We start from the raw sequence: 287,185 nt of genomic DNA, 5'->3' as shown, positions 1-287,185 counted from the left end.
CCATCAGGTGGCCAAAGTATTGGAGCTTCGACATCAGTTCTTCCACAGAATATTCAGGGTTGATTTCCCTTAGGATTGACTGGTTGGATCTCCTTGCAGTCCAAGGGACTCTCAAGGGTCTTCTCCATTCTCCAGCACCACAGTTCGAAAAGATCAATTCTTCAGCAGTCAGTCTTCTTTATGGTCCAGCTCTTCCATCTGCATCTGACTGCTGGGAAAACCATAGCTTTGACGTTATGGACATTTGTTGGCAAAGTAATGTCTCTGTCTTTTAATACGCTGTATAATTTTGTCACAGCTTTTCTTCCAAGGAGTGAGCATCTTTTAATTTCATGGGCTCAGTAACCATCCACAGTTATTTCAGAGCCCAAGAAAATAAAGTCTGGCTTTACTGTAACTGAAGTTGTACTTGCTTCATCTCTCTACCATCAAGTAGCTTTGAAATCTCCGTGTTCCTTCCTGGACACTCTCTGCTCCCCAAAGTAACCACTTCTCTGACCTCTAGCACCAGGGATTCATTTTTCTATGTTTCAAATTTTAAATAAATAGAATTACACAATAGATTTTCTGTTCCTCTGGTCTTGGTTTTCTTTTAAATACGTGAGATGCATCCTTATTGTATGTAGCTGTGGAACATTCTTTTTCATTGCTGGGTAGAATTCCCTTGGATGAATGGGCATAGTCTTATATGTCCATTTTACTGTGCCTGAAATTTGAGGCTCTTATTTTGCCTTTTTGAATAAACCACCTATGAACCTGTGTGTGTCTTTCATAGTAATTTCTCTAGGATAGCTATATCTGTATGTCTAGATATGAGATTCTCTGATAATGCATGTGGTAGTGGTTTAGTTGCTAAGTGGTATTTGACTCTTGCAACCCCATAGACTCTAACCCACCAGGCTCCACTGTCCATGGGATTTCCCAGGCAAGAATACCACAATGGGTTGGCATTTCCTTCTCCAGGGGTTTTTCCAGACCCAAGGTTCAAACCGGGGTCTCCTGCATTGCAGGCTGATCTGTCACTGACTGAGCCATTCTAATATGCAGGTACAGTCAAATGCTTTTTCAAAGTGATTGAAGCAATGTGTATTTCCACTAACAGTACTGGCATTTCCATTTTTATCAGACCCTTGGCACTGTCAGTCTGTTTCATCATATAACTGAGCAGGACCCTGCAGGGCTTTCCCAGGGACAGACCATGTCCCGCACACACACACCGCCGCCCCCCCCGCCCCGCCCCGCCCCTGCAATGTACCCTGTCTCTCATTTGTAGGAAAACTTTAGGTCCTAGACCTTCCATGAGTTTCCAAGAACAAATTTAATTAGAAGTGAGAAACTGCAGAAACAAAAAAATCAAGCAAGACAAGCAATAATTTGTTGTTGTGCAGTCCTGCTCACTCTTTGCAGCCCCATGGCCTGAAGCACACCAGGCTTCTCTGTCCTTCACCATCTCCTGGAGCTTGCTCAAGCTCAAGTCCATTGAGTCTGTGATGCCATCCAGCCATCTCATTCTCTGTCATCCCCTTCTCCTCCTGCCTTCAATCTTTTCCAGCATTAGGGTGTATTCTAATGAGTCGGCTATTCCCATAAGGTGGCCAGAGTACTGGAGCTTCACTTTCAGCATCAGTCCTTCCAGTGAATATTCAAAGTTGATTTCCTATAGGACTGACTGGCTTGATCTCCCTGCAGTCCAAGGGACTCTCAAGAGTCTTCTCCAACACCACAGATCAAAAGCATCAGTTCTTTGGTGCTCAGCCTTCTTTATGGTCCAACTCTCACATCCATACATGACTAGTGGAAGAACCATAGCCTTGACTACATGGACCTTTGTTGGCAAAGTAATGTCTGTGCTTTTTCATAGGCAATCTAGGTTTGTCACAGCTTTTCTTCCAAGGAGCAAGCATCTTTTAATTTCATGGCTGCAGTCATCATCTGCAGTGATTTTGGAGCTCAAGAAAATAAAGTCTGTCATTGTTTCCACTGTTTCCTCATCTATTTGCCATGAAGTGATGAGACCTTTGACTGTGTGGACAACAACAAGCTCTGGAAAAATTGGAAAGAGATGGGAATACCAGCCCACCTGACCTGCCTCCTGAGAAATATGTATGCAGGTCAAGAAGCAACAGTTAGAACTGGACATGGAATAGACTGGTTGCAAATAGGAAAAGGAGTGCGTCAAGGCTGTATATTGTCACCCTGCTTATTTAACTTATATGCAGAGTACATCATGAATGCTGGGCTGGATGAAGCATAATCTGGAATCAAGATTCCTGAGAGAAATATCAACAACCTCAGATATGCAGATCAGTTCGATTCAGTTCAGTCACTCAGTTGTGTCCGACTCTTTGTGAACCCATGAATTGTAGCACGCCAGGCCTCCCTGTCTATCACCAACTCTCAGATCTTGCTTAGACTCATGTCCATCAAGTTGGTGATGCCATCCAGCCATCTCATCCTCTGATGTCCCTTCTCCTCCTGCCTACAATCCCTCCCAGCATCAGAGTCTTTTCCAATGAGTTAACTCTTCGCATCAGGTGGCCAGAGTATTGGAATTTCAGCTTTAGCATCAGTCCTTCCAAAGAACACCCAGGACTGATCTCCTTTGGAATGGACTGGTTGGATCTCCTTGAAGTCCAAGGGAGTCTTGGACTCAAGAGTCTTCTCCAAGAGTCTTCTCCAACACCACTTGAAAAGCATCAATTCTTTGGCGCTCAGCTTTCTTCACAGTCCAACTCTCACATCCATACATGACCACTGGAAAAACCATAGCCTTGACTAGATGGATCTTTGTTGGCAAAGTAATATGTCTGCTTTTCAATATACTATCTAGGTTGGTCATAACTTTCCTTCCAAAGAGTAAGTGTCTTTTAATTTCATGGCTGCAATCACTATCTACAGTGATTTTGGAACCCCCCAAAATAAAGTCTGACACTGTTTCCATTGTTTCCCCATCTATTTCCCATGAAGCGATGGGACCAGATGTCATGATCTTCATTTTCTGAATGTTGACCTTTAAGCCAACTTTTTCACTCTCCTCTTTCTCTTTCATCAAGAGGCTTTTTAGCTCCTCTTCACTTTCTGCCATAAGGGTGGTGTCATCTGGATATCTGAGGTTATTGATATTTCTCCCAGCAATCTTAATTCCAGCTTGTGCTTCTTCCAGCCCAGCATTTCTCATGACGTACTGTGCATATAAGTTAAATAAGCAGGGTGACAATATACAGCCTTTCATACTCCTTTTCCTATTTGGAACCAGTCTGTTGTTCCATGTCCAGTTCTAACTGTTGCTTCCTGACATGCATATAGGTTTCTCAAGAGGCAGCTCAGGTGGTCTGGTATTCCTATCTCTCTCAGAATTTTCCACAGTTGATTGTGATCCACATAGTCAAAGGCTTTGGCATAGTCAATCAAGCAGAAATAGATGTTTTTCTGGAACTCTCTTGCTTTTTCCATCATCCAGTGGATGTTGGCAATTTGATCTCTGATTCCTCTGCCTTTTCTAAAACCACCTTGAACATCTGGAGGTTCACGACATATTGCTGAAGCCTGGCTTGGAGAATTTTGAGCATTACTTTGCTAGCATGTGAGATGAGTGCAATTGTGCGGTACTTTGAGCATTCCTTGGCACTGTCTTTCTTTGGGACTGGAATAAAACTGACCTTTTCCAGTCCTGTGGCCACTGCTGAGTTTTCCAAATTTGCTGGCATATTGCGTGCAGCACTTTCACAGCATCATCTTTCAAGATTTGAAATAGCTCCACTGGAATTCCATCACCTCCACTAGCTTTGTTCGTCGTGATGCTTTCTAAGGCCCACTTGACTTCACATTCCAGGATGTCTGGCTCTAGATGAGTGATCACACCAGCATGATTATCTGGGTCGTGAAGATCTTTTTTGTACAGTTCTTCTGTGTATTCTTGCCACCTCTTCTTAATATCTTCTGCTTCTTTTAGGTGCAGACCATTTCTGTCCTTTATCGAGCCCATCTTTGCATGAAATGTTCCTTTGGTATCTCTAATTTTCTTGAAGAGATATCTAGTCTTTCCCATTCTGTTGTTTTCCTCTATTTCTTTGCATTGATCGCTGACGAAGCCTTTCTTATCTCTTCTTGCTATTCTTTGGAACTCTGCATTCAGATGCTTATATCTTTCCTTTTCTCCTTTGCTTTTCAGTTCTCTTCTTTTCACAGCTATTTGTAAGGCATCCTCAGATAGCCATTTTGCGTTTTTGCATTTCTTTTCCATGGGGATGGTCTTGATCCCTGTCTCCTGTACGATGTCACGAACCTCATTCCATAGTTCATCAGGCACTCTATCTATCAGATCTAGGCCCTTAAATCTATTTCTCGCTTCCACTGTATAATCATAAGGGATTTGATTTAGGTCATACCTGAATGGTCTAGCGGTTTTCCCTGTTTTCTTCCATTTAAGTCTGAATTTGGCAATAAGGAGTTCATGATCTGAGCCACAGTCAGCTCCCGGTCTTGTTTTTGCTGACTGTGTAGAGCTTCTCCATCTTTGGCTGCAATGAATATAATCAATCTGATTTTGGTGTTGACCATCTGGTGATGTCCATGTATAGAGTCTTCTTTTGTGTTGTTGGAAGAGGGTGTTCGCTATGACCAGTGCATTCTCTTGGCAAAACTCTATTAGTCTTTGCCCTGCTTCATTCCGTATTCCGAGGCCAAATTTGCCTGTTACCCCAGGTGTTTCTTGACTTCCTACTTTTGCATTCCAGTCCCCTAAAATAGGCAGATGATACCACCCTAATGGCAGAAAATGAAGAGCCTCTTGATGAGGGTGAAAGAGGAGAGTGAAAAGGCTGGCTTAAAACTCAACATTCAAAAAACGAAGATTGCGACATCTGGTCCCATCACTTCATGGCAAACAAATGGGGAAAAAGTGAAAACAGCAGCAGATTTCATTTTCCTGGGCTGTGAAATCACTGTGGACGGCGAATGTAGCCATAAAATTAAAAGAAGCATGCTCCTCGGAAGGAAAGCTATGGCAAACCTGGACAGCATAAGAGAAAAGCTAAGGCCTCACTCTGCTGACTGAGGTTCTTATAGCCAAAGCTATGGTGGCTCAGACAGTACGGAGTTCACTTGCAATGTGGGAGACCTGGGTTCGACCATGGGAAGGACATCCCTGTAGTCCAGTGGTAAGACTCTGTGCTCCCAAATTAGGGAGTCCTAGTTCTTTCCTGGTCGGGGTATTAGATCCCACATATTGCAACTAAAAATACTGCATGTGACAATTAAAAATCCTGCTCCCATGTGCTACGATGAAGACTTAGGAGCCCTTGTGCTGCAACTAAGACCAAACATAGCCAAGTAAATGAATAAATATTTCAAAGAAAGAGGGAAAAATATATGAGAATTCCCTGTTGGTTCAGCAGTTAGGACTTGATGCTTTCACTGACAATGGCCAGGGTTCAACACCTGCTTGCGGAACTAAGATCCCACAGGTTCTGCGGCATGGCCAAACAAAAACCCATAAAGATAATTGAGGAGGAAAGAACTCCCAAAGTTTGAAAACGAAGCAATATAACTGCGAACAGGCTGAGGATAGAGTCACGATTTCCAGGAACCCAAAGTGCAAAAGTGGCACCTCTGTAATTCACAAGCCTCTTTAATGTTGTGGTTTAGGCTCCTCCTACTCCTGCTTCTGAACCTAAATAACTTGTAGCTCCTAAGATAAATTGTTATGGAAAAAAGAAAATATTTGAACTGAATGATATTGAAAATAGCAAATTTTTTGAGACAGAGCTAGTGCAGTTTAATATGTTAAAGTGCATCACATTTGAAAAGAAGAAAGATTGGCAAAACAATGATCTAAGTCAGTGCTATTCATGGAAGTTTCTGCAGCAATAGAAATTTTTAAAATTGTTACATGTATTCCCTAATAAGGACGATCAGCTTTTCACATATATAAATGCATATTTTTCTCTTCTGTGAGGTGACCTATTTATATACTTTATCTGTTTTTTCAGATGGAATGTTCATCTTGTAGGAATTTTTTTTTTTTTTTGCCTTGCTGTGAGGCTTAAGGGATCTTAGATCTTCAACCAGGGATGGAATCTCTGCCCTCTGCAGTGGAAGCACAAAGCCCTAACTACCAGATCACTAGGGAATTCTCAATGAAAATGTTTTCTATCTCCTTGTCTAATATGCCACTTCAAAGATGTTAAAATGTAGCTAGTGTGACTGAGGTATTAAATCTTTGCGTGTGTTCAGTCATTTCAGTCCTGTCCAACTCTTTGCGACCCCATGGACTGTAGCCTGCCAGGCTCCTAAGTCCATGGGATTCTCCAGGCAATAATACTGGAGTGGGTTGCCATTTCCCTTTCCAGGGGATCTTCCCTATCCAGGGATTGAACCCGTGTCTTTTACGTCTCCTGCATTGGCAGGCAGGTTCTATACCACTAGCACCACCTGGGAAACCTATTAAATCTTTAATTTAATTTAATTAATTTACAATTAAAAGATATGGCTAGAAGAACCAGATCTTCCTTATAAATGAGTTTCAATTACTTTGTATATTCAGTAATTTGTGTATCTCTTAGATATTTTCCTCAAGATGAGAGTCCATGGCCCTCCCTAAGTGTAGGCTGGGTTTAGTGACTTGTTTCCAAAGAACAGAATATGTCAGGGGGAAAGAGATAACTTTATAGCTGAGGAACTAATGGTAAGTCATATTGATAGTATGAATCCTTGATGGGAAGTGATGAGAAAGATATATTGCCTTGGAGGTATAGTTCTAAACATATATAAACCCCAGTGCAACCAGGAGAAACATATCGAACCCATATTGAGAGTCATTCTGCAAAATACCTGTCCCTGAAGGACTCCTGAAAATTGCCAAAAGTCATGAAAAGCAAGGGAAGCTTAAGAAACTGCTATAGACCAGAGTAAGCTAAGGAGGTATCTGTAGCTTTTCGGTATATATCCTCATGCAATTTGGTATCCTATATGGGAATACGAAACTGGAAAAGAACATTTGTGGAAAAACTGGTAAAATTTAAATAAAACCTGGAACTTAGTTAAAGGTACCCTATGAAAGATGCTGGAATAATTGTGAGGCTTAAAGTAGGTCATTTCACATATACATTTTAGACATTGCAAGTATTTTCTCTGTATCACACCAACTTCATTTTGACTTCACTGGAATGGAAATCTAAAGTATGGTATACTTAACAGAATGGAAATCTTCAAATACAAAGGATCAATAATATTTAGGCTGTGTGATCTGACCATAATGCAATAATGAGAAATTGACAAGGAAACATCCTTTAAAATGCCATTCATTTGGAAAATATCAATAAATATACTAATACATAATATATATCTCCATGGAATTTTCAGGCAAGACTACTGGAGCAGATTGCCATTATTTTCTCCAGGGGATCTTCCTGACCTGGGATCAAACCTGGGCCTCTAGTGTCTCCTGCATTGGCTGGCAAGTTCTTTACCAGTTGAGTGACTAGAGAAGCCCATATAATACGTATTCTTTGTCTTAAGAAGAGAGTATTAGGATATACTTGGAAGTGAATGATAATGAACATACTATTCAGCAAAAATTGTGGGACACAGTTAAATTTGTATGGGGAAATGATGGAAACAGTGACAGACTTTATTTTCTTGGCGTCCAAAATGACTGTGGATGGTGACTGCAGCCATGAAATTAAAAGATATTTGCCCCTTGGAAGAAAAGCTATGACAAACCTAGACAGCATATTAAAAAGCAGAGACATTACTTTGCTTACAAAGTTCGTCTAGTCAAAGCTATGGCTTTTCCAGCAGTCGTGTATGGATGACAGTTGGCTCATAAAGAAGGCTGAGTGCCAAAGAACTGATGCTTTTGAACTGTGGTGTTGGAGAAGACTCTTGAGAGTTCCTTGGACTGCAAGGAGATCCAACCAGTCAATCCTAAGGGAAATCAACTCTGAATATTCACTGGAAGGACTGATGCTGAAGCTGAAGATCCAATACTTTGGCCACCTGATGTGAAAAGCCAACTCACTGGAAAAGACCTTGATGCTGGTAAAGACTGAGGGCAGGAGAAGAAGTGGGCAGCAAAGGATGAGATGGTTGGATAGCATCATCAGCTCAATGGACATGGGTTTGAGCAAACTCCAGGAGATAGTGAAGGACAGGGAAGTCTGGTGTCCTGCATGCAGTCCATGGGGTTGCAAAGAGTTGTACATGACTGAGGGACTGAAGAACAACAAATTAAGGTAAATTTGTAGCATTACATATAAGAGAAATGGGAGTTACAAATAACTATCTCAAAAAGTTGTAAAGATGAGCAACAGAACAAACTTACAGCGATAAGAAGGAATGAAATTAATAAAGAATGGAAAATGAATATATTGTAAGAAAACCAAAACTTTATTCCCCCATATGACTACTAGGAGACTTCCAGCAGAACAGGGCATTTAACAAAGACTTTGTAAAGGGCCAAAAAAGAAATACTTTAGCCTTTGCGAATATGATCTTTGGCGACTAATCAAGTTTGCAGCCATAGACAATAACCAAAGGAACTGGCAAATCCCTGTTCCAACTTTAAGGACTCTGAACATTGAATTTCACACAATTTTCACGTCAGAAAATATCCTTTTCGGTTTTTCCTCAGCCATTAAAAAGTGTAAGGATCTAAAATTAAAAAAAGAAGTAAAGCTCATTTTCAGCTCAAAAACAGGGGCACGCCGCCCTGCACCGATCCAAATGGAATTCCAAGAGGCGGGGCTTCAAGACCCAGGTGTACGGTCAAGTGCCTTAAGCAAGGGGCAGGTCGCCCCTGAGGGCTGTGGGTGCTGGACACCGTCACTGGACTCCCCTGGTAGAGTCGGATGCCGCTCTCAGCCCTGGGCCCTGGAGACTGTGCAATCTGTTTCTCGTTTTCTGCTGTGAGCTGCGCAGTCTTCACAGACCCAAGGCCCTTGGGATGCAGGTTCAGCGGGCCCGCGCCCCCAGCGGTTGCCGCCAGCGGCGCTACCGCGCGCGCATGCGCCCAACTCGGCCTCGCGGCCAATCAGCTCGCAGGCGCCGACACCGGGCAGCCAATCACCGGTGGCAGCGGGCGCGCCCGCAGGGGCCGCTGCGGCGGCGCCCCGGGCCTGAGGAGGCGTCGTCGCCTCCGGCTTAACCCGGGGGCCGCCCAGGGGCAGGGGAGCCGCCGGCAGTTCTGGCACCGCCGCCGCCGGGGACCGGTAAGGGCTGGGGCGTGGTGCGGCCAGAGCGGTGCCTGCGGGCCGGGGGCCGGGCTTCTCGGGTCCGCGCGCGCGCGGGGCCCTGCTCGGCGGGCGGCCTGGGAGGGCCCGCGGGCCCTCGGGAGGGAGCGTGCGGCCGGGCCCGCGGCCCCCGCGGCCCCCGCCGCCCCCGCCGCCCCCGCCGCCCTCTCCCCTCTCTAGTCGGGGCGGGCGCTGCTCTCCCGCAGCCTTCCTGCCCCGGGGGTGGGACGAGCCAGCTCCGGGGAAGGGCCTGTCGGGCCCCCGGCCCCCGCCCAGGTCTCGAACCTAATGTATTTAAACACACACACACATCTTCACGGCGGGTTGGTGAGTCGGGCCCAACCCGGTTCTGGACCCAGGCAGTCAGGCGGGCGCAGCAAAAAAAAAAAAGTGGATCTAGTGGCCTCTTCACTGTCGTTTTCCTGTGTCCTCTGCCTCTCCTCGGTCTCCGGGCTGCCCGGTCCCTGGGGGCCCCGAGCTTCAGGCCTTTGGTTCGGGAAGCTGGCAGATGAGGTGTTCGTTACTCAGAGAAGGGAGGTGGGAGGAAGCAGCTCAGGGAAGAGTCCAATCGCTCGCTCTGGTTGAGTGTGAGACGCCTGGTCAGCATCCGTTGGGTAGGACCAGGTCGGGCCTGGGGGATGGAACATTCCCGGAACACGTGACTCGCCCTGACCTTTCCCTCTGCCCGCCCCCAGGATGTGACCTGCTCCTGCCTGGGAAGTCTGAAGCGCTCGGGTTTTCAGTGTGCCTCTGAGGTAAGGTGGCAGACAGCTTTACAGTAAGGAACAAAGTTGTGTCTTTCTTGCCTTCCGTTTTTCTCCTTTGATTCATGAGCTGACACGTTGCTGTTGAGAGAGAGTTCTCCTGATTGGGGATTAGCTGACCCTGATTGCGGGAGGTGACTTCAGGGCAATCATGGTTTCAGGTCAGTCTGAAGCTCTCTGAGTTGCAACCTTAAAAACAGGCAGGGAGGCTGGTGGCTTGCTTTCTCCTGCAGTCTTGAAACAAAAAAAGTAAGAGCACCATGAGTTTTAAGTTGTGTAGAGCTGACTCCTACCACTTGGTGAGGCTAAAATTGGGCAATGCACATATCCTAAGGTTTTAACTACAAAATCAAAGTAATGAAGGCGTGGGAGTTCCCTGGTGGCCTGGTGGTTAGGATTCTGGGCTTTCACTGCAGTGGTCTGGGTTCAGTCTCTGGTCAGGGAATTGGGATCCCGTAAGCCGACCAGCATGGCCAAATGAATAAATGAAAAAAGTGGTTCATTCAGAGAAAATGTGTTGTGATTTAACATGTTTACATGGGATTACTTGCTCATTTCTGTGTCCTTAAGGGCTTTATTTCATTAAGTAATTGAATTCCACTGGATGGGGTCGGGGGAACCATCTGAGTTCATTTCATGCCGGTAAACAAGATCATAGGTAGCTCTATGCCCAGCAACTTGTGCCTACAGCTCTGTTGTATAGTTATCTATTGCTGGTACAGCTTTGAACTTCACAGCATATCAATGTTGCCATGTTTTGTTTTGGTCACACCATGTGGCTTCATAGGATATTAGTTCCCCAACCAGGGTTCGAACACAGGACCTTGGCAGTGAGAGGGCTGAGTCCTAAGCACTGGACTGCCAGGCAACTCCTGTTTTTAGGTGTTTTGGTTTGTTTTGTGTTTTTTAATTTTTGCCATGTTTATAGGAGAACTATTCTGTGTGTAAGTATGATGTGAATATTATAACTCGAAATGTTTGTGTTGTACATATTATCTCAAAATTGAATAGTTTGAAAGAACTTACATTTATTATCTCTTGATCTAGAATCCAGTTGGGTAGTTTAGCCTCAAGGTCTCTCCTGAGGTTGTAGTCTAGCTTTTATCTGGTTTGGCAACCTCTGAAGACTTGGCTTGTTGAATCTAAGCTCTCTCACTTGGCTGTACTCATGAGGCCTCAGTTCCTCCCTCTGTGGGCCTCTCCAAGGGGCTGCTTGTGTTGAGGCTGCTGTCTTTTCCCAGAATGAGTAATTCGGGAAAGAACTTACATCCAAGATAAAGTGCAGTCTTTTTCAGAAGTTACACATCTTCACGTCTGTATTTGCTTAGTCTTACAGGTCAACCCTGTGATAGTTTGAGAGAGGACTACACAGGGGTGGGAGTATCAGGAGATGTGATTCACTTGGGGTCATCTTGAAGGCTGGCTACTGTATCCATTAATCCAGCATGCCACCCTTTCTTCATATGATCTCAGTTCTGTTACTGTGAGCAAATTATTTGGCTTGTGTACACTTCTTGTGTGCTAGATCTACCCAATTCTTGTTTATTCAGTGATATTCTAGCAAGTCTCTTCTTTGTCCTGGATTAAGTTTTCTGTTTCTCTGGATGGTTCCCATCAGCAAACAGACTGACTATAATGTCACCTCTCGTTAAAAATCAGTCTTTTGGTGACACATCCTGCTTCTGCTTATTTTATTTCATATTTGCTTATTATAGACTTCTACAGAGTTGTTTGTAGAATTTTTTATCTCCAATTTTCTCATTTTCCTTTAAATCCACTCTTGTCAAGGTCACTAGTGAATTCCAAATGTTTAACTCAGTGGTCAATTTTTAGTTTTTATTTTATTTAATTTATTGGCAGCCTTTATCAGAGTAGTTCATTTCCTTCTCCCCGAAAAAAATTTTTCATTTGGGTTACAGAACGCTTCTGTTTCCTGCTTCTCTTCTACCTACAGTTTTCCCGCATACAATGTGTGACCTTTGTGTCTGGCTTTATTCAGATATCATATTTTCTTTTTAAATATTTATTTAGCTATGCAGCATGTGGGATGTTAGTTCCCAGCACAGGGATGGAACCTGTGCAGAGTCTTAAACACTGGCTGTCCAGGAAAGTCCCATAGTTTGTGTATTTTCAAGATTCATCCATTTCATGGATGTATAGCAGTGCATGTTTTTTTATGGCTGAATATGGTATATGAATATGGTATATGGCTTACATGTAGTCCATTGTGAGCATATACCACAGTTTATTTATCCATTCATCAATTAATGGATAATATTTGGATGGTGTACTCTTTGTGGCTATTGTGAGTAATGTTGCTGTGAACATTGTTTTTCGCATGGACTTAACAGTTTCAGTTTTTATGGATATATACAAAAGACTGAAATTGCTGGATCATATGGCTACTCTTTATTTAATTTTTGAGGTACTGACAAACCACTTTTCCAAAGCGGTTGTACCATTTTACAGCAATTACATCAACAATATATGAAGATTCCTTTTCTCCACATCCTCTGCAGCACTTGTCATTATTCCTCTTTTTGATTATAGCCAACCTAATGGGTGTGAAGTAGTATCTCACTGAGACTGATTTACATTTTCCTAATCATGTTAAGCAGTATTTTTTGTGATTGTTGGCCATTTGTATATCTTCTTTGGTGAAATGTCTATTCAGATTCTTTTCCTGGTTTTTAAATTTGTTTTCTTTTTTTGTAAAAAACATGTAACTTAAATTTTACTGTTTTAACCATTTTTACTTGCTAAGTATTTGACACACTTTGATCAGCCTTTTTGGAGAAGGAAATGGCAACCCACTCCAGTATTCTTGCCTGGAGAATCCCATGGACAAAGGAGCCTGGTGGGCTACAGTCTATGGGGATGCAAAGAGTTGGACACGACTGAGCGACTAATACACACACACACACACACACACACACACACACACAGTCACAGTGTTGTTTTGTTGTTGTTATTGTTTTAGCTGTGCTGTGCAGCTTGAATGACAGTTCCCTGGTTGAGGATCATACCCAGGCCCCTGATAGGAAAGCGTGGAATCCTAACCTCTGAACTACCAGGGAATTCCTTATCACATTGTTATGAAACAGATCTCTACACCTTTTCATCTTGCAAAATTGAAACTCTATACCCATCACCTGTCCCATTAAACAACAACAACTCTTTTCTTCCCTGTTTCCCTAGACCCTGGAATCCATCGTTCTTTGTTTCCTTTCTATTGCTTGACTATATTAGATATTTCATATAAGTGGAAACATACAGTGTTTATCTTTTTTATGACTGGCTTATTTCATTTAGCTTGATGTCTTAAAGGATCATGCATGTTGTAGCATGTGGCAGAATTTCTTTTATATTAAATAATGTTTCATTGTATGTATATATCACATTTAATGGACATTTAGATGCTTCCATCTCTTAGTTGTGATTAGTGCTGCTGTGAGCACGGCTGTGCAAATATCTCAAGACCCCATGTTAACTTCTTTTGAATTTATATCCAGAAGTGGAATTGCTGAATCATGTGGTAGTTCTAGTTTTAATTTTTCAAGGAGCCTTTATACTGTTTTCTGTAGCAGTTGCACCATTTTAAAATCTATCCATAACACACAAGGATCCAGTTTCTGTACGTGCTTGCCAACAGTTGTCCTTTCCTTTCCTTCATATGTAAACACACACACATGCACACACACTTTCTTTCATACCCTTTTCCATTATTGTTTATCACAAATTATGAATATAGTTCTTGTGCTCTACAGTAGGATCTTGTTTATCTATTCTCTGTATTAATATGATAGTTTGCATCTGCTAATCACCAGCTCCCAGTCTATGCCTGCCCACCCTTCCCCTCTTGCTAATCACATAGTCTGCTCTCTCTGTCTGTGAGTCTGTTTCTGTTTCATAGATAAGTTCATTTGTGTCATATTTTAGAGTCCACATGTAAGTGATACCATACGAGATTTGTCTTTCTCTTTCTGACTTCCTAAGGATTCTTTTTAATGCTAGTGTAGATTGAAGTGTTTACTTAACTTCATTTTCAGAACATTTGTTGCTGTATAGAAATGTGATTGATTTTTAAAGTGTTTATCTTGTAGTCTGCAAGCTTTTTATTAGTTGTAATACTTGTGGTTTCTTCAGGATTTTCTGTATACAAAAGTATGTTATCTCCAATATACTTTTACTTTTTCCTTTCCGTTCTGAATGCTGGTTTTGTTTTTTTTAAAACAACAACAACTCCTTTTTCTTAACTGATTGCCCTGGTTATAGAACTACCAGTATAATATTGAGCCAAGGTGTGGAATAGACATCCTTGTGTTGTTCCCAGTCTTAGAGGGAAAGCTTTCAGTTTTTCATTATTAAGTGTGATGTTAGCTGTGGGTCTTTTACAGGTGCCCTTTGATTGGGAAATTCTCTTCTATTCCTAGTTATTAAGTGTTTTTTTTAACCCCTATTATGAAAAGGTGCTGGATTCAGGGAAATGCTTTTTCTGCAGGCAGATGTGTTTTTTGTCCTTTATTCTATTAAAATGGCATAATGTTGATTAACTTTCATATAATGAACCAACTTTGCATACCTCCATAAATCCCACGTGATCATGGTATATAATCTTTTTTATATGTTGTTAGATTTTGTTTGCCAGTATTTTGTTGAGGACTCTTGCCTCTATATTCATAAGGGATATCGGTTGTGCGTGTGTGTGTGTGACGTCTCTGCCTGATATTGGTATTAGAGAAATACTGGCATCACTTTGCCTGCTATGTGGGGAAGAAACATGTGGAGTGAAGGATGAAGCATTGTTGGATTTAAGTTTAGTCAGGATTAGAGGGAGAATTTAGGATATATCAGTGTGGAATTGGGGTGAGATTATCAAGAGAGTTCATTCTCAATTTGCTAGGCCTGTGTTAAGTGCTTGACATTGAATTCTGCTGTTTGTTGACTATGCATAGATACTTTATACTTTGAATTTGCTGCCTATTTTCTGTATTAACATTTATGAAATTAGTATTTGTGAATCAGTTGTGATGTGCATTTAAGATACAGTTTCTTCCAATTTTACTACAAAACAAGATGCTATTGAATAGCTGATGCTTTTTAAAAAGAGCTGTTAACCTTAAGTCTAAGAAATAAGCATTTTTGTCTTTAAGATACAGAAACACATTTAAAAGTTATAAATTTGCCCCAAAAGATGCAGCTGGTGTGTGGTTAACTTAGAATTCCAGCTTAATCTTTTTTGACTCTGAAGTCCATGTTTCTAAACACTGTACAATAGTGCTTTTGTAAAAATACTCGTCCTTTACATGTGATTTCACCTAATGATCAGTGGTGTTGGTTTTTTTTTTTTCTTTTTTTAAATAGAAGAGATTAAAGTCAGCATGGGACAAAGCTATGATTCTAGAGTCATGTAGACTTGTAGTCATAGGTTTTTCAGCTGTCATTTAGTCTCTTTGACACTCAGTGTCTTTGTCTGTAAGATAAGGGTGTTTATAATTACCCTAGAGTTTTGGAGATAATCAAATAGCATGTTTTTCTGTACTTAACTAATATGTAGTATGTTTATACTTAGGTGGCAGTTTGTATAAAGGAAGCACTGGGACTTGTGGCCACACCCTCTAAGAATAAAAAATATTTAAAATATGGAACCACCATGTATGTTATGTGAAGAAGACCAAGAGCCAGAACCACAGAAAAGTGTAGGAGAAACCAAACAAGTAGATGATGAAGATGCTGAACTGATCTTTGTTGGAGTGAAACATGTAAATGAAGATGCTGATCTGATCTTCGTTGGGATGACCTCAACTTCAAAACCAGTCGTTTCAAACATACTGAACAGAGTTACCCCAGGTTCCTGTTCAAGGAGAAAAAGGTATGGTCACTTCAGGAAAGATAACGCTCACAAATCACAGCCTGTTAGTCATGTGACTCCTACATCAGAAGCAAAGACTGTCTTGCCAGTTTCTGACTCTGAATCAAGATCAACAGATAGTCCTATTATTATTGAGCCTTTGTCTAAACCTGATTATAAAAATATTTCGCCACAGATAGTGCCTAATAGCTTTTCAGAGTTATGTTCTCCTTTGATTACCTTCACCAGTTCATTGCAGCCTCCAGTAGCAGCAGCAGTTTCTGCAGGAGATATGAATAAAAGTCCTCGTGTATCAAAGCGACTTTCCAGTTCTGAAACAAATAGCACAAATCCCAAAAGGCCTAAACTCAGTGATGGAATTACAGGGAAACATTCTTTAGCTTTGTCCCCTTCAGGTATTTTTCGTACAGTGACTACTGAGCAAAGCACACCAGACAGTGTTCATACCTCATTAAGCCATGTTCAGAATGGAGAACCTTGTCCAACAGCTTTTCCAAAGGACAGTGTTCATTGCAAGCCTGTAAGTCCTTTAGGGGAAAATGGACTGACAAAAACTGACTTTCCAAGTTTAGCAAGTCCAAACAAGATTGTTGATCCCACAGAAGGAAATCTGATTGTGTTACTTCGTGACTTCTACTATGGACAGCATATAGGAGATGGGCAGCCAGAACCGAAGACTCACACAGCCTTTAAATGCCTCAGCTGCTTGAAAGTTCTAAAAAATGTCAAGTTTATGAATCACATGAAGCACCATTTGGAACTTGAGAGGCAGAGAGGTGACAGCTGGAAAAACCACACCACCTGCCAGCACTGCCACCGCCAGTTTCCCACCCCATTCCAGCTGCAGTGTCACATTGAAAGTGTCCACACTTCCCAGGAGCCCTCCGCAGTCTGTAAAATCTGTGAATTGTCCTTTGAGACAGATCAGGTTCTCTTAGAGCACATGAAAGACAATCATAAGCCTGGCGAAATGCCCTATGTATGCCAGGTTTGCAATTACAGATCATCAGTCTTTGCAGATGTGGATGCACATTTCAGAGCATACCATGGAAACACTAAGAATTTGCTTTGCCCGTTTTGTCTCAAAATTTTTAAAACTGCAACACCATACATGTGTCATTATAGAGGGCACTGGGAAAAGAGTTTTCACCAGTGTTCCAAATGTCGGCTACAGTTTTTAACTTTCAAAGAGAAAATGGAGCACAAGACCCAGTGTCATCAAATGTTTAAGAAGCCTAAGCAGCTAGAAGGGTTGCCTCCTGAAACAAAAGTTGTTATCCAGGTATCACTGGAACCTCTGCAACCAGGATTGGTGGAAGTAGCATCCATTACTGTGAACACAGCTGATTCTGAACCATCACCCCCCAAATCTAAAAGTAGGAGTTCAAAAAAACCCCGTTAATTCTACTTTCAGTAAGTCTGAAGCAAGTATTTCAGTCAAAGTTAAAAACCCAATTAAAAACAAAAAATCCAAATTATAGCATTATTCAATAGTATCAAATATAGTGAAACCAATGGGTAATTTGTGTGTTTTTTTTTTAATTCATGAAGTACAATTTTGTTTGATCTGAATGTTAAGATGTTATTTAAAAATATATTACCTGTTTTTCATATAATTGTCTTAACACGTAAAAAGTATGTGTGCGTGCGTGTGTGTGTGTGAGAGAGAATGAGGGGGAGAGAGGAAAAGTAACAACCTATTTATTTTGGTATTTCATGTTATTTGTATGTTCGAAAGCACTACTATACATATAGTCTGTAGAGTGTTTTAGCAACGTAATTTTCAACTGTTTTCATGCCTTGAAGATCTCAGTATTAACTGTATAGCCAGATTGGAATGGCTTTGTTGTGGTATGGTCCTGTGTGCTGCTTAACTCCCCGAAGTGCCTCTGTAATGCTGATCTAAGATAACCTGGCTCCAAAAGCCTGGTGTGGCGAAGTTGATGGAGAAGCTGTGATGTGAGTTTGGACCAGACACGGGATTTAGTCAGCGGAGAGCTGTGGCTTCTTGTCCCAGTTGAGTAAGAGGCACACATTCACTCCAGGCATGGAGCCAAGGCAGAAGGAACACTGTCTCAGAGTGTCTTTACCTAGCCCAGGGACAGCTAAGGAAGCCAGCCATTAAAATGCTTGTGTTTGGTGAGGGGCTCCTGCAAGCATCAAGCAGGCCTGTATATCACTGACTGCAGTTGGAGAAGCAGAGATAATAGAATGAGGCCTGGTGCCCGTGGACCTCCTGTTGAGTGATCCAAAGGGGAATTTGATTCATTCCGTCCCCTTTCCCATTTGGCTGGCCCTTAGTCACAGTGAAGTAGCCATATCTGTCTCAGACACAGTAGTAAAGCAAGTTAAGATTCCCAAGGAAAAAAGCCTTGACGTCTAGTTTGATTTGTACTGGACCCATAGTTTTAACTGAAAAGGATCAAACACAGGGAGTCTGTTCAGTTTATGAATTGGGGTGAATTGAGTTCTCTTACCCTTAAGCTACAATGGAGTTGTCCAAGAATAGTAAATGTAGTGGATAAAAGTGGTCCAGGGTGATTAAACCCTTTATAGAACTTTTCCTTCCCTTTTCCAGTTGCATGTGTCTTACCCTAGTTGAACATGTGAAGATTTCAGTTTTGTATCTTATCTTGCCTTGGACACGAATGTATTACAGTTAACAGTTAATTCTTTGAGTGTGTAATTTCCCAATTTATCAAACCAATACTGAGTTTCGGTCTTGACACAGTCTGATGTGCAGGAATTGTCTCGTTTATTTCAGTAATTATCAGGTCATAGAGTTATTATCCTTCCTCTAATCTATCCAACTATCTAATCTGTGATTATACTCGTGGACACCTTTTTTCTTGCGGTCTCCAAGGGCTCTTTCACAGACCTGCGGGGTACCCTCTAAGTACTGGTTCCTGAACATCAGCACACTTGGCTGCCTCCGTTGGTTCCTGGAGTTGAGTCTCCTTAGGCATGTTTTAATGCCATCCCTTCTCCACTTCTGGCAGATACCTAGCAATCTCTGTGCACTGTTCAAGGAACCTGGGATCCTGGCTGTAGGCCTGTGCCAGGAGAAATCTCTCCGTTTCTTCTTCCTTTCTCTTCCTTTTTGTCTCTTTCCACTTTTTTTTTTTTTTTTCTCCCTCCTCAATTTATTTAAATTCTCTAAGCTTTCACACAATGCTGGAAAGTGATAATCACCAAGGGGTTGGTGTCCCTCTCAGAGCTGGAGAGGAAGGATACAGATGACTAAGCTGTAGTGAGCATATTGTCTGCATTTTAGGTAATTTAGAGTATAAATTCTATTGTATTTATTTACTCAGTGCTTGATTGATTGATTTGCACTTTGAATATTTAGGCCTTTCCAGTTAGTTTGCTTGGGCCAAAGCACTTTGCTAAGTGTCAGCTTAAACCACTTTCTTTAGGTGTGTAGAAAGAGTGTCTGTGTGTGTGTTCTGGTCTCAGGTGAAAACTTCTATGTATAAATAAATGTGCAGACTTTTGCATACTTATCTCCTTTATTCTATTTCTATAGTAAAAATATGAAATGTTTTAGTTACGTGTTTTTATTGTTGCTTAGTATTATCAACACTGTTCCTGTTGTTTGCTCTGAAGTATGCTCCTAAGGAGTACAAGTTATTTATTGCCAACTAAAAAGGTTCCAGTGATATGGTCCCTGACTACCTCCTCTCTTCCGTTCTCTGTCATTCTACTCTCCTGTTTTCCCCACTGGTGCACTGTTGTTGACAACACTGGCCTTGCTTTTCCTCAAGCAAATTCCATTTCTTCCCGATCCAAAGACTTTGCAACTGCTGTTCCTCTGGAAACGCTCTTCCCCTAGGCCTGCATGGCTTGCTACCTCCCTTGTTTGAACTTCACCAATGTTAAAATCACACAATGAAATCTCCAACCCCCTCCCTTTCCTCCTCCTCCTTAAAGGCACTTTGAGTCTCTACCCTCTTCTTGCCTCTCCAGCCTAAATTTCCTAGATTTTCACAAACAAACAAACAAACAAACTGAGAAGAGATAATAATATCAGGGCTTTGCATCTTAGAATTAACTTGAGTCAGTTTCTGTGCCTGCAAATAAAAGATAGTTAATAGTGAGTTGAGTTCTTTCAGGAGCTTTCTCTGTTTTTCTATTGATACCTCTATATTTTTTTAAGGCAATGTCACTTTGTTTTGTTTACAAATATATTGAATATCTGTCAAGATTACTATTTTGTTATTGCCCTTTGTGAATTTCCTTGTCTATTTTGCTTGTTCTTTCAGATAAAATTTATTATTTTATTAATGTTGCCAAAAAATTGTAAGTAAAATTAGTATTTATAGAAATAAAATGTTTTTTAAAAATTATTTCTGCTGTCTGTCTTTTTACAAATAACATGGCATATTTTTAGTTTTTTTTATATAATCTTATTGTGTTGGCCAGGACTTCTAAACAGTGATGTGTAAATGGGTTTTCTTGTTCTTAGTACCATCAAAGGCAGTGAGTATATGGCTTAATAAATTTCTATTTCTGTTTTTAGAATTTAAAGAGAATTGTCTTATTGGATAGTTTACAACATCTGTTGAGACATTTGCTTTTCTTTCTTTCTCCCTTACTTTCTTTTTCTTCCTTTCTTCCCCTATCTCTTTTCTTCTTTCTTTCCTTCCTTCCTCCCTTTCTTTCCCCAGGTTTTTGCTTGACTGGACCTTTCCTGAAACAAAAGTAATTCCACTCAGGGTTGAATATTATCCTCTTAGAATCTCATTCCATTTCTCATTTCTAGTATTGGAGTTAACTTCCTCTTCCCCTTATTAGATTTCCCACAGTTGTATCGATGTTTCTGATTTACTTTTTCCAAGAAGCAGCTCTTGTTTTATTATTCCAACAGGTTTTATTTTTGTTGTTTTCTATTTTTGTTTCAATTCATATATATCTTCTACTTTCTTTAAGATTTTTTTTTATAGCCTTGTATTTTAAAAGCTTTCTTTACAAATTTCTATGGAAATCTATTTGATTTACAATGTTGTGTTTCAGATGTAGATCAGTGATTTAGTTATGCAGATACATGTCTATTCTTTTCTAGGTTCTTTTCCATTATAGGTTATTAACATGATACTGAGTATTTTTTTTATAAAGGGTTTAGGACTTGACCTACCTTTATTTAAACAGCAGTTTTGTCTGAATCCCAAATATTTTTATGTATACATTTTTTTAAATTAAAATTTCATTCACTATGATTTTTGGCAAGTTAATTCCAAAGATTTCACTATTTGCAGGCTGAATGTTTTATAGTTTACTGAGAATTCAGTTTTCCTTGGAGCTCTGAGGGTATGTGTCTATACACTGACATGTCTATATATACATCCTTTTCAGATTACTACATGGTTTTTTTTAAAGATATATAATTATTTTAAAAGATATTTTCTGTTTGTATGGTAAAAATGTGAAAATGTTTTAATTCTAGAAATCTGTTCCCCAAAACTAATATAGTATAAAAAGTAAAGGTATAAACATATTCATTTGAGAGTAATTCCTAGTAACAGAACTTGGAAATGTTAAAAAATTATTCATAACACTTACTAAAGGTGGTAAGAAAAACTTTATTCAAGGTAAGAGTACTACAGTGCGGTCTTATAATCAGGGAGAGAGATTGAGCTTAAGTCTGACTCCAGCAGGGACACAGCTGGGATTTATAGCTAAAGAACAGGGTGGGTCCACAGGGTTGCAAAGAGAGACTGGGAGCCTGAAAAGCAAGGAACAGCAACAGGGTGGGTGTCAGTGGATGGAAACTTACTAAGAGGACCATAAGGGTGAGGGTGGCTTCTGGCTAAGCTGAGGATCATTGCTGAGGCTAGGCAAGGCTGATAAGATACTGAGGTGAGTGATAAGGAATTTGATCTGATACTGAGGGTGGTCAGATCAAGGGTGGGGTATTTTTTCTAAACTGACTTGGCAGATTCTGGCTAAAATTGGACTAAATGGACAGGCGCCCCTGGATAAAGACATTGCCCAAAGTTAGCAGTGCATTAATGATACTACAGCTGCATAATAAATTACCCCAAACTAACAGCTTAAAATAATATTATCTCATACTGCTGCTGAAAGTTGGGAATTGAGGAGTAATTCAGCTGAGTGTTCTGGCTCAGGGTTTCATGAGATTGCCGTCATCTGAAGCCTTGACATGGGCTGGTGGATTTCCTTCCAAGATGGCTTACTCACATAGCTGTTGAAACCAGTTTCCTTGCTGGCTGTTGGGAGAAAGCCTCAGTTCTTCCACCTGGGCCTCTCTACTGGGTTACCTGAGTGTTCTCAAGATACGTCTAAGCTGGCTTCTAGAGTGAGTGATCCAAGAGGATGAGCAAGGAGGCTGCAGTGACTTTATGACCTAGTCTCAGATGCTTCATTTTCACTTTTACAATATTCTAACATTAGAAGTGAGCCACTAAGTCCAGCCCACATGTGAAGGGGAGTATAAGGTCCACCCTTGAAGGAAAGGATTTGTGGACATAATTTAAAACCACGTGGACACACATGGCCACAAGTTGTTTACATACTTCTATGTCCAAATGCATTTTCCTGCCAGTGTTTTCAAAGATTTTATCCATTATAGCATTAACTTGAAGTTCAGGACCTTGTCATCTAAGTCAGGTCCAGATATGGCTCAGGGTCCAGTTGTGCAGTATCTCAAGTGTTCAGCCACTCAGTTGTGGCCTACCCTTTGCGACCCCATGGACTGCAGCACGCCAGGCTCCCCTGTCCATCATCAATTCCAGGAACTTGCTCAGACCCAAGTCCATTGAGTTGGTGATGCCATCCAACCAACTCATCCTCTGTCGTCCCCTTCTCCTCCTGCCTTCAATCTTTCCTGCATCAGGGTCTTTTTCGAGTCAGTTCTTCGCATCAGGTAGCCAAAGTATTGGAGCTTCAGCTTCAGCATCAGTCCTTCCAATAAATATGCAAGACTGATTTACTTTAGGATTGACTGGGTTGATCTCCTTGCAGTACAAGAAACTCTGAAGAGTCTTCTCCAACACAACAGTTCAAACTATACAAGTGTAGTTCCTCTAGACCTGAGGATCTGTGAATAAAAGAGATGAGTTAATCTGCTCACTTTCCCAGCCAACATACAGTGGTGGGTCAGGCATAGCTAACCTTCATAGACGCTCCTGTTCCAGAAAGGGGAGGGGAGATGGGAGTCAATAGCAGTTCTGAAATCCCACGGGTTTTTGTTGGCAGTCTTTGATTAGGATTCAAGGCCTGGAAACTTCCTAGGCTTCAGTCTCTGAATTTTTAATTCTGCCCTCTGACATGATTCCTGTCCAAGGAGTGGTGATCAAAAACAACACAGTGATCTCTGTTCGTTTCCAAGGCAAACCATTCAATATCACAGTAATCCAAGTCTATGCCCCAACCAGTAATGTTGAAGAAGCTGAAGTTGAACGGTTCTATGAAGACCTACAAGACCATTTAGAACTAACACCCCCAAAAGATATCCTTTTCATTATAGGGGACTGGAATGCAAAAGTAGGAAGTCAAGAAACACCTGGCTGCTGCTGCTGCTGCTGCTGCTGCTGCTGCTGCTGCTAAACTGCTTTAGTCGTGTCCGACTCTGTGCGACCCCGTAGATGGCAGACCACCAGGCTCCGCTGTCCCTGGGATTCTCCAGGCAAGAACACTGGAGTGGGTTGCCATTTCCTTCTACAATGCATGAAAGTGAAAAGTGAAATCGCTCAGTCGTGTCCGACTCTTCACGACTCCATGGACTGTAGCCCACCAGGCTCCTCCGTCCATGGGATTTTTGAGGCAACAGTACTGGAGTGGGTTGCCATTGCCTTCTCCGAGAAACACCTGGAGTAGCAGGCAAATTTGGCCTTGGAGTACGGAATGAGGCAGGGCAAAGACTAACAGAGTTTTGCCAAGAAAATGCACTGGTCATAGCAAACACCTTCCGACAACACAAGGGAAGACTCTACACATGGACATCACCAGATGGTCAACACCAAAATCAGATTGATTATATTCATTGCAGCCAAAGATGGAGAAGCTCTATACAGTCAACAAAAACAACACCAGGAGCTGACTGTGGCTCAGATCATGAACTCCTTATTACCAAATTCAGACTGAAATTGAAGAAAGTAGGGAAGACCGCTAGACCATTCAGGTATGACTGAAATCAAATCCCTTATGATTATACAGTGGAAGTGAGCAATAGATTTAAGGGCCTAGATCTGATAGATAGAGTGCCTGATGAACTATGGATGGAGGTTCATGACATTGTACGGGAGACAGGGATCAAGACCATCTCCATGGAAAAGAAATGCAAAAAAGGAAAATGGCTATCTGGGGAGGCCTTACAAATAGCTGTAAAAAGAACAGAGGCAAAAAGCAAAGGAGAAAAGGAAAGATATAAGCATCTGAATGCAGAGTTCCAAAGAATAGCAAGAAGAGATAAGAAAGCCTTCTTCAGCGATCAGTGCAAAGAAAAAGAGGGAAAGAACAGAATGGGAAAGACTAGAGATCTCTTCAAGAAAATTAGAGATACCAAGGGAACATTTCATGCAAAGATGGGCTCGATAAAGGACAGAAATGGTCTGGACCTAACAGAAGCAGAAGATATTAAGAAGAGGTGGCAAGAATACACAGAACTGTACAAAAAAGATCTTCACGACCCAGATAATCACGATGGTGTGATCACTCATCTAGAGCCAGACATCCTGGAATGTGAAGTCAAGTGGGCCTTAGAAAGCATCACTATGAACAAAGCTAGAGGAGGTGATGGAATTCCAGTTGAGCTATTTCAAATCCTGAAAGATAATGCTGTGAAAGTGCTGCACTCAATATGCCAGCAAGTTTGGAAAACTTAGCAGTGGCTACAGGACTGGAAAAGGTCAGTTTTCATTCCAATCCCAAAGAAAAGCAATGCCAAGGAATGCTCAAACTACCACACAATTGCACTCATTTCACATGCTAGTAATGTTCAAAATTCTCCAAGCCAGGCTTCAGCAATATGTGAACCCTGAACTCCCTGATGTTCAAGCTGGTTTTAGAAAAGGCAGAGGAACCAGAGATCAAATTGCCAACATCCACTGGATCATGGAAAAAGCAAGAGAGTTCCAGAAAAACATCTATTTCTGCTTGATTGACTATGCCAAAGCCTTTGACTGTGTGGATCACAATCAACTGGAAAATTCTGAAAGAGATGAGAATACCAGACCAGCTGACCTGCCTCTTGAGAAATCTGTATGCAGGTCAAGAAGCAACAGTTAGAACTGTACATGGAAAAACAGACTGGTTTCAAATAGGAAAAGGAGTATGTCAAGGCTGTATATTGTCACCCTGCTAATTGAACTTCTATGCAGAGTACATCATGAGAAATGCTGGACTGGAAGAAACACAAGCTGGAATCAAGATTAACCTCAGATATGCAGATGACATCACCCTTATGGCAGAAAGTGAAGAGGAACTAAAAAGCCTCTTGATGAAAGTGAAAGTGGAGAGTGAAAACGCTGGCTTAAAGCTCAACATTCAGAAAACGAAGATCATGGGATCCTGTCCCATCACTTCATGGGAAATAGATGGGGAAACAGTGGAAACAGTGTCAGACTTTATTTTTTTGGGCTCCAAAATCACTGCAGATGGTGACTGCAGCCATGAAATTAAAAGACGCTTACTCCTTGGAAGAATAGTTATGACCAACCTAGATAGCATATTCAAAAGCAGAGACAATACTTTGCCGACAGAGGTCCATGTAGTCAAGGCTATGGTTTTTCCTGTGGTCATGTATGGATGTGAGAGTTGGACTGTGAAGAAGGCTGAGTGCCGAAGAATTGATGCTTTTGCACTGTGGTGTTGGAGAAGACTCTTGAGAGTCCCTTGGACTGCAAGGAGATCCAACCAGTCCATTCTGAAGGAGATCAGCCCTGGGATTTCTGTGGAGGGAAGGATTTTGAAGCTGAAACTCCAGTACTTTGGCCACCTCATGTGAAGAGTTGACTCATTGGAAAAGACTCTGATGCTGGGAGGGATTGGGGGCAGGAGGAGAAGGGGACGACCGAGGAGATGAGATGGCTGGATGGCATCACGGACTCGATGGACGCGACTCTGAGTAAACTCCGGGAGTTGGTGATGGACAGGGAGGCCTGGCGTGCTGTGATTCATGGGGTTGCAAAGAGTCGGATACGACTGAGTGACTGAACTGAACTGAATTGAACTTAACTAGCTCATGCACAATGAAACTGAAGGGAAATTAACTCTTAGATTAATTCCCTTTAACTTCTAAAGGCCCTTACACTGGATTGGGCTATAGAGAAGACAGCTGACCTGATCTCACCTTAAAATGATGCTCAAGTAGGAGAAACTATACTACACTGGGATGAGAAGACGACGACATCAGAGTTAGACAGCTTGCCCAAGATGCTAGACTTGATTCGTATGATCATTTATGTTTTCTTGACTTCTTAGACCTTTGCATATAAATCAAATGCTTTTCTATCATAGGCCTGATTCTATGCTGCTGCTGCTGCTGGTAAGTCGCTTCAGTCGTGTCCGACTCTGTGTGACCCCATAGACGGCAGCCCACCAGGCTCCCCCATCCCTGGCATTCTCCAGGCAAGAACACTGGACTGGGTTGCCATTTCCTTCTCCAGTGCATGAAAGTGAAGTCACTCAGTCGTGTCCGACTCTTAGCAACCCCATGGACTGCAGCCTACCAGGCTCCTCCATCCATGGGATTTTCCAGGCGAGAGTACTGGAGTGGGGTGCCACTGCCTTCTCCAATTCTATGCTAGTTTTAGAAACCAATTCAATTGTTGGGTTTTTAGTCAATTACCTGTGTCTAGTTCTGGGTTACCTTGGTAAATTTCTCTCCGACAAGACTCTAACTGGTTGGCCCTGAGAAAATTTACTTAAAAAAATAATTTATAGTCATATTCAGGTCACTGTGATATTACTAGATGGGATCTCCACACCGGGCCAAATAATAATGCCTGCTCTGACTCTGGCCATAAATTTGAGCTTTTATTTGTTACTCAAGCTCAATCACTGCAACAAGAAAAGTTTCAGCAAAGGAGGAAAAACTCCCACAATTATGGGATGGATTTATATAGATAACACCAGGCTATGGCAATTTAGGCTTAAAGTCTCTGTGTTGGGAACAATTAAGTCATACTAAGGACAATCAGTCTAGTAACACTGGAAAACTGGGCTATGTGCCTTATAGACGGTGCCAATATATAATTTCTCTAGAAAATAAAGATTCTACAGAGCAGACTAAGTCAGATGACCTGAGATATGCTGGGCTACATCCAATGGAATCTCTTAAGTCTTACTTGTGACTTTACTAATACTGCTGGCTATGTTATTTGTATTTCACCCATTTTACAAAATTGGTGTTTCTTACAAATGTGTGTCTGAGGCCTCTAATAAAATAATATATAGTCCCATATGAGATCAATGATGGTAACAGTGTAACTCTAGATAAGGCAAGAAGTGACAAGAGGGGATATTTTCCTGGACCAAGAGGCTAGTAAGACAAGTGGTCCAGAGAATTTTGGATATTGTTTTATGGCCTAATCCAGTAACAGCACATTGAGTGGCCTGTCAACACAAGCTTTGCCAAACCTAAGAATGGACATTCTCAGCACCATGGGATAAAATGGTCATGAAATGCTCCCCTCAAAATCATTGTCAAGTTTATGAGCAAAAAGGGGCTCTGCCAACTGAAGACTGACACTTGCCATCTACATCTACAAAGATTAAATCATGGCCGCTGCAACTGCTGACTTTCAACGCCCCTGAAAGGAGTTCAGGGTGAAAATCAGGAATGAAGCACTCTGTGCTCTGGGAAAAACTGGCAGAACAGGCTTTCAGATAGTTAGATCTTTTCAGGAGAAGATTTTATGAATCCCAATTCTTGCATCTTCTCATACCTAGAGAAACACTGACATCATTAATGGTGAAATCTGCTTTGGCTACTAAGCAAAAGTTTATAATTAAAAGTCAAAATAGAGTAGCTATGGTTCAGATATCCTGGGAAATAACTGGGTGATGCTATGGGTGTACTTTCAGATTAGACCTTGTATTGCTAAATGCCGGGGTCCAGCTTCAGCAGAGCCCAGGGATACCCTAAGGATGGACGACATTGGTGAATGAATGAATGAATGACGCGGGGTGACCAAGCTTCAGTGAGCGAAGCCTGTCACTTTATTTTCAGAGGGAGCTCTTATACCCTGAGTTGTACATTGAGCAAAGTGAAAAATGCAGAGTCAACTCAACATTCCATCAATGTTAACTTTTATCAATACCAGGTTCCTTCCTGCAAGAGTCTTATTTTTTTGTACATTATCTTCTGGCCTGGAGGCCTATTGGTATTTTATGACCTCTTTTTGATAAGGTTGGTCAGCCAGAACAATAATTTTCCCTTGAAGTGTTTCTTCTTAAATTCCTAGCCTGCATCACCCTTAAAGTACAGATTACATTTTTATGGAGCAAAGATTCAGTGGGTTACAGCAAAGAAAAAACTTATTAACTCAAAGTCTAATGTTGCTAATGCTAAGGCTACTGCTTGTTTTTCCTACATCCTGACTATATGCACTCCCAGGAACACAATGGAAAAGAGATGTGGGAACTTGGCAGCAAGCATTGGCTCAACAATGTTTCAAGAGTCTGGATAAACCTGCCAGATAAGCTAAAATGCTAACAGGGGGTTTGAATTGAAACACTCCTTTCATGCCCAGGAGATTTATCAACTAGAGCCCTACGTTGATTTTTTTCCAGAGAAGGTGGTCTGGGATAGCCCCTTGTTAATGTCAAAAGAGTTGGTGAAAGGCATAAAATAGTAAGACAGACAGATTCTGGTTTGAGGGTAGATGCTTGAGCAGGTGCAGGGGGTCCCTCGAGTCCTGACCCGCTTTGCTTGTCAGGTCTCTCCACATGACCTTGTCATGGGTGGGATTGGCCCAGGGAGTCCTTCGAGTCTTGCATGACCTTGTCATGGGTGGGATCTCCCATGCTGGCTCCCAGCAGCTAAACACTTGAGTTTTCTGAGTCGTGTCAGGCTTGGATGCCACCATTGTCAAAACAACGTCTGCTGGAAGCTAGTAACTGCATCCTTACTTTTTATAAAACTAGGCAACTGGCTACCTGGGTACAAGTCTCCCTGAAGTGCCAGGTCCAGACTGGGTTTCAGGCCTATTCTTCTAAAAAGAAATGAGATTTATATTGTCTACTAAATTCCAGTTATCACTCCTCCAACCACTTCTAATTTGGTCTGTTACACCAAAATGGCAGACCAAGTGATTGAGATTACAATCATACAAGACTCAGATCTAGAACTTGGAATTCAGAAATACTTCCATTTCAGTGTCTATACTCCAAGCTGAGGCAGTCCTGTGCTCCATTTTGACAGGAAGTTATCACAGTCATAGTTGCCTAGTTCCCTAAATTAAAACTGAGTAGAACTCTGTGGGGCTCTGAAGTAGAAATCTGTTCTGTGTTCTCCATTTCTTGTCTGTAGGATACAGGCTTCATTCAGCCTCCTTGACCTTCCCTGAGTTCCAAAGGGTGGATTCAAACAATTGCTAATCAGGGAAGGGAGGGGATACAGAAACAGGAGAAACAATCAAAGGTTGGTACAGCCTCCAGACTGAGTCCTGGTTCCAACTCAAAGAAATATGCATAACAATGTCTTTGAGCCCCCACCCAGGTGGAGGATGGTAACTTCAGACTGAACATAGGATTCCTGGAGCATAGCTCTGTTGCCTCACCACCAACCAATCAAAAAGGGTCACAAACCCTGCAACTCTCTCCCCAAATGTTGCCTTCTGTTTCTGGGGACCAGAGATGAGCATCCTGTTAGGTCTCCTGTTTGGCCCCTGTCTATTTCATCTCTGAGAGGGCCCAACTTTCAAACTAAATTGCTGTTACTACAAGGGTGAATTCTGGTTTCAGGCAAAAAATACCTTGACTTCGATCTGGTAGAGAGAGACTTCTGCTCAGTGCAAAGAAATAGAGGAAAACAACAGAATGGGAAAGACTAAAGATCTCTTCAAGAAAATTAGAGACACCAAGGGAACATTTCATGCAAAGATGGGCTCGATAAAGGACAGAAATGGTCTGGACCTAACCGAAGCAGAAGATATTAAGAAGAGGTGGCAAGAATACACGGAAGAACTAAACAAAAAAGAGCTTCATGACCAAGATAATCACGATGGTGTGATCACTCACCTAGAGCCAGACATCCTGGAATGTGAAGTCAGGTGGGCCTTAGAACGCATCACTATGAACAAAGCTAGTGAAGGTGATGGAATTCCAGTGGAGCTATTTCAAATCCTGAAAGATGACGCTGTGAAAGTGCTGCACTCAATATGCCAGCAAATTTGGAAAACTCAGCAGTGGCCACAGGACTGGAAAAGGTCAGTTTTCATTCCAATTCCAAAGAAAGGCAATGCCCAAGAATGCTCTAACTACCGCACAATTGCACTCATCTCGCACACTAGTAAAGTAATGCTGAAAATTCTCCAAGCCAGGCTTCAGCAATTTGTGAACCGTGAACCTCCAGATGTTCAAGCTGGTTTTAGAAAAGGCAGAGGAATCAGAGATCAAATTTCCAACATCCACTGGATCATGGAAAAGCAAAAGAGTTCCAGAAAAACATCTATTTCTGCTTTATTGACTATGCCAACGCCTTTGACTGTGTGGATCACAATCAACTGTGGAAAATTCTGAAAGAGATAGGAATACCAGATCACCTGACCTGCCTCTTGAGAAACCTATATGCATGTCAGGAAGTAACAGTTAGAACTGGACATGGAACAACAGACTGGTTCCAAATAGGAAAAGGAGTACGGCAAGGCTGTATATTGTCACCCTGCTTATTTAACTTCTATGCAGAGTACATCATGAGAAACGCTGGACTGGAAGAAGCACAAGGTGGAATCAAGATTGCCGGGAGAAATATCAATAACCTCAGATATGCAGATGACACCACCCTTATGGCAGAAAGTGAAGAGGAACTAAAAAGCCTCTTGATGAAAGTGAAAGAGGAGAGTGGAAAAGTTGGCTTAAAGCTCAACATTCAGAAAACGAAGACCATGACATCTGGTCCCATCACTTCATGGGAAATAGATGGGGAAACAGTGGAAACAGTGTCAGACTTTATTTTGGGGGGCTCCAAAATCACTGCAGATGGTGACTGCAGCCATGAAATTAAAAGACGCTTACTCCTTGGAAGAAAAGTCATGACCAACCTAGATAGCATATTCAAAAGCAGAGACATTACTTTGCCGACAGAGGTCCATCTAGTCAAGGCTATGGTTTTTCCTGTGGTCATGTATGGATGTGAGAGTTGGACTGTGCAGAAAGCTGAGCGCCGAAGAATTGATGCTTTTGCACTGTGGTGTTGGAGAAGACTCTTGAGAGTCCCTTGGACTGCAAGGAGATCCAACCAGTCTATTCTGAAGGAGATCAGGCCTGGGATTTCTTTGGAGGGAATGATTTTGAAGCTGAAACTCCAGTACTTTGGCCACCTCATGCGAAGAGTTGACTCATCGGAAAAGACTGATGCTGGGAGGGATTGGGGGCAGGAGGAGAAGGGGACGACCGAGGATGACATGGCTGGATGGCATCACTGACTCGATGGACGCAAGTCTGAGTGAACTCCGGGAGTTGGTGATGGACAGAGAGGCCTGGCATGCCGTGATTCATGGGGTCGCAAAGAGTCGGACACGACTGAGTGACTGAACTGAACTGAAATGAACTGAGGCAGGCCTATGCCCATGCACAGCAGGAAGAAGATACAGAGGAAAGAGACCTCCGCCCCAATTCCCAAGAAGTATCTTGAGTATGAAGTCTCTCAGGAGGGAGTTGTTAGGGGAAGCACACTGATTGAAACCACCCACCCTGGCCAGGCACCATAGTAACCATTTGCATGAGTTGTTTTATGACAGGAGATCCTGATAAGGAATACGGAACTAATAAGTCACCACCAACCAGAAGAGTTCGGGAAAGGTCGAAAAGAGACACCACATGTCTGTCCACTTCCCAGAATCCCTCTCGCTAGCATCCATCTTGGCTGTGCAATGCGTGGCACCACCAGGAAAGACTGGATTAGACTGATTGGCCAAAGACCACCCGGAAACTAATCCCATCACCATAAAACCCGAGACTGCTAGCCATGTGGCAGAGGAGTTCTCCTGGGTTCCCTTACCCTACTGCTCTCCACCCGGGTGCCCTTCCCAATAAAATCTCTTGGTTTGTCAGCACATGTGTCCTTTAATCAGACAGTTCATTTCTGAGTGTTAGACAAGAGCTCAGCTTCGGGCCCTGGAAGGGGTCCCCCTTCCTGCAACAAGTTGAGCAGAGTTCAGTGCTACCTTCAAATACTGTGAAAACATAATTACCGTATAAATAATGGCACATGCCAAATTTAAGTATCCCATTAAACCAAGTTTCCCAAATCAGGGTGGCAAAGCTGATTCAATAAGGATATAAAGAAGTCGGATTTATGTAGTCAACTATCTTATGTTGAAATAAGCTAGGTAGAGCAGATTGCTAAATTGAGTACAAAGCTGGTTAAAAATCCTAAAACTATAATTCTTGAGACTGTCTTTTCTACTTCTAATCTGTTTTCTATATGTTAACCTAAATTCACCCATTATTCAATACCTGGACCCTAAATCAATTCTGAGACAAATGAAGTCATGAATTCTAATAAGATCAGATGGGACTATTTTAAAAAAATCTCGAGACTTCTCTTGTGGTCCAGTGGTTGAGAATCTGTGTGGTTAGATCCCTGGTCAGGAAACTAAGATCCCACATGGCTTGGGGCAACTAATCCTGCACCACAACTCAGGAGCTACAACTCCTGCAGCAACAGAGACCCAGTGCAGCCAAAATTGAATAAATAACAAATTAAAAAATCTCTGGTGTGACATTCTAGGGTCATCCAGTTAGTTTGTTGTATTTCCAAATTTTGGATTATATTTTCCTGAAAGATATTTATTAAAAGGTTATTTTAAAAATAGAGTCACAAGAAGTTGCAAAAATAGTACATAGAGTCCTGTGTGCCCTTCATCCAGCTTCCTTCAGTGGTGACTTCATATCTATAGAACATCAAAACCAGGAAATTGATACTGGTACAGTACTGTTAACTAGATCCAGTTTTCACTGTATTTTGCTAAGTCACTTGAGTCGTGTCTGACTCTGTGCGACGCCATAGATAGCAGCCCACCAGGCTCTGCCATCCCTGGGATTCTCCAGGCAAGAACACTGGAGTGGGTTGCCATTTCCTTCTCCAATGCATGAAAGTGAAAAGTGAAAATGAAGTCACTCAGTCGTGTCGACTCTCCACGACCCCATGGACTGCAGCCCACCAGGCTCCTCCATCCATAGGATTTTCCAGGCACGAGCACTGGAGTGGGTGCCATTGCTCACTGTATTTTACATGCATTCATGTGTGTGTGTGTGTGTGTGTGTGTGTGTGTATGTGCACGCATGTGTACAGTCCTGTGCAATGTTATCCCATGTTTAGATTTGTATAAGCATTGCCACTATCAAGTGATTCCAGCATAGCTAGGGGATTGCCCCATGCTACTCCTCTATATCAGCACGCCTCTCCACCTCTAGCAATCTTAATGTGGTCTCCATCTCTTCAGTTTTGTCAAAAATTTTTACCATGAAAGAAACACATATTTATTGCTGACAATGACAGAAATACAGAAAGATTAAAGGAATGAAATAAACCCTTGGGACTACTTATAGGCCCTGACTACTGTCATATCTAATAAGGCCTTTTTCAGACTTGGGTGGTATAAGATGTTTGGACGATGGCACAAAGAAGTGTTCTTCCCTAGGCCCAGGATTCACACAGGTAGTCCTGGAATCCCTCACCCTCGTGGACAGAGCTGCCCACTGAAATGGAACAACTGATGGATGCACCCTGAGGGCAGAACCTGCTGGTCCAGTGGACATTCATGCCTGAGGCCACTCACTCCATGAATACTCCTGAACTGGCAGGAGGCAGCCTTCTGGGTGCCAAGGAGGATGCATCAGAGTGGATGGGCAGCAGAGCCTGCCATGATGGGGTTCCCCTCTAGCAGCACAGCCAGCCGCCTCTGCACATCTCTGAGATGAGAGCTCATGATGGTGTTGATTTTCCTGGAGCGCCTTGGTGTGATTCTAGGCACAGAGATGCCAGTTTGATAGAGCCTTTGGAAACTAAAGGATTTAAATATTCATTCAACTTTGTTAAATTATTATTACCTATCAAACACAAGAGGAATTGAAAGTGTTCTGCCCTCTTATAACTTAGAGTCTATTTGAGAAAAGACACTGGAAAATATATGCTCATATAGGTCAGAAAATATGTTGTTGTAACACATGAGTAAGTGGGGGTAAGTCTGCCTGGAGAGGTCAAGGAGAGCTTTCTAGAGGAGGGAAAATCTGCAAGTTGACCTTTAAGAAAGACCAGACAGACGTAGTGGGGGTGTGGGGAGGGAAGTTAGTCAGACGGTGCTTTCTGGACAAGATGTCCTCCTGCATAAAGGAGAAGTGTTGTCTGATAACTAAACATGACTTGACTCGACTGGGCCATAAAGTAGGGCTGAGAATTTGGCTCACCAAGGCTGAAAGGGCTGAAAATATGTCAGGAGTTTGGATGTGATGTTTTAGCTGGTATGTATGACATCTGAAGGGGCAAAGGTCAGGAGCATACTCATAGTTTAGGATAACTCAGGATTGGAGGGGTCTGGACAGAAGAAAAGGCAAAGGCAAGTGGAGCGCCTAGTTCAGAGAGTAAGTGGGACTTTCCCAGGACTGAAGGAAAAGATATATTCAGAAGGAAGATGTCAGTACTTTGAATGGATGAGGAGGGGAAGGTTACTTGAAAAGTGTGTGTGTGTGTGTGTGTGTGTGTGTGTGTTAGTCGCTCAGTCATGTCAAACTCTTTATGACCCCCATAGATTGTAGCCCCCCAGGCTCCCCTGTCCATGGAAATCTCCAGACAAGAATGTTGGAGTGGGTTGCTATTCTCTTCTCCAGGGGATTTTCCTGACCCAGGGATCAAACCCTGGTCTCCTAAGTTGCAGGCAGATTCTTTACCATCTGAGCTACCAGGGAGGCCCATTTGTAAAGTGCACCTATGAAGACGCCAGTGGAAGATCCTTCCTGACATTAGGGAGAGCCCCTCAAGGGGTGATGGGAAGGGAAGTCCTCCTGCAGAGCTGGAGGGGCAAGTGGGAGATCCAAGGCAGAGCAGCAGACCACACCCCCGACCACCCATGGAAGATCCCCCGAGGAGCAAGCAACCCATCTGTGCAAATAACGTTTAAAAAGGACAGGCGGCCAGGACAGAGAAGCAGGGCATCAGAGACCTTGTTTATGCACGGGAAGCGGCATTCTGGGGCATCGGGCTACAGGACCAGGCTTCTTGCTGAGGCCAGAGTTAGCAAAAGGGCTTTTGACTTCAGCTCCTTCAATTGCTGCCCTGGCCGGATTGCTTCCTGTACTTTCACCACGAGAGACTGAAAAAAACAGTGGGGTCACAGGGATCAACAGCCCAGCAGGCCACCCGTGTTTCTTCACTCTGCAACCCTCTCTGAGCCCTAAGTTTACAAGACAAAGAAGATAAACTCCATCTCTGGAGAAGGTAAAGGGGTGGGGCCTATAGTCACCTCAGTTCAGTTCAGTTCAGTCGCTCCGCTGTGTTCAAGTCTTTGCAACCCCATAGACAGCAGCACGCCAGGCTTCCCTGTCCATCACCAACTCCCGGAGCTTGCTCACCTAGCAGGGGCAAAGCCACAGAGGAGCACGGAGTCCACCACACTGTAAAGCCTGGGCTCTGTTGCTGGGCAGATCACACCTCCCTGTTTAGATTCAACAGGAGTAACACAGGTTGAGCCTCAGTGTTCAGTGCCCTGTTCTCGTAGCTGAATAACTGACAATTTGTGGGATGGTCACAAGGGAACAGGCACCCACAGAGATGCACACACTGTAAGAAGGCATCCACTCAACATTTCAGCAACAGGGATTAGAGTCAATGAGACAAAAGATCAAAATTTAAAGAAGTGTCATGTTATCTGAGATACAAGGAAGAAGAATGCTAATAAACTGTTAAGAGAATTTTTTGCATCAAAGGAGATACAACTGTCCTCAGTGCCTTGCGTAGCTTACTCCCTCACTTCCTCAAATTTTAGCCCAAACATCATCTTCGTGTGGCCAACAGACCAGATAATTTAAAATTGTGCCCCCATGCCAATCCTTGTTCCTTTTCACTGCTTTATTTTTATCCATAGCACTTTTCACCTTCTCACATGCTGTACAATTTATCTTTCCCATCTGTTTCACCCTCTTACAATGAATTCTCTGTGAGGCTACTTGTCGGAGTCCAGCTCCAGCAGCCAGGGAATCAGCCTGAAGGGATGAGTGGTGTTGGCGGAGAATGATCTAGTCTCTGACTCAAGGTATGGGACTACATGTTTATTTTAAGCATCAGGTCTTTTTTTATATTTTGACAAAAGCATTAGGTCAGAGGTTTTATATTTTCAGCTCCCCCTCACCCAGATTTATTATTTCCTTGTTGTCTTTCAAACAGAGTTCTTGTTTCAGTGATTCTCTCAGAATCGTGTTTATTTGTGATTACATTGTAGCTCATGTTTATGTCTGGGCTGTATATCACATTCTTCAGTTTATTTTTTATCTTTTTAAATCCTGTTTGTCCCTAGTATCTTAAATTCACTATTTCCTAAACAGGCTTTTAGCTATTTTAAAATTATTTTTAAACCCTAAGCTCAGCACACTTTTTTTTCATAGTTTCCCTCACAAACAGGTCTCAGAGAACAATTTTTTCCACGGCCTCAACTGTGGCCTACATGTTCATCTTGGGACATTTTTTGTAAAGATCTTTGAACAAATGTCAATGGTTACTTTATAGATTATTTTTTGGGCACAACTGCAGAAGGCTTTGTGCTTTGTCATGTTTTTCTCAAGAACAATAAGCACCTTAACATTCTTTCCAGCCAACTCAACCGAAGAAAGGAAAGAACAAGTCAGAATCACAAGACCTAACTCCTTCATCTTGGGACCGTGCCTGTGGGATGAGGAGAGGGGGTTGGGGCCATGCCTCCATTTTGTCACTAATGTCTAACACGGCTCCTGACGTCTCCACCTTTCTAATTTTTTAGAGCATAAGTATGAGACTCAGTAGATAAAGCAGAAACACTTTGGTTGAATATTTTGAAAAGACACGGGGCTATTACACAAATCAGAACCAACAGGAATAAGCACATGGGCGCATTAATCATTATTGTAAAAAAGGATCTCCAGATTTTTAAAAAGGGAATTATAAAGCCATTGAGAGGAAAAGTCAGACTCCACCTGCTTCATACTCTGAATGTCCTGATGTAATTTAGAAATATCAATACTAAAATCTGAATGATTTTAAACACCTAGAATATGATTCCTAATGTGTTCCCAAGAATGTATGGAACCATTCACTTGTAGAGGGGTAATGCACATCCATTTAAATTCAGCATGGCACTTTCAGTTCAGTTCAGTTGCTCAGTCGAGTCCGACTCTTTGCGACCCCATGAATCCCAGCACGCCAGGCCTCCCTGTCCATCACCGTCTCCCGGAGTTCACTCAGACTCACATCCATCGAGTCAGTGATGCCATGCAGCCATCTCATCCTTGGTCGTCCCCTTCACCTCCTGCTCCCAACCCCTCCCAGCATCAGTGTCTTTTCCGATGAGTCAACTCTTCGCATGAGGTGGCCAAAGTACTGGACTTTCATCTTCAGCATCATTCCCTCCAAAGAAATCCCAGGGCTGATCTCCTACAGAATGGACTGGTTGGATCTCCTTGCAGTCCAAGGGACTCTCAAGAGTCTTCTCCAACACCACAGTTCAAAAGCATCAATTCTTCGGTGCTCTGCCTCAGTCCAACTCTCACATCCATACATGACCACAGGAAAAACCATAGCCTTGACTAGACTGACCTTAGTCGGCAAAGTAAAGTCTCTGCTTTTGAATACACTATCCAGGTTGGTCATAAATTTTCTTCCAAGGAGTAAGCGTCTTTTAATTTCATGGCTGCAATCACCATCTACAGTGATTTTGGAGCCCCCCCAAAATAAAGTCTGACACTGTTTCCACTGTTTCCCCATCTATTTCCCATGAAGTGATGGGACAGGATTCCATGACCTTCGTTTTCTGAATGTTGAGCTTTAGGCCAACTTTTTCACTCTCCTCTTTCACTTTCATCAAGAGGCTTTTTAGCTCCTCTTCACTTTCTGCCATCACGGTGGTGTCATCTGCATATCTGAGGTTATTGATATTTCTCCCGGCAATCTTAATTCCAGCTTGTGCTTCTTCCAGTCCAGCATTTCTCATGATGTACTCCGCATATAAGTTAAATAAGCAGGGTGACAATATACACCCTTGATGTACTCCTTTTCCTATTTGGAACCAGTCTGTTGTTCCATGTCCAGTTCTAATTGTTGCTTCCTGACATGCATACAGATTTCTCAAGAGGCAGGTCAAGTGGTCTGGTATTCCCATCTCTTTCAGAATTTTCCACAGTTTTTTGTGATCCACACAAAGGCTTTGGCATAGTCAATAAAGCAGAAATAGATGTTTTTCTGGAACTTTCTTGCTTTTTCCATGATCTAGCGGATGTTGGCAATTTGATCTCTGGTTCCTCTGCCTTTTCTAAAACCAGCTTGAACATCTGGAAGTTCACGGTTCATGTATTGCTGAAGCCTGGCTTGGAGAATTTTAAACAGTACTTTAGTATCATGTGAGATGAGTGCAATTGTGCGGTAGTTTGAGAGTTCTTTGGCATTGCCTTTCTTTGGGATTGGAATGAAAACTGAACTTTTCCAGTCCTGTGGCTACTGCTGAGTTTTGCAAACTTACTGGCATATTGAGTGCAGCACTTTCACAGCATCATCTTTCAGGATTTGAAACAGCTCCACTGGAATTCCATCACCTCCACTAGCTTTGTTCATAGTGATGCTTTCTAAGGCCCACTTGACTTCACATTCCAGGATGTCTGGCTCTAGATGAGTGATCACACCATCGTGATTATCCGGGTCGTGAAGATCTTTTTGTACAGTTCTTCTGTGTATTCCTGGCACCTCTTCTTAGTATCTTCTGCTTCTGTTAGGTCCAGACCATTTCTGTCCTTTATCGAGCCCATCTTTGCATGAAATGTTCCCTTGGTATCTCTAATTTTCTTGAAGAGATCTCTAGTCTTCCCCATTCTGTTCTTTTCCTCTATTTCTTTGCATTGATCGCTGAAGAAGGCTTTCTTATCTCTTCTTGCTATTCTCTGGAACTCTGCATTCAGATGCTTATATCTTTCCTTTTCTCCTTTGCTTTTCGCCTCTGTTCTTTTTACAGCTATTAGTAAGGCCTCCCCAGACAGCCATTTTCCTTTTTTGCATTTCTTTTTCCATGGGGATGGTCTTGATCCCTGTCTCCCGTACAATGCCATGAACCTCATTCCATAGTTCATCAGGCACTCTATCTATCAGATCTAGGCCCTTAAATCTATTTCTCACTTCCACTGTATAATCATAAGGGATTTGATTTAGGTCATACCTGAATGGTCTAGCAGTTTTCCTACTTTCTTCAATTTGAGTCTGAATTTGGTAATAAGGAGTTCATGATCTGAGCCACAGTCAGCTCCTGGTCTTGTTCTTGCTGACTGTATAGAGCTTCTCCATCTTTGGCTGCAAAGAATATAATCAATCTGATTTTGGTGTTGACCATCTGGTGATGTCCATGTGCAGAGTCTTCTCTTGTGTTGTCGGAAGAGGGTGCTTGCTATGACCAGTGCATTTTCTTGGCAAAACTCTATTAGTCTTTGCCCTGCTTCATTCTGCATTCCAAGGCCAAATTTGCCTGCTACTCCAGGTGTTTCTTGACTTCCTACTTTTGCATTCCAGTCCCCTAGAATGAAAACGACATCTTTTTTGGGTGTTAGTTCTAAAAGATCTTGTAGGTCTTCCTAAAACCATTCAACTTCAGCTTCTCCAGCGTTACTGGTTGGGGCATAGACTTGGATAACTGTGATATTGAATGGTTTGCCTTGGAGACGAACAGAGATCGTTCTGTCGTTTTTGAGATTGCATCCAAGTACTGCATTTTGGACTCTTTTGTTGACTGTGATGGCTACTCCATTTCTTCTGAGGGATTCCTGCCTGCAGTAGTAGATATAATGGTGCCTTAAAGACCACTTAATTTTTAAATTTTTAATTTCTTGTCCTATAAACATGACTGCTTCTTCTAAAGCATTGACCTTATTTTTAATTTTCCTATCCATAATTTCCTGTGTAGTAAGAGCTACAGAAACATTTCTGGACAGCTGATCAACAAACGAGGCAATATACACTTCTTCTTTTGACAGGGCAACAGCAGAAACTGTAACTGAAGCAATCATGGCAATCAAGGCAGTTATTCCCACAATAAGAGCTGTGGTGAATCTCTTAGGTTGAGAAGTTAAGCCATTCAGTTCATACGAAGCTTTCAATGCATAATCATCAAACCATTGTCCCTCTAATCTTACAGGAACCATCAAATATGGGGGTTGCTTTACAATCATCATAGCCTTATATTTACTATAATCATTCCCATCAACACAATTCGATATAAAACAATTCACACATTAGACGTTATAAACAGTTTCTCCTTCAAAAACTCCCGAATCATTCCGATTTCTGGCCAACAAAAAGGCATAGGGAGAATGGACGCAGGGCCGTACAATGTATCTTTGTTCATTTAAAGGTCTATGTACAGTCCCAGGTGCCATCGCTGCCAGTGTTCTCCATAATTCAGGCTGCATGGGACCCGTTCCATCGAAACTCACTAAAGGAGGAACCCGTCCATTAACATGCCACCGCGTAATTGCTAAAGGATAGGGGATAAATGAATCATTCTATATGGATCTATAAGGTTCTTCAAAAATCAAGTTTAATTGTTGATCCAAAAGATAGGGGCACCCCCATTTGATCAGAGAATGTCTGGTGTCAACAATGGGAATAGATAACTTTAAGGTATACATGCATTCTTTCCAATGAGGAAAGCCAGAAATTTAGCTTCTGTTTTCCTGTAGTCCTTCTTCATCAGAATCTGGAGCGGGGAGTGCACAGCTTGGAAAGTCCTTTAAATGAGGGGCTGCCTGTTTTATGGCATCATATTGTTTTTCTTGTGCCCCCGGCCTCAGCAGCTGTAAGGACCAAAAGTCTCTCTTGCTATTGCTTCTTGGAGAATCAGTAAGCATGCCTTTCAAGGAAGTGTTAACACATCCATTTAAAACCGGAGCTGATCCTTGTAAGGAGGAAGGTATGGCAAAGCAAATAGGTGGTTAAATGGACATGCCTGAAAAATTGAAGGGAGCGCTGACCACTGTTTTAGCATTATTAGGCTAGATGGCAATGGCACCCCACTCCAGTACTCTTGCCTGGAAAATCCCATAGACAGAGGAGCCTGGTAGGCTGCAGTCCATGGGGTTGTGAAGAGTCGGACATGACTGCGCGGCTTCACTTTCCCTTTTCACTTTCATGCATTGGAGAAGGAAATGGCAACCCACTCCAGTGTTCTTGCCTGGAGAATCCCAGGGACAGAGGAGCCTGGTGGGCTGCCGTCTGTGGGATCTCACAGAGTCGGACACGACTGAAGCGACTTAGCAGCAGCAGCAGCAGCAGCAGCAGCAGGCTAGATGGAAGCCCCCGCCCAAAAGATGAGTATCATTGACAAAAACACGAATGGGCTCATTCATCCAATCAACAGGCTGGAAAGAAGGTGGATTAGGCAAACAGGCCCAATGAACTCTTTTTTGCGCTGGAGGGCCTCGGCTGACAAGCCAACACAGCAAGCATAGCCACAGACATCACCACAGGAGCGGCCTTGTGTCTCCCCCTTTCTATTAGTTCTTCAGCCTGTTGAGTGAGATGCTTTAGCTGGCCCCATGTTGGCACCGTGTTGGAGGTAGTTGTTTGAGTATGATGCGGTGATGAGATGGAGCAGAATACGGCTGGACTCGATCAGCATGTCTTTCTTGAAGAGCCAGGTATCTGAAGGGTACTAGCGGTGAAGCCTCAGGTGAAGGGTCACTCACCATTTGGCTTTTTTTTTTTTTTTTGACTCTCTCAGGTCCGGAGTCGACGAGCTTTTGGTCTCTTTATCTTCCCTCGGTCCTGGACTCCAGGACTCCAGGGATCTCAGTGACCTCGGGAGTCTTTGTGACCTTGGAGATCTCATGGGACTGGATCTGTCGAACCAGTCTGTCAGGAATCTAAACAGGAGAAGTGGAATCTTGTGGAAACGCACAAGCATACCCTCTCTTGCAAGTTAACAGTACATCTGGCCCTTTTTACTCTCTGGTAAGGAGGTCTTTTCACTTGACCAGGGGCCGAGTCGTAGCCCCTTTAGGAATCTAGTGTCTCATCACTGCAGTCTGTCCCTGTGTATCTACGTTTAAATGATTAATTACAAACAAAGCATGACATGGTGTGGAGAGGAATATTTAAATTTTCTGTCTTAATTTAGCTATCTGATTTTTTAAAGTCTGGTGTGTGTGTGTGTGTGTGTTTTTAGTATGGCTTGGCCTTGGGGATTATAAGATATTTCTGTTGAATGCACTATAGAAAATTGTTGACAAAATCTCTTAAAAGCAGCAGAAGTATAAGCTGGGGCATTGTCTATTTTTATCTATTTAGGGAGTCTTATTTGGGAAAAGCACTGAAACAAGTGTTGAATTACATCTTTTGTTGTTTTACCTGATCTAGCAGAGGCTGTAATAACATGAGAAAAGGTATCCATGGCAACATGCACAAAGGACAGTTTTTTAAAAGCCGGGGTGTGAGTTATGTCTATCTGTCAGAGAGCATTAGGCCTAAGGCCTCGGGGCCAGCGTGAGGAGCTCCACCCATGGCAAAGGTCATGAGGAAGGAGGCTTGGCATACGCAAAGGCATGATCAAGCCTCAGGAAACCCCCTGTTCCCGAGCATCTAACCCCAAAACCAGAGTCTGTTTTATGCTCTCACCTACACCTCTGACTTTACGGGGGCTCTCCCCCATAACCATTTCTCTCGGAGAAGGAGTTAACTTGCAGCTCCAAGGCAATAAAAATTCCTGGGCGTGACAAGAGTGTTTCAACTTACAGACTCCTCTGAAGGTTATCTAGCCCGCCTGTATAGGTTCGTCCGGCCACATGTGATTGTTTACAGCCTCCCAACCTGAGAGGCACAAGATGTTTTAGACTTACTAAAGGCAAATTCTTTTGGGGAGTTAGAAGTTATTAGTATAGTGGGTTGGTTAGGAATTATATTGGTGAAGGGTTTTTCATTTGTTGTGTCAATAATTGCTGCTAATTCCCTGCTCTGGGTGGGACAAGGATGTCTCAGGTCAAACCTCTCTGCTGACAGACTAGCTTGTGTGACAGGATTATCCATACTCCTGCCACTACGCACATGATTGTTTACTACCTCTCAACCATAAACAGCACAGAGAGTTTTGGAGTATTTTGAGAGTCTTAATTAGCATAGGGCTTTTTCTTCTTGTTGAGGCAATGATTGCCGCCAGGCCTCCATATCCTTAGGCACCTGGGAATATATTAATCAATGTATTTGGACTATAGAAAAGGAAACACAGTAGTTTTTGATGTTAGCAATACTAGACTTTTTGAGTTAATGGATTTTCTCTTTTGTAATAGATCACTGTACTTTGTTATAAATCACTGTGTCCTTGGTATGTAAAAATGTAACTTTATCACTATCTTAAGACTAAATAGATCTTAAGGGGAACATTGATGAAAGGATTTTCATTTGTTGGGCTGTTTGCTGCTAAATCTCCATGTTCCCTACCCTTATAATGAATATAACTAGCATAGAGGAAGAAGTAAGTATTAACCTTTAAGCATATAGGAGAAATAAGCATTAACCTTTAAGATTAATCATGTTAACCTTGGGTTAAATAAATTCCTTTCTTGATTGTAACTCACTACACCCTCACCCTATAGGAATGTAACTTTATTTGGAGGGTGGTGCCTGGTTTAAGAAAAAACACCCTTGGAAGAAATAAGTTTTTTGGTTATCAGAAAGAAAGGATCATAAAATCCCTAGGACCTTTTTATGTAAAGCACCTGATTTTGATAAAGGTCAGGACTGCTGCCCCCATGTGACTCTGTATTCATCCCTATATGTAACAAAAGGTATATAAGCAAACCCCAAAATAAAGAGATCGGATCAGTTTCCGGAAAGGCTGATTCCCCCATGTCGCTTCTTTCTTGCTCCCGTTTCTCTGGCTGAATTCCCACCTGGATTCAGCCTCCTTTTCTCCACTACACTATCCGTTTCTAATCTTTCTCTATATCTGTAATTAAATATGTATTTTTCCAAAGACGCCGACGCCGTCCCCACCTTCGAATTCCCTGGATCCACTGGGGCTGGACCCTGGCACTCGGGGATTTACTGTTAATGGTAGAGATGGATTAGATGTTGGGTGATTTGGACATAACTTAACTATCTGTCTATGCTTTTGAACTGTGGTGTTGGAGAAGACTCTTGAGAGTCCCTTGGACTGCAAGGAGATCCAACCAGTCCATCCTAAAGGAGATCAGTCCTGGGTGTTTTTTGGAAGGAATGATGCTAAAGCTGAAACTCCAGTACTTTGGCCACCTCATGAGAAGACCTGACTCATTGGAAAAGACTCTGATGCTGGGAGGGATTGGGGGCAGGAGAAGGGGACGACAGAGGATGAGATGGCTGGATGGCATCACGGACTCGATGGATGTGAGTCTGAGTGAACTCCGGGAGTTGGTGATGGACAGGGAGGCCTGGCAATTCATGGGGTCTCGAAGAGTCAGACACGACTGAGCAACTGAGCTGAACTGAACTGAACTATTTGTCTAGCTGTCTCCCTAGGGATATGAAACTCATATCTTAAACCAGTTGTATTTTGATGGTGAATTTTGTGAGAATTTTTGGCCTTGTCAATCTTTTTATGTAAGTTTAAAGCGATTACTTTAGTTAACGTATCTGCCAAAGCATTTTTTTTATGTAAAGGACCGGGCAAGCCAGATTGGGCTCTAATATGTCCCACAAAATATTTTTTATCTCTATGTTTAATCTCTTTTTGTAAATCAAATAACAAGGAGAAGATGGTAGTCTTATTCTCTGGAATATTAGCAGTCTCAATATGAGGAAACAACCCTACAATATATCGGGAGTCAGTCAGAAGATTAAAGGTAGTCTCTTAAATGTTGAAAAGCCCAAATAACTGTTCTTAACTCAGCTCTTCGGGCAGATGTCTCTTCAGTTACCTGAACATGGGATTTTCCATTAATAATTGTGACTGTTTTACCATTAGAGGAACCAACTGTGAAAACTAAAGTTTCCCCTTCCAAAGGTTGAAGAGAAAATTTTTTGGAAAAATCACAGAATTTGTTTTAAAAAAATGTAAAAGGGGGCTTGAGGGCAAATGAAACAAAATTTGACCCCTGAAATCTATCAGGGCAAGTTGTCAATCATCACTATTTTGTAAAAGAAATTGTAGTTGATCATTATTAAATGGAATCGCTATATTTGTTACTTCTTTTTAAAAAAGTTTTACACTTTTTTTTTTTTGCCTTTTATAATTAATTGTGTCACCAAGCTGGGATAAGACAAAACTATTTTTGGAGGGGTCACTGGTAGATGGAGCCATTCTAATGGGCCTTTCTGTCACAAGCATCCTGTAGGTGTATGTTATGTGGTGAGAATAATTAAATCCCATCTTCTGGTAATATTAATCTTAATTAATTGATCATTTAAAGCCTCATTCACTTTAACAAGAGTCGACTCTGCCTCACAAGTCAATTTTTTTTAAGAACTAGGATCAGGATCGCCCTTTAAGCAATCAAACAAGGGCTTTAAATCTGTAGTTCAGTTCAGTTCAGTAGCTCAGTCGTGTCCGATTCTTTGCGACCCCATGAATCACAGCACGCCAGGCCTCTCTGTCCATCACCAACTCCCGGAGTTCACTCAGACTCACATCCATCGAGTCGGCGATGCCATCAAGCCATCTCATCCTCTGTCGTCCCCTTCTCCTCCTGCCCCCAATCCCTCCCAGCATCAGAGTCTTTTCCAATGAGTCAACTCTTCGCACGAGGTGGCCAAAGTACTGGAGCTTCAGCTTTAGCATCATTCCTTCCAAAGAAATCCCAGGGCTGATCTCCTTCAGAATGGACTGGTTGGATCTCCTTGCAGTCCAAGGGACTCTCAAGAGTCTTCTCCAACACCACAGTTCAAAAGCATCAATTCTTCAGCACTCAGCTTTCTTCACAGTCCAACTCTCACATCCATACATGACCACTGGAAAAACCATAGCCTTGACAAGACGGACTTGTGTTGATAAAGTAGTCTCTGGTTTTGAATATGCTATCTAGGTTGGTCATAACTTTTCTTCCAAGGAGTAAGTGTCTTTTAATTTCATGGCTGCAGTCACCATCTGCAGTGATTTTGGAGCCCCCCCCCCAAAAAATTCTGACACTGTTTTCCACTGTTTCCTCATCTATTTCCCATGAAGTGATGGGACCAGATGCCATGATCTTCGTTTTCTGAATATTGAGCTTTAAGCCAACTTTTTCACTCTCCTCTTTGCCTTTCATCAGGAGGCTTTTTAGTGCCTCTTCACTTTCTGCCATAAGGGTGGTGTCATCTGCATATCTGAGATGATTGATATTTCTCCCGGCAGTCTTGATTCCAGCTTGTGTTTCTTCCAGTCCAGCGTTTCTCATGATGTACTCCGCATAGAAGTTAAATAAGCAGGGTGACAATATACAGCCTTGACGTACTCCTTTTCCTATTTGAAACCAGTCTGTTGTTCCATGTCCAGTTCTAACTGTTGCTTCCTGACCTGCTTACAGATTTCTCAAGAGGCAGGTCAGGTGTTCTGGTAGTCCCATCTCTTTCAGAATTTTCCACAGTTGATTGTGATCCACACAGTCAAAGGCTTTGGCATAGTCAATAAAGCAGAGATAGATGTTTTTCTGAAACTCTCTTGCTTTTTCCATGAACCAGCAGATGTTGGCAATTTGATCTCTGGTTCCTCTGCCTTTTCTAAAACCAGCTTGAAAATGAGGGAGTTCACGGTTCATGAATTGCTGAAGCCTGGCTTGGAGAATTTTGAGCATTCCTTCACTAGCGTGTGAGATGAGTGCAATTGTGCGGTAGTTTGAGCATTCTTGGGCATTGCCTTTCTTTGGAATTGGAATGAAAACTGACCTTTTCCAGTCCTGTGGCCACTGCTGAGTTTTCCAAATTTGCTGGCATACTGAGTGCAGCACTTTCACAGCATCATCTTTCAGGATTTGAAACAGCTCAACTGGAATTCCGTCAGCTCCACTGTAGTAGTCAGTCTTAAATGTGGGCATATTCAATTAATATCCCCTAATAATTCTTGAAAATCATTTAAAGTTAGTAAATGATCTCTCTGTAGCTAAAGGGGCATGACTCACAGTATGGGTATTTAACACCCTCCCTAAACAAGAAAAAGGAGGATTTACTTGTATCTTATCTGGAGCTATCTTTAAACCCCAGTTTTTTAAGGCCTTAATTAATTTAGATAAGATTTGTTGTAACAAGGCTCTATCCTTATGGGCAGCCAAAATATCATCCATATAATGTATCAAATATAGATCTTTATACTTTTTTCTAACATTTTGTACAGCTTGATCCACAAATTTTTGACACAAGGTGGGGCTATTTGTTATTTTCTGAGGCAAAACCTTTCACTGAAACCTTTTATAGGGTTGTTTAAAATTAGCTGAAGGGAGACTGAAAGCAAACCTTTTACCATCCTGAACAGCCAGGGGGTTGGTAAGGAAACCATCTTGTAGACCTATAACTATTACATTGTATTGAAAGGGCACAGCTACTGGGGAAGGGGGACCCGGCTGAAGGGTCCTCATGTCTTCCATAGTTGTGTTTATAGCTCTCAAATCTTGTAACAATTTCCTTTAAAAATTTTTTTTAATGGCAAAAATAGGAGTATTTCAGGGGCTATTAGAAGGCTCTATATGGCCGGCTGCCAGTTGTTTTATTACTAAATCTTTGGCTGTCTGTAGCTTTTTAGCTGCTGAGGGCCATTGTTCCACCCATACCGGATCATCAGATTTTTAGGTAATAGGGTAAGAGCAACAGCCCCTAGGATAAATTTGAATATCTCAAACCTTCTCTATTTTTGTTAGGAACCGTTTCTAATGGAGAAACAATTTCTTGTTGATGTTTACCAGGCCCCTTGTCAGGATTATGCCTCATTTGTAGCATTTGGTTAGTAGCCATTTTATCAGTGCTGTATAAAAGCATTTTCATCTGAGATAATACCTCTCTCTCCCATTAAGAAAAAGGTAGTGAAGGAATCACATATGGACAAAAGGTGTCTTGTGCCCCCTTCTCATCTGGCCATGTCAAAATTTGTGAGCTTTTAGCAACCGAGGGCACTGACCCTATTCCTACTAAGTCAGCACTGCTCAAATGTGTTGGCCAGGATGAGGGCCAATCTTTTTCAGTAATGTTGGAGACATCTGTTCCAGCATCCAACAGCCCTGGCATCTTATTTTCTTGAACTAAAAGATCTTTTAAAGGCCTTGAAGCTGTAATTTGTTGTACCCCAAGTCTAGATCCCTAGAGCTCAATCCTCTGGGCCCCTAGTTTGAAAAGTCAAGGTTTTTCCTGTCTGAAAATAAGATAAAAGCAAAAGCTGTGCTATTTTTTGACCTTTATTAATTTGTACAGTTTTGGCAGGCAGCAAGATCAAAACTTTAATTTCTCCAGTATAATCAGAATCTACTACACCAGGCACCACCGAAATTTCTTGAAGGGAAAGCGAGCTATGCCCCAGCACAAGTCTTACAATGTCCTCAGGTAGGGGGCCAGCCACTCCCGTTGGAATCGGAGTAACCAGTAGGTCAGAGGTTAATATTGTTGTGGTGGCAGAGCTGAGGTCTAGTCCTGAGCTACCTGGGGCTGTTTTGAGGAGTTCTGAGAGGGAACAAAGGGAATAAAGGAATTTAACGTGACTGCCCCATTGTCTGGGGCCGGGGCTGTCCCTGTTGCCCGTTTCCCTGAAACTGGGAAAAATTACTTTTTTGTGTTTGGGGGGTGAGCATAGTCTCATCTTTACGGAATTTAGACCTACAGTCTTTTACCCAGTGATATCTCTTTTGGCATCGGGGGCAAGGTGTCTTTGGAGGGTTGGTTTTAGTCTGTATTGGCACGGCTTGTTGTCTCTGCTTGGCAGGGCACTGTCAGCAAAAATGTTCCATTTGGCCACAAGAGAAATACTTTTTATTTGTAGAATCATTTTCGTTAGGGTTAATTTTTTTTCCATTCTCTGAATAACTTAGGCAGCAGTTTTTCCTCTCAAGGCTGTGGCTAAGGCAACCCCCTGCATAAAGGAAGTTTTCGTTTTTTGGCAGGTCTGTACGTAAGTCCAAAGCTTTTTTTTTTTTACTTTTAACAGGTATAAGCAATGTCTGACAGGTAGAACTGGCATTTTCACTGAAGAACCTAAGCCACCCCATTTTGTTAAAAAACTCCATTTTAGAGTTCTGAGGAAAGAGTCTTTGGAAATCCCCTGACCTCACCCCACCACCTGCGAGCCAATCAGATCCCAGATCAGGATCTCCTGACTTTACGTTCAGGACTTATGACCTGCCCGGGAAATTCGAATTAAGCCCGGGAAATGGAAACCAATCAGAACCCAATACCTAATCCTTCCACAGAAGGTAACCAATTAGACGTCTCCCAACCCAGAAACTCCCGTTTTTCGAATTTTTCGCGCGAGAATACCCTATATAAGCAATGTAACCCAGAGTTTGGGGCTCCTCTCCTTAGCTGCTGCGTCGGTAACAGTGGGAGCCCCAGCTCGAGCTTGGTAATAAAAACTCTCCTGCTTTTGCATCGGATATTGGCTCCCTGGTGGTCATTGGGAGATTTCGAGACTTGAGCATAACATCATAAGCCAATTGTTTAAGAACTATCTCTGTGTTATGCCCAGAGTCCAAGTCCCCAAAACTGAGAGAATAAGACGTCCACAGCAATGCAAAAGCATAAAGGGGTTTGTTACCAGCTCGAGCCAGGACCCATGTTTCATCTAGCACAGTGGAATCAAAGGCCGCGAGCTCTTAATCACATATACTTTTATACAGATGGTTCTTTGTTTCTGTAACAGCATAGCTGATTGGTTAAACCGTACGCGTGCGCGGGAATTTTAAACCTCGCATCCCTATCCGGATTGGCTCAGGTCTGGCACGGGCGGGGGGCTACGGGGATTTTTTCCGATTGGTCGAGCTACACTGCCTGTGGGAGTTCCCAGAGCCTCAGCTTTTCTCAGGCCTAGCCTGCCCCTTAGAGCCTGTCCTGGCTTCAGTTTGGTCCTAACATCTGTTGGCTCAGTACTCTTAATAATTTTGTTTACAGCAGTTTTTAATCTGGCCACAAAGTCTTTATATCTCTCATCAGGTCTCTGTTTGATATTACTCAAAGTGGATAACTTTCCATCTGAAGGGGGCAAAGGTTTTCATGTCAAGATACCCTTGGCCATAATCTGATTAAGTGTTTCTTTAGACAGCCTTGATTGGGCTATGTCAGATTTGTATTTTCCATCTCCTTTTAATGTCGCAGATCCCACTGTCTTGAGCTGTGTATCATTAGAGGTTTTGTTCTCCGCTGATTGTGGTCTAGTCAACTTATATTTTGTCAACCACAGGAGGAACTCTCCTCCAGGAAGGCAAGCCTTTGTAACTGTTTTCCAATCATATGGTGTCATCTATCTTTTAGCCAAGGCATCTAGCAGGGTGAGTATATAGGGGGAGAAGTGAAGTGAAGTCAGTCAGTCGTGTCCGACTCTTTGTGACCCCGTGGACTGTAGCCCACCAAGCTCCTCTCTCCATGGGATTCTCCAGGCAAGAGTACTGGAGTGGGTTGCCATTTCCTTCTCCAGAGGATCTTCCCGACCCAGGGATTGAACCCAGGTCTCCTGCACTGCAGGCAGACGCTTTAACCTGGGGAGGTAGACCCATAATCATGACAAGCTTGTTTAAGCTCTTTTAGTAGCTTATATGGGACTGTTTCTCTCTCTCTTTTTTTTTCTCTCGTGCTTCCCCCTTCTGTTTTGGTAAAGACTGTTGGAAAGGCCACAGAGAATTTCAAGTCCCCTTGTTGTTTCGCTTTGTTTTTTAGCCTGGGTGAGGCCCCCCTGAGGGTTTGTTTTTTTTTTTTTCAAGGAGCATGCTCTGTATATTGTGTATGTATCTGTTTCAGAAGCTCCTTTGTTTCACAAAACTTATCTTCCTCAGCCTCAGGCAGTCTGTTTCAAGAGCTCCTTTGTTTCAGAAAACTCTTTATCTTTTTCAGCCTCAGGCAATGTTCTGGGAGGCTTTGGGGGCGAAGTGGGGAACACCTGGGCCCTGGGAGGTGGAAGGAGAGGTGGCAGCAATCGCCTTAAATCAGAAAGTGATGGATAAATTTTAAAGGTTTGTGTAGAGGAGGAGGGGCCTCGCTGGGGCACCCGGCCGCAGCGTCCTGCAAGTCTTCCCCCTCCTCCAGAGGTAGAGCACAGGCTCCCTCCTTTTCTTCACCGATGGCAGAAAACATGATCTGCCCAGAAGGCGGAGACCCACCATCCACCGCTGTCCCTCTCCCAGAGGCTGTCTAACAGCCTCAGGTCGAGGGTCCAGGAAGTCCCTAATCATATTCTACAGAGCAAAAACATCTACAGGAACTTTTTTGGCCCATGCAAAGTATAAAGCAAACGTGACTGATCTCCAACCTTAGTCCAGGTTTTTAGATTTACAGTGCCCTCCTCAGGAAACCATGGGCATTGTTCTTGGACAAAAGTTACAAATTTAGACAGTCTTCCTTTGCTTACCTTAACGCCTCTATGGGCTAACATGTGAAGTAATATTTCAATAAACATTTGTCTAGTTTTGGATGTAGAGAGACCCTTTTCTCTAGAGAATATTTTTATTTTTTTTGTATCCTCTTCACCCTGTCTAAACTGCAGAGGGGTGCCGGTACAATCCTTACCGCTCTGCATTGCAGTCATGAAGTTACTTACCCTTCAGAGGCCCCTGGAGAAGGCAATGGCGACCCACTCCAGTACTCACGCCTGGAAAATCCCATGGATGGAGAAGCCTGGTGGGCTGGCTGCAGTCCATGGGGTCGCTAAGAGTCGGACACGACTGAGCGACTTCACTTTCACTTTTCACTTTCATGCATTGGAGAAGGAAATGGCAACCCACTCCAGTGTTCTTGCCTGGAGAATCCCAGCGATGGGGGAGCCTGGTGGGCTGCCGTCTATGGGGTCACACAGAGTCGGACACGACTGAAGAAACTTAGCAGCAGCAGCAGCAGCAGCAGCAGCAGATGCCCCATGTTGGGCGCCACTTGTCGCAGTCCAGCTCCAGCACCCAGGGAATCAGCCTGAAGGGATGATCAGTGTCAGCAGAGAACGATGTAGCCTCTGACTCAAGGTATGGGACTACATGTTTATTTTAAGCATCAGGTCTTCTTTTATATTTTGACAAAAGCATTAGGTCAGAAGTTTTACATTTTCAGCTCCCCCTCATCCAGATTTATTATCTCCTTGTTGTCCTTCAAACAGAATTCTTGCTTCAGTGGTTCTGTCAGAATTGTGTTTACTTGTGATTACATTGTAACTCGTGTTTATGTCTGGCCTGTATACCACATTCTTCAGTTTATTTTTTATCTTTTTAAATCTTGTTTGTCCCTAGTATCTTAAGCTCACTATTTCCTAAAAAGGCTTTTAGCTATTTTTAATTATTCCTAAACCCTGAGCTCAGCAAACTTCTCTTGTCATAAACATTTCCCTCAAAAACAGGTCTCAGAGAACAATTTTTTCCACAGCCTCAAGCTGTGGCCTACATGTTCATCTTGGGACATTTTTTGTAAAGATCTTTGAACAAATGTCAATGGTTACTGTATAGATTATTTTTGGGGCACAACTGCAGAAGGCTTTGTGCTTTGTCAAGTTTTTCTCAGGAACAATAAGCACCTTAACATTCTTTCCAGCCAACTCAACCGGAGAAAGGAAAGAACAAGTCAGAATCACAGGACCTAACGCCTTCATCTGGGGGCCGCGCCTGCGGGGTGAGGAGAGGGGGCTGGGGCCATGCCCCCATTTTGTCAGTGATGTCTAACGTGGCTCCCGACAGTCACTTGTCTGTATCGTCAGCACCCAGAAAGTGGTCTGACTCATCGTGGGCATGGGATCAATACTTGTTGAGCTAGATCAGCACGAAGTACAAGAGATATGGGGATTAAGGATAAGGAGTTAACCTACAGATTTATAATCTAAAAAAGCAGGACAACTGTAAAAAGGAAGGAAGGAAGGCAGGCAGGGGGAGAGAGAGGAGAGGAAGAAGGGAGGGAGGGAAGAAAGTGTCAGCTACAAATCGGCACTTACCAAGAGCGCTGCCGACAGCTGAACAGCAAAGGCAGTTGCCACCAGCCTCCACGGAGACTGAACCCTGCGTCTCTGCAGATGCAGACCTTCAGCAACCCCCGAAGGAGCTCAGGGTGGAGGGAGGCACTCCGTGCTCCAGGGCGTCTGGTGGGACCGGTCTTTAGAGAGTTGGGTGTGCTGTGAACAGATTTTCTGATCTCAGTCTTTGCATCTCCTCATATCTAGAGAGGCACTAACTTCCTTCATGGTTACATCCGATCCTCATGACTAACAAAAAGCCTTTTGTAAAATGAGTGCTTAATGGTATTGAACTCCCCCTTCACCAAAACCTTATAATTGACCTTCCCCCACTGCCGCTTTGGAGCCCTCTCTCAGAGCGATCAGCGATGCTGCTTCCCAGGCTGCAGTCCTCATTTTGCCCCAAATAAAACTTAACTCACAACTCTCAAGCTGTGCATCTTTTTTTTTAGACCAAAGGAAGAATAAAAAACCATACTGTGTCAACCTGGATCTGGAATAACAAATGCCACTGGTGGAGTGAGGTGCTGGGGACTGGGCGCTGGGGGTGGAACCAAAAGGACTGAGAGGCTGCCACAGCGCCAAGTGCTGTCTTCTTCATTTTTAAAATGTTCTGGCTGGACCCCACTGGTTGTGGGATCTTCGTTTCCCAACCAGGGATTGAACCTGGGTTCCTGCAGTAAAAGCACATGGTTGCAACCACTGGACCAACAGGGGGTTCCTTATGGTCAGTTCAGTTCAGTTGCTCAGTCATGCTGACTCTTTGTGACCACATGGACTGCAGCACACCAGGTTCCCTGTCCATCACCAACTCCCAGAGCTTGCTCAAACTCACATCCATTGAATCGGTGATGCCATCCAGCCATCTCATCCTCTCTCGTCCCCTTCTCCTCCTGCCTTTGATCTTGCCCAGAATCAGAGTCTCTGCTAATGAGTCAGTTCTTCACATCAGGTGGCCAGGGTATTGGAATTTCAGCTTCAACATCAGTCCTTCCAATGAGTATTCAGGACTGATTTCCTTTAAGATTGACTGGTTTGATCTCCTTATAGTCCCAAGAGTCTTCTCCAACACCACAGTTCAAAAGTATCAATTCTTCAGCTTTCTTTATAGAAAATATTCTTAAGCTTTAAATATTGCTGAACAAGTTTAAAAGTACTGAAATTAAAAGATTTTATTATGGGACCATAAAGGACTTAAATGAAAAGTAAATAATAGAAAGCTTTCTGGAAAACTAACCTCAAAGTATATGAAAATTTAAAAGAATCAGGGAAAAAACCCACAAATCTAGAAAATATTTTGAATTAATTAAAAATGGAAGCAAATTGTATCCTTATGTATATTATGGACTACAGTTAAAGCAGTCCTTGCAATACACACCTGTAAGGGCTTATCAGATAAGAACAGAGCTCTCAAACCCATCCTCTTAGCCTCTGTCAGTCAGTCACTCCAGCTGCTCACTTGCGTCTTTTTGCGACCCCATGGACTGCAGCACGCCAGGCTTCTCTGTCCATCATCAACTCTCAGATCTTGCTCAAACTCATGTCCATTGAGTCGGTGATGCCCTCCAACTATCTCATCCTCAATCGTCCCCTTCTCCTCCCGCCTTCCATCTTTCCCAGCATCAGGGTCTTTTCCAACGAGTCAGTTCTTAGTATTGGTGGCCAAAGTATTGGAGTTTCAGCTTCAGCATCAGTCCTTCCAATGAATATTCAGGACTGATTTCCTTTAGGATGCACTGGTTGGATCTCCTTGCAGTCCAAGGGACTCTCAAACAGTCTTCTCCAACACTGCAGTTCAAAAGCATCAATTCTTCAGCACTCAGCTTTCTTTATAGTCCAAATCTCACATCCATACATGACCACTGGAAAAACCATAGCCTTGACTATATGGACATTTGTTGGCAAAGTAATGTCTCTGCTTTTTACTATGCTATCTAGGATGGTCATAGCATTTCTTCCTAGGAGTAAGCGCCTTTTATTTTCATGGCTGCAATCACCATCTGCAGTGATTTTGGAGCCCAAGAAAGTAAAGTCTCTCACTTATTTCCATTGTTTCCCTATCTATTTGCCATGAAGTGATGGGCTTAAAGCTCAACATTCAGAAAACGAAGATCATGGCATCCGGTCCCATCACTTCATGGGAAATAGATGGGGAAACAGTGGAAACAGTGGCAGACTTTATTTTTTTGGGCTCCAAAATCACTGCAGATGGTGACTGCAGCCAGGAAATTAAAAGACACTTACTCCTTGGAAGAAAAGTTATGACCAACCTAGATAGCATATTCAAAACCAGAGACATTACTTTGCCAACAAAGGTCCGTCTAGTCAAGGCTATGGTTTTTCCAGTGGTCATGTATGGATGTGAGAGTTGGACTGTGAAGAAGGCTGAGCACCGAAGAATTGATGTGTTTGAACTGTGGTGTTGGAGAAGACTCTTGAGAGTCCCTTGGACTGCAAGGAGATCCAACCAGTCCATTCTGAAGAAGATCAGCCCTGGGATTTCTTTGGAAGGAATGATGCTAAAGCTGAAACTCCAGTACTTTGGCTACCTCATGCGAAGAGTTGACTCACTGGAAAAGACTGTGATGCTGGGAGGGATTGGAGGCAGGAGGAGAAGGGGACGACCGAGGATGGGATAGCTGGATGGCATCACTGACTCGATGGATATGAGTCTGAGTGAACTCCGGGAGTTGGTGATTGACAGAGAGGCCTGGCGTGCTGCAATTCATGGGGTCGCAAACAGCTGGACACGACTGAGTGACTGAACTGAACTGAACTGAACTGAACTGATGGGACCAGTTTCCATGATCTTAGTTTTCTGAATGTTGAGCTTTAAGCCAACTTCTTCACTCTCCTCTTTCACTTTCATCAAGAGGCTCTTTAGTTCTTCTTTGCTTTCTGACACAAGGGTGGTGTCATCTGCACATCTGAGGTTATTGCTATTTTTCCAGGCAATCTTGATTCCAGCTTGTGCTTCCTCCAGCCCAGCGTTTCTCATGATGTACTCTGCATATAAGATAAATAAACAGGGTGACAATATACAGCCTTGTTGTAGTCCTTTCCTAGTTCCGATCCAGTCTGTTGTTCCATGGGGCCACCCACACCTGTATTCTTGGGTTTCCCCTGTGGCTCACCTGGTAAAGAATCTGCCTGCAATGTGGGAGACCTGGGTTTGATCCCTGGGTTGGAAAGATCCCCTGGAGAAGGGAAAGGCTACCCACTCCAGTGTTCTGGCCTGGAGAACTCCACGGACTATACAGCCCATGGGGTTGCAAAGAGATGGACATGACTGAGCACCTTTCACTTTCACTTTCACTGGTGTTCCACGTCTGGTTCTAAGCGCAGGTTCTCGACCTGCATACGGGTTTCCCAGGCAGGGCCGTGGGTCTGCGGGCCTGGAGTGCCGTGTCAGTACTGCTGTAATGGGTAGCAGAGTCATAGTCAGCCTCGTCCGCAGCCTGTAGCTGAGATGAGCAGGAGCCCTGCCTTCGCCGAGGTGTCTTTGGATCCAAAGAAGTGGCTGCGGACCCTGGAGCCCTGGTTCTTATTGGAGTCTGAGTAACAATACAGGAGGTACCAGGGAGGACTCCCTGGCTTCTGCTGATACCAGTATATGCTAGAGTTGCCAACATTGTAGCCACTGCTCAGGGTGCGGGAGAGTCTGGCTGATGCTCCCAGAGAGGCAGAGAGGGAGGCCGGCTGAGTCAGCACAGGCTGGGAGAGGGAACCTGCAGACACAGACACAGGGGAGATGGGGCAGAAGCTGCAGGAAACAGTCCCAGAGTCTGCGCCCCAGGGGCTGATGAGGCTGGGGGCTTGAGCCCTGGTGCCTGGGGCCCGCCCCTACCTGTGCAGAGAGAGAGGAGACCAGCAGGAGAGGAGTCCAGGCCATGGTGCTCACAGGACCCTGGTCCCCACAGTGGGCTGGGCTGCATCAGGCCTCCTTTTCTCCCTCAGCCTCTGCCAGAGGAGGGGCTGCCATGCAAATAGGGGTCCTCTCAGGGCCCACCCCGCCCCTCCTTGAGCCCTGGTGGTGGAGCTCAGTTCACAGCCCAGATCACGGGGTGGAGGGGGGTTCCCTCGTGGGAGGCCCTGGAGGAAGCCCCTGCTGAGACCACACATGTCCCTGCTCAGGGGACTCTGCAGCCGGAGTGGACACACTGCTGAGTACCCCCCGGAGCTCAGGCCCCGCCCCCAGCCCAGCTCCTGAACTGAGAGTGCTCCCTGAGAATCTGTGCCTGGACCCCAGGGCAGTCCTACATCGCCACCTGCTGGTACAATATGGGAAATAAAAAGCAAAACTAAACAAAAATAGCCTCTAGAATTGAGGTAAAATGCAAACTTTTCTACGATGATGGTGGCTCTAGTAGAGAAAACAAGTAGGAAGATTAATTTCCCTAGAAAAAGATGGAAATTTTACTGTGGAATTAGTCCACAAAAAGACATAACATGTATTTCCTCACCTGAAATATGTAACAAACTCGCCACTACATTGTTCTAATTGATTTGCACTGTATGAATGTCTTTTTAAAAACATTAAAAGAGATGTATATTTCCTAGTTCTTTAAGAATTAGTTAAAACTGTTGTACAGATACCTGATAAAATATATGAGGAAAAATTACAAACCACGAACATTAAATATTGATCAAAATCTTGTAATCAGAAAGTTAACAAAAAATTCCAATACCAAATTTAAAAAGTTGAAACTGATACCAAATGTTATTTTTCCCATCTACAAGTTACACTTTATATTAAGATGTATTAAAAATAAATTTAGAAGCAAGAATAAAATGAATGTAAAAATAGAAACACCTAGACACAATTGTAGACACAAATGCTAGTACATACTCATTTACATACATGTAATTTTGTGCAGGAGGACTCAATGTCTCCATTAACTGGGGAAATTAAGGGACAAAAATAATGCTAATAAACGTAACGTAGAATTATGGTTTTGTATTCAGATTAGATGTTCTGGTACATTAGCTGTTTAATAAAATTCATACGGTTATTTTCTTTTCTCAACACGTGTTTGCGAGAGTCATCTCATATCAAACAAAATGTTCATACTGAATCCTTTTCCTATTGTTCCAACGCATGGTTGCTCGTGTAGGAAAAAGAGGAAAACAGGTGAAGAGAGGAGCTGGTAAAGGACAGAGCCGTCAGGACCCCCCTTGAAGGAGGGTGAGAAGGCGACAGGAAGCATGGATGCCCCGCGCCCTGTGCCCAGATGTCAGGAGCGCAAGGCAGGGCAAAGGCCTCCAAACCCACGTCCCGTCACTCTCCCTAAAGGACAGTTTTGGTTCAGGAGTGAGGACACGAAGGGAGGGGTCCACGTCGTGGAGGAGGGCCCCCAGGACCCTGCTCTTGAGACGAAGTTGTTGACATGGAGAAAGTCCCTCCCCTGGGTCTCTCACCCTCTGTGCAGGTATCGCTGGAGGTCAAGTTCACTGACATTTTTGTTGTGTAATTTCCCGTCCATCCGAGCCTGGACCTCAGGTCTAGGCACTGACCCCTGGACAGAGGAGCAGGAAGTGAGAGGCAAGACTGTTGCTCACAGCTGAGAGCTCTCATGTCCCCTGGGGCCCAGGTGCAGGAAACTCAGTCTCCAGTGAGAACCCTGCTCCCCACGTGGGCAAAGGCCAGTGGAGGAGGTTCCCAGGCTGCCTGGCCAGGAGCCTGGAGCCCTGGCTGAGCCTGAGAGGCTGTCACAGGAAAAGCAGGAGCATCAGCCTGGGCCTCAGCTCAGCCCAGTGATGGCCGAGGAGCCTGAATGCCAGACTTGAGGCCAGGGACCCGAACAGGGACCCCCCCGCGTCCACTACTAGCCTCAGAGAGGAGGAGAGCTGCTGGGCCTGGGACGCATACTGGACGCTCTGACGAGTCCAGAGTCAGACAGAACTGGACTGTGCTCCTCTCGTTCCGACCCGACCCATCATGGACTCGGACCCCAGGGCACCTGCCCCTGGCACTGGCGATTTCTGCTCAAGTTGAGAAAATCAGACAATGTGTTGCTGCCAAGGAAAGCTGGAGAAGGGGTGAATGAAGAAAGATGTGAACAGCTTTTTCTGGATCAAGTTCCGTGGTGTGACTGAGCAAAATCTTAGGCCAAACAGAAAAATGAAGCGGCGGCCTTTGCAGAGGATGTTTCTGCCCCCAGAGCCCCGACTCTGAGAGGACAGCAGGTTTTTGTCTCACTTCCCCCTTGACCTGGAGCACTGTGGGACTCTTAAGACTGAGGTCAGCAGACGCACAGTAATAATCGGCCTCGTCCTCAGCCTGGAGCGAAGTGATGGTCAGGGTGCCTGTGTTGCCAGACTTGGTGCCAGAGAATCGGTCGGGGACCCCCGAGGGTCATTTGTTACTACCATAGATCAGGGTTTTGGGGGCCGATCCTTGGAGCTGTTGGTACCAGCTCACACCAAATATTCCAATGTTGCTGCTTCCAGAGCAGGTGATGGAGACGCTCTGGCCCAGGGACTTGGACACAGAGGACGGCTGAGTCAGCACAGCCTGGGCCCAGGTTCCTGGAAGGGGGAGAGACAGAGATGGTGACTCGGGGGTCCAGACACGACAGCGGGGAACAAGGCCCTTGCGTCTTCCCAGGGCCCTTCCCCTGTCCCCCCATCCAGTCACCTGTGCAGAGAGCGACCAGGGTGAGGAGCAGAGGGGACCAGGCCATGGTGGACATGTCGGCGTCCTGCCGTCTGTGGCCCCACAGCTGAGCAGAGCATCCCCACACCGCCCCTTCCCCTCTTCATAGCCGGAGAGGGGGCGGGGCCTCTCATGCAAATGACCGTCCTCCCCGCCCCGCCCCCCAGCTCTCTGACCCCCCAGCTCTCTGACCCCCCAGCTCTCTGACCCCCCAGCTCTCTGACCCCCCAGCTCTCTGACCCCCCAGCTCTCTCCCCACCCAGCTCTGTGACCCCTCCCTGGGCCCTGCTTCCTGTCCCTGTGCCTGAGGGGGGCAGGGTGTGGACTGGGGCGGGGCTGTGGGGGCCCAGGGCCGGGAGGTCCCATCCAGGCGCCCTGAGCACTGGTTGCCTGGCAGTGCCAGGGCCTGGGCCCCGCGCTCACCCCACTAACCAGCTCAGGAGTGGCCCTCGCGCGCCCCCTGGTGTCCAGGCCCGGACTCGCTCCCTGTGCCCTGGAGAGCGGAGCCCTCAGGGACAGCTCCTGCCCCTGCCCTGGGCACTGTCCCCGCCTCAGAGCCAGTTCAGGGGCCTCCTCTGTGTCCGCTGTGACCTCAGGCCCCTGTGTGCCCCCCTGAGGCCCCTCAGGCCGAGTCTGTCCACGTCTCGCTGGGCTGCTCGGGGTCAGGACTGAGAGGGCTTCTGGGGCACAGGTTCCTCTCCATCAGGATGAGGTCAGGGCAGTGCTGGCCCCGGGGAGGCCCGTCCCCTTCTGGGCGGGAGAGCGGGTCCCTCCTCTGTGCGTCCCCTCCCTGGTGGCCGGAGCCCTGCTTCCTCTGTGCGTCCCCTCAGCCGTGAGGAGGGGGCCCTTCTCTGTGGAGGTGGGAAGGTGCAGGGGGAGAGGCCGGGGGTGGGACTCTGGATTCCTGAGTGTCTGGATCTTCACTCTGTGAGGCTTTCCACACGGTGCACTCCCGTCGCTGTGTCCCCTCTTACGAAGTGACCCCTACTGGGCGTCTCTGCTGCAGGCACAGGGCACAGGCTGCAGGGAGCAGGGCTGTGATCCTCATGGCACTTTTTATTGAGACTCTGAAAGGCCCTGAGCAGCGTCTGTTCCCAGGGAGCCTGATACGTGGTGGGTGGTAGGACCAGTCGTCCCAGTCAGTGGGTCCGAGAAGACACAGTTAAGGGGAAGTTTGTCTGGAGAAGAATGGCCCGACTGTGGTCTGTCCTGCGCTGCATGAGTGTGTTACACTGTAGGTGTGACTGTGAGACTCTTATAAATATGTATTTCTCTGTTTGTCTGGGTGGTGTCTTCACTGTGGCGTGTGGTATTTTAGTTCCCCGACCAGGGATGAAACCAGGCTGACTGCACTGGGAACGTGGAGTCTTAGCCACTGGACCCCCTGGGATTCCCTGAGACAGTAAATGTGTGAAACTATGTTAATGGATTAGTGAAAATTTTAAGGTCATTACTTTAAATATGTGCATGAGTTTAATTGAAGGAAAATCTATGCTTATTTCAATTTTTCATTGACAAGAGTTCCATATCTGAAATATAATCATCTTTGTAAGTTTCTTTTCTTATTAAGAAAATATTAAATCAATGACGCAAGGTGAATCTTTTGAAAATTTTTATTAAAATTAAGTAAAACTTAATTTTTACCCAGATACTTGCATTATTAATTTTGGGGTTTCTGAGTGAAGCAGAGCAGGAATCAGCCTCTTTCTGCCACTTATAGCATCTCCACTGCAGGATTTTTATCTCTGATTAGGAAGGTGTGTGTCAAAACGTGGCAATCTGCACGATCAGAGCCATGGGTGAGTGTCAGATCTGAGATGAGGGGCAGTACGTGACAGGTCAGATCTGTTGTTCTCCGGAAGCTCAGAAGTGACCACAGGAGGTTAACTGGAGTTAGACACGGTCCAGGCAGAGCAGCAGGGACAGCTGCGTGAGGGAGGGCACAGGGCCGCTGTGGGCCTGAAGCCCCTGGTGAATACCAGTGTTTTGGTGACAGTAGCAATCATAATCAGCCTCATCCTGAGTCTGCAGCCCAGAGATGAGCAGGAGCCCTTCACTGGCTGAGGCAGCCTTGGATCCAGAGAAGTGACTGGGGACCCCGGAGGCCTGGGGCTTATTGGAGTCTGACTTGAACACCAGGAGGTCCTGGGGAGGGCTCCCTGGCTTCTGCTGGAAACAGGATATTTGCTAGCCACCAACATTGGCCCACTGTGCAGGGTGCAGTCTGGGAGTCTGGCTGATGCTCCCAGAGATGCCCAGAGGGAGGCCGGCTGAGTCACCACAGGCTGGGAGAGGGAACCTGCAGACACAGAACAGAGGGGAGATGGGGCAGGAGCTGCAGGAAAACCATCGAAAAAGCCGGGATATCATACTTTCCTGGGCTTCCCTGGGGGTTCAGCTGTCAAAGAACCTGCCTGCAACACGGGAGACCTGGGTTCCATCCCTGGCTCGGGAAGATCCCCTGGAGAAGGGAAAGGCTACCCACTCTAGGATTCTGGCCTGGAGGATTCCATGGGCTGGACAGTCTGTGGTTTCACCAAGAGTCGGGCACGACTGGGAGCCTTTCACTTTCACATCATACTTTCCTAGGAAGGTACGACTTTGGTCTGGTAGAAAATATAACTAAAGAGATTACTTTTTTCCAGGAAAACCTGGAAATTTTATCATTGAATTACCCCACAAAAGACATAATATAAACTTATTTACCAGAAATATCTAAAAAAATAGCTAGCAAACTCCAGCAACTACTTTGTTCCCATAGATTCGCTTGGTATGTTTATTTGATAAAACATTGCAAATGATGTAAAATTTCCTAGTTCTTTAAGAAGGCAGTTTAAGTGGTGGACATTCACCTGAAAATAAAACACAGAAGTGGGAAGATTATAAATCACTCTGGTTAAATAGTGATCCAAATACTCTAAAGGAAAACTTAATACAGTAATTCCATTATCAGATCAAGTGTTAGTGTTTCTGTATACGTTTGCTTTATAGGAAGACATTTTAAAAATAAACTGAACACCAATAATAGCAAAAACCACATTAACACAGGAACAAAAAAACACACTTGTAATATCCTGATACACACTCATCACACACCTAACTGCACACAGGTCGCCCTGCGGGGCCTCTGCCCACAGCTGTGCCTGTCCTCTGCACAGACTCTCCCAGGAGCCACTTCTACTTGGAGCCACATTCTGACTCCTCACGTTTCCGCATCTTCTCTCTGACCCAGACTTGGCAAAGACTCCACATGGATGAGAAGGAGGGACCAGAACCTGAACTGGCTGGTTAGGTTACCAGGACCAGAAGCTCCCCGGGGACAGACCTCAAAGGGAATAGGGACCCCCCATCAGGGAGGACAGTTTGCACAGTCTTCCGGATCTCCGAGTGGTTTCCCTCTTTTCTGGCCTGGAACCCTCTCTGGGACTCTGCTTGGCACCTCCTCCTGGCCCTGGGCACCTCCTCTGGCCCCTGGGATGTCCCAGCCTCCAGGCAGAGTACTTGACCTAGAAAACGTGGCGGAAGCATAGAAGCTGGTCACTTGAGTGATCTGTTAATATGGGGCAGACACACATCATAGTGGACAGGGATGGGGGTTTTCTTTCATACACACTTGTCACTGGGTAAAAAATTCTGTTGAAATTACAAAAATCCTTGAAGAGCAGCCTCATGAATCCCCTATATCCTCACCCAGGATCGACCCTCTTCAGTGTGATTTCCCTCTTTCAATCTTCCACTCCTCTTAGCCCTCATCTTCCCTCATTGCTGAAAGGCAGTAAAGCCCTCAGCACCATCACTTTCCCTGGGACACTCTTTACTACATATCGCATGTGCACCCAAGGAACCAATTCCAACCACTGTCAGAAGGACCCATCTGATGTTTATTTTCCCCAGTGGTGAGCTAAGCGAAGGCTGTGTGTGCTGAGCCGCTTCAGTTGTTTGCAACTCTTTGCGACCTCATGGACTGTAGCTCACTAGGCTCCTCTGTCCATGGGATTCTCCAGGAAAGAATTCTGGAGTGGGTTGCCATGGGATATTCCCGAGCCAGAGATCGAACGCACGTCCCTTACATCTCCTGCATTGGTAGGCGAGTTCTTTGCCACTCGCTTTCCCACCTGGGAAGCTCCAAGTGAATGTAGTACAGACTGACAAAGTGAAGGATAAGGGGATCCTGTTCTGCAGCTTTGAAGTTCATGACATCATATGTGTCACTGAAATTTGGTCTAGATTGGCTTACATTTTACAGACCTGGGGAACATTTGCTGTGGACCAAGACCAGGAAGGTTGTGCAAAGACAGACCTTCCTCCCAGAGAGGTGCTGAGTTATGAGAATACTTGATGAGGTGGCAACTCTCGAGGCAGGTCAGGAGGCACCCTCTAAACTGTGGGTCTGGTGATGGGAGGGGAGGCGGCGGGGCCACCACTGGGGTTTCTGTCTCACTTCTCTGCCCGTGTCACTGTGGGTTACACGAAGCTGCTCCCACTGCCATGGTCTGCCCCACAGATGTAGTCAGCCTCGTCCTCCTCCGGGACATTCTAGAAGGTCAGGCACCCTCAGTCCAGAGCCCAAGCCTGAGAAGTGGTCAGAGATCCCATCCCCCTTGGATCCAGCAACACCACTGGTGCCCACTCGCATCAGGAAACGGGGACCCCTCCCTGGGACCTTCTGGTGCCAGCCCACATAGTAGCTGCTGTAGCCGCTGCTCAGGGTGCAGCTGAGCTTGGCCGAGGCTCCCAGGGAGGCAGATGCTCAGGGCGGCTGCGTCAGCACAGGCTGGGAGAGGGACCCTGAAAGCACAGCACCCTGTATGTCCTGAGGAAGGACAGGGAGGTACCTTTGCTGCATGTGGTGGGGGTGGTCAGGGAGGGGGAGTCAGGGTGCTGAGGGCTGTCCTGACCTGTGCAGTGAAGGAGGGGCGTCAAGAGGGAGAGGGGAGTCCAGGCCGAGGTGCAGCCGCCCCGGAGCTCTGCTGAGGCTGCTACTGCCCGTCTCTCATGCCCCCAGGCCCAGGAGAAAGGGCCCCTCATACAATATGCCCCTGTCCTCTGACCAACCAAACCCCTCCCTGAGTTCTGTGTGTCCCCCAGGGTTCAGTATCACATCTGGGAGGGTGACCTGAGCTGGGTCTGTCCTGGGGCTCCCCAGGGACACAGAGAGGACCCATACCTGAGAGTCTGATTGCTGAGGCTTCTGCAGAAGGGAGACGTCGGAGGGGTTCAAGGGGAGGACGAGGAAGTGAGGGTCCCGTTCAGCAAGATCTGAAAACATGTCCACGGCTTTTGACAAAGTGAACTTGATCATGCTGGAGGAGGTCACGGGGTGCAGGGTTGTAGAAAGAACGGAGGCCAGGACTGGGAAAGCCATGAGTCAGAGGGGCAGGGGCAGGGAAGGGAGGCACTTAGGAAAGAGCTGAGGAGGGGCAGGAGGAGACTGAGGGGAGCTGAGGGGTGCGTGGGACTGGGATCTGGGCATTGCTCCCCTCCTCTGATCCTGGGGAAGAGGGTGGGGCCTCATACACCCCTGAGCCCAAAACCCTCCAGCTGTCACTCATGGGCCCCCTTTGCAGCTTCACTCCCCGCAGGAGGCCTGGGGGTTCAGGGCTCGGAGTCTGTCCCCTGAGAGGACGCACCTGCTGTCACGTCCAGCTCAGGCCAGTGAGCCTGGGGACTCATGCAGTCAGGGGACCATGTGGTGTGTTCAGGCTTTGCAAGTGCGGAGCAAGTGCACAGCGCCCCCTGGTGACGTGCTCGGGGAATGATCATGGTGGGGAAATTGCGAGGAAGGAGGGGCAACTGCCTTTTCTCAGGTCATCAAATACTCCAACAAGGAACAAATTCATTAAATGACACTAAGCATCACACGTCTTTGAGCTCAACAGATGCGTTTCCTTTTTACTTTCACCTGCTGTATTTCCAGGTTTCCGCCTACTGTGTGCTCGCGGTGGTGCTGGTTTAGTTGCTAAGCCGCGTGCCCCACTCTTGGGACCGCCGTGGTCTGCAGCCGCCAGGCTCCTGTGCCCACGGGGCTCTCCAGGCAAGAACACTGGAGTGGGCTGCCATTTCCTTCTCCAGGAGATCTTCCAGACCCAGGAATCGAACCTGGGTCTCTTGCATTGCAGGCGGATTCCTGCATTGCAGGCGGATTCTGTACGGATGGAGCCATGAGGGAAGCCACACTTTGTTCTTGTAACTGTATTTTTTGCATTTATTTCCTTTTCCCTTTTCCCCAAAAGTGCTTATACTTCCTCATCAAATAGATTTGATGCTTGTTCACTGCAAGTATCTGTCACCTGATTTTATCATCTGAGTCATCTCAGCATTGATGTCTATATAAGTCTCTTTCCCATGGTTACTTATTTTCCTGGTCTTGATATCAGTGATATTTTTCACTAGATCCTGGACTTTGGGGATGAGAGAGTCATTTCCTAGGTAGGTTGATAAGAAGTCTAGGGGTCCCCAAGGAGAGAGGGTTCTGGAAGTCTCAAGGAGGAAGAAAGGACAGACTTTTATTTTCCTCTACACTCTTTGCAATTGTATAACAATAATGTTTCCACTGACTCCCCATCTATTTCCCATGAAGTGATGAGACCAGATGCCATGATCTTTCTTTTCTGAATGTTGAGCTTTAAGCCAACTTTTACACTCTCCACTTTCATTTTCATCAAGAGGCTTTTCAGTTCCTCTTCACTTTCTGCCATCACAGTGGTGTCATCTGCATATCTGAGGTTATTGATATTTCTCCCAGCAATCTTGATTCCAGCTTGTGCTTCTTCCAGTCCAGCCTTTCTCATGCTGTACTCCACATAGAAGTTAAATAAGCAGGGTGACAATATACAGCCTTGATGTACTCCTTTTCCTATTTGGAGCCAGTCTGTTGTTCCATGTCCAGTTCTAACTGCTGCTTCCTGACCTGCATACAGATTTCTCAAGAGGCAGGTCAGGTGGTCTGGTATTCCCATCACTTTCAGAATTTTCCACAGTTTATTGTGATCCACAGTCAAAGGCTTTGGCATAATCAATCAAGCAGAAATCATGTTTTTCTGGAACTCTCTTTCTTTTTCCATGATCCAGTGGATATTGGCAATTTCATCTTAGGTTCCTCTGCCTTTTCTAAAACCAGCTTGAACCTCAGGAAGTTCACAGTTCACATATTGCTGAAGCCTGGCTTGGAGAATTGTGAGCATTACTTTACTAGCACGTGAGATGAGTGCAATCGTGCAGTAGTTTGAGCATTCTTGGGCATTGCCTTTCTTTGGGATTGGAATTAAAAATGACCTTTTCTAGTCCTGTGGCCACTGCTGAGTTTTCCAAATTTGCTGGCATATTGAGTGCAGCACTTTCACAGCATCTTCTTTCAGGGTTTGCAACAGCTGAACTGGAATTCCATCACCTCCACTAGCTTTGTTCATAGTGATGCGTTCTAAGGCCCACTTGACTTCACATTCCAGGATGTCTGGCTCTACATTAGTGATCACACGATCATGATTATTGGGTCGTGAAGATCTTCTTTGCACAGTTCTTCTGTGTATTCTTGCCACCTCTTCTTAATATCTTCTGCTTCTGTTAGGTCCAGACTATTTCTGTCCTTTATCGAGCCCATCTTTGCATGAAATGTTCCCTTGGTGTCTCTAATTTTCTTGAAGAGATCTCTAGTCTTTCCCAGTCTGTTCTTTTCCTCTCTTTCTTTGTATTGATCACTGAGGAAGGCTTTCTTATCTTTCCTTGCTATTCTCTGGAACTCTGCATTCAGATGCTTATATCTTTCCTTTTCTCCTTTGCTTTTCGCCTCTCTTCTTTTCACAGCCATTTGTAAGGCCTCCCCAGAGAGCCATTTTGCTTTTTTTGCATTTCTTTTCCATGGGGATGGTCTTGATCCCTGTCTCCTGTACAATGTCATGAACCTCATTCCATAGTTCATCAGGCACTCTATCTATCAGATCTAGGCCCTTAAATCTATTTCTCACTTCCACTGTATAATCATAAGGAATTTGATTTAGGTCATACCTGAATGGTCTAGTGGTTTTCCCTTCTTTTTTCAATTTACGTCTGAATTTGGTAATAAGATTTTCATGATCTGAGCCACAGTCAGCTCCTGGTCTTGTTTTTGTTCACTGTAAAGAGCTTCTCCATCGTTGGCGGCAAATAATATAATCCATCTGATTTTGGGTTGACCATCTGGTGATGTCCATGTGCAGAGTCTTCTCTTGTGTTGTTGGAAGAGGGTGTTTGCTATGACCAGTGCGTTCTCTTGGCAAAACTCTATTAGTCTTTGCCCTGCTTCATTCCGCATTCCAAGGCCACATTTGCCTGCTACTCCAGGTGTTTCTTGACTTCCTACTTCTGCATTCCAGTCCCCTAGAATGAAAAGGACATCTTTTTTGGGTGTTAGTTCTAAAAGGCCTTGTAGGTCTTCATAAAACCATTCAACTTCAGCTTCTTCAGCGTTACTGGTTGGGGCATAGGCTTGGATAACTGTGATATTGAATGGATTGCCTTGGAGACGAACAGAGATCATTCTGTCGTTTTTGAGATTGCATCCAAGTACTGCATTTCGGACTCTTTTGTTGACCATGATGGCTACTCCATTTCTTCTGAGGGATTCCTGCCCGCAGTAGTAGATATAATGGTCATCTGAGTTAAATTCACCCATTCCAGTCCATTTTAGTTTGCTGATTCCTAGAATGTCGACGTTCACCCTTGCCATCTCTTGTTTGACCACTTCCAATTTGCCTTGATTCATGGACCTGACATTCCAGGTTCCTATGCAACATTGCTCTTTCAGCATCCGACCTTGCTTCTATCACCAGTCATGTCCACATCCCGTCATTCTTTCTGGAGACTGATCTCCAGTAGCATATTGGGCACCTAATGACCTGGGGAGTTCCTCTTTCAGTATCCTATCATTTTGCCTTTTCATGCTGTTCATGGGGTTCTCAAGGCAAGAATACTGAAGTGGTTTGCCATTCCCTTTCCCAGTGGACCACATTCTGTCAGACCTCTCCACCATGACCCGCCCGTCTTGGGTTGCCCCCCACAGGCATGGCTTGGTTTCATTGAGTTAGACAAGGCTGTGGTCCTAGTGTGATTAGATTGACTAGTCTTCTGTGAGTATGGTTTCAGTGTGTCTGCCCTCTGATGCCCTCTTGCAACACCTACCATCTTAATCAGATTTCTCTTACCTTGTGCGTGGGGTATCTCTTCTCGGTTGCTCCAGCAAAGCACAGCCGCTGCTCCTTACCTTGGACGAGGGGTACCTCCTCACTGCCGCCCTTCCTGACATTCAGCGTGGCATAGCTCCCCTAGGCCATCCTGTGCCCGCGCAGCCACCGCTCCTCGGGTTGCTCCTCCCGGCCGCCGCCCCTGGCCTCGGGCCCAGGGTGGCTCCTCAGGGCCCCCACCACTAACCTCGGGTGCGAGGTGGCTTCTCCCGGCCACCCCTGACCTCGTACTTGGGCAGCTCCTCTCTGCCGCTCCCACGCCGTCGCAGCCTGGCACTCTCGGCCCCTGCCCCTCACCTCACACGTGGGGTAACTCCTCTCGGCCGTGCCTAGTGCGCCGGGCCGCAGCCGCCCGACATCCCAATCACACGGGAATTCCTTGTGGCTGTGGTTAGTGATAGCTGTGTCACACTGATGACCAGCCTCCTCATCAGGATGGGGTCCACAGTGATCATGGAGGGCGGGTGGACCCAGCAGGAGGCAGAGAACAGGGCCGAAATGCCGGGAGCCAGCGTGGAGAATCCCGCCCATGGCAAAGGTCATGAGGAAGAGGCCTGATGGGCAAAAACGAGATCAGGCCTCCAGGGGTCCCCCTTCTCGAGCATCTACCCCCAAACCAGAATCTGTCTGTTTTATTATTTCATGACTTTCACCAACTCTTCTGACATTAACACGGGGCTATCCCCGACCACCTTTCTCTGGAGAAAATCAACTTAGGGCTCTAGCTAATAAGTCTCCTGGACAAGATAAGAGTGTTTCAATTCAAACCTCCTGTTAGTGTTCTAGCTTACTTGGCAGGGTTATCCAGACTCTTGCAACATTGTTGAGCCAATGCTTGCTGCCAAGTTCTCACATCCCTTATTCATTGTGTTCCTGGGAGTGCATATAGTCAGGATGTAGAAAAAACAAGCAGCAGCTTTAGCATTAGCAATGTTAGACTTTGAGTTAATAAGTTCTTTCTTTGCTGTAACCCACTGAATCTTTGCTCCATGAAAATGTAACTCTGTATTTTAACGGTGACGCAGGCTAGGAATTTAAGAAGAAACACTTTAAGGGAAAATTATTGCTCTGGCTGACCAACCTTTATCAAAAAGAGGTCATAAAATATCACCAGGCCTCCGGGCCAGATATAATGTACAAAAATAAGACTCTTGCAGAAAAGAACCTGGTACCGATAAAAGTTAATACTGATCGAATGCTGAGTTGACTGCTTTTTTCACGTTGCACAACGTACAACTCAGGGTAAAAAAGCCCTCTCTGAAAATAAAGTGACGGGACACGCTCACCAAAGAAGCTTGGTCTCCCCGTCCACTGGAGAAGGGAATGGCAAGCCACTTCAGTATTCTTGCCTTGAGAACCCCATGAACAGCATGAAAAGGCAAAATGATAGGATACTGAAAGAGGAACTCCCCAGGTCATTAGGTGCTCAATATGCTACTGGAGATCAGTGGAGAAATAACTCTAGAAAGAATGAAAGGATGGAGCCAAAGCAAAAACAATACCCAGTTGTGGATGTGACTGGTGACAGAAGCAAGGTCGGATGCTGAAAGAGCAATATTGCATAGGAACCTGGAATGTCAGGTCCATGAATCAAGGCAAATTGGAAGTGGTCAAACAAGAGATGGCAAGGGTGAACGTCGACATTCTAGGAATCAGCAAACTAAAATGGACTGGAATGGGTGAATTTAACTCAGATGACCATTATATCTACTACTGGAGACAGGAATCCCTCAGAAGAAATGGAGTAGCCATCATGGTCAACAAAAGAGTCCGAAATGCAGTACTTGGATCCAATCTCAAAAATGACAGAATGATCTCTGTTCGTGTCCAAGGCAAACCATTCAATATCACAGTTATCCAAGCCTATGCCCCAACCAGTAACGCTGAAGAAGCTGAAGTTGAACAGTTTTATGAAGACCTACAGACCTTTTAGAACTAACACCCAAAAAAGATGTCCTTTTCATTCTACGGGATTGGAATGCAAAAGTAGGAAGTCAGGAAACACCTGGAGTAACAGGCAAATCTGGCCATGGAATGTGGAATGAAGCAGGGCAAAGACTAATAGAGTTTTGCCAAGAGAATGCACTGGTCATAGCAAACACCCTCTTCCAACAACACAAGAGAAGACTCTACACATGGATATCACCAGATGGTCAACACCGAAATCAGATTGATTATATTCATTGCAGCCAAAGATGGAGAAGCTCTATACAGTCAGCAAGAACAAGACCAGGAGCTGACTGTGGCTCAGATCATGAACTCCTTATTACCAAATTCAGACTCAAATTGAAGAAAGTAGGGAAAACCGCTAGACCATTCAGGTATGACCTAAATCATATCCCTTATGATTATACAGTGGAAGTGAGAAATAGATTTAAGGGTCTAGATCTGATAGATACAGTGCCTGATGAACTATGGACTGAGGTTCCTGACATTGTACAGGAGACAGGGATCAAGACAATGCCCATGGGAAAGAAATGCAAAACAGCAAAATGGCTGTCTGGGGAGGCCTTACAAATAGCTGTGAAAAGAAGAGAGGCAAAAAGCAAAGGAGAAAAGGAAAGATATAAGCATCTGAATGCAGAGTTCCAGAGAATAGCAAGAAGAGATAAGACAGCCATCTTCAGGGATCAATGCAAAGAAATAGAGGAAAAGAACAGAAAGGGAAAGAATAGAGATTTCTTCAAGAAAATTAGAGATACCAAGGGAACATTTCATGCAAAGATGGGCTCCATAAAGGACAGAAATGGTATGCACCTAACAGAAGCAGAAGATATTAAGAAGAGGTGGCAAGAATACACAGAAGAACTGTACAAAAAAGATCTTCACGATGCAGATAATCATGATGATGTGATTACTCATCTAGAGCCAGACATCCTGGAATGTTAAGTCAAGTGGGCCTTAGAAAGCATCACTACAAACAAAGCTAGTGGAGGTGATGGAATTCCAGTTGAGCTGTTTCAAATCCTGAAATATGATGCTGTGAAAGTGCTGCACTCCATATGCCAGCAAATTTGGAAAATTCAGCAGTGGCCACAGGACTGGAAAAAGTCAGTTTTCATTCCAATTCCAAAGAAAGGCAATGCCAAAGAATGCTCCAACTACCACACAATTGCACTCATCTCACATGCTAGTAAAATAATGCTCAAAAATTTCCAAACCAGGCTTCAGCAATACATGACCCGTGAACTCCCTGATGTTCAAGCTGGTTCTAGAAAAGGCAGAGGAATCAGATCAAATTTCCAGCATCTACTGGATCATGGAAAAAGCAAGAGAGTTCCAGAAAAACATCTATTTCTGCTTGATTGACTATGCCAAAGCCTTTAACTGTGTGGATCACAATCAACTGTGGAAAATTCTGAAAGAGATGGGAATACCAGACCACCTGACCTGCCTCTTGAAAAATCTGTATGCAGGTCAGGAAGCAACAGTTAGAACTGGACATGGAACAACAGACTGGTTCCAAATAGGAAAAGGAGTGCGTCAAGGCTGTATATCGTCACCCTGCTTATTTAACTTCTATGCAGAGTCCATCATGAGAAACGCTGGACTAGAAGAAACACAAGCTGGAATCAAGATTGCCAGGAGAAATATCAATAACCTCAGATATGCAGATGACACCACCCTTATGGCAGGAAGTGAAGAGGAGCTTAAAAGCCTCTTAATGAAAGTGAAAGAAGAGAGGGAAAAAGTTGGCTTAAAGCTCAACATTCAGAAAATGAAGATCATGGCATCTGGTCCCATCACTTCATGGGAAATAGATGGGGAAACAGTAGATACAGTGTCAGACTCTATTTTTTTGGGCTCCAGAATCACTGCAGATGGTGACTGCAGCCATGAAATTAAAAGTCGCTTACTCCTTGAAAGAAAAGTTATGACCATCCTAGATAGTATATTCAAAAGCAGAGACATTGCTTTGCCAACAAAGGTCCGTCTAGTCAAGGCTATGGTTTTTCCTGTGGTCATGTATGGATGTGAGAGCTGGACTGTGAAGAAGGCTGAGCACCCAAGAATTGACGCTTTTGAACTGTGGTGTTGGAGAAGACTCTTGAGAGTCCCTTGGACTGCAAGGAGATCCAACCAGTCCATTCTGAAGGAGATCAGCCCTGGGATTTCTTTGGAAGGAATGATGCTAAAGCTGAAACTCCAGTACTTTGGCCACCTCATTGGAAGAGTTGACTCATTGGGAAAGACTCTGATGCTGGGAGGGATTAGGGGCAGGAGGAGAAGGGGATGACTGAGGATGAGATTGCTGGATGGCATCACGGACTCGATGGGCGTGAGTCTGAGTGAACTCCAGGAGATGGTGATGGACAGGGAGGCCTGGTGTGCTGCGATTCCTGGGGTCGCAAGGAGTCGGACATGACTGAGCGACTGAACTGAACTGAACTGAACTGAATTGACTCTGCTTTCAGGCTAGTTCCCATCTGGAGCACAGAGGTCCGCTGTGTCTACTTATCCGCCTGGGCTTCTAAGACCTGAACAGGAAGGTGCCCTGGGTCTCACTTCCTCGGGAGACCGGAAGGGTGCCTGTGGCCTACGTAGAGGGTGCAAGTCACTTGTTTCGAGACTTTATTGAGTTTCCGTGTAAACCAAGGAACATCAGCCTCTTTTCTCCTCTATTTTTCCACTACACGATTCGCTCCTATTCTTTCCTCTCTCATTCATTCATTCACCGACGTGGTTTCTCCTGAGGGTTTCCCTGGATCCTGCGGGGGCTGGACCCCGACACCGAAACCCTGAGTGTCCCTCAGCTCTGTCCTGGGTCACAAAGGCAGGGCTTTGCCTGGAATCTCTTATCATTGCCATGGTGATCCCCGCTTCCCCGCTGTTCCTTCTACAGGACGTGGGGCCTTTCGATCTGGACTCATCGGGGGCATCATAAGCAGCGGGACACGGGCACCTCTTGGGGAGCCCCTGCTCCTGACAGCCCACAGACCACCCCAGTCCTGAAGGAGGAAATGCTCCGATGGGGTGGAGACGAGAGGAGCAGAGGGCAGCACAGAGCCAGCACCTGGGGGTCAGGAGAGCCACTCCCGGGGCTCCCTGCCGCCTGCCATGTATCCCCGGTGCCCCTCACTCCTCACACTCTCTGCTCTGCCCCTTCAGGAGCAGAGTTCACACCCTGGGGGACGATCTGCCTGCTGGGATGGTCCACGGACTCTGCTGGAGGCGCATCGGGGAAAGCCTCCTGTTCCTGATCTCAAGTGAGGGAGCTCAGCTCCACGGCTCCCGTCATCACCCGGCTGACCAGGGGGCACTTCAGTGGCATCAGAATCTGCTTACATTTTCTGAGACTTCAGCAAAACTGACTGTACCATTGGGAGCAGACATATTATGAACCAGAACATACCTCAGGAATAAGTTGGTTCCAGGGTAATATTTAAGATTTCATGGTTCTCTAAGAACAAGCCCCTGACAGGCTGAGGCTCTCGTCCCGGTTTCCCGTCTACCTGTGTCACTGTGCGGAGCCCTGTTGCACCAGCCTGCACGGTCAGAGTCAGCCTCGTCCTCACGCTGCAGCCCAGAGACGAGCAGGAGCCCTGTGCTGGCCGAGGCATCTTTGGATCCAGAAAACTCGCAGGGACCCCAGAGCCTGGTTCTTCCTGGAGTCTGAGTGGTAGGACTGGAGGACTGAGGAGGGCTCGCTGGCTTCTGCTCGTTCCAGTAAGAGCAGAGCGGCCGACACTGATGTCACTGCTGAGGGTGCAGGGAGCCACAGAGTCACCTGTGGTCTCTGACGGGACAGGGGTCTCCCCCACACACAGGCCCTGAAACCATTGCTGGTCACAAGAGTCCATGGTTCAGGGCTGGTGATTCAGTGTTGACACCCACAGCAGCACCAGGGGATCAGCTATTCTGTGGTGAGAGAAACCATCAATAAACGGGGGTGGCCTCAATACACTTACAACTTAGGTTATCAATAGTGAAAGTCACTCACTCGTGACTGAGTCTTGCGACCCCATGGACTGTAGCCCACAAGGTTCCTCTGTCCGTGGCATTCTCCAGGCAAGAATACTGGAGTGCGTTGCCATTAATACAACTATGAAGTTAAGATTCTCCAAAATATCAAATGAAAATAACAAAAAGACTCATGACTCATGAGCGGATCTGAAAGTGAGCATGCGTCTGACAAGATGGTGTGAGCGTCGTGGAGTATTCTAATCTCCCTTTCCCCTAAATGACCTCACACGGGGCAGAAGGGTGGGGAGGAGCAGCTGAGGAGGCTTAGGGTGAAAACCTCTGCAGTAAGTTGTGACGTACGGCCACAACACTCCTATTCTCACCGCGTGAAACGAAACATGACTCTACGTCCATTTCTGAGCTGCTGCTCCGTGTCCGCGTCCCACAGCGTGCAGTAATTGTGATCCTTCTCAGGATCTGTGTCTGAGGCCCGATTCCCCAGCCAAAGATCCTCACTGTTTGATATGGAGCCTATTGAGCCAGGTTCCTCAATACAGTGGAAAATATGTCATTTTGTGTGTATGAAAATTGAGAATAAGGCAAATTTAAGGCTTAAGGGAAAAGGGAGAATTAGAAGGAATAATCCCACTTATTCCAAACTATATCTCTGTTAACTGTGGGCCCACAGCCCAGGCGGCCAATGTGCAGACCCCGCACGTGTGAGTGAAAGGGCAGTGACAGGGAGTAGGACACAGGCGTGTGACCTGTGCTCTGTGACCCCACGTGGGGGTGAGGCCGGGAGCTCATGGTTGGGGTCACTTCCCCCTGGCCTGAGGCCTCCTGTGAGCAGCAGGGCTGAGTCCCAGCTGAGCAGGAACAATCAGCCCAGAGACGGTCAGGGGGCCCCACTCACATCGGAGCCCGCCAGCCTCGCTGAGACCCTGCGGGCGGGTTGTGACTCCTGAGCTCAGAGCTTGGGACTCAGCACCACTGAGACGGCAGCCAAGCCGCCCTCTCGGTGCCAACGGTGTTGCTGTTCCCAGGCAGGTGAGTGTGGCTGAGCATCCATGGTATCAGTGACCCTGGCTGAGTCCATGCTGCCTGAGCCCCAGACACCACGAGGGGACAGAGGAGGCCGAGAGCAGGACCTGCTCCCTGTGCAGGAGAGAGGCCGAGGGCGTGGGGGCCTCCCAGGGCTGAGATGCGCTGACGGACCCCTGCCTCGGACACTGAGACAGAGAACTAACAGGCCCCGTGTCCCCAGCGGTGGGAGACAGATTTTCTGTGTCCTTTGAGACCCTCTGCTGGGACTGGGCTGCTGGAGGGACTTTGAGGACAGAGGGGAGAGGAGGAGCCTCCATGCTCGGGCAGACCCCCCGATGACCTGGACCCAGGGTGGGCCAGCAGCAGAAGGTCCATCCAGCAGAGCCTGAGCAGGAAGCCCCTGGGCTGCCCTGGCTCCCCCAGTGACACGGGAGTCCTGGTCTAGTCCCCGCAGGCCTGGAGCCCTGGGGGAGCCTGAGAGGCGCTCACAGGAGAGGCAGGAGCAGCAGCCCGGGCCTCATCTCTGCCAGGGACGGCCGAGGAGCTGAGGGTCCTGATCAGACACAGCTGGACGCTGCCTCTCTGGTTCTGACCCGACTGACATGTACTCTGTCCACCAGGACCCGCCTCTGGCATTCAGGGCCTTCTGCTCAACTTCAGATATTCATATAAAATGTGGTTGCCAAAGCAAAGCCTTGGTGAGGGCGAAGAATGAAGAAGAACTGAAAGGATTTCCCAGACCAATTTCCTGGGGTGGGGCTCAGACCTCTGTTTTAAATCAAACAGACCACAGAAGTGTCTGCTTTGGCAGCAGATGCTTCAGCCCGGGAGGCCCGTGACTTGGGGGAGAGCAGGTTTTTGTCTCGCTTCCCCCCTGGCCTGGAGCACTGTGCCATTGCTGCTACTACTGTCATAACTTCCACAGTAATAATCGGCCTCGTCCTCAGCCTGGAGCGAGCTGATGGTCAGGGTGGCTGTGTTGCCTGATTTGGAGCCAGAGAATCGGTCGGGGACCCCTGAGGGTTGATTGCTATTATAATAGATGACGGTTCTGAGGCCCGATCCTGGGAGCTGTTGGAACCAGCCTACACCACTACTACCGATGTTGCTTCCAGAGCAGGTGATGGAGACCCTCTGGCCCAGGGACCCGGACACGGAGGACGGCTGAGTCAGCACAGCCTGGGCCCAGGATCCTGGAAGGGAGAGAGACAGAGATGGTGACTCGGGGGTCCAGACATGATAGCAGGGAACACAGCATGTGTGTCTTCCCAAGACCCCTCCCCTGCCCACCCCACCCCCATCCAGTCACCTGTGCAGAGAGCGACCAGGGTGAGGAGCAGAGGGGACCAGGCCATGGTGGACACGGTCAGGGCGTCCTGCCGTCTGTGGCCCCGCAGCTGAGCAGAACGTCCCCACACCGCTGCTTCCCCTCTTCATACCCTGAGAGGGGGCGGGGCCGCTCATGCAAATGACCGTCCTCCCCCAACCCCCACAATGCTCTGATGACCTCTGGGACCTGGCTCAGCTTCCTGTGCCTGAGAAAGACCAGTGGGCGATCAGAGGCGGGGTTGTGTGGGCCTTGGGGGTGGGAGGTCACAGCTGGGAACCCTGAGCAGGAAGCACCAGGAAGCACCAGGGGACTCAGCTCAGCTCATAGCTGCAGACCCACAGGAATGGCTTGGCACCGCCCCCTGGTGTCCTGGCCCAGACATGCATCCTGTGACCTAGTGATCAGAGCTCTTAAGAACTCAACTTTCCCAAAACTGGCTTTGAAGTCACGCAGTTCAGGAAGTGTTGTGTTGGAAAAAAGATCCAGGTGTAATCTACCCTGTAGTGCATGTGAGTGTTACACAGTAGATCTGTGACTTTGAGATTTCAAGTCAACCAAAATGGGATCGTGGATTAGTAAAAATCTAAGGTCATCCCTCAAAACAGATGCCTAAACTTAACCGAAGAAAATGTTGTGGTTCAGTCACTAAGTTGTGTCCGACTCTGGCTCTGTTTTAATTTTACCTTGCCGTGGTACTATTTCCAAAACATCATTTTCCTTGTAGATTCTGTTCTTTAAATAAGATCATTTTAAAGCCTTTCTGACACAGCATCTCCACTGAAGGATTTTCATGTCTTAGCAGGACGTCCTATCTGTGACACAGGGCAGGCTGAGGTATCAGAGCCATGGGTCGGCCTCGGATCTGAGATGAGCGACAGGACAGGACAAGGCAGATGAGCTGTTCTCAGGAATCCCAGACGGGACCATGGGGAGCAAACCTGACTTAGGCGTGGTCCATACAGAGCAGCAGTCAGGGCCCCGGGGGCAGAGCCCCAGGACAGGGTCTGCTTTCCCAGCCCAGGGCACCCGCAGCTTCACCCGGGCTCACTGTGCATAAAGTCAGTCCCACAGCAGCTGAGCACAGACGCTCCTCAGCCAGGAGTCATCTGCAGGTCTCAGGACCAGGGTTTCTCTCCCCTCCTGACTCCTCACTCGATGGGCACACTGGACACAGTGTGAGTGTTCATGGGATAAATCAGCTGCTGGGGGGCAGCAGTGGATCCCCTGGGAAATGAGGAGGAACCAGGGGTGAAACAGGGAGGGGTCGACCTGGGGTCACAGCTGAGAGGAGGGGATGACCTGGGGCCACAGCTGAGAGGAGGGGTCGACCTGGGGTCACAGCTGAGAGGAGGGGATGACCTGGGGTCACAGCTGAGAGGAGGGGAAGACCTGGGGTCACACCTGAGAGCCGGAAACCTGAGGCTCCCTGGGAAGGAAGGGCTAGAGAGGTTCAAGGAGGGGGATGAGGAAGGAATGTTTCAGGAAGATCTGGAAACTGTTCATGACCTCCTAAGAGCATGAGCTGGGTCATCACTGTGGAGGTCAACAGTGTATGTCTGTAGAAAGAGAGAGGCCCAGGATTGGGAGGAGAGTCATGAGTGAGGGGAGCGGGAGGGCAGGCTGTGAGCAGAGATGAGGAGGAGCGGGCGCAGGCTGAGGAGAGCTGCAGGGGGGCACGGGGTGGGCTCGGGGGGCTCCTCCCCTCCTCTCTTTCTGTTAAGAGGGTGGGGACTGATGACCCCCTGACCCCTTCACCCTCCAACTCTGGGTGCTCGCCCCGGGTGCAGCTTCAGTCCCAGGAGGAGGCCTGGGGGCCGCGGCTCTGAGTCTGTCCCCTGAGAGGAAGCACCTGCTGTCCCGTCCAACTCAGGCCGCTGAGCCCGGGGGCAGGGCCAGCTCGGGGGACCATGCGGGTGTGTTGAGAGGTTGCCGGTTCTGAGCAGGGGCACAGCGCCCCCTGGTGACGCAGCCGGGGAACGTTCACGGCGTTGAGAGTGGGAGCAATGTTCTGCTCAATTGCTTGGTTCTCAATCCTGTCTGAGTGTTCTGCGACCCCGCGGACTGTAGCCCACCAGGCCCGTCTGTCCATGGGATTCTCCAGGCAGGAATACTGGAGTAGATTGCCGTTTCTTGCGCCAGAGGATCTTCCCACCCCAGGGACAGTGCCCACATCTCTTATGCCCCTTGCATGGGCAGGCGGTTCTTTACCTCTAGCGACACCCGGGAAGCCTTATGAGAGGAAGCAGGCCGGCTCTGTTATCCTGTCACCAAACACCCTTTCAATAAACGAATGAATTGAACAGCAGTAAGTATTACATGTCTTGGACAGTGTACAGATACTTCTTTTTTATTTCTCCTAAAGTATTTTCAGGTGAGTCTGACTACTTTTTCTCCTGGAACATTGATCTCCTTTTCCTTAGGACCCAAGAGTGTTTGTATATGCTCATCAAATAGATTTGATGTCTTGTCCCTAAAAATATCTGTCACCTGATTTCATCATCTGAGGCATCTCAGCATTGATGTCTATGCCATCTCATTTCCCTTCAATACTTAGTTTTCTGGTTCTTGATAAAAGTGACACTTTTTACTGGATCCTGGCCTGTGTGGAAATTGCTGTAGAAACTCTGGGTTCCATTTCCTTTTCCTTTAACAGGAGATGCTTCTGTGGCGGAAGCTCAGGGATGTGCGTTCGCTGCCCAGTGACCCAGCAAGGGCGGCACTGACCCCCTGCTCTGTGCTGCTAACTCCGACCTGGGAACCGAGGGCAACTGCTGTGAGCAGCTCCGTCATCCAGGGGCCTGTGACCACCCCTTGTGGGCCACTGCCCTCGGGAGGGGAGTTGGGCTGAGAGGGCAGCGGGGCTGCACTCAGGGGACACCCTGTCTGCTGGATTCCATGGCCTCAGGGCCTCCAGGAAGGGAGAGGCAGACACCTTGCCCGGGGAGCCCCGTGGCTGTGGGGGAAGCAGGTCTTTGTCTCCTTCTGCTCTGGCCAGAAGCACTGTGCAAACTTTCAAGCCGTCAGCCCATGAGACACAGTAATAATCAGTATCATCCTCAGCCTGTATTGAGATGGTCAGAGAGGCCGAGCTGCCAGACTTGGAGCCAGAGAATCGATCCGGGACCCCTGAGGGCCTTTAGCCATTTTAACAGATCAGAAGTGTGGGCGCCGATCCTGGGAGCTGTTGGTGCCAGCTCACATAATAACCCCAGTGTTGCTGCTGCTTCCAGTGCGGGAGAGGGTGACCCTCTGGCCCAAAGTCCTGGACACGGAGGGCGGCTGAGTCAGCACAGCCCGGGCCCAGGATCCTGGAAGAGGGAGAGACAGACATGGTGACTGTCTGAGGGCTTCAGGAAGGAGAGGAGGGAAAAGGAACATGTCTTCCCTGGGCCCTTCCCCTGTCCCCGCGTCCAGTCACCTGTGCAGAGAGCGACCAGGGTGAGGAGCAGAGGGGACCAGGCCATGGTGGACACGATCAGGGCATCCTGCCTTCTGTCGCCCCACAGCTGAGCAGAGCGTCCCCACACCGGAACATACCTCAGGAATAAGTTTGTTCTGGGGTATTATTTGAGATTTGACGGTTCTCTAAGAACAAGCCCCTGCCAGGCTGAGGCTCTCGTCCCGGTTTCCCGTCTACCTGTGTCGCTGTGAGGAGCCCTGTTGCACCAGCCTGCACGGTCAGAGTCAGCCTCGTCCTCACGCTGCAGCCCAGAGACGAGCAGGAGCCCTGCGCTGGCCAAGGCATCTTTGGATCCAGAAAACCCGTGGGAACCCCGGAGCCTGGATCTTCCTGGAGTCTGTGTGGCAGGACCGAAGGACCGAGGAGGGCTCGCTGGCTTCTGCTGGTTCCAGCAACAGCAGAGCGGCCGACACTGTCACTGCTCAGGGTGCAGGGAGCCACAGAGTCACCTGAGGTCTCTGAGGGGACAGGGGTCTCCCCACACACAGGCCCTGAAACCATTGCCGGTCTCAGCAGTCCAGGGCCTCAGGGCTGCGGTGTGGTCACTCACAGCAGCACCAGCTCTAGGGCCTAAGCTAGCCTCTCCTCAGAGAAACCATTAATAAACGCAGGGCCTCTATCTACTTCTTTTTTAGGAGAAAGTTAACAATACAGCCATTAAATTAATTTCTCCCGAAGTACCAAATGAAAATATTAGAAACACACGTGAGTTCTGATCAGAACTTGAATGATCCCATGTCTCACTGGCCGGTGGGAACCTCGTGGTGTATTCTAGATTCTCTCCCCGTATGCCCTTACATGGGGCAGAGGAGCAGGAGGAGCAGGGGAGGGACTTCAGGGGGATTTGTGCCGTAAGCTGTGCAGTGTGGCCCCTCCATTCTTACTCTCACCGCGTGAAACAGAATACGACTTTATGTCCATTTCTGAGCTGCTGCTCCGTGTCCGCTTCCCACGGCGTGCGGTAATTGTGTTCCTTCTCAGGATCTGTGTCTGAGGCCCGATTCCCCAGCCAGAGATCCTCACAGCTTGATGTGGAGCCTATTGAGCAAGGTTCCTCAATACAGTGGAGACTATGTCATTTTGTGCCTATGAAAACTGAGGATAAGGCAAATATAAGGCTTAAGGGAAAAGGGAGAATTAGAAGGAATAATCCCACTTATTCCAAACTATATCTCTGTTAACTGTGGCCCCACAGCCCAGGCAGGCCAATGTGCAGACCCCGCACGTGTGAGTGAAAGGGCAGTGACAGGGAGCAGGACACAGGTGTGTGACCTGTGCTCTGTGACCCACGTGGGGGTGAGGCCAGGAGCTTAGGGTTGGGGTCACTTCCCCCGGGTGAGGCTTCCTGTGAGCAGCAGGGCTGAGTCCCAGATGAGCAGGAACAATCAGCCTCGGCATTGGGGTGAGCCCAGAGATGATCCGGGGGCCAACCCGATCCGGAGCCCACCCGATCCGGAGCCCACCCACCCCGGAGCCCACCAGCCTCGCTGAGACCCTGCGGGCGGGTTGTGACTCCTGTGCTCAGAGCTTGGGACTCAGCACCACTGAGACGGCAGCCAAGTGTCCCCTCTTTGCCAAGAGTGTTGCTGCTCCCAGGCAGATGAGTGTGGCTGAGCGTCCATGGAGTCACCGACCCTGGCTGAGTGCCCCTCTGCCTGAGCCCCGGACACCACGAGGGGACAGAGGAGGCCGAGAGCAGGACCTGCTCCCTGTGCAGGAGAGAGGCCAAGGGCGTGGGGGCCTCCCAGGGCTGAGATGCGCTGACGGACCCCCACCTCGGACACTGAGACAGAGAACTAACAGACCCTGTGTCCCCGGCGATGGGAGACAGATTTTCTGTGTCTTTTGAGACCCTCTCCTGGGTCTGGGCTGCTGGAGGGACTTTGAGGACAGAAGGGAGAGGAGGAGCCTTCATGCTCGGGCAGACCCCCCGATGACCTGGGCCCAGGGTGGGCCAGCTGCTAAGCTCCAGCAGAGCCTGAGCAGGAAGCCCCTGGGCTGCCCCGGCTCCCCCAGTGACGCGGGAGTCCTGGTCTAGTCCCCGCAGGCCTGGAGCCCTGGGGGAGCCTGAGAGGCGCTCACAGGAGAGGCAGGAGCAGCAGCCGGGGCCTCAGCTCTGCCAGGGACGGCCGAGGAGCTGAGGGTCCTGATCAGACACAGCTGGACGCTGCCTCTCTGGTTCTGACCCGACCGTCATGGACTCTGTCCGCCAGGACCCGCCTCTGGCATTCAGGGCCTTCTGCTCAACTTCAGATATTCATATAAAATGTGGTTGCCAAAGCAAAGCCTTGGTGAGGGCGCAGAATGAAGAACTGAAAGGATTTCCAGACCAATTTCCTGGTGTGGGGCTCAGACTCCCATTTTAAATCAAGCAAACAACAGAAGTGTCTGTATTGGCAGAAGATGCTTCAGGCCGGGAGGCCCGTGACTTGGGGGAGAGCAGGTTTTTGTCTCGCTTCCCCCCTGGCCTGGAGCACTGTGCCATTGCTGCTACTACTGTCATAAGCTGTACAGTAATAATCGGCCTCGTCCTCAGCCTGGAGCGAGCTGATGGTCAGGGTGGCTGTGTTGCCAGACCTGGAGCCAGAGAATCGGTCGGGGACCCCTGAGGGTCGATTGCTACTATAATAGATGACGGTTCTGAGGCCCGATCCTGGGAGCTGTTGGTACCAGGCAACACCATTACTACCGATGTTGCTGCTGCTTCCAGAGCAGGTGATGGAGACCCTCTGGCCCAGGGACCCGGACACAGAGGGTGGCTGAGTCAGCACAGCCTGGGCCCAGGATCCTGGAAGGGAGAGAGACAGAGATGGTGACTCGGGGGTCCAGACATGACAGTGGGGAGCAAGGCCCGAGAGTCTTCCCAGGGCCCGTCCCCTGTCCCCACATCCAGTCACCTGTGCAGAGAGCAACCAGGGTGAGGAGCAGAGGGGACCAGGCCATGGTGGACACGGTCAGGGCGTCCTGCCGTCTGTGGCCCCACAGCTGAGCAGAGTGTCCCCACAGGGCTCCTTCCCCTCTTCATACCCTGAGAAGGGGAGGGTCCCATCATGCAAATGACCGTCCTCCCCCAACCCCCACAATGCTCTGATGACCTCTGGGACCTGGCTCAGCTTCCTGTGCCTGAGGGAGACCAGTGGGCGATCAGAGGCGGGGTTGTGTGGGCCTTGGGGGTGGGAGGTCACAGCTGGGCACCCTGAGCAGTAAGCACCAGGAAGCACCAGGGGACTCATCTCAGGTCTCAGAACTGCAGACCCACAGGAATGGCTTGGCACCGCCCCCTGGTGTCCTGGCCCAGACATGCATCCTGTGACCTAGTGATCAGAGCTCTTAGAGTCAACTTTCCCAAAACTGGCTTTGAAGTTACGCAGTTCAGGAAGTGTTGTGTTGGAAAAAAGATCCAGGTGTAATCTACCCTGTAGTGCATGTGAGTGTTACACAGTAGATCTGTGACTTTGAGATTTCAAATCGACCAAAATGGGATCGTGGATTAGTAAAAATCTAAGGTCATCCCTCAAAACAGATGCCTAAACTTAACCGAAGAAAATGTTGTGGTTCAGTCACTAAGTTGTGTCCGACTCTGGCTCTGTTTTAATTTTACCTTGCCGTGGTACTATTTCCAAAACATCATTTTCCTTGTAGATTCTGTTCTTTAAATAAGATCATTTTAAAGCCTTTCTGACACAGCATCTCCACTGAAGGATTTTCATGTCTTAGCAGGACGTCCTATCTGTGACACAGGGCAGGCTGAGGTATCGGAGCCATGGGTCGGCCTCGGATCTGAGATGAGCGACAGGACAGGACAAGGCAGATGAGCTGTTCTCAGGAATCCCAGACGGGACCATGGGGAGCAAACCTGACTTAGGCGTGGTCCAGACAGGGCAGCAGTCAGGGCCCCGGGGGCAGAGCCCCAGGACAGGGTCTGCTTTCCCAGCCCAGGGCACCCGCAGCTTCTCCTGGGCTCACTGTGCATAAAGTCAGTCCCACAGCACCTGAGCACAGACGCTCCTCAGCCAGCAATCATTTCCCCAGTCTCAGAACCAGGGTTTCTCTCCCCTCCTGACTCCTCACTCGATTGGCACACAAGACACCGTGTGAGTGTTCACGGGATAAATCAGCTGCTGGGGGGCATCAGTGGATCCCCTGGGAAATGAGGAGGAACCAGGGGTGAAATAGGGAGGGGTCGACCTGGGGTCACAGCTGAGAGGAGGGGCGACCTGGGGTCACACCTGAGAGCCGGAAACCTGAGGCTTCCTGGGAAGGAAGGGTTAGACAGGCTCAAGGAGGGGCATGAGGAGGTGAATGTTTCAGGAAGATCTGGAAACTGTTCATGACCTCCTAAGAGCATGAGCTGGGTCATCACTGTGGAGGTCAACAGTGTATGTCTGTAGAAAGAGAGAGGCCCAGGATTGGGAGGAGAGTCATGAGTGAGGGGAGCGGGAGGGCAGGCTTCTGAGCAAAGAGATGAGGAGGAGCGGGCGCAGGCTGAGGAGAGCTGGAGGGGTGCACGGGGTGGGCTCGGGGGGCTCCTCCCCTCCTCTCTTTCTGTTAAGAGGGTGGGGACTGATGACCCCCTGACCCCTTCACCCTCCAACTCTGGGTGCTCGGCCCCGTGTGCTGCTTCAGTCCCAGGAGGAGGCCTGGGGGCCGCGGCTCTGAGTCTGTCCCCTGAGAGGAAGCACCTGCTGTCCCGTCCAACTCAGGCCGCTGAGCCCGGGGGCAGGGCCAGCTCGGGGGACCATGCGGGTGTGTTGAGAGGTTGCCGGTTCTGAGCAGGGGCACAGCGCCCCCTGGTGACGCAGCCGGGGAACGTTCACGGCGTTGAGAGTGGGAGCAATGTTCTGCTCAATTGCTTGGTTCTCAATCCTGTCTGAGTGTTCTGCGACCCCGCGGACTGTAGCCCACCAGGCCCGTCTGTCCATGGGATTCTCCAGGCAGGAATACTGGAGTAGATTGCCGTTTCTTGCGCCAGAGGATCTTCCCACCCCAGGGACAGTGCCCACATCTCTTATGCCCCTTGCATGGGCAGGCGGTTCTTTACCTCTAGCGACACCCGGGAAGCCTTATGAGAGGAAGCAGGCCGGCTCTGTTATCCTGTCACCAAACACCCTTTCAATAAACGAATGAATTGAACAGCAGTAAGTATTACATGTCTTGGACAGTGTACAGATACTTCTTTTTTATTTCTCCTAAAGTATTTTCAGGTGAGTCTGACTACTTTTTCTCCTGGAACATTGATCTCCTTTTCCTTAGGACCCAAGAGTGTTTGTATATGCTCATCAAATAGATTTGATGTCTTGTCCCTAAAAATATCTGTCACCTGATTTCATCATCTGAGGCATCTCAGCATTGATGTCTATGCCATCTCATTTCCCTTCAATACTTAGTTTTCTGGTTCTTGATAAAAGTGACACTTTTTACTGGATCCTGGCCTGTGTGGAAATTGCTGTAGAAACTCTGGGTTCCATTTCCTTTTCCTTTAACAGGAGATGCTTCTGTGGCGGAAGCTCAGGGATGTGCGTTCGCTGCCCAGTGACCCAGCAAGGGCGGCACTGACCCCCTGCTCTGTGCTGCTAACTCCGACCTGGGAACCGAGGGCAACTGCTGTGAGCAGCTCCGTCATCCAGGGGCCTGTGACCACCCCTTGTGGGCCACTGCCCTCGGGAGGGGAGTTGGGCTGAGAGGGCAGCGGGGCTGCACTCAGGGGACACCCTGTCTGCTGGATTCCATGGCCTCAGGGCCTCCAGGAAGGGAGAGGCAGACACCTTGCCCGGGGAGCCCCGTGGCTGTGGGGGAAGCAGGTCTTTGTCTCCTTCTGCTCTGGCCAGAAGCACTGTGCAAACTTTCAAGCCGTCAGCCCATGAGACACAGTAATAATCAGTATCATCCTCAGCCTGTATTGAGATGGTCAGAGAGGCCGAGCTGCCAGACTTGGAGCCAGAGAATCGATCCGGGACCCCTGAGGGCCTTTAGCCATTTTAACAGATCAGAAGTGTGGGCGCCGATCCTGGGAGCTGTTGGTGCCAGCTCACATAATAACCCCAGTGTTGCTGCTGCTTCCAGTGCGGGAGAGGGTGACCCTCTGGCCCAAAGTCCTGGACACGGAGGGCGGCTGAGTCAGCACAGCCCGGGCCCAGGATCCTGGAAGAGGGAGAGACAGACATGGTGACTGTCTGAGGGCTTCAGGAAGGAGAGGAGGGAAAAGGAACATGTCTTCCCTGGGCCCTTCCCCTGTCCCCGCGTCCAGTCACCTGTGCAGAGAGCGACCAGGGTGAGGAGCAGAGGGGACCAGGCCATGGTGGACACGATCAGGGCATCCTGCCTTCTGTCGCCCCACAGCTGAGCAGAGCGTCCCCACACCGGAACATACCTCAGGAATAAGTTTGTTCTGGGGTATTATTTGAGATTTGACGGTTCTCTAAGAACAAGCCCCTGCCAGGCTGAGGCTCTCGTCCCGGTTTCCCGTCTACCTGTGTCGCTGTGAGGAGCCCTGTTGCACCAGCCTGCACGGTCAGAGTCAGCCTCGTCCTCACGCTGCAGCCCAGAGACGAGCAGGAGCCCTGCGCTGGCCAAGGCATCTTTGGATCCAGAAAACCCGTGGGAACCCCGGAGCCTGGATCTTCCTGGAGTCTGTGTGGCAGGACCGAAGGACCGAGGAGGGCTCGCTGGCTTCTGCTGGTTCCAGCAACAGCAGAGCGGCCGACACTGTCACTGCTCAGGGTGCAGGGAGCCACAGAGTCACCTGAGGTCTCTGAGGGGACAGGGGTCTCCCCACACACAGGCCCTGAAACCATTGCCGGTCTCAGCAGTCCAGGGCCTCAGGGCTGCGGTGTGGTCACTCACAGCAGCACCAGCTCTAGGGCCTAAGCTAGCCTCTCCTCAGAGAAACCATTAATAAACGCAGGGCCTCTATCTACTTCTTTTTTAGGAGAAAGTTAACAATACAGCCATTAAATTAATTTCTCCCGAAGTACCAAATGAAAATATTAGAAACACACGTGAGTTCTGATCAGAACTTGAATGATCCCATGTCTCACTGGCCGGTGGGAACCTCGTGGTGTATTCTAGATTCTCTCCCCGTATGCCCTTACATGGGGCAGAGGAGCAGGAGGAGCAGGGGAGGGACTTCAGGGGGATTTGTGCCGTAAGCTGTGCAGTGTGGCCCCTCCATTCTTACTCTCACCGCGTGAAACAGAATACGACTTTATGTCCATTTCTGAGCTGCTGCTCCGTGTCCGCTTCCCACGGCGTGCGGTAATTGTGTTCCTTCTCAGGATCTGTGTCTGAGGCCCGATTCCCCAGCCAGAGATCCTCACAGCTTGATGTGGAGCCTATTGAGCAAGGTTCCTCAATACAGTGGAGACTATGTCATTTTGTGCCTATGAAAACTGAGGATAAGGCAAATATAAGGCTTAAGGGAAAAGGGAGAATTAGAAGGAATAATCCCACTTATTCCAAACTATATCTCTGTTAACTGTGGCCCCACAGCCCAGGCAGGCCAATGTGCAGACCCCGCACGTGTGAGTGAAAGGGCAGTGACAGGGAGCAGGACACAGGTGTGTGACCTGTGCTCTGTGACCCACGTGGGGGTGAGGCCAGGAGCTTAGGGTTGGGGTCACTTCCCCCGGGTGAGGCTTCCTGTGAGCAGCAGGGCTGAGTCCCAGATGAGCAGGAACAATCAGCCTCGGCATTGGGGTGAGCCCAGAGATGATCCGGGGGCCAACCCGATCCGGAGCCCACCCGATCCGGAGCCCACCCACCCCGGAGCCCACCAGCCTCGCTGAGACCCTGCGGGCGGGTTGTGACTCCTGTGCTCAGAGCTTGGGACTCAGCACCACTGAGACGGCAGCCAAGTGTCCCCTCTTTGCCAAGAGTGTTGCTGCTCCCAGGCAGATGAGTGTGGCTGAGCGTCCATGGAGTCACCGACCCTGGCTGAGTGCCCCTCTGCCTGAGCCCCGGACACCACGAGGGGACAGAGGAGGCCGAGAGCAGGACCTGCTCCCTGTGCAGGAGAGAGGCCAAGGGCGTGGGGGCCTCCCAGGGCTGAGATGCGCTGACGGACCCCCACCTCGGACACTGAGACAGAGAACTAACAGACCCTGTGTCCCCGGCGATGGGAGACAGATTTTCTGTGTCTTTTGAGACCCTCTCCTGGGTCTGGGCTGCTGGAGGGACTTTGAGGACAGAAGGGAGAGGAGGAGCCTTCATGCTCGGGCAGACCCCCCGATGACCTGGGCCCAGGGTGGGCCAGCTGCTAAGCTCCAGCAGAGCCTGAGCAGGAAGCCCCTGGGCTGCCCCGGCTCCCCCAGTGACGCGGGAGTCCTGGTCTAGTCCCCGCAGGCCTGGAGCCCTGGGGGAGCCTGAGAGGCGCTCACAGGAGAGGCAGGAGCAGCAGCCGGGGCCTCAGCTCTGCCAGGGACGGCCGAGGAGCTGAGGGTCCTGATCAGACACAGCTGGACGCTGCCTCTCTGGTTCTGACCCGACCGTCATGGACTCTGTCCGCCAGGACCCGCCTCTGGCATTCAGGGCCTTCTGCTCAACTTCAGATATTCATATAAAATGTGGTTGCCAAAGCAAAGCCTTGGTGAGGGCGCAGAATGAAGAACTGAAAGGATTTCCAGACCAATTTCCTGGTGTGGGGCTCAGACTCCCATTTTAAATCAAGCAAACAACAGAAGTGTCTGTATTGGCAGAAGATGCTTCAGGCCGGGAGGCCCGTGACTTGGGGGAGAGCAGGTTTTTGTCTCGCTTCCCCCCTGGCCTGGAGCACTGTGCCATTGCTGCTACTACTGTCATAAGCTGTACAGTAATAATCGGCCTCGTCCTCAGCCTGGAGCGAGCTGATGGTCAGGGTGGCTGTGTTGCCAGACCTGGAGCCAGAGAATCGGTCGGGGACCCCTGAGGGTCGATTGCTACTATAATAGATGACGGTTCTGAGGCCCGATCCTGGGAGCTGTTGGTACCAGGCAACACCATTACTACCGATGTTGCTGCTGCTTCCAGAGCAGGTGATGGAGACCCTCTGGCCCAGGGACCCGGACACAGAGGGTGGCTGAGTCAGCACAGCCTGGGCCCAGGATCCTGGAAGGGAGAGAGACAGAGATGGTGACTCGGGGGTCCAGACATGACAGTGGGGAGCAAGGCCCGAGAGTCTTCCCAGGGCCCGTCCCCTGTCCCCACATCCAGTCACCTGTGCAGAGAGCAACCAGGGTGAGGAGCAGAGGGGACCAGGCCATGGTGGACACGGTCAGGGCGTCCTGCCGTCTGTGGCCCCACAGCTGAGCAGAGTGTCCCCACAGGGCTCCTTCCCCTCTTCATACCCTGAGAAGGGGAGGGTCCCATCATGCAAATGACCGTCCTCCCCCAACCCCCACAATGCTCTGATGACCTCTGGGACCTGGCTCAGCTTCCTGTGCCTGAGGGAGACCAGTGGGCGATCAGAGGCGGGGTTGTGTGGGCCTTGGGGGTGGGAGGTCACAGCTGGGCACCCTGAGCAGTAAGCACCAGGAAGCACCAGGGGACTCATCTCAGGTCTCAGAACTGCAGACCCACAGGAATGGCTTGGCACCGCCCCCTGGTGTCCTGGCCCAGACATGCATCCTGTGACCTAGTGATCAGAGCTCTTAGAGTCAACTTTCCCAAAACTGGCTTTGAAGTTACGCAGTTCAGGAAGTGTTGTGTTGGAAAAAAGATCCAGGTGTAATCTACCCTGTAGTGCATGTGAGTGTTACACAGTAGATCTGTGACTTTGAGATTTCAAATCGACCAAAATGGGATCGTGGATTAGTAAAAATCTAAGGTCATCCCTCAAAACAGATGCCTAAACTTAACCGAAGAAAATGTTGTGGTTCAGTCACTAAGTTGTGTCCGACTCTGGCTCTGTTTTAATTTTACCTTGCCGTGGTACTATTTCCAAAACATCATTTTCCTTGTAGATTCTGTTCTTTAAATAAGATCATTTTAAAGCCTTTCTGACACAGCATCTCCACTGAAGGATTTTCATGTCTTAGCAGGACGTCCTATCTGTGACACAGGGCAGGCTGAGGTATCGGAGCCATGGGTCGGCCTCGGATCTGAGATGAGCGACAGGACAGGACAAGGCAGATGAGCTGTTCTCAGGAATCCCAGACGGGACCATGGGGAGCAAACCTGACTTAGGCGTGGTCCAGACAGGGCAGCAGTCAGGGCCCCGGGGGCAGAGCCCCAGGACAGGGTCTGCTTTCCCAGCCCAGGGCACCCGCAGCTTCTCCTGGGCTCACTGTGCATAAAGTCAGTCCCACAGCACCTGAGCACAGACGCTCCTCAGCCAGCAATCATTTCCCCAGTCTCAGAACCAGGGTTTCTCTCCCCTCCTGACTCCTCACTCGATTGGCACACAAGACACCGTGTGAGTGTTCACGGGATAAATCAGCTGCTGGGGGGCATCAGTGGATCCCCTGGGAAATGAGGAGGAACCAGGGGTGAAATAGGGAGGGGTCGACCTGGGGTCACAGCTGAGAGGAGGGGCGACCTGGGGTCACACCTGAGAGCCGGAAACCTGAGGCTTCCTGGGAAGGAAGGGTTAGACAGGCTCAAGGAGGGGCATGAGGAGGTGAATGTTTCAGGAAGATCTGGAAACTGTTCATGACCTCCTAAGAGCATGAGCTGGGTCATCACTGTGGAGGTCAACAGTGTATGTCTGTAGAAAGAGAGAGGCCCAGGATTGGGAGGAGAGTCATGAGTGAGGGGAGCGGGAGGGCAGGCTTCTGAGCAAAGAGATGAGGAGGAGCGGGCGCAGGCTGAGGAGAGCTGGAGGGGTGCACGGGGTGGGCTCTTTCTGGGAAGAGGGTGGGGACTGATGACCCCCTGACCCCTTCACCCTCCAATTCTGGGTGCTCGGTCCCGGGTGCAGCTTCAGTCCCAGGAGGAGGCCTGGGGGCCGCGGCTCTGAGTCTGTCCCCTGAGAGGAAGCACCTGCTGTCCCGTCCAACTCAGGCCGCTGAGCCCGGGTGCAGGGCCAGCTCAGACCATGGGGATGTGTTGAGAGGTTGCCGGTTCTGAGCAGGGGCACAGCGCCCCCTGGTGACGCAGCCGGGGAACGTTCACGGCGTTGAGAGTGGGAGCAATGTTCTGCTCAATTACTTGGTTCTCAATCCTGTCTGAGTGTTCTGCGACCCCGCGGACTGTAGCCCACCAGGCTTTTCTGTCCATGGGATTCTCCAGGCAGGAATACTGGAGTGGGCTGCCGTTTCTTGCGCCAGAGGATCTTCCCACCCCAGGGACAGAGCCCACATCTCTTATGCCCCTTGCATTGGCAGGCGGTTCTTGACCTCTAGCGACACCAACCTAGGTTATGACCAACCTAGATAGAATATTCAAAAGCAGAGACATTACTTTGCCAACAAATGTCCATCTAGTCAAGGGTATGGTTTTTCCAGTGGTCACGTATGGATGTGAGAGTTGGACTGTGAAGAAGGCTGAGCGCCAAAGAATTGATGCTTTTGAACTGTGGTGTTGGAGAAGACTCTTGGGAGTCCCTTGGACTGCAAGGAGATCCAACCAGTCCATTCTAAAAGAGATCAGCCCTGGGTATTCATTGAAGGACTGATGCTAAAGCTGAAACTCCAATACTTTGGTCACCTAATGCAAGGAGTTGACTTATTGGGAAAGACTCTGATGCTGGGAGGGATTGCCGGCAGGAGAAGGGGACAACAGAGGATGAGATGGCTGGAATGTATCACCCAGTCGATGGACATGAATTAAGTAAATTCCAGGAGATGGTGATGGACAGGGAGGCCTGGCGTGCTGCGATTCATGGGGTCGCAAAGAGTCGGACACGACTGAGTGACTGAACTGAACTGAACTGAACTGAACTGAATTGGATTGCAAGGAGATCCAGCTAATCCATCCTAAAGGAAATCAGTCCTGAATACTCATTGAAAGGACTGATGCTGACGCAGAAACTCCAATCCTTTAGCCACTTGATAGCGAAGAGCTGACTCATTTGAAGAGACCCTGATGCTGGGAAAGATTGAAGGCGGGAGGAAAAGGGGCCAACAGAGGATGAGATGGTTGGATGGCACCACCGATTTAATGGACTTGAACTTGGGCAAACTCCAGGACATAGTGAAAGACAGGGAAGCCTGATGTGCTACAGCCCATGGGGTCACAAAGAATCAAACATGACTTCGTGACTGAACAAGAACAAGTGACTTTACAATGTTGTGCTAATTTCAATGACTGGTATCTCAGTGACAGTCAGTGTTTTGAACTATAAACCAGGAGCATCTGTTCATTCTTTTTTTAAGTTCTCTTGTATGTATGTGGCTTTCAGTTCACAGGCTTTTAATATTCCTCAGAGTTCTTTTAAGTGTTTTATATTGATTGCAGATTACGTGTTACTATTTTCATTTTTAGATACTGGAGATTTGTTACTCGACCAGAGAATACAATTCATTTCTGCATGTTGGCTTTTATAGAAAAACCCAAGTGAAACACTCACAGCAGCATGTCTTACTGTACCCTTGACCCTGAGCTGGGCTTGGCCTGAAATCACCTCTTCATCATTGAAAGGCTTTTTTTACTTCTGAATGAGCAATATTGGCCAAAAAATACACCCACCTGCATTGGATAAGAGTATTTTCGCCATCTAAAAGATGAATTGAAGTAAAAGATACGGTATTACCAAATCTGCTGGCTCTAGGAAAATCAGCTGCTTGCCTAAATTCTGATGATTTAAGTCACCCCTGAGCTCGACTTTGTCCGAGCCACGAGCAGGGGTGAGTGGAGGAGGTTTCTGTCTCACTTCCTCACTGCTCTGGAGCACCATGTAAGCATTAGTGTCACCATGCCACACAGCACAGTAATAGTTGGCCTCGTCCTCGGGCTGTAGCCCAGAGATGAGCAGGAGCTCTGTGTTGGTCGAGGCATCTTTGGATCCAGAGAAGTGGCTAGGGAGCCCGTGTCCTGGTGCTTATCCGAGTCTGACTTGAACCTCAGGAGGTACCAGGGAGGGCTCCCTGTCTTCTGCTGGAACCAACATATGGAGAAATCACCAACACTGTAGCCACTGCTCAGGGTGCAGGAGAGTCTGGCTGATGCTCCCGGAGATGCAGAGAGGGAGGCTGGCTGAGTCAGCAGAGGCTGGGAGAGGGAACCTGCAGACACAGACACAGGGGAGTGGGGCAGGAGCTGCAGGGCCGAGGTCCAGCCTCAGCAGAGTCCAGGGATATCCTCAGGATGGACGACGTCGGCGAATGAAGAAAGATAGAGATAGAGATAAGAAAAGAACGACATGGGGTGACCAAGCTTCAGTGAGCAAGGCCTGTTTTAGTTTATTTTCCTCAGGGCTTTTATACCCTGAGTTGTAGGTACAGCAAGGTGAAAAATGCAGAGTCAACTCAACATTCCATCAGTATTAACTTTTATCAATACCAGGTTCTTTTCTGCAAGAGTCTCATTCTTTGTACATCATCTTTTGTCCCGGAGGCCTGTTGATATTCCATGACCTCTTTTTGATAAATGTAGGTCAGCCAGAACAATAATCTTCCTTTAAAGTGTTTCTTCCTAAATTCTTAGCCTGTGTCACCCTTAAAGTACAGAGTTACTTTTTTATGGAGCAAAGATTCAGTGGGTTACAGCAAAGAAAGAACTTACCAACTCAGCGTCTAATGTTGCTAATGTTAAAGTGAGTGCTTGTTATTTCTCTATCTTAACTATATGCACTCCCAGGAACACAATGGATAAGGGATGTGAGACCTTGGCAGCAAGCATAGGCTCAACAATGTTGCAAGAGTCTGGATAAATCTGCCAAGTAAGCTAGAATGCTAACAGAGGGTTTGAAACACTCCTTTCATGCCCAGGAGATTTATCAACTAGAGCCCTAAGTTAACTCTTTTAGTCAGAGACAGCCCCCTGCTACTGTCAGGAGAGCTGGTGAAAGACATAAAATAGGAAGACAGACAGATTCCGGTTCAGGGGTAGATGCTCGAGCAGGTCCAGGGGGTCCGTCGAGTCCTGAGGCCTTGCTCATCAGGACTCTTCCGCATGACCGTGTCATGGGTCGGATGGCCCAGGGATTCCCTCGAGTCCTGCATGACCTTGTCATGGGTGGGATCTCCCGTGCTGGCTCCCGGCACTGCAGGAAAGGTTCCCAGAGTCTGAGCCCCAGGGGCTGATGAGGCTGGGGCTGAGCCCTGGTGCCCGGGGCCTGTCCCTACCTGTGCAGAGAGAGACAAACACAAGCAGGAGAGGAGTCCAGGCCATGGTGCTCACAGAACCCTGGTCCCCACAGTGGGCTGGGCGGCCCCAGGCCTCCTTTTCTGCCCCAGCCTCTGCCAGAGGAGGGGCTGAGGTACAAATGAGGGTCCACCCAGGGCCTGCCCAGCCCCTCCCTGAACCCTGGTGCTGGATCTCAGCTCACAGCCCAGACTCAGAGGTGGAAGGGGCTTCCTCCTTGGGACCCAGTGGGAGGAAGCAACTGCTGAGACCACACAGGTCCCTGCTCAGGGGACTCTGCAGCCAGAGCGGACACAGGGCTGAGTCCCCCCAGGAGCTCAGGCCCCGCCCCCAGCCCAGCTGCTTTAGTGAGTGATGCTCCCTGAACGCCGGTGCAGGGTCCCCAGGGTAGCCCTGTAGGTGACATGTGGAAAATTATAAATGGAAAAACACATAGAAAACAAGAGATAAAATTCATGCTTTTTGGCAAGTTACAATGCTGGCTCTATTAGAGAAAATATGTAAACAGACTAAACTGCTTTCCAGAGTAAACACATTTCTTGCACTGCTCTGCTGGTTCAGTGGTTACGAATCCGCCTGCCAGTGTAGGGGACAGAAGTTCAAGCCCTGGACAGGGAGGACTCCACAGGCCGCAGAGCTCCTGAGCCCTGCAGCCACAGCTGCTGAGCCTGCATCCCTGAGCCCACGCCCCACGAGGAGAGAAGCCCTTTCTTGCCACAACTATGACAGCCTGCTTGCAGCAATGAAACATGTTTTTACGGAATCTCTTTCAAAAGACATGATATATACACTTTCGGGAATATCTACAAAACCAGCAGTGGTCACGTGGTTCCAATAGATCTGCTTTGTGTATTACCACAAAACACGAAGAAAATGTGAATTTCCCTAGTTCTTTGGTAAAACAATTAAACCACTTATACATGCACCTAATACATTAAACTTCAGATGAAAATTTACGAACAACTATCAATGATCAGTCATCTAACTATTCTTAAAAAAATCAATATAGAAATTCCTATACCAGATAAGCAAATTGATACTATTACTACATGCCCTTTCTCAAACAAAAACCTTGTGTTTTTATTAGGATATGAAGCCATAAATTTACCGTCCAAAATAGAAAGCACCACACACATCTGTAATGTGCTGATACACCCTTTTCACATACCTCACCCCACACACGTCACCCTGCGGGGCCTCTGCCCACAGCTGTATCTTCTCCTCTGTACAGACTCTCCCAGGAGCCACCTCCTCCTTGGAGACACCTTCCGACTCCTCACCTTCCAGCAACCCCTTCCTGACCCAGACTCCACCACAACCCCACGTGGACCAGGATGAGGGACCCGAATCTGAGCTGCGTGGGAACGGACCAGGAGCACCAGTGGATGGGCCTCACAATTCTGAGGGTCCCCGTAAGAGAGGACAGTTTCCCCAGCGCCCAGTGTTTGCCCTGTTGTCTGGCCCAGAACCCCTTGTGGGACTCTGCACTGCGCCCCCTGCTGGCCACAGGCACCTCCTCCAGCTCCTGGGATGTCCCAGCCCCCATGCAGAGTGGCCCCTGGTTCAGCAGGCATTGAGGATGGCACCCCCGGGAGAGAGGGCTGAGGGGCCTTGGTAGGTCCTCCCTGGGCCCAGGGATGCCCTCACACTGGGACTCTCGTCTCCATGGAAACCGACCGTACTCCGCAGTGTGCACCTGTGTTAACGGTCCAGCCCCGCCTGCTGTGCAGACCCTGCACGTGTGTGTGACAGGGCACTGACGGGGAGCAGCAGGGCACACGCCTGGCGACCTGTCTCATGCGCTGCTTGTGACGTGATCCGGTTAGGCTCAAAGGGGCCTGAAGAAAGCTTGCTCGGTTGGAATGTGAGGAGGGGGTCAGGCATCTCCCTGCAGAGACAGGAAGCAACCTGGGGCACGAGGCCAGGGCACGTGCCACAGTCCAGAGAAGGGGAGGCGGGTGACCCTGGTGAACGGCCATTCCAGGTCAGAGAGCTGGGCGCTCTGAACTTAGGACTCAGCTCTTCCAAATAGAGCAGAGAGGAAAGGCTAGGGAAAACAACATCATCTTGCTGAAACTCTGAAAGCACTTTTTGAAACTAGTATTTATTTTGGCCGCAGTGTATCTTTGTTGGTGCCCGTGGCCTGTCTCTAGTTGCAGAGAGTGAGGGCTACTCTCTATTTACGGGGCAAGGGCTTCTCCTTGCAGTGGCTTCGCTTGTTACGGCGTCTGGTCTCTGTGGCAAGCGTGCTTCAGTCACTGTGGCTTAGGATTTTGTTGCCCCAGGCATGTGGGATCCTTCTGGAGCAGGAATCAAACATGTCTCCCCTGCATTTGGAGGCCAATTTTTCACCTCGGAACCACCAAGGAAGTCACTGAAAGCCTTTTATCTTTCTGCTTCTTATTTTAGTCTCTGTGAAGGTAGGTGCGTTTCTACACCCTCAGATCCAATCACAGCGATGTTGACTACATTATTGTGCTTAATCCCCTGCCTAGCACCCAGCGGTGCCAGAGGCACCCAGCCTGCTCTCGAGGGACAGTAGGCGGGCTGTGTGAGCCCCAAGTGCTGGACTCGTCTCCCTGTTGCTGCACAGACCCACTGATGTGGACTGAACTTTGTCCCTCAAACTCTGTGTCGAACCTCTCATTCTTGAGTGACTGGCTTTCAGGTAAGACAATGAAGGCGGGACCTGGGGTGACTGAGGTCATAGGAAGACGCCCTAAGACACAGAGCTGGTGCCCCTGTAAGAACAGGGGAACCCCCAGGACATCACACGGAGAAAAGCCTGGGTGAGGCCAGTCAGGACACAGGTGTCTGCAAGCCAAGCAGAGAGGCCTCAGGGGGAACCAGACCTGCCTCACCTGGACCTCGGGCCTCAGCCTGCGTGGCCCTGAAGACACCGCCTGTTGGCTGACCCACCCCATCTGTGTGCTGTGACAGCAGCCGTGACAGCTACCGTGGGACCATTCAAGCTGTCATCCCATGATAAACAGTAATAACCAGCCTCCTCCTCCGCCTGGAGTGAAGCGATGGTCATGGAGGCCGAATTTCCAGACTTGGAGCCAGAGAATCACTCTGGGACCCCGAGGGTCGATTGCTATCACCATAGATGAGGGTTTTGGGGGCCGTTCCTGGGAGCTGCTGGCACCAGCCCACAAAATTACCCCCAGTGTTGCTGCTGCTTCCAGAGCAGGTGATGGTGACCCTCTGGCCCGGGGACCCGGACACGGAGGGCGGCTGAGTCAGCACAGCCTGGGCCCGGGATCCTGGGAGGGGGAGAGACAGAGATGGTGACTCGGGGTCCAGACACGAGAGCAGGGAGCAGGGCCCATGAGTCTTCCCAGGGCCCTTTCCCTGTCCCCGCATCCAGTCACCTGTGCAGAGAGTGCCCAGGGTGAGGAGCAGAGGGGACCAGGCCATGGTGGACACGGTCAGGGCGTCCCGCCGTCTGTGGCCCCACAGCTGAGCAGAGCCTCCCCACCCGGCTCCTTCCCCTCTTCATGCCCTGAGAGGGGGCGGGGCCTCTCATGCAAATGACCGCCCTCCCCGCCCCGCCCCCACAATGCTCTGATCACCGCTGGGACCTGGGTCAGCTTCCTGGGCCTGAGGGAGGCCAGTGTGTGATCAGGGGCGGGGTTGCGTGGGCCTCGGGGGTGGGAGGGCACAGCAGGGAGCCCTGAGCAGAAGCCAAGATGCAGTGCCAGGAGACGGGCCCGGCTCTCACAACCCACCAACCCTCAGGAACGGCCCCCGCGCGCCCCCTGCGGTCCAGGCCCGGACCCTCGTCCTGTGTCCTGGTGACCTGGGCCCTCAGGGACAGCCCCGTCCCCTGTTCAGCGCACTGTCCCCTCCTTAGGGAAAAACTGCACTTCTGTCCCCTGTGCCTCAGGGCTTTCTGGGAGCTCCCCTCAGACCCTTCGGGAGAGTCTGTTATGGTGCCCTGTCTGCTCAGGGGTCAGGAGTGAGAAGGCATCTAGGACACAAACTCCTCTCAGCTCAGGATCAGGTCAGGGCAGTGACATCCCAGGGAGTCCCGTCCCCCTCTGTGCAGGACAGAGGTCCCTCCTCTGAGGGTTCCCTGTCAGTGGGGAGTGTCCTCCTTCCTCTGTGTGTCCCCTCAGCCCTGAGGAGGACGGGGCTCTTCCCTCTGGAGGGAGGGAGGGTGTGGGGAGAGGCCTGGGGTGTGACCCTGGACCCCTAAATGCCTGGATCTTTGCTGTGTGTGAGTCTTTCCACACTCTGGACCCCGCCTGGTGTCCTGTCCTATGAAGGGACCCATGCTGGGTATCTCTCCTGCAGGCACAGGGCACAGAAGGCTATGATCTTCTGACAGACTGACCTTGCTCATGATGGAGGCCATCTCATACGGGGGCTGAGGAATAAAGAGGAGCCCGGGATTCGGTAGGAAAGTCATGAATCATAAGAGGAGGGGAGGAGCCCTTAGGAAAGAGTTGAGGAGCCAGAGGAGGCAGGGGGGAGCTGAGGGAGGCAGGGCGGAGCTGAGGGGTGCAGGGGGCTCGGCTCTGGGGGCTCCTCCCCTCTCTGCTCCTGGGGAAGCGGGTAGAGTCGGATGGCCTTGAAGAGGACACCCTCTGATTCTGGGTCCTCAATCCTGTTTGAAGCTTCACCCCCAGAGCTTGAGGGGTCACGGCTCTAAGTCTGTCTCCTGAGAGGAAGCACCTGCCGAGACCTCCAACTCGGTCCACTGAGCCCGGGGACAAGCCCAGTCAGGGGACCATCTGGTGTGCTCAGGTTCCCCCAGCCCCGGGAGGGTGCACAGCGCCCCCTGGTGACGCACTCGGGGAATGTCCACGGTGGGAAAATGCGAGGAAGGAAGGAGCTGCCCCTTCGTTCTCCAAGGAAGAGCCCATCAGCGAGGGGTGTGCACCCTCTGCCCACTGACCCAGCAACCGGGTGCCCTGACCCCACTGCTCTGTGTCTGACGCTGACCTGGCCACCTGGGGCAACTCCTGTCGGCAGCTCCTTCCACGCAGGGGTTCGAGACCACCCCTTGTTGGCCAGGCTGAGGGGGCTGCGGTGCTGCACAGCGTGAGGCTCAGCTCCCTGGACTCTGAGGACTTGGGACACCAGGGAGGGAGGGGGCGATCGCAGGGCCAACCACCGGCCCGCATCTCACAGTCAGCACTGACGACCCAGGCGGGGTCAGGCCCAGGCCTTCCTGGCCCCACAGTCACCAGCAGAGGGGACGGGGGTGCCCACGAGCCTGCTTTCCCACTCGCTCGGCCTCCCCGCGCACTGTTTACGGGGCGGGGCCTGGGGGCGGTCCACGTGCTGAGGAGCCCGGCCATGACCTGGCGTCCCGGCCCCCAGGGAGTCACCGAGAGTGCGGGGATTTGGGGAGCCAGTTCTGAGTAAGGCTCTTCCGGGAGCATAAGTCCTCCCGTGAACCTCGAGGTGTGTCCTCAGACAGCACAGGTTTGCGGAAATTCCTCCCAACTTCGAGTCGTATGTTTAAATACAGACACAGTTTTCCCCATGGCCTCAGATGTGAATTGTGTTTCTGGGGTTTTGGCTTTTGACCGTGACCTGAGAGTGACTGTGTTATGGGGAATTAGCATGCCTGGACTGACTTGTAAGACAATTCTCAGGGGTGATTTCCCGATAACAGACAAAGACATACCTCTGGAAATTTGATGTTCCTAAATATTTGGGGAGAGGGGGCCGTTTCCTGTTAACCACAGATTCCTGCCACCAACAAAAGGCTGTGATTCAGGAGCTCCAGTTGGGAAACTGCACTCTAGAAAACCCCACGGGTGGTGCCCCTTCGGGTAAATGGAATATTAATTTGTCTCCAAGGCCAACTTCATGATGCTGTGCATCTCTTAGTGTGACTTGAATGACAACGGGCCTAACGGCAGTGGTGGGGGTCTGAGTCTCCCTGTGGAGCCAAGCCTCCTTCCCAACAACATGGGCAGAGAGGGGTCCCCCTGGAGAGATGGACGCACCCGGGGAGAGCTGGGAGGAGACACGCGGCCACGAATCACCGGACAGGAGACGGGCCCAGAGCCTCCCTCCCATGGGGACCGTGACCTGTCCCACCCCCTCCCTGCCTCTCCTGCCACTAAGCGCTGAGCCCTCTGAGCACAAGGGCAGGTTTTGGTAGCACTTCCCCATGGGCTTACATCACTGCGGCATTGAAACGACTAGTTCCCAGATCACGGTAATAGTCGGCTTCGTCCTCAGGCTGGGCCCCGGTGATGGTGAGGGCGGCTTTGTTTCCAGAGATGGAGCCAGAGAAGCAATCAGGGGCCCCAGAATATCAGCTGCTTGCGCTGTACATAAGCAGTCAGGGAGCCTGGCCTGGGGTCTGCTGGAACCAGCTGGAGTAGTTACTGGTAGTGACTGACCCAGAGCTCAGTTCACAGGTGAGGGTGACCGTCCCTCCTGGAGACACTGACAGCGCTGGCTCCTGGACCACAGTCCGAGCATCCACCCCTAAGAGCAACAAAAGAGAGACAGGGGTTGTTATGGAGACAGGGCCCTCAGACCCTGCTTGGAGGTACCCCAAAGATTCAGAATCTCAGCCCCTGACCTGAGCCGTAAGTGAGGAGCCTGAGTAGAAGAACCATCCAGGCCATGGTGGGGACCCTCCCAGGACGCGGCCTCCTCACCTCCTGGGCTGCAGGTGGGGTCCTGGGCCTTTTCATGCCTCCAGCCTCTCAGGAGGAGGAGGCGCCTCATGCAAATCACTTTCTCCTCTCCCTGCCAAGGTCACCAGAGGTCCCCTGGGGTGGGGGTTCTTGAAGGAGGCAGATGCTGGACCTCACACAGGGCAGGGACAGCTCGGGCAGGAGCCCCTGAGTGATGGGGTGATGTCTTTCAGCAAATGTGCTCCTGTGACCTTGGTGACCTCGGTCCTCTATCTTCTCCCCAGAGTGTCTGAGGCTGAAGGAGGAGTTTGCACGTTTTCCTCTGCTGCTGCTAAATTGCTTCAGTCGTGTCTGACTCTGTGAGATCCCACAGACAGCAGCCCACAAGGCTCCTCCATCCCTGGCACTCTCCAGGCAAGAACGCTGGAGTGGGCTGCCATTTCCTTCTCCGGTGCATGCACGCATGCATGCTGAGTCGCTTCAGTCATGCCCGACTCTGTGTGACCCCATGGACAGGCTCCTCTGTCCACGGGATTCTCTAGGCAAGAATACTGGGGTGGGCTGCCATTTCCTTCTCCTAAGTCTGTCTCTCTTGTCCCAATAATCCAGCCTTTCCCAAACCTGAGCCCATCTTTAGAACACTCTCTGTCTTCTCAGGGAGCCCTGAGTCCCGTCTGTGTGGTGCTGTCCGTCCTCCTCCACCAGCCCTGAGCCGAGCAGGAGATCCCGGAGCCTGTGTCTGCCGTGAAGGGTGAGGGGTGGCCCTTGAAGCACTCTTTTAAACTGTCTCTAGTCCCAGCGGTGGGGAGACCAGATGGGAGGTGAGGAGTGACAGGCAGAGCCGCGTGGGCAGGCTCAGGGCGACGGCGTCCTGTGCTGTGAACAGCCATGACCATGCGGAGCACCTTCCACAGAACTGCGGATTTTACGGGTAAAGGTCACCATCTCATCATGCAATTACGATAGCGGGCAAGTTCAGTTCCAACAAAGTTGGGACACATGTCTCATCATCAGAAATAGAAAAACACGGTGTGTGAACAGGTAGGTGTGGTGAGCACCGTGGACCTTGTAAAACTCCCTTCCCTGTGGTTCTACTGTGGAGCCGGATGGACACGGCACAGAGGAGAGGTGTGAGGGCAACGAGGAGGAGAAGGAGCTCAGATGTCTCAAGTTAACGTGTGTGGAAGAGACGGGGAAAGTCTTGTTCATCTCTTGTTTCTTTGACATAAAAATGTGAATACATTTCTTATTTTGTATTCATGTTAGATTTGCTGCTAAAGCATCTGTTTAATGAAATCCACATGATCTCTGTCAGAGGTGCTTGAAAAGCTCAGCTCGTAGAGGGGAAAATATGTATTCCTCCTTAACTCTCTTCTTACTATACCAACACGCTGATGACAGTTGGCGGAGCTTCTGAGTTCATATATTTCATGTTACAAGTGTTAACATAAAGAGAAGGAACGAGGAATGAAGCCACATAAACTGACACAATACCAGTTTCCATGCTTCACTACAAATGCTGAAACTGCCAAATAACACGACAGGGAACACTTTTAAAGGACATGGATGGTGACAGAGGGCTCTTGCCTGCATCCCTCCTCCGCTGGGAACACCCGGGCGCTCTGCGGGCAGTGGGGCAGCCTCTGCAGGGGTCTCACCCCCTGTCCAGGTGTCCCTGGAGGGCGAGGTTCCTGAAGGAAGCCCATTTCAGTTGTATGACCGGCCCTCTGTCCTTGGGTGGATGTCAGGTCTGGTCACGGACCCCACGCCAGAGCAGCAGGAACTGAGAGGCGAGCCTGTGGCTCTGAGCTGAGAGCTGCCGTGTCCCCTGGGGGCCCCGGTGCAGGGCGTCACCCTCCAGTGAGGACCCTGCTGCCCACGTGGGCAAGAGCCAAGGGAGGAGGTGCAGGCTGCCTGGCCAGGACCCTGCGCTCTCAGGACCAACCCACAACGCCCCATGCTGGACTCAGACCTCCTCATCCCCCACTTCGCATCACAGCCTCCTGGAAGGGCTTTCTCACACTTGTAGCTGGGTCTCTCTGATGTCACCCCCGGGGCAGAAGAATGAGCCCCGCCGTGTAGTTTGTGGTTGGTTATTCATCTCTCCAGGTTACTAATGACCTGCAAACTCATATGGAATGCTGATGTAATTTCGGATTCTCTGTTGTCTCAGTTTGCACTGCCTGGCTCCTGGGGTCAGTACCAGAGCACAACAACCTTGAAACAAGTTCAAGGCTTCAAATCCCAGAGTGTCCATGGCTTAAACCCGATCGTGACTCTGTCATGATTCTCCCAGGTTGAAACGTGGTTGATGTTGTGTCTGCAGAGTCTCCAGGAGTTGTCCCAGCCCTAATTGCACATCTCTCTTCTTATTTCTGTCTTTGCAGAGAGAATATGATGCTCTGGGGGAATACATGTCATTTTCTTGATTACTTCCAAGATCCTGACAGCGTTTATTTCTGACTCCAATATATATAAGGTGTTTTCAGTTTGGTTTCATAACAGTTCTGTTTAACAGGCTTGATGTAAGGGACTATGGCTATAAATAGGAGTCTCATCCTTTTTAGGGTTTCCTCCTCCATTGCTGGACTTAGCAACCCTAATGACCTGTTACCTGATCCTCAGTGGATACAGTGCAAGTTCACGTGTTAGACTCCGTAGATTTAATAGGGGTGGTTTTATATCGTCTGTTTTGAAAAGAGTGATATTTATCCAACATCATCTCAGATAAAGAACTAGGGAGTGGAAGTGGGAGAGATCATGAGTAAAAGGGGAGAACATGGGCAAGTGATGAATCTGAGGGCCACGTCCTAATGGGGAGGGTCTTCCAGTACTTGGAGGTGAGGGGCTTCTCAGGGTGCAGTCCGCAAGAAAGGGAGGCACCCAGCTTCCCTAAGTGTCTGGGTTCAGGGCAGGAGTACAAACCTGGAGCAGGAGTGGGACATGCAGGGGGTGGGAGAGGCCCCCCCAAGGTCTCCAGGGCACAGATGCTGGACTTCTGCTTCTTCATCATCCTGCCAAGTACCTGTGAGGGACCCTGTGTATCTGGGCACAGTGGGATTCTGTTTGTATTTGGGGACCAGAGAGAAAAGGAGTTATTATCAATGACCCCATTAAGATGGACGAGGATGAGTCTCAAGTTAGGTTCTGGTTGATCACACATGCATGATCAGGGAGCATTTTATCAGGAACTATTTTTGTTTACTTTTGCTTTTCCCTGAGACTTCATATAAACTGAATGGATAGTTGGGAGTCGATTCATCATGAGTCAGAAGGCTTTCAAGTGTAGTAGGTATCTATGCAAGGTGTGTGAAACTTGAGAATTCTCCAAGAAGAAGACCGACAGGCTGAGTTTCTTGTCCCACGTTCTCAGCTGCCTGTTCCCTGACCTCCCTTGAGGACCAGGAATGATGGAGCCCAGCACCACGGCTGCAGGTCTGCGGGCACAGGGGCCACAACCCCATCTTCCTGCACTCCCACCACAGTGAGGCCATGGGCCCAGATGGTCCAGGTCTCTGCAACAGGAGGACCATGAGTGACTGTCCAATTTGATTTCAGAAAAGATAAAGAAATGAGACATGGGACCTGAAAAGAATGTTTCTGCAGTTGAGGTGCCATCAGATGACTCATAGACAGAACCTGAGGCAGAAGAAAGCGTGGCCTGTCTTGAGAGGCAGCCACGTCCTCCTCTGCTGACCCCTCAGGACTCACCTTGTGTGAGGCCTCAGATCATTCTGAAGGAAGAAAAATTCCCATATCTTCTCCATCCGGTTACTAGGAGCCTGGGGGGCCACGAGTTTTAGAACATGCTGACCTGTTAGCAGCACTGCGGAAATGAGGAGGGAACAGGGTGCCGGAGCCAGGCCTCCTGTCAGCACCTGAGCTGTGGACCGGTCCCTGCAGCCAGGGACCCACTCTCTGTGGGATGAGGGGATGGAGATGGGAGGAGCAGGGCTGCGCTGGGGCGTTTCTGCTGAAGACACAGTGCCGGAGTCCAGCTCCAGCAGCTCAACCTGAAGAGATGAGCGGTGTCAGCGAGAAAAGACACAGCCTCTCAGTTTTCTTGGACTGCTTATTTATTTCAAGCTTAAGATTCGCTTTTATACTTTTACAAAAGCATTAGGTCAGAGGTTTGACATTTTCAGTTCCCACTGACCCAGATTTGTTGTCTCCATTCATCATTGTTGCCCCTCAAAAGGAGTTCCTGCCTCAGCAATTCTCTTATCTACTTCTTCTCATGTGTCCTTGTGAATACATTGTAACTCATGCTAATGTCTGGGCTGCATACCACATTCCTCAGTTTATTTCTTATCTTTCTAAGTCCTGTTTGCCCCTAGTATCCTAAGCTCACTATTTCTTAAACAGGGCTTCTAGCTATTAATATCTCTAAAGTTCCTAATCTCTATAAGCTATAGTAGAATATGCTAACATTACAACATTCTTTAATCTTTAGCTTCTAACTATTTTAATTATTCCTAAGCCCTAAATTCAGCAAACTCCTTTGCCATAAACACCTTCCTCACAAAGAGGCTTCAGATAGCAGTCCCTCCCATGGCCTCAAGTGGCGACCTACGTGCTCACCGTGGAACACTCTTTTGTAAAAGTCCTTGAAAAAATGTCAGTGATTAACCTTATGAATTCTTCTCTGAGCACAACTGCAGAAGGCTTTGTGCCTTCTCATGCTCCTCTCAAAAACAATAAGCTCCTTAATATTCCTTTCAGTCAACTGAGCCGAGGAGAGGAAAAAACAAGTCAGAATCACAAGGCCTAACTCCATCCTGGGTCCGTGCCTGCGGGACAAGGAGAGGGAGTTGGGGCCGTGCCTCCATTTTCTCAGTAATGCCTAATGCGGCTCCCGACCACACAGCATCTGCTCTGGGGAATTTACTCCAGATTTTGAGGGAGGGGCAGGTGGACTCTGTCGTCAGATATGTGGCTTCCTGGGATGCCTGTGCTGTCTCGGGTCTCAGCACGATCCTGTGTGTCTCCTCCCTCCCTTCACAGAGATCTCTGTGCAGAGAAGCCTTCCTTGGAAATCCCTCTATGGAAACTTCTCGCTGAAACCAGGCTCAGAGCCAAAGTCCAAGGCCCAGGGGTTTTTGTCTCATTTCCTCATCATCTGAGCCACTGTGGGAACCAACATCACAGTAATAGTCAACCTCGTCCTCTGGCTGCAGCCCAGAGATGAGCAGGAGCCCCACATTGGCTGAGGCATCTTTGGATCCAGAGAAGCGACTGGGGACCCTGGAGCCCTGGAGCTTTTGGGAGTCTGAGTTGTAGGACAGGAGCTACCGGGGAGGACTCCCTGGCTTCTGCTGGTACCAGGTTATCGGCAAGCTGCCAAAGTTGTAGCCACTGCTCAGGGTGCAGGAGAGTCTGGCTGATGCTCCCAGAGATCCAGACAGGGAGGCTGACTGAGTCAGCACAAGCTGGGAGAGGGAACCTGCAGACACAGACACAGGGAGATGGGACAGGAGCTGCAGGAAAGAGTCCCAGAGTCTGCGCCCCAGGTGCTATTGAGGCTGGGAACTGAGCCCTGGTGCCCAGGCCCGTCCCTACCTGAGCAGAGAGAGAGGAGCACCAGCAGGAGAGGAGTCCAGGCCACGGTGCTCACAGAACCCTGGTCCCCCAGTGGCCTCAGCTGCCCCAGGTCTAATTTTCTTCCCCACCCTCTGCCAGAGGAGGGGCTGCCATGCTAATGGGGGTCCACCCAGGGCCCTCTCAGCCCCTCCCTGAACCCTGGTGCTGGAGCTGTGCTCACAGACCAGACTGTAGGGGAGGGAGGGGTTTCCCTCTTGGGAACACCTGGAGGAAGCCCCTGCTGAGACCACACAGGTCCCTGCTCAGGGGACTCTGCAGACAGAGAGGACACACTGCTGAGTCCCCCCAGGAGTACAGACCCCAACCCAGCCCAGCCCCTGCAGGGAGTGGGGCTCCTTGAGCAGCGGTGCGAGGACCCCAAGGCAGACCCACAACGCCCCCTTCTGCTAACATGTGGAAAAGTTTTGCTGAAAAATAATGAAATTCAAAGTTCTCTAAGAAGGAACAACATTTATTCTAGTAGAGAAAATAAGTAAACAGATGAAGATGCTTAGAAGAAACAGAATATTTTGTCATGAAATTCCTCCACAAAAAGACATAATGTATCCTTATTTAGCATAAATATCGAACAAACTTGAGGAGTCATATGCTTCCCATACATTGGATTTGTATTTTTTTAAGCATTGAAAAAGATGTAAAATTTGTGTTTCTCTGAGGAAGCAGTTAAAGTGTATTACATACAACCCATAGATAAAGCACATAAGAGGGAAATTTATCCCACTTCCCTTTTTTCCTGTGTTTAAGGATCTGCCTGTCGATGGAGGGGATACGGTCGCAGTGCCAAAGCCAGGAAGCTCCCACATTCTGCAGAGCAACTCAGCAGGAAAGCCGAACTGCTGAAGCTCCATCCCCCAGAACTGGTGCTCTGCAACAAGAGAATCCACGCCAATGAGAAGCCAGTGCACTGTGATGAAGAGCGGCCGTGCCGCCCACAACCCAAGAGCCCAGGAGCAGTGAAGACCCCGCACAACCATCAGTCAACCAATCAAGTGTAAAAAACAACCTGACCACCAAACCAGCAGAAGGGGACATTACAGACCACCGTTGTAAACATTGATCCAAGCCCTCTCGACAAAGTGAAACATTAGAAAAGTAGAAAAATCCCAATCTCAGGTTAAGACATTGACAGTGTTACCAAATGTTACTGTTTAGAATATATGTTATATTTGATATGAAGACTCTCAAACGTAAATTTACAGAGCAATCCAGTTCACACACTCCCAGTCGCCCCCGACCCCTTCGGGCTCTTCTCGTGTCTCTGGAGCCTGGGCGTTTGCCGAGACCAACCTGGGGGCATCCTCCTTGTCCAAGGCGACCGAGGCCGCCCCAGGGAGCAGCCTGGGGGGAACCTGGCGACCCTGGCATTTGGCGGGCAGTGGGACCACGAAGGCAAGGGGAAGGTGCTGATTTGCTGGCGCAGGATGCCAGCACGCTGTGCCACTGCCAGGGAGGAAGTAACGCTGGCCTCAACAGTTGCGGATTCTGTGGAGGGTGACTTTTGTCTTTCACCCAGTGAACAACTCAGGCTCCCAGTGGAGCCTGAATGTTACTGCATTCATTGGAAATGATGTGGTAATTCATCTACCTGGATTGTGTAAGAAAGCAGGAAAAAAATGTTCCAAAAGGGAAAGGTCTGGAAGGCTGGACAAAGGCTTCTCATACCTGACAGAGCTCATATTGTGCTGGATTTTCATCAAACAGTTGATGGTATCCAGGAACAACAGAGAGGCGAACAAGCAGGAAAAAGTTGGGGGACCACAGAAAGGGCATTCTCCCTGTTTATTCTCCCCAAGAGGACCAGAGTGGATTTAGGATATGTGATCTTGTTTCTGACTTTGATGGCTTTTCTGAGAGTTTCCAAGTTCTGGCTGACCACTACAAATCCATATACCCCACTTCGGAAATAGACATTGAAGATGAATTCCAAAAACTCAAGGGTTATATGCAAAAGGGTGAGACCAACTGTGAGATATATGGAGTTTATTTCCTATGTCGGGCTTTCAAGGAAACACCATCGAAGAAAATCTTGGTGAAGATGCAATTGCGGCACTGCTAGCTATTGATTTTGAAAGCCATCCTTTCGTCACCTCTTTGAGCTGTACGGTGGAGGTGCTTGTACCGGCTTGGGTATGCCCCCTTAAAATGCGGAGAAGTGTATGGAGTTGTGAAAGCTTATAGAACTAGAGTTGGGATTGGTCCCTTTCCTACAGAGCAAGACAATGAAATTGGAGAATTATTACAAACAAGGGGTAGAGCGTTTGGTGTAACTACAGAAAGGGAAAGAACACATGTCTGGTTGGACCTTGTTTTGAGTAAATATGCTCATACAATTAATGGGTTTACCGCATTGGTAGTCAAAACTTTTGATATTTTGGATATATTTCTGGAAATCAGAGTTGAAGTTGCATACGAGTTAAATGGTGAGATTATAACTCATTTCCCAGTAAACCAAGAACTCTTAAATAAATGGACTTAAATATAAGACCCTCCAGAATGGAACACACAGATATGAAATGTAAGGACATTTAAGGAACTGCCTATTAATGCCCAGAATTGTTTGATTTACTGAAGATGAAATTCAAATTCCAGTTAAATAGATTTGCCTAGATAAATCCAGAGTTGATGATTCAGCTCTTTTAAGGATTTCCAGTGATACAAGAAGCATTCCTGAAGAGGTGGGGAAAGGACTTGCTTAAATATTTCATTTATGATCAACGACTTTCAAGAATAAAGACACTGAAATGAGGTGTAGGCCCTACAGTCGCTTCCAGTCTTTCAAGATGGATGACTGCTGTGGAGATACACTCTGGCAGTTTGCAATGTCAGCTGCCTTAGCTGCATGATTGCCTAATCATTTGTTGTTCCTCCTGCTTATGGTGCCATTTTTCTGTTCATTTTAGTAAGAATATAATCAATGTTGTTGGAAATCAGATAGAATGATCTCTGTTCATTTCCAAGGCAAACGATTCAATATCACAGTAATCCAAGTCTACGCCCTGAGCAGTAATGCTGAAGAAGCTGAAGTTGAACTGTTCTATGAGGAACTAGAAGACCTTCTAGAACTAACACCCAGAAAAAATGTCCTTTTCAATATAGGGGACTGAAATGCAAAAGCAGGAAGTCAAGAAATACCTGAGGTAACAGGCAAATTTGGCCTTGGAATACAGAATGGAGCAGGGCGAAGCCTAATCGAATTTTGCCAAGAGAATGCACTGGTCATAGCAAACACCCTCTTCCAACAGCACAAGAGAAACCTTTCCACATGGCCATCACCAGATGGTCAATACCAATATTCTTTACAGCCAAAGATGGAGAAGCTCTATACAGTCAGCAAAAACAAGACCAGGAGCTGACTGTGGCTCAGATCATGAACTCCTTATTGCCAAATTCAGACTTAAATGCAAGAAAGTAGGGAAAACCACTAGACCATTCAGGTATGACCTAAATTAAATCCCTTATGATTATACAGTGGAAGTGACTAATAGATTCACGGGATTAGATCTGATAGACAGAGTGCCTGAAGAACTATGGATAGAGGTTAATGACATTGTACAGGAGGCGGGGCTCAAGATCATCCCCAAGAAAAAGTAATGCAAAAAGGCAAACGGTTGTCTGAGGAGGCCTTACAAATAGCTGTGAAAAGAGGAGAAGCGAGAGGTTAAGCAGAAAAGGAAAGATATACCCATTTGAATGCAGAGTTCCAAAGAATAGCGAGGAGAGACGAGAAAGCCTTCCTCGGTGATCAGTGTACAGAAATAGAGGAAAACAATAGAATGGGAAAGACTAGAGGTCTCTTCAAGAAAATCAGAGACACCAAGGGAACATTTCATCCAAACATGGGCACAATAAAGGACAGAAATCGTATGGACCTAACAGAAGTAGAAGACATTAAGGAGAGCTGGCAAGAATACACAGAAGAACTGTACAGAAAAGATCTTCATGATCCAGATAATCACAATGATATGATGATTCACCTCGAGCCAGATCCTGGAATGTGAAGTCAAGTGGGCCTTAGGAAAGTAGGGATTACTGAGGTGAAATGTGACAAAAACTAGGGTGTTCAGAGGTCAAATCTGACAGAAACTAAGGGGTTCTGAATTAAAATCTGACAGAAACTCGAGGGGGGTGGTTGTCTGAGGAAAAGTCAGACAGAAGCTAGGTATCACTGAGATCAAATCTGGCAGAAACTAGTGGGTTCCAAGGTGGAACCTGAGAGAAACTAGGGTTTCCTGAGGTAATAACTGACAGAAATTCTGAGCCTCTGAGGTAAAAAAAAATCTGAAAGAAGCTAGGGGGTTCAGAGGTAAAATCTGACAGAAATTAGGGGGTTGTGTGGTAAAAATCTGACAGAAATAAAAGGGTTCTGTGGTAAAAATCTGCCAGAAACGAGGCAGTTCTGAGGTGAAATTTGACAGAAACTAAGGGATACTGAGGTAAAATGTAACAGAAACTATGGAACAACAGACTGGTTCCAAATAGGAAAAGGAGTACGTCAAGGCTGTATATTGTCACCCTGCTTATTTAACTTATATGCAGAGTACATCATGAGAAACGCTGGGCTGGAAGAAGCACAAGCTGGAATCAAGAATGCTGGGAGAAATATCAATAACCTCAGATATGCAGATGACACCACCCTTATGGCAGAAAGTGAAGAGGAGCTAAAGAGAGTCTTGATGAAAGTCAAAGTGGAGAGTGAAAAGTTGGCTTAGAGCTCAACATTCAGAAAACTAAGATCATGGCATCTGGTGCCATCACTTCATGGGAAATAGATGGGGAAACAGTGTCAGACCTTATTTGGGGGGCTCCAAAATCACTGCAGATGGTGACTGCAGCCTTGAAATTAAAAGACGCTTACTCCTTGGAAGAAAAGTTATGACCAACCTAGACAGAATATTCAAAAGCAGAGACATTACTTTGCCAACTAAGGGCCGTCTAGTCAAGGCTATGGTTTTTCCTGTGGTCCTGTATGGATGTGAGAGTTGGACTGTGAAGAAAGCTGAGCACCAAAGAATTGATGTCTGAACTGTGGTTTTGGAGAAGACTCTTGAGAGTCCCTTGGACTGCAAGGAGATCCAACCAGTCCATTCTGAAGGAGATCAGCCCTGGGAATTCTTTGGAGGGAATGATGCTAAAGCTGAAACTCCAGTACTTTGACCACCTCATGTGAAGAGTTGGCTCATTGGAAAAGACTGATGCTGGGAGGGATTGGGGGCAGGAGGAGAAGGGGATGACCGAGGATGAGATGGCTGGATGGCATCACCGACTCGATGGACGTGAGTTTGAGTGAACTCTGGGAGTTCACTGGATGGACGGGGAGGCCTGGAGTGCTGTGATTCATGGGGTCGCAAAGTATCGGACATGACTCAGAGACTGAACTGAACTGAGAGTCTTCTGAGGTAAAATCTGGCAGAAACTAGGAGCTTCTGGAATAAAATCTGACAGAAACAAGGAGGTTCTGAGGGAGAATCTCACAGAAACTGGGGGGTTCTGAGGTAAAAACCTGACAAAAACTAGGGGATTCTGAGGTAAAATTTGACAGAAATGAAGGGGTTCTGAGGTAATATCTAACAGAAACTTGGGATTACTGGGGTGAAATGTGGCAGAAAATAGGGGCTTCTGAGCTGAAATCTGACAGAAACTAGGGGGGTTTGAGGTAAAACTTGACAGAAGATAGGGGCTTCTGATGTAAAATCTGTGAGAAAGTAGGGAGGTTGTGAGGTAAGACTTGACAGAATCTAAGGGGTTCTGTGGTAAAATCTGACAGAAATTAGATGGCTCCGTGGTAAAACCAGACAGAAACTAGGGGATTCTGACAGAATTACAGGCTCCAGAGGTAAGATCTGATAGAAACGAAGCAATACTGAGCTATAATCTGAGAGAAACTAGATACTCCTTTGGTACAATCTGACAGAAACTAAGGGGTTCTGACATAAAATCTGAGAGAAACTAGGGAGTCTCTGAAGTAAAATCTGGCAGAAGCTAAGGGATTCTGTAGTACAATCTGACAGGAACTAGGGGGTTTTGAGGTAAAATTTGACCGAAGATAGGGGCAGATTTTATCTGGCAGATTTTACCAGATAAAATCTGACAGGAACTATGTGGTTCTGATGTAAAATTTGACAGAATTATACAGGCTCCGGAGGTAAAATCTGATAGAAACGAGGCAATACTTAAGTATAGTCTGACAGAAACTAGGGACTCCTCGTCAAAATCTCACAGAAACTAAGGGCTCCAAGGTTAAATGTGAGAGAAACTAGGGACACCTTAGGTAAAATCTGACAGAAACGAGGGCATTCTGAGGTGAAATTGACAGAAACTATGGTCGTCTGAGGTAAAATCCGACAGAAAGTGGGATTCTGTTGTAAAATCTGACAGGAACTAAGGGGTCTGAGGTAATATCTGACAGAAACTGGGAAGTTCTGAGGTACAATCTGACAGAAACTAGGATGTTCTCAGGTAAAATCTGAGAGAGCGAAGAGGTTCTGAAGTAAAATCTGAAAGCAACCAGGGGTTCAGAGGTAAAATCTAACGGAAACTAGGAGATTTTGAGTGAAAATCTGACAAAAAGATGAGGTTCTGAAGCACAATTTCAGAAAATATGAAGTTCTTAGGTAAATTACAGAAACTAGGAGATTCTGAGGTTGAATCTGGTGAAAACTAGAAAGTTCTGATTGAAAAACTGACAGAAAGAAGGAGGTTCTCAGCCAAAATCTTAGAGGACATACAGAATCTTCTTGTGAGCTGAAAAGGCGCAGGCCTAGCAGGAAGCCACACAGCTGAGGACAGAGACCTCATGCCCTCCCCTCTATGTCTGAAGCAAATTCATCATAGCAAGTGCTGTATCTGAACTAATGATCCTAGTGTTATTGAGCCAAAGCCCACTCTGCTCATCACATGACAGGCCAATGAATTGGAGGAGATGTGTTCTGGCAAGGAATATGACTTTATTCAGAATGCTGGCTCACTGAGATGACATATTAATGTCTCAAAATAACCAACTCCTAGAGGTCGGAAGGCCAGGTTCTTTTATATTAGCAGAGAGTGACGTGGTGTAGAAATAGACTCAAAAGGCCAAATAGAGAGGGATAGGCTGTGAGGAAGCAAAGTACATAGGGCCACCAGTCTTTAAAACATTCTGATGAAGGGCCAGCCTTTGGAAGGATTGCGTTAATCTCTTCTCTTCACAGGTGAGCAAGGTCAGATTATGTCTCATAATAAAGACACTTCAGTTTAGCAATCAGGCAGAGGAGTAAGGTCTTCTGATTGTCACTTTTCAGGCAATAAATCCTGTCTAACTCTTTGAGAATCCAGCACGCCTGGACCAAAGACTGCAGCATGCCAGGGCAAAGACTGCCTGGGCCAAGACTGCAGCATGCCAGGCTTCCCTGTCCATAGCCAACTCACGGAGCTTGCTCGAGCTCATGTCCTTCAAGTCGGTGAGGCCATCAAACCATCTCATCCTCTGTCATCCCCTTCTCCTCCTGCCCTCAATCTTTCCCAGCATCAGGGTCTTTTCCAGTGAGTTGACCCTTTGCATCAGGTGGCCAAAGTATTGGAGATTCAGCTTCAGCATCAATCCTTCCAGTGAATATTCAGGATTGATTTCCTTTAGGATTGACTGGTTTGATCTCTTTGATGTCCAAGGGACTTCAAGAGTCTTCTCCAGCACCACAGTTCAAAAACATTAGTTCTTTGGCCCTCAACCTTCTTTATGGCCCAAATCTCACATGTGTACATGACTACTGGAAGAACCATAGCTTAGACTATAAGAACCTTTGTCAGCAGGTGACGTCTCTGCTTTTTAATACGGTGTCCAAGTTGGTCATAGCTTTTCCTCCAAGGAGCAAGCTTCTAATTTCCTGGCTGCAGTTTCTGTCCACAGTGATTTTGGAGCTCAAGAAAATAAAATCTGCCACTGTTTTCACTTTTCCCTCATCTGATTCCATCAAGAGATAGAATGAGATGCCATGATCTTCATTTTCTGAAAACTGAGTTTTCAACAGGCATTTTCACTCTCATCAACAGGCTCTTCACTGTTAGCCATGCGGGTGATATCATTTGCATATCTGAGGTTGTTGATATCTCTCCTGGCAGTCTTGATGCCAGCTTTTGACTCATCCAGCCCAGCATTTTCCATGATGTACTCTGCATACACATTAAATAAGCAAGGTGACAACATACAGCCTTGACATACTTTTTTCCCCCAATTTCAAACCAGTTCTTTGTTCCATATCCAGTTCTAACTGTTGCTTCTTGTCCTGCATACAGGTTTCCCAGGAGGTAGGAAAGTAAGATTGCTATCCCCAGCTATTTAGGAATTTCTCACAATTTAGTTTAAATAAATCACAATTTAATTTATTGTGATTCGTGCTGTCAAAGGTTTTAGCCGAAGAATTGATGCTTTTGAATTGTGGTGTTGGAGAAGACTCCTGAAAGTCCCTTGAACAGCAAGGAGATCCAACTAGTCCATCCTAAAGGAGACCAGTCCTGGGTGTTCATTGGAAGGACTGATGTTGAAGCTGAAACTCCAATACTTTGGCCACCTGATGCAAACAGTTGACTCATTTGAAAAGACCCTGATGCTGGGAAAGATTGAGGGCAGGAGGAGAAGGGGACGACAGAGGATGAGATGGTTGGATGGCATCACCAACTCAATGGACATGGGTTTGGGTGGACTCTGGGAGTTGGTGGTGGACAGGGAGGCCTGGCGTGCTGCAGTCCATGGGGTCACAGAGTTGGACACGACTGAGTGACTGAACTGAATGAAGCAGAAGTAGATGTTTTCCTGGAATCATCTTGCTTTCTCTATTATCTGACAAATGTTGACAATTGGATCAGTGATTCCTGTGCTTTTTCTAAATCCAGCTTATACATCTGGAGTTCTCAGTTCAAATACTGTTGAAACCTAGTTTGAAGGATCTTGAGGATTTCCTTGGTGGCATGTGAAATGAGTACAATTGTACAGTAGCTCCTCCAAATAAAACACAAATGTTAGTGAAAAAAAAATTCCCTTACTTACACCCTAAAATCCTCTTTGACTAAGTTTTGAAACCAGTAAAGGTACATAGTTTTCTACAGCTTCAGATCCACTCACAGTGGAGCTGACCATGTGCTCTGGGCCTTGTGGAGGTCCTGGCTGTCTCCATGACATTATTACGTTTAACCTGTCAACTAGGAAAGATGAACAGTTTGGGAGCTGTGAGTTAAGTTTTATTTGGGGCAAAATGAGGACTGCAGCCTGGGAGGCCCCATCTCAGAGAGCTCTCAGAGACTGCTCCAAAGCGGGTGGGGGAAGGTCAGTATATAAGGTTTTGGTGATGGGGGAGCTCAATACCATGAAGCACTCATTTTACAAAGGGTTTTTTGCTCGTCATGAGGATCTGCTGTCACCATGAAGGGAGTTAGTGCTTCTCTAGATAGGAATCAACGCAAACTGGAAGTGGTCCAACAGCAAATGGCAACAGTGAACATAGATGTTTTAGGAATCAGTGAGCTAAAACGGACTGGAGTGGGTGAATTAAACTCAGATGACCTTATATCTACAAGAAATGGAGTAGCCATCATCGTCAACGAAAGACTCCGAAATGCCCTACTTGGATGCAATCTCAAAAACGACAGAATGATCTCTGTTCGTTCCCGAGGCAAACCATTCAGTATCACAGTCATCCAAGTCTATGCCCCGACCAGTAACGCTGGAGAAGCTGAAGCTGAACGGTTCTGTGACGACCTACAAGACCTTCTAGAACTAACACACCAAAACGATGTCCTCTTCCATACACGGGACTGGAATGCAAAAGTAGGAAGTCAAGAAACACCTGAAGTAACAGGCAAATTTGGCCTTGCAGTACAGAATGAAGCAGGGCAAGGGCTAATAGAGTTTTGCCAAGAGAATGCACTGGTCACAGCAAACACCCTCTTCCAACAACACAAGAGAAATTTTTGCACACAGACATCACCAGATGATCAATACCAAAATCAGGTTGATTATATTCTTTGCAGCTAAAGATGGAGAAGCTCTATACAGTCAGCAAAAACGAGACCGGGAGCTGACTGTGCCTCAGATCATGAACTCCTTCTTGCCAAATTCAGACTTAAACGGACGAAAGAAGGGAAAATCACTAGACCCTTCAGTTATGACCTAAATCAAATTCCTAACAATTGTACAGTGGAAGTGACAAATAGATTCAAGGGATTAGATCTGATAGAGTGCCTGAAGAACTACGGACAGGTTCATGACATTGTACAGGAGGCAGTGATCAAGATCATCCCCAAGAAAAAGAAAGGCAAAATGGTTGTCTGAGGAGGCCTTACAGATAGCTGTGAAAAAAAGAGAAGCAAGAGGCAAAGCAGAAAAGGAAAGATATACCCATTTGAATGCAGAGTTCCAAAGAATAGCAAGAAGAGATAAGAAAGCCTTCCTCAGCGATCAATGTACAGAAATCGAGGAAAACAACAGAATGGGAAAGACTAGAGATCTCTTCAAGAAAATCAGAGATACCAAGGGAACATTTCATCCCAACATGGGCACAATGAAGGACAGAAATGGTATGGACCTAACAGAAGCAGAAGATATTAAGAAGAGGCGGCAAGAATACACAGAACTGTACAAAAAAGATCTTCACGACCCAGATAATCACGATGGTGTGCTCACTCACCTAGAGCCAGACCTCCTCAATGCAAAAGCCAAGTGGGCCCTAGGAAGCATCAATCACTAGGAACAAAGCCAGTGGAGGTGATGGAATTCCATTGGAGCTATTTCAAATCTTAAAAGATGATGCTGTGAAACTGCTGCACTCAATATGCCAGCAAATTTGGAAAACTCAGCAGTGGTCTCAGGACTGGCAAAGGTCAGTTTTCGTCCCAATCCCAAAGAAAGGCAATGCCAAAGAACGCTCCAACTACCACACAATTCCACTCATCTCACACGCTAGTAAAGTAATGCTCAAAATTCTCCAAGCCAGGCTTCAACTGTACGTGAAACATGAACTTCAACATGAACTTCCAGATGTTCAAGCTGCACTTAGAAAAGGCAGAGGAACCAGAGATCAAATTGCCTGGTTTTGATAAGAGTCTGGACTGCTAACGCTGCATAACTTGGTGTTACCCATTGATCTCCATGTTTTATCAAAAGTATAAAAGGCCTTCTGAACAATGGAGGACGGGACCAGTCGCTGGACTGGTTTCCCCCATGTCTCCTCTCTAATTTCTGGCTGAATTCCCATCTGGGGCGTGGAGGCTGACCATGTCTACTTACTTGCCCCGGCTTTTAAGATCCACGCGAGGGGGAGCCCAAGGCGGGGCACCCCCCGAAATTCAAGAGGACGCCGGTGGCCTAACGTAGATGGTGCAAGCTCCTTGTCTGGAACTTTATTGGCTTCCCATGTAAACCAAGTTATTCAGCCTTCTTTCTCCACTTAATTTTCCTACTGCACTATTTCTGCCTAATCTAATCTTAGATTAATAAATAAATAAGTTTTCCTCGCCAACGTCGTCCCCGCTTCGAATTCCCTGGATCCACTGGGGCTGGACCCCGGCAGGGTCTCCTGCATTGCAGGTGGATTCCTGAATTGCAGGAGGACTCCTTTCCAGCTGAGCTATGATGGAAGCCCCTCTTTGTTCTTGTAACTGTATTTTTTCCATTTATTACCTTTTCCCTTTTCCCCAAAAGTGTTTGTACTTGCTCACCAAATAGAAATGACGGTTGTTCACTAAACATGTCTGTCACCTGATTTCACCATCTGAGTCGTCTCAGCATTGATGCCTATGGTCTCTTTACCCAGCATTACTTATTTTTTCAGTTGTTGATATCAGTGATTTTTTTTTTTTTTTACTAGATATTGGACTTTGAGGAGAGTACATGAAGAAACTGTGATTGCCATTTCGTGTTCCTTTAATCAGGAGCGCCTCCTGCCGCAGCAGGTCAGGGGTGTGTGTTCACTACCACTGACCCAGCAAGAGGGGCACTGACCCCTGTTCTATGACCAGCTGACTGACCTGGGAACACGGGGTGACGGCTGTCAGCAGCTCCTTCCATCCAGGCAGGTGTGAAACTGCGCTGTGCTGGGCTGCTGCCCTCAGGAAGGGGACTCAGGCTGAGGGGGCTGCTGTGCCGCAGTGGGTGGACTCTCAGCCCCCTGGGCTCCCTGGCCTCAGTCACCAGAAAGGGAGCAGGTGACTGCAGGGCCAACCACCTGTGCCCACCTGGTATTCAGTACTGTTGACCTGGGGGAGTGTGGCGGATCAAGCTATGTCCATGGATGAGTTTAGGGAATCGGGGTGAGGCGGGGAGACTCAGAGTTTGCCCCCCAGGAGGGACCAGGAGGAAGCATCTCCCAGGATCCACAGTGACCTGTGAGCAGGGACCCAGGTCAGGCCAGAGAGGACTCCCTGCTGAGTGCCCATCAAAAACAGAGACCCATTCATCCAGACCTAGTAGTTGGTGGGGGCGGGGGTCACACAGCAGGCGCTGCCCACAGTGCAGACCCTGGGGAGATCCACAGCGCCCCTTATAATCCCCCTAGACCCCATCTCTTGGTAGAAGCGTGCTGGGCCAGGGCTGATGCCGGCTCACTGTCAGCCCAGGAACATACGCAGCCATGCCCTGTGCTATGAGCAAGGCAGGGATAGACACTGGCTGTCCAGCTTCTCAGGGAGCAACACTTTCCAAAATCAAATATACATACATACATGCATACATATATATATACATGTATATGTACATTTAAAAATCTACCAATATGGTCATCAATAAAATTCATAGACATTTAATATGGCATTTTAAAATAGTAAATCTATGTCAGATTGATTAATGAGACCAAAATGAAAAAGGCCTAGAAGTCTTCTGGGAAAAGACTCTCAGAGAGCAGGCACTGTCTGGGACAATATCAGACTTGCAGGCTTTCTAAGCTTCTCCTCCATGATTAGCTTCAGTGCGATGACTGTGAGCACGTGGTGTATAATCAGATCAGCACGTGTTCTGTGGATCAGGCTATTGCACACATGTAAAGAAATGGACAAGTCTTACTTTATTCTGCGTCATCAAGTTAATGAAAGTGAGTACTTCTCTTAAAACTCTTTGAACAAGAAGGGTCGTGCTGGCTGTTGGGGGTCTCTGAGTCTCAATGTTGTTGATAAAATGGGCACCTGAGCCCCCTTCCCATCATTATGGGCTGCGGGGTCCTCTTGGAGACCTGGACACACCCGGGGAGAGACTGCAAGAGGCACGGGGCCGTGAAGCACGGGCAGGAGATGGATCCGGAGCCTCCCTCCCCATAGGGGTGCCGACCACTTCCACCCTCTCCTGCCTAAAGGCTGACCCTCCGGGCACATGGGCGGGGCTGAGTAGCACTTCCCCATGGGCTCCCACCACTGTGCAGCTGTACCTACCACTGCCCTGGTCCAGCAAGCAGTGATCGTCAGCCTCATCCTCGGGCTGGGCCCCGTGATGGTGAGGGTGGCTTTGTTCCCAGAGATGGAGGCAGAGAAGCGATCAGGGACCCCAGAGGGGCGGGTGTTTGTGTTGTAGGTAACATTTCTGGGAGCCTGGCCTGGGGTCTGCTGGTACCAGCTGGGTTCATTGTAAGTAGTGACTGACCCAGAACTCAGTGCACAGGTGAGGGTGACCGTCCCTCCTGGAGACACTGACAGTGATGGTTCCTGGATCACAGTCTGAGCTTCTACCCCTAAGAGAGACAGAAGAGAGAAGGTGGTTGTTATGGAGGTGAGGTGCCCTGAGACCCTGCGTGGAGGTGCCCCAAGGGTGCCCAGTCCCGGCCCCTGACCTGAGCCACAACCGAGCAGCCCGAGCAGGAGCACCGTCCAGGCCGCAGCCTCCTCACTTCCTGGGCTGCAGGTGGGGTCCTGGGCCTTCTCGTGCCTCCAGCCCGTCAGGAGGAGGGGGCGCCTCATGCAAATCCCTTCCTCCTCTCCCTGCCCAGGTCACCTGAGGCCCTGGGGTGGGGGGACTTGAAGGAGGCAGATGCTGGACCTCACACAGAGTGGGGACAGCTCGGAGAGGAGCCCCTGAGAGATGGGGCGACACCTTTCAGCAAATGTGCCCCCGTGACCTGGTGACCTGGGTCCTCTATCTCCTCCCTGGAGTGTCTGAGGCTGAAGGAGGAGTTTGCAAGTCTGTCTCTCTTGCCACAATAATCCAGCTTTCCCAAACCTGAGCCCGTCTTTAGAACACTCTCTGTCTTCTCAGGGAACCCTGAATCCCGTCTGGGCGGTGCTGTCCGTCCTCCTCCAGCCCTGAGACGAGCAGGAGATCCCAGAGCCTGTGTCTGCTGTGAAGGGTGAGCGGTCGCCCTGGAGCACAGTCTTGTAAAGTGTCTCTAGTCCCGGCGGTGGGGGGACCAGGGCAGGGGTGTGACATGCAGAGCCACACGGCCAGGCTAGGGGTGACAGCCTCCTGTGCTGTAAAAAGATATGACAGTGTGGACTAGCTTCAGTAGAACTGTAGATTTTAGGGTAAAAACGTCACCATTTCATCATGCAATTATGATAGCTGGCATGTTCAGTTCCAGCAAAGTTGGAACACATGTCTCATCATCAGAAATAGAAAAACACGGTGTGTGAACAGGTAGGTGTGGTGAGCACCGTGGACCTTGTAAAACTCCCTTCCCTGTGGTTCTGGGTGGAGCCGATGGATGCGGGACGGAGGAGGGGTGTGGGGGCAACGAGGAGGAGAAGGGGCTCAGACACCTCAAGTTAACGTGTGTGGAAGAGACGGGAAACGTCTTGTTCATCTCTTGTTGCTTTCACATAAAAATGTAAATACTCTTCTTATGTGTACTCATGTTAGATTTGCTGCTAAAGCATCTGTTTAATGAAATCCACCTGATTTCTGTCAGAGGTGCTTGAAAAGCTCAGCTCATAGAGGTGAAAATATGTATTCCTCCTTAACTCTCTCTTTATTCTACGAACATGCTGATGACAGTTGGCGGAGCTTCTGAGTTCATATATTTCATGTTACAGGTGTTAACATAAAGGGAAGGAACGAGGAATGAAGCCACATAAACTGACACAATACCAGTTTCCATGCTTCACTACAAATGCTGAAACTGCCAAATAACACGACAGGGAACACTTTTAAATGACAGGGATGGTGACAGAGGGCTCTTGCCTGCATCCCTCCTCCGCTGGGAACACCCGGGCGCTCTGCGGGCAGTGGGGCAGCCTCTGCAGGGGTCTCACCCCCTGTCCAGGTGTCCCTGGAGGGCGAGGTTCCTGAAGGAAGCCCATTTCAGTTGTATGACTGGCCCTCTGTCCTTGGGTGGATGTCAGGTCTGGGCACGGACCCCACGCCAGAGCAGCAGGAACTGAGAGGCGAGCCTGTGGCTCTGAGCTGAGAGCTGCCGTGTCCCCTGGGGGCCCCGGTGCAGGGCGTCACCCTCCAGTGAGGACCCTGCTGCCCACGTGGGCAAGAGCCAAGGGAGGAGGTGCAGGCTGCCTGGCCAGGACCCTGCGCTCTCAGGACCAGACCCACAGCGCCCCCTGCTGGCCTCAGGCCTCCTCCTCCCCCTACTTCACAGCCTCCGGGAAGGGCTTTCTCACACTTGCAGGTGGGTCTCCCTGATGTCACCGCCCAGGGTGGTAGAATGAGTCCCCTTCGTCTAGTCTGGGCCTGGTCATTGAGTTTTCCGGGTGCCTAATGACCTGAGACCCCTGAATGGCATGCTGATAAACTAGTGAAGTTCAGGATTCCCTGATGTCTCAGCTCGCTCCGCCTAGCTCATGGGTTCACTGCCAGAACACAACCACCGGAACCTCCGTTTCCAGGGTTCAGACTCCCAGCATGCCCGTGGGTCGTGCCTGCTCATGGTTCTGTGTGAGCTTCCTTCCCAGGTTGACAGGTGGTCAGGGCTGAATGTGCAGGGCCTCCCGGGACCTTCCCAGCCCAGACTGCACGCCTCTGCTCTTATTTCTCTCTTTGCAAAGAGAATAGGCGGCTCTCAGGTGCAACCGTTCTCTTCTTGGTCACTTCCAGGGGTTCTCACTTACCCTTGATCAAGGTCCTCACAGTACGTCTTTTTGACTCAGATATTTAAAGATGTTTTTAGTCTAATTTTATAATCTTTCTATATTAAATGTTTGATATAAAATATTATGCCTATAAATGGGTATCTCATCCTTGTCTGGGCTCCTGTGTCATCTCTGGCTGAGAAACCATTATGATCATTACCTGATCTTCACTGGACATGGTGAAGTCTAAAGTTCTAACCTTCCATTGTTAGAATCCATAGATTTCATGGAGGTGAGTTTATAAGGTCTGTGTCCAAAATAGTGACATTTATCCAATATCATCTCAAACAAGGAACCAGGGAGGGAAAAGGGGAAGAGATAATGAGGCAAAAGAGGAGGAATTGAGCAACTGAGGAGTCTGGGAGTCGCATCCTAATGGGGAGGGTCTCCCAGAACCTGGAGTGGAGGGCTCTTCAGGCAGCAATCCCCGGGGAAAGGGAGGACCCAGCTTCCCCAAGCATCAGGGTTCAGGGCAGAGCACAAAGCCTGGAGCAGGAGAGGGACGTGCGGGGGTGGGAGAGGCCCCTGGGGTCCAGGGCACAGATGCTGAGCTTCTGCTTCCTCAACATCCTGCCCAGCACCTGTGAGACACTGTATCTGGGCACATGGAGATCTTGCTTGTATTTGGAGAAAAGGGTCAATTTCATGGATCCCATAAAAGGGACCAGGACGAGGGTGTGAGCCTGCCTGGTACTGACAGCCCAAGTGACCGCAGAGACCTCAACCAGCACTGGGGACGTCACAGCCAGGGTCAGGGCAGTGATGGGGCCGACATGGGAGTACAGGACAAGCTTTCACCAGACATCCGCATCACACGGGAATACCTGTGGCTGTGGTTAGTGATGTGTCACAGCTGTGTGACACTGATGACCAGCCTCCTCCTCAGGATGCGGTCCAGAGTGATCCAGGAGGGCGAGAGGACAAACCAGGAGGCAGAGAACAGGGCCAAACCCCTGAGTGTCCCTCACCTCTGTCATCGGTCTCAAAGGCAGGGCTTTGCCTGGAATCCCTCGTCATCATTGCCATGGTGATCCCCGCTTCCCCGCTCTTCCTTCTACAGCACGTGGGGCCCTTGAATCTGAACTCATCAGGAGTGTCACAAGCAGAGGGACCCGGGCACATCGTGGGGAGCCCCTGCTCCTGACAGCCCACAGACCACCCCAGCCCTGAAGGAGGAAATGCTCCGATGGGGTGGAGTCGAGAGGAGCAGAGGGCAGCACAGAGCCAGCACCTGGGGGTCAGGAGAGCCACTCCCGGGGCTCCCCGCCTCCTGCGATGTATCCCCGGTGCCCCTCACTCCTCACGCTCTCTGCTCTGCCCCTTCAGGAGCAGAGTTCTCACCCTGGGGGACGATCTGCCTCCAGACTCTGCTGGAGGCGCATCGGGGAAAGCCTCCTGTTGCTGATCTCAAGTGAGGGAGCTCAGCTCCACGGCTCCCGTGATCACCCGGCTGACCAGGGTGCACTTCAGTGGCATCAGAATCTGCTTACATTTTCTGAGATTTCAGCAAAACTGACTGTACCATTGGGAGCAGACATACTATGAACCAGAACATACCTCAGGAATAAGTTGGTTCCAGGGTAATATTTAAGATTTGACGGTTCTCTAAGAACAAGCCCCTGACAGGCTGAGGCTCTCATCCCAGTTTCCCGTCTACCTGTGTCACTGTGCGGAGCCCTGTTGCACCAGCCTGCACGGTCAGAGTCAGCCTCGTCCTCATGCTGCAGCCCAGAGACGAGCAGGAGCCCTCCGTTGGCTGAGACATCCCTGGATCCAGAAAATCCGCGGGGACCCCGGAGCCTGGTTCTTCCTGGAGTCTGAGTGGTAGGACCGGAGTACTGAGGAGGGCTCACTGGCTTCTGCTGGTTCCAGTAAGAGCAGAGCGGCCGACACTGATGTCACTGCTGAGGGTGCAGGGAGCCACAGAGTCACCTGTGGTCTCTCCGGGGACAGGGGTCTCCCCACACACAGGCCCTGAAACCATTGCCGGTCTCAGGAGTCCAGGGCCTCAGGGCTGCGGTGTGGTCACTCACAGCAGCACCAGCTCTAGGGGCTTAGAGAAACCAACAGTAAACAGGTGAGGAATAAATATACCTGCAACCTTATTGAAGAAAGTTAACAATAAAGCCATTAAATTGAGATTCTTCTAAAATATCAGTTGACAATAATAAGAAAACACACTACTCAAGATTAGAAATTAAAATGATAATGTTTGAACAAGTAGCTTTAAACATGGTGGAGTATTCCAAATTCCCTTTCCCCTAAATGGTCTTACATGAAGCAGAAGGGACTGGGAAGAGCAGCTGAGGGCGTTTTGGCTGAAAACGTGCAGTAAGTTGTGAGTACGGCCACACATTCTGGTTCTCACCGTGTGAGATGAAATACGACTTTATGTCCATTTCAGAGCTGCTGCTCCCGTGTCTGCTTGGACAGAGATGCTTCAGCCCCGGGAGGCCCATGTCTGGAGGAGAGCAGGTTTTTGTCTCACTTCCCCCCTGGCCTGGAGCACTGTGCCATTATAGCTGCTACTTTCGTAAGTTGCACAGTAATAATCGGCCTCGTCCTCAGCCTGGAGCGAGCTGATGGTCAAAGTCGCTGTGTTGCCAGACCTGGAGCCGGAGAATCGGTCCTGGACCCCCGAGGGTCGACTGCTAATATCATAGATGAGGAGTTTGGGGGCCGATCCTGGGAGCTGTTGGTACCAGCCCACATAATTACCACCCCCGATGTTGCTGCTGCTTCCAGTGCAGGTGATGGAGACACTCTGGCCCGGGGACCCGGACACGGAGGGCGGCTGAGTCAGCACAGCCTGGGCCCAGGATCCTGCAAGGGGGAGAGACAGAGATGGTGACTCGGGGGTCCAACACGATAGCGGGGAGCAAGGCCCGTGAGTCTTCCCAGGGCCCTTCCCCTGTCCCCCCATCCAGTCACCTGTGCAGAGAGCGACCAGGGTGAGGAGCAGAGGGGACCAGGCCATGGTGGACACGGTCAGGGCGTCCCGCCGTCTGTGGCCCCGCAGCTGAGCAGAGCGTCCCCACACCGCTGCTTCCCCTCTTCATGCCCTGAGAGGGGGCGGGGCCTTTCATGCAAATGACCATCCTCCCCGCCCCGCCCCCCACAATGCTCTGATCCCCTCTGGGACCTGGCTCAGCTTCCTGGGCCTGAGGGAGGCCAGTGTGTGATCAGGGGCGGGGTTGCTTGGGGCGTGGGGGTGGGAGGGCACAGCTGGGAGCCCTGAGCAGGAAGCACCAGGGAGCACCAGGGGCTGGGCTCTGCTCTCACCCCTCCAGACACTCAGGAAAGGCCTCGGAGCGCCCCCTGGTGTCCGGACCAAGACACACATCCTGACCTGCTGATAGAGCTCTTGGAGTCAGCTCTCCCCAAATTGCTTTTGAAATTCTACCCTTCAGGATGTGTTTGGATGGATAACAACAGCCAACTGTAGCTTACCGTGTAGTGCATGTGAGTGTTACTCAGTGGATGTGTGACTCTGAGATTTTAAATGAATCAAATGTGTTCATGGATTAGTAAAAATCTAAGGTCATCACTTAAAATAGATGCCTAAATTTAACTGAAGAAAATGCTGTTGTTAGGTCACTAGGCTGTGTCCACTCTGGCTCTGTTTTAATTCTGGATTGCCATGGTACTATTTCTAAAACATCATTTTCCTTGTAACCTCTGTTCTCTAAATAAGATAATTTTAAAGACTTTCTGACAGGTACGGCATCTCCACTGGGGGATTTTTATGTCGTAGCAGGACGTTCTCTCTGTGAAACAGGGCAGGCTGAGTTATCAGAGCCATGGGTCGGTCTCAGATCTGAGATGAGACACAGGACAGGACAAGGCAGATCAGCTGTTCTCGGGAACCTCAGACGTGACCATGGGGATCAAATCTGACTTAGGCGTGTTCCAGACAGAGCAGCAGCGCCGGCCCCGGGGGCAGAGCCCCACGACAGGGTTGCTTTCCCAGCCCAGGGCCCCGCAGCTTCTCCCGGGCTCACTGTTTACAGTCAGTCCCACAGCAGTTGAGTACAGACACTCCTCAGCCAGGAGTCATCTCCAGGTCTCAGGACCAGGGCTCTCTCCCCTCCTGATTCCTCACTGGATAGGCACACAGGATGGAGTGTGAGGATTCAGGGAATAAATCGGCTACTAGAGGGGTTCATGGATCCCCTGGGAAACAAGGGGACCCCGGGGAGGGGCATGGAGCAGACGAGCAGGGGTCACAGCTGACGCCAGAGATCTGAGGCTTCTCGGGAAGGAAGGGTTAGACAGGCTCAAGGAGGGGCCGAGGAAGTGAGTGTTTCAGGAAGATCTGGAGACACGGCCATGATCTTCCCACAGAGGGAGCTGGCTCCTGACCATGGAGATCATGGTCTACAGAGCTACACGGTCACTGGAGGTCTGTAGAGAGAGAGAGGCCCAGGACTGGGAGGAGAGTCGTGAGTGAGGGGAGCGGGAGGGCAGGCTGTGAGCAGAGATGAGGAGGACGGGCGCAGGCTGAGGAGAGCTGCAGGGGGGCACGGGGTGGGCTCGGGGGGCTCCTCCCCTCCTCTCTTTCTGGGAAGAGGGTGGGGACTGATGACCCCCTGACCCCTTCACCCTCCAACTCTGGGTGCTCGCCCCGGGTGCAGCTTCAGTCCCAGGAGGAGGCCTGGGGGCCGCGGCTCTGAGTCTGTCCCCTGAGAGGAAGCACCTGCTGTCCCGTCCAAGTCAGGCCGCTGAGCCCGGGGGCAGGGCCAGCTCAGGGGACCATGCGGGTGTGTTGCGGTTTTGCCAACTCGGAGCGGTAACATCGGCCCCTGGTGACGCGCTCGGGGAACGTTCACGGGGGTGGGGGGAGATTGTGCGCAAGGTGCCGCTCAATTGCTTGGTTCTCGATCCTGTCTGACTCTTTAGCGACCCCGTGGACTCTAGCCCACCAGGCCCGTCTGTCCATGGGATTGTCTAGACAAGAACACTGCAGTGGGCTGCCGTTTCCTGCTCCAGAGGATCTTCCCACCCAGGGACAGAACCCGCATCTTTTATGCCTTTCGCATTGGTAGGCGGTTCTTTACCCCTCGTGACACCTGGGAAGCCTTTGAGGAAGGAGGGGCTGCCTTTTTTCCTATCACCAAATACCTTATCAATGAACAAATAAATGAATCAAGTAATAAATATTACATGTCTTTGATAGTATACACAGAACTTCTTTATTTTCACCTATTGTATTTTCAGGTTATTCTGACTAACTTGTTCTCATGATTCTTTTTTGTCCCTTCCATTTATCTCCTTCTCCTTAGGACCCAAGAGTGTTTGTATTTGCTCATCAAATACATTTGATGTCTGTCCCTAAAAATATCTGTCACCTGATTTCATCATCTCAGGCATCTCACCGTTGATGTCTATGCTGTCTCACTTCCCTTCAATATTTAGTTTCCTGTTTCTTCATATAAGTGACAGTTTTTACTGGATCCTGGACTGTGTGGAAATTGCTTGAAGAAACTCTGAGTTCCATTTCCTTTTCCTTTAACAGGAGATGCTTCTGTGGCGGAAACTCAGGGATGTGCGTTCGCTGCCCAGTGACCCAGCAAGGGCGGTACTGGCCCCCGTGCTCTGTGCTGCCGACTCCGACCTGGGAACCGGGGGCACCTGTGTGAGCAGCTCCGTCATCCAGGGGCGTGTGACCACCCCCTGTGTGCCACTGCCCTCGGGAGGGGAGTCGGGCTGAGGGGGCAGCGGGGCTGCACTCAGGGGACACCCAGTCTGCTGGGTTCCGAGGCCTCAGGGACTCCAGGAAGGGAGGGGCAGACGCCTTGCCCCGGGAGCCCCGTGGCTGTGGGGGAAGCAGGTCTTTGTCTGCTTCTGCTCTGGCCTGAAGCACTGGGCAAATTTTCAAGCCGTCAGCCCATGAGAAACAGTAATAATCAGCGTCATCCTCAGCATGAACTGAGGTGGTCAGAGAGGCCGAGCTGCCAGACTTGGAGACAGAGAACCGATCCTGGACCCCTGAGGATCTTTAGCCGTTTTCATAGGTCAGGAGTCTGGGGGCCGATCCTGGGAGCTGTTGGTACCAGCTCACATAATAACCCCTGATTTTGTTGCTGCTTCCAGTGCAAGAGATGGTCGTCCTCTGACCCAAAGTTCGGGAAACAGAGGGCGGCTGAGTCAGCACAGCCTGGGCCCAGGATCCTGGAAGAGAGAGAGACAGAGATGGTGACTCTGGGGTCCAGACTCAAGAGCAGGGAGCAGGGCCCGAGAGTCTTCCAAGGGCCCCTCCCCTGTCCCTGCATCCAGTCACCTGTGCAGAGAGCGGCTGTGCTGGGAGGGATTGGGCGCAGGAGGAGAATGGGAAGATAGAAGATGAGATGGCTGGATGGCATCACCGACTCGATGGACATGAGTTTGAGTGAACTCCAGGAGTTGGTGACGGACAGGGAGGCCTGGCATGCTGCGATTCACGGGGTCGCAAAGAGTCGGACACAACTGCGCAACTGAACTGAACTGAACTGTAAAGTCCATCAATCAAGGGTATATGTTCACCGTCCACTGACCCAGCAAAGGGGGGTCCTGACCCCACTTCTCTGTGCCGCTGACTCCAGCCTGGGAGCCTGGGGCAACTCCTGTCAGCAGCTCCTTCCATCCAGCGGGACGCTGAGACCACTCCCTGCTTCCTGCTGCCCTCAGAGAGGGGCAGCCAGGCTGAGCGGGGCTGCGGTGCTGCAGTCGGCGGACGTTCAGCCCCCTGAGCTCCGTGGTCTCAGGGACACCAGGGTGGGAGGGATGACCGCAGTGCCCGCCACCCGCCCCCGCTTCCTATTCAGCACTGTTGATGCAGCTAGGGGGCTGGCCCCACGGTCTCCATCACTCGTCTCCCCTGGTTTCTGCTCCCCTCCCAAGCCGGTGCTGATGCCCTGGGGGATCCACGCTGAGAGGACCCCAGTCCTGTCCCTGCATCCTGGGAGGTAACACAGCATAGGGGCCTGGACAAAACCGTGAGGGGTCAGTTGAGATGTGAGGGCACGTGAGGTGACCTCCCTGCAGGGACAGGAGGGCACTCAGGTCCGAGGTCCGAGTACGTGTCAAGGTCAGAAGAAGGGGAGGTAGAGGCTGCTGACCCTGGGGACCGGCCACACGAGGTCGGAGAGGTGGACCCTCTGAAGTTATGACCACCTCCTCCGAGTGGAAGAGAAAAGAAAAGCAGGGAAATAACATCCTCTTGCTGAAACCCCAAAATCCGTTTGTTACTAAGTTTGGAGCCTGTGAAGATGCGTATGTTTCCACAGCCTCAGATTCACTCACAGGGACCTTGGCCACATTCCGCGCGTCGGCTCCTTGCGCTCCTGGCGGTGTCACTGACGGTGTTATCTTTAATTCCCTGCTCAAGTCTTGGCACTGTCAGCGGGGCACAGACGAGCCTGGCTTCTCCCCCGGTCATTCTCAGGCTGGGATGGCCTAGAAGTTCAGCCCCTCCTTGGCTGCCAAGGGGTTGGACGGGGACCTGGAGAGCTGACCAGCCTGACTCCAGGCCAGGCTCAGGCTGTGACGGGCTGGAGCCCCAGTGGCACCTCACCCCCAGCGTCATGGGGCCCTGCCCACTTCAGCCAGGAGGGGCTGGGAGACCAGGTCCCCGCACAGTGGAGCTGAGACCCCCTGCCAGGGTGCAGTTGCTGGATTTCGTCTGCCAACCTTAGAGGTCACCAAGGGTCATCATCAAAGTCAGCAAGGAGAGTCATGCTGGTTGTGCTGGGGACTCTGACTCTCAAGGTTGATAAAATGTGGACCTGATTCCCCTCCACATCATTATGGGCAGAGAGGGGGCCCCACGAAGAGCTGGACCCCCCCAAGGGAGACACAGGAGCAGGCGCGGGGCCATGGACGGCTGGAAGGAGATGGGACCCCAGAGCCCCCTCCCCACGGGCTGGTGAGCTTTTCCGCCCCCTCTCTGCCTTCCCGACTCGAAGCGCCGAGCCCTCTGAGCACAGGGGCAGGCTTGGGCAGCGCTTCCCCATGAGGGTGTACCCTGCGGCATTGCGGCTAACGTGTGCCGAGCACAGTGAGGGACGGCCTCGGCCCCGGGCTGGGCCCCGTGACGGTGAGGGCGGCGTTGTTCCCAGAGACGGAGCCAGAGAAGCGAGCAGGGACCCCAGAGGGGCGGGTGTTTGTGCTTAGAAAGCAGTTCTGGGAGCCTGGCCTGGGGTCTGCTGGAACCAGCCAGGGGAGTTACTGGTGGTGACTGACCCAGAGCTAAGGCCCCAGGTGAGGGTGACCGTCCCTCCTGGAGACACTGACAGTGCTGGCTCCTGGACCATGGTCTGAGCATCCACCCCTAAAAGGAACAAGAGAGAGACAGGGGTTGTTATGGAGACAGGGCCCTGAGACCCTGCATGGAGGTGCCCCAAGCGTGCCGAGTCTCGGCCCCTGACCTGAGCCACAAGCAAGCAGCCCGAGCAGGAGCACCGTCCAGGCCACGGTGGGGCCCCTCCCAGGACGCGGCCTCCTCACCTCCTGGGCTGCAGGCGGGGTCCTGGGCCTTTTCATGCCTCCAGCCTGTCAGGAGGAGGAGGCGCCTCATGCAAATCCCTTCCTCCTCTTCCTGCCCAGGTCACCTGAGGCCCTGGGGTGGGGGGACTTGAAGGAGGCAGATGCTGGACCTCATGCACAGCGGGGACAGCTTGGGGAGGAGCCCCTGAGAGATGGGGCGACGTCTTTCAGCAGATGTGCCCCCGTGACCTGGTGACCTCGGTCCTCTATCTACTCCCCGGAGTGTCTGAGCCTGAAGGAGGAGTTTGCAAGTCTGTCTCTCTTGCCGCAGTAATCCAGCCTTTCCCAAACCTGAGCCCTTCTTAAGAACACTCTGTCTTCTCAGGGAACCCTGCCTCCCGTCTGGGCGGTGCTGTTCCCCTCCTCCAGCCCTGAGCCGAGCAGGAGATCCCGGAGCCTGTGTCTGCTGTGAAGGGTGAGCGGTCGCCCTGGAGCACAGTCCTGTAAAGTGTCTCTAGTCCCGGCGCTGGTGAATCAGGGCTGGGGGTGGAGAGTTCCATATAGAGTCACACGGCCAGGCCTGTGGTGACAGCCTCCTGTGTTATAAAAAGCCATGCCAATGTGGAGTAGCTTCAGGGCTACTGCTAAGTCGCTGCAGTCGTGTCTGACTCTGTGTGACCCCATAGACGGCAGCCCACTAGCCTCCCCTGTCCCTGGGATTCTCCAGCAAGAACACTGGAGTGGGTTGCCATTTCCTTCTCCAGTGCATGAAAGTGAAAAGTGAAAATGAAGTCGGTCAGTCGTGCCCGACTCTCAGCAACCCCATGGATTGCAGCCCACCAGGCGCCTCTGTCCACGGTATTTTCCCAGCAAGAATGCTGGAGTGGGGTGCCATTGCCTTCTCTGTAGCTCAATAGCCGTTCAATAGACCAATAGTAGGGGGAAAGGTCACCATGTCATCATTCAATGATGATAGCTGGCAAGCTCAGTTACAATAAGGTGGGAACACATGTCTCATCATCAGAAATGGAAAAAACCCGTGTGTGAACAGGTAGGTGTGGTGACCATCGTGGACCTTGTAAAACTCCCTTCCCTGTGGTTCTGCTCTGGAGCCGAAGGGACAGGGGAGGGGTGTGGGGGCAACGAGGAGGAGAAGGAGCTCAGACATCTCAAGTGTTAACGTGTGTGGAAGAGACGGAGAAAGTCTTGTTCATCTCTTGTTTCTTTAACATGAAAAATGTTAAATACTATTCTTATTTTGTATTCACATTAGATTTGCTGCTAAAGTAGCTGTTTAATAACATTCACGTGATTTTTGTCAGAGGTGCCTGAGAACCTCAACTCATAGACGTGAAAAATATGATATTCCTAGTTAATCTTTTCTTATTATGCAAATGTACTGAAGATAGCTTTGGGAGATATGTGATTTCATATATGTCAAGTTTTTAGATGGAAGAAGTGGTCACATAAAGGGAAGGAACAAGTAAGGAAGCCACAAAAACTGACACAATACCAGTTTCCATGGTTCACTCTAAAATGTTGAAAATGCGAAATAACACAACAGGGAACACTTTTAAATGACGGGATGGTGACAGAGCGCTCTTGCCTGCATCCCTCCTCCGCTGGGAACACCCGGGCGCTCTGCAGGCAGTGGGGCAGCCTCTGCAGGGGTCTCACCCCCTGTCCAGGTGTCCCTGGAGGGCGAGGTTCCTGAAGGAAGTCCATTTTCATTGTATGACCGTCCCTCTGTCCTTGGGTGGATGTCAGGTCTGGGCACGGACCCCACGCCAGAGCAGCAGGAACTGAGAGGCGAGCCTGTGGCTCTGAGCTGAGAGCTGCCGTGTCCCCTGGGGGCCCCGGTGCAGGGCGTCACCCTCCAGTGAGGACCCTGCTGCCCACGTGGGCAAGAGCCAAGGGAGGAGGTGCAGGCTGCCTGGCCAGGACCCTGCGCTCTCAGGACCAGACCCACAGCGCCCCCTGCTGGACTCAGGCCTCCTCCTCCCCCTACTTCACAGCCTCCGGGAAGGGCTTTCTCACACTTGCAGCTGGGTCTTCCTGATGTCACCCCCAGGGCAGTAGAATGAGTCCTCTCCGTGGAGTTTGGGGCGGGTCATTAATTTTTCCAAGTAACTTTGACTTCAGGCCTTTTAATGCAATGCTGATAAATGAATTTCAGGATTTCCTAGGTCTGAGTTTGCTCTGCCCAGCGCCTGGGTTCAGTATCAGAACACAACCACCTGAACGAGGGTCCAGGATTCAAAATCCCAGAGGCCCATAGGTGGTTCCTGGTCACGATCCTGTCTGAATTTCCCTCCCGGGTTGGTGTGTGGTTGATGTTGGCTTTGCAAGGTCACCAGGGGCCACCCCGGCCTGGAGTGCACCGCTCTGTCCCTATTTCTGTCTTTCCCAAGAGGATGTGAGGTTCTCAGGGATAGCCGACCTTTCCTTGATCACTCCCAGGGGTTCTCCTTTACCCTTGAACCTGCTCCTCACAGTACTTTTTGACTCATATATTTAAAGATTAAAGATGTTTTGAGTCGAATTTTGAAAGCTTTCTATATTAAGTGCTTGATATACATGATTATAACTATAAATGGGGATCTCATCCTTGTCAGGGCTCCTCCTTTCCTGACTGAGAAACCCTTCTGACCTGTTACCTGATCTTCACTGGGCATGGCTGACATTCATTGGTTAGACTCCATAGATTTAACAGAGGTGGGTTTATAAGGTCTCTGTCCAAAATAGTGACATTTACCCAATATCATCTCAAACAAGGAACCAGGAAGGGAAAAATGGGAGAGGTCATCAGGGAAAAGAGGAGGAAATGAGCAAGTGAGGAGTCTGAGAACCATGTCCTAAGGGGAAGGGTCTCCTTCACCTGGAGAGGAGGGCTCCTAGGGTGCAGTGTTCAGAGACAGGGAGGCACCCAGCTTCCCTAAGGGTCAGGGTTCAGGGCAGAGCACAAAGCCTGGAGCAGGAGAGGGACGTGCGGGGGTGGGAGAGGCCCCTGGGGTCCAGGGCACAGATGCTGAGCTTCTGCTTCCTCAACATCCTGCCCAGAACCCGTGAGACACTGTATCTGGGCACATGGAGATGTTGCTTGTATTTGGAGAAAAGGAGTCAATTTCATGGATCCCATAAAAGGGACCAGGACGAGGGTGTGAGCCTACCTGGTACTGACAGCCCAAGTGACTGCAGAGGCCTCAACCAGCACTGGGGACATCACAGCCAGGGTCAGGGCAGTGATGGGGCCGACACGGGAGTACAGGGCAAGCTTTCATCAGACATCCCCATCACGCGGGAATTCCTGTGGCTGTGGTTAGTGATGAGCTGTGTGACACTGATGACCAGCCTCCTCATCAGGATGGGTGGGGCCCAGTGTGATCCAGGAGGGCGTGTGGTCCAACCAGCTGCAGGAGAACAGGGCCGAACCCCTGACTCCCCCAGACCTCTGTTCTAGGTCACAAAGGCAGGGCTTTGCCTGGAATCCCTTGTCATCATTGCCTGGTGGTCCCCGTGTCCTTGCTGCTCCCTCGGCAGGAGATGGTGCTCCTGGATCTGGGCTCATCAGGGGCGTCACAGGCAGAGGGACCTGGACACAACTTGGGGAGCCCCTGCTCCTGACAGGCCACAGACCACCCCAACCACAAAGTAGGAAATGCTCCGATGGGGTGGAGACAGGAGGAGGGGAGGGCAGGACAGAGCAAAACCTGTGGGTCAGGAGAGCCACTCCCGGGGTATCCCCGGTGCCCCTCACTCCTCACGCTCTCTGCTCTGCCCCTTCAGGAGCAGAGTTCTCACCCTGGGGGACGATCTGCCTGCTGGGATGGTCCACGGACTCTGCTGGAGGCGCACCTGGGAAAGGCTCCTGCTCCTGATCTCAAGTGAGGGAGCTCAGCTCCACGGCTCCTGTGATCACACGGCTGACCAGGGTGCACTTCAGTGACATCAGAATCTGCTTACATTTTCTGAGACTTCAGCAAAACTGACTGTAGAATGGGAAATAGACTTACTATGAACCAGAAGATACCTCAGGAATCCACTGATTCTGTGGAATGTATTTAAAATTCGGCAGTTCTGGAAGAACAAGGCCCTCACAGGCTGAGGTTCCTGTACTCGATCCAAATAGGTTATTACAAGGTGCAGAGCACTTCTTTTTTTACAGAGGGTTTAGGACTTGACATACCTTTATTTAAATAACAGTTTGGTCTAAATCTCAAATATATGTTCTTTTTATATTAAAATTTCATTCTCTGTATGATTTTTGGCAAGTTAATTCCAAAGATTTCACTATTTACAGGCTGAATGTTTTAGTTTTAATTTATAGTTTACAGAGAATTCAGTTTTCCTTGGAGCTCTGACATCTATATACACATCTGTTTCAGATTCCTACATGGGTACTTTTTTAAAGATATATAAATATATTTTTAAAAAGATATTTTCTGTTTGTATCCTAAAAACATGAAATATTTTAATTCTTGAAATCTGTTCCTCCAAATGAACATAATATAAAAAGTAAAGGTATGGAAATATTCATTTGAGAGTAATTCCTAGTAACAGAACTTGGAAATGTTAAAAAAACTATTCATAACACTTACTAAAGGTGGTAAGAAAAACTCTATTCAAGGTAAGAGTACTACAGTGCGGTCTTAGAATCGGGGAGAGAGATTGAGCTTAAGTCTGACTCCACCAGGGCGCAGCTGGGATTTACAGCTGAGGAACAGGGTGGGTCCACGGGGTTGCAAAGAGAGACTGGCAGCCTGAACAGCAAGGAACAGCAACAGGGTGGGTGTCAGTACTTACTAAGAGGACCCTAAGGGTGAGGCTGGGTTCTGGCTAGACTGAGAGGATCATTGCTAAGGCTAGGCAAGGCTGATAAGATACTGAGGTGAGTGATAAGGAATTTGATCTGATACTGAGGGTGGTCAGATCAAGGGTGGGGTAGTTTTTCTAAACTGACTTGGCAGATTCTGGCTAAAATTGGACTAAATGGACAGGCGCCCCTGGATAAAGACATTGCCCAAAGTTGGCAGTGCATTAATGAACTACAGCTGCATAATAATTACCCCAAACTAACAGCTTAAAATCTCAAGATTTTTTAGATCTTTACAGTCTCAAAAACGACAGAATAACCTGTTCGTTTTCAAGGCAAATTATTCAATATCACAGTAATCCAAGTCTATGCCCCAACAGTAACGCTGAAGAAGCTGAAGCTGAACGGTTCTATGAAGACCTACAAGACCTTCTAGAACCAACACCCCCAAAAGATGTCCTTTTCATTCTAGGGGACTGGAATGCAAAAGTACGAAGTCAAGAAACACCTGGAGTAACAGGCAAATTTGGCCTTGGAATGAAGAATGAAGCAGGGCAAAGGCTAATAGAGCTTTGCCAAGAAAAAGTTTTGCCAGAAAGTGAAGGAGAACTAAACAGCCTCTTAATGAAAGTGAAAGAGAAGAGTGAAAAAGCTGGCTAAAAGCTCAACATTCAGAAAACTAAGATCATGGCATCTGGTCCCATCACTTCATGGCAAATCAACGGGGAAACAGTGGAAACAGTGTCAGACTTTATTTTTTTGGGCTCCAAAATCACTGCAGATGGTGATTGCAGCCATGAAATCAAAAGATGCTTACTCCTTGGAAGGAAAATTATAACCAACCTAGACAGCATATTGACATTACTTTGCCAACAAATGTCCATCTAGTCAAGGCTATGGTTTTTCTAATGGTCATGTATGGATGTAAGAGTTGGACTATAAAGAAAGCTAAGCAATGAAGAACTGATGCTTTTAAACTGTTGTGTTGGAGAAGACTCTTGAGAGTCCCTTGGACTGCAAGGAGATCCGACCAGTCCATCCTGAAGGAGATCAGTCCTGAATATTCATTGGAATACTGATGCTGAAGCTGAAACTCGAATATTTTGGCCACCTGATGAGAAGAGCTGACTCATTTGAAAAGACCCCCATGATGGGAAAGATTGAGGGCAGGAGGAGAAGGGGATGACAGAGGATGAGATGGTTGGATGGCATCACCGACTCAACGGACATGGGTTTGGGTGAACTCTGGAAATTGGTGACGGACAGGGAGGCCTGGCGTGCTGCGGTTCATGGGGTCGCAAAGAGTCGGACACGACTGAGAAACTGAACTGAACTGAACTGAACAGCTTAAAACAATATTATCTCATGTGCTGCTGAAAGTTGGAAATCCAGGAATAATTCAGCTGAGTGTTCTGACTCAGGGTTTCATGAGATTGCCATCATCTGAAGCCTTGACATGGGCTGGTGGATTTCCTTCCAAGATGGCTTACTCACATAGCTGTTGAAACCAGCTTGCTTGCTGGCTGTTGGGAGAAAGCCTCAGTTCTTTCACCTGGGCCTCTCTACTGGGCTACCTGAGTGTTCTCAAGATACGACTAAGCTGGCTTCTAGAGTGAGTGATCCAAGAGGATGAGCAAGGAGGCTGCTCCTTATATGACCTAGTCTCAGACGCTTCATTTTCATTTCTACAATATTCTAACATTAGACGTGAGCCACTAAGTCCAGCCCACCTGTGAACGGGAGTATAAGGTCCACCCTTGAAGGAAAGGATTTGTGGACATAATTTAAAACCACGTGGTACACACATGGCCACAAACTGTTTACATACTTCTATGTCCAAACTGCATTTTCCTGCCAATGCTTTCAAAGATTTTATCCATTATAGCATTAACTTGAAGTTCAGGTCCTTGAACTTTGCCTGGAGAAGGAAATGGCAATCCACTCCAGTATTCTTCCCTGAGAAATCCCATGGACAGAGAAGCCTGGCAGGCTACAGTCCATAGTGTCATAGAGTCAGACACAACTGAGTGACTAACACCCACTTGCCTAACTAAAAAAAAACATATATATTTTTTCAAGGAACCTGCTCAGTTTTGTTTGATTCTCTCCTGTTTTAGCATTTTCTATTTTGTTTTTCTCTGGGTTCCCTGGCAGCTGTTTTTCTCTATGTTAACATCTATTATTTTCTTCTTTCTGTTAGCCCTGGATTTAGTTTGTTCCATTTTTCTAATCAGCAACTCCTGTCCCTACGTGCTGAGTCCTCTGAGCACATGAGGAGGTTTTGTTGGCACTTCCCCATGGGCTTCCATCACCGGGCACTTGTAAGTACCTCGACCCATACACAGACCACAGTGATAGTTGGCCTCATCCTCAGACTGGGCTCCCGTGATGGTGAGGACAGCTTTGTTCCCAGAGATGGAGCCAGAGAAGCAACCGGGGACCCCAGAGGGGCGGCTGCTTGTGCTGTGGGTAAGCCTGTGGGGAGCCTGGCCTGGGGGCTACTGGTTCCATTTGGGTGGGAGAGTAGGCTGAACCAGAGCGAAGGGCACAGGTGAGGATGACGGTCCCTCCTGGAGACACTGACAGTGCTGGCTCCTAGACCTAATGCAGTCTGAGCATCCACCCCCAAAAGCGACAGGAGAGAGACAGGGGTTGTTATGGAGACAAGGACTCTGAGACCCTGCGGGGAGGTGCCCCAAGGATGCAGAGTCCCGGCCCTTGACCTGAGCCGTAAGTGCGGAGCCCGAGCAGAAGCACTGTGCAGGCCATGGTGGGGACCCTCCCAGGTCGCGGCCTCCTCAGCCTCTGAGCTGGAGGTGGGTTCCTGGGCCTTATCATGCCTCTCATCCCATGTAAACCACTTCCTGCCTCTCCCTGCCCAGGTCACCTGATGTCCCCTGAGGGGTGAGTCTTGAAGGAGACAGATGCTGGACCTCACCCAGAGCGGGGACAGCATGGGGAGGAGACCCTGAGTGATGGGGTGACAATCTTCCCCTAATCAGCCCCCTACCCCCACGTCCTTCGTTTCTCAAACCTGCATCCTTCCCTGCAGATGTGAACCTGAGTCATAATTGGATGTGCTCCCCCTCTTGCCCCAACGATCCTGTTCACCCCAACACCACGCTCCCCTGTGACTGTGAACCTCTCTTCCCTCCCCAGTGGAATCACTTCCTGCTCCTTGTGCGGAGGGTACTGCTTCCTCCAGCAGGAAACCCAACAGGAAACCACAGAGTCATATGTGTTCTGTGAAGGGACAGGGGTCTCCTCACCACACAGGCTATGGAACCCCTGCCGGCACAACCATCCAGTGCATCAGGACAGGGGGAGTCGCCACTCACACCTGCCCCGGGCGTGGGGAGATAGCTATCCTGTGCTCAGAGAAACCATCAACAAACCAAGCATCAATGTACCTGCAGATTTTTAGAAGAAAGTTAACAATGCAATCATGACATTGAGATTCTTCCAAAATGTCAGATGAAAATAAGAGAAAAAGACATGACTCAAAATCAGAAATTGAAATGATACCGTGTCTAAACAACTGGGCATGTGTATCATGGAGTGTTCTAAATTCCCTTTCCCCTAAGTGGCCTTACATGGAGCAGAACAGGGAAGGGCAGGTGAAGGGGGTTAGGATGAAAACTTGTGCAGTTGTTGTGAAGTACGACCACAACATTCTTGTTCTCACCGTGTCAAACGAAATAAAATATTCTGTCCATTTCGGAGCTGCTGCTCCCGTGTCTGCTTCACACAATGTGCTGGTCCTTGTGTTCTTTTCTCATCCTCTGTGTCTGAGGCCCAGACTCACATCATACAAAGGTCTGCATTCGTTGATTTGGAGCCTATTAAGCAAATTCTGAAATTGACGGGAATACCAGACCACCTGACCTTGAGAAACCTATATGCAGGTCAGGAAGCAACAGTGAGAACTGGACATGGAACAACAGACTGGCTCCAAGTAGGAAAAGGAGTACGTCAAGGCTGTATATTGTCACCCTGCTTATAGAACTTCTATGCAGAGTACATCATGAGAAATGCTGGGCTGGAAGAAGCACAAGCTGGAATCAAGATTGCCAGGAGAAATATCAATAACCTCAGATATGCAGATGACACCACCCTTATGGCAGAAAGTGAAGAGGAACTATAAAGCCTCTTGATGAAAGTAAAAGAGGAGAGTGAAAAACTTGGCTTAAAGCTCAACATTCAGAAAACGAAGATCATGGCATCTGGTCCCATCACTTCACGGGAAATAGATGGGGAAACCATGGAAACAGTGGCAGACTTTATTTTGGGGGGGCTCCAAAGTCACTGCAGATGGTGACTGCAGCCATGAAATTAAAAGACACTTACTCCTTGGAAGAAAAGTTGTCACCAACCTAGATAGTATATTCCAAAGCAGAGACAGTACTTTGCCGACTAAGGTCCGTCTACTCAAGGCTATTGTTTATGTATGGATGTGAGAGTTGGACTGTGAAGAAGGCTGAGTGCCGAAGAATTGATGCTTTTGAACTGTGGTGTTGGAGAAGACTCTTGAGAGTCCCTTGGACTGCAAGGAGATCCAACCAGTCCATTCTGAAGGAGATCAGCCCTGGGATTTCTTTGGAAGGAATGATGCTAAAGCGAAACTCCAGTACTTTGGCCACCTCATGCGAAGAGTTGACTCATTGGAAAAGACTCTGAGGCTGGGAGGGATTGGGGGCAGGAGGAGAGGAGGACGACCGAGGATGAGATGGCTGGATGGCATCACCGACTCGATGGACATGAGTTTGAGTGAACTCTGGGAGTTGGTGATGGACAGGGAGGCCTGGCATGCTGCAAAGAGTCGGACACAACTGAGCGACTGAACTGAACTGAGCTGACGGAACTGAAATAACCCCAGGCTGCATCCACTACCTATGGGGGAAGGGAAGGCATGGAACACGTCTTTTTTTTTTTTTCATTTTAAGAAAAAAGTCATCAATGTATCAAGACCTTAGCATGTTATATTGTAAAAGCACCAACTATTCTCATATTGGAATCTGGTGACAATAATTTGTGGAAACTCCACAAATCAGGAGCAAAGTGAATTTGATCTCCATAACAAGAATTCAACATCATGTGGCAAGTGTTAGACAAAGATATTGAACGGGAAGAATCAATGGTGATTCTTAGCAGTGAGGGCCATGGAGAGGCAGTAGTTCCCAAAGACCCGAATGGAAGACGCACCTTAGATGCTCCCGTGGCGGTGCAGCAGTAACCAAAGTGATCTCCCCTGTGAAGAAAAAGCACAGGCGTTCACGTTGAGGGCCGATCAGAGGTGTCAGAGCTCTAGAAACTCCAGGCAATGGGCAGATGCCCCAGTGATGGAGATTAAAGGCTCCCGAGTCAGAGTTCAGGTCTGAGATGACCTCAGTCAGACCCCAACCTCAGCCCCTGAGCTTCAGGGCAAAGAGACACTGTGTCCCTAGGGATGGGGACACGAACTTCCTGTTTCCTTTGAGACCTTCTCCTGGGAATGGGCTGCTGGAGGGACTTTAAGGACAGAGGGGACAGGAAGAGGCTCCATGCCCAGGCAGAGCCCCTGGATGACCCGGAGTCAGGGTGATAGCAGCAGCAGCAGGTCAGGCCAGACGCTGAGCAGGAAGCTGCTGGGCGGCCCCACCTCCCCAATGGAAAGGAGTCCTGGTCTAGTTCCACAAGCCTGGAGCTCTGGGGGAGCCTGAGAGGCTGTCACAGAAAAGGCGGGAGCAGCATCCTGGGCCTCAGCTCAGCCCATAGACGGCCAAGGAGCCCCAGCTTCAGATTTGAGACCTGGAAAATGAGCAGAGCCCCCGAGACCTGAAATGGAGCAGGGATCCCCAGGGGTCCACGACTAGCATCAGAGAGAAGGAGAGCTGCTGGGCCCAGCACACATACTGGACACTCTGAAGAGTCCAGAATCAGACAGGATTGTCCTGTGTTTCTCTGGTTCTGACCTGACCCATCAAGGACTCTATCCCCAGGGCACCCGCCCTTGGCACTGGGGATTTCTGCTCAAGTTGAGAAAATTAGACAATGCGTTGCTGCCAAAGAAAGCTGCGGAAGGGGTGAATTAAGAAAGATGTGAACAGATTTTTCTGGATCAAGTTCCCTGGTGTGACTCTGGACCCAGTCTTAGGCCAAAGAGACAAATGAAACAGCTGCCTTTGCAGAGGATGTTTCTGCCCCCAGAGCCCTGAGTCTGAGAGGACAGCAGGTTTTCGTCTCACTTCCCCACTGGCCTGGAGCACTGTGGTACCACTGCTACTACTGTCATAAGATGCACAGTAATAATCGGCCTCGTCCTCAGCCTGGAGTGAGCTGATGGTCAGAGTCGCTGTGTTGCCAGACCTGGAGCCGGAGAATCGGTCGGGGACCCCCGAGGCTCGACTGGTTGCACCATAGATGAGGAGTTTGGGGGCTGATCCTGGGACCTGTTGGAACCAGCCCACATAATTACCATATCCAACGTTGCTGCTGCTTCCAGAGCAGGTGATGGAGACGCTCTGGCCCAGGGACTTGGACACAGAGGACGGCTGAGTCAGCACAGCCTGGGCCCAGGTTCCTGGAAGGGGGAGAGACAGAGATGGTGACTCGGGGGTCCAGACACGACAGCGGGGAACAAGGCCCTTGCGTCTTCCCAGGGCCCTTCCCCTGTCCCCCCATCCAGTCACCTGTGCAGAGAGCGACCAGGGTGAGGAGCAGAGGGGACCAGGCCATGGTGGACATCTCGGCGTCCTGCCGTCTGTGGCCCCACAGCTGAGCAGAGCTCCCCACCCCGCTCCTGCCCCTCTTCATAGCCGGAGAGGGGGCGGGGCCTCTCATGCAAAAGCCCGTCCTCCCCGCCCCGCCCCCCAGCTCTCTGACCCCCCAGCTCTCTGACCCCCACCAGCTCTCTGCCCACCCAGCTCTCTGACCCCCCAGCTCTCTCCCCACCCAGCTCTGTGACCCCTCCCTGGGCCCTGCTTCCTGTCCCTGTGCCTGAGGGGGGCAGGGTGTGGACTGGGGCGGGGCTGTGGGGGCCCAGGGCCGGGAGGTCCCATCCAGGCGCCCTGAGCACTGGTTGCCTGGCAGTGCCAGGGCCTGGGCCCCGCGCTCACCCCACTAACCAGCTCAGGAGTGGCCCTCGCGCGCCCCCTGGTGTCCAGGCCCGGACTCGCTCCCTGTGCCCTGTTGAGCGGAGCCCTCAGGGACAGCTCCTGCCCCTGCCCTGGGCACTGTCCCCGCCTCAGAGCCAGTTCAGGGGCCTCCTCTGTGTCCGCTGTGACCTCAGGCCCCTGTGTGCCCCCCTGAGGCCCCTCAGGCCGAGTCTGTCCACGTCTCGCTGGGCTGCTCGGGGTCAGGACTGAGAGGGCTTCTGGGGCACAGGTTCCTCTCCATCAGGATGAGGTCAGGGCAGTGCTGGCCCCGGGGAGGCCCGTCCCCTTCTGGGCGGGAGAGCGGGTCCCTCCTCTGTGCGTCCCCTCCCTGGTGGCCGGAGCCCTGCTTCCTCTGTGCGTCCCCTCAGCCGTGAGGAGGGGGCCCTTCTCTGTGGAGGTGGGAAGGTGCAGGGGGAGAGGCCGGGGGTGGGACTCTGGATTCCTGAGTGTCTGGATCTTCACTGTGTGAGGCTTTCCACACGGTGCACTCCCGTCGCTGTGTCCCCTCTTACGAAGTGACCCCTACTGGGCGTCTCTGCTGCAGGCACAGGGCACAGGCTGCAGGGAGCAGGGCTGTGATCCTCATGGCACTTTTTATTGAGACTCTGAAAGGCCCTGAGCAGCGTCTGTTCCCAGGGAGCCTGATACGTGGTGGGTGGTAGGACCAGTCGTCCCAGTCAGTGGCTCCGAGAAAATACAGTTAAGGGGAAGTCTGTCTGGAGAAGAATGGCCCGACTGTGGTCTGTCATGCGCTGCACGAGTGTGTTACACTGCAGGTGTGACTGTGAGACTTTTATAAATATGTATTTGTCTGTTTGTCTGGGTGGTGTCTTCACTGTGGCTTGTGGTATCTTAGTTACCCAACCAGGGATGAAACCAGGCTGACTGCACTGGGATCGTGGAGTCTTAGCCACTGGACCCCCTGGGATTCCCTGAGACAGTAAATGTGTGAAACTATGTTAATGGATTAGTGAAAATTTTAAGGTCATTACTTTAAATACGTGCATGAGTTTAATTGAAGGACGATCTATGCTTATTTCAATTTTTCATTGATAAGACTTCCATATCTGAAATATAATTATCTTTGTAAGTTTATTTTCTTATTTGAAAATTTTTATTAAAATTAAGTAAAAGTTAATTTTTACCCAGATACTTGCATTATTAATTTTGGGGGGTCTGAGTGAAGCAGAGCAGGAATCAGCCTCTTTCTGCCACTTATAGCATCTCCACTGCAGGATTTATATCTCTGATTCGGAAGATGTGTGTCAAAACATGGCAATCTGCGTGATCAGAGCCATGGGTGAGTGTCAGATCTGAGATGAGGGGCAGTACGTGACAGGTCAGATCTGTTGTTCTCTGGAAGCTCAGAAGTGACCACAGGAGGTTAACTGGAGTTAGACACGGTCCAGGCAGAGCAGCAGGGACAGCTGCGTGAGGGAGGGCACAGGGCCGCTGTGGGCCTGAAGCCCCTGGTAAATACCAGTGTTTTGGTGACAGTAGCAATTATAGTCAGCCGCATCCTGAGTCTGCAGCCCAGAGATGAGCAGGAGCCCTTCATTGGCTGAGGCAGCCTTGGATCCAGAGAAGTGACTGGGGACCCCAGAGGCCTGGGGCTTATTGGAGTCTGACTTGAACACCAGGAGGTCCTGGGGAGGGCTCCCTGGCTTCTGCTGGAAACAGGATATTTGCTAGCCACCGACATTGGCCCACTGTGCAGGGTGCAGTCTGGGAGTCTGGCTGATGCTCCCGGAGATGCCCAGAGGGAGGCCGGCTGAGTCACCTCAGGCTGGGAGAGGGAACCTGCAGACACAGAACAGGGGGGAGATGGGGCAGGGGCTGCAGGAAAACCATCGAAAAAGCCGGGATATCGCACTTTCCTGGGCTTCCCTGGCGGCTCAGCTGTCAAACAACCTGCCTACAACTCGGGAGACCTGGGTTCCATCCCTGGCTCGGGAAGATCCCCTGGAGAAGGGAAAGGCTACCCACTCTAGGATTCTGGCCTGGAGGATTCCATGGGCTGGACAGTCCGTGGTTTCACCAAGAGCCGGGCTCGACTGGGAGCCTTTCACTTTCACATCATACTTTCCCAGGAAGGTACGACTTTGGTCTCGTAGAAAATATAAGTAAAGAGATGACATTTTTCCAGGAAAACCTGGAAATTTTATCATTGAATTACCCCACAAAAGACATAATATAAACTTTTTTACCAGAAATATCTAACAAAATAGCTAGCAAACTCCAGCAACTACTTGTTACCATAGATTCGCTTGGTATGTTTATTTTATAAAACATTGCAAATGATGTAAAATTTCCTAGTTCTTCGAGAAAGCAGTTTAAGTGGTGGACATTCACCTGAAAATAAAACACATAACTGGGAAGATTATAAATCACTCTGGTTAAATAGTGATCCAAATACTCTAACGAAAAAGTTAATACAGTAATTCCATTATCAGATCAAGTGTTAGTTTTCTGTATACGTTTGCTTTATAGGAAGACATTTTAAAAATAAATTTAACACCAATAATATCAAAAACCACATTAACACAGGAACAAAAAACACACTTGTAATATCCTGATACACACTCATCACACACCTAACTGCACACAGGTCGCCCTGCGGGGCCCCTGCCCACAGCTGTGCCTGTCCTCTGCACAGACTCTCCCAGGAGCCACTTCTACTTGGAGCCACATTCTGACTCCTCACGTTTCCGCATCTTCTCTCTGACCCAGACTTGGCAAAGGCTCCACATGGATGAGAAGGAGGGACCAGAACCTGAACTGGCTGGTTAGGTTACCAGGACCAGAAGCTCCCAGGGGACAGACCTCAAAGGGAATAGGGACCCCCCATCAGGGAGGACAGTTTGCACAGGCTTCTGGATCTCCGAGTGGTTTCCCTGTTTTTGGGCCTGACAACCCCTCTGGGACACTGCATGGTGCCTCCTACTGGCCCTGGGCACCTCCTCTGGCCCCTGGGATGTCCCAGCCTCCACGCAGAGTGCTTGACCTAGAAAACGCGGCGGAAGCATAGAAGCTGGTCACTTGGGTGATCTGTTAATATGGGGCAGACACACATCATAGCGGACAGGGATGGGGGTTTTGTTTCATACACACTTGTCACTGGGTAAAAAATTCTGTTGAAATTACAAAAATCCTTGAAGAGCAGCCTCGTGAATCCCCTATATCCTCACCCAGGATCGACCCTCTTCAGTGTGATTTCCCTCTTTCAGTCTTCCACTCCTCTTAGCCCTCATCTTCCCTCATCGCTGAAAGGCAGTAAAGCCCTCAGCACCATCACTTTCCCTGGGACACTCTTTACTACATATCGCATGTGCACCCGAGCAACCAATTCCAACCACTGTCAGAAGGATCCATCTGATGTTTATTTTCCCCAGTGGTGAGCTAAGCGAAGGCTCTGTGTGCTGAGCTGCTTCAGTCATTTGGGACGCTTTGAGACCTCATGGACTGTAGCCCACTAGGCTCCTCTGTCCATGGGATTCTCCAGGCAAGAATTCTGGAGTGGGTTGCCAGGGGGTATTCCCAACCCAGAGATCGAATGCACGTCCCTTACCTCTCCTGCATTGGTAGGCAAGTTCTTTGCCACTCGCTTTCCCACCTGGGAAGCTCCACGTGAATGTTGTACAGACTGATAAGGGGATCAGGGGATGCTGTTCTGCAGCTTTGAAGTTCACGACATCATATGTGTCACTGAACTTTGGTCTAGAGTGGCTTACATTTTACAGACCTGGGGAACATTTGCTGTGGACCAAGACCAGGAAGGTTGTGCAAAGACAGACCTTCCTCTCAGACAGGTGCTGAGTTATGAGAATACTTGATGAGGTGGCAACTCTCGAGGCAGGTCAGGAGGCACCCTCTAAACTGTGGGTCTGGTGATGGGAGGGGAGGGGGCGGGGCCACCACTGGGGTTTCTGTCTCACTTCCCTGCCCGTGTCACTGTGGGTTACACGAAGCTGCTCCCACTGCCATGGTCTGCCCCACAGATGTAGTCAGCCTCGTCCTCCTCCGGGACGTTCTAGAAGGTCAGGCACCCTCAGGCCAGAGCCCGAGCCTGAGAAGCAGTCAGAGATCCCATCCCACTTGAATCCAGCAACACCACTGGTGCCCACTCGCATCAGGAAATGGGGACCCCTCCCTGGGACCTTGTGGTGCCAGCCCACATAGTAGCTGCTGTAGCCGCTGCACAGGGTGCAGGTGAGCTTGGCCGAGGCTCCCAGGGAGGCAGATGCACAGGGCAGCTGCGTCAGCACAGGCTGGGAGAGGGACCCTGAAGCACAGCACCCTGTATGTCCTGAGGAAGGACAGGGAGGTCCGTTTCCTGCATGTGGTGGGAGTGGTCAGGGAGGGGGAGTCAGGGTGCTGAGGGCTGTCCTGACCTGTGCAGTGAAGGAGGGGCGTCAGGAGGGAGAGGGGAGTCCAGGCTGAGGTGCAGCCGCCCCGGAGCTCTGCTGAGGCTGCTACTGCCCGTCTCTCATGCCCCCAGGCCCAGGAAAACGGGCCCCTCATACAATGTGCCCCTGTCCTCTGACCCACCAAACCCCTCCCTGAGTTCTGTGTGTCCCCCAGGGTTCAGTATCACATCTGGGAGGGTGACCTGAGCTGGGTCTGTCCTGGGGCTCCCCAGGGACACAGAGAGGACCCATACCTGAGAGTCTGATTGCTGAGGCTTCTGCAGAAGGGAGACGTCGGAGGGATTCAAGGGGAGGACGAGGAAGTGAGGGTCCCATTCAGGAAGATCAGAAAACATGTCCACGACTTTTGACAAAGTGAACTTGATCATGCTGGAGGAGGTCACGGGGTGCAGGGTTGTAGAAAGAACGGAGGCCAGGACTGGGAAGGAAAGCCACGAGTCAGAGGAGGAGGGGCAAGGGAGGGAGGCACTTAGGAAAGAGCTGAGGAGGGGCAGGAGGAGACTGAGGGGAGCTGAGGGGTGCGTGGGACTGGGATCTGGGCGCTCCGCCCCTCTTCTGATCCTGGGGAAGAGGGTGGGGCCTCATACGCCCCTGAGCCCAAAACCCTCCAGCTGTCACTCATGGGCCCCCTTTGCAGCTTCACTCCCAGCAGGAGGCCTGGGGGTTCAGGGCTCTGAGTCTGTCCCCTGAGAGGACGCACCTGCTGTCACGTCCAACTCAGGCCAGTGAGCCTGGGGACTCATGCAGTCAGGGGACCATGTGGTGTGTTCAGGCTTTGCAAGTTCGGAGCAAGTGCAGGGCGCCCCCTGGTGACGTGCTCGGGGAATGATCATGGTGGGGAAATTGCGAGGAAGGAGGGGCAACTGCCTTTTCTCAGGTCATCAAATACTCCAACAAGGAACAAATTCATTAAATGACACTAAGTATCACACGTCTTTGAGCTCAACAGATGAGTTTCCTTTTTACTTTCACCTGCTGTATTTCCAGGTTTCCGCCTACTGTGTGCTCGCGGTGGTGCTGGTTTAGCTGCTAAGCCGCATGCCCCACGCTTGGGACCGCCGTGGTCTGCAGCCGCCAGGGTCCTGTGCCCACGGGGCTCTCCAGGCAAGAACACTGGAGTGGGCTGCCATTTCCTTCTCCAGGAGATCTTCCAGACCCAGGAATCGAACCTGGGTCTCTTGCATTGCAGGCGGATTCTTTACGGACTGAGCCATGAGGGAAGCCCCACTTTGTTCTCATAACTGTATTTTTTGCATTTATTTCCTTTCCCCTTTTCCCCCAAAGTGCTTATGCTTCCTCATCAAATAGATTTGATGATTGTTCACTGCAAATATCTGTCACCTGATTTTATCATCTGAGTCATCTCAGCGTTGATGTCTATATAAGCCTCTTTCCCATCGTTACATATTTTCCTGGTTCTTGGTACCGGTGATATTTTTTACTAGATCCGGGACTTTGGGGATGAGAGAGTCATTTCCTAGGTAGGTTGATAAGAAGTCTAGGGGTCCCCAAGGAGAGAGAGTTCTGGAATTCTAAGGAGGAAGAAAAGACAAACTTTTATTTTCCTCTAATTTCTTTACGATTATATAACAATATTGTTTCCACTCTTTCCTGATCTATTTCCCATGAAGTGATGAGACCAGATGCCATGATGTTTGTTTTCTGAATGTTGAGCTTTAAGCCAACTTTTACACTCTCCACTTTCACTTTCATCAAGAGGCTTTTTAGTTCCTGTTCACTTTCTGCCATCACAGTGGTGTCATCTGCATATCTGAGGTTATTGATATTTCTCCCGGCAATCTTGATTCCAGCTTGTGCTTCTTCCAGCCCAGCGTTTCTCATGATGTACTCTGCATAGAAGTTAAATAAGCAGGGTGACAATATACAGCCTTGACGCACTCCTTTTCCTATTTGGAACCAGTCTGTTGTTCCATGTCCAATTCAAACTGTTGCTTCCTGACCTGCATACAAATTTCTCAAGCGGCAGGTCAGGTGGTCTGGTATTCCCATCTCTTTCAGAATTTTCCACAGTTGATTGTGATCCACACAGTCAAAGGCTTTGGCATAGTCAATCAAGCAGAAATAGATATTTTTGTGGAACTCTCTTGCTTTTTCCATGATCCAGTGGATGTTGGAAATTTGATCTCTGGTTCCTCTGCCTTTTCTAAAATCAGCTTGAACATCAGGAATTTCAAGGTTCATGTATTGCTGAAGCCTGGCTTGGAAAATTTTGAGCATTATTTTACTAGCATGTGAGATGAGTGCAATTGTGTGGTAGTTGGAGCATTCTTTGGCATTGCCTTTCTTAGGGACTGGAATGAAAACTGACCTTTTCCAGTCCTGTGGCCACTGCTGAGTTTTCCAAATTTGCTGGCATATTGAGTGCAGCACTTTCACAGCATCATCTTTCAGATTTGAAAAAGCTCAACTGGAATTCCATCACCTCCACTAGCTTTGTTCGTAGTGATGTTTTCCAAGGCCCACTTGACTTCACATTTCAGGATGTCTGGCTCTAGATTAGTGATCACACCATTCTCTGGGTCATGAAAAGCTGTTTTGTACAGTTCTTCTGTGTATTCTTGCCACCTCTTCTTAATATCTTCTGCTTCTGTTAGGTGCATACCATTTCTGTCCTTTATTGAGCCCACCTTTGCAGGAAATGTTCCCTTGGTATCTCTAATTTTCTTGAAGAAATCTCTATTCTTTCCCTTTCTGTTCTTCTCCTCTATTTCTTTGCATTGATCCCTGAAGATGGCTTTCTTTTCTCTTCTTGCTATTCTCTGGAACTCTGCATTCAGATGCTTATATCTTTCCTTTTGTCCTTTGCTTTTTGCCTCTCTTCTTTTCACAGCTATTTGTAAGGCCTCCCCAGACAGCCATTTTGCTTTTTTGCATTTCTTTTCCATGGGGATGGTCTTGATCCCTGTCTCCTGTACAATGTCACAAACCTCATTCCATAGTTCATCAGGCACTCTATCTATCAGATCTAGACCCTTAAATCTATTTCTCACTTCCACTGTATAATCATAAGGGATATGATTTAGGTCATACCTGAATGGTCTAGTGGTTTTCCCTACTTTCTTCAATTTGAGTCTGAATTTGGCAATAAGGAGTTCATGATCTGAGCCACAGTCAGCTCCCAGTCTTGTTTTTGCTGACTTTATAGAGCTTCTCCATCTTAGGCTGCAAAGAATACAATCCATCTGATTTCGGTGTTGACCATCTGGTGATGTCCATGTGTAGAGTCTTCTCTTGTGTTGGTGGAAGAGGCTGTTTGCTATGACCAGTGCATTTTCCTGGCAAAACTCTATTAGTCTTTGCCCTGCTTCATTCCGCATTCCAAGGCCACATTTGCCTGTTACTCCAGGTGTTTCTTGACTTCCTACTTTTGCATTCCAGTCCCCTAGATTGAAAAGGACAACTTTTTTGGGTGTTAGTTCTAAAAGATCTTGTAGGTCTTCATAAAACCGTTCAACTTCAGCTTCTTCAGCGTTACTGGTTGGGGCATAGGCTTGGATAACTGTGATATTGAATGGATTGCCTTGGAGACGAACAGAGATCATTCTGTCGTTTTTGAGATTGCATCCAAGTACTGCATTTCGGACTCTTTTGTTGACCATGATGGCTACTCCATTTCTTCTGAGGGATTCCTGCCCGCAGTAGTAGATATAATGGTCATCTGAGTTAAATTCACCCATTCCAGTCCATTTTAGTTTGCTGATTCCTAGAATGTCGACGTTCACTCTTGCCATCTCCTGTTTGACCACTTCCAATTTGCCTTGATTCATGGACCTGACATTCCAGGTTCCTATGCAACATTGCTCTTTCAGCATCCGACCTTGCTTCTGTCACCAGTCATGTCCACATCCCGTCATTCTTTCTGGAGACTGATCTCCAGTAGCATATTAGGCACCTAATGACCTGGCGAGTTCCTCTTTCAGTATCCTATCATTTTGCCTTTTCATGCTGTTCATGGGGTTCTCAAGGCAAGAATACTGAAGTGGTTTGCCATTCCCTTCTCCATTGGACCACATTCTGTCAGACCTCTCCACCATGACCCGCCCGTCTTGGGTTGCCCCCCACAGGCATGGCTTGGTTTCATTGAGTTAGACAAGGCTGTGGTCCTAGTGTGATTAGATTGACTAGTCTTCTGTGAGTATGGTTTCAGTGTGTCTGCCCCTCTGATGCCCTCTTGCAACACCTACCATCTTAATCAGATTTCTCTTACCTTGTGCGTGGGGTATCTCTTCTCGGTTGCTCCAGCAAAGCACAGCCGCTGCTCCTTACCTTGGACGAGGGATATCTCCTCACTGCCGCCCTTCCTGACATTCAGCGTGGCATAGCTCCCCTAGGCCATCCTGTGCCCGCGCAGCCACCGCTCCGCAGGTTGCTCCTCCCAGCCACCGCCCCTGGCCTCGGGCCCGGGGTGGCTCCTCAGGGCCCCCACCACTAACCTCGGGTGCGAGGTGGCTTCTCCCGGCCACCCCTGACCTCATACTTGGGCAGCTCCTCTCTGCGGCTCCCGCGCCGTCGCAGCCTGGCACTCTCGGCCCCTGCCCCTCACCTCACACGTGGGGTAACTCCTCTCGGCCGTGCCTAGTGCGCCGGGCCGCAGCCGCCCGACATCCCAATCACACGGGAATTCCTTGTGGCTGTGGTTAGTGATAGCTGTGTCACACTGATGACCAGCCTCCTCATCAGGATGGGGTCCACAGTGATCATGGAGGGCGGGTGGACCCAGCAGGAGGCAGAGAACAGGGCCGAAATGCCGGGAGCCAGCGTGGAGAATCCCGCCCATGGCAAAGGTCATGAGGAAGAGGCCTGATGGGCAAAAACGAGATCAGGCCTCCAGGGGTCCCCCTTCTCGAGCATCTACCCCCAAACCAGAATCTGTCTGTTTTATTATTTCATGACTTTCACCAACTCTTCTGACATTAACACGGGGCTATCCCTGACCACCTTTCTCTGGAGAAAATCAACTTAGGGCTCTAGCTAATAAGTCTCCTGGACAAGATAAGAGTGTTTCAATTCAAACCTCCTGTTAGTGTTCTAGCTTACTTGGCAGGGTTATCCAGACTCTTGCAACATTGTTGAGCCAATGCTTGCTGCCAAGTTCTCACATCCCTTATCCATTGTGTTCCTGGGAGTGCATATAGTCAGGATGTAGAAAAAACAAGCAGCAGCTTTAGCATTAGCAATGTTAGACTTTGAGTTAATAAGTTCTTTCTTTGCTAAAACCCACTGAATCTTTGCTCCATGAAAATGTAACTCTGTATTTTAACGGTGACGCAGGCTAGGAATTTGAGAAGAAACACTTTAAGGGAAAATTATTGCTCTGGCTGACCAACCTTTATCAAAAAGAGGTCATAAAATATCACCAGGCCTCCGGGCCAGATATAATGTACAAAAATAAGACTCTTGCAGAAAAGAACCTGGTACCGATAAAAGTTAATACTGATCGAATGCTGAGTTGACTGCTTTTTTCACGTTGCACAACGTACAACTCAGGGTAAAAAAGCCCTCTCTGAAAATAAAGTGACGGGACACGCTCACCAAAGAAGCTTGGTCTCCCCGTCCACTGGAGAAGGGAATGGCAAGCCACTTCAGTATTCTTGCCTTGGGAACCCCATGAACAGCATGAAAAGGCAAAATGATAGGATACTGAAAGAGGAACTCCCCAGGTCATTAGGTGCTCAATATGCTACTGGAGATCAGTGGAGAAATAACTCTAGAAAGAATGAAAGGATGGAGCCAAAGCAAAAACAATACCCAGTTGTGGATGTGACTGGTGACAGAAGCAAGATCTGATGCTGTAAAGAGCAATATTGCATAGGAACCTGGAATGTCAGGTCCATGAATCAAGGCAAATTGGAAGTGGTCAAACAAGAGATGGCAAGGGTGAACGTCGACATTCTAGGAATCAGCAAACTAAAATGGACTGGAATGGGTGAATTTAACTCAGATGACCATTATATCTACTACTGGAGACAGGAATCCTTCAGAAGAAATGGAGTAGCCATCATGGTCAACAAAAGAGTCCGAAATGCAGTACTTGGATCCAATCTCAAAAATGACAGAATGATCTCTGTTCGTCTCCAAGGCAAACCATTCAATATCACAGTTATCCAAGTCTATGCCCCAACCAGTAACGCTGAAGAAGCTGAAGTTGAATGGTTTTATGAAGACCTACAAGGCCTTTTAGAACTAACACCCAAAAAAGATGTCCTTTTCATTCTAGGGGACTGGAATGCAGAAGTAGGAAGTCAAGAAACACCTGGAGTAGCAGGCAAATGTGGCCTTGGAATGCGGAATGAAGCAGGGCAAAGACTAATAGAGTTTTGCCAAGAGAACGCACTGGTCATAGCAAACACCCTCTTCCAACAACACAAGAGAAGACTCTGCACATGGACATCACCAGATGGTCAACCCAAAATCAGATTGATTATATTCATTGCAGCCAAAGATGGAGAAACTTTATACAGTTAGCAAGAAAAAGACCAGGAGCTGACTGTGGCTCAGATCATGAACTCCTTATTACCAAATTCAGACTCAAATTGAAGAAAGTAGGGAAAACCACTAGACCATTCAGGTATGACCTAAATCATATACCTTATGATTATACAGTGGAAGTGAGAAATAGATTTAAGGGCCTAGATCTGATAGATAGAGTGCCTGATGAACTATGGAATGAGGTTCCTGACATTGTACAGGAGACAGGGATCAAGACAATGCCCATGGGAAAGAAATGCAAAACAGCAAAATGGCTGTCTGGGGAGGCCTTACAAATAGCTGTGAAAAGAAGAGAGGCAAAAAGAAAAGGAGAAAAGGAAACATATAAGCATCTGAATGCAGAGTTCCAGAGAATAGCAAGAAGAGATAAGACAGCCATCTTCAGGGATCAATGCAAAGAAATAGAGGAAAAGAACAGAAAGGGAAAGACTAGAGATCTCTTCAAGAAAATTAGAGATACCAAGGGAACATTTCATGCAAAGGTGGGCTCAATAAAGGACAGAAATGGTATGCACCTAACAGAAGCAGAAGATATTAAGAAGAGGTGGCAAGAATACACAGAAGAACTGTACAAAAAAGATCTTCACGACCCAGATAATCACGATGGTGTGATCACTCACCTAGAGCCAGACATCCTGGATGTGAAGTCAAGTGGGCCTTAGAAAGCATCACTACAAACAAAGCTAGTGGAGGTGATGGAATTCCAGTGGAGCTGTTTCAAATCCTGAAATATGATGCTGTGAAAGTGCTGCACTCAATATGCCAGCAAATTTGGAAAATTCAGCAGTGGCCACAGGACTGGAAAAGGTCAGTTTTCATTCCAATTCCAAAGAAAGGCAATGCCAAAGAATGCTCCAACTACCACACAATTGCACTCATCTCACGTGCTAGTAAAATAATGCTCAAATATTTCCAAACCAGGCTTCAGCAATACATGACCCGTGAACTCCCTGATGTTCAAGCTGGTTCTAGAAAAGGCAGAGGAATCAGATCAAATTTCCAGCGTCTACTGGATCATGGAAAAAGCAAGAGAGTTCCAGAAAAACATCTATTTCTGCTTGATTGACTATGCCAAAGCCTTTGACTGTGTGGATCACAATCAACTGTGGAAAATTCTGAAAGAGATGGGAATACCAGACCACCTGACCTGCCTCTTGAAAAATCTGTATGCAGGTCAGGAAGCAACAGTTAGAACTGGACATGGAACAACAGACTGGTTCCAAATAGGAAAAGGAGTGCGTCAAGGCTGTATATCGTCACCCTGCTTATTTAACTTCTATGCAGAGTCCATCATGAGAAACGCTGGACTAGAAGAAACACAAGCTGGAATCAAGATTGCCAGGAGAAATATCAATAACCTCAGATATGCAGATGACACCACCCTTATGGCAGGAAGTGAAGAGGAGCTTAAAAGCCTCTTAATGGAAGTGAAAGAAGAGAGGGAAAAAGTTGGCTTAAAGCTCAACATTCAGAAAATGAAGATCATGGCATCTGGTCCCATCACTTCATGGGAAATAGATGGGGAAACAGTAGATACAGTGTCAGACTCCATTTTTTTGGGCTCCAGAATCACTGCAGATGGTGACTGCAGCCATGAAATTAAAAGTCGCTTACTCCTTGAAAGAAAAGTTATGACCATCCTAGATAGTATATTCAAAAGCAGAGACATTACTTTGCCGACAGAGTTCGTCTAGTCAAGGCTATGGTTTTTCCTGTGGTCATGTATGGATGTGAGAGTTGGACTGTGAAGAAGGCTGAGAACCCAAGAATTGATGCTTTTGAACTGTGGTGTTGGAGAAGACTCTTGAGAGTCCCTTGGACTGCAAGGAGATCCAACCAGTCCATTCTGAAGGAGATCAGCCCTGGGATTTCTTTGGAAGGAATGATGCTAAAGCTGAAACTCCAGTACTTTGGCCACCTCATTGGAAGAGTTGACTCATTGGGAAAGACTCTGATGCTGGGAGGGATTAGGGGCAGGAGGAGAAGGGGATGACTGAGGATGAGATTGCTGGATGGCATCATGGACTCGATGGACGTGAGTCTGAGTGAACTCCAGGAGATGGTGATGGACAGGGAGGCCTGGTGTGCTGCGATTCCTGGGGTCGCAAGGAGTCGGACACGACTGAGCGACTGAACTGAACTGAACTGAACTGAATTGACTCTGCTTTCAGGCTAGTTCCCATCTGGAGCACAGAGGTCCGCTGTGTCTACTTATCCGCCTGGGCTTCTAAGACCTGAACAGGAAGGTGTCCTGGGTCTCACTTCCTCGGGAGACCGGAAGGGCGCCTGTGGCCTACGTAGAGGGTGCAAGTCACTTGTTTCGAGACTTTATTGAGTTTCCGTGTAAACCAAGGAACATCAGCCTCTTTTCTCCTCTATTTTTCCACTACACGATTCGCTCCTATTCTTTCCTCTCTCATTCATTCATTCACCGACGCGGTTTCTCCTGAGGGTTTCCCTGGATCCTGCGGGGGCTGGACCCCGACACCGAAACCCTGAGTGTCCCTCAGCTCTGTCCTGGGTCACAAAGGCAGGGCTTTGCCTGGAATCTCTTATCATTGCCATGGTGATCCCCGCTTCCCCGCTGTTCCTTCTACAGGACGTGGGGCCTTTCGATCTGGACTCATCGGGGGCATCATAAGCAGCGGGACACGGGCACCTCTTGGGGAGCCCCTGCTCCTGACAGCCCACAGACCACCCCAGTCCTGAAGGAGGAAATGCTCCGATGGGGTGGAGACGAGAGGAGCAGAGGGCAGCACAGAGCCAGCACCTGGGGGTCAGGAGAGCCACTCCCGGGGCTCCCTGCCGCCTGCCATGTATCCCCGGTGCCCCTCACTCCTCACGCTCTCTGCTCTGCCCCTTCAGGAGCAGAGTTCACACCCTGGGGGACGATCTGCCTGCTGGGATGGTCCACGGACTCTGCTGGAGGCGCATCGGGGAAAGCCTCCTGTTCCTGATCTCAAGTGAGGGAGCTCAGCTCCACGGCTCCCGTCATCACCCGGCTGACCAGGGGGCACTTCAGTGGCATCAGAATCTGCTTACATTTTCTGAGACTTCAGCAAAACTGACTGTACCATTGGGAGTAGACATATTATGAACCAGAACATACCTCAGGAATAAGTTGGTTCCAGGGTAATATTTAAGATTTCATGGTTCTCTAAGAACAAGCCCCTGACAGGCTGAGGCTCTCGTCCCGGTTTCCCGTCTACCTGTGTCGCTGTGCGGAGCCCTGTTGCACCAGCCTGCACGGTCAGAGTCAGCCTCGTCCTCACGCTGCAGCCCAGAGACGAGCAGGAGCCCTGTGCTGGCCGAGGCATCTTTGGATCCAGAAAACTCGCAGGGACCCCAGAGCCTGGTTCTTCCTGGAGTCTGAGTGGTAGGACCGGAGGACTGAGGAGGGCTCGCTGGCTTCTGCTCATTCCAGTAAGAGCAGAGTGGCCGACACTGATGTCACTGCTGAGGGTGCAGGGAGCCACAGAGTCACCTGTGGTCTCTGACGGGACAGGGGTCTCCCCCACACACAGGCCCTGAAACCATTGCTGGTCACAAGAGTCCATGGTTCAGGGCTGGTGATTCAGTGTTGACACCCACAGCAGCACCAGGGGATCAGCTATTCTGTGGTGAGAGAAACCATCAATAAACGGGGGTGGCCTCAATACACTTACAACTTAGGTTATCAATAGTGAAAGTCACTCCCTCGTGACTGAGTCTTGCGACCCCATGGACTGTAGCCCACAAGGTTCCTCTGTCCGTGGCATTCTCCAGGCAAGAATACTGGAGTGCGTTGCCATTAATACAACTATGAAGTTAAGATTCTCCAAAATATCAAATGAAAATAACAAAAAGACTCATGACTCATGAGCGGATCTGAAAGTGAGCATGCGTCTGACAAGATGGTGTGAGCGTCGTGGAGTATTCTAATCTCCCTTTCCCCTAAATGACCTCACACGGGCCAGAAGGGTGGGGAGGAGCAGCTGAGGAGGCTTAGGGTGAAAACCTCTGCAGTAAGTTGTGACGTACGGCCACAACACTCCTATTCTCACCGCGTGAAACGAAACATGACTCTACGTCCATTTCTGAGCAGCTGCCCCGTGTCCGCGTCCCACAGAGTGCAGTAATTGTGATCCTTCTCAGGATCTGTGTCTGAGGCCCGATTCCCCAGCCAAAGATCCTCACTGTTTGATATGGAGCCTATTGAGCCAGGTTCCTCAATACAGTGGAAAATATGTCATTTTGTGTGTATGAAAATTGAGAATAAGGCAAATTTAAGGCTTAAGGGAAAAGGGAGAATTAGAAGGAATAATCCCACTTATTCCAAACTATATCTCTGTTAACTGTGGGCCCACAGCCCAGGCGGCCAATGTGCAGACCCCGCACGTGTGAGTGAAAGGGCAGTGACAGGGAGTAGGACACAGGCGTGTGACCTGTGCTCTGTGACCCCACGTGGGGGTGAGGCCGGGAGCTCATGGTTGGGGTCACTTCCCCCTGGCCTGAGGCCTCCTGTGAGCAGCAGGGCTGAGTCCCAGCTGAGCAGGAACAATCAGCACAGAGACGGTCAGGGGGCCCCACTCACATCGGAGCCCGCCAGCCTCGCTGAGACCCTGCGGGCGGGTTGTGACTCCTGAGCTCAGAGCTTGGGACTCAGCACCACTGAGACGGCAGCCAAGCCGCCCTCTCGGTGCCAACGGTGTTGCTGTTCCCAGGCAGGTGAGTGTGGCTGAGCATCCATGGTATCAGTGACCCTGGCTGAGTGCCCCTCTGCCTGAGCCCCGGACACCACGAGGGGACAGAGGAGGCCGAGAGCAGGACCTGCTCCCTGTGCAGGAGAGAGGCCGAGGGCGTGGGGGCCTCCCAGGGCTGAGATGCGCTGACGGACCCCTGCCTCGGACACTGAGACAGAGAACTAACAGATCCTGTGTCCCCAGCGATGGGAGACAGATTTTCTGTGTCCTTTGAGACCCTCTGCTGGGACTGGGCTGCTGGAGGGACTTTGAGGACAGAGGGGAGAGGAGGAGCCTCCATGCTCGGGCAGACCCCCCGATGACCTGGACCCAGGGTGGGCCAGCAGCAGAAGGTCCATCCAGCAGAGCCTGAGCAGGAAGCCCCTGGGCTGCCCTGGCTCCCCCAGTGACACGGGAGTCCTGGTCTAGTCCCCGCAGGCCTGGAGCCCTGGGGGAGCCTGAGAGGCGCTCACAGGAGAGGCAGGAGCAGCAGCCCGGGCCTCATCTCTGCCAGGGACGGCCAAGGAGCTGAGGGTCCTGATCAGACACAGCTGGACGCTGCCTCTCTGGTTCTGACCCGACTGACATGTACTCTGTCCACCAGGACCCGCCTCTGGCATTCAGGGCCTTCTGCTCAACTTCAGATATTCATATAAAATGTGGTTGCCAAAGCAAAGCCTTGGTGAGGGCGCAGAATGAAGAAGAACTGAAAGGATTTCCCAGACCAATTTCCTGGGGTGGGGCTCAGACCTCTGTTTTAAATCAAACAGACCACAGAAGTGTCTGCTTTGGCAGCAGATGCTTCAGCCCGGGAGGCCCGTGACTTGGGGGAGAGCAGGTTTTTGTCTCGCTTCCCCCCTGGCCTGGAGCACTGTGCCATTGCTACTACTATCATAACTTCCACAGTAATAATCGGCCTCGTCCTCAGCCTGGAGCGAGCTGATGGTCAGGGTGGCTGTGTTGCCTGATTTGGAGCCAGAGAATCGGTCGGGGACCCCTGAGGGTCGATTGCTATTATAATAGATGACGGTTCTGAGGCCCGATCCTGGGAGCTGTTGGAACCAGCCTACACCACTACTACCGATGTTGCTTCCAGAGCAGGTGATGGAGACCCTCTGGCCCAGGGACCCGGACACGGAGGACGGCTGAGTCAGCACAGCCTGGGCCCAGGATCCTGGAAAGGAGAGAGACAGAGATGGTGACTCGGGGGTCCAGACATGATAGCAGGGAACACAGCATGTGTGTCTTCCCAAGACCCCTCCCCTGCCCACCCCCCCATCCAGTCACCTGTGCAGAGAGCGACCAGGGTGAGGAGCAGAGGGGACCAGGCCATGGTGGACACGGTCAGGGCGTCCTGCCGTCTGTGGCCCCGCAGCTGAGCAGAACGTCCCCACACCGCTGCTTCCCCTCTTCATAGCCTGAGAGGGGGCGGGGCCGCTCATGCAAATGACCGTCCTCCCCCAACCCCCACAATGCTCTGATGACCTCTGGGACCTGGCTCAGCTTCCTGTGCCTGAGGGAGACCAGTGGGCGATCAGAGGCGGGGTTGTGTGGGCCTTGGGGGTGGGAGGTCACAGCTGGGAACCCTGAGCAGTAAGCACCAGGAAGCACCAGGGGACTCAGCTCAGCTCATAGCTGCAGACCCACAGGAATGGCTTGGCACCGCCCCCTGGTGTCCTGGCCCAGACATGCATCCTGTGACCTAGTGATCAGAGCTCTTAAGAACTCAACTTTCCCAAAACTGGCTTTGAAGTCACGCAGTTCAGGAAGTGTTGTGTTGGAAAAAAGATCCAGGTGTAATCTACCCTGTAGTGCATGTGAGTGTTACACAGTAGATCTGTGACTTTGAGATTTCAAATCAACCAAAATGGGATCGTGGATTAGTAAAAATCTAAGGTCATCCCTTAAAATAGATGCGTGAACTTAACTGAAGAAAATGTTGTGGTTCAGTCACTAAGTTGTGTCCGACTCTGGCTCTGTTTTAATTTTACCTTGCCGTGGTACTATTTCCAAAACATCATTTTCCTTGTAGATTCTGTTCTTTAAATAAGATCATTTTAAAGCCTTTCTGACACAGCATCTCCACTGAAGGATTTTCATGTCTTAGCAGGATGTCCTATCTGTGACACAGGGCAGGCTGAGGTATCGGAGCCATGGGTCGGCCTCGGATCTGAGAGGAGCGACAGGACAGGACAAGGCAGATCAGCTGTTCTCAGGAATCCCAGACGGGACCATGGGGAGCAAACCTGACTTAGGCGTGGTCCATACAGAGCAGCAGTCAGGGCCCCGGGGGCAGAGCCCCAGGACAGGGTCTGCTTTCCCAGCCCAGGGCACCCGCAGCTTCACCCGGGCTCACTGTGCATAAAGTCAGTCCCACAGCAGCTGAGCACAGACGCTCCTCAGCCAGGAGTCATCTGCAGGTCTCAGGACCAGGGTTTCTCTCCCCTCCTGACTCCTCACTCGATGGGCACACTGGACACAGTGTGAGTGTTCATGGGATAAATCAGCTGCTGGGGGGCAGCAGTGGATCCCCTGGGAAATGAGGAGGAACCAGGGGTGAAACAGGGAGGGGTCGACCTGGGGTCACAGCTGAGAGGAGGGGATGACCTGGGGTCACAGCTGAGAGGAGGGGAAGACCTGGGGTCACACCTGAGAGCCGGAAACCTGAGGCTTCCTGGGAAGGAAGGGCTAGAGAGGTTCAAGGAGGGGGATGAGGAAGGAATGTTTCAGGAAGATCTGGAAACTGTTCATGACCTTCTAAGAGCATGAGCTGGGTCATCACTGTGGAGGTCAACAGTGTATGTCTGTAGAAAGAGAGAGGCCCAGGATTGGGAGGAGAGTCATGAGTGAGGGGAGCGGGAGGGCAGGCTGTGAGCAGAGATGAGGAGGACGGGCGCAGGCTGAGGAGAGCTGCAGGGGGGCACGGGGTGGGCTCGGGGGGCTCCTCCCCTCCTCTCTTTCTGGGAAGAGGGTGGGGACTGATGACCCCCTGACCCCTTCACCCTCCAACTCTGGGTGCTCGCCCCGGGTGCAGCTTCAGTCCCAGGAGGAGGCCTGGGGGCCGCGGCTCTGAGTCTGTCCCCTGAGAGGAAGCACCTGCTGTCCCGTCCAACTCAGGCCGCTGAGCCCGGGGGCAGGGCCAGCTCGGGGGACCATGCGGGTGTGTTGAGAGGTTGCCGGTTCTGAGCGGTGCACAGCGCCCCCTGGTGACGCAGCCGGGGAACGTTCACGGCGTTGAGAGTGGGAGCAATGTTCTGCTCAATTGCTTGGTTCTCAATCCTGTCTGATTGTTCTGCGACCCCGCGGACTGTAGGCCACCAGGCCCGTCTGTCCATGGGATTCTCCAGGCAGGAATACTGGAGTAGATTGCCGTTTCTTGCGCCAGGGGATCTTCCCACCCCAGGGACAGTGCCCACATCTGTTATGCCCCTTGCATGGGCAGGCGGTTCTTTACCTCTAGCGACACCCGGGAAGCCTTATGAGAGGAAGCAGGCCGGCTCTGTTATCCTGTCACCAAACACCCTTTCAATAAACGAATGAATTGAACAGCAGTAAGTATTACATGTCTTGGACAGTGTACAGATACTTCTTTTTTATTTCTCCTAAAGTATTTTCAGGTGAGTCTGACTACTTTTTCTCCTGGAACATTGATCTCCTTTTCCTTAGGACCCAAGAGTGTTTGTATTTGCTTATCAAATAGATTTGATGTCTTGTCCCTAAAAATATCTGTCACCTGATTTCATCATCTGAGGCATCTCAGCATTGATGTCTATGCCGTCTCATTTCCCTTCAATACTTAGTTTTCTGGTTCTTGATAAAAGTGACAGTTTTTACTGGATCCTGGCCTGTGTGGAAATTGCTGTAGAAACTCTGGGTTCCATTTCCTCTTCCTTTAACAGGAGATGCTTCTGTGGCGGAAGCTCAGGGATGTGCGTTCGCTGCCCAGTGACCCAGCAAGGGCGGCACTGACCCCCTGCTCTGTGCTGCTAACTCTGACCTGGGAACCGGGGGCAACTGCTGTGAGCAGCTCCGTCATCCAGGGGCCTGTGACCACCCCTTGTGGGCCACTGCCCTCGGGAGGGGAGTTGGGCTGAGAGGGCAGCTGGGCTGCACTCAGGGGACACCCAGTCTGCTGGGTTCCATGGCCTCAGGGCCTCCAGGAAGGGAGGGGCAGACACCTTGCCCGGGGAGCCCCGTGGCTGTGGGGGAAGCAGGTCTTTGTCTCCTTCTGCTCTGGCCAGAAGCACTGTGCAAACTTTCAAGCCATCAGCCCATGAGACACAGTAATAATCAGTATCATCCTCAGCCTGTACTGAGATGGTCAGAGAGGCCGAGCTGCCAGACTTGGAGCCAGAGAATCGATCCGGGACCCCTGAGGGCCTTTAGCCATTTTCACAGATCAGAAGAGTGGGCGCCGATCCTGGGAGCTGTTGGTGCCAGCTCACATAATATCCCCAGTGTTGCTGCTGCTTCCAGTGCGGGAGAGGGTGACCCTCTGGCCCAAAGTCCTGGACACGGAGGGCGGCTGAGTCAGCACAGCCCGGGCCCAGGATCCTGGAAGAGGGAGAGACAGACATGGTGACTGTCTGAGGGCTTCAGGAAGGAGAGGAGGGAAAAGGAACATGTCTTCCCTGGGCCCTTCCCCTCTCCCCGCGTCCAGTCACCTGTGCAGAGAGCGACCAGGGTGAGGAGCAGAGGGGACCAGGCCATGGTGGACACCATCAGGGCATCCTGCCTTCTGTCGCCCCACAGCTGAGCAGAGCGTCCCCACACCGGAACATACCTCAGGAATAAGTTTGTTCAGGGGTATTATTTGAGATTTCACGGTTCTCTAAGAACAAGCCCCTGCCAGGCTGAGGCTCTCGTCCCGGTTTCCCGTCTACCTGTGTCGCTGTGAGGAGCCCTGTTGCACCAGCCTGCACGGTCAGAGTCAGCCTCGTCCTCAGGCTGCAGCCCAGAGACGAGCAGGAGCCCCGCGCTGGCCAAGATATCTTTGGATCCAGAAAACCCATGGGAACCCCGGAGCCTGGTTCTTCCTGGAGTCTCAGTGGCAGGACCGGAGGACCGAGGAGGGCTCGCTGGCTTCTGCTGGTTCCAGCAACAGCAGCGCGGCCGACACTGATGTCACTGCTCAGGGTGCAGGGAGCCACAGAGTCACCTGGGGTCTCTGAGGGGACAGGGGTCTCCCCACACACAGGCCCTGAAACCATTGCTGGTCTCAGCAGCCCAGGGCCTCAGGGCTGCGGTGTGGTCACTCACAGCAGCACCCGCTCTAGGGGCTAAGCTAGCCTCTCCTCAGAGAAACCATTAATAAACGGAGGGCCTCTATCTACTTGCAACTTTTTAGGAGAAAGTTAACAATACAGCCATTAAATTAATTTCTCCCGAAATACCAAATGAAAATATTAGAAACACATGTGAGTTCTGATCAGAAGTTGAATGACCCCGTGTCTCACTGGCCGGTGGGATCCTCGTGGAGTATTCTAGACTCACTCCCCTTATGCCCTTACATGGGGTAGAGGAGCAGGAAGAGCAGGGGAGGGGCTTCAGGGGGATTTGTGCCGTAAGCTGTGCAGTGTGGCCCCTCCATTCTTATTCTCACCGCATGAAATGGAATACGACTTTATGTCCATTTCTGAGCTGCTGCTCCGTGTCCGCTTCCCACAACGTGTGGTAATTGCGTTCCTCCTCAGGATCTGTGTCTGAGGCCCGATTTACCAGCCAGAGATCGGCTCTGCTTGATGTGGAGCCTATCGAGCAAGGTTCCTCAATACAGTGGAGATTATGTCATTTTGTGTGTATGAAAACTGAGGATAAGGCAAATTTAAGGCTTAAGGGGAAAGGGAGAATTAGAAAGAATAATCCACTCAGGTATGACCTAAATCAAATCCCTTATGATTATACAGTGGAAGTGAGAAATAGATTTAAGGGCCTAGATCTGATAGATAGAGTGCCTGATGAACTATGGATGGAGGTTCATGACATTGTACAGGAGACAGGGTTCAAGACGATCCCCATGGAAAAGAAATGCAAAACAGCAAAATGGCTGTCTGGGGAGGCCTTACAAATAGCTGTGAAAAGAAGAGAGGCGAAAAGCAAAGGAGAAAAGGAAAGATATAAGCATCTGAATGCAGAGTTCCAAGGAATAGCAAGAAGACACAAGAAAGCCTTCTTCAGCGATCAAGGCAAAGAAATAGAGGAAAACAACACAAGGGAAAGACTAGAGATCTCTTCAAGACAATTAGAGATATCAAGGGAACATTTCATGCAAAGATGGGCTCGATGAAGGACAGAAATGGTCTGGACCTAACAGAAGCAGAAGATATTAAGAAGAGGTGGCAAGAATACACAGAAGAACTGTACAAAAAAGATCTTCACGACCCGGATAATCACGATGGTGTGATCACTCATCTAGAGCCAGATATCCTGGAATGTGAAGTCAAGTGGGCTTTGGAAAGCATCACTACGAACAAAGCTAGTGGAGGTAATGGAATTCCAGTTCAGCTGTTGCAAATCCTGAAAGATGATGCTGTGCAAGTGCTGCACTCAATATGCCAGCAAATTTGGAAAACTCAGCAGTGGCCACAGGACTGGAAAAGGTCAGTTTTCATTCCAATCCCAAAGAAAGGCAATGCCAAAGAATGCTCAAACTACCGCACAATTGCACTCATCTCACATGCTAGTAAAGTAATGCTCAAAATTCTCCAAGCCAGGCTTCAGCAATACGTGAACCGTGAACTTCCTGATGTTCAAGCTGGTTTTAGAAAAGGGAGAGGAACCAGAGATCAAATCGCCAACATCTGCTGGATCATGGAAAAACAAGAGAGTTCCAGAAAAACATCTATTTCTGCTTGATTGATTACGCCAAAGCCTTTGACTATGTGGATCACAATCAACTGTGGAAAATTCTGAAAGAGATGGGAATACCAGACCACCTGACCTGCCTCTTGAGAAACCTGTATGCAGGCCAGGAAGCAACAGTTCGAACTGGACATGGAACAACAGACTGGTTCCAAATAGGAAAAGGAGTATGTCAAGGCTGTATATTGTCACCCTGCTTATTGAACTTATATGCAGAATACATCATGAGAAACGCTGGACTGGAAGAAACACAAGCTGGAATCAAGATTGCTGGGAGAAATATCAATCACCTCAGATATGCAGATGACACCACCGTGATGGCAGAAAGTGAAGAGGAACTAAAAAGCCTCTTGATGGAAGTGAAAGAGGAGAGTGTAAAAGTTGGCTTAAAGCTCAACATTCAGAAAACGAAGATCATGGCATCCGGTCCCATCACTTCATGGGAAATAGATGGGGAAACAGTGGAAGCAGTGTCAGACTTTATTTTTGGGGGTTCCAATATCACTGTAGATGGTGATTGCAGCTGTGAAATTAAAAGACACTTACTCCTTGGAAGGAAAGTTATGACCAACATAGATAGTATATTCAAAAGCAGAGACATTACTTTGCCAACAAATGTCCATCTAGTCAAGGCTATGGTTTTTCCAGTGGTCATGTATGGATGTGAGAGTTGGACTGTGAAGAAGGCTGAGTGCTGATGAATTGATGCTTTTGAAGTGTGGTTTTGGAGAAGACTCTTGAGAGTCCCTTGGACTGCAAGGAGATCCAACCAGTCCATCCTAAAGGAAATCAGTCCTGAATATTCATTAGAAGGACTGATACTGAACCTGAAGCTCCAATAATTTGGCCACCTGATTGGAAGAACTGACTCATTGAAAAAGACCCTGATGCTGGGAAAGATTGACGGCAGGAGGAGAAGGGGACGACAGAGGATGAGATGGTCGGATGGCATCATCAACTCAATGGACATGAGTTTGATTAAACTCCGGGAGTTGGTGATGGACAGAGAGGGCTGGCGTGCTGCAGTCCATGGGGTCACACAGAGTTGAACACGACCGAGCTACTGTAGTGAACAGAACTTACTGTGTATGAAGCTTTCCACATGCTGGACCCCGTGCCCGTGTCCTGCTTATGAAGTGACCCCTCCTGGGCGTCTCTCCTGCAGGCACAGGGCACCGGCTGCAGGGAGCAGACCTGGGGATGCTCCTGGCAGTTGTTATTGAGACTCTGAAGGGCTCTGAGCAGCGTGTGTCCCCAGGGATCCTGACACATAATAGCTCTTAGGACCAACTGTCCCAAATAGGAGGTTAGAGAAGGTAGAGGTCGAAGTGATTGGTTGGAAAAAAACAGTTGACTGTAGCTTGCCCTGCAATGGTAAGGTGTTACGTTCTGGGTGCGTGAGATTTTAAGTGAACCAAAATGTGGTAATGGATCAGTGAAAATCTACAGTCATTCCTTAAAATCTGTGCATGAATGAAACTGATGGAAAATCTATGTTCTCTTAATTTTTCCTTCACAAGGGCACAGTTTTGGAAAACTAATTATCATTGTAAGTTCTTTTTTTATTAAAAAATTCTTTTGAAATGACTTATAGGTATCCTAGGAAATTTTAAATATTATCCAGTAAAAATATTTTTACAAAGATATTTGCATTCTTAACTTTTTTGGACTTTGAGTGAGACAGGGCTAGAACCAGCTCTTTCTGCCACATATTGCGTCTCCCCTGGGGAGTGCTTATCTCTGAGCAGCCTGGGAAAACAGGGCAGGCTGAGGGATGGGAGCCATAGGTCCGCCTCAGAGCAGAGTTGAGGGAACGTGCGTGACAGGTCAGGTCTGCTGACCTCCGACCCTCAGAAGTGACCATAGGAAGATAAGCTGAGATAAAGGGGGTCCAGGCAAGGCAGCAGTGACAGCCCTGGCCGGGAGGGGATGAGCTGGGGTCACCCCTGGAGCCTGGAGACCTGAGGCTTCTCTGGTGGGAGGGCTAGAGGGGCTGCAAGGGAGGACAAGGAGGTGAGCGTCTGGTCAGGGAAGACGGGAAACCGCCCCACGACCTGAGAGTGACGCTGGTCTGGAGGAGGAGGTCGCTGGAGAAGGGTTGTAGAGAGGAGCCCCGGACTGGGGAGGAAAGTCACGGATCAGAGGGGTGCTCCTAGGAAAGAGCAGGGGAGGAGCAGAGGAGGCCGCGGGGAGCGGGAGGGGTGCAAGGGGTGGGCTTGGGGGCCACTGGCCTCCTCTGCTCCTGGGGAAGAAGGTGGGGCCGGATGATGCCCTGAGCCCATCACCCTCCATGTGTGAGTCCTGGGCCCCGTGTGCAGCTTCACTCCCGGCAGGAGGCCTGGGGTTCGGGGCTCTGGGTTTGTCTCCTGAGAGGAAGCACCTGCTGTCACGTCCAGCTCAGTCCAGTGAGCCCTGGTGCAGGGTCAGGGCACCATCTGGTGTGTTCCGGCTCGGCCAGTTCTGAGCAGCTGCACAGCGCCCCCTGGTGATGCGCTCGGCGAATGGTCATGGTGGGGAAAGGGAGGAGGGAAGGGCTGCCCTATATTCTTCCATTGGAAGGACTGATGCTGAAGCTGAAACTCCAGTACTTTGGCCACCTCATGCGAAGAGTTGACTCATTGGAAAAGACCCTGATGCTGGGAGGGATTGCGGGCAGGAGGAGAAGGAAGGGGACAACAGAAGAAGCGATGGCTGGATGGCATCACCGACTCGATGGACGTGAGTCTGAGTGAACTCCGGGAGTTGGTGATGGACAGGGAGGCCTGGCGTGCTGCGATTCATGGGGTCGCAACGAGTCAGACACGACTGAGCAACTGAACTGAATTGAACTGAAGGAACTGAAATAACCCCAGGCTGCATCCACTACCTATGGGGGAAGGGAAGGCATGGAACACGTCTTTTTTTTTTTTTTTTTTTTTTTCATTTTAAGAAAAAAGTCATCAATGTATCAAGACTTTAGCATGTTATATTGTAAAAGCACCAACTATTCTCATATTGGAGTCTGGTGACAATAATTTGTGGAAACCCCACAAATCAGGACCAAAGTGAATGTAATCTCCATAACAAGAATTCAACATCATGTGGCAAGTGTTAGACAAAGATATTGAACAGGAAGAATCAATGGCGGATCTTAGCAGTGAGGGCCATGGAGAGGCAGTAGTTCCCAAAGACCCGAATGGAAGACGCGCCTTAGATGCTCCCGTGTCGGTGCAGCAGTAACCGAAGTGATCTCCCCTGTGAAGAAAAAGCACAGGCGTTCATGTTGAGGGCCGATGAGAGGGGTCAGAGCTCTAGAAACCCCCGGCAATGGGCAGATGCCCCAGTGATGGAGATTAAAGGTTCCCGAGTCAGAGTTCAGGTCTGAGATGACCTCAGTCAGACCCCAACCTCAGCCCCTGAGCTTCAGGGCAAAGAGACACTGTGTCCCTAGTGATGGGGACACGAACTTCCTGTTTCCTTTGAGACCTTCTCCTGGGAATGGGCTGCTGGAGGGACTTTAAGGACAGAGGGGACAGGAAGAGGCTCCACGCCCAGGCAGAGCCCCTGGATGATCCGGAGTCAGGGTGATAGCAGCAGCAGCAGCAGGTCAGGCCAGACGCTGAGCAGGAAGCCGCTGGGCGGCCCCACGTCCCCAGATGGAAAGGAGTCCTGGTCTAGTTCCACAAGCCTGCAGCTGTGGGGGAGCCTGAGAGGCTGTCACAGAAAATGCGGGAGCAGCATCCTGGGCCTCAGCTCAGCCCATAGACGGCCAAGGAGCCCCAACTTCAGATTTGAGACCTGGAAAATGAGCAGAGACACAGAGAGCTGAAATGGAGCAGGGATCCCCAAGGGTCCACGACTAGCATCAGAGAGAAGGAGAGCTGCTGGGCCCAGCACACATACTGGACACTCTGAAGAATCCAGAATCAGACAGGACTGTCCTGTGTTTCTCTGGTTCTGACCTGACCCATCATGGACTCTATCCCCAGGGCACCTGCCCTTGGCACTGGGGATTTCTGCTCAAGTTGAGAAAATCAGACAATGTGTTGCTGCCAAAGAAAGCTGCGGAAGGGGTGAATTAAGAAAGATGTGAACAGAATTTTCTGCATCAAGTTTCCTGGTGTGACTCTGGACCCAGTCTTAGGCCAAAGAAACAAATGAAACAGCTGCCTTTGCTGAGGATGTTTCTGCCCCCAGAGCCCCGACTCTGAGAGGACAGCAGGTTTTTGTCTCACTTCCCCGCTGGCCTGGAGCACTGTGCCATTATAGCCGCTGCTGTCATAAGATGAACAGAAATAATCAGCCTTGTCTTCAGCCTGGAGCGAGCTGATGGTCAGAGTCGCTGTGTTGCCAGACTTGGAGCCGGAGAATCGGTCGGGGACCCCCGAGGCTCGACTGGTTGCACCATAGATGAGGGTTCTGGGGGCCGATCCTGGGACATGTTGGAACCAGCCCACATAATTACCATATCCAACGTTGCTGCTGCTTCCAGAGCAGGTGATGGAGACCCTCTGGCCCAGGGACCTGGACACGGAGGGCGGCTGAGTCAGCACAGCCTGGGCCCAGGTTCCTGGAAGGGGGAGAGACAGAGATGGTGACTCGGGTGTCCAGACACGAGAGCCGGGAGCAGGGCCTGTGAGTCTTCCCAGGGCCCTTCCCCTGTCCCCGCATCCAGTCACCTGTGCAGAGAGCGACCAGGGTGAGGAGCAGAGGGGACCAGGCCATGGTGGACATGTCGGCGTCCTGCCGTCTGTGGCCCCACAGCTGAGCAGAGCGCCCCCACACCGCCCCTTCCCCTCTTCATAGCCGGAGAGGGGGCGGGGCCTCTCATGCACATGACCGTCCTCCCCGCCCCGCCCCCCACTCTCTGACCCCCCAGCTCTCTGACCCCCCAGCTCTCTCCCCACCCAGCTCTCTGATCCCCCAGCTCTCTGACCCCCCAGCTCTCTGACCCCCCAGCTCTCTGACCCCCCAGCTCTCTCCCCACCCAGCTCTCTGACCCCCCAGCTCTCTGACCCCCCAGCTCTCTGACCCCCACCAGCTCTCTGCCCACCCAGCTCTGTGACCCCTCCCTGGGCCCTGCTTCCTGTCCCTGTGCCTGAGGGGTGCAGGGTGTGGACTGGGGCGGGGCTGTGGGGGCCCAGGGCCGGGAGGTCCCATCCAGGCGCCCTGAGCACTGGTTGCCTGGCAGTGCCAGGGCCTGGGCCCCGCGCTCACCCCACTAACCAGCTCAGGAGTGGCCCTCGCGCGCCCCCTGGTGTCCAGGCCCGGACTCGCTCCCTGTGCCCTGGAGAGCGGAGCCCTCAGGGACAGCTCCTGCCCCGGCCCTGGGCACTGTCCCCGCCTCAGAGCCAGTTCAGGGGCCTCCTCTGTGTCCGCTGTGACCTCAGGGCCCCTGTGTGCCCCCCTGAGGCCCCTCAGGCCGAGTCTGTCCACGTCTCGCTGGGCTGCTCGGGGTCAGGACTGAGAGGGCTTCTGGGGCACAGGTTCCTCTCCATCAGGATGAGGTCAGGGCAGTGCTGGCCCCGGGGAGGCCCGTCCCCTTCTGGGCGGGAGAGCGGGTCCCTCCTCTGTGCGTCCCCTCCCTGGAGGCCGGAGCCCTGCTTCCTCTGTGCGTCCCCTCAGCCGTGAGGAGGGGGCCCTTCTCTGTGGAGGTGGGAAGGTGTAGGGGGAGAGGCCGGGGGTGGGACTCTGGATTCCTGAGTGTCTGGATCTTCACTGTGTGAGGCTTTCCACACGGTGCACTCCCGTCGCTGTGTCCCCTCTTACTAAGGGACCCCTACTGGGCGTCTCTGCTGCAGGCACAGGGCACAGGCTGCAGGGAGCAGGGCTGTGATCCTCATGGCACTTTTTATTGAGACTCTGAGAGGCCCTGAGCAGCGTCTGTTCCCAGGGAGCCTGATACGTGGTGGGTGGTAGGACCAGTCGTCCCAGTCAGTGGGTCCGAGAAGACACAGTTAAGGGGAAGTTTGTCTGGAGAAGAATGGCCCGACTGTGGTCTGTCATGCGCTGCACGAGTGTGTTACACTGCAGGTGTGACTGTGAGACTTTTATAAATATGTATTTGTCTGTTTGTCTGGGTGGTGTCTTCACTGTGGCTTGTGGTATCTTAGTTACCCAACCAGGGATGAAACCAGGCTGACTGCACTGGGATCGTGGAGTCTTAGCCACTGGACCCCCTGGGATTCCCTGAGACAGTAAATGTGTGAAACTATGTTAATGGATTAGTGAAAATTTTAAGGTCATTACTTTAAATACGTGCATGAGTTTAATTGAAGGACGATCTATGCTTATTTCAATTTTTCATTGATAAGACTTCCATATCTGAAATATAATTATCTTTGTAAGTTTATTTTCTTATTTGAAAATTTTTATTAAAATTAAGTAAAAGTTAATTTTTACCCAGATACTTGCATTATTAATTTTGGGGGGTCTGAGTGAAGCAGAGCAGGAATCAGCCTCTTTCTGCCACTTATAGCATCTCCACTGCAGGATTTATATCTCTGATTCGGAAGATGTGTGTCAAAACATGGCAATCTGCGTGATCAGAGCCATGGGTGAGTGTCAGATCTGAGATGAGGGGCAGTACGTGACAGGTCAGATCTGTTGTTCTCTGGAAGCTCAGAAGTGACCACAGGAGGTTAACTGGAGTTAGACACGGTCCAGGCAGAGCAGCAGGGACAGCTGCGTGAGGGAGGGCACAGGGCCACTGTGGGCCTGAAGCCCCTGGTAAATACCAGTGTTTTGGTGACAGTAGCAATTATAGTCAGCCGCATCCTGAGTCTGCAGCCCAGAGATGAGCAGGAGCCCTTCATTGGCTGAGGCAGCCTTGGATCCAGAGAAGTGACTGGGGACCCCAGAGGCCTGGGGCTTATTGGAGTCTGACTTGAACACCAGGAGGTCCTGGGGAGGGCTCCCTGGCTTCTGCTGGAAACAGGATATTTGCTAGCCACCGACATTGGCCCACTGTGCAGGGTGCAGTCTGGGAGTCTGGCTGATGCTCCCGGAGATGCCCAGAGGGAGGCCGGCTGAGTCACCTCAGGCTGGGAGAGGGAACCTGCAGACACAGAACAGGGGGGAGATGGGGCAGGGGCTGCAGGAAAACCATCGAAAAAGCCGGGATATCGCACTTTCCTGGGCTTCCCTGGCGGCTCAGCTGTCAAACAACCTGCCTACAACTCGGGAGACCTGGGTTCCATCCCTGGCTCGGGAAGATCCCCTGGAGAAGGGAAAGGCTACCCACTCTAGGATTCTGGCCTGGAGGATTCCATGGGCTGGACAGTCCGTGGTTTCACCAAGAGCCGGGCTCGACTGGGAGCCTTTCACTTTCACATCATACTTTCCCAGGAAGGTACGACTTTGGTCTCGTAGAAAATATAAGTAAAGAGATGACATTTTTCCAGGAAAACCTGGAAATTTTATCATTGAATTACCCCACAAAAGACATAATATAAACTTTTTTACCAGAAATATCTAACAAAATAGCTAGCAAACTCCAGCAACTACTTGTTACCATAGATTCGCTTGGTATGTTTATTTTATAAAACATTGCAAATGATGTAAAATTTCCTAGTTCTTCGAGAAAGCAGTTTAAGTGGTGGACATTCACCTGAAAATAAAACACATAACTGGGAAGATTATAAATCACTCTGGTTAAATAGTGATCCAAATACTCTAACGAAAAAGTTAATACAGTAATTCCATTATCAGATCAAGTGTTAGTTTTCTGTATACGTTTGCTTTATAGGAAGACATTTTAAAAATAAATTGAACACCAATAATATCAAAAACCACATTAACACAGGAACAAAAAACACACTTGTAATATCCTGATACACACTCATCACACACCTAACTGCACACAGGTCGCCCTGCGGGGCCCCTGCCCACAGCTGTGCCTGTCCTCTGCACAGACTCTCCCAGGAGCCACTTCTACTTGGAGCCACATTCTGACTCCTCACGTTTCCGCATCTTCTCTCTGACCCAGACTTGGCAAAGGCTCCACATGGATGAGAAGGAGGGACCAGAACCTGAACTGGCTGGTTAGGTTACCAGGACCAGAAGCTCCCAGGGGACAGACCTCAAAGGGAATAGGGACCCCCCATCAGGGAGGACAGTTTGCACAGGCTTCTGGATCTCCGAGTGGTTTCCCTGTTTTTGGGCCTGACAACCCCTCTGGGACACTGCATGGTGCCTCCTACTGGCCCTGGGCACCTCCTCTGGCCCCTGGGATGTCCCAGCCTCCACGCAGAGTGCTTGACCTAGAAAACGCGGCGGAAGCATAGAAGCTGGTCACTTGGGTGATCTGTTAATATGGGGCAGACACACATCATAGCGGACAGGGATGGGGGTTTTGTTTCATACACACTTGTCACTGGGTAAAAAATTCTGTTGAAATTACAAAAATCCTTGAAGAGCAGCCTCGTGAATCCCCTATATCCTCACCCAGGATCGACCCTCTTCAGTGTGATTTCCCTCTTTCAGTCTTCCACTCCTCTTAGCCCTCATCTTCCCTCATCGCTGAAAGGCAGTAAAGCCCTCAGCACCATCACTTTCCCTGGGACACTCTTTACTACATATCGCATGTGCACCCGAGCAACCAATTCCAACCACTGTCAGAAGGATCCATCTGATGTTTATTTTCCCCAGTGGTGAGCTAAGCGAAGGCTCTGTGTGCTGAGCTGCTTCAGTCATTTGGGACGCTTTGAGACCTCATGGACTGTAGCCCACTAGGCTCCTCTGTCCATGGGATTCTCCAGGCAAGAATTCTGGAGTGGGTTGCCAGGGGGTATTCCCAACCCAGAGATCGAATGCACGTCCCTTACCTCTCCTGCATTGGTAGGCAAGTTCTTTGCCACTCGCTTTCCCACCTGGGAAGCTCCACGTGAATGTTGTACAGACTGATAAGGGGATCAGGGGATGCTGTTCTGCAGCTTTGAAGTTCACGACATCATATGTGTCACTGAACTTTGGTCTAGAGTGGCTTACATTTTACAGACCTGGGGAACATTTGCTGTGGACCAAGACCAGGAAGGTTGTGCAAAGACAGACCTTCCTCTCAGACAGGTGCTGAGTTATGAGAATACTTGATGAGGTGGCAACTCTCGAGGCAGGTCAGGAGGCACCCTCTAAACTGTGGGTCTGGTGATGGGAGGGGAGGGGGCGGGGCCACCACTGGGGTTTCTGTCTCACTTCCCTGCCCGTGTCACTGTGGGTTACACGAAGCTGCTCCCACTGCCATGGTCTGCCCCACAGATGTAGTCAGCCTCGTCCTCCTCCGGGACGTTCTAGAAGGTCAGGCACCCTCAGGCCAGAGCCCGAGCCTGAGAAGCAGTCAGAGATCCCATCCCACTTGAATCCAGCAACACCACTGGTGCCCACTCGCATCAGGAAATGGGGACCCCTCCCTGGGACCTTGTGGTGCCAGCCCACATAGTAGCTGCTGTAGCCGCTGCACAGGGTGCAGGTGAGCTTGGCCGAGGCTCCCAGGGAGGCAGATGCACAGGGCAGCTGCGTCAGCACAGGCTGGGAGAGGGACCCTGAAGCACAGCACCCTGTATGTCCTGAGGAAGGACAGGGAGGTCCGTTTCCTGCATGTGGTGGGAGTGGTCAGGGAGGGGGAGTCAGGGTGCTGAGGGCTGTCCTGACCTGTGCAGTGAAGGAGGGGCGTCAGGAGGGAGAGGGGAGTCCAGGCTGAGGTGCAGCCGCCCCGGAGCTCTGCTGAGGCTGCTACTGCCCGTCTCTCATGCCCCCAGGCCCAGGAAAACGGGCCCCTCATACAATGTGCCCCTGTCCTCTGACCCACCAAACCCCTCCCTGAGTTCTGTGTGTCCCCCAGGGTTCAGTATCACATCTGGGAGGGTGACCTGAGCTGGGTCTGTCCTGGGGCTCCCCAGGGACACAGAGAGGACCCATACCTGAGAGTCTGATTGCTGAGGCTTCTGCAGAAGGGAGACGTCGGAGGGATTCAAGGGGAGGACGAGGAAGTGAGGGTCCCATTCAGGAAGATCAGAAAACATGTCCACGACTTTTGACAAAGTGAACTTGATCATGCTGGAGGAGGTCACGGGGTGCAGGGTTGTAGAAAGAACGGAGGCCAGGACTGGGAAGGAAAGCCACGAGTCAGAGGAGGAGGGGCAAGGGAGGGAGGCACTTAGGAAAGAGCTGAGGAGGGGCAGGAGGAGACTGAGGGGAGCTGAGGGGTGCGTGGGACTGGGATCTGGGCGCTCCGCCCCTCTTCTGATCCTGGGGAAGAGGGTGGGGCCTCATACGCCCCTGAGCCCAAAACCCTCCAGCTGTCACTCATGGGCCCCCTTTGCAGCTTCACTCCCAGCAGGAGGCCTGGGGGTTCAGGGCTCTGAGTCTGTCCCCTGAGAGGACGCACCTGCTGTCACGTCCAACTCAGGCCAGTGAGCCTGGGGACTCATGCAGTCAGGGGACCATGTGGTGTGTTCAGGCTTTGCAAGTTCGGAGCAAGTGCAGGGCGCCCCCTGGTGACGTGCTCGGGGAATGATCATGGTGGGGAAATTGCGAGGAAGGAGGGGCAACTGCCTTTTCTCAGGTCATCAAATACTCCAACAAGGAACAAATTCATTAAATGACACTAAGTATCACACGTCTTTGAGCTCAACAGATGAGTTTCCTTTTTACTTTCACCTGCTGTATTTCCAGGTTTCCGCCTACTGTGTGCTCGCGGTGGTGCTGGTTTAGCTGCTAAGCCGCATGCCCCACGCTTGGGACCGCCGTGGTCTGCAGCCGCCAGGGTCCTGTGCCCACGGGGCTCTCCAGGCAAGAACACTGGAGTGGGCTGCCATTTCCTTCTCCAGGAGATCTTCCAGACCCAGGAATCGAACCTGGGTCTCTTGCATTGCAGGCGGATTCTTTACGGACTGAGCCATGAGGGAAGCCCCACTTTGTTCTCATAACTGTATTTTTTGCATTTATTTCCTTTCCCCTTTTCCCCCAAAGTGCTTATGCTTCCTCATCAAATAGATTTGATGATTGTTCACTGCAAATATCTGTCACCTGATTTTATCATCTGAGTCATCTCAGCGTTGATGTCTATATAAGCCTCTTTCCCATCGTTACATATTTTCCTGGTTCTTGGTACCGGTGATATTTTTTACTAGATCCGGGACTTTGGGGATGAGAGAGTCATTTCCTAGGTAGGTTGATAAGAAGTCTAGGGGTCCCCAAGGAGAGAGAGTTCTGGAATTCTAAGGAGGAAGAAAAGACAAACTTTTATTTTCCTCTAATTTCTTTACGATTATATAACAATATTGTTTCCACTCTTTCCTGATCTATTTCCCATGAAGTGATGAGACCAGATGCCATGATGTTTGTTTTCTGAATGTTGAGCTTTAAGCCAACTTTTACACTCTCCACTTTCACTTTCATCAAGAGGCTTTTTAGTTCCTGTTCACTTTCTGCCATCACAGTGGTGTCATCTGCATATCTGAGGTTATTGATATTTCTCCCGGCAATCTTGATTCCAGCTTGTGCTTCTTCCAGCCCAGCGTTTCTCATGATGTACTCTGCATAGAAGTTAAATAAGCAGGGTGACAATATACAGCCTTGACGCACTCCTTTTCCTATTTGGAACCAGTCTGTTGTTCCATGTCCAATTCAAACTGTTGCTTCCTGACCTGCATACAAATTTCTCAAGCGGCAGGTCAGGTGGTCTGGTATTCCCATCTCTTTCAGAATTTTCCACAGTTGATTGTGATCCACACAGTCAAAGGCTTTGGCATAGTCAATCAAGCAGAAATAGATATTTTTGTGGAACTCTCTTGCTTTTTCCATGATCCAGTGGATGTTGGAAATTTGATCTCTGGTTCCTCTGCCTTTTCTAAAATCAGCTTGAACATCAGGAATTTCAAGGTTCATGTATTGCTGAAGCCTGGCTTGGAAAATTTTGAGCATTATTTTACTAGCATGTGAGATGAGTGCAATTGTGTGGTAGTTGGAGCATTCTTTGGCATTGCCTTTCTTAGGGACTGGAATGAAAACTGACCTTTTCCAGTCCTGTGGCCACTGCTGAGTTTTCCAAATTTGCTGGCATATTGAGTGCAGCACTTTCACAGCATCATCTTTCAGATTTGAAAAAGCTCAACTGGAATTCCATCACCTCCACTAGCTTTGTTCGTAGTGATGTTTTCCAAGGCCCACTTGACTTCACATTTCAGGATGTCTGGCTCTAGATTAGTGATCACACCATTCTCTGGGTCATGAAAAGCTGTTTTGTACAGTTCTTCTGTGTATTCTTGCCACCTCTTCTTAATATCTTCTGCTTCTGTTAGGTGCATACCATTTCTGTCCTTTATTGAGCCCACCTTTGCAGGAAATGTTCCCTTGGTATCTCTAATTTTCTTGAAGAAATCTCTATTCTTTCCCTTTCTGTTCTTCTCCTCTATTTCTTTGCATTGATCCCTGAAGATGGCTTTCTTTTCTCTTCTTGCTATTCTCTGGAACTCTGCATTCAGATGCTTATATCTTTCCTTTTGTCCTTTGCTTTTTGCCTCTCTTCTTTTCACAGCTATTTGTAAGGCCTCCCCAGACAGCCATTTTGCTTTTTTGCATTTCTTTTCCATGGGGATGGTCTTGATCCCTGTCTCCTGTACAATGTCACAAACCTCATTCCATAGTTCATCAGGCACTCTATCTATCAGATCTAGACCCTTAAATCTATTTCTCACTTCCACTGTATAATCATAAGGGATATGATTTAGGTCATACCTGAATGGTCTAGTGGTTTTCCCTACTTTCTTCAATTTGAGTCTGAATTTGGCAATAAGGAGTTCATGATCTGAGCCACAGTCAGCTCCCAGTCTTGTTTTTGCTGACTTTATAGAGCTTCTCCATCTTAGGCTGCAAAGAATACAATCCATCTGATTTCGGTGTTGACCATCTGGTGATGTCCATGTGTAGAGTCTTCTCTTGTGTTGGTGGAAGAGGCTGTTTGCTATGACCAGTGCATTTTCCTGGCAAAACTCTATTAGTCTTTGCCCTGCTTCATTCCGCATTCCAAGGCCACATTTGCCTGTTACTCCAGGTGTTTCTTGACTTCCTACTTTTGCATTCCAGTCCCCTAGATTGAAAAGGACAACTTTTTTGGGTGTTAGTTCTAAAAGATCTTGTAGGTCTTCATAAAACCGTTCAACTTCAGCTTCTTCAGCGTTACTGGTTGGGGCATAGGCTTGGATAACTGTGATATTGAATGGATTGCCTTGGAGACGAACAGAGATCATTCTGTCGTTTTTGAGATTGCATCCAAGTACTGCATTTCGGACTCTTTTGTTGACCATGATGGCTACTCCATTTCTTCTGAGGGATTCCTGCCCGCAGTAGTAGATATAATGGTCATCTGAGTTAAATTCACCCATTCCAGTCCATTTTAGTTTGCTGATTCCTAGAATGTCGACGTTCACTCTTGCCATCTCCTGTTTGACCACTTCCAATTTGCCTTGATTCATGGACCTGACATTCCAGGTTCCTATGCAACATTGCTCTTTCAGCATCCGACCTTGCTTCTGTCACCAGTCATGTCCACATCCCGTCATTCTTTCTGGAGACTGATCTCCAGTAGCATATTAGGCACCTAATGACCTGGCGAGTTCCTCTTTCAGTATCCTATCATTTTGCCTTTTCATGCTGTTCATGGGGTTCTCAAGGCAAGAATACTGAAGTGGTTTGCCATTCCCTTCTCCATTGGACCACATTCTGTCAGACCTCTCCACCATGACCCGCCCGTCTTGGGTTGCCCCCCACAGGCATGGCTTGGTTTCATTGAGTTAGACAAGGCTGTGGTCCTAGTGTGATTAGATTGACTAGTCTTCTGTGAGTATGGTTTCAGTGTGTCTGCCCCTCTGATGCCCTCTTGCAACACCTACCATCTTAATCAGATTTCTCTTACCTTGTGCGTGGGGTATCTCTTCTCGGTTGCTCCAGCAAAGCACAGCCGCTGCTCCTTACCTTGGACGAGGGATATCTCCTCACTGCCGCCCTTCCTGACATTCAGCGTGGCATAGCTCCCCTAGGCCATCCTGTGCCCGCGCAGCCACCGCTCCGCAGGTTGCTCCTCCCAGCCACCGCCCCTGGCCTCGGGCCCGGGGTGGCTCCTCAGGGCCCCCACCACTAACCTCGGGTGCGAGGTGGCTTCTCCCGGCCACCCCTGACCTCATACTTGGGCAGCTCCTCTCTGCGGCTCCCGCGCCGTCGCAGCCTGGCACTCTCGGCCCCTGCCCCTCACCTCACACGTGGGGTAACTCCTCTCGGCCGTGCCTAGTGCGCCGGGCCGCAGCCGCCCGACATCCCAATCACACGGGAATTCCTTGTGGCTGTGGTTAGTGATAGCTGTGTCACACTGATGACCAGCCTCCTCATCAGGATGGGGTCCACAGTGATCATGGAGGGCGGGTGGACCCAGCAGGAGGCAGAGAACAGGGCCGAAATGCCGGGAGCCAGCGTGGAGAATCCCGCCCATGGCAAAGGTCATGAGGAAGAGGCCTGATGGGCAAAAACGAGATCAGGCCTCCAGGGGTCCCCCTTCTCGAGCATCTACCCCCAAACCAGAATCTGTCTGTTTTATTATTTCATGACTTTCACCAACTCTTCTGACATTAACACGGGGCTATCCCTGACCACCTTTCTCTGGAGAAAATCAACTTAGGGCTCTAGCTAATAAGTCTCCTGGACAAGATAAGAGTGTTTCAATTCAAACCTCCTGTTAGTGTTCTAGCTTACTTGGCAGGGTTATCCAGACTCTTGCAACATTGTTGAGCCAATGCTTGCTGCCAAGTTCTCACATCCCTTATCCATTGTGTTCCTGGGAGTGCATATAGTCAGGATGTAGAAAAAACAAGCAGCAGCTTTAGCATTAGCAATGTTAGACTTTGAGTTAATAAGTTCTTTCTTTGCTAAAACCCACTGAATCTTTGCTCCATGAAAATGTAACTCTGTATTTTAACGGTGACGCAGGCTAGGAATTTGAGAAGAAACACTTTAAGGGAAAATTATTGCTCTGGCTGACCAACCTTTATCAAAAAGAGGTCATAAAATATCACCAGGCCTCCGGGCCAGATATAATGTACAAAAATAAGACTCTTGCAGAAAAGAACCTGGTACCGATAAAAGTTAATACTGATCGAATGCTGAGTTGACTGCTTTTTTCACGTTGCACAACGTACAACTCAGGGTAAAAAAGCCCTCTCTGAAAATAAAGTGACGGGACACGCTCACCAAAGAAGCTTGGTCTCCCCGTCCACTGGAGAAGGGAATGGCAAGCCACTTCAGTATTCTTGCCTTGGGAACCCCATGAACAGCATGAAAAGGCAAAATGATAGGATACTGAAAGAGGAACTCCCCAGGTCATTAGGTGCTCAATATGCTACTGGAGATCAGTGGAGAAATAACTCTAGAAAGAATGAAAGGATGGAGCCAAAGCAAAAACAATACCCAGTTGTGGATGTGACTGGTGACAGAAGCAAGATCTGATGCTGTAAAGAGCAATATTGCATAGGAACCTGGAATGTCAGGTCCATGAATCAAGGCAAATTGGAAGTGGTCAAACAAGAGATGGCAAGGGTGAACGTCGACATTCTAGGAATCAGCAAACTAAAATGGACTGGAATGGGTGAATTTAACTCAGATGACCATTATATCTACTACTGGAGACAGGAATCCTTCAGAAGAAATGGAGTAGCCATCATGGTCAACAAAAGAGTCCGAAATGCAGTACTTGGATCCAATCTCAAAAATGACAGAATGATCTCTGTTCGTCTCCAAGGCAAACCATTCAATATCACAGTTATCCAAGTCTATGCCCCAACCAGTAACGCTGAAGAAGCTGAAGTTGAATGGTTTTATGAAGACCTACAAGGCCTTTTAGAACTAACACCCAAAAAAGATGTCCTTTTCATTCTAGGGGACTGGAATGCAGAAGTAGGAAGTCAAGAAACACCTGGAGTAGCAGGCAAATGTGGCCTTGGAATGCGGAATGAAGCAGGGCAAAGACTAATAGAGTTTTGCCAAGAGAACGCACTGGTCATAGCAAACACCCTCTTCCAACAACACAAGAGAAGACTCTGCACATGGACATCACCAGATGGTCAACCCAAAATCAGATTGATTATATTCATTGCAGCCAAAGATGGAGAAACTTTATACAGTTAGCAAGAAAAAGACCAGGAGCTGACTGTGGCTCAGATCATGAACTCCTTATTACCAAATTCAGACTCAAATTGAAGAAAGTAGGGAAAACCACTAGACCATTCAGGTATGACCTAAATCATATACCTTATGATTATACAGTGGAAGTGAGAAATAGATTTAAGGGCCTAGATCTGATAGATAGAGTGCCTGATGAACTATGGAATGAGGTTCCTGACATTGTACAGGAGACAGGGATCAAGACAATGCCCATGGGAAAGAAATGCAAAACAGCAAAATGGCTGTCTGGGGAGGCCTTACAAATAGCTGTGAAAAGAAGAGAGGCAAAAAGAAAAGGAGAAAAGGAAACATATAAGCATCTGAATGCAGAGTTCCAGAGAATAGCAAGAAGAGATAAGACAGCCATCTTCAGGGATCAATGCAAAGAAATAGAGGAAAAGAACAGAAAGGGAAAGACTAGAGATCTCTTCAAGAAAATTAGAGATACCAAGGGAACATTTCATGCAAAGGTGGGCTCAATAAAGGACAGAAATGGTATGCACCTAACAGAAGCAGAAGATATTAAGAAGAGGTGGCAAGAATACACAGAAGAACTGTACAAAAAAGATCTTCACGACCCAGATAATCACGATGGTGTGATCACTCACCTAGAGCCAGACATCCTGGATGTGAAGTCAAGTGGGCCTTAGAAAGCATCACTACAAACAAAGCTAGTGGAGGTGATGGAATTCCAGTGGAGCTGTTTCAAATCCTGAAATATGATGCTGTGAAAGTGCTGCACTCAATATGCCAGCAAATTTGGAAAATTCAGCAGTGGCCACAGGACTGGAAAAGGTCAGTTTTCATTCCAATTCCAAAGAAAGGCAATGCCAAAGAATGCTCCAACTACCACACAATTGCACTCATCTCACGTGCTAGTAAAATAATGCTCAAATATTTCCAAACCAGGCTTCAGCAATACATGACCCGTGAACTCCCTGATGTTCAAGCTGGTTCTAGAAAAGGCAGAGGAATCAGATCAAATTTCCAGCGTCTACTGGATCATGGAAAAAGCAAGAGAGTTCCAGAAAAACATCTATTTCTGCTTGATTGACTATGCCAAAGCCTTTGACTGTGTGGATCACAATCAACTGTGGAAAATTCTGAAAGAGATGGGAATACCAGACCACCTGACCTGCCTCTTGAAAAATCTGTATGCAGGTCAGGAAGCAACAGTTAGAACTGGACATGGAACAACAGACTGGTTCCAAATAGGAAAAGGAGTGCGTCAAGGCTGTATATCGTCACCCTGCTTATTTAACTTCTATGCAGAGTCCATCATGAGAAACGCTGGACTAGAAGAAACACAAGCTGGAATCAAGATTGCCAGGAGAAATATCAATAACCTCAGATATGCAGATGACACCACCCTTATGGCAGGAAGTGAAGAGGAGCTTAAAAGCCTCTTAATGGAAGTGAAAGAAGAGAGGGAAAAAGTTGGCTTAAAGCTCAACATTCAGAAAATGAAGATCATGGCATCTGGTCCCATCACTTCATGGGAAATAGATGGGGAAACAGTAGATACAGTGTCAGACTCCATTTTTTTGGGCTCCAGAATCACTGCAGATGGTGACTGCAGCCATGAAATTAAAAGTCGCTTACTCCTTGAAAGAAAAGTTATGACCATCCTAGATAGTATATTCAAAAGCAGAGACATTACTTTGCCGACAGAGTTCCGTCTAGTCAAGGCTATGGTTTTTCCTGTGGTCATGTATGGATGTGAGAGTTGGAAGGCTGTGAAGAAGGCTGAGCACCGAAGAATTGATGCTTTTGAACTGTGGTGTTGGAGAAGACTCTTGAGAGTCCCTTGGACTGCAAGGAGATCCAACCAGTCCATTCTGAAGGAGATCAGCTCTGGGATTTCTTTGGAAGGAATGATGCTAAAGCTGAAACTCCAGTACTTTGGCCACCTCATTGGAAGAGTTGACTCATTGGGAAAGACTCTGATGCTGGGAGGGATTAGGGGCAGGAGGAGAAGGGGATGACTGAGGATGAGATGGCTGGATGGCATCACGGACTCAATGGACGTGAGTCTGAGTGAACTCCGGGAGTTGGTGATGGACAGGGAGGCCTGGCATGCTGCGATTCATGGGGTCGCAAAGAGTCGGACACGACTGAGCGACTGAACTGAATTGAACTGAAGGAACTGAAATAACCCCACGCTTCATCCACTACTTATGGGGGAAGGGAAGGCATGGAACACGTCTTTTTTCTTTTTTTTTTTTTTCATTTTAAGAAAAAAGTCATCAATGTGTCAAGACCTTAGCATGTTATATTGTAAAAGCACCAACTATTTTCATATTGGAGTCTGGTGACAATAATTTGTGCAAACTCCACAAATCAGGACCAAAGTGAATGTAATCTCCATAACAAGAATTCAACATCATGTGGCAAGTGTTAGACAAAGATATTGAACGGGAAGAATCAGTGGTGGATCTTAGCAGTGAGGGCCATGGAGAGGCAGTAGTTCCCAAAGACCCGAATGGAAGACGCACCTTAGATGCTCCCGTGTCACTGCACCAGTAACCGAAGTGATCTCCCCTGTGAAGAAAAAGCACAGGCGTTCACGTTGAGGGCCGATCAGAGGTGTCAGAGCTCTAGAAACTCCAGGCAATGGGCAGATGCCCCAGCGATGGAGATTAAAGGCTCAAGAGTCAGAGTTCAGGTCTGAGATGACCTCAGTCAGACCCCAACCTCAGCCCCTGAGCTTCAGGGCAAAGAGACATTGTGTCCCTAGGGATGGGGACACGAACTTCCTGTTTCCTTTGAGACCTTCTCCTGGGAATGGGCTGCTGGAGGGACTTTAAGGACAGAGGGGACAGGAAGAGGCTCCACGCCCAGGCAGAGCCCCTGGATGACCCGGAGTCAGGGTGATAGCAGCAGCAGCAGGTCAGGCCAGACGCTGAGCAGGAAGCTGCTGGGCGGCCCCACCTCCCCAATGGAAAGGAGTCCTGGTCTAGTTCCACAAGCCTGGAGCTCTGGGGGAGCCTGAGAGGCTGTCACAGAAAAGGCGGGAGCAGCATCCTGGGCCTCAGCTCAGCCCATAGACGGCCAGGGAGCCCCAACTTCAGATTTGAGACCTGGAAAATGAGCAGAGCCCCCGAGACCTGAAGTGGAGCAGGGATCCCCAGGGGTCCACGACTAGCATCAGAGAGAAGGAGAGCTGCTGGGCCCAGCACAATACTGGACACTCTGAAGAGTCCAGAATCAGACAGGACTGTCCTGTGCTTCTCTGGTTCTGACCTGACCCATCAAGGACTCTATCCCCAGGGCACCCACCCTTGGCACTGGGGATTTCTGCTCAAGTTGAGAAAATTAGACAATGTGTTGCTGCCAAAGAAAGCTGCAGAAGGGGTGAATTAAGAAAGATGTGAACAGATTTTTCTGGATCAAGTTCCCTGATGTGACTCTGGACCCAGTCTTAGGCCAAAGAGACAAATGAAACAGCTGCCTTTGCAGAGGATGTTTCTGCCCCCAGAGCCCCGACTCTGAGAGGACAGCAGGTTTTTGTCTCACTTCCCCGCTGGCCTGGAGCACTGTGCCATTATAGCTACTGCTACTACTGTCATAAGATGCACAGTAATAATCGGCCTCGTCCTCAGCCTGGAGCGAGCTGATGGTCAGAGTCGCTGTGTTGCCAGACCTGGAGCCGGAGAATCGGTCGGGGACCCCCGAGGCTCGACTGGTTGTACCATAGATGAGGAGTTTGGGGGCTGATCCTGGGACCTGTTGGTACCAGCCCACATAATTACCATATCCAACGTTGCTGCTGCTTCCAGAGCAGGTGATGGAGACACTCTGGCCCAGGGACCTGGACACGGAGGACGGCTGAGTCAGCACAGCCTGGGCCCAGGTTCCTGGAAGAGGGAGAGACAGAGATGGTGACTCGGGGGTCCAGACACGACACCGGGGAACAAGGCCCTTGAGTCTTCCCAGGGCCCTTCCCCTGTCCCCCCATCCAGTCACCTGTGCAGAGAGCGACCAGGGTGAGGAGCAGAGGGGACCAGGCCATGGTGGACATCTCGGCGTCCTGCCGTCTGTGGCCCCACAGCTGAGCAGAGCGCCCCCACCCCGCTCCTGCCCCTCTTCATAGCCGGAGAGGGGGCGGGGCCTCTCATGCAAATGACCGTCCTCCCCGCCCCGCCCCCCAGCTCTCTGACCCCCCAGCTCTCTGCCCACCCAGCTCTCTGACCCCCACCAGCTCTCTCCCCACCCAGCTCTGTGACCCCTCCCTGGGCCCTGCTTCCTGTCCCTGTGCCTGAGGGGGGCAGGGTGTGGACTGGGGCGGGGCTGTGGGGGCCCAGGGCCGGGAGGTCCCATCCAGGCGCCCTGAGCACTGGTTGCCTGGCAGTGCCAGGGCCTGGGCCCCGCGCTCACCCCACTAACCAGCTCAGGAGTGGCCCTCGCGCGCCCCCTGGTGTCCAGGCCCGGACTCGCTCCCTGTGCCCTGTTGAGCGGAGCCCTCAGGGACAGCTCCTGCCCCTGCCCTGGGCACTGTCCCCGCCTCAGAGCCAGTTCAGGGGCCTCCTCTGTGTCCGCTGTGACCTCAGGCCCCTGTGTGCCCCCCTGAGGCCCCTCAGGCCGAGTCTGTCCACGTCTCGCTGGGCTGCTCGGGGTCAGGACTGAGAGGGCTTCTGGGGCACCGGTTCCTCTCCATCAGGATGAGGTCAGGGCAGTGCTGGCCCCGGGGAGGCCCGTCCCCTTCTGGGCGGGAGAGCGGGTCCCTCCTCTGTGGGTCCCCTCCCTGGAGGCCGGAGCCCTGCTTCCTCTGTGGGTCCCCTCAGCCGTGAGGAGGGGGCCCTTCTCTGTGGAGGTGGGAAGGTGTAGGGGGAGAGGCCGGGGGTGGGACTCTGGATTCCTGAGTGTCTGGATCTTCACTGTGTGAGGCTTTCCACACGGTGCACTCCCGTCGCTGTGTCCCCTCTTACGAAGTGACCCCTACTGGGCGTCTCTGCTGCAGGCACAGGGCACAGGCTGCAGGGAGCAGGGCTGTGATCCTCATGGCACTTTTTATTGAGACTCTGAAAGGCCCTGAGCAGCGTCTGTTCCCAGGGAGCCTGATATGTGGTGGGTGGTAGGACCAGTCGTCCCAGTCAGTGGGTCCGAGAGGATACAGTTAAGGGGAAGTTTGTCTGGAGAAGAATGGCCCGACTGTGGTCTGTCATGCGCTGCACGAGTGTGTTACACTGCAGGTGTGACTGTGAGACTTTTATAAATATGTATTTGTCTGTTTGTCTGGGTGGTGTCTTCACTGTGGCTTGTGGTATCTTAGTTATCCGACCAGGGATGAAACCAGGCTGACTGCACTGGGAACGTGGAGTCTTAGCCACTGGACCCCCTGGGATTCCCTGAGACAGTAAATGTGTGAAACTATGTTAATGGATTAGTGAAAATTTTAAGGTCATTACTTTAAATATGTGCATGAGTTTAATTGAAGGACGATCTATGCTTATTTCAATTTTTCATTGACAGGAGTTCCATATCTGAAATATAATTATCTTTGTAAGTTTCTTTTCCTATTTGAAAATTTTTATTGATATTAAGTAAAAGTTAATTTTTACCCAGATACTTGCATTATTAATTTTGGGGGGTCTGAGTGAAGCAGAGCAGGAATCAGCCTCTTTCTGCCACTTATAGCATCTCCACTGCAGGATTTATATCTCTGATTCGGAAGATGTGTGTCAAAACATGGCAATCTGCGTGATCAGAGCCATGGGTGAGTGTCAGATCTGAGATGAGGGGCAGTACGTGACAGGTCAGATCTGCTGTTCTCCGGAAGCTCAGAAGTGACCACAGGAGGTTAACTGGAGTTAGACACGGTCCAGGCAGAGCAGCAGGGACAGCTGCGTGAGGGAGGGCACAGGGCCGCTGTGGGCCTGAAGCCCCTGGTGAATACCAGTGTTTTGGTGACAGTAGCAATTATAATCAGCCTCATCCTGAGTCTGCAGCCCAGAGATGAGCAGGAGCCCTTCACTGGCTGAGGCAGCCTTGGATCCAGAGAAGTGACTGGGGACCCCGGAGGCCTGGGGCTTATTGGAGTCTGACTTGAACACCAGGAGGTCCTGGGGAGGGCTCCCTGGCTTCTGCTGGAAACAGGATATTTGCTAGCCACCGACATTGGCCCACTGTGCAGGGTGCAGTCTGGGAGTCTGGCTGATGCTCCCGGAGATGCCCAGAGGGAGGCCGGCTGAGTCACCTCAGGCTGGGAGAGGGAACCTGCAGACACAGAACAGGGGGGAGATGGGGCAGGGGCTGCAGGAAAACCATCGAAAAAGCCGGGATATCGCACTTTCCTGGGCTTCCCTGGGGGTTCAGCTGTCAAACAACCTGCCTGCAACACGGGAGACCTGGGTTCCATCCCTGGCTCGGGAAGATCCCCTGGAGAAGGGAAAGGCTACCCACTCTAGGATTCTGGCCTGGAGGATTCCATGGGCTGGACAGTCCGTGGTTTCACCAAGAGCCGGGCTCGACTGGGAGCCTTTCACTTTCTCATCATACTTTCCCAGGAAGGTACGACTTTGGTCTCGTAGAAAATATAACTGAAGAGATTACTTTTTCCCAGGAAAACCTGGAAGTTTTATCATTGAATTACTCCACATAAGACATAATATATACTTATTTATGAGAAATATCTAACAAAATAGCTAGCAAACTCCAGCAACTACTTTGTTCCCATAGATTTGGTTAGTATGTTTATTTGATAAAACATTGCAAATGATGTAAAATTTCCTAGTTCTTCGAGAAAGCAGCTTAAGTGGTGGACATTCACCTGAAAATAAAACACAGAAGTGGGAAGATTATAAATCACTCTGGTTAAATAGTGATCCAAATACTCTAAAGAAAAAGTTAATACAGTAATTCCATTATCAGATCAAGTGTTAGTGTTTCTGTATACGTTTGCTTTATAGGAAGACATTTTAAAAATAAATTGAACACCAATAATAGCAAAAACCACATTAACACAGGAACAAAAAACACACTTGTAATATCCTGATACACACTCATCACACACCTAACTGCACACAGGTCGCCCTGCGGGGCCTCTGCCCACAGCTGTGCCTGTCCTCTGCACAGACTCTCCCAGGAGCCACTTCTACTTGGAGCCACATTCTGACTCCTCACGTTTCCGCATCTTCTCTCTGACCCAGACTTGGCAAAGACTCCACATGGATGAGAAGGAGGGACCAGAACCTGAACTGGCTGGTTAGGTTACCAGGACCAGAAGCTCCCAGGGGACAGACCTCAAAGGGAATAGGGACCCCCCATCAGGGAGGACAGTTTGCACAGGCTTCTGGATCTCTGAGTGGTTTCCCTCTTTTCTGGCCTGGAACCCTCTCTGGGACTCTGCATGGCACCTCCTACTGGCCCTGGGCACCTCCTCTGGCCCCTGGGACGTCCCAGCCTCCAGGCAGAGTGGTTGACCTAGAAAACGTGGCGGAAGCATAGAAGCTGGTCACTTGAGTGATCTGTTAATACAGGGAAGACACACATCATAGTGGACAGGGTTGGAGGTTTTGTTTCATACACACTTGTCGTTGGGTAAAAAATTCTGTTAAAATTACAAAAATCCTTGAAGAGCAGCCTCGTGAATCCCCTATATCCTCACCCAGGATCGACCCTCTTCAGTGTGATTTCCCTCTTTCAATCTTCCACTCCTCTTAGCCCTCATCTTCCCTCATCGCTGAAAGGCAGTAAAGCCCTCAGCACCATCACTTTCCCTGGGACACTCTTTCCTACATATCGCATGTACACGCAAGCAATCAATTCCAACCACTGTCAGAAGGATCCATCTGATGTTTATTTTCCCCAGTGGTGAGCTAAGCGAAGGCTGTGTGTGCTGAGCCGCTTCAGTGGTTTGTGACTCTTTGCGACCTCATGGACTGTAGTCCACTAGGCTCCTCTGTCCATGGGATTCTCCAGGCAAGAATTCTGGAGCGGGTTGCCAGGGGGTATTCCCGAGCCAGAGATCGAATGCACGTCCCTTACATCTCCTGCATTGGTAGGCGAGTTCTTTGCCACTCGCTTTCCCACCTGGGAAGCTCCACGTGAATGTTGTACAGACTGACAAAGTGGGGGATCAGGGGATCCTGTTCTGCAGCTTTGAAGTTCACGACATCATATGTGTCACTGAAATTTGGTCTAGAGTGGGTTACATTTTACAGACCTGGGGAACATTTGCTGTGGACCAAGACCAGGAAGGTTGTGCAAAGACAGATCTTTCTCCCAGATAGGTGCTGAGTTATGAAAATACTTGATGAGGTGGAAACTCTCGAGGCAGGTCAGGAGGCACTCTCTAAACTGTGGGTCTGGTGATGGGAGCGGAGGTGGGGGGCCACCACTGGGGTTTCTGTCTCACTTCTCTGCCCGTGTCACTGTGGATTACAGGAAGCTGCTCCCACTGCCATGGTCTGCCCCACAGATGTAGTCAGCCTCGTCCTCCTCCGGGACGTTCTAGAAGGTCAGGTACCCTCAGGCCAGAGCCCGAGCCTGAGAAGCAGTCAGAGATCCCATCCCCCTTGGATCCAGCAACACCACTGGTGCCCACTCGCATCAGGAAACGGGGACCCTTCCCTGGGACCTTCTGGTGCCAGCCCACATAGTAGCTGCTGTAGCCGCTGCTCAGGGTGCAGCTGAGCTTGGCCGAGGCTCCCAGGGAGGCAGATGCACAGGGCGGCTGCGTCAGCACAGGCTGGGAGAGGGACCCTGAAAGCACAGCACCCTGTATGTCCTGAGGAAGGACAGGGAGGTACCTTTGCTGGATGTGGTGGGGGTGGTCAGGGAGGGGGAGTCAGGGTGCTGAGGGCTGTCCTGACCTGTGCAGTGAAGGAGGGGCGTCAGGAGGGAGAGGGGAGTCCAGGCCGAAGTGCAGCTGCCCCGGAGCTCTGCTGAGGCTGCTACTGCCCGTCTCTCATGCCCCCACCCCCAGGAGAAAGGGCCCCTCATACAATGTGCCCCTGTCCTCTGACCCACCAAACCCCTCCCTGAGTTCTGTGTGTCGCCCAGGGTTCAGTATCACATCTGGGAGGGTGACCTGAGCTGGGCCTGTCCTGGGACTCCCCAGGGACACAGAGAGGAGCCATACCTGAGAGTCTGAGAGCTGAGGCTTCTGGAGAAGGGAGACGTCGAGGGATTCAAGGGGAGGACGAGGAAGTGAGGGTCCCGTTCAGGAAGATCGGAAAACATGTCCACGGCTTTTGACAAAGTGAACTTGATCATGCTGGAGGAGGTCACGGGGTGCAGGGTTGTAGAAAGAACGGAGGCCAGGACTGGGAAGGAAAGCCATGAGTCAGAGGGGGAGGGGCAGGGGAGGGAGGCTGTTAGGAAAGAGCTGAGGAGGGGCAGGAGGAGAATGAGGGGAGCTGAGGGGTGCGTGGGACGGGTTTCTGGGCATTGCTCCCCTCCTCTGATCCTGGGGAAGAGGGTGGGGCCTCATACACCCCTGAGCCCAAAACCCTCCAGCTGTCACTCATGGGTCCCCTTTGCAGCTTCACTCCCCGCAGGAGGCCTGGGGGTTCAGGGTTCGGAGTCTGTCCCCTGAGAGGACGCACCTGCTGTCACGTCCAGCTCAGGCCAGTGAGCCTGGGGACTCATGCAGTCAGGGGACCATGTGGTGTGTTCAGGCTTTGCAAGTGCGGAGCAAGTGCAGAGCGCCCCCTGGTGACGTGCTCGGGGAATGATCATGGTGGGGAAATTGCGAGGAAGGAGGGGCAACTGCCTTTTCTCAGGTCATCAAATACTCCAACAAGGAACAAATTCATTAAATGACACTAAGTATCACACGTCTTTGAGCTCAACAGATGAGTTTCCTTTTTACTTTCACCTGCTGTATTTCCAGGTTTCCGCCTACTGTGTGCTCGCGGTGGTGCTGGTTTAGTTGCTAAGCCGCGTGCCCCACTCTTGGGACCGCCGTGGTCTGCAGCCGCCAGGCTCCTGTGTCCACGGGGCTCTCCAGGCAAGAACACTGGAGTGGGCCGCCACTTCCTTCTCCAGGAGATCTTCCAGACCCAGGAATCGAACCTGGGTCTCTTGCATTGCAGGCGGATTCCTGCATTGCAGGCGGATTCTGTACGGATGGAGCCATGAGGGAAGCCACACTTTGTTCTTGTAACTGTATTTTTTGCATTTATTTCCTTTTCCCTTTTCCCCAAAAGTGCTAATACTTCCTCATCAAATAGATTTGATGCTTGTTCACTGCAAATATCTGTCACCTGATTTTATCATCTGAGTCATCTCAGCATTGATGTCTATATAAGTCTCTTTTCCCATGGTTACTTGTTTTCCTGGTTCTTGATATCAGTGATATTTTTCACTAGATCCTGGACTTTGGGGATGAGAGAGTCATTTCCTAGGTAGGTTGATAAGAAGTCTAGGGGTCCCCAAGGAGAGAGGGTTCTGGAAGTCTCAAGGAGGAAGAAAGGACAGACTTTTATTTTCCTCTACACTCTTTGCAATTATATAACAATAATGTTTCCCCTGACTCCCCATCTATTTCCCATGAAGTGATGAGACCAGATGCCATGATCTTTCTTTTCTGAATGTTGAGCTTTAAGCCAACTTTTCTAGTCTCCATTTTCATTTTCATCAGGAGGCTTTTTAGTTCCTCTTCACTTTCTGCCATCACAGTGGTGTCATCTGCATATCTGAGGTTATTGATATTTCTCCCAGCAATCTTGACTCCAGCTTGTGCTTCTTCCAGTTCAGCCTTTCTCATGCTGTACTCCACATAGAAGTTAAATAAGCAGGGTGACAATATACAGCCTTGATGTACTCCTTTTCCTATTTGGAGCCAGTCTGTTGTTCCATGTCCAGTTCTAACTGCTTCTTCCTGACCTGCATACAGATTTCTCAAGAGGCAGGTCAGGTGGTCTGGTATTCCCATCACTTTCAGAATTTTCCACATTTTATTGTGATCCACATAGTCAAAGGCTTTGGCATAGTCAATCAAGCAGAAATGATGTTTTTCTGGAACTCTCTTGCTTTTTCCATGATCCAGTGGATGTTGGCAATTTGATCTTTGGTTCCTCTGCGTGTTCTAAAACCAGCTTGAACCTCAGGAAGTTCACAGTTCACGTATTGCTGAAGCCTGGCTTGGAGAATTTTGAGCATTACTTTACTAGCACGTGAGATGAGTGCAATCGTGCAGTAGTTTGAGCATTCTTGGGCATTGCCTTTCTTTGGGATTGGAATTAAAACTGATCTTTTCCAGTCTTGTGGCCACTGCTGAGTTTTCCAAATTTGCTGGCATATTGAGTGCAGCACTTTCACAGCATCATCTTTCAGGATTTGCAACAGCTGAACTGGAATTCCATCACCTCCACTAGCTTTGTTCGTAGCGATGCTTTCCAAAGCCCACTTGACTTCACATTCCAGGATGTCTGGCTCTAGATTAGTGATCACACGATCATGATTATTGGGTCGTGAAGATCTTCTTTGTACAGTTCTTCTGTGTATTCTTGCCATCTTTTCTTAATATCTTCTGTTTCTGTTAGGTCCAGACTATTTCTGTCCTTTATCGAGCCCATCTTTGCATGAAATATTCCCTTGGTGTCTCTAATTTTCTTGAAGAGATCTCTAGTCATTCCCAGTCTGTTCTTTTCCTCTCTTTCTTTGTATTGATCACTGAGGAAGGCTTTCTTATCTCCTCTTGCTATTCTCTGGAACTCTGCATTCAGATGCTTATATCTTTCCTTTTCTCCTTTGCTTTTCACCTCTCTTCTTTTCACAGCTATTTGTGAGGCCCCCCAGACAGCCATTTTGCTTTTTTTGCATTTCTTTTCCATGGGGATGGTCTTGATCCCTGTCTCCTGTACAATGTCATGAACCTCATTCCATAGTTCATCAGGCACTCTATCTATCAGATCTAGGCCCTTAAATCTATTTCTCACTTCCACTGTATAATCATAAGGAATTTGATTTAGGTCATACCTGAATGGTCTAGTGGTTTTCCCTTCTTTTTTCCATTTAAGTCTGAATTTGGTAATAAGGAGTTCATGATCTGAGCCACAGTTAGCTCCTGGTCTTGTTTTTGTTCACTGTAAAGAGCTTCTCCATCTTTGGCTGCAAATAATATGATCAATCTGATTTTGGTGTTGACAATCTGGTGATGTCCATGTGTAGAGTCTTCTCTTGTGTTGGTGGAAGAGGGTGTTTGCTATGACCAGTGCATTTTCCTGGCAAAACTCTATTAGTCTTTGCCCTGCTTCATTCCGCATTCCAAGGCCAAATTTGCCTGCTACTCCAGGTGTTTCTTGACGTCCTACTTTTGCATTCCAGTCCCCTAGAATGAAAACGACCTCGTTTTTGGGGGTTAGTTCTAAAAGATCTTGTAGGTCTTCATAAAACCGTTCAACTTCAGTTTCTTCAGTGTTATTGGTTGGGGCATAGACTTGGATAACTGTGATATTGAATGGTTTGCCTTGGAGACGAACAGAGATCATTCCGTCATTTTTGAGATTGCATCCAAGTACTGCATTTTGGACTCTTTTGTTGACCATGATGGCTACTCCATTTCTTCTGAGGGATTCCTGCCTGCAGTAGTAGATATAATGGTCATCTGAGTTAAATTCACCCATTCCAGTCCATTTTAGTTCCCTGATTCCTGAAATGTCAACGTTCACTCTTGCCATCTCTTGTTTGACCACTTCCGATTTGCCTTGATTCATGGACCTGACATTCCAGGTTTCTATGCAATATTGCTCTTTACAGCATCCAACCTTGCTTCTATCACCAGTCACATCCACAACTGGGTATTGTTTTTGCTTTGGCTCCATCCCTTCATTCTTTTTAGAGTTATTTCTCCACTGATCCTTGGTAGCATATTGAGCACCTAATGACCTGGGGAGTTCCTCTTTCAGTATCCCATCATTTTGCCTTTTCATGCAGATCATGGGGTTTTCAAGGCAAGAATACTGAAGTGGTTTGCCATTCCCTTCTTCAGTGGACCACATTCTGTCAGACTTCTCCATCCTGACCTGACCGTCTTGGGTTGCCCCACGGGCATGGCTTGGTTTCATTGAGTTAGACAAGGCTGTGGTCCTAGTGTGATTAGATTGACTAGTCTTCTGTGAGTATGGTTTCAGTGTGTCTGCCCTCTGATGCCCTCTTACAGCACCTACCATCTTACTTGGGTTTCTCTTACCTTGTGCGTGGGGTATCTCTTCTCGGCTGCTCCAGCAAAGCGCAGCCACTGCTCCTTACCTTGGACGAGGAGTATCTCCTCACCACCGCCCTTCCTGACATTCAACGTGGCATAGCTCCTCTAGGGCCTCCTGTGCCTGCGCAGCCACCACTCCTCGGGTTGCTCCTCCCGGCCACCGCCTCTGGCCTCGGGCCCCTGATGGCTCCTCAGGGCCACCGCCCCTGGCCTCAGGCGTTAGGTGGCTTCTCCCGGCAAACCCTGACCTCGGACGCAAGGTAGCTCCTCCTGGCCACCGCCCCTGACCTCGGACTTGGGCAGCTCCTCTCTGCCGTTCCCGCACCGTGGCAGCCTGGCACTCTCGGCCGCTGCCCCTGACCTCAGACGTGGGGTAACACCTCTAACCCTAACCCTAACCCTAACCCTAATCCCACCCATGGCAAAGGTCATGAGGAAGAGGCCTGATGGGCAAAAACGAGATCAGGCCTCCAGGGTCCCCATTCTTGAGCATCTACCCCCAAACCAGAATCTGTCTGTTTTATTATTTCATGACGTTCACCACCTCCTCTGACATTAACACGGGGCTATCCCCGACCACCTTTCTCTGGAGAAAATCAACTTAGGGATCTAGCTATTAACTCTCCTGGACAAGATAAGAGTGTTTCAATTCAAACCTCCTGTTAGCATTCTAGCTTACTTGGCAGGGTTATCCAGACTCTTGCAACATTGTTGAGCCAATGGTTGCTGCCAAGTTCTCACATCCCTTATTCATTGTGTTCCTGGGAGTGCATATAGTCAGGATGTAGAAAAAACAAGCAGCAGCTTTAGCATTAGCAATGTTAGACTTTGAGTTAATAAGTTCTTTCCTTGCTGTAACCCACTGAATCTTTGCTCCATAAAAATGTAACTCTATATTTTAAGGGTGACGCAGGCTAGGAATTTAAGAAGAAACACTTTAAGGGAAAATTATTGCTCTGGCTGACCAACCTTTATCAAAAAGAGGTCATAAAATATCACCAGGCCTCCGGGCCAGAAGATAATGTACAAAAAATAAGACTCTTGCAGAAAAGAACCTGGTATCAATAAAAGTTAATACTGATCGAATGCTGAGTTGACTCTGCGTTTTTCACTATGCTCAACGTACAACTCAGGGTATAAAAGCCCTCTCTGAAAATAAAGGGACGGGCCACGCTCGCCAAAGAAGCTTGGTCTCCCCGTCCACTGGAGAAGGGAATGGCAAGCCACGTCAGTATTCTTGCCTTGAGAACCCCATGAACAGTATGAAAAGGTAAAATGATAGGATACCAAAAGAGGAACTCCCCAGGTCATTAGGTGCTCAATATGCTACTGGAGATCAGTGGAGAAATAACTCTAGAAAGAATGAAGGGATGGAGCCAAAGCAAAAACAATACCCAGCTGTGGACGTGACTGGTGATAGAAGCAAGGTTGGATGCTGTAAAGAGCAATATTGCATAGAAACCTGGAATGTCAGGTCCATGAATCAAGGCAAATCGGAAGTGGTCAAACAAGAGATGGCAAGAGTGAACGTTGACATTTCAGGAATCAGGGAACTAAAATGGACTGGAATGGGTGAATTTAACTCAGATGACCATTATATCTACTACTGCGGGCAGGAATCCCTCAGAAGAAATGGAGTAGCCATCATGGTCAACAAAAGAGTCCGAAATGCAGTACTTGGATGCAATCTCAAAAACGACAGAATGATCTCTGTTCGTCTCCAAGGCAAACCATTCAATATCACAGTTATCCACGTCTATGCCTCAACCAGTAACGCTGAAGAAACTGAAGTTGAACGGTTTTATGAAGACCTACAAGATCTTTTAGAACTAACCCCCAAAAACGAGGTCGTTTTCATTCTAGGGGACTGGAATGCAAAAGTAGGACGTCAAGAAACACCTGGAGTAGCAGGCAAATTTGGCCTTGGAATGCGGAATGAAGCAGGGCAAAGACTAATAGAGTTTTGCCAGGAAAATGCACTGGTCATAGCAAACACCCTCTTCCACCAACACAAGAGAAGACTCTACACATGGACATCACCAGATGGTCAACACCAAAATCAGATTGATTATATTCTTTGCATCCAAAGATGAAGAAGCTCTTTACAGTGAACAAAAACAAGACCAGGAGCTGACTGTGGCTCAGATCATGAGCTCCTTATTACCAAATTCAGACTCAAATTGAAGTAGGAAAACTGCTAGACCATTCAGGTATGACCTAAATCAAATTCCTTATGATTATACAGTGGAAGTGAGAAATAGATTTAAGGGCCTAGATCTGATAGATGGAGTGCCTGATGAACTATGGAATGAGGTTCCTGACATTGTACAGGAGACAGGGATCAAGACCATCCCCATGGAAAAGAAATGCACAAAAGAAAAATGGCTGTCTGGGGAGGCCTTACAAATGGCTGTGAAAAAAAAAGAGGTGAAAAGCAAAGGAGAAAAGGAAAGATATAAGCATGTGAATGCAGAGTTCCAGAGAATAGCAAGAAGAGATAGGAAAGCCATCTTCAACGATCAATGCAAAGAAAGAGAGGAAAAGAACAGACTGGGAAAGACTAGAGATCTCTTCAAGAAAATTAGAGACACCAAGGGAACATTTCATGCAAAGACGGGCTCGATAAAGGACAGAAATAGTCTGGACCTAACAGAAGCAGAAGATATTAAGAAGAGGTGGCAAGAATACACAGAAGAACTGTACAAAGAAGATCTTCACGACCCAATAATCATGATCGTGTGATCACTAATCTAGAGCCAGACATTCTGGAATGTGAAGTCAAGTAGGCCTTAGAACGCATCACTATGAACAAAGCTAGTGGAGGTAATGGAATTCCAGTTGAGCTGTTTCAAATCCTGAAAGATGATGCTGTGAAAGTGCTGCATTCAATATACCAGCAAATTTGGAAAACTCAGCAGTGGCCACAGGACTGGAAAAGGTCAGTTTTAATTCCAATCCCAAAGAAAGGCAATGCCCAAGAATGCTCAAACTACTGCACGATTGCGCTCATCTCACGTGCTAGTAAAGTAATGCTCAAAATTCTCCAAGCCAGGCTTCAGCAATACGTGAACTGTGAACTTCCTGAGGTTCAAGCTGGTTTTAGAACACGCAGAGGAACCTAAGATGAAATGGCCAACATCCTCTGGATCATGGAAAAAGCAAGAGAGTTCCAGAAAAACATCATTTCTGCTTGATTGATTATGCCAAAGCCTTTGACTATGTGGATCACAATAAACTGTGGAAAATTCTGAAAGTGATGGAAATACCAGACCACCTGACCCGCCTCTTGAGAAATCTGTATGCAGGTCAGGAAGAAGCAGTTAGAACTGGACATGGAACAACAGACTGGCTCCAAATAGGAAAAGGAGTACATCAAGGCTGTATATTGTCACCCTGCTTATTTAACTTCTATGTGGAGTACATCATGAGAAAGGCTGGGCTGGAAGAAGCACAAGCTGGAATCAAGATTGCCGGGAGAAATATCAATAACCTCAGATATGCAGATGACACCACCGTGATGGCAGAAAGTGAAGAGGAACTAAAAAGCCTCTTGATGAAAGTGAAAGCGGAGAGTGAAAAAGTTGGCTTAAAGCTCAGCATTCAGAAAATGAAGATCATGGCATCTGGTCCCATCGCTTCTTGGGAAATAGATGGGGAAACAGTAGAAACCGTGTCAGCCTTTATTTTGGGGGTCTCCAAAATCACTGCAGATGGTGACTGCAGCCATGAAATTCAAAGCGCTTACTCCTGGAAGAAACGTTATGACCATCCTAGATAGTATATTCAAAACCAGAGACATTACTTTGCCCATAAAGGTCTGTCTAGTCAAGGCTATGGTTTTTCCTGTGATCATGTATGGATGTGAGAGTTGGACTGTGAAGAAGGCTAGCGCCAAAGAATTGATGCTTTTGAACTATGGTGTTGGAGGAGACTCTTGAGAGTCCCTTGGACTGCAACGAGATCCAACCAGTCCATTCTGAAGGAGATCAGCCCTGGGATTTCTTTGGAAGGAATGATGCTAAAGCTGAAACTCCAGTACTTTGGCCACCTCATTGGAAGAGTTGACTCATTGGAAAAGACTCTGATGCTGGGAGGGATTGGGGGCAGGAGGAGAAGGGGACGACCGAGGATGAGATGGCTGGATGGCATCACAGACTCGATGGACGGGAGTCTGAGTGAACTCCGGGAGTTGGTGATGGACAGGGAGGCCTGGCGTGCTGTGATTCATGGGGTCGAAAAGAGTCAGACACGTCTGAGCGACTGAACTGACCTGAACTGACGTGAACTGAACTGAGCTGAACTGAACTGAACTGAACTGAACTGAATTGACTCTGCTTTCAGGCTAGTTCCCATCTGGAGCACAGAGGTCCGCTGTGCTTACTTATCCGCCTGGGCTTCTAAGACCTGAACAGGTAGGCGCCCTGCGTCTCACTTCCTCGGGAGACCAGAAGGGCGCCTGTGGCCTACGTAGAGGGTGCAAGTCACTTGTTTCGAGACTTTATTGAGTTTCCGTGTAATCCGAGGAACATCAGCCTCTTTTCTCCTTTATTTTTCCACTACACTATTCGCTCCTATTCTTTCCTCTCTCATTCATTCATTCACTGACGCGGTTTCTCCTGAGGGTTTCCCTGGATCCTGCGGGGGCTGGACCCCGACACCGAAACCCTGAGTGTCCCTCAGCTCTGTCCTGGGTCACAAAGGCAGGGCTTTGCCTGGAATCTCTTATCATTGCCATGGTGATCCCCGCTTCCCCGCTGTTCCTTCTACAGGACGTGGGGCCTTTCGATCTGGACTCATCGGGGGCATCATAAGCAGAGGGACACGGGCACCTCTTGGGGAGCCCCTGCTCCTGACAGCCCACAGACCACCCCAGCCCTGAAGGAGGAAATGCTCCGATGGGGTGGAGACGAGAGGAGCAGAAGGCAGCACAGAGCCAGCACCTGGGGGTCAGGAGAGCCACTCCCGGGGCTCCCTGCCGCCTGCCATGTATCCCCGGTGCCCCTCACTCCTCACACTCTCTGCTCTGCCCCTTCAGGAGCAGAGTTCACACCCTGGGGGACGATCTGCCTGCTGGGATGGTCCACGGACTCTGCTGGAGGCGCATCGGGGAAAGCCTCCTGCTCCTGATCTCAAGTGAGGGAGCTCAGCTCCACGGCTCCCGTGATCACCCGGCTGACCAGGGGGCACTTCAGTGGCATCAGAATCTGTTTACATTTTCTGAGACTTCAGCAAAACTGACTGTACCATTGGGAGTAGACATATTATGAACCAGAACATACCTCAGGAATAAGTTGGTTCCAGGGTAATATTTAAGATATGATGGTTCTCTAAGAACAAGCCCCTGACAGGCTGAGGCTCTCGTCCCGGTTTCCCGTCTACGTGTGTCGCTGTGCGGAGCCCTGTTGCACCAGCCTGCACAGTCAGAGTCAGCCTCGTCCTCACGCTGCAGCCCAGAGACGAGCAGGATCCCTGAGTTGGCTGTGGCACCTTTGGATCCAGAAAACTCGCAGGGACCCCAGAGCCTGGTTCTTCCTGGAGTCTGAGTGGTAGGACCGGAGGACTGAGGAGGGCTCGCTGGCTTCTGCTCGTTCCAGTAAGAGCAGAGTGGCCGACACTGATGTCACTGCTCAGGGTGCAGGGAGCCACAGAGTCACCTGTGGTCTCTGACGGGACAGGGGTCTCCCCCACACACAGGCCCTGAAACCATTGCTGGTCACAAGAGTCCATGGTTCAGGGCTGGTGATTCACTGTTGACACCCACAGCAGCACCAGGGGATCAGCTGTTCTGTGGTGAGAGAAACCATCAATAAACAGGGATGGACTCAATACACTTACAACTTGGGTTATCAATAGTGAAAGTCACTCACTCGTGACTGAGTCTTGCGACCCCATGGACTGTAGCCCACAAGGTTCCTCTGTCCGTGGCATTCTCCAGGCAAGAATACTGGAGTGCGTTGCCATTAATACAACTATGAAGTTAAGATTCTCCAAAATATCAAATGAAAATAACAGAAAGACTCATGACTCATGAGCGGATCTGAAAGTGAGCATGCGTCTGACAAGATGGTGTGAGCGTCGTGGAGTATTCTAATCTCCCTTTCCCCTAAATGACCTCACACGGGGCAGAAGGGTGGGGAGGAGCAGCTGACGAGGCTTAGGGTGAAAACCTCTGCAGTAAGTTGTGACGTACGGCCACAACACTCCTATTCTCACCGCGTGAAACGAAACATGACTCTACGTCCATTTCTGAGCTGCTGCTCCGTGTCCGCGTCCCACCGCGTGCAGTAATTGTGATCCTTCTTGGGATCTGTGTCTGAGGCCCGATTCCCCAGCCAAAAACACTCACTGTTTGATATGGAGCCTACTGAGCAAGCTTCCTCTGACACAGTGGAAAGTATGTCATTTTGTGTGTATGAAAATTGAGAATAAGGCAAATTTAAGGCTTAAGGGAAAAGGGAGAATTAGAAGGAATAATCCCACTTATTCCAAAATACATCTCTGTTAACTGTGGCCCCACAGCCCAGGCGGCCAACGTGCAGACCCCGCACGTGTGAGTGAAAGGGCAGTGACAGGGAGCAGGACACAGGCGTGTGAGCTGTGCTCCGTGACCCCACGTGGGGGTGAGGGGGGGGCTCATGGTTGGGGTCACTTCCTCCTGGCCTGAGGCCTCCTGTGAGCAGCAGGGCTGAGTCCCAGATGAGCAGGAACAATCAGCCTCGGCATTGGGCTGAGCCCAGAGATGATCCGGGGGCCAACCCGATCTGGAGCCCACCCACCCCGGAACCCACCAGCCTCGCTGAGACCCTGCGGGCGGGTTGTGACTCCTGTGCTCAAAGATGGGACTCAGCACGACTGAGAAGGCAGCCAAGCCGCCCCCTTGGTGCCAACAGTGTTGCTGTTCCCAGGCAGGTGAGTGTGGCTGAGCGTCCATGGCGTCACCGACCCTGGCTGAGTGCCCCTCTGCCTGAGCCCCAGACACCACGAGGGGACAGAGGAGGCCGAGAGCAGGACCTGCTCCCTGTGCAGGAGAGAGGCCGAGGGCGTGGGGGCCTCCCAGGGCTGAGATGAGCTGACGGACCCCCACCTCGGACACTGAGACAGAGAACTAACAGGCCCCGTGTCCCCAGCGGTGGGAGACAGATTTTCTGTGTCTTTTGAGACCCTCTCCTGGGTCTGTGCTGCTGGAGGGACTTTGAGGACAGAGGGGAGAGGAGGAGCCTCCATGCTCGGGCAGACCCCCCGATGACCTGGGCCCAGCGTGGGCCAGCTGCTAAGCTCCAGCAGAGCCTGAGCAGGAAGCCCCTGGGCTGCCCCGGCTCCCCCAGTGACGCGGGAGTCCTGGTCTAGTCCCCGCAGGCCTGGAGCCCTGGGGGAGCCTGAGAGGCGCTCACGGGAGAGGCAGGAGCAGCAGCCGGGGCCTCAGCTCTGCCAGGGATGGCCGAGGAGCTGAGGGTCCTGATCAGACACAGCTGGACGCTGCCTCTCTGGTTCTGACCCGACCGTCATGGACTTTGTCCGCCAGGACCCGCCTCTGGCATTCAGGGCCTTCTGCTCAACTTCAGATATTCATATAAAATGTGGTTGCCAAAGCAAAGCCTTGGTGAGGGTGCAGAATGAAGAACTGAAAGGATTTCCCAGACCAATTTCCTGGGGTGGGGCTCAGACCTCTGTTTTAAACTAAACAGACCACAGAAGTGTCTGCTTTGGCAGAAGATGCTTCGGCCCAGGAGGCCCGTGACTTGGGGGAGAGCAGGTTTTTGTCTCGCTTCCCCCCTGGCCTGGAGCACTGTGCCATTGCTACTACTATCATAAGCTGCACAGTAATAATCGGCCTCGTCCTCAGCCTGGAGCGAGCTGATGGTCAGGGTGGCTGTGTTGCCAGACCTGGAGCCAGAGAATCGGTCGGGGACCCCTGAGGGTCGTTTGGTACTATCATAGATGACGGTTCTGAGGCCCGATCCTGGGAGCTGTTGGAACCAGCCTACATCATATCTACCAATGTTGCTGCTGCTTCCAGAGCAGGTGATGGAGACCCTCTGGCCCAGGGACCCGGACGCAGAGGACGGCTGAGTCAGCACAGCCTGGGCCCAGGATGCTGGAAGGGGGAGAGACAGAGATGGTGACTCGGGGGTCCAGACACGATAGCGGGGAGCAAGGCCCGTGAGTCTTCCCAGGGCCCTTCCCCTGTCCCCCCAACCAGTCACCTGTGCAGAGAGCGCTCAGGGTGAGGAGCAGAGGGGACCAGGCCATGGTGGACACGGTCAGGGCGTCCTGCCGTCTGTGGCCCCACAGCTGAGCAGAGTGTCCCCACAGGGCTCCTTCCCCTCTTCATACCCTGAGAAGGGGAGGGTCCCATCATGCAAATGACCGTCCTCCCCCAACCCCCACAATGCTCTGATGACCTCTGGGACCTGGCTCAGCTTCCTGTGCCTGAGGGAGACCAGTGGGCGATCAGAGGCGGGGTTGTGTGGGCCTTGGGGGTGGGAGGTCACAGCTGGGAACCCTGAGCAGTAAGCACCAGGAAGCACCAGGGGACTCAGCTCAGGTCTCAGAACTGCAGACCCACAGGAATGGCTTCGCAACGCCCCCTGGTGTCCTGGCCCAGACATGCATCCTGTGACCTAGTGATCAGAGCTCTTAGAGTCAACTTTCCCCAAACTGGCTTTGAAGTCACGCAGTTCAGGAAGTGTTGTGTTGGGAAAAAAGATCCAGGTGTAATCTACCCTGTAGTGCATGTGAGTGTTACACAGTAGATCTGTGACTTTGAGATTTCAAGTCAACCAAAATGGGATCGTGGATTAGTAAAAATCTAAGGTCATCCCTCAAAACAGATGCCTAAACTTAACCGAAGAAAATGTTGTGGTTCAGTCACTAAGTTGTGTCCGACTCTGGCTCTGTTTTAATTTTACCTTGCCGTGGTACTATTTCCAAAACATCATTTTCCTTGTAGATTCTGTTCTTTAAATAAGATCATTTTAAAGCCTTTCTGACACAGCATCTCCACTGAAGGATTTTCATGTCTTAGCAGGACGTCCTATCTGTGACACAGGGCAGGCTGAGGTATCGGAGCCATGGGTCGGCCTCGGATCTGAGATGAGCGACAGGACAGGCCAAGGCAGATGAGCTGTTCTCAGGAATCCCAGACGGGACCATGGGGAGCAAACCTGACTTAGGCGTGGTCCAGACAGAGCAGCAGTCAGGGCCCCGGGGGCAGAGCCCCAGGACAGGGTCTGCTTTCCCAGCCCAGGGCACCCGCAGCTTCTCCTGGGCTCACTGTGCATAAAGTCAGTCCCACAGCAGCTGAGCACAGACGCTCCTCAGCCAGCAATCATTTCCCCAGTCTCAGAACCAGGGTTTCTCTCCCCTCCTGACTCCTCACTCGATTGGCACACAAGACACCGTGTGAGTGTTCACGGGATAAATCAGCTCCTGGGGGGCATCAGTGGATCCCCTGGGAAATGAGGAGGAACCAGGGGTGAAATAGGGAGGGGTCGACCTGGGGTCACAGCTGAGAGGAGGGGATGACCTGGGGTCACACCTGAGAGCCGGAAACCTGAGGCTTCCTGGGAAGGAAGGGTTAGACAGGCTCAAGGAGGGGCATGAGGAGGTGAATGTTTCAGGAAGATCTGGAAACTCGTTCATGACCTTCTAAGAGCATGAGCTGGGTCATCACTGTGGAGGTCAACAGTGTATATTTGTAGAAAGAGAGAGGCCCAGGATTGGGAGGAGAGTCATGAATGAGGGGAGCCGGAGGGGAGACTCTTAGCAAAGAGATGAGGAGGAGCGGGCGCAGGCTGAGGAGAGCTGCAGGGGGGCACGGGGTGGGCTCTGGGGGCTCCTCCCCTCCTCTCTTTCTGTTAAGAGGGTGGGGACTGATGACCCCCTGACCCCTTCACCCTCCAACTCTGGGTGCTCGCCCCGGGTGCAGCTTCAGTCCCAGGAGGAGGCCTGGGGGCCGCGGCTCTGAGTCTGTCCCCTGAGAGGAAGCACCTGCTGTCCCGTCCAACTCAGGCCGCTGAGCCCGGGGGCAGGGCCAGCTCAGGGGACCATGCGGGTGTGTTGAGAGGTTGCCGGTTCTGAGCGGTGCACAGCGCCCCCTGGTGACGCAGCCGGGGAACGTTCACGGCGTTGAGAGTGGGAGCAATGTTCTGCTCAATTGCTTGGTTCTCAATCCTGTCTGACTCTTAAGCGACCCCGTGGACTCTAGCCCACCAGGCCCGTCTGTCCATGGGATTCTCTAGACAAGAACACTGCAGTGGGCTGCCGTTTCTTGCTCCAGAGGATCTTCCCACCCAGGGACAGAACCCGCATCTTTTATGCCTTTCGCATTGGTAGGCGGTTCTTTACCCCTCGTGACACCTGGGAAGCCTTTGAGGAAGGAGGGGCTGCCTTTTTTCCTATCACCAAATACCTTATCAATGAACAAATAAATGAATCAAGTAATAAATATTACATGTCTTTGATAGTATACACAGAACTTCTTTATTTTCACCTATTGTATTTTCAGGTTATTCTGACTAACTTGTTCTCATGATTCTTTTTTGTCCCTTCCATTTATCTCCTTCTCCTTAGGACCCAAGAGTGTTTGTATTTGCTCATCAAATACATTTGATGTCTGTCCCTAAAAATATCTGTCACCTGATTTCATCATCTCAGGCATCTCACCGTTGATGTCTATGCTGTCTCACTTCCCTTCAATATTTAGTTTCCTGTTTCTTCATATAAGTGACAGTTTTTACTGGATCCTGGACTGTGTGGAAATTGCTTGAAGAAACTCTGAGTTCCATTTCCTTTTCCTTTAACAGGAGATGCTTCTGTGGCAGAAACTCAGGGATGTGCGTTCGCTGCCCAGTGACCCAGCAAGGGCGGTACTGGCCCCCGTGCTCTGTGCTGCCGACTCCGACCTGGGAACCGGGGGCACCTGTGTGAGCAGCTCCGTCATCCAGGGGCGTGTGACCACCCCCTGTGTGCCACTGCCCTCGGGAGGGGAGTCGGGCTGAGGGGGCAGCGGGGCTGCACTCAGGGGACACCCAGTCTGCTGGGTTCCGAGGCCTCAGGGACTCCAGGAAGGGAGGGGCAGACGCCTTGCCCCGGGAGCCCCGTGGCTGTGGGGGAAGCAGGTCTTTGTCTGCTTCTGCTCTGGCCTGAAGCACTGGGCAAATTTTCAAGCCGTCAGCCCATGAGAAACAGTAATAATCAGCGTCATCCTCAGCATGAACTGAGGTGGTCAGAGAGGCCGAGCTGCCAGACTTGGAGACAGAGAACCGATCCTGGACCCCTGAGGATCTTTAGCCGTTTTCATAGGTCAGGAGTCTGGGGGCCGATCCTGGGAGCTGTTGGTACCAGCTCACATAATAACCCCCGATTTTGTTGCTGCTTCCAGTGCAAGAGATGGTCGTCCTCTGACCCAAAGTTCGGGAAACAGAGGGCGGCTGAGTCAGCACAGCCTGGGCCCAGGATCCTGGAAGAGAGAGAGACAGAGATGGTGACTCTGGGGTCCAGACTCAAGAGCAGGGAGCAGGGCCCGAGAGTCTTCCAAGGGCCCCTCCCCTGTCCCTGCATCCAGTCACCTGTGCAGAGAGCGGCTGTGCTGGGAGGGATTGGGCGCAGGAGGAGAATGGGAAGATAGAAGATGAGATGGCTGGATGGCATCACCGACTCGATGGACATGAGTTTGAGTGAACTCCAGGAGTTGGTGACGGACAGGGAGGCCTGGCATGCTGCGATTCACGGGGTCGCAAAGAGTCGGACACAACTGCGCAACTGAACTGAACTGAACTGTAAAGTCCATCAATCAAGGGTATATGTTCACCGTCCACTGACCCAGCAAAGGGGGGTCCTGACCCCACTTCTCTGTGCCGCTGACTCCAGCCTGGGAGCCTGGGGCAACTCCTGTCAGCAGCTCCTTCCATCCAGCGGGACGCTGAGACCACTCCCTGCTTCCTGCTGCCCTCAGGGAGGGGCAGCCAGGCTAAGCGGGGCTGCGGTGCTGCAGTCGGCGGACGTTCAGCCCCCTGAGCTCCGTGGTCTCAGGGACACCAGGGTGGGAGGGATGACCGCAGTGCCCGCCACCCGCCCCCGCTTCCTATTCAGCACTGTTGATGCAGCTAGGGGGCTGGCCCCACGGTCTCCATCACTCGTCTCCCCTGGTTTCTGCTCCCCTCCCAAGCCGGTGCTGATGCCCTGGGGGATCCACGCTGAGAGGACCCCAGTCCTGTCCCTGCATCCTGGGAGGTAACACAGCATAGGGGCCTGGACAAAACCGTGAGGGGTCAGTTGAGATGTGAGGGCACGTGAGGTGACCTCCCTGCAGGGACAGGAGGGCACTCAGGTCCGAGGTCCGAGTACGTGTCAAGGTCAGAAGAAGGGGAGGTAGAGGCTGCTGACCCTGGGGACCGGCCACACGAGGTCGGAGAGGTGGACCCTCTGAAGTTATGACCACCTCCTCCGAGTGGAAGAGAAAAGAAAAGCAGGGAAATAACATCCTCTTGCTGAAACCCCAAAATCCGTTTGTTACTAAGTTTGGAGCCTGTGAAGATGCGTATGTTTCCACAGCCTCAGATTCACTCACAGGGACCTTGGCCACATTCCGCGCGTCGGCTCCTTGCGCTCCTGGCGGTGTCACTGACGGTGTTATCTTTAATTCCCTGCTCAAGTCTTGGCACTGTCAGCGGGGCACAGACGAGCCTGGCTTCTCCCCCGGTCATTCTCAGGCTGGGATGGCCTAGAAGTTCAGCCCCTCCTTGGCTGCCAAGGGGTTGGACGGGGACCTGGAGAGCTGACCAGCCTGACTCCAGGCCAGGCTCAGGCTGTGACGGGCTGGAGCCCCAGTGGCACCTCACCCCCAGCGTCATGGGGCCCTGCCCACTTCAGCCAGGAGGGGCTGGGAGACCAGGTCCCCGCACAGTGGAGCTGAGACCCCCTGCCAGGGTGCAGTTGCTGGATTTCGTCTGCCAACCTTAGAGGTCACCAAGGGTCATCATCAAAGTCAGCAAGGAGAGTCATGCTGGTTGTGCTGGGGACTCTGACTCTCAAGGTTGATAAAATGTGGACCTGATTCCCCTCCACATCATTATGGGCAGAGAGGGGGCCCCACGAAGAGCTGGACCCCCCCAAGGGAGACACAGGAGCAGGCGCGGGGCCATGGACGGCTGGAAGGAGATGGGACCCCAGAGCCCCCTCCCCACGGGCTGGTGAGCTTTTCCGCCCCCTCTCTGCCTTCCCGACTCGAAGCGCCGAGCCCTCTGAGCACAGGGGCAGGCTTGGGCAGCGCTTCCCCATGAGGGTGTACCCTGCGGCATTGCGGCTAACGTGTGCCGAGCACAGTGAGGGACGGCCTCGGCCCCGGGCTGGGCCCCGTGACGGTGAGGGCGGCGTTGTTCCCAGAGACGGAGCCAGAGAAGCGAGCAGGGACCCCAGAGGGGCGGGTGTTTGTGCTTAGAAAGCAGTTCTGGGAGCCTGGCCTGGGGTCTGCTGGAACCAGCCAGGGGAGTTACTGGTGGTGACTGACCCAGAGCTGAGGCCCCAGGTGAGGGTGACCGTCCCTCCTGGAGACACTGACAGTGCTGGCTCCTGGACCATGGTCTGAGCATCCACCCCTAAAAGGAACAAGAGAGAGACAGGGGTTGTTATGGAGACAGGGCCCTGAGACCCTGCATGGAGGTGCCCCAAGCGTGCCGAGTCTCGGCCCCTGACCTGAGCCACAAGCAAGCAGCCCGAGCAGGAGCACCGTCCAGGCCACGGTGGGGCCCCTCCCAGGACACGGCCTCCTCACCTCCTGGGCTGCAGGCGGGGTCCTGGGCCTTTTCATGCCTCCAGCCTGTCAGGAGGAGGAGGCGCCTCATGCAAATCCCTTCCTCCTCTTCCTGCCCAGGTCACCTGAGGCCCTGGGGTGGGGGGACTTGAAGGAGGCAGATGCTGGACCTCATGCACAGCGGGGACAGCTTGGGGAGGAGCCCCTGAGAGATGGGGCGACGTCTTTCAGCAGATGTGCCCCCGTGACCTGGTGACCTCGGTCCTCTATCTCCTCCCCGGAGTGTCTGAGCCTGAAGGAGGAGTTTGCAAGTCTGTCTCTCTTGCCGCAGTAATCCAGCCTTTCCCAAACCTGAGCCCTTCTTAAGAACACTCTGTCTTCTCAGGGAACCCTGCCTCCCGTCTGGGCGGTGCTGTTCCCCTCCTCCAGCCCTGAGCCGAGCAGGAGATCCCGGAGCCTGTGTCTGCTGTGAAGGGTGAGCGGTCGCCCTGGAGCACAGTCCTGTAAAGTGTCTCTAGTCCCGGCGCTGGTGAATCAGGGCTGGGGGTGGAGAGTTCCATATAGAGTCACACGGCCAGGCCTGTGGTGACAGCCTCCTGTGTTATAAAAAGCCATGCCAATGTGGAGTAGCTTCAGGGCTACTGCTAAGTCGCTGCAGTCGTGTCTGACTCTGTGTGACCCCATAGACGGCAGCCCACCAGCCTCCCCTGTCCCTGGGATTCTCCAGCAAGAACACTGGAGTGGGTTGCCATTTCCTTCTCCAGTGCATGAAAGTGAAAAGTGAAAATGAAGTCGGTCAGTCGTGCCCGACTCTCAGCAACCCCATGGATTGCAGCCCACCAGGCGCCTCTGTCCACGGTATTTTCCCAGCAAGAATGCTGGAGTGGGGTGCCATTGCCTTCTCTGTAGCTCAATAGCCGTTCAATAGACCAATAGTAGGGGGAAAGGTCACCATGTCATCATTCAATGATGATAGCTGGCAAGCTCAGTTACAATAAGGTGGGAACACATGTCTCATCATCAGAAATGGAAAAAACCCGTGTGTGAACAGGTAGGTGTGGTGACCATCGTGGACCTTGTAAAACTCCCTTCCCTGTGGTTCTGCTCTGGAGCCGAAGGGACAGGGGAGGGGTGTGGGGGCAACGAGGAGGAGAAGGAGCTCAGACATCTCAAGTGTTAACGTGTGTGGAAGAGACGGAGAAAGTCTTGTTTATCTCTTGTTTCTTTAACATAAAAAATGTTAAATACTATTCTTATTTTGTATTCACGTTAGATTTGCTGCTAAAGTAGCTGTTTAATAACATTCACGTGATTTTTGTCAGAGGTGCCTGAGAACCTCAACTCATAGACGTGAAAAATATGATATTCCTAGTTAATCTTTTCTTATTATGCAAATGTACTGAAGATAGCTTTGGGAGATATGTGATTTCATATATGTCAAGTTTTTAGATGGAAGAAGTGGTCACATAAAGGGAAGGAACAAGTAAGGAAGCCACAAAAACTGACACAATACCAGTTTCCATGGTTCACTCTAAAATGTTGAAAATGCGAAATAACACAACAGGGAACACTTTTAAATGACGGGATGGTGACAGAGCGCTCTTGCCTGCATCCCTCCTCCGCTGGGAACACCCGGGCGCTCTGCAGGCAGTGGGGCAGCCTCTGCAGGGGTCTCACCCCCTGTCCAGGTGTCCCTGGAGGGCGAGGTTCCTGAAGGAAGTCCATTTTCATTGTATGACCGTCCCTCTGTCCTTGGGTGGATGTCAGGTCTGGGCACGGACCCCACGCCAGAGCAGCAGGAACTGAGAGGCGAGCCTGTGGCTCTGAGCTGAGAGCTGCCGTGTCCCCTGGGGGCCCCGGTGCAGGGCGTCACCCTCCAGTGAGGACCCTGCTGCCCACGTGGGCAAGAGCCAAGGGAGGAGGTGCAGGCTGCCTGGCCAGGACCCTGCGCTCTCAGGACCAGACCCACAGCGCCCCCTGCTGGACTCAGGCCTCCTCCTCCCCCTACTTCACAGCCTCCGGGAAGGGCTTTCTCACACTTGCAGCTGGGTCTTCCTGATGTCACCCCCAGGGCAGTAGAATGAGTCCTCTCCGTGGAGTTTGGGGCGGGTCATTAATTTTTCCAAGTAACTTTGACTTCAGGCCTTTTAATGCAATGCTGATAAATGAATTTCAGGATTTCCTAGGTCTGAGTTTGCTCTGCCCAGCGCCTGGGTTCAGTATCAGAACACAACCACCTGAACGAGGGTCCAGGATTCAAAATCCCAGAGGCCCATAGGTGGTTCCTGGTCACGATCCTGTCTGAATTTCCCTCCCGGGTTGGTGTGTGGTTGATGTTGGCTTTGCAAGGTCACCAGGGGCCACCCCGGCCTGGAGTGCACCGCTCTGTCCCTATTTCTGTCTTTCCCAAGAGGATGTGAGGTTCTCAGGGATAGCCGACCTTTCCTTGATCACTCCCAGGGGTTCTCCTTTACCCTTGAACCTGCTCCTCACAGTACTTTTTGACTCATATATTTAAAGATTAAAGATGTTTTGAGTCGAATTTTGAAAGCTTTCTATATTAAGTGCTTGATATACATGATTATAACTATAAATGGGGATCTCATCCTTGTCAGGGCTCCTCCTTTCCTGACTGAGAAACCCTTCTGACCTGTTACCTGATCTTCACTGGGCATGGCTGACATTCATTGGTTAGACTCCATAGATTTAACAGAGGTGGGTTTATAAGGTCTCTGTCCAAAATAGTGACATTTACCCAATATCATCTCAAACAAGGAACCAGGAAGGGAAAAATGGGAGAGGTCATCAGGGAAAAGAGGAGGAAATGAGCAAGTGAGGAGTCTGAGAACCATGTCCTAAGGGGAAGGGTCTCCTTCACCTGGAGAGGAGGGCTCCTAGGGTGCAGTGTTCAGAGACAGGGAGGCACCCAGCTTCCCTAAGGGTCAGGGTTCAGGGCAGAGCACAAAGCCTGGAGCAGGAGAGGGACGTGCGGGGGTGGGAGAGGCCCCTGGGGTCCAGGGCACAGATGCTGAGCTTCTGCTTCCTCAACATCCTGCCCAGAACCCGTGAGACACTGTATCTGGGCACATGGAGATGTTGCTTGTATTTGGAGAAAAGGAGTCAATTTCATGGATCCCATAAAAGGGACCAGGACGAGGGTGTGAGCCTACCTGGTACTGACAGCCCAAGTGACTGCAGAGGCCTCAACCAGCACTGGGGACATCACAGCCAGGGTCAGGGCAGTGATGGGGCCGACACGGGAGTACAGGGCAAGCTTTCATCAGACATCCCCATCACGCGGGAATTCCTGTGGCTGTGGTTAGTGATGAGCTGTGTGACACTGATGACCAGCCTCCTCATCAGGATGGGTGGGGCCCAGTGTGATCCAGGAGGGCGTGTGGTCCAACCAGCTGCAGGAGAACAGGGCCGAACCCCTGACTCCCCCAGACCTCTGTTCTAGGTCACAAAGGCAGGGCTTTGCCTGGAATCCCTTGTCATCATTGCCTGGTGGTCCCCGTGTCCTTGCTGCTCCCTCGGCAGGAGATGGTGCTCCTGGATCTGGGCTCATCAGGGGCGTCACAGGCAGAGGGACCTGGACACAACTTGGGGAGCCCCTGCTCCTGACAGGCCACAGACCACCCCAACCACAAAGTAGGAAATGCTCCGATGGGGTGGAGACAGGAGGAGGGGAGGGCAGGACAGAGCAAAACCTGTGGGTCAGGAGAGCCACTCCCGGGGTATCCCCGGTGCCCCTCACTCCTCACGCTCTCTGCTCTGCCCCTTCAGGAGCAGAGTTCTCACCCTGGGGGACGATCTGCCTGCTGGGATGGTCCACGGACTCTGCTGGAGGCGCACCTGGGAAAGGCTCCTGCTCCTGATCTCAAGTGAGGGAGCTCAGCTCCACGGCTCCTGTGATCACACGGCTGACCAGGGTGCACTTCAGTGACATCAGAATCTGCTTACATTTTCTGAGACTTCAGCAAAACTGACTGTAGAATGGGAAATAGACTTACTATGAACCAGAAGATACCTCAGGAATCCACTGATTCTGTGGAATGTATTTAAAATTCGGCAGTTCTGGAAGAACAAGGCCCTCACAGGCTGAGGTTCCTGTACTCGATCCAAATAGGTTATTACAAGGTGCAGAGCACTTCTTTTTTTACAGAGGGTTTAGGACTTGACATACCTTTATTTAAATAACAGTTTGGTCTAAATCTCAAATATATGTTCTTTTTATATTAAAATTTCATTCTCTGTATGATTTTTGGCAAGTTAATTCCAAAGATTTCACTATTTACAGGCTGAATGTTTTAGTTTTAATTTATAGTTTACAGAGAATTCAGTTTTCCTTGGAGCTCTGACATCTATATACACATCTGTTTCAGATTCCTACATGGGTACTTTTTTAAAGATATATAAATATATTTTTAAAAAGATATTTTCTGTTTGTATCCTAAAAACATGAAATATTTTAATTCTTGAAATCTGTTCCTCCAAATGAACATAATATAAAAAGTAAAGGTATGGAAATATTCATTTGAGAGTAATTCCTAGTAACAGAACTTGGAAATGTTAAAAAAACTATTCATAACACTTACTAAAGGTGGTAAGAAAAACTCTATTCAAGGTAAGAGTACTACAGTGCGGTCTTAGAATCGGGGAGAGAGATTGAGCTTAAGTCTGACTCCACCAGGGCGCAGCTGGGATTTACAGCTGAGGAACAGGGTGGGTCCACGGGGTTGCAAAGAGAGACTGGCAGCCTGAACAGCAAGGAACAGCAACAGGGTGGGTGTCAGTACTTACTAAGAGGACCCTAAGGGTGAGGCTGGGTTCTGGCTAGACTGAGAGGATCATTGCTAAGGCTAGGCAAGGCTGATAAGATACTGAGGTGAGTGATAAGGAATTTGATCTGATACTGAGGGTGGTCAGATCAAGGGTGGGGTAGTTTTTCTAAACTGACTTGGCAGATTCTGGCTAAAATTGGACTAAATGGACAGGCGCCCCTGGATAAAGACATTGCCCAAAGTTGGCAGTGCATTAATGAACTACAGCTGCATAATAATTACCCCAAACTAACAGCTTAAAATCTCAAGATTTTTTAGATCTTTACAGTCTCAAAAACGACAGAATAACCTGTTCGTTTTCAAGGCAAATTATTCAATATCACAGTAATCCAAGTCTATGCCCCAACAGTAACGCTGAAGAAGCTGAAGCTGAACGGTTCTATGAAGACCTACAAGACCTTCTAGAACCAACACCCCCAAAAGATGTCCTTTTCATTCTAGGGGACTGGAATGCAAAAGTACGAAGTCAAGAAACACCTGGAGTAACAGGCAAATTTGGCCTTGGAATGAAGAATGAAGCAGGGCAAAGGCTAATAGAGCTTTGCCAAGAAAAAGTTTTGCCAGAAAGTGAAGGAGAACTAAACAGCCTCTTAATGAAAGTGAAAGAGAAGAGTGAAAAAGCTGGCTAAAAGCTCAACATTCAGAAAACTAAGATCATGGCATCTGGTCCCATCACTTCATGGCAAATCAACGGGGAAACAGTGGAAACAGTGTCAGACTTTATTTTTTTGGGCTCCAAAATCACTGCAGATGGTGATTGCAGCCATGAAATCAAAAGATGCTTACTCCTTGGAAGGAAAATTATAACCAACCTAGACAGCATATTGACATTACTTTGCCAACAAATGTCCATCTAGTCAAGGCTATGGTTTTTCTAATGGTCATGTATGGATGTAAGAGTTGGACTATAAAGAAAGCTAAGCAATGAAGAACTGATGCTTTTAAACTGTTGTGTTGGAGAAGACTCTTGAGAGTCCCTTGGACTGCAAGGAGATCCGACCAGTCCATCCTGAAGGAGATCAGTCCTGAATATTCATTGGAATACTGATGCTGAAGCTGAAACTCGAATATTTTGGCCACCTGATGAGAAGAGCTGACTCATTTGAAAAGACCCCCATGATGGGAAAGATTGAGGGCAGGAGGAGAAGGGGATGACAGAGGATGAGATGGTTGGATGGCATCACCGACTCAACGGACATGGGTTTGGGTGAACTCTGGAAATTGGTGACGGACAGGGAGGCCTGGCGTGCTGCGGTTCATGGGGTCGCAAAGAGTCGGACACGACTGAGAAACTGAACTGAACTGAACTGAACAGCTTAAAACAATATTATCTCATGTGCTGCTGAAAGTTGGAAATCCAGGAATAATTCAGCTGAGTGTTCTGACTCAGGGTTTCATGAGATTGCCATCATCTGAAGCCTTGACATGGGCTGGTGGATTTCCTTCCAAGATGGCTTACTCACATAGCTGTTGAAACCAGCTTGCTTGCTGGCTGTTGGGAGAAAGCCTCAGTTCTTTCACCTGGGCCTCTCTACTGGGCTACCTGAGTGTTCTCAAGATACGACTAAGCTGGCTTCTAGAGTGAGTGATCCAAGAGGATGAGCAAGGAGGCTGCTCCTTATATGACCTAGTCTCAGACGCTTCATTTTCATTTCTACAATATTCTAACATTAGACGTGAGCCACTAAGTCCAGCCCACCTGTGAACGGGAGTATAAGGTCCACCCTTGAAGGAAAGGATTTGTGGACATAATTTAAAACCACGTGGTACACACATGGCCACAAACTGTTTACATACTTCTATGTCCAAACTGCATTTTCCTGCCAATGCTTTCAAAGATTTTATCCATTATAGCATTAACTTGAAGTTCAGGTCCTTGAACTTTGCCTGGAGAAGGAAATGGCAATCCACTCCAGTATTCTTCCCTGAGAAATCCCATGGACAGAGAAGCCTGGCAGGCTACAGTCCATAGTGTCATAGAGTCAGACACAACTGAGTGACTAACACCCACTTGCCTAACTAAAAAAAAACATATATATTTTTTCAAGGAACCTGCTCAGTTTTGTTTGATTCTCTCCTGTTTTAGCATTTTCTATTTTGTTTTTCTCTGGGTTCCCTGGCAGCTGTTTTTCTCTATGTTAACATCTATTATTTTCTTCTTTCTGTTAGCCCTGGATTTAGTTTGTTCCATTTTTCTAATCAGCAACTCCTGTCCCTACGTGCTGAGTCCTCTGAGCACATGAGGAGGTTTTGTTGGCACTTCCCCATGGGCTTCCATCACCGGGCACTTGTAAGTACCTCGACCCATACACAGACCACAGTGATAGTTGGCCTCATCCTCAGACTGGGCTCCCGTGATGGTGAGGACAGCTTTGTTCCCAGAGATGGAGCCAGAGAAGCAACCGGGGACCCCAGAGGGGCGGCTGCTTGTGCTGTGGGTAAGCCTGTGGGGAGCCTGGCCTGGGGGCTACTGGTTCCATTTGGGTGGGAGAGTAGGCTGAACCAGAGCGAAGGGCACAGGTGAGGATGACGGTCCCTCCTGGAGACACTGACAGTGCTGGCTCCTAGACCTAATGCAGTCTGAGCATCCACCCCCAAAAGCGACAGGAGAGAGACAGGGGTTGTTATGGAGACAAGGACTCTGAGACCCTGCGGGGAGGTGCCCCAAGGATGCAGAGTCCCGGCCCTTGACCTGAGCCGTAAGTGCGGAGCCCGAGCAGAAGCACTGTGCAGGCCATGGTGGGGACCCTCCCAGGTCGCGGCCTCCTCAGCCTCTGAGCTGGAGGTGGGTTCCTGGGCCTTATCATGCCTCTCATCCCATGTAAACCACTTCCTGCCTCTCCCTGCCCAGGTCACCTGATGTCCCCTGAGGGGTGAGTCTTGAAGGAGACAGATGCTGGACCTCACCCAGAGCGGGGACAGCATGGGGAGGAGACCCTGAGTGATGGGGTGACAATCTTCCCCTAATCAGCCCCCTACCCCCACGTCCTTCGTTTCTCAAACCTGCATCCTTCCCTGCAGATGTGAACCTGAGTCATAATTGGATGTGCTCCCCCTCTTGCCCCAACGATCCTGTTCACCCCAACACCACGCTCCCCTGTGACTGTGAACCTCTCTTCCCTCCCCAGTGGAATCACTTCCTGCTCCTTGTGCGGAGGGTACTGCTTCCTCCAGCAGGAAACCCAACAGGAAACCACAGAGTCATATGTGTTCTGTGAAGGGACAGGGGTCTCCTCACCACACAGGCTATGGAACCCCTGCCGGCACAACCATCCAGTGCATCAGGACAGGGGGAGTCGCCACTCACACCTGCCCCGGGCGTGGGGAGATAGCTATCCTGTGCTCAGAGAAACCATCAACAAACCAAGCATCAATGTACCTGCAGATTTTTAGAAGAAAGTTAACAATGCAATCATGACATTGAGATTCTTCCAAAATGTCAGATGAAAATAAGAGAAAAAGACATGACTCAAAATCAGAAATTGAAATGATACCGTGTCTAAACAACTGGGCATGTGTATCATGGAGTGTTCTAAATTCCCTTTCCCCTAAGTGGCCTTACATGGAGCAGAACAGGGAAGGGCAGGTGAAGGGGGTTAGGATGAAAACTTGTGCAGTTGTTGTGAAGTACGACCACAACATTCTTGTTCTCACCGTGTCAAACGAAATAAAATATTCTGTCCATTTCGGAGCTGCTGCTCCCGTGTCTGCTTCACACAATGTGCTGGTCCTTGTGTTCTTTTCTCATCCTCTGTGTCTGAGGCCCAGACTCACATCATACAAAGGTCTGCATTCGTTGATTTGGAGCCTATTAAGCAAATTCTGAAATTGACGGGAATACCAGACCACCTGACCTTGAGAAACCTATATGCAGGTCAGGAAGCAACAGTGAGAACTGGACATGGAACAACAGACTGGCTCCAAGTAGGAAAAGGAGTACGTCAAGGCTGTATATTGTCACCCTGCTTATAGAACTTCTATGCAGAGTACATCATGAGAAATGCTGGGCTGGAAGAAGCACAAGCTGGAATCAAGATTGCCAGGAGAAATATCAATAACCTCAGATATGCAGATGACACCACCCTTATGGCAGAAAGTGAAGAGGAACTATAAAGCCTCTTGATGAAAGTAAAAGAGGAGAGTGAAAAACTTGGCTTAAAGCTCAACATTCAGAAAACGAAGATCATGGCATCTGGTCCCATCACTTCACGGGAAATAGATGGGGAAACCATGGAAACAGTGGCAGACTTTATTTTGGGGGGGCTCCAAAGTCACTGCAGATGGTGACTGCAGCCATGAAATTAAAAGACACTTACTCCTTGGAAGAAAAGTTGTCACCAACCTAGATAGTATATTCCAAAGCAGAGACAGTACTTTGCCGACTAAGGTCCGTCTACTCAAGGCTATTGTTTATGTATGGATGTGAGAGTTGGACTGTGAAGAAGGCTGAGTGCCGAAGAATTGATGCTTTTGAACTGTGGTGTTGGAGAAGACTCTTGAGAGTCCCTTGGACTGCAAGGAGATCCAACCAGTCCATTCTGAAGGAGATCAGCCCTGGGATTTCTTTGGAAGGAATGATGCTAAAGCGAAACTCCAGTACTTTGGCCACCTCATGCGAAGAGTTGACTCATTGGAAAAGACTCTGAGGCTGGGAGGGATTGGGGGCAGGAGGAGAGGAGGACGACCGAGGATGAGATGGCTGGATGGCATCACCGACTCGATGGACATGAGTTTGAGTGAACTCTGGGAGTTGGTGATGGACAGGGAGGCCTGGCATGCTGCAAAGAGTCGGACACAACTGAGCGACTGAACTGAACTGAGCTGACGGAACTGAAATAACCCCAGGCTGCATCCACTACCTATGGGGGAAGGGAAGGCATGGAACACGTCTTTTTTTTTTTTTCATTTTAAGAAAAAAGTCATCAATGTATCAAGACCTTAGCATGTTATATTGTAAAAGCACCAACTATTCTCATATTGGAATCTGGTGACAATAATTTGTGGAAACTCCACAAATCAGGAGCAAAGTGAATTTGATCTCCATAACAAGAATTCAACATCATGTGGCAAGTGTTAGACAAAGATATTGAACGGGAAGAATCAATGGTGATTCTTAGCAGTGAGGGCCATGGAGAGGCAGTAGTTCCCAAAGACCCGAATGGAAGACGCACCTTAGATGCTCCCGTGGCGGTGCAGCAGTAACCAAAGTGATCTCCCCTGTGAAGAAAAAGCACAGGCGTTCACGTTGAGGGCCGATCAGAGGTGTCAGAGCTCTAGAAACTCCAGGCAATGGGCAGATGCCCCAGTGATGGAGATTAAAGGCTCCCGAGTCAGAGTTCAGGTCTGAGATGACCTCAGTCAGACCCCAACCTCAGCCCCTGAGCTTCAGGGCAAAGAGACACTGTGTCCCTAGGGATGGGGACACGAACTTCCTGTTTCCTTTGAGACCTTCTCCTGGGAATGGGCTGCTGGAGGGACTTTAAGGACAGAGGGGACAGGAAGAGGCTCCATGCCCAGGCAGAGCCCCTGGATGACCCGGAGTCAGGGTGATAGCAGCAGCAGCAGGTCAGGCCAGACGCTGAGCAGGAAGCTGCTGGGCGGCCCCACCTCCCCAATGGAAAGGAGTCCTGGTCTAGTTCCACAAGCCTGGAGCTCTGGGGGAGCCTGAGAGGCTGTCACAGAAAAGGCGGGAGCAGCATCCTGGGCCTCAGCTCAGCCCATAGACGGCCAAGGAGCCCCAGCTTCAGATTTGAGACCTGGAAAATGAGCAGAGCCCCCGAGACCTGAAATGGAGCAGGGATCCCCAGGGGTCCACGACTAGCATCAGAGAGAAGGAGAGCTGCTGGGCCCAGCACACATACTGGACACTCTGAAGAGTCCAGAATCAGACAGGATTGTCCTGTGTTTCTCTGGTTCTGACCTGACCCATCAAGGACTCTATCCCCAGGGCACCCGCCCTTGGCACTGGGGATTTCTGCTCAAGTTGAGAAAATTAGACAATGCGTTGCTGCCAAAGAAAGCTGCGGAAGGGGTGAATTAAGAAAGATGTGAACAGATTTTTCTGGATCAAGTTCCCTGGTGTGACTCTGGACCCAGTCTTAGGCCAAAGAGACAAATGAAACAGCTGCCTTTGCAGAGGATGTTTCTGCCCCCAGAGCCCTGAGTCTGAGAGGACAGCAGGTTTTCGTCTCACTTCCCCACTGGCCTGGAGCACTGTGGTACCACTGCTACTACTGTCATAAGATGCACAGTAATAATCGGCCTCGTCCTCAGCCTGGAGTGAGCTGATGGTCAGAGTCGCTGTGTTGCCAGACCTGGAGCCGGAGAATCGGTCGGGGACCCCCGAGGCTCGACTGGTTGCACCATAGATGAGGAGTTTGGGGGCTGATCCTGGGACCTGTTGGAACCAGCCCACATAATTACCATATCCAACGTTGCTGCTGCTTCCAGAGCAGGTGATGGAGACGCTCTGGCCCAGGGACTTGGACACAGAGGACGGCTGAGTCAGCACAGCCTGGGCCCAGGTTCCTGGAAGGGGGAGAGACAGAGATGGTGACTCGGGGGTCCAGACACGACAGCGGGGAACAAGGCCCTTGCGTCTTCCCAGGGCCCTTCCCCTGTCCCCCCATCCAGTCACCTGTGCAGAGAGCGACCAGGGTGAGGAGCAGAGGGGACCAGGCCATGGTGGACATCTCGGCGTCCTGCCGTCTGTGGCCCCACAGCTGAGCAGAGCTCCCCACCCCGCTCCTGCCCCTCTTCATAGCCGGAGAGGGGGCGGGGCCTCTCATGCAAAAGCCCGTCCTCCCCGCCCCGCCCCCCAGCTCTCTGACCCCCCAGCTCTCTGACCCCCACCAGCTCTCTGCCCACCCAGCTCTCTGACCCCCCAGCTCTCTCCCCACCCAGCTCTGTGACCCCTCCCTGGGCCCTGCTTCCTGTCCCTGTGCCTGAGGGGGGCAGGGTGTGGACTGGGGCGGGGCTGTGGGGGCCCAGGGCCGGGAGGTCCCATCCAGGCGCCCTGAGCACTGGTTGCCTGGCAGTGCCAGGGCCTGGGCCCCGCGCTCACCCCACTAACCAGCTCAGGAGTGGCCCTCGCGCGCCCCCTGGTGTCCAGGCCCGGACTCGCTCCCTGTGCCCTGTTGAGCGGAGCCCTCAGGGACAGCTCCTGCCCCTGCCCTGGGCACTGTCCCCGCCTCAGAGCCAGTTCAGGGGCCTCCTCTGTGTCCGCTGTGACCTCAGGCCCCTGTGTGCCCCCCTGAGGCCCCTCAGGCCGAGTCTGTCCACGTCTCGCTGGGCTGCTCGGGGTCAGGACTGAGAGGGCTTCTGGGGCACAGGTTCCTCTCCATCAGGATGAGGTCAGGGCAGTGCTGGCCCCGGGGAGGCCCGTCCCCTTCTGGGCGGGAGAGCGGGTCCCTCCTCTGTGCGTCCCCTCCCTGGTGGCCGGAGCCCTGCTTCCTCTGTGCGTCCCCTCAGCCGTGAGGAGGGGGCCCTTCTCTGTGGAGGTGGGAAGGTGCAGGGGGAGAGGCCGGGGGTGGGACTCTGGATTCCTGAGTGTCTGGATCTTCACTGTGTGAGGCTTTCCACACGGTGCACTCCCGTCGCTGTGTCCCCTCTTACGAAGTGACCCCTACTGGGCGTCTCTGCTGCAGGCACAGGGCACAGGCTGCAGGGAGCAGGGCTGTGATCCTCATGGCACTTTTTATTGAGACTCTGAAAGGCCCTGAGCAGCGTCTGTTCCCAGGGAGCCTGATACGTGGTGGGTGGTAGGACCAGTCGTCCCAGTCAGTGGCTCCGAGAAAATACAGTTAAGGGGAAGTCTGTCTGGAGAAGAATGGCCCGACTGTGGTCTGTCATGCGCTGCACGAGTGTGTTACACTGCAGGTGTGACTGTGAGACTTTTATAAATATGTATTTGTCTGTTTGTCTGGGTGGTGTCTTCACTGTGGCTTGTGGTATCTTAGTTACCCAACCAGGGATGAAACCAGGCTGACTGCACTGGGATCGTGGAGTCTTAGCCACTGGACCCCCTGGGATTCCCTGAGACAGTAAATGTGTGAAACTATGTTAATGGATTAGTGAAAATTTTAAGGTCATTACTTTAAATACGTGCATGAGTTTAATTGAAGGACGATCTATGCTTATTTCAATTTTTCATTGATAAGACTTCCATATCTGAAATATAATTATCTTTGTAAGTTTATTTTCTTATTTGAAAATTTTTATTAAAATTAAGTAAAAGTTAATTTTTACCCAGATACTTGCATTATTAATTTTGGGGGGTCTGAGTGAAGCAGAGCAGGAATCAGCCTCTTTCTGCCACTTATAGCATCTCCACTGCAGGATTTATATCTCTGATTCGGAAGATGTGTGTCAAAACATGGCAATCTGCGTGATCAGAGCCATGGGTGAGTGTCAGATCTGAGATGAGGGGCAGTACGTGACAGGTCAGATCTGTTGTTCTCTGGAAGCTCAGAAGTGACCACAGGAGGTTAACTGGAGTTAGACACGGTCCAGGCAGAGCAGCAGGGACAGCTGCGTGAGGGAGGGCACAGGGCCGCTGTGGGCCTGAAGCCCCTGGTAAATACCAGTGTTTTGGTGACAGTAGCAATTATAGTCAGCCGCATCCTGAGTCTGCAGCCCAGAGATGAGCAGGAGCCCTTCATTGGCTGAGGCAGCCTTGGATCCAGAGAAGTGACTGGGGACCCCAGAGGCCTGGGGCTTATTGGAGTCTGACTTGAACACCAGGAGGTCCTGGGGAGGGCTCCCTGGCTTCTGCTGGAAACAGGATATTTGCTAGCCACCGACATTGGCCCACTGTGCAGGGTGCAGTCTGGGAGTCTGGCTGATGCTCCCGGAGATGCCCAGAGGGAGGCCGGCTGAGTCACCTCAGGCTGGGAGAGGGAACCTGCAGACACAGAACAGGGGGGAGATGGGGCAGGGGCTGCAGGAAAACCATCGAAAAAGCCGGGATATCGCACTTTCCTGGGCTTCCCTGGCGGCTCAGCTGTCAAACAACCTGCCTACAACTCGGGAGACCTGGGTTCCATCCCTGGCTCGGGAAGATCCCCTGGAGAAGGGAAAGGCTACCCACTCTAGGATTCTGGCCTGGAGGATTCCATGGGCTGGACAGTCCGTGGTTTCACCAAGAGCCGGGCTCGACTGGGAGCCTTTCACTTTCACATCATACTTTCCCAGGAAGGTACGACTTTGGTCTCGTAGAAAATATAAGTAAAGAGATGACATTTTTCCAGGAAAACCTGGAAATTTTATCATTGAATTACCCCACAAAAGACATAATATAAACTTTTTTACCAGAAATATCTAACAAAATAGCTAGCAAACTCCAGCAACTACTTGTTACCATAGATTCGCTTGGTATGTTTATTTTATAAAACATTGCAAATGATGTAAAATTTCCTAGTTCTTCGAGAAAGCAGTTTAAGTGGTGGACATTCACCTGAAAATAAAACACATAACTGGGAAGATTATAAATCACTCTGGTTAAATAGTGATCCAAATACTCTAACGAAAAAGTTAATACAGTAATTCCATTATCAGATCAAGTGTTAGTTTTCTGTATACGTTTGCTTTATAGGAAGACATTTTAAAAATAAATTTAACACCAATAATATCAAAAACCACATTAACACAGGAACAAAAAACACACTTGTAATATCCTGATACACACTCATCACACACCTAACTGCACACAGGTCGCCCTGCGGGGCCCCTGCCCACAGCTGTGCCTGTCCTCTGCACAGACTCTCCCAGGAGCCACTTCTACTTGGAGCCACATTCTGACTCCTCACGTTTCCGCATCTTCTCTCTGACCCAGACTTGGCAAAGGCTCCACATGGATGAGAAGGAGGGACCAGAACCTGAACTGGCTGGTTAGGTTACCAGGACCAGAAGCTCCCAGGGGACAGACCTCAAAGGGAATAGGGACCCCCCATCAGGGAGGACAGTTTGCACAGGCTTCTGGATCTCCGAGTGGTTTCCCTGTTTTTGGGCCTGACAACCCCTCTGGGACACTGCATGGTGCCTCCTACTGGCCCTGGGCACCTCCTCTGGCCCCTGGGATGTCCCAGCCTCCACGCAGAGTGCTTGACCTAGAAAACGCGGCGGAAGCATAGAAGCTGGTCACTTGGGTGATCTGTTAATATGGGGCAGACACACATCATAGCGGACAGGGATGGGGGTTTTGTTTCATACACACTTGTCACTGGGTAAAAAATTCTGTTGAAATTACAAAAATCCTTGAAGAGCAGCCTCGTGAATCCCCTATATCCTCACCCAGGATCGACCCTCTTCAGTGTGATTTCCCTCTTTCAGTCTTCCACTCCTCTTAGCCCTCATCTTCCCTCATCGCTGAAAGGCAGTAAAGCCCTCAGCACCATCACTTTCCCTGGGACACTCTTTACTACATATCGCATGTGCACCCGAGCAACCAATTCCAACCACTGTCAGAAGGATCCATCTGATGTTTATTTTCCCCAGTGGTGAGCTAAGCGAAGGCTCTGTGTGCTGAGCTGCTTCAGTCATTTGGGACGCTTTGAGACCTCATGGACTGTAGCCCACTAGGCTCCTCTGTCCATGGGATTCTCCAGGCAAGAATTCTGGAGTGGGTTGCCAGGGGGTATTCCCAACCCAGAGATCGAATGCACGTCCCTTACCTCTCCTGCATTGGTAGGCAAGTTCTTTGCCACTCGCTTTCCCACCTGGGAAGCTCCACGTGAATGTTGTACAGACTGATAAGGGGATCAGGGGATGCTGTTCTGCAGCTTTGAAGTTCACGACATCATATGTGTCACTGAACTTTGGTCTAGAGTGGCTTACATTTTACAGACCTGGGGAACATTTGCTGTGGACCAAGACCAGGAAGGTTGTGCAAAGACAGACCTTCCTCTCAGACAGGTGCTGAGTTATGAGAATACTTGATGAGGTGGCAACTCTCGAGGCAGGTCAGGAGGCACCCTCTAAACTGTGGGTCTGGTGATGGGAGGGGAGGGGGCGGGGCCACCACTGGGGTTTCTGTCTCACTTCCCTGCCCGTGTCACTGTGGGTTACACGAAGCTGCTCCCACTGCCATGGTCTGCCCCACAGATGTAGTCAGCCTCGTCCTCCTCCGGGACGTTCTAGAAGGTCAGGCACCCTCAGGCCAGAGCCCGAGCCTGAGAAGCAGTCAGAGATCCCATCCCACTTGAATCCAGCAACACCACTGGTGCCCACTCGCATCAGGAAATGGGGACCCCTCCCTGGGACCTTGTGGTGCCAGCCCACATAGTAGCTGCTGTAGCCGCTGCACAGGGTGCAGGTGAGCTTGGCCGAGGCTCCCAGGGAGGCAGATGCACAGGGCAGCTGCGTCAGCACAGGCTGGGAGAGGGACCCTGAAGCACAGCACCCTGTATGTCCTGAGGAAGGACAGGGAGGTCCGTTTCCTGCATGTGGTGGGAGTGGTCAGGGAGGGGGAGTCAGGGTGCTGAGGGCTGTCCTGACCTGTGCAGTGAAGGAGGGGCGTCAGGAGGGAGAGGGGAGTCCAGGCTGAGGTGCAGCCGCCCCGGAGCTCTGCTGAGGCTGCTACTGCCCGTCTCTCATGCCCCCAGGCCCAGGAAAACGGGCCCCTCATACAATGTGCCCCTGTCCTCTGACCCACCAAACCCCTCCCTGAGTTCTGTGTGTCCCCCAGGGTTCAGTATCACATCTGGGAGGGTGACCTGAGCTGGGTCTGTCCTGGGGCTCCCCAGGGACACAGAGAGGACCCATACCTGAGAGTCTGATTGCTGAGGCTTCTGCAGAAGGGAGACGTCGGAGGGATTCAAGGGGAGGACGAGGAAGTGAGGGTCCCATTCAGGAAGATCAGAAAACATGTCCACGACTTTTGACAAAGTGAACTTGATCATGCTGGAGGAGGTCACGGGGTGCAGGGTTGTAGAAAGAACGGAGGCCAGGACTGGGAAGGAAAGCCACGAGTCAGAGGAGGAGGGGCAAGGGAGGGAGGCACTTAGGAAAGAGCTGAGGAGGGGCAGGAGGAGACTGAGGGGAGCTGAGGGGTGCGTGGGACTGGGATCTGGGCGCTCCGCCCCTCTTCTGATCCTGGGGAAGAGGGTGGGGCCTCATACGCCCCTGAGCCCAAAACCCTCCAGCTGTCACTCATGGGCCCCCTTTGCAGCTTCACTCCCAGCAGGAGGCCTGGGGGTTCAGGGCTCTGAGTCTGTCCCCTGAGAGGACGCACCTGCTGTCACGTCCAACTCAGGCCAGTGAGCCTGGGGACTCATGCAGTCAGGGGACCATGTGGTGTGTTCAGGCTTTGCAAGTTCGGAGCAAGTGCAGGGCGCCCCCTGGTGACGTGCTCGGGGAATGATCATGGTGGGGAAATTGCGAGGAAGGAGGGGCAACTGCCTTTTCTCAGGTCATCAAATACTCCAACAAGGAACAAATTCATTAAATGACACTAAGTATCACACGTCTTTGAGCTCAACAGATGAGTTTCCTTTTTACTTTCACCTGCTGTATTTCCAGGTTTCCGCCTACTGTGTGCTCGCGGTGGTGCTGGTTTAGCTGCTAAGCCGCATGCCCCACGCTTGGGACCGCCGTGGTCTGCAGCCGCCAGGGTCCTGTGCCCACGGGGCTCTCCAGGCAAGAACACTGGAGTGGGCTGCCATTTCCTTCTCCAGGAGATCTTCCAGACCCAGGAATCGAACCTGGGTCTCTTGCATTGCAGGCGGATTCTTTACGGACTGAGCCATGAGGGAAGCCCCACTTTGTTCTCATAACTGTATTTTTTGCATTTATTTCCTTTCCCCTTTTCCCCCAAAGTGCTTATGCTTCCTCATCAAATAGATTTGATGATTGTTCACTGCAAATATCTGTCACCTGATTTTATCATCTGAGTCATCTCAGCGTTGATGTCTATATAAGCCTCTTTCCCATCGTTACATATTTTCCTGGTTCTTGGTACCGGTGATATTTTTTACTAGATCCGGGACTTTGGGGATGAGAGAGTCATTTCCTAGGTAGGTTGATAAGAAGTCTAGGGGTCCCCAAGGAGAGAGAGTTCTGGAATTCTAAGGAGGAAGAAAAGACAAACTTTTATTTTCCTCTAATTTCTTTACGATTATATAACAATATTGTTTCCACTCTTTCCTGATCTATTTCCCATGAAGTGATGAGACCAGATGCCATGATGTTTGTTTTCTGAATGTTGAGCTTTAAGCCAACTTTTACACTCTCCACTTTCACTTTCATCAAGAGGCTTTTTAGTTCCTGTTCACTTTCTGCCATCACAGTGGTGTCATCTGCATATCTGAGGTTATTGATATTTCTCCCGGCAATCTTGATTCCAGCTTGTGCTTCTTCCAGCCCAGCGTTTCTCATGATGTACTCTGCATAGAAGTTAAATAAGCAGGGTGACAATATACAGCCTTGACGCACTCCTTTTCCTATTTGGAACCAGTCTGTTGTTCCATGTCCAATTCAAACTGTTGCTTCCTGACCTGCATACAAATTTCTCAAGCGGCAGGTCAGGTGGTCTGGTATTCCCATCTCTTTCAGAATTTTCCACAGTTGATTGTGATCCACACAGTCAAAGGCTTTGGCATAGTCAATCAAGCAGAAATAGATATTTTTGTGGAACTCTCTTGCTTTTTCCATGATCCAGTGGATGTTGGAAATTTGATCTCTGGTTCCTCTGCCTTTTCTAAAATCAGCTTGAACATCAGGAATTTCAAGGTTCATGTATTGCTGAAGCCTGGCTTGGAAAATTTTGAGCATTATTTTACTAGCATGTGAGATGAGTGCAATTGTGTGGTAGTTGGAGCATTCTTTGGCATTGCCTTTCTTAGGGACTGGAATGAAAACTGACCTTTTCCAGTCCTGTGGCCACTGCTGAGTTTTCCAAATTTGCTGGCATATTGAGTGCAGCACTTTCACAGCATCATCTTTCAGATTTGAAAAAGCTCAACTGGAATTCCATCACCTCCACTAGCTTTGTTCGTAGTGATGTTTTCCAAGGCCCACTTGACTTCACATTTCAGGATGTCTGGCTCTAGATTAGTGATCACACCATTCTCTGGGTCATGAAAAGCTGTTTTGTACAGTTCTTCTGTGTATTCTTGCCACCTCTTCTTAATATCTTCTGCTTCTGTTAGGTGCATACCATTTCTGTCCTTTATTGAGCCCACCTTTGCAGGAAATGTTCCCTTGGTATCTCTAATTTTCTTGAAGAAATCTCTATTCTTTCCCTTTCTGTTCTTCTCCTCTATTTCTTTGCATTGATCCCTGAAGATGGCTTTCTTTTCTCTTCTTGCTATTCTCTGGAACTCTGCATTCAGATGCTTATATCTTTCCTTTTGTCCTTTGCTTTTTGCCTCTCTTCTTTTCACAGCTATTTGTAAGGCCTCCCCAGACAGCCATTTTGCTTTTTTGCATTTCTTTTCCATGGGGATGGTCTTGATCCCTGTCTCCTGTACAATGTCACAAACCTCATTCCATAGTTCATCAGGCACTCTATCTATCAGATCTAGACCCTTAAATCTATTTCTCACTTCCACTGTATAATCATAAGGGATATGATTTAGGTCATACCTGAATGGTCTAGTGGTTTTCCCTACTTTCTTCAATTTGAGTCTGAATTTGGCAATAAGGAGTTCATGATCTGAGCCACAGTCAGCTCCCAGTCTTGTTTTTGCTGACTTTATAGAGCTTCTCCATCTTAGGCTGCAAAGAATACAATCCATCTGATTTCGGTGTTGACCATCTGGTGATGTCCATGTGTAGAGTCTTCTCTTGTGTTGGTGGAAGAGGCTGTTTGCTATGACCAGTGCATTTTCCTGGCAAAACTCTATTAGTCTTTGCCCTGCTTCATTCCGCATTCCAAGGCCACATTTGCCTGTTACTCCAGGTGTTTCTTGACTTCCTACTTTTGCATTCCAGTCCCCTAGATTGAAAAGGACAACTTTTTTGGGTGTTAGTTCTAAAAGATCTTGTAGGTCTTCATAAAACCGTTCAACTTCAGCTTCTTCAGCGTTACTGGTTGGGGCATAGGCTTGGATAACTGTGATATTGAATGGATTGCCTTGGAGACGAACAGAGATCATTCTGTCGTTTTTGAGATTGCATCCAAGTACTGCATTTCGGACTCTTTTGTTGACCATGATGGCTACTCCATTTCTTCTGAGGGATTCCTGCCCGCAGTAGTAGATATAATGGTCATCTGAGTTAAATTCACCCATTCCAGTCCATTTTAGTTTGCTGATTCCTAGAATGTCGACGTTCACTCTTGCCATCTCCTGTTTGACCACTTCCAATTTGCCTTGATTCATGGACCTGACATTCCAGGTTCCTATGCAACATTGCTCTTTCAGCATCCGACCTTGCTTCTGTCACCAGTCATGTCCACATCCCGTCATTCTTTCTGGAGACTGATCTCCAGTAGCATATTAGGCACCTAATGACCTGGCGAGTTCCTCTTTCAGTATCCTATCATTTTGCCTTTTCATGCTGTTCATGGGGTTCTCAAGGCAAGAATACTGAAGTGGTTTGCCATTCCCTTCTCCATTGGACCACATTCTGTCAGACCTCTCCACCATGACCCGCCCGTCTTGGGTTGCCCCCCACAGGCATGGCTTGGTTTCATTGAGTTAGACAAGGCTGTGGTCCTAGTGTGATTAGATTGACTAGTCTTCTGTGAGTATGGTTTCAGTGTGTCTGCCCCTCTGATGCCCTCTTGCAACACCTACCATCTTAATCAGATTTCTCTTACCTTGTGCGTGGGGTATCTCTTCTCGGTTGCTCCAGCAAAGCACAGCCGCTGCTCCTTACCTTGGACGAGGGATATCTCCTCACTGCCGCCCTTCCTGACATTCAGCGTGGCATAGCTCCCCTAGGCCATCCTGTGCCCGCGCAGCCACCGCTCCGCAGGTTGCTCCTCCCAGCCACCGCCCCTGGCCTCGGGCCCGGGGTGGCTCCTCAGGGCCCCCACCACTAACCTCGGGTGCGAGGTGGCTTCTCCCGGCCACCCCTGACCTCATACTTGGGCAGCTCCTCTCTGCGGCTCCCGCGCCGTCGCAGCCTGGCACTCTCGGCCCCTGCCCCTCACCTCACACGTGGGGTAACTCCTCTCGGCCGTGCCTAGTGCGCCGGGCCGCAGCCGCCCGACATCCCAATCACACGGGAATTCCTTGTGGCTGTGGTTAGTGATAGCTGTGTCACACTGATGACCAGCCTCCTCATCAGGATGGGGTCCACAGTGATCATGGAGGGCGGGTGGACCCAGCAGGAGGCAGAGAACAGGGCCGAAATGCCGGGAGCCAGCGTGGAGAATCCCGCCCATGGCAAAGGTCATGAGGAAGAGGCCTGATGGGCAAAAACGAGATCAGGCCTCCAGGGGTCCCCCTTCTCGAGCATCTACCCCCAAACCAGAATCTGTCTGTTTTATTATTTCATGACTTTCACCAACTCTTCTGACATTAACACGGGGCTATCCCTGACCACCTTTCTCTGGAGAAAATCAACTTAGGGCTCTAGCTAATAAGTCTCCTGGACAAGATAAGAGTGTTTCAATTCAAACCTCCTGTTAGTGTTCTAGCTTACTTGGCAGGGTTATCCAGACTCTTGCAACATTGTTGAGCCAATGCTTGCTGCCAAGTTCTCACATCCCTTATCCATTGTGTTCCTGGGAGTGCATATAGTCAGGATGTAGAAAAAACAAGCAGCAGCTTTAGCATTAGCAATGTTAGACTTTGAGTTAATAAGTTCTTTCTTTGCTAAAACCCACTGAATCTTTGCTCCATGAAAATGTAACTCTGTATTTTAACGGTGACGCAGGCTAGGAATTTGAGAAGAAACACTTTAAGGGAAAATTATTGCTCTGGCTGACCAACCTTTATCAAAAAGAGGTCATAAAATATCACCAGGCCTCCGGGCCAGATATAATGTACAAAAATAAGACTCTTGCAGAAAAGAACCTGGTACCGATAAAAGTTAATACTGATCGAATGCTGAGTTGACTGCTTTTTTCACGTTGCACAACGTACAACTCAGGGTAAAAAAGCCCTCTCTGAAAATAAAGTGACGGGACACGCTCACCAAAGAAGCTTGGTCTCCCCGTCCACTGGAGAAGGGAATGGCAAGCCACTTCAGTATTCTTGCCTTGGGAACCCCATGAACAGCATGAAAAGGCAAAATGATAGGATACTGAAAGAGGAACTCCCCAGGTCATTAGGTGCTCAATATGCTACTGGAGATCAGTGGAGAAATAACTCTAGAAAGAATGAAAGGATGGAGCCAAAGCAAAAACAATACCCAGTTGTGGATGTGACTGGTGACAGAAGCAAGATCTGATGCTGTAAAGAGCAATATTGCATAGGAACCTGGAATGTCAGGTCCATGAATCAAGGCAAATTGGAAGTGGTCAAACAAGAGATGGCAAGGGTGAACGTCGACATTCTAGGAATCAGCAAACTAAAATGGACTGGAATGGGTGAATTTAACTCAGATGACCATTATATCTACTACTGGAGACAGGAATCCTTCAGAAGAAATGGAGTAGCCATCATGGTCAACAAAAGAGTCCGAAATGCAGTACTTGGATCCAATCTCAAAAATGACAGAATGATCTCTGTTCGTCTCCAAGGCAAACCATTCAATATCACAGTTATCCAAGTCTATGCCCCAACCAGTAACGCTGAAGAAGCTGAAGTTGAATGGTTTTATGAAGACCTACAAGGCCTTTTAGAACTAACACCCAAAAAAGATGTCCTTTTCATTCTAGGGGACTGGAATGCAGAAGTAGGAAGTCAAGAAACACCTGGAGTAGCAGGCAAATGTGGCCTTGGAATGCGGAATGAAGCAGGGCAAAGACTAATAGAGTTTTGCCAAGAGAACGCACTGGTCATAGCAAACACCCTCTTCCAACAACACAAGAGAAGACTCTGCACATGGACATCACCAGATGGTCAACCCAAAATCAGATTGATTATATTCATTGCAGCCAAAGATGGAGAAACTTTATACAGTTAGCAAGAAAAAGACCAGGAGCTGACTGTGGCTCAGATCATGAACTCCTTATTACCAAATTCAGACTCAAATTGAAGAAAGTAGGGAAAACCACTAGACCATTCAGGTATGACCTAAATCATATACCTTATGATTATACAGTGGAAGTGAGAAATAGATTTAAGGGCCTAGATCTGATAGATAGAGTGCCTGATGAACTATGGAATGAGGTTCCTGACATTGTACAGGAGACAGGGATCAAGACAATGCCCATGGGAAAGAAATGCAAAACAGCAAAATGGCTGTCTGGGGAGGCCTTACAAATAGCTGTGAAAAGAAGAGAGGCAAAAAGAAAAGGAGAAAAGGAAACATATAAGCATCTGAATGCAGAGTTCCAGAGAATAGCAAGAAGAGATAAGACAGCCATCTTCAGGGATCAATGCAAAGAAATAGAGGAAAAGAACAGAAAGGGAAAGACTAGAGATCTCTTCAAGAAAATTAGAGATACCAAGGGAACATTTCATGCAAAGGTGGGCTCAATAAAGGACAGAAATGGTATGCACCTAACAGAAGCAGAAGATATTAAGAAGAGGTGGCAAGAATACACAGAAGAACTGTACAAAAAAGATCTTCACGACCCAGATAATCACGATGGTGTGATCACTCACCTAGAGCCAGACATCCTGGATGTGAAGTCAAGTGGGCCTTAGAAAGCATCACTACAAACAAAGCTAGTGGAGGTGATGGAATTCCAGTGGAGCTGTTTCAAATCCTGAAATATGATGCTGTGAAAGTGCTGCACTCAATATGCCAGCAAATTTGGAAAATTCAGCAGTGGCCACAGGACTGGAAAAGGTCAGTTTTCATTCCAATTCCAAAGAAAGGCAATGCCAAAGAATGCTCCAACTACCACACAATTGCACTCATCTCACGTGCTAGTAAAATAATGCTCAAATATTTCCAAACCAGGCTTCAGCAATACATGACCCGTGAACTCCCTGATGTTCAAGCTGGTTCTAGAAAAGGCAGAGGAATCAGATCAAATTTCCAGCGTCTACTGGATCATGGAAAAAGCAAGAGAGTTCCAGAAAAACATCTATTTCTGCTTGATTGACTATGCCAAAGCCTTTGACTGTGTGGATCACAATCAACTGTGGAAAATTCTGAAAGAGATGGGAATACCAGACCACCTGACCTGCCTCTTGAAAAATCTGTATGCAGGTCAGGAAGCAACAGTTAGAACTGGACATGGAACAACAGACTGGTTCCAAATAGGAAAAGGAGTGCGTCAAGGCTGTATATCGTCACCCTGCTTATTTAACTTCTATGCAGAGTCCATCATGAGAAACGCTGGACTAGAAGAAACACAAGCTGGAATCAAGATTGCCAGGAGAAATATCAATAACCTCAGATATGCAGATGACACCACCCTTATGGCAGGAAGTGAAGAGGAGCTTAAAAGCCTCTTAATGGAAGTGAAAGAAGAGAGGGAAAAAGTTGGCTTAAAGCTCAACATTCAGAAAATGAAGATCATGGCATCTGGTCCCATCACTTCATGGGAAATAGATGGGGAAACAGTAGATACAGTGTCAGACTCCATTTTTTTGGGCTCCAGAATCACTGCAGATGGTGACTGCAGCCATGAAATTAAAAGTCGCTTACTCCTTGAAAGAAAAGTTATGACCATCCTAGATAGTATATTCAAAAGCAGAGACATTACTTTGCCGACAGAGTTCGTCTAGTCAAGGCTATGGTTTTTCCTGTGGTCATGTATGGATGTGAGAGTTGGACTGTGAAGAAGGCTGAGAACCCAAGAATTGATGCTTTTGAACTGTGGTGTTGGAGAAGACTCTTGAGAGTCCCTTGGACTGCAAGGAGATCCAACCAGTCCATTCTGAAGGAGATCAGCCCTGGGATTTCTTTGGAAGGAATGATGCTAAAGCTGAAACTCCAGTACTTTGGCCACCTCATTGGAAGAGTTGACTCATTGGGAAAGACTCTGATGCTGGGAGGGATTAGGGGCAGGAGGAGAAGGGGATGACTGAGGATGAGATTGCTGGATGGCATCATGGACTCGATGGACGTGAGTCTGAGTGAACTCCAGGAGATGGTGATGGACAGGGAGGCCTGGTGTGCTGCGATTCCTGGGGTCGCAAGGAGTCGGACACGACTGAGCGACTGAACTGAACTGAACTGAACTGAATTGACTCTGCTTTCAGGCTAGTTCCCATCTGGAGCACAGAGGTCCGCTGTGTCTACTTATCCGCCTGGGCTTCTAAGACCTGAACAGGAAGGTGTCCTGGGTCTCACTTCCTCGGGAGACCGGAAGGGCGCCTGTGGCCTACGTAGAGGGTGCAAGTCACTTGTTTCGAGACTTTATTGAGTTTCCGTGTAAACCAAGGAACATCAGCCTCTTTTCTCCTCTATTTTTCCACTACACGATTCGCTCCTATTCTTTCCTCTCTCATTCATTCATTCACCGACGCGGTTTCTCCTGAGGGTTTCCCTGGATCCTGCGGGGGCTGGACCCCGACACCGAAACCCTGAGTGTCCCTCAGCTCTGTCCTGGGTCACAAAGGCAGGGCTTTGCCTGGAATCTCTTATCATTGCCATGGTGATCCCCGCTTCCCCGCTGTTCCTTCTACAGGACGTGGGGCCTTTCGATCTGGACTCATCGGGGGCATCATAAGCAGCGGGACACGGGCACCTCTTGGGGAGCCCCTGCTCCTGACAGCCCACAGACCACCCCAGTCCTGAAGGAGGAAATGCTCCGATGGGGTGGAGACGAGAGGAGCAGAGGGCAGCACAGAGCCAGCACCTGGGGGTCAGGAGAGCCACTCCCGGGGCTCCCTGCCGCCTGCCATGTATCCCCGGTGCCCCTCACTCCTCACGCTCTCTGCTCTGCCCCTTCAGGAGCAGAGTTCACACCCTGGGGGACGATCTGCCTGCTGGGATGGTCCACGGACTCTGCTGGAGGCGCATCGGGGAAAGCCTCCTGTTCCTGATCTCAAGTGAGGGAGCTCAGCTCCACGGCTCCCGTCATCACCCGGCTGACCAGGGGGCACTTCAGTGGCATCAGAATCTGCTTACATTTTCTGAGACTTCAGCAAAACTGACTGTACCATTGGGAGTAGACATATTATGAACCAGAACATACCTCAGGAATAAGTTGGTTCCAGGGTAATATTTAAGATTTCATGGTTCTCTAAGAACAAGCCCCTGACAGGCTGAGGCTCTCGTCCCGGTTTCCCGTCTACCTGTGTCGCTGTGCGGAGCCCTGTTGCACCAGCCTGCACGGTCAGAGTCAGCCTCGTCCTCACGCTGCAGCCCAGAGACGAGCAGGAGCCCTGTGCTGGCCGAGGCATCTTTGGATCCAGAAAACTCGCAGGGACCCCAGAGCCTGGTTCTTCCTGGAGTCTGAGTGGTAGGACCGGAGGACTGAGGAGGGCTCGCTGGCTTCTGCTCATTCCAGTAAGAGCAGAGTGGCCGACACTGATGTCACTGCTGAGGGTGCAGGGAGCCACAGAGTCACCTGTGGTCTCTGACGGGACAGGGGTCTCCCCCACACACAGGCCCTGAAACCATTGCTGGTCACAAGAGTCCATGGTTCAGGGCTGGTGATTCAGTGTTGACACCCACAGCAGCACCAGGGGATCAGCTATTCTGTGGTGAGAGAAACCATCAATAAACGGGGGTGGCCTCAATACACTTACAACTTAGGTTATCAATAGTGAAAGTCACTCCCTCGTGACTGAGTCTTGCGACCCCATGGACTGTAGCCCACAAGGTTCCTCTGTCCGTGGCATTCTCCAGGCAAGAATACTGGAGTGCGTTGCCATTAATACAACTATGAAGTTAAGATTCTCCAAAATATCAAATGAAAATAACAAAAAGACTCATGACTCATGAGCGGATCTGAAAGTGAGCATGCGTCTGACAAGATGGTGTGAGCGTCGTGGAGTATTCTAATCTCCCTTTCCCCTAAATGACCTCACACGGGCCAGAAGGGTGGGGAGGAGCAGCTGAGGAGGCTTAGGGTGAAAACCTCTGCAGTAAGTTGTGACGTACGGCCACAACACTCCTATTCTCACCGCGTGAAACGAAACATGACTCTACGTCCATTTCTGAGCAGCTGCCCCGTGTCCGCGTCCCACAGAGTGCAGTAATTGTGATCCTTCTCAGGATCTGTGTCTGAGGCCCGATTCCCCAGCCAAAGATCCTCACTGTTTGATATGGAGCCTATTGAGCCAGGTTCCTCAATACAGTGGAAAATATGTCATTTTGTGTGTATGAAAATTGAGAATAAGGCAAATTTAAGGCTTAAGGGAAAAGGGAGAATTAGAAGGAATAATCCCACTTATTCCAAACTATATCTCTGTTAACTGTGGGCCCACAGCCCAGGCGGCCAATGTGCAGACCCCGCACGTGTGAGTGAAAGGGCAGTGACAGGGAGTAGGACACAGGCGTGTGACCTGTGCTCTGTGACCCCACGTGGGGGTGAGGCCGGGAGCTCATGGTTGGGGTCACTTCCCCCTGGCCTGAGGCCTCCTGTGAGCAGCAGGGCTGAGTCCCAGCTGAGCAGGAACAATCAGCACAGAGACGGTCAGGGGGCCCCACTCACATCGGAGCCCGCCAGCCTCGCTGAGACCCTGCGGGCGGGTTGTGACTCCTGAGCTCAGAGCTTGGGACTCAGCACCACTGAGACGGCAGCCAAGCCGCCCTCTCGGTGCCAACGGTGTTGCTGTTCCCAGGCAGGTGAGTGTGGCTGAGCATCCATGGTATCAGTGACCCTGGCTGAGTGCCCCTCTGCCTGAGCCCCGGACACCACGAGGGGACAGAGGAGGCCGAGAGCAGGACCTGCTCCCTGTGCAGGAGAGAGGCCGAGGGCGTGGGGGCCTCCCAGGGCTGAGATGCGCTGACGGACCCCTGCCTCGGACACTGAGACAGAGAACTAACAGATCCTGTGTCCCCAGCGATGGGAGACAGATTTTCTGTGTCCTTTGAGACCCTCTGCTGGGACTGGGCTGCTGGAGGGACTTTGAGGACAGAGGGGAGAGGAGGAGCCTCCATGCTCGGGCAGACCCCCCGATGACCTGGACCCAGGGTGGGCCAGCAGCAGAAGGTCCATCCAGCAGAGCCTGAGCAGGAAGCCCCTGGGCTGCCCTGGCTCCCCCAGTGACACGGGAGTCCTGGTCTAGTCCCCGCAGGCCTGGAGCCCTGGGGGAGCCTGAGAGGCGCTCACAGGAGAGGCAGGAGCAGCAGCCCGGGCCTCATCTCTGCCAGGGACGGCCAAGGAGCTGAGGGTCCTGATCAGACACAGCTGGACGCTGCCTCTCTGGTTCTGACCCGACTGACATGTACTCTGTCCACCAGGACCCGCCTCTGGCATTCAGGGCCTTCTGCTCAACTTCAGATATTCATATAAAATGTGGTTGCCAAAGCAAAGCCTTGGTGAGGGCGCAGAATGAAGAAGAACTGAAAGGATTTCCCAGACCAATTTCCTGGGGTGGGGCTCAGACCTCTGTTTTAAATCAAACAGACCACAGAAGTGTCTGCTTTGGCAGCAGATGCTTCAGCCCGGGAGGCCCGTGACTTGGGGGAGAGCAGGTTTTTGTCTCGCTTCCCCCCTGGCCTGGAGCACTGTGCCATTGCTACTACTATCATAACTTCCACAGTAATAATCGGCCTCGTCCTCAGCCTGGAGCGAGCTGATGGTCAGGGTGGCTGTGTTGCCTGATTTGGAGCCAGAGAATCGGTCGGGGACCCCTGAGGGTCGATTGCTATTATAATAGATGACGGTTCTGAGGCCCGATCCTGGGAGCTGTTGGAACCAGCCTACACCACTACTACCGATGTTGCTTCCAGAGCAGGTGATGGAGACCCTCTGGCCCAGGGACCCGGACACGGAGGACGGCTGAGTCAGCACAGCCTGGGCCCAGGATCCTGGAAAGGAGAGAGACAGAGATGGTGACTCGGGGGTCCAGACATGATAGCAGGGAACACAGCATGTGTGTCTTCCCAAGACCCCTCCCCTGCCCACCCCCCCATCCAGTCACCTGTGCAGAGAGCGACCAGGGTGAGGAGCAGAGGGGACCAGGCCATGGTGGACACGGTCAGGGCGTCCTGCCGTCTGTGGCCCCGCAGCTGAGCAGAACGTCCCCACACCGCTGCTTCCCCTCTTCATAGCCTGAGAGGGGGCGGGGCCGCTCATGCAAATGACCGTCCTCCCCCAACCCCCACAATGCTCTGATGACCTCTGGGACCTGGCTCAGCTTCCTGTGCCTGAGGGAGACCAGTGGGCGATCAGAGGCGGGGTTGTGTGGGCCTTGGGGGTGGGAGGTCACAGCTGGGAACCCTGAGCAGTAAGCACCAGGAAGCACCAGGGGACTCAGCTCAGCTCATAGCTGCAGACCCACAGGAATGGCTTGGCACCGCCCCCTGGTGTCCTGGCCCAGACATGCATCCTGTGACCTAGTGATCAGAGCTCTTAAGAACTCAACTTTCCCAAAACTGGCTTTGAAGTCACGCAGTTCAGGAAGTGTTGTGTTGGAAAAAAGATCCAGGTGTAATCTACCCTGTAGTGCATGTGAGTGTTACACAGTAGATCTGTGACTTTGAGATTTCAAATCAACCAAAATGGGATCGTGGATTAGTAAAAATCTAAGGTCATCCCTTAAAATAGATGCGTGAACTTAACTGAAGAAAATGTTGTGGTTCAGTCACTAAGTTGTGTCCGACTCTGGCTCTGTTTTAATTTTACCTTGCCGTGGTACTATTTCCAAAACATCATTTTCCTTGTAGATTCTGTTCTTTAAATAAGATCATTTTAAAGCCTTTCTGACACAGCATCTCCACTGAAGGATTTTCATGTCTTAGCAGGATGTCCTATCTGTGACACAGGGCAGGCTGAGGTATCGGAGCCATGGGTCGGCCTCGGATCTGAGAGGAGCGACAGGACAGGACAAGGCAGATCAGCTGTTCTCAGGAATCCCAGACGGGACCATGGGGAGCAAACCTGACTTAGGCGTGGTCCATACAGAGCAGCAGTCAGGGCCCCGGGGGCAGAGCCCCAGGACAGGGTCTGCTTTCCCAGCCCAGGGCACCCGCAGCTTCACCCGGGCTCACTGTGCATAAAGTCAGTCCCACAGCAGCTGAGCACAGACGCTCCTCAGCCAGGAGTCATCTGCAGGTCTCAGGACCAGGGTTTCTCTCCCCTCCTGACTCCTCACTCGATGGGCACACTGGACACAGTGTGAGTGTTCATGGGATAAATCAGCTGCTGGGGGGCAGCAGTGGATCCCCTGGGAAATGAGGAGGAACCAGGGGTGAAACAGGGAGGGGTCGACCTGGGGTCACAGCTGAGAGGAGGGGATGACCTGGGGTCACAGCTGAGAGGAGGGGAAGACCTGGGGTCACACCTGAGAGCCGGAAACCTGAGGCTTCCTGGGAAGGAAGGGCTAGAGAGGTTCAAGGAGGGGGATGAGGAAGGAATGTTTCAGGAAGATCTGGAAACTGTTCATGACCTTCTAAGAGCATGAGCTGGGTCATCACTGTGGAGGTCAACAGTGTATGTCTGTAGAAAGAGAGAGGCCCAGGATTGGGAGGAGAGTCATGAGTGAGGGGAGCGGGAGGGCAGGCTGTGAGCAGAGATGAGGAGGACGGGCGCAGGCTGAGGAGAGCTGCAGGGGGGCACGGGGTGGGCTCGGGGGGCTCCTCCCCTCCTCTCTTTCTGGGAAGAGGGTGGGGACTGATGACCCCCTGACCCCTTCACCCTCCAACTCTGGGTGCTCGCCCCGGGTGCAGCTTCAGTCCCAGGAGGAGGCCTGGGGGCCGCGGCTCTGAGTCTGTCCCCTGAGAGGAAGCACCTGCTGTCCCGTCCAACTCAGGCCGCTGAGCCCGGGGGCAGGGCCAGCTCGGGGGACCATGCGGGTGTGTTGAGAGGTTGCCGGTTCTGAGCGGTGCACAGCGCCCCCTGGTGACGCAGCCGGGGAACGTTCACGGCGTTGAGAGTGGGAGCAATGTTCTGCTCAATTGCTTGGTTCTCAATCCTGTCTGATTGTTCTGCGACCCCGCGGACTGTAGGCCACCAGGCCCGTCTGTCCATGGGATTCTCCAGGCAGGAATACTGGAGTAGATTGCCGTTTCTTGCGCCAGGGGATCTTCCCACCCCAGGGACAGTGCCCACATCTGTTATGCCCCTTGCATGGGCAGGCGGTTCTTTACCTCTAGCGACACCCGGGAAGCCTTATGAGAGGAAGCAGGCCGGCTCTGTTATCCTGTCACCAAACACCCTTTCAATAAACGAATGAATTGAACAGCAGTAAGTATTACATGTCTTGGACAGTGTACAGATACTTCTTTTTTATTTCTCCTAAAGTATTTTCAGGTGAGTCTGACTACTTTTTCTCCTGGAACATTGATCTCCTTTTCCTTAGGACCCAAGAGTGTTTGTATTTGCTTATCAAATAGATTTGATGTCTTGTCCCTAAAAATATCTGTCACCTGATTTCATCATCTGAGGCATCTCAGCATTGATGTCTATGCCGTCTCATTTCCCTTCAATACTTAGTTTTCTGGTTCTTGATAAAAGTGACAGTTTTTACTGGATCCTGGCCTGTGTGGAAATTGCTGTAGAAACTCTGGGTTCCATTTCCTCTTCCTTTAACAGGAGATGCTTCTGTGGCGGAAGCTCAGGGATGTGCGTTCGCTGCCCAGTGACCCAGCAAGGGCGGCACTGACCCCCTGCTCTGTGCTGCTAACTCTGACCTGGGAACCGGGGGCAACTGCTGTGAGCAGCTCCGTCATCCAGGGGCCTGTGACCACCCCTTGTGGGCCACTGCCCTCGGGAGGGGAGTTGGGCTGAGAGGGCAGCTGGGCTGCACTCAGGGGACACCCAGTCTGCTGGGTTCCATGGCCTCAGGGCCTCCAGGAAGGGAGGGGCAGACACCTTGCCCGGGGAGCCCCGTGGCTGTGGGGGAAGCAGGTCTTTGTCTCCTTCTGCTCTGGCCAGAAGCACTGTGCAAACTTTCAAGCCATCAGCCCATGAGACACAGTAATAATCAGTATCATCCTCAGCCTGTACTGAGATGGTCAGAGAGGCCGAGCTGCCAGACTTGGAGCCAGAGAATCGATCCGGGACCCCTGAGGGCCTTTAGCCATTTTCACAGATCAGAAGAGTGGGCGCCGATCCTGGGAGCTGTTGGTGCCAGCTCACATAATATCCCCAGTGTTGCTGCTGCTTCCAGTGCGGGAGAGGGTGACCCTCTGGCCCAAAGTCCTGGACACGGAGGGCGGCTGAGTCAGCACAGCCCGGGCCCAGGATCCTGGAAGAGGGAGAGACAGACATGGTGACTGTCTGAGGGCTTCAGGAAGGAGAGGAGGGAAAAGGAACATGTCTTCCCTGGGCCCTTCCCCTCTCCCCGCGTCCAGTCACCTGTGCAGAGAGCGACCAGGGTGAGGAGCAGAGGGGACCAGGCCATGGTGGACACCATCAGGGCATCCTGCCTTCTGTCGCCCCACAGCTGAGCAGAGCGTCCCCACACCGGAACATACCTCAGGAATAAGTTTGTTCAGGGGTATTATTTGAGATTTCACGGTTCTCTAAGAACAAGCCCCTGCCAGGCTGAGGCTCTCGTCCCGGTTTCCCGTCTACCTGTGTCGCTGTGAGGAGCCCTGTTGCACCAGCCTGCACGGTCAGAGTCAGCCTCGTCCTCAGGCTGCAGCCCAGAGACGAGCAGGAGCCCCGCGCTGGCCAAGATATCTTTGGATCCAGAAAACCCATGGGAACCCCGGAGCCTGGTTCTTCCTGGAGTCTCAGTGGCAGGACCGGAGGACCGAGGAGGGCTCGCTGGCTTCTGCTGGTTCCAGCAACAGCAGCGCGGCCGACACTGATGTCACTGCTCAGGGTGCAGGGAGCCACAGAGTCACCTGGGGTCTCTGAGGGGACAGGGGTCTCCCCACACACAGGCCCTGAAACCATTGCTGGTCTCAGCAGCCCAGGGCCTCAGGGCTGCGGTGTGGTCACTCACAGCAGCACCCGCTCTAGGGGCTAAGCTAGCCTCTCCTCAGAGAAACCATTAATAAACGGAGGGCCTCTATCTACTTGCAACTTTTTAGGAGAAAGTTAACAATACAGCCATTAAATTAATTTCTCCCGAAATACCAAATGAAAATATTAGAAACACATGTGAGTTCTGATCAGAAGTTGAATGACCCCGTGTCTCACTGGCCGGTGGGATCCTCGTGGAGTATTCTAGACTCACTCCCCTTATGCCCTTACATGGGGTAGAGGAGCAGGAAGAGCAGGGGAGGGGCTTCAGGGGGATTTGTGCCGTAAGCTGTGCAGTGTGGCCCCTCCATTCTTATTCTCACCGCATGAAATGGAATACGACTTTATGTCCATTTCTGAGCTGCTGCTCCGTGTCCGCTTCCCACAACGTGTGGTAATTGCGTTCCTCCTCAGGATCTGTGTCTGAGGCCCGATTTACCAGCCAGAGATCGGCTCTGCTTGATGTGGAGCCTATCGAGCAAGGTTCCTCAATACAGTGGAGATTATGTCATTTTGTGTGTATGAAAACTGAGGATAAGGCAAATTTAAGGCTTAAGGGGAAAGGGAGAATTAGAAAGAATAATCCACTCAGGTATGACCTAAATCAAATCCCTTATGATTATACAGTGGAAGTGAGAAATAGATTTAAGGGCCTAGATCTGATAGATAGAGTGCCTGATGAACTATGGATGGAGGTTCATGACATTGTACAGGAGACAGGGTTCAAGACGATCCCCATGGAAAAGAAATGCAAAACAGCAAAATGGCTGTCTGGGGAGGCCTTACAAATAGCTGTGAAAAGAAGAGAGGCGAAAAGCAAAGGAGAAAAGGAAAGATATAAGCATCTGAATGCAGAGTTCCAAGGAATAGCAAGAAGACACAAGAAAGCCTTCTTCAGCGATCAAGGCAAAGAAATAGAGGAAAACAACACAAGGGAAAGACTAGAGATCTCTTCAAGACAATTAGAGATATCAAGGGAACATTTCATGCAAAGATGGGCTCGATGAAGGACAGAAATGGTCTGGACCTAACAGAAGCAGAAGATATTAAGAAGAGGTGGCAAGAATACACAGAAGAACTGTACAAAAAAGATCTTCACGACCCGGATAATCACGATGGTGTGATCACTCATCTAGAGCCAGATATCCTGGAATGTGAAGTCAAGTGGGCTTTGGAAAGCATCACTACGAACAAAGCTAGTGGAGGTAATGGAATTCCAGTTCAGCTGTTGCAAATCCTGAAAGATGATGCTGTGCAAGTGCTGCACTCAATATGCCAGCAAATTTGGAAAACTCAGCAGTGGCCACAGGACTGGAAAAGGTCAGTTTTCATTCCAATCCCAAAGAAAGGCAATGCCAAAGAATGCTCAAACTACCGCACAATTGCACTCATCTCACATGCTAGTAAAGTAATGCTCAAAATTCTCCAAGCCAGGCTTCAGCAATACGTGAACCGTGAACTTCCTGATGTTCAAGCTGGTTTTAGAAAAGGGAGAGGAACCAGAGATCAAATCGCCAACATCTGCTGGATCATGGAAAAACAAGAGAGTTCCAGAAAAACATCTATTTCTGCTTGATTGATTACGCCAAAGCCTTTGACTATGTGGATCACAATCAACTGTGGAAAATTCTGAAAGAGATGGGAATACCAGACCACCTGACCTGCCTCTTGAGAAACCTGTATGCAGGCCAGGAAGCAACAGTTCGAACTGGACATGGAACAACAGACTGGTTCCAAATAGGAAAAGGAGTATGTCAAGGCTGTATATTGTCACCCTGCTTATTGAACTTATATGCAGAATACATCATGAGAAACGCTGGACTGGAAGAAACACAAGCTGGAATCAAGATTGCTGGGAGAAATATCAATCACCTCAGATATGCAGATGACACCACCGTGATGGCAGAAAGTGAAGAGGAACTAAAAAGCCTCTTGATGGAAGTGAAAGAGGAGAGTGTAAAAGTTGGCTTAAAGCTCAACATTCAGAAAACGAAGATCATGGCATCCGGTCCCATCACTTCATGGGAAATAGATGGGGAAACAGTGGAAGCAGTGTCAGACTTTATTTTTGGGGGTTCCAATATCACTGTAGATGGTGATTGCAGCTGTGAAATTAAAAGACACTTACTCCTTGGAAGGAAAGTTATGACCAACATAGATAGTATATTCAAAAGCAGAGACATTACTTTGCCAACAAATGTCCATCTAGTCAAGGCTATGGTTTTTCCAGTGGTCATGTATGGATGTGAGAGTTGGACTGTGAAGAAGGCTGAGTGCTGATGAATTGATGCTTTTGAAGTGTGGTTTTGGAGAAGACTCTTGAGAGTCCCTTGGACTGCAAGGAGATCCAACCAGTCCATCCTAAAGGAAATCAGTCCTGAATATTCATTAGAAGGACTGATACTGAACCTGAAGCTCCAATAATTTGGCCACCTGATTGGAAGAACTGACTCATTGAAAAAGACCCTGATGCTGGGAAAGATTGACGGCAGGAGGAGAAGGGGACGACAGAGGATGAGATGGTCGGATGGCATCATCAACTCAATGGACATGAGTTTGATTAAACTCCGGGAGTTGGTGATGGACAGAGAGGGCTGGCGTGCTGCAGTCCATGGGGTCACACAGAGTTGAACACGACCGAGCTACTGTAGTGAACAGAACTTACTGTGTATGAAGCTTTCCACATGCTGGACCCCGTGCCCGTGTCCTGCTTATGAAGTGACCCCTCCTGGGCGTCTCTCCTGCAGGCACAGGGCACCGGCTGCAGGGAGCAGACCTGGGGATGCTCCTGGCAGTTGTTATTGAGACTCTGAAGGGCTCTGAGCAGCGTGTGTCCCCAGGGATCCTGACACATAATAGCTCTTAGGACCAACTGTCCCAAATAGGAGGTTAGAGAAGGTAGAGGTCGAAGTGATTGGTTGGAAAAAAACAGTTGACTGTAGCTTGCCCTGCAATGGTAAGGTGTTACGTTCTGGGTGCGTGAGATTTTAAGTGAACCAAAATGTGGTAATGGATCAGTGAAAATCTACAGTCATTCCTTAAAATCTGTGCATGAATGAAACTGATGGAAAATCTATGTTCTCTTAATTTTTCCTTCACAAGGGCACAGTTTTGGAAAACTAATTATCATTGTAAGTTCTTTTTTTATTAAAAAATTCTTTTGAAATGACTTATAGGTATCCTAGGAAATTTTAAATATTATCCAGTAAAAATATTTTTACAAAGATATTTGCATTCTTAACTTTTTTGGACTTTGAGTGAGACAGGGCTAGAACCAGCTCTTTCTGCCACATATTGCGTCTCCCCTGGGGAGTGCTTATCTCTGAGCAGCCTGGGAAAACAGGGCAGGCTGAGGGATGGGAGCCATAGGTCCGCCTCAGAGCAGAGTTGAGGGAACGTGCGTGACAGGTCAGGTCTGCTGACCTCCGACCCTCAGAAGTGACCATAGGAAGATAAGCTGAGATAAAGGGGGTCCAGGCAAGGCAGCAGTGACAGCCCTGGCCGGGAGGGGATGAGCTGGGGTCACCCCTGGAGCCTGGAGACCTGAGGCTTCTCTGGTGGGAGGGCTAGAGGGGCTGCAAGGGAGGACAAGGAGGTGAGCGTCTGGTCAGGGAAGACGGGAAACCGCCCCACGACCTGAGAGTGACGCTGGTCTGGAGGAGGAGGTCGCTGGAGAAGGGTTGTAGAGAGGAGCCCCGGACTGGGGAGGAAAGTCACGGATCAGAGGGGTGCTCCTAGGAAAGAGCAGGGGAGGAGCAGAGGAGGCCGCGGGGAGCGGGAGGGGTGCAAGGGGTGGGCTTGGGGGCCACTGGCCTCCTCTGCTCCTGGGGAAGAAGGTGGGGCCGGATGATGCCCTGAGCCCATCACCCTCCATGTGTGAGTCCTGGGCCCCGTGTGCAGCTTCACTCCCGGCAGGAGGCCTGGGGTTCGGGGCTCTGGGTTTGTCTCCTGAGAGGAAGCACCTGCTGTCACGTCCAGCTCAGTCCAGTGAGCCCTGGTGCAGGGTCAGGGCACCATCTGGTGTGTTCCGGCTCGGCCAGTTCTGAGCAGCTGCACAGCGCCCCCTGGTGATGCGCTCGGCGAATGGTCATGGTGGGGAAAGGGAGGAGGGAAGGGCTGCCCTATATTCTTCCATTGGAAGGACTGATGCTGAAGCTGAAACTCCAGTACTTTGGCCACCTCATGCGAAGAGTTGACTCATTGGAAAAGACCCTGATGCTGGGAGGGATTGCGGGCAGGAGGAGAAGGAAGGGGACAACAGAAGAAGCGATGGCTGGATGGCATCACCGACTCGATGGACGTGAGTCTGAGTGAACTCCGGGAGTTGGTGATGGACAGGGAGGCCTGGCGTGCTGCGATTCATGGGGTCGCAACGAGTCAGACACGACTGAGCAACTGAACTGAATTGAACTGAAGGAACTGAAATAACCCCAGGCTGCATCCACTACCTATGGGGGAAGGGAAGGCATGGAACACGTCTTTTTTTTTTTTTTTTTTTTTTTCATTTTAAGAAAAAAGTCATCAATGTATCAAGACTTTAGCATGTTATATTGTAAAAGCACCAACTATTCTCATATTGGAGTCTGGTGACAATAATTTGTGGAAACCCCACAAATCAGGACCAAAGTGAATGTAATCTCCATAACAAGAATTCAACATCATGTGGCAAGTGTTAGACAAAGATATTGAACAGGAAGAATCAATGGCGGATCTTAGCAGTGAGGGCCATGGAGAGGCAGTAGTTCCCAAAGACCCGAATGGAAGACGCGCCTTAGATGCTCCCGTGTCGGTGCAGCAGTAACCGAAGTGATCTCCCCTGTGAAGAAAAAGCACAGGCGTTCATGTTGAGGGCCGATGAGAGGGGTCAGAGCTCTAGAAACCCCCGGCAATGGGCAGATGCCCCAGTGATGGAGATTAAAGGTTCCCGAGTCAGAGTTCAGGTCTGAGATGACCTCAGTCAGACCCCAACCTCAGCCCCTGAGCTTCAGGGCAAAGAGACACTGTGTCCCTAGTGATGGGGACACGAACTTCCTGTTTCCTTTGAGACCTTCTCCTGGGAATGGGCTGCTGGAGGGACTTTAAGGACAGAGGGGACAGGAAGAGGCTCCACGCCCAGGCAGAGCCCCTGGATGATCCGGAGTCAGGGTGATAGCAGCAGCAGCAGCAGGTCAGGCCAGACGCTGAGCAGGAAGCCGCTGGGCGGCCCCACGTCCCCAGATGGAAAGGAGTCCTGGTCTAGTTCCACAAGCCTGCAGCTGTGGGGGAGCCTGAGAGGCTGTCACAGAAAATGCGGGAGCAGCATCCTGGGCCTCAGCTCAGCCCATAGACGGCCAAGGAGCCCCAACTTCAGATTTGAGACCTGGAAAATGAGCAGAGACACAGAGAGCTGAAATGGAGCAGGGATCCCCAAGGGTCCACGACTAGCATCAGAGAGAAGGAGAGCTGCTGGGCCCAGCACACATACTGGACACTCTGAAGAATCCAGAATCAGACAGGACTGTCCTGTGTTTCTCTGGTTCTGACCTGACCCATCATGGACTCTATCCCCAGGGCACCTGCCCTTGGCACTGGGGATTTCTGCTCAAGTTGAGAAAATCAGACAATGTGTTGCTGCCAAAGAAAGCTGCGGAAGGGGTGAATTAAGAAAGATGTGAACAGAATTTTCTGCATCAAGTTTCCTGGTGTGACTCTGGACCCAGTCTTAGGCCAAAGAAACAAATGAAACAGCTGCCTTTGCTGAGGATGTTTCTGCCCCCAGAGCCCCGACTCTGAGAGGACAGCAGGTTTTTGTCTCACTTCCCCGCTGGCCTGGAGCACTGTGCCATTATAGCCGCTGCTGTCATAAGATGAACAGAAATAATCAGCCTTGTCTTCAGCCTGGAGCGAGCTGATGGTCAGAGTCGCTGTGTTGCCAGACTTGGAGCCGGAGAATCGGTCGGGGACCCCCGAGGCTCGACTGGTTGCACCATAGATGAGGGTTCTGGGGGCCGATCCTGGGACATGTTGGAACCAGCCCACATAATTACCATATCCAACGTTGCTGCTGCTTCCAGAGCAGGTGATGGAGACCCTCTGGCCCAGGGACCTGGACACGGAGGGCGGCTGAGTCAGCACAGCCTGGGCCCAGGTTCCTGGAAGGGGGAGAGACAGAGATGGTGACTCGGGTGTCCAGACACGAGAGCCGGGAGCAGGGCCTGTGAGTCTTCCCAGGGCCCTTCCCCTGTCCCCGCATCCAGTCACCTGTGCAGAGAGCGACCAGGGTGAGGAGCAGAGGGGACCAGGCCATGGTGGACATGTCGGCGTCCTGCCGTCTGTGGCCCCACAGCTGAGCAGAGCGCCCCCACACCGCCCCTTCCCCTCTTCATAGCCGGAGAGGGGGCGGGGCCTCTCATGCACATGACCGTCCTCCCCGCCCCGCCCCCCACTCTCTGACCCCCCAGCTCTCTGACCCCCCAGCTCTCTCCCCACCCAGCTCTCTGATCCCCCAGCTCTCTGACCCCCCAGCTCTCTGACCCCCCAGCTCTCTGACCCCCCAGCTCTCTCCCCACCCAGCTCTCTGACCCCCCAGCTCTCTGACCCCCCAGCTCTCTGACCCCCACCAGCTCTCTGCCCACCCAGCTCTGTGACCCCTCCCTGGGCCCTGCTTCCTGTCCCTGTGCCTGAGGGGTGCAGGGTGTGGACTGGGGCGGGGCTGTGGGGGCCCAGGGCCGGGAGGTCCCATCCAGGCGCCCTGAGCACTGGTTGCCTGGCAGTGCCAGGGCCTGGGCCCCGCGCTCACCCCACTAACCAGCTCAGGAGTGGCCCTCGCGCGCCCCCTGGTGTCCAGGCCCGGACTCGCTCCCTGTGCCCTGGAGAGCGGAGCCCTCAGGGACAGCTCCTGCCCCGGCCCTGGGCACTGTCCCCGCCTCAGAGCCAGTTCAGGGGCCTCCTCTGTGTCCGCTGTGACCTCAGGGCCCCTGTGTGCCCCCCTGAGGCCCCTCAGGCCGAGTCTGTCCACGTCTCGCTGGGCTGCTCGGGGTCAGGACTGAGAGGGCTTCTGGGGCACAGGTTCCTCTCCATCAGGATGAGGTCAGGGCAGTGCTGGCCCCGGGGAGGCCCGTCCCCTTCTGGGCGGGAGAGCGGGTCCCTCCTCTGTGCGTCCCCTCCCTGGAGGCCGGAGCCCTGCTTCCTCTGTGCGTCCCCTCAGCCGTGAGGAGGGGGCCCTTCTCTGTGGAGGTGGGAAGGTGTAGGGGGAGAGGCCGGGGGTGGGACTCTGGATTCCTGAGTGTCTGGATCTTCACTGTGTGAGGCTTTCCACACGGTGCACTCCCGTCGCTGTGTCCCCTCTTACTAAGGGACCCCTACTGGGCGTCTCTGCTGCAGGCACAGGGCACAGGCTGCAGGGAGCAGGGCTGTGATCCTCATGGCACTTTTTATTGAGACTCTGAGAGGCCCTGAGCAGCGTCTGTTCCCAGGGAGCCTGATACGTGGTGGGTGGTAGGACCAGTCGTCCCAGTCAGTGGGTCCGAGAAGACACAGTTAAGGGGAAGTTTGTCTGGAGAAGAATGGCCCGACTGTGGTCTGTCATGCGCTGCACGAGTGTGTTACACTGCAGGTGTGACTGTGAGACTTTTATAAATATGTATTTGTCTGTTTGTCTGGGTGGTGTCTTCACTGTGGCTTGTGGTATCTTAGTTACCCAACCAGGGATGAAACCAGGCTGACTGCACTGGGATCGTGGAGTCTTAGCCACTGGACCCCCTGGGATTCCCTGAGACAGTAAATGTGTGAAACTATGTTAATGGATTAGTGAAAATTTTAAGGTCATTACTTTAAATACGTGCATGAGTTTAATTGAAGGACGATCTATGCTTATTTCAATTTTTCATTGATAAGACTTCCATATCTGAAATATAATTATCTTTGTAAGTTTATTTTCTTATTTGAAAATTTTTATTAAAATTAAGTAAAAGTTAATTTTTACCCAGATACTTGCATTATTAATTTTGGGGGGTCTGAGTGAAGCAGAGCAGGAATCAGCCTCTTTCTGCCACTTATAGCATCTCCACTGCAGGATTTATATCTCTGATTCGGAAGATGTGTGTCAAAACATGGCAATCTGCGTGATCAGAGCCATGGGTGAGTGTCAGATCTGAGATGAGGGGCAGTACGTGACAGGTCAGATCTGTTGTTCTCTGGAAGCTCAGAAGTGACCACAGGAGGTTAACTGGAGTTAGACACGGTCCAGGCAGAGCAGCAGGGACAGCTGCGTGAGGGAGGGCACAGGGCCACTGTGGGCCTGAAGCCCCTGGTAAATACCAGTGTTTTGGTGACAGTAGCAATTATAGTCAGCCGCATCCTGAGTCTGCAGCCCAGAGATGAGCAGGAGCCCTTCATTGGCTGAGGCAGCCTTGGATCCAGAGAAGTGACTGGGGACCCCAGAGGCCTGGGGCTTATTGGAGTCTGACTTGAACACCAGGAGGTCCTGGGGAGGGCTCCCTGGCTTCTGCTGGAAACAGGATATTTGCTAGCCACCGACATTGGCCCACTGTGCAGGGTGCAGTCTGGGAGTCTGGCTGATGCTCCCGGAGATGCCCAGAGGGAGGCCGGCTGAGTCACCTCAGGCTGGGAGAGGGAACCTGCAGACACAGAACAGGGGGGAGATGGGGCAGGGGCTGCAGGAAAACCATCGAAAAAGCCGGGATATCGCACTTTCCTGGGCTTCCCTGGCGGCTCAGCTGTCAAACAACCTGCCTACAACTCGGGAGACCTGGGTTCCATCCCTGGCTCGGGAAGATCCCCTGGAGAAGGGAAAGGCTACCCACTCTAGGATTCTGGCCTGGAGGATTCCATGGGCTGGACAGTCCGTGGTTTCACCAAGAGCCGGGCTCGACTGGGAGCCTTTCACTTTCACATCATACTTTCCCAGGAAGGTACGACTTTGGTCTCGTAGAAAATATAAGTAAAGAGATGACATTTTTCCAGGAAAACCTGGAAATTTTATCATTGAATTACCCCACAAAAGACATAATATAAACTTTTTTACCAGAAATATCTAACAAAATAGCTAGCAAACTCCAGCAACTACTTGTTACCATAGATTCGCTTGGTATGTTTATTTTATAAAACATTGCAAATGATGTAAAATTTCCTAGTTCTTCGAGAAAGCAGTTTAAGTGGTGGACATTCACCTGAAAATAAAACACATAACTGGGAAGATTATAAATCACTCTGGTTAAATAGTGATCCAAATACTCTAACGAAAAAGTTAATACAGTAATTCCATTATCAGATCAAGTGTTAGTTTTCTGTATACGTTTGCTTTATAGGAAGACATTTTAAAAATAAATTGAACACCAATAATATCAAAAACCACATTAACACAGGAACAAAAAACACACTTGTAATATCCTGATACACACTCATCACACACCTAACTGCACACAGGTCGCCCTGCGGGGCCCCTGCCCACAGCTGTGCCTGTCCTCTGCACAGACTCTCCCAGGAGCCACTTCTACTTGGAGCCACATTCTGACTCCTCACGTTTCCGCATCTTCTCTCTGACCCAGACTTGGCAAAGGCTCCACATGGATGAGAAGGAGGGACCAGAACCTGAACTGGCTGGTTAGGTTACCAGGACCAGAAGCTCCCAGGGGACAGACCTCAAAGGGAATAGGGACCCCCCATCAGGGAGGACAGTTTGCACAGGCTTCTGGATCTCCGAGTGGTTTCCCTGTTTTTGGGCCTGACAACCCCTCTGGGACACTGCATGGTGCCTCCTACTGGCCCTGGGCACCTCCTCTGGCCCCTGGGATGTCCCAGCCTCCACGCAGAGTGCTTGACCTAGAAAACGCGGCGGAAGCATAGAAGCTGGTCACTTGGGTGATCTGTTAATATGGGGCAGACACACATCATAGCGGACAGGGATGGGGGTTTTGTTTCATACACACTTGTCACTGGGTAAAAAATTCTGTTGAAATTACAAAAATCCTTGAAGAGCAGCCTCGTGAATCCCCTATATCCTCACCCAGGATCGACCCTCTTCAGTGTGATTTCCCTCTTTCAGTCTTCCACTCCTCTTAGCCCTCATCTTCCCTCATCGCTGAAAGGCAGTAAAGCCCTCAGCACCATCACTTTCCCTGGGACACTCTTTACTACATATCGCATGTGCACCCGAGCAACCAATTCCAACCACTGTCAGAAGGATCCATCTGATGTTTATTTTCCCCAGTGGTGAGCTAAGCGAAGGCTCTGTGTGCTGAGCTGCTTCAGTCATTTGGGACGCTTTGAGACCTCATGGACTGTAGCCCACTAGGCTCCTCTGTCCATGGGATTCTCCAGGCAAGAATTCTGGAGTGGGTTGCCAGGGGGTATTCCCAACCCAGAGATCGAATGCACGTCCCTTACCTCTCCTGCATTGGTAGGCAAGTTCTTTGCCACTCGCTTTCCCACCTGGGAAGCTCCACGTGAATGTTGTACAGACTGATAAGGGGATCAGGGGATGCTGTTCTGCAGCTTTGAAGTTCACGACATCATATGTGTCACTGAACTTTGGTCTAGAGTGGCTTACATTTTACAGACCTGGGGAACATTTGCTGTGGACCAAGACCAGGAAGGTTGTGCAAAGACAGACCTTCCTCTCAGACAGGTGCTGAGTTATGAGAATACTTGATGAGGTGGCAACTCTCGAGGCAGGTCAGGAGGCACCCTCTAAACTGTGGGTCTGGTGATGGGAGGGGAGGGGGCGGGGCCACCACTGGGGTTTCTGTCTCACTTCCCTGCCCGTGTCACTGTGGGTTACACGAAGCTGCTCCCACTGCCATGGTCTGCCCCACAGATGTAGTCAGCCTCGTCCTCCTCCGGGACGTTCTAGAAGGTCAGGCACCCTCAGGCCAGAGCCCGAGCCTGAGAAGCAGTCAGAGATCCCATCCCACTTGAATCCAGCAACACCACTGGTGCCCACTCGCATCAGGAAATGGGGACCCCTCCCTGGGACCTTGTGGTGCCAGCCCACATAGTAGCTGCTGTAGCCGCTGCACAGGGTGCAGGTGAGCTTGGCCGAGGCTCCCAGGGAGGCAGATGCACAGGGCAGCTGCGTCAGCACAGGCTGGGAGAGGGACCCTGAAGCACAGCACCCTGTATGTCCTGAGGAAGGACAGGGAGGTCCGTTTCCTGCATGTGGTGGGAGTGGTCAGGGAGGGGGAGTCAGGGTGCTGAGGGCTGTCCTGACCTGTGCAGTGAAGGAGGGGCGTCAGGAGGGAGAGGGGAGTCCAGGCTGAGGTGCAGCCGCCCCGGAGCTCTGCTGAGGCTGCTACTGCCCGTCTCTCATGCCCCCAGGCCCAGGAAAACGGGCCCCTCATACAATGTGCCCCTGTCCTCTGACCCACCAAACCCCTCCCTGAGTTCTGTGTGTCCCCCAGGGTTCAGTATCACATCTGGGAGGGTGACCTGAGCTGGGTCTGTCCTGGGGCTCCCCAGGGACACAGAGAGGACCCATACCTGAGAGTCTGATTGCTGAGGCTTCTGCAGAAGGGAGACGTCGGAGGGATTCAAGGGGAGGACGAGGAAGTGAGGGTCCCATTCAGGAAGATCAGAAAACATGTCCACGACTTTTGACAAAGTGAACTTGATCATGCTGGAGGAGGTCACGGGGTGCAGGGTTGTAGAAAGAACGGAGGCCAGGACTGGGAAGGAAAGCCACGAGTCAGAGGAGGAGGGGCAAGGGAGGGAGGCACTTAGGAAAGAGCTGAGGAGGGGCAGGAGGAGACTGAGGGGAGCTGAGGGGTGCGTGGGACTGGGATCTGGGCGCTCCGCCCCTCTTCTGATCCTGGGGAAGAGGGTGGGGCCTCATACGCCCCTGAGCCCAAAACCCTCCAGCTGTCACTCATGGGCCCCCTTTGCAGCTTCACTCCCAGCAGGAGGCCTGGGGGTTCAGGGCTCTGAGTCTGTCCCCTGAGAGGACGCACCTGCTGTCACGTCCAACTCAGGCCAGTGAGCCTGGGGACTCATGCAGTCAGGGGACCATGTGGTGTGTTCAGGCTTTGCAAGTTCGGAGCAAGTGCAGGGCGCCCCCTGGTGACGTGCTCGGGGAATGATCATGGTGGGGAAATTGCGAGGAAGGAGGGGCAACTGCCTTTTCTCAGGTCATCAAATACTCCAACAAGGAACAAATTCATTAAATGACACTAAGTATCACACGTCTTTGAGCTCAACAGATGAGTTTCCTTTTTACTTTCACCTGCTGTATTTCCAGGTTTCCGCCTACTGTGTGCTCGCGGTGGTGCTGGTTTAGCTGCTAAGCCGCATGCCCCACGCTTGGGACCGCCGTGGTCTGCAGCCGCCAGGGTCCTGTGCCCACGGGGCTCTCCAGGCAAGAACACTGGAGTGGGCTGCCATTTCCTTCTCCAGGAGATCTTCCAGACCCAGGAATCGAACCTGGGTCTCTTGCATTGCAGGCGGATTCTTTACGGACTGAGCCATGAGGGAAGCCCCACTTTGTTCTCATAACTGTATTTTTTGCATTTATTTCCTTTCCCCTTTTCCCCCAAAGTGCTTATGCTTCCTCATCAAATAGATTTGATGATTGTTCACTGCAAATATCTGTCACCTGATTTTATCATCTGAGTCATCTCAGCGTTGATGTCTATATAAGCCTCTTTCCCATCGTTACATATTTTCCTGGTTCTTGGTACCGGTGATATTTTTTACTAGATCCGGGACTTTGGGGATGAGAGAGTCATTTCCTAGGTAGGTTGATAAGAAGTCTAGGGGTCCCCAAGGAGAGAGAGTTCTGGAATTCTAAGGAGGAAGAAAAGACAAACTTTTATTTTCCTCTAATTTCTTTACGATTATATAACAATATTGTTTCCACTCTTTCCTGATCTATTTCCCATGAAGTGATGAGACCAGATGCCATGATGTTTGTTTTCTGAATGTTGAGCTTTAAGCCAACTTTTACACTCTCCACTTTCACTTTCATCAAGAGGCTTTTTAGTTCCTGTTCACTTTCTGCCATCACAGTGGTGTCATCTGCATATCTGAGGTTATTGATATTTCTCCCGGCAATCTTGATTCCAGCTTGTGCTTCTTCCAGCCCAGCGTTTCTCATGATGTACTCTGCATAGAAGTTAAATAAGCAGGGTGACAATATACAGCCTTGACGCACTCCTTTTCCTATTTGGAACCAGTCTGTTGTTCCATGTCCAATTCAAACTGTTGCTTCCTGACCTGCATACAAATTTCTCAAGCGGCAGGTCAGGTGGTCTGGTATTCCCATCTCTTTCAGAATTTTCCACAGTTGATTGTGATCCACACAGTCAAAGGCTTTGGCATAGTCAATCAAGCAGAAATAGATATTTTTGTGGAACTCTCTTGCTTTTTCCATGATCCAGTGGATGTTGGAAATTTGATCTCTGGTTCCTCTGCCTTTTCTAAAATCAGCTTGAACATCAGGAATTTCAAGGTTCATGTATTGCTGAAGCCTGGCTTGGAAAATTTTGAGCATTATTTTACTAGCATGTGAGATGAGTGCAATTGTGTGGTAGTTGGAGCATTCTTTGGCATTGCCTTTCTTAGGGACTGGAATGAAAACTGACCTTTTCCAGTCCTGTGGCCACTGCTGAGTTTTCCAAATTTGCTGGCATATTGAGTGCAGCACTTTCACAGCATCATCTTTCAGATTTGAAAAAGCTCAACTGGAATTCCATCACCTCCACTAGCTTTGTTCGTAGTGATGTTTTCCAAGGCCCACTTGACTTCACATTTCAGGATGTCTGGCTCTAGATTAGTGATCACACCATTCTCTGGGTCATGAAAAGCTGTTTTGTACAGTTCTTCTGTGTATTCTTGCCACCTCTTCTTAATATCTTCTGCTTCTGTTAGGTGCATACCATTTCTGTCCTTTATTGAGCCCACCTTTGCAGGAAATGTTCCCTTGGTATCTCTAATTTTCTTGAAGAAATCTCTATTCTTTCCCTTTCTGTTCTTCTCCTCTATTTCTTTGCATTGATCCCTGAAGATGGCTTTCTTTTCTCTTCTTGCTATTCTCTGGAACTCTGCATTCAGATGCTTATATCTTTCCTTTTGTCCTTTGCTTTTTGCCTCTCTTCTTTTCACAGCTATTTGTAAGGCCTCCCCAGACAGCCATTTTGCTTTTTTGCATTTCTTTTCCATGGGGATGGTCTTGATCCCTGTCTCCTGTACAATGTCACAAACCTCATTCCATAGTTCATCAGGCACTCTATCTATCAGATCTAGACCCTTAAATCTATTTCTCACTTCCACTGTATAATCATAAGGGATATGATTTAGGTCATACCTGAATGGTCTAGTGGTTTTCCCTACTTTCTTCAATTTGAGTCTGAATTTGGCAATAAGGAGTTCATGATCTGAGCCACAGTCAGCTCCCAGTCTTGTTTTTGCTGACTTTATAGAGCTTCTCCATCTTAGGCTGCAAAGAATACAATCCATCTGATTTCGGTGTTGACCATCTGGTGATGTCCATGTGTAGAGTCTTCTCTTGTGTTGGTGGAAGAGGCTGTTTGCTATGACCAGTGCATTTTCCTGGCAAAACTCTATTAGTCTTTGCCCTGCTTCATTCCGCATTCCAAGGCCACATTTGCCTGTTACTCCAGGTGTTTCTTGACTTCCTACTTTTGCATTCCAGTCCCCTAGATTGAAAAGGACAACTTTTTTGGGTGTTAGTTCTAAAAGATCTTGTAGGTCTTCATAAAACCGTTCAACTTCAGCTTCTTCAGCGTTACTGGTTGGGGCATAGGCTTGGATAACTGTGATATTGAATGGATTGCCTTGGAGACGAACAGAGATCATTCTGTCGTTTTTGAGATTGCATCCAAGTACTGCATTTCGGACTCTTTTGTTGACCATGATGGCTACTCCATTTCTTCTGAGGGATTCCTGCCCGCAGTAGTAGATATAATGGTCATCTGAGTTAAATTCACCCATTCCAGTCCATTTTAGTTTGCTGATTCCTAGAATGTCGACGTTCACTCTTGCCATCTCCTGTTTGACCACTTCCAATTTGCCTTGATTCATGGACCTGACATTCCAGGTTCCTATGCAACATTGCTCTTTCAGCATCCGACCTTGCTTCTGTCACCAGTCATGTCCACATCCCGTCATTCTTTCTGGAGACTGATCTCCAGTAGCATATTAGGCACCTAATGACCTGGCGAGTTCCTCTTTCAGTATCCTATCATTTTGCCTTTTCATGCTGTTCATGGGGTTCTCAAGGCAAGAATACTGAAGTGGTTTGCCATTCCCTTCTCCATTGGACCACATTCTGTCAGACCTCTCCACCATGACCCGCCCGTCTTGGGTTGCCCCCCACAGGCATGGCTTGGTTTCATTGAGTTAGACAAGGCTGTGGTCCTAGTGTGATTAGATTGACTAGTCTTCTGTGAGTATGGTTTCAGTGTGTCTGCCCCTCTGATGCCCTCTTGCAACACCTACCATCTTAATCAGATTTCTCTTACCTTGTGCGTGGGGTATCTCTTCTCGGTTGCTCCAGCAAAGCACAGCCGCTGCTCCTTACCTTGGACGAGGGATATCTCCTCACTGCCGCCCTTCCTGACATTCAGCGTGGCATAGCTCCCCTAGGCCATCCTGTGCCCGCGCAGCCACCGCTCCGCAGGTTGCTCCTCCCAGCCACCGCCCCTGGCCTCGGGCCCGGGGTGGCTCCTCAGGGCCCCCACCACTAACCTCGGGTGCGAGGTGGCTTCTCCCGGCCACCCCTGACCTCATACTTGGGCAGCTCCTCTCTGCGGCTCCCGCGCCGTCGCAGCCTGGCACTCTCGGCCCCTGCCCCTCACCTCACACGTGGGGTAACTCCTCTCGGCCGTGCCTAGTGCGCCGGGCCGCAGCCGCCCGACATCCCAATCACACGGGAATTCCTTGTGGCTGTGGTTAGTGATAGCTGTGTCACACTGATGACCAGCCTCCTCATCAGGATGGGGTCCACAGTGATCATGGAGGGCGGGTGGACCCAGCAGGAGGCAGAGAACAGGGCCGAAATGCCGGGAGCCAGCGTGGAGAATCCCGCCCATGGCAAAGGTCATGAGGAAGAGGCCTGATGGGCAAAAACGAGATCAGGCCTCCAGGGGTCCCCCTTCTCGAGCATCTACCCCCAAACCAGAATCTGTCTGTTTTATTATTTCATGACTTTCACCAACTCTTCTGACATTAACACGGGGCTATCCCTGACCACCTTTCTCTGGAGAAAATCAACTTAGGGCTCTAGCTAATAAGTCTCCTGGACAAGATAAGAGTGTTTCAATTCAAACCTCCTGTTAGTGTTCTAGCTTACTTGGCAGGGTTATCCAGACTCTTGCAACATTGTTGAGCCAATGCTTGCTGCCAAGTTCTCACATCCCTTATCCATTGTGTTCCTGGGAGTGCATATAGTCAGGATGTAGAAAAAACAAGCAGCAGCTTTAGCATTAGCAATGTTAGACTTTGAGTTAATAAGTTCTTTCTTTGCTAAAACCCACTGAATCTTTGCTCCATGAAAATGTAACTCTGTATTTTAACGGTGACGCAGGCTAGGAATTTGAGAAGAAACACTTTAAGGGAAAATTATTGCTCTGGCTGACCAACCTTTATCAAAAAGAGGTCATAAAATATCACCAGGCCTCCGGGCCAGATATAATGTACAAAAATAAGACTCTTGCAGAAAAGAACCTGGTACCGATAAAAGTTAATACTGATCGAATGCTGAGTTGACTGCTTTTTTCACGTTGCACAACGTACAACTCAGGGTAAAAAAGCCCTCTCTGAAAATAAAGTGACGGGACACGCTCACCAAAGAAGCTTGGTCTCCCCGTCCACTGGAGAAGGGAATGGCAAGCCACTTCAGTATTCTTGCCTTGGGAACCCCATGAACAGCATGAAAAGGCAAAATGATAGGATACTGAAAGAGGAACTCCCCAGGTCATTAGGTGCTCAATATGCTACTGGAGATCAGTGGAGAAATAACTCTAGAAAGAATGAAAGGATGGAGCCAAAGCAAAAACAATACCCAGTTGTGGATGTGACTGGTGACAGAAGCAAGATCTGATGCTGTAAAGAGCAATATTGCATAGGAACCTGGAATGTCAGGTCCATGAATCAAGGCAAATTGGAAGTGGTCAAACAAGAGATGGCAAGGGTGAACGTCGACATTCTAGGAATCAGCAAACTAAAATGGACTGGAATGGGTGAATTTAACTCAGATGACCATTATATCTACTACTGGAGACAGGAATCCTTCAGAAGAAATGGAGTAGCCATCATGGTCAACAAAAGAGTCCGAAATGCAGTACTTGGATCCAATCTCAAAAATGACAGAATGATCTCTGTTCGTCTCCAAGGCAAACCATTCAATATCACAGTTATCCAAGTCTATGCCCCAACCAGTAACGCTGAAGAAGCTGAAGTTGAATGGTTTTATGAAGACCTACAAGGCCTTTTAGAACTAACACCCAAAAAAGATGTCCTTTTCATTCTAGGGGACTGGAATGCAGAAGTAGGAAGTCAAGAAACACCTGGAGTAGCAGGCAAATGTGGCCTTGGAATGCGGAATGAAGCAGGGCAAAGACTAATAGAGTTTTGCCAAGAGAACGCACTGGTCATAGCAAACACCCTCTTCCAACAACACAAGAGAAGACTCTGCACATGGACATCACCAGATGGTCAACCCAAAATCAGATTGATTATATTCATTGCAGCCAAAGATGGAGAAACTTTATACAGTTAGCAAGAAAAAGACCAGGAGCTGACTGTGGCTCAGATCATGAACTCCTTATTACCAAATTCAGACTCAAATTGAAGAAAGTAGGGAAAACCACTAGACCATTCAGGTATGACCTAAATCATATACCTTATGATTATACAGTGGAAGTGAGAAATAGATTTAAGGGCCTAGATCTGATAGATAGAGTGCCTGATGAACTATGGAATGAGGTTCCTGACATTGTACAGGAGACAGGGATCAAGACAATGCCCATGGGAAAGAAATGCAAAACAGCAAAATGGCTGTCTGGGGAGGCCTTACAAATAGCTGTGAAAAGAAGAGAGGCAAAAAGAAAAGGAGAAAAGGAAACATATAAGCATCTGAATGCAGAGTTCCAGAGAATAGCAAGAAGAGATAAGACAGCCATCTTCAGGGATCAATGCAAAGAAATAGAGGAAAAGAACAGAAAGGGAAAGACTAGAGATCTCTTCAAGAAAATTAGAGATACCAAGGGAACATTTCATGCAAAGGTGGGCTCAATAAAGGACAGAAATGGTATGCACCTAACAGAAGCAGAAGATATTAAGAAGAGGTGGCAAGAATACACAGAAGAACTGTACAAAAAAGATCTTCACGACCCAGATAATCACGATGGTGTGATCACTCACCTAGAGCCAGACATCCTGGATGTGAAGTCAAGTGGGCCTTAGAAAGCATCACTACAAACAAAGCTAGTGGAGGTGATGGAATTCCAGTGGAGCTGTTTCAAATCCTGAAATATGATGCTGTGAAAGTGCTGCACTCAATATGCCAGCAAATTTGGAAAATTCAGCAGTGGCCACAGGACTGGAAAAGGTCAGTTTTCATTCCAATTCCAAAGAAAGGCAATGCCAAAGAATGCTCCAACTACCACACAATTGCACTCATCTCACGTGCTAGTAAAATAATGCTCAAATATTTCCAAACCAGGCTTCAGCAATACATGACCCGTGAACTCCCTGATGTTCAAGCTGGTTCTAGAAAAGGCAGAGGAATCAGATCAAATTTCCAGCGTCTACTGGATCATGGAAAAAGCAAGAGAGTTCCAGAAAAACATCTATTTCTGCTTGATTGACTATGCCAAAGCCTTTGACTGTGTGGATCACAATCAACTGTGGAAAATTCTGAAAGAGATGGGAATACCAGACCACCTGACCTGCCTCTTGAAAAATCTGTATGCAGGTCAGGAAGCAACAGTTAGAACTGGACATGGAACAACAGACTGGTTCCAAATAGGAAAAGGAGTGCGTCAAGGCTGTATATCGTCACCCTGCTTATTTAACTTCTATGCAGAGTCCATCATGAGAAACGCTGGACTAGAAGAAACACAAGCTGGAATCAAGATTGCCAGGAGAAATATCAATAACCTCAGATATGCAGATGACACCACCCTTATGGCAGGAAGTGAAGAGGAGCTTAAAAGCCTCTTAATGGAAGTGAAAGAAGAGAGGGAAAAAGTTGGCTTAAAGCTCAACATTCAGAAAATGAAGATCATGGCATCTGGTCCCATCACTTCATGGGAAATAGATGGGGAAACAGTAGATACAGTGTCAGACTCCATTTTTTTGGGCTCCAGAATCACTGCAGATGGTGACTGCAGCCATGAAATTAAAAGTCGCTTACTCCTTGAAAGAAAAGTTATGACCATCCTAGATAGTATATTCAAAAGCAGAGACATTACTTTGCCGACAGAGTTCCGTCTAGTCAAGGCTATGGTTTTTCCTGTGGTCATGTATGGATGTGAGAGTTGGAAGGCTGTGAAGAAGGCTGAGCACCGAAGAATTGATGCTTTTGAACTGTGGTGTTGGAGAAGACTCTTGAGAGTCCCTTGGACTGCAAGGAGATCCAACCAGTCCATTCTGAAGGAGATCAGCTCTGGGATTTCTTTGGAAGGAATGATGCTAAAGCTGAAACTCCAGTACTTTGGCCACCTCATTGGAAGAGTTGACTCATTGGGAAAGACTCTGATGCTGGGAGGGATTAGGGGCAGGAGGAGAAGGGGATGACTGAGGATGAGATGGCTGGATGGCATCACGGACTCAATGGACGTGAGTCTGAGTGAACTCCGGGAGTTGGTGATGGACAGGGAGGCCTGGCATGCTGCGATTCATGGGGTCGCAAAGAGTCGGACACGACTGAGCGACTGAACTGAATTGAACTGAAGGAACTGAAATAACCCCACGCTTCATCCACTACTTATGGGGGAAGGGAAGGCATGGAACACGTCTTTTTTCTTTTTTTTTTTTTTCATTTTAAGAAAAAAGTCATCAATGTGTCAAGACCTTAGCATGTTATATTGTAAAAGCACCAACTATTTTCATATTGGAGTCTGGTGACAATAATTTGTGCAAACTCCACAAATCAGGACCAAAGTGAATGTAATCTCCATAACAAGAATTCAACATCATGTGGCAAGTGTTAGACAAAGATATTGAACGGGAAGAATCAGTGGTGGATCTTAGCAGTGAGGGCCATGGAGAGGCAGTAGTTCCCAAAGACCCGAATGGAAGACGCACCTTAGATGCTCCCGTGTCACTGCACCAGTAACCGAAGTGATCTCCCCTGTGAAGAAAAAGCACAGGCGTTCACGTTGAGGGCCGATCAGAGGTGTCAGAGCTCTAGAAACTCCAGGCAATGGGCAGATGCCCCAGCGATGGAGATTAAAGGCTCAAGAGTCAGAGTTCAGGTCTGAGATGACCTCAGTCAGACCCCAACCTCAGCCCCTGAGCTTCAGGGCAAAGAGACATTGTGTCCCTAGGGATGGGGACACGAACTTCCTGTTTCCTTTGAGACCTTCTCCTGGGAATGGGCTGCTGGAGGGACTTTAAGGACAGAGGGGACAGGAAGAGGCTCCACGCCCAGGCAGAGCCCCTGGATGACCCGGAGTCAGGGTGATAGCAGCAGCAGCAGGTCAGGCCAGACGCTGAGCAGGAAGCTGCTGGGCGGCCCCACCTCCCCAATGGAAAGGAGTCCTGGTCTAGTTCCACAAGCCTGGAGCTCTGGGGGAGCCTGAGAGGCTGTCACAGAAAAGGCGGGAGCAGCATCCTGGGCCTCAGCTCAGCCCATAGACGGCCAGGGAGCCCCAACTTCAGATTTGAGACCTGGAAAATGAGCAGAGCCCCCGAGACCTGAAGTGGAGCAGGGATCCCCAGGGGTCCACGACTAGCATCAGAGAGAAGGAGAGCTGCTGGGCCCAGCACAATACTGGACACTCTGAAGAGTCCAGAATCAGACAGGACTGTCCTGTGCTTCTCTGGTTCTGACCTGACCCATCAAGGACTCTATCCCCAGGGCACCCACCCTTGGCACTGGGGATTTCTGCTCAAGTTGAGAAAATTAGACAATGTGTTGCTGCCAAAGAAAGCTGCAGAAGGGGTGAATTAAGAAAGATGTGAACAGATTTTTCTGGATCAAGTTCCCTGATGTGACTCTGGACCCAGTCTTAGGCCAAAGAGACAAATGAAACAGCTGCCTTTGCAGAGGATGTTTCTGCCCCCAGAGCCCCGACTCTGAGAGGACAGCAGGTTTTTGTCTCACTTCCCCGCTGGCCTGGAGCACTGTGCCATTATAGCTACTGCTACTACTGTCATAAGATGCACAGTAATAATCGGCCTCGTCCTCAGCCTGGAGCGAGCTGATGGTCAGAGTCGCTGTGTTGCCAGACCTGGAGCCGGAGAATCGGTCGGGGACCCCCGAGGCTCGACTGGTTGTACCATAGATGAGGAGTTTGGGGGCTGATCCTGGGACCTGTTGGTACCAGCCCACATAATTACCATATCCAACGTTGCTGCTGCTTCCAGAGCAGGTGATGGAGACACTCTGGCCCAGGGACCTGGACACGGAGGACGGCTGAGTCAGCACAGCCTGGGCCCAGGTTCCTGGAAGAGGGAGAGACAGAGATGGTGACTCGGGGGTCCAGACACGACACCGGGGAACAAGGCCCTTGAGTCTTCCCAGGGCCCTTCCCCTGTCCCCCCATCCAGTCACCTGTGCAGAGAGCGACCAGGGTGAGGAGCAGAGGGGACCAGGCCATGGTGGACATCTCGGCGTCCTGCCGTCTGTGGCCCCACAGCTGAGCAGAGCGCCCCCACCCCGCTCCTGCCCCTCTTCATAGCCGGAGAGGGGGCGGGGCCTCTCATGCAAATGACCGTCCTCCCCGCCCCGCCCCCCAGCTCTCTGACCCCCCAGCTCTCTGCCCACCCAGCTCTCTGACCCCCACCAGCTCTCTCCCCACCCAGCTCTGTGACCCCTCCCTGGGCCCTGCTTCCTGTCCCTGTGCCTGAGGGGGGCAGGGTGTGGACTGGGGCGGGGCTGTGGGGGCCCAGGGCCGGGAGGTCCCATCCAGGCGCCCTGAGCACTGGTTGCCTGGCAGTGCCAGGGCCTGGGCCCCGCGCTCACCCCACTAACCAGCTCAGGAGTGGCCCTCGCGCGCCCCCTGGTGTCCAGGCCCGGACTCGCTCCCTGTGCCCTGTTGAGCGGAGCCCTCAGGGACAGCTCCTGCCCCTGCCCTGGGCACTGTCCCCGCCTCAGAGCCAGTTCAGGGGCCTCCTCTGTGTCCGCTGTGACCTCAGGCCCCTGTGTGCCCCCCTGAGGCCCCTCAGGCCGAGTCTGTCCACGTCTCGCTGGGCTGCTCGGGGTCAGGACTGAGAGGGCTTCTGGGGCACCGGTTCCTCTCCATCAGGATGAGGTCAGGGCAGTGCTGGCCCCGGGGAGGCCCGTCCCCTTCTGGGCGGGAGAGCGGGTCCCTCCTCTGTGGGTCCCCTCCCTGGAGGCCGGAGCCCTGCTTCCTCTGTGGGTCCCCTCAGCCGTGAGGAGGGGGCCCTTCTCTGTGGAGGTGGGAAGGTGTAGGGGGAGAGGCCGGGGGTGGGACTCTGGATTCCTGAGTGTCTGGATCTTCACTGTGTGAGGCTTTCCACACGGTGCACTCCCGTCGCTGTGTCCCCTCTTACGAAGTGACCCCTACTGGGCGTCTCTGCTGCAGGCACAGGGCACAGGCTGCAGGGAGCAGGGCTGTGATCCTCATGGCACTTTTTATTGAGACTCTGAAAGGCCCTGAGCAGCGTCTGTTCCCAGGGAGCCTGATATGTGGTGGGTGGTAGGACCAGTCGTCCCAGTCAGTGGGTCCGAGAGGATACAGTTAAGGGGAAGTTTGTCTGGAGAAGAATGGCCCGACTGTGGTCTGTCATGCGCTGCACGAGTGTGTTACACTGCAGGTGTGACTGTGAGACTTTTATAAATATGTATTTGTCTGTTTGTCTGGGTGGTGTCTTCACTGTGGCTTGTGGTATCTTAGTTATCCGACCAGGGATGAAACCAGGCTGACTGCACTGGGAACGTGGAGTCTTAGCCACTGGACCCCCTGGGATTCCCTGAGACAGTAAATGTGTGAAACTATGTTAATGGATTAGTGAAAATTTTAAGGTCATTACTTTAAATATGTGCATGAGTTTAATTGAAGGACGATCTATGCTTATTTCAATTTTTCATTGACAGGAGTTCCATATCTGAAATATAATTATCTTTGTAAGTTTCTTTTCCTATTTGAAAATTTTTATTGATATTAAGTAAAAGTTAATTTTTACCCAGATACTTGCATTATTAATTTTGGGGGGTCTGAGTGAAGCAGAGCAGGAATCAGCCTCTTTCTGCCACTTATAGCATCTCCACTGCAGGATTTATATCTCTGATTCGGAAGATGTGTGTCAAAACATGGCAATCTGCGTGATCAGAGCCATGGGTGAGTGTCAGATCTGAGATGAGGGGCAGTACGTGACAGGTCAGATCTGCTGTTCTCCGGAAGCTCAGAAGTGACCACAGGAGGTTAACTGGAGTTAGACACGGTCCAGGCAGAGCAGCAGGGACAGCTGCGTGAGGGAGGGCACAGGGCCGCTGTGGGCCTGAAGCCCCTGGTGAATACCAGTGTTTTGGTGACAGTAGCAATTATAATCAGCCTCATCCTGAGTCTGCAGCCCAGAGATGAGCAGGAGCCCTTCACTGGCTGAGGCAGCCTTGGATCCAGAGAAGTGACTGGGGACCCCGGAGGCCTGGGGCTTATTGGAGTCTGACTTGAACACCAGGAGGTCCTGGGGAGGGCTCCCTGGCTTCTGCTGGAAACAGGATATTTGCTAGCCACCGACATTGGCCCACTGTGCAGGGTGCAGTCTGGGAGTCTGGCTGATGCTCCCGGAGATGCCCAGAGGGAGGCCGGCTGAGTCACCTCAGGCTGGGAGAGGGAACCTGCAGACACAGAACAGGGGGGAGATGGGGCAGGGGCTGCAGGAAAACCATCGAAAAAGCCGGGATATCGCACTTTCCTGGGCTTCCCTGGGGGTTCAGCTGTCAAACAACCTGCCTGCAACACGGGAGACCTGGGTTCCATCCCTGGCTCGGGAAGATCCCCTGGAGAAGGGAAAGGCTACCCACTCTAGGATTCTGGCCTGGAGGATTCCATGGGCTGGACAGTCCGTGGTTTCACCAAGAGCCGGGCTCGACTGGGAGCCTTTCACTTTCTCATCATACTTTCCCAGGAAGGTACGACTTTGGTCTCGTAGAAAATATAACTGAAGAGATTACTTTTTCCCAGGAAAACCTGGAAGTTTTATCATTGAATTACTCCACATAAGACATAATATATACTTATTTATGAGAAATATCTAACAAAATAGCTAGCAAACTCCAGCAACTACTTTGTTCCCATAGATTTGGTTAGTATGTTTATTTGATAAAACATTGCAAATGATGTAAAATTTCCTAGTTCTTCGAGAAAGCAGCTTAAGTGGTGGACATTCACCTGAAAATAAAACACAGAAGTGGGAAGATTATAAATCACTCTGGTTAAATAGTGATCCAAATACTCTAAAGAAAAAGTTAATACAGTAATTCCATTATCAGATCAAGTGTTAGTGTTTCTGTATACGTTTGCTTTATAGGAAGACATTTTAAAAATAAATTGAACACCAATAATAGCAAAAACCACATTAACACAGGAACAAAAAACACACTTGTAATATCCTGATACACACTCATCACACACCTAACTGCACACAGGTCGCCCTGCGGGGCCTCTGCCCACAGCTGTGCCTGTCCTCTGCACAGACTCTCCCAGGAGCCACTTCTACTTGGAGCCACATTCTGACTCCTCACGTTTCCGCATCTTCTCTCTGACCCAGACTTGGCAAAGACTCCACATGGATGAGAAGGAGGGACCAGAACCTGAACTGGCTGGTTAGGTTACCAGGACCAGAAGCTCCCAGGGGACAGACCTCAAAGGGAATAGGGACCCCCCATCAGGGAGGACAGTTTGCACAGGCTTCTGGATCTCTGAGTGGTTTCCCTCTTTTCTGGCCTGGAACCCTCTCTGGGACTCTGCATGGCACCTCCTACTGGCCCTGGGCACCTCCTCTGGCCCCTGGGACGTCCCAGCCTCCAGGCAGAGTGGTTGACCTAGAAAACGTGGCGGAAGCATAGAAGCTGGTCACTTGAGTGATCTGTTAATACAGGGAAGACACACATCATAGTGGACAGGGTTGGAGGTTTTGTTTCATACACACTTGTCGTTGGGTAAAAAATTCTGTTAAAATTACAAAAATCCTTGAAGAGCAGCCTCGTGAATCCCCTATATCCTCACCCAGGATCGACCCTCTTCAGTGTGATTTCCCTCTTTCAATCTTCCACTCCTCTTAGCCCTCATCTTCCCTCATCGCTGAAAGGCAGTAAAGCCCTCAGCACCATCACTTTCCCTGGGACACTCTTTCCTACATATCGCATGTACACGCAAGCAATCAATTCCAACCACTGTCAGAAGGATCCATCTGATGTTTATTTTCCCCAGTGGTGAGCTAAGCGAAGGCTGTGTGTGCTGAGCCGCTTCAGTGGTTTGTGACTCTTTGCGACCTCATGGACTGTAGTCCACTAGGCTCCTCTGTCCATGGGATTCTCCAGGCAAGAATTCTGGAGCGGGTTGCCAGGGGGTATTCCCGAGCCAGAGATCGAATGCACGTCCCTTACATCTCCTGCATTGGTAGGCGAGTTCTTTGCCACTCGCTTTCCCACCTGGGAAGCTCCACGTGAATGTTGTACAGACTGACAAAGTGGGGGATCAGGGGATCCTGTTCTGCAGCTTTGAAGTTCACGACATCATATGTGTCACTGAAATTTGGTCTAGAGTGGGTTACATTTTACAGACCTGGGGAACATTTGCTGTGGACCAAGACCAGGAAGGTTGTGCAAAGACAGATCTTTCTCCCAGATAGGTGCTGAGTTATGAAAATACTTGATGAGGTGGAAACTCTCGAGGCAGGTCAGGAGGCACTCTCTAAACTGTGGGTCTGGTGATGGGAGCGGAGGTGGGGGGCCACCACTGGGGTTTCTGTCTCACTTCTCTGCCCGTGTCACTGTGGATTACAGGAAGCTGCTCCCACTGCCATGGTCTGCCCCACAGATGTAGTCAGCCTCGTCCTCCTCCGGGACGTTCTAGAAGGTCAGGTACCCTCAGGCCAGAGCCCGAGCCTGAGAAGCAGTCAGAGATCCCATCCCCCTTGGATCCAGCAACACCACTGGTGCCCACTCGCATCAGGAAACGGGGACCCTTCCCTGGGACCTTCTGGTGCCAGCCCACATAGTAGCTGCTGTAGCCGCTGCTCAGGGTGCAGCTGAGCTTGGCCGAGGCTCCCAGGGAGGCAGATGCACAGGGCGGCTGCGTCAGCACAGGCTGGGAGAGGGACCCTGAAAGCACAGCACCCTGTATGTCCTGAGGAAGGACAGGGAGGTACCTTTGCTGGATGTGGTGGGGGTGGTCAGGGAGGGGGAGTCAGGGTGCTGAGGGCTGTCCTGACCTGTGCAGTGAAGGAGGGGCGTCAGGAGGGAGAGGGGAGTCCAGGCCGAAGTGCAGCTGCCCCGGAGCTCTGCTGAGGCTGCTACTGCCCGTCTCTCATGCCCCCACCCCCAGGAGAAAGGGCCCCTCATACAATGTGCCCCTGTCCTCTGACCCACCAAACCCCTCCCTGAGTTCTGTGTGTCGCCCAGGGTTCAGTATCACATCTGGGAGGGTGACCTGAGCTGGGCCTGTCCTGGGACTCCCCAGGGACACAGAGAGGAGCCATACCTGAGAGTCTGAGAGCTGAGGCTTCTGGAGAAGGGAGACGTCGAGGGATTCAAGGGGAGGACGAGGAAGTGAGGGTCCCGTTCAGGAAGATCGGAAAACATGTCCACGGCTTTTGACAAAGTGAACTTGATCATGCTGGAGGAGGTCACGGGGTGCAGGGTTGTAGAAAGAACGGAGGCCAGGACTGGGAAGGAAAGCCATGAGTCAGAGGGGGAGGGGCAGGGGAGGGAGGCTGTTAGGAAAGAGCTGAGGAGGGGCAGGAGGAGAATGAGGGGAGCTGAGGGGTGCGTGGGACGGGTTTCTGGGCATTGCTCCCCTCCTCTGATCCTGGGGAAGAGGGTGGGGCCTCATACACCCCTGAGCCCAAAACCCTCCAGCTGTCACTCATGGGTCCCCTTTGCAGCTTCACTCCCCGCAGGAGGCCTGGGGGTTCAGGGTTCGGAGTCTGTCCCCTGAGAGGACGCACCTGCTGTCACGTCCAGCTCAGGCCAGTGAGCCTGGGGACTCATGCAGTCAGGGGACCATGTGGTGTGTTCAGGCTTTGCAAGTGCGGAGCAAGTGCAGAGCGCCCCCTGGTGACGTGCTCGGGGAATGATCATGGTGGGGAAATTGCGAGGAAGGAGGGGCAACTGCCTTTTCTCAGGTCATCAAATACTCCAACAAGGAACAAATTCATTAAATGACACTAAGTATCACACGTCTTTGAGCTCAACAGATGAGTTTCCTTTTTACTTTCACCTGCTGTATTTCCAGGTTTCCGCCTACTGTGTGCTCGCGGTGGTGCTGGTTTAGTTGCTAAGCCGCGTGCCCCACTCTTGGGACCGCCGTGGTCTGCAGCCGCCAGGCTCCTGTGTCCACGGGGCTCTCCAGGCAAGAACACTGGAGTGGGCCGCCACTTCCTTCTCCAGGAGATCTTCCAGACCCAGGAATCGAACCTGGGTCTCTTGCATTGCAGGCGGATTCCTGCATTGCAGGCGGATTCTGTACGGATGGAGCCATGAGGGAAGCCACACTTTGTTCTTGTAACTGTATTTTTTGCATTTATTTCCTTTTCCCTTTTCCCCAAAAGTGCTAATACTTCCTCATCAAATAGATTTGATGCTTGTTCACTGCAAATATCTGTCACCTGATTTTATCATCTGAGTCATCTCAGCATTGATGTCTATATAAGTCTCTTTTCCCATGGTTACTTGTTTTCCTGGTTCTTGATATCAGTGATATTTTTCACTAGATCCTGGACTTTGGGGATGAGAGAGTCATTTCCTAGGTAGGTTGATAAGAAGTCTAGGGGTCCCCAAGGAGAGAGGGTTCTGGAAGTCTCAAGGAGGAAGAAAGGACAGACTTTTATTTTCCTCTACACTCTTTGCAATTATATAACAATAATGTTTCCCCTGACTCCCCATCTATTTCCCATGAAGTGATGAGACCAGATGCCATGATCTTTCTTTTCTGAATGTTGAGCTTTAAGCCAACTTTTCTAGTCTCCATTTTCATTTTCATCAGGAGGCTTTTTAGTTCCTCTTCACTTTCTGCCATCACAGTGGTGTCATCTGCATATCTGAGGTTATTGATATTTCTCCCAGCAATCTTGACTCCAGCTTGTGCTTCTTCCAGTTCAGCCTTTCTCATGCTGTACTCCACATAGAAGTTAAATAAGCAGGGTGACAATATACAGCCTTGATGTACTCCTTTTCCTATTTGGAGCCAGTCTGTTGTTCCATGTCCAGTTCTAACTGCTTCTTCCTGACCTGCATACAGATTTCTCAAGAGGCAGGTCAGGTGGTCTGGTATTCCCATCACTTTCAGAATTTTCCACATTTTATTGTGATCCACATAGTCAAAGGCTTTGGCATAGTCAATCAAGCAGAAATGATGTTTTTCTGGAACTCTCTTGCTTTTTCCATGATCCAGTGGATGTTGGCAATTTGATCTTTGGTTCCTCTGCGTGTTCTAAAACCAGCTTGAACCTCAGGAAGTTCACAGTTCACGTATTGCTGAAGCCTGGCTTGGAGAATTTTGAGCATTACTTTACTAGCACGTGAGATGAGTGCAATCGTGCAGTAGTTTGAGCATTCTTGGGCATTGCCTTTCTTTGGGATTGGAATTAAAACTGATCTTTTCCAGTCTTGTGGCCACTGCTGAGTTTTCCAAATTTGCTGGCATATTGAGTGCAGCACTTTCACAGCATCATCTTTCAGGATTTGCAACAGCTGAACTGGAATTCCATCACCTCCACTAGCTTTGTTCGTAGCGATGCTTTCCAAAGCCCACTTGACTTCACATTCCAGGATGTCTGGCTCTAGATTAGTGATCACACGATCATGATTATTGGGTCGTGAAGATCTTCTTTGTACAGTTCTTCTGTGTATTCTTGCCATCTTTTCTTAATATCTTCTGTTTCTGTTAGGTCCAGACTATTTCTGTCCTTTATCGAGCCCATCTTTGCATGAAATATTCCCTTGGTGTCTCTAATTTTCTTGAAGAGATCTCTAGTCATTCCCAGTCTGTTCTTTTCCTCTCTTTCTTTGTATTGATCACTGAGGAAGGCTTTCTTATCTCCTCTTGCTATTCTCTGGAACTCTGCATTCAGATGCTTATATCTTTCCTTTTCTCCTTTGCTTTTCACCTCTCTTCTTTTCACAGCTATTTGTGAGGCCCCCCAGACAGCCATTTTGCTTTTTTTGCATTTCTTTTCCATGGGGATGGTCTTGATCCCTGTCTCCTGTACAATGTCATGAACCTCATTCCATAGTTCATCAGGCACTCTATCTATCAGATCTAGGCCCTTAAATCTATTTCTCACTTCCACTGTATAATCATAAGGAATTTGATTTAGGTCATACCTGAATGGTCTAGTGGTTTTCCCTTCTTTTTTCCATTTAAGTCTGAATTTGGTAATAAGGAGTTCATGATCTGAGCCACAGTTAGCTCCTGGTCTTGTTTTTGTTCACTGTAAAGAGCTTCTCCATCTTTGGCTGCAAATAATATGATCAATCTGATTTTGGTGTTGACAATCTGGTGATGTCCATGTGTAGAGTCTTCTCTTGTGTTGGTGGAAGAGGGTGTTTGCTATGACCAGTGCATTTTCCTGGCAAAACTCTATTAGTCTTTGCCCTGCTTCATTCCGCATTCCAAGGCCAAATTTGCCTGCTACTCCAGGTGTTTCTTGACGTCCTACTTTTGCATTCCAGTCCCCTAGAATGAAAACGACCTCGTTTTTGGGGGTTAGTTCTAAAAGATCTTGTAGGTCTTCATAAAACCGTTCAACTTCAGTTTCTTCAGTGTTATTGGTTGGGGCATAGACTTGGATAACTGTGATATTGAATGGTTTGCCTTGGAGACGAACAGAGATCATTCCGTCATTTTTGAGATTGCATCCAAGTACTGCATTTTGGACTCTTTTGTTGACCATGATGGCTACTCCATTTCTTCTGAGGGATTCCTGCCTGCAGTAGTAGATATAATGGTCATCTGAGTTAAATTCACCCATTCCAGTCCATTTTAGTTCCCTGATTCCTGAAATGTCAACGTTCACTCTTGCCATCTCTTGTTTGACCACTTCCGATTTGCCTTGATTCATGGACCTGACATTCCAGGTTTCTATGCAATATTGCTCTTTACAGCATCCAACCTTGCTTCTATCACCAGTCACATCCACAACTGGGTATTGTTTTTGCTTTGGCTCCATCCCTTCATTCTTTTTAGAGTTATTTCTCCACTGATCCTTGGTAGCATATTGAGCACCTAATGACCTGGGGAGTTCCTCTTTCAGTATCCCATCATTTTGCCTTTTCATGCAGATCATGGGGTTTTCAAGGCAAGAATACTGAAGTGGTTTGCCATTCCCTTCTTCAGTGGACCACATTCTGTCAGACTTCTCCATCCTGACCTGACCGTCTTGGGTTGCCCCACGGGCATGGCTTGGTTTCATTGAGTTAGACAAGGCTGTGGTCCTAGTGTGATTAGATTGACTAGTCTTCTGTGAGTATGGTTTCAGTGTGTCTGCCCTCTGATGCCCTCTTACAGCACCTACCATCTTACTTGGGTTTCTCTTACCTTGTGCGTGGGGTATCTCTTCTCGGCTGCTCCAGCAAAGCGCAGCCACTGCTCCTTACCTTGGACGAGGAGTATCTCCTCACCACCGCCCTTCCTGACATTCAACGTGGCATAGCTCCTCTAGGGCCTCCTGTGCCTGCGCAGCCACCACTCCTCGGGTTGCTCCTCCCGGCCACCGCCTCTGGCCTCGGGCCCCTGATGGCTCCTCAGGGCCACCGCCCCTGGCCTCAGGCGTTAGGTGGCTTCTCCCGGCAAACCCTGACCTCGGACGCAAGGTAGCTCCTCCTGGCCACCGCCCCTGACCTCGGACTTGGGCAGCTCCTCTCTGCCGTTCCCGCACCGTGGCAGCCTGGCACTCTCGGCCGCTGCCCCTGACCTCAGACGTGGGGTAACACCTCTAACCCTAACCCTAACCCTAACCCTAATCCCACCCATGGCAAAGGTCATGAGGAAGAGGCCTGATGGGCAAAAACGAGATCAGGCCTCCAGGGTCCCCATTCTTGAGCATCTACCCCCAAACCAGAATCTGTCTGTTTTATTATTTCATGACGTTCACCACCTCCTCTGACATTAACACGGGGCTATCCCCGACCACCTTTCTCTGGAGAAAATCAACTTAGGGATCTAGCTATTAACTCTCCTGGACAAGATAAGAGTGTTTCAATTCAAACCTCCTGTTAGCATTCTAGCTTACTTGGCAGGGTTATCCAGACTCTTGCAACATTGTTGAGCCAATGGTTGCTGCCAAGTTCTCACATCCCTTATTCATTGTGTTCCTGGGAGTGCATATAGTCAGGATGTAGAAAAAACAAGCAGCAGCTTTAGCATTAGCAATGTTAGACTTTGAGTTAATAAGTTCTTTCCTTGCTGTAACCCACTGAATCTTTGCTCCATAAAAATGTAACTCTATATTTTAAGGGTGACGCAGGCTAGGAATTTAAGAAGAAACACTTTAAGGGAAAATTATTGCTCTGGCTGACCAACCTTTATCAAAAAGAGGTCATAAAATATCACCAGGCCTCCGGGCCAGAAGATAATGTACAAAAAATAAGACTCTTGCAGAAAAGAACCTGGTATCAATAAAAGTTAATACTGATCGAATGCTGAGTTGACTCTGCGTTTTTCACTATGCTCAACGTACAACTCAGGGTATAAAAGCCCTCTCTGAAAATAAAGGGACGGGCCACGCTCGCCAAAGAAGCTTGGTCTCCCCGTCCACTGGAGAAGGGAATGGCAAGCCACGTCAGTATTCTTGCCTTGAGAACCCCATGAACAGTATGAAAAGGTAAAATGATAGGATACCAAAAGAGGAACTCCCCAGGTCATTAGGTGCTCAATATGCTACTGGAGATCAGTGGAGAAATAACTCTAGAAAGAATGAAGGGATGGAGCCAAAGCAAAAACAATACCCAGCTGTGGACGTGACTGGTGATAGAAGCAAGGTTGGATGCTGTAAAGAGCAATATTGCATAGAAACCTGGAATGTCAGGTCCATGAATCAAGGCAAATCGGAAGTGGTCAAACAAGAGATGGCAAGAGTGAACGTTGACATTTCAGGAATCAGGGAACTAAAATGGACTGGAATGGGTGAATTTAACTCAGATGACCATTATATCTACTACTGCGGGCAGGAATCCCTCAGAAGAAATGGAGTAGCCATCATGGTCAACAAAAGAGTCCGAAATGCAGTACTTGGATGCAATCTCAAAAACGACAGAATGATCTCTGTTCGTCTCCAAGGCAAACCATTCAATATCACAGTTATCCACGTCTATGCCTCAACCAGTAACGCTGAAGAAACTGAAGTTGAACGGTTTTATGAAGACCTACAAGATCTTTTAGAACTAACCCCCAAAAACGAGGTCGTTTTCATTCTAGGGGACTGGAATGCAAAAGTAGGACGTCAAGAAACACCTGGAGTAGCAGGCAAATTTGGCCTTGGAATGCGGAATGAAGCAGGGCAAAGACTAATAGAGTTTTGCCAGGAAAATGCACTGGTCATAGCAAACACCCTCTTCCACCAACACAAGAGAAGACTCTACACATGGACATCACCAGATGGTCAACACCAAAATCAGATTGATTATATTCTTTGCATCCAAAGATGAAGAAGCTCTTTACAGTGAACAAAAACAAGACCAGGAGCTGACTGTGGCTCAGATCATGAGCTCCTTATTACCAAATTCAGACTCAAATTGAAGTAGGAAAACTGCTAGACCATTCAGGTATGACCTAAATCAAATTCCTTATGATTATACAGTGGAAGTGAGAAATAGATTTAAGGGCCTAGATCTGATAGATGGAGTGCCTGATGAACTATGGAATGAGGTTCCTGACATTGTACAGGAGACAGGGATCAAGACCATCCCCATGGAAAAGAAATGCACAAAAGAAAAATGGCTGTCTGGGGAGGCCTTACAAATGGCTGTGAAAAAAAAAGAGGTGAAAAGCAAAGGAGAAAAGGAAAGATATAAGCATGTGAATGCAGAGTTCCAGAGAATAGCAAGAAGAGATAGGAAAGCCATCTTCAACGATCAATGCAAAGAAAGAGAGGAAAAGAACAGACTGGGAAAGACTAGAGATCTCTTCAAGAAAATTAGAGACACCAAGGGAACATTTCATGCAAAGACGGGCTCGATAAAGGACAGAAATAGTCTGGACCTAACAGAAGCAGAAGATATTAAGAAGAGGTGGCAAGAATACACAGAAGAACTGTACAAAGAAGATCTTCACGACCCAATAATCATGATCGTGTGATCACTAATCTAGAGCCAGACATTCTGGAATGTGAAGTCAAGTAGGCCTTAGAACGCATCACTATGAACAAAGCTAGTGGAGGTAATGGAATTCCAGTTGAGCTGTTTCAAATCCTGAAAGATGATGCTGTGAAAGTGCTGCATTCAATATACCAGCAAATTTGGAAAACTCAGCAGTGGCCACAGGACTGGAAAAGGTCAGTTTTAATTCCAATCCCAAAGAAAGGCAATGCCCAAGAATGCTCAAACTACTGCACGATTGCGCTCATCTCACGTGCTAGTAAAGTAATGCTCAAAATTCTCCAAGCCAGGCTTCAGCAATACGTGAACTGTGAACTTCCTGAGGTTCAAGCTGGTTTTAGAACACGCAGAGGAACCTAAGATGAAATGGCCAACATCCTCTGGATCATGGAAAAAGCAAGAGAGTTCCAGAAAAACATCATTTCTGCTTGATTGATTATGCCAAAGCCTTTGACTATGTGGATCACAATAAACTGTGGAAAATTCTGAAAGTGATGGAAATACCAGACCACCTGACCCGCCTCTTGAGAAATCTGTATGCAGGTCAGGAAGAAGCAGTTAGAACTGGACATGGAACAACAGACTGGCTCCAAATAGGAAAAGGAGTACATCAAGGCTGTATATTGTCACCCTGCTTATTTAACTTCTATGTGGAGTACATCATGAGAAAGGCTGGGCTGGAAGAAGCACAAGCTGGAATCAAGATTGCCGGGAGAAATATCAATAACCTCAGATATGCAGATGACACCACCGTGATGGCAGAAAGTGAAGAGGAACTAAAAAGCCTCTTGATGAAAGTGAAAGCGGAGAGTGAAAAAGTTGGCTTAAAGCTCAGCATTCAGAAAATGAAGATCATGGCATCTGGTCCCATCGCTTCTTGGGAAATAGATGGGGAAACAGTAGAAACCGTGTCAGCCTTTATTTTGGGGGTCTCCAAAATCACTGCAGATGGTGACTGCAGCCATGAAATTCAAAGCGCTTACTCCTGGAAGAAACGTTATGACCATCCTAGATAGTATATTCAAAACCAGAGACATTACTTTGCCCATAAAGGTCTGTCTAGTCAAGGCTATGGTTTTTCCTGTGATCATGTATGGATGTGAGAGTTGGACTGTGAAGAAGGCTAGCGCCAAAGAATTGATGCTTTTGAACTATGGTGTTGGAGGAGACTCTTGAGAGTCCCTTGGACTGCAACGAGATCCAACCAGTCCATTCTGAAGGAGATCAGCCCTGGGATTTCTTTGGAAGGAATGATGCTAAAGCTGAAACTCCAGTACTTTGGCCACCTCATTGGAAGAGTTGACTCATTGGAAAAGACTCTGATGCTGGGAGGGATTGGGGGCAGGAGGAGAAGGGGACGACCGAGGATGAGATGGCTGGATGGCATCACAGACTCGATGGACGGGAGTCTGAGTGAACTCCGGGAGTTGGTGATGGACAGGGAGGCCTGGCGTGCTGTGATTCATGGGGTCGAAAAGAGTCAGACACGTCTGAGCGACTGAACTGACCTGAACTGACGTGAACTGAACTGAGCTGAACTGAACTGAACTGAACTGAACTGAATTGACTCTGCTTTCAGGCTAGTTCCCATCTGGAGCACAGAGGTCCGCTGTGCTTACTTATCCGCCTGGGCTTCTAAGACCTGAACAGGTAGGCGCCCTGCGTCTCACTTCCTCGGGAGACCAGAAGGGCGCCTGTGGCCTACGTAGAGGGTGCAAGTCACTTGTTTCGAGACTTTATTGAGTTTCCGTGTAATCCGAGGAACATCAGCCTCTTTTCTCCTTTATTTTTCCACTACACTATTCGCTCCTATTCTTTCCTCTCTCATTCATTCATTCACTGACGCGGTTTCTCCTGAGGGTTTCCCTGGATCCTGCGGGGGCTGGACCCCGACACCGAAACCCTGAGTGTCCCTCAGCTCTGTCCTGGGTCACAAAGGCAGGGCTTTGCCTGGAATCTCTTATCATTGCCATGGTGATCCCCGCTTCCCCGCTGTTCCTTCTACAGGACGTGGGGCCTTTCGATCTGGACTCATCGGGGGCATCATAAGCAGAGGGACACGGGCACCTCTTGGGGAGCCCCTGCTCCTGACAGCCCACAGACCACCCCAGCCCTGAAGGAGGAAATGCTCCGATGGGGTGGAGACGAGAGGAGCAGAAGGCAGCACAGAGCCAGCACCTGGGGGTCAGGAGAGCCACTCCCGGGGCTCCCTGCCGCCTGCCATGTATCCCCGGTGCCCCTCACTCCTCACACTCTCTGCTCTGCCCCTTCAGGAGCAGAGTTCACACCCTGGGGGACGATCTGCCTGCTGGGATGGTCCACGGACTCTGCTGGAGGCGCATCGGGGAAAGCCTCCTGCTCCTGATCTCAAGTGAGGGAGCTCAGCTCCACGGCTCCCGTGATCACCCGGCTGACCAGGGGGCACTTCAGTGGCATCAGAATCTGTTTACATTTTCTGAGACTTCAGCAAAACTGACTGTACCATTGGGAGTAGACATATTATGAACCAGAACATACCTCAGGAATAAGTTGGTTCCAGGGTAATATTTAAGATATGATGGTTCTCTAAGAACAAGCCCCTGACAGGCTGAGGCTCTCGTCCCGGTTTCCCGTCTACGTGTGTCGCTGTGCGGAGCCCTGTTGCACCAGCCTGCACAGTCAGAGTCAGCCTCGTCCTCACGCTGCAGCCCAGAGACGAGCAGGATCCCTGAGTTGGCTGTGGCACCTTTGGATCCAGAAAACTCGCAGGGACCCCAGAGCCTGGTTCTTCCTGGAGTCTGAGTGGTAGGACCGGAGGACTGAGGAGGGCTCGCTGGCTTCTGCTCGTTCCAGTAAGAGCAGAGTGGCCGACACTGATGTCACTGCTCAGGGTGCAGGGAGCCACAGAGTCACCTGTGGTCTCTGACGGGACAGGGGTCTCCCCCACACACAGGCCCTGAAACCATTGCTGGTCACAAGAGTCCATGGTTCAGGGCTGGTGATTCACTGTTGACACCCACAGCAGCACCAGGGGATCAGCTGTTCTGTGGTGAGAGAAACCATCAATAAACAGGGATGGACTCAATACACTTACAACTTGGGTTATCAATAGTGAAAGTCACTCACTCGTGACTGAGTCTTGCGACCCCATGGACTGTAGCCCACAAGGTTCCTCTGTCCGTGGCATTCTCCAGGCAAGAATACTGGAGTGCGTTGCCATTAATACAACTATGAAGTTAAGATTCTCCAAAATATCAAATGAAAATAACAGAAAGACTCATGACTCATGAGCGGATCTGAAAGTGAGCATGCGTCTGACAAGATGGTGTGAGCGTCGTGGAGTATTCTAATCTCCCTTTCCCCTAAATGACCTCACACGGGGCAGAAGGGTGGGGAGGAGCAGCTGAGGAGGCTTAGGGTGAAAACCTCTGCAGTAAGTTGTGACGTACGGCCACAACACTCCTATTCTCACCGCGTGAAACGAAACATGACTCTACGTCCATTTCTGAGCTGCTGCTCCGTGTCCGCGTCCCACCGCGTGCAGTAATTGTGATCCTTCTTGGGATCTGTGTCTGAGGCCCGATTCCCCAGCCAAAAACACTCACTGTTTGATATGGAGCCTACTGAGCAAGCTTCCTCTGACACAGTGGAAAGTATGTCATTTTGTGTGTATGAAAATTGAGAATAAGGCAAATTTAAGGCTTAAGGGAAAAGGGAGAATTAGAAGGAATAATCCCACTTATTCCAAAATACATCTCTGTTAACTGTGGCCCCACAGCCCAGGCGGCCAACGTGCAGACCCCGCACGTGTGAGTGAAAGGGCAGTGACAGGGAGCAGGACACAGGCGTGTGAGCTGTGCTCCGTGACCCCACGTGGGGGTGAGGGGGGGGCTCATGGTTGGGGTCACTTCCTCCTGGCCTGAGGCCTCCTGTGAGCAGCAGGGCTGAGTCCCAGATGAGCAGGAACAATCAGCCTCGGCATTGGGCTGAGCCCAGAGATGATCCGGGGGCCAACCCGATCTGGAGCCCACCCACCCCGGAACCCACCAGCCTCGCTGAGACCCTGCGGGCGGGTTGTGACTCCTGTGCTCAAAGATGGGACTCAGCACGACTGAGAAGGCAGCCAAGCCGCCCCCTTGGTGCCAACAGTGTTGCTGTTCCCAGGCAGGTGAGTGTGGCTGAGCGTCCATGGCGTCACCGACCCTGGCTGAGTGCCCCTCTGCCTGAGCCCCAGACACCACGAGGGGACAGAGGAGGCCGAGAGCAGGACCTGCTCCCTGTGCAGGAGAGAGGCCGAGGGCGTGGGGGCCTCCCAGGGCTGAGATGAGCTGACGGACCCCCACCTCGGACACTGAGACAGAGAACTAACAGGCCCCGTGTCCCCAGCGGTGGGAGACAGATTTTCTGTGTCTTTTGAGACCCTCTCCTGGGTCTGTGCTGCTGGAGGGACTTTGAGGACAGAGGGGAGAGGAGGAGCCTCCATGCTCGGGCAGACCCCCCGATGACCTGGGCCCAGCGTGGGCCAGCTGCTAAGCTCCAGCAGAGCCTGAGCAGGAAGCCCCTGGGCTGCCCCGGCTCCCCCAGTGACGCGGGAGTCCTGGTCTAGTCCCCGCAGGCCTGGAGCCCTGGGGGAGCCTGAGAGGCGCTCACGGGAGAGGCAGGAGCAGCAGCCGGGGCCTCAGCTCTGCCAGGGATGGCCGAGGAGCTGAGGGTCCTGATCAGACACAGCTGGACGCTGCCTCTCTGGTTCTGACCCGACCGTCATGGACTTTGTCCGCCAGGACCCGCCTCTGGCATTCAGGGCCTTCTGCTCAACTTCAGATATTCATATAAAATGTGGTTGCCAAAGCAAAGCCTTGGTGAGGGTGCAGAATGAAGAACTGAAAGGATTTCCCAGACCAATTTCCTGGGGTGGGGCTCAGACCTCTGTTTTAAACTAAACAGACCACAGAAGTGTCTGCTTTGGCAGAAGATGCTTCGGCCCAGGAGGCCCGTGACTTGGGGGAGAGCAGGTTTTTGTCTCGCTTCCCCCCTGGCCTGGAGCACTGTGCCATTGCTACTACTATCATAAGCTGCACAGTAATAATCGGCCTCGTCCTCAGCCTGGAGCGAGCTGATGGTCAGGGTGGCTGTGTTGCCAGACCTGGAGCCAGAGAATCGGTCGGGGACCCCTGAGGGTCGTTTGGTACTATCATAGATGACGGTTCTGAGGCCCGATCCTGGGAGCTGTTGGAACCAGCCTACATCATATCTACCAATGTTGCTGCTGCTTCCAGAGCAGGTGATGGAGACCCTCTGGCCCAGGGACCCGGACGCAGAGGACGGCTGAGTCAGCACAGCCTGGGCCCAGGATGCTGGAAGGGGGAGAGACAGAGATGGTGACTCGGGGGTCCAGACACGATAGCGGGGAGCAAGGCCCGTGAGTCTTCCCAGGGCCCTTCCCCTGTCCCCCCAACCAGTCACCTGTGCAGAGAGCGCTCAGGGTGAGGAGCAGAGGGGACCAGGCCATGGTGGACACGGTCAGGGCGTCCTGCCGTCTGTGGCCCCACAGCTGAGCAGAGTGTCCCCACAGGGCTCCTTCCCCTCTTCATACCCTGAGAAGGGGAGGGTCCCATCATGCAAATGACCGTCCTCCCCCAACCCCCACAATGCTCTGATGACCTCTGGGACCTGGCTCAGCTTCCTGTGCCTGAGGGAGACCAGTGGGCGATCAGAGGCGGGGTTGTGTGGGCCTTGGGGGTGGGAGGTCACAGCTGGGAACCCTGAGCAGTAAGCACCAGGAAGCACCAGGGGACTCAGCTCAGGTCTCAGAACTGCAGACCCACAGGAATGGCTTCGCAACGCCCCCTGGTGTCCTGGCCCAGACATGCATCCTGTGACCTAGTGATCAGAGCTCTTAGAGTCAACTTTCCCCAAACTGGCTTTGAAGTCACGCAGTTCAGGAAGTGTTGTGTTGGGAAAAAAGATCCAGGTGTAATCTACCCTGTAGTGCATGTGAGTGTTACACAGTAGATCTGTGACTTTGAGATTTCAAGTCAACCAAAATGGGATCGTGGATTAGTAAAAATCTAAGGTCATCCCTCAAAACAGATGCCTAAACTTAACCGAAGAAAATGTTGTGGTTCAGTCACTAAGTTGTGTCCGACTCTGGCTCTGTTTTAATTTTACCTTGCCGTGGTACTATTTCCAAAACATCATTTTCCTTGTAGATTCTGTTCTTTAAATAAGATCATTTTAAAGCCTTTCTGACACAGCATCTCCACTGAAGGATTTTCATGTCTTAGCAGGACGTCCTATCTGTGACACAGGGCAGGCTGAGGTATCGGAGCCATGGGTCGGCCTCGGATCTGAGATGAGCGACAGGACAGGCCAAGGCAGATGAGCTGTTCTCAGGAATCCCAGACGGGACCATGGGGAGCAAACCTGACTTAGGCGTGGTCCAGACAGAGCAGCAGTCAGGGCCCCGGGGGCAGAGCCCCAGGACAGGGTCTGCTTTCCCAGCCCAGGGCACCCGCAGCTTCTCCTGGGCTCACTGTGCATAAAGTCAGTCCCACAGCAGCTGAGCACAGACGCTCCTCAGCCAGCAATCATTTCCCCAGTCTCAGAACCAGGGTTTCTCTCCCCTCCTGACTCCTCACTCGATTGGCACACAAGACACCGTGTGAGTGTTCACGGGATAAATCAGCTCCTGGGGGGCATCAGTGGATCCCCTGGGAAATGAGGAGGAACCAGGGGTGAAATAGGGAGGGGTCGACCTGGGGTCACAGCTGAGAGGAGGGGATGACCTGGGGTCACACCTGAGAGCCGGAAACCTGAGGCTTCCTGGGAAGGAAGGGTTAGACAGGCTCAAGGAGGGGCATGAGGAGGTGAATGTTTCAGGAAGATCTGGAAACTCGTTCATGACCTTCTAAGAGCATGAGCTGGGTCATCACTGTGGAGGTCAACAGTGTATATTTGTAGAAAGAGAGAGGCCCAGGATTGGGAGGAGAGTCATGAATGAGGGGAGCCGGAGGGGAGACTCTTAGCAAAGAGATGAGGAGGAGCGGGCGCAGGCTGAGGAGAGCTGCAGGGGGGCACGGGGTGGGCTCTGGGGGCTCCTCCCCTCCTCTCTTTCTGTTAAGAGGGTGGGGACTGATGACCCCCTGACCCCTTCACCCTCCAACTCTGGGTGCTCGCCCCGGGTGCAGCTTCAGTCCCAGGAGGAGGCCTGGGGGCCGCGGCTCTGAGTCTGTCCCCTGAGAGGAAGCACCTGCTGTCCCGTCCAACTCAGGCCGCTGAGCCCGGGGGCAGGGCCAGCTCAGGGGACCATGCGGGTGTGTTGAGAGGTTGCCGGTTCTGAGCGGTGCACAGCGCCCCCTGGTGACGCAGCCGGGGAACGTTCACGGCGTTGAGAGTGGGAGCAATGTTCTGCTCAATTGCTTGGTTCTCAATCCTGTCTGACTCTTAAGCGACCCCGTGGACTCTAGCCCACCAGGCCCGTCTGTCCATGGGATTCTCTAGACAAGAACACTGCAGTGGGCTGCCGTTTCTTGCTCCAGAGGATCTTCCCACCCAGGGACAGAACCCGCATCTTTTATGCCTTTCGCATTGGTAGGCGGTTCTTTACCCCTCGTGACACCTGGGAAGCCTTTGAGGAAGGAGGGGCTGCCTTTTTTCCTATCACCAAATACCTTATCAATGAACAAATAAATGAATCAAGTAATAAATATTACATGTCTTTGATAGTATACACAGAACTTCTTTATTTTCACCTATTGTATTTTCAGGTTATTCTGACTAACTTGTTCTCATGATTCTTTTTTGTCCCTTCCATTTATCTCCTTCTCCTTAGGACCCAAGAGTGTTTGTATTTGCTCATCAAATACATTTGATGTCTGTCCCTAAAAATATCTGTCACCTGATTTCATCATCTCAGGCATCTCACCGTTGATGTCTATGCTGTCTCACTTCCCTTCAATATTTAGTTTCCTGTTTCTTCATATAAGTGACAGTTTTTACTGGATCCTGGACTGTGTGGAAATTGCTTGAAGAAACTCTGAGTTCCATTTCCTTTTCCTTTAACAGGAGATGCTTCTGTGGCAGAAACTCAGGGATGTGCGTTCGCTGCCCAGTGACCCAGCAAGGGCGGTACTGGCCCCCGTGCTCTGTGCTGCCGACTCCGACCTGGGAACCGGGGGCACCTGTGTGAGCAGCTCCGTCATCCAGGGGCGTGTGACCACCCCCTGTGTGCCACTGCCCTCGGGAGGGGAGTCGGGCTGAGGGGGCAGCGGGGCTGCACTCAGGGGACACCCAGTCTGCTGGGTTCCGAGGCCTCAGGGACTCCAGGAAGGGAGGGGCAGACGCCTTGCCCCGGGAGCCCCGTGGCTGTGGGGGAAGCAGGTCTTTGTCTGCTTCTGCTCTGGCCTGAAGCACTGGGCAAATTTTCAAGCCGTCAGCCCATGAGAAACAGTAATAATCAGCGTCATCCTCAGCATGAACTGAGGTGGTCAGAGAGGCCGAGCTGCCAGACTTGGAGACAGAGAACCGATCCTGGACCCCTGAGGATCTTTAGCCGTTTTCATAGGTCAGGAGTCTGGGGGCCGATCCTGGGAGCTGTTGGTACCAGCTCACATAATAACCCCCGATTTTGTTGCTGCTTCCAGTGCAAGAGATGGTCGTCCTCTGACCCAAAGTTCGGGAAACAGAGGGCGGCTGAGTCAGCACAGCCTGGGCCCAGGATCCTGGAAGAGAGAGAGACAGAGATGGTGACTCTGGGGTCCAGACTCAAGAGCAGGGAGCAGGGCCCGAGAGTCTTCCAAGGGCCCCTCCCCTGTCCCTGCATCCAGTCACCTGTGCAGAGAGCGGCTGTGCTGGGAGGGATTGGGCGCAGGAGGAGAATGGGAAGATAGAAGATGAGATGGCTGGATGGCATCACCGACTCGATGGACATGAGTTTGAGTGAACTCCAGGAGTTGGTGACGGACAGGGAGGCCTGGCATGCTGCGATTCACGGGGTCGCAAAGAGTCGGACACAACTGCGCAACTGAACTGAACTGAACTGTAAAGTCCATCAATCAAGGGTATATGTTCACCGTCCACTGACCCAGCAAAGGGGGGTCCTGACCCCACTTCTCTGTGCCGCTGACTCCAGCCTGGGAGCCTGGGGCAACTCCTGTCAGCAGCTCCTTCCATCCAGCGGGACGCTGAGACCACTCCCTGCTTCCTGCTGCCCTCAGGGAGGGGCAGCCAGGCTAAGCGGGGCTGCGGTGCTGCAGTCGGCGGACGTTCAGCCCCCTGAGCTCCGTGGTCTCAGGGACACCAGGGTGGGAGGGATGACCGCAGTGCCCGCCACCCGCCCCCGCTTCCTATTCAGCACTGTTGATGCAGCTAGGGGGCTGGCCCCACGGTCTCCATCACTCGTCTCCCCTGGTTTCTGCTCCCCTCCCAAGCCGGTGCTGATGCCCTGGGGGATCCACGCTGAGAGGACCCCAGTCCTGTCCCTGCATCCTGGGAGGTAACACAGCATAGGGGCCTGGACAAAACCGTGAGGGGTCAGTTGAGATGTGAGGGCACGTGAGGTGACCTCCCTGCAGGGACAGGAGGGCACTCAGGTCCGAGGTCCGAGTACGTGTCAAGGTCAGAAGAAGGGGAGGTAGAGGCTGCTGACCCTGGGGACCGGCCACACGAGGTCGGAGAGGTGGACCCTCTGAAGTTATGACCACCTCCTCCGAGTGGAAGAGAAAAGAAAAGCAGGGAAATAACATCCTCTTGCTGAAACCCCAAAATCCGTTTGTTACTAAGTTTGGAGCCTGTGAAGATGCGTATGTTTCCACAGCCTCAGATTCACTCACAGGGACCTTGGCCACATTCCGCGCGTCGGCTCCTTGCGCTCCTGGCGGTGTCACTGACGGTGTTATCTTTAATTCCCTGCTCAAGTCTTGGCACTGTCAGCGGGGCACAGACGAGCCTGGCTTCTCCCCCGGTCATTCTCAGGCTGGGATGGCCTAGAAGTTCAGCCCCTCCTTGGCTGCCAAGGGGTTGGACGGGGACCTGGAGAGCTGACCAGCCTGACTCCAGGCCAGGCTCAGGCTGTGACGGGCTGGAGCCCCAGTGGCACCTCACCCCCAGCGTCATGGGGCCCTGCCCACTTCAGCCAGGAGGGGCTGGGAGACCAGGTCCCCGCACAGTGGAGCTGAGACCCCCTGCCAGGGTGCAGTTGCTGGATTTCGTCTGCCAACCTTAGAGGTCACCAAGGGTCATCATCAAAGTCAGCAAGGAGAGTCATGCTGGTTGTGCTGGGGACTCTGACTCTCAAGGTTGATAAAATGTGGACCTGATTCCCCTCCACATCATTATGGGCAGAGAGGGGGCCCCACGAAGAGCTGGACCCCCCCAAGGGAGACACAGGAGCAGGCGCGGGGCCATGGACGGCTGGAAGGAGATGGGACCCCAGAGCCCCCTCCCCACGGGCTGGTGAGCTTTTCCGCCCCCTCTCTGCCTTCCCGACTCGAAGCGCCGAGCCCTCTGAGCACAGGGGCAGGCTTGGGCAGCGCTTCCCCATGAGGGTGTACCCTGCGGCATTGCGGCTAACGTGTGCCGAGCACAGTGAGGGACGGCCTCGGCCCCGGGCTGGGCCCCGTGACGGTGAGGGCGGCGTTGTTCCCAGAGACGGAGCCAGAGAAGCGAGCAGGGACCCCAGAGGGGCGGGTGTTTGTGCTTAGAAAGCAGTTCTGGGAGCCTGGCCTGGGGTCTGCTGGAACCAGCCAGGGGAGTTACTGGTGGTGACTGACCCAGAGCTGAGGCCCCAGGTGAGGGTGACCGTCCCTCCTGGAGACACTGACAGTGCTGGCTCCTGGACCATGGTCTGAGCATCCACCCCTAAAAGGAACAAGAGAGAGACAGGGGTTGTTATGGAGACAGGGCCCTGAGACCCTGCATGGAGGTGCCCCAAGCGTGCCGAGTCTCGGCCCCTGACCTGAGCCACAAGCAAGCAGCCCGAGCAGGAGCACCGTCCAGGCCACGGTGGGGCCCCTCCCAGGACACGGCCTCCTCACCTCCTGGGCTGCAGGCGGGGTCCTGGGCCTTTTCATGCCTCCAGCCTGTCAGGAGGAGGAGGCGCCTCATGCAAATCCCTTCCTCCTCTTCCTGCCCAGGTCACCTGAGGCCCTGGGGTGGGGGGACTTGAAGGAGGCAGATGCTGGACCTCATGCACAGCGGGGACAGCTTGGGGAGGAGCCCCTGAGAGATGGGGCGA

The 287,185-nt window shown here is 50.0% G+C and overlaps 6 pseudogenes and 4 gene segments (V, D, J or C); 2 read left to right on the top strand and 8 right to left on the bottom strand.

The window, feature by feature from the left end:
* Window positions 1-9,098: 9,098 nt before the first annotated feature.
* Window positions 9,099-16,986, top strand: LOC128062198 (zinc finger protein 280B-like; annotated as a pseudogene).
* A 39,675-nt stretch (window positions 16,987-56,661) lies between these two features.
* On the bottom strand, window positions 56,662-57,218 carry LOC128062141 (probable non-functional immunoglobulin lambda variable 5-48; annotated as a pseudogene).
* A 1,522-nt stretch (window positions 57,219-58,740) lies between these two features.
* Window positions 58,741-60,009, bottom strand: LOC128062140 (immunoglobulin lambda variable 1-40-like; annotated as a pseudogene).
* Window positions 60,010-76,966: 16,957 nt separating this feature from the next.
* On the bottom strand, window positions 76,967-77,531 carry LOC128062139 (immunoglobulin lambda variable 1-40-like). The segment is given in 2 exon segments: window positions 76,967-77,340; window positions 77,457-77,531. Coding segments are annotated over 2 exon segments (420 nt in total).
* A 5,814-nt stretch (window positions 77,532-83,345) lies between these two features.
* LOC128062138 (immunoglobulin lambda variable 1-40-like) lies at window positions 83,346-90,204 on the bottom strand. The segment is given in 2 exon segments: window positions 83,346-83,725; window positions 90,128-90,204. Coding segments are annotated over 2 exon segments (426 nt in total).
* Window positions 90,205-91,424: 1,220 nt separating this feature from the next.
* LOC128062137 (immunoglobulin lambda variable 5-39-like) lies at window positions 91,425-95,181 on the bottom strand (annotated as a pseudogene).
* A 2,772-nt stretch (window positions 95,182-97,953) lies between these two features.
* On the bottom strand, window positions 97,954-98,574 carry LOC128062136 (immunoglobulin lambda variable 1-44-like; annotated as a pseudogene).
* Window positions 98,575-102,653: 4,079 nt separating this feature from the next.
* On the top strand, window positions 102,654-109,842 carry LOC128062135 (adenylosuccinate synthetase isozyme 2-like; annotated as a pseudogene).
* Window positions 109,843-125,649: 15,807 nt separating this feature from the next.
* Window positions 125,650-126,398, bottom strand: LOC128062200 (immunoglobulin lambda variable 1-40-like). The segment is given in 2 exon segments: window positions 125,650-126,212; window positions 126,321-126,398. Coding segments are annotated over 2 exon segments (429 nt in total).
* A 2,989-nt stretch (window positions 126,399-129,387) lies between these two features.
* LOC128062134 (immunoglobulin lambda variable 1-40-like) lies at window positions 129,388-264,094 on the bottom strand. The segment is given in 6 exon segments: window positions 129,388-129,560; window positions 131,596-131,697; window positions 142,919-143,010; window positions 186,146-186,228; window positions 220,650-220,780; window positions 264,025-264,094. Coding segments are annotated over 6 exon segments (636 nt in total).
* Between the last annotated feature and the right edge of the window lie 23,091 nt (window positions 264,095-287,185).

The sequence above is a fragment of the Budorcas taxicolor genome, chromosome 17 (genome assembly GCF_023091745.1).
Source record: "Budorcas taxicolor isolate Tak-1 chromosome 17, Takin1.1, whole genome shotgun sequence".
NCBI classification, from domain to species: Eukaryota; Metazoa; Chordata; class Mammalia; order Artiodactyla; family Bovidae; genus Budorcas; species Budorcas taxicolor.
Note: the sequence above shows the minus strand (reverse complement) of the source record. Positions and strands in the feature narration are given on the sequence as shown.